General features: G+C 39.7%; 8 protein-coding genes across 15 annotated transcripts; 6 read left to right on the top strand and 2 right to left on the bottom strand.

Annotated features, from left to right (window-relative positions):
• Positions 1 to 18,820: 18,820 nt before the first annotated feature.
• On the top strand, positions 18,821 to 34,738 carry SMO (smoothened, frizzled class receptor). Its single transcript, XM_053463518.1, has 12 exons — positions 18,821 to 19,858; positions 25,756 to 25,961; positions 27,537 to 27,746; positions 28,304 to 28,476; positions 28,896 to 29,115; positions 29,550 to 29,673; positions 30,276 to 30,368; positions 30,931 to 31,039; positions 31,169 to 31,354; positions 31,579 to 31,727; positions 32,595 to 32,729; positions 33,951 to 34,738. Exons 1-12 carry the CDS (start codon positions 19,609 to 19,611, stop codon positions 34,535 to 34,537), a joined length of 2,442 nt encoding a protein of 813 aa, XP_053319493.1. The 5' UTR covers positions 18,821 to 19,608; the 3' UTR covers positions 34,538 to 34,738.
• An 11,109-nt stretch (positions 34,739 to 45,847) lies between these two features.
• AHCYL2 (adenosylhomocysteinase like 2) lies at positions 45,848 to 98,844 on the top strand. Of its 6 annotated transcripts, none has more exons than XM_053462579.1 (17): positions 45,848 to 46,237; positions 86,211 to 86,319; positions 87,615 to 87,743; positions 89,087 to 89,187; positions 89,728 to 89,830; positions 90,564 to 90,658; positions 92,041 to 92,147; positions 92,508 to 92,624; positions 94,038 to 94,101; positions 94,844 to 94,932; positions 95,152 to 95,222; positions 95,906 to 96,000; positions 96,386 to 96,484; positions 96,833 to 96,901; positions 97,845 to 97,923; positions 98,075 to 98,195; positions 98,347 to 98,844. In XM_053462579.1, exons 1-17 carry the CDS (start codon positions 45,956 to 45,958, stop codon positions 98,351 to 98,353), a joined length of 1,737 nt encoding a protein of 578 aa, XP_053318554.1. In that variant the 5' UTR covers positions 45,848 to 45,955; the 3' UTR covers positions 98,354 to 98,844. The 6 variants fall into 6 exon arrangements, with proteins under 6 accessions (XP_053318554.1, XP_053318553.1, XP_053318557.1 ...); XM_053462578.1 differs by having other exon boundaries at positions 45,849 to 46,237; positions 87,600 to 87,743; XM_053462582.1 differs by lacking the exon at positions 45,848 to 46,237 and adding an exon at positions 77,986 to 78,335 and having other exon boundaries at positions 87,600 to 87,743.
• A 4,601-nt stretch (positions 98,845 to 103,445) lies between these two features.
• Positions 103,446 to 118,522, top strand: STRIP2 (striatin interacting protein 2). The gene is made up of 21 exons (XM_053462965.1): positions 103,446 to 103,509; positions 106,656 to 106,725; positions 107,454 to 107,528; positions 107,763 to 107,897; positions 108,975 to 109,095; positions 110,056 to 110,124; positions 110,608 to 110,714; positions 111,534 to 111,661; positions 111,942 to 112,121; positions 112,642 to 112,853; positions 113,032 to 113,097; positions 113,230 to 113,293; positions 113,596 to 113,667; positions 114,142 to 114,216; positions 114,648 to 114,745; positions 114,870 to 114,996; positions 116,160 to 116,260; positions 116,526 to 116,592; positions 116,952 to 117,056; positions 117,693 to 117,897; positions 118,063 to 118,522. The coding sequence occupies exons 1-21, from the start codon at positions 103,471 to 103,473 to the stop codon at positions 118,311 to 118,313; spliced, it is 2,367 nt and encodes a 788-aa protein (XP_053318940.1). The 5' UTR covers positions 103,446 to 103,470; the 3' UTR covers positions 118,314 to 118,522.
• Positions 118,523 to 120,369: 1,847 nt separating this feature from the next.
• SMKR1 (small lysine rich protein 1) lies at positions 120,370 to 121,427 on the top strand. Its single transcript, XM_053463133.1, has 2 exons — positions 120,370 to 120,489; positions 121,003 to 121,427. The coding sequence occupies exons 1-2, from the start codon at positions 120,487 to 120,489 to the stop codon at positions 121,240 to 121,242; spliced, it is 243 nt and encodes an 80-aa protein (XP_053319108.1). The 5' UTR covers positions 120,370 to 120,486; the 3' UTR covers positions 121,243 to 121,427.
• A 2,363-nt stretch (positions 121,428 to 123,790) lies between these two features.
• Positions 123,791 to 153,620, top strand: NRF1 (nuclear respiratory factor 1). Of its 2 annotated transcripts, XM_053463098.1 has the most exons (12): positions 123,791 to 123,889; positions 130,502 to 130,757; positions 132,598 to 132,712; positions 135,423 to 135,549; positions 136,347 to 136,487; positions 139,364 to 139,522; positions 139,835 to 140,029; positions 142,795 to 142,896; positions 143,293 to 143,447; positions 143,649 to 143,681; positions 145,730 to 145,854; positions 151,852 to 153,620. In XM_053463098.1, the coding sequence occupies exons 2-12, from the start codon at positions 130,511 to 130,513 to the stop codon at positions 152,010 to 152,012; spliced, it is 1,560 nt and encodes a 519-aa protein (XP_053319073.1). In that variant the 5' UTR covers positions 123,791 to 123,889; positions 130,502 to 130,510; the 3' UTR covers positions 152,013 to 153,620. The 2 variants fall into 2 exon arrangements, with proteins under 2 accessions (XP_053319073.1, XP_053319074.1); XM_053463099.1 differs by lacking the exon at positions 143,649 to 143,681.
• A 61,388-nt stretch (positions 153,621 to 215,008) lies between these two features.
• UBE2H (ubiquitin conjugating enzyme E2 H) lies at positions 215,009 to 237,049 on the bottom strand. The gene is made up of 7 exons (XM_053462024.1): positions 236,695 to 237,049; positions 227,181 to 227,257; positions 219,829 to 219,903; positions 217,925 to 217,964; positions 217,385 to 217,437; positions 216,864 to 216,992; positions 215,009 to 216,502 (listed from the first exon to the last, which is right to left on the bottom strand). The coding sequence occupies exons 1-7, from the start codon at positions 236,745 to 236,747 to the stop codon at positions 216,378 to 216,380; spliced, it is 552 nt and encodes a 183-aa protein (XP_053317999.1). The 5' UTR covers positions 236,748 to 237,049; the 3' UTR covers positions 215,009 to 216,377.
• Positions 237,050 to 255,340: 18,291 nt separating this feature from the next.
• Positions 255,341 to 265,081, bottom strand: ZC3HC1 (zinc finger C3HC-type containing 1). The gene is made up of 10 exons (XM_053462734.1): positions 264,966 to 265,081; positions 264,434 to 264,548; positions 262,561 to 262,711; positions 261,769 to 261,852; positions 260,641 to 260,768; positions 259,724 to 259,881; positions 257,023 to 257,242; positions 256,662 to 256,835; positions 255,928 to 256,137; positions 255,341 to 255,714 (listed from the first exon to the last, which is right to left on the bottom strand). Exons 1-10 carry the CDS (start codon positions 265,079 to 265,081, stop codon positions 255,646 to 255,648), a joined length of 1,425 nt encoding a protein of 474 aa, XP_053318709.1. The 3' UTR covers positions 255,341 to 255,645.
• A 1,751-nt stretch (positions 265,082 to 266,832) lies between these two features.
• Positions 266,833 to 287,344, top strand: KLHDC10 (kelch domain containing 10). Of its 2 annotated transcripts, XM_053462540.1 has the most exons (10): positions 266,833 to 267,041; positions 276,817 to 276,909; positions 282,096 to 282,317; positions 282,426 to 282,580; positions 282,751 to 282,899; positions 283,470 to 283,554; positions 283,918 to 283,984; positions 284,964 to 285,011; positions 285,403 to 285,542; positions 285,998 to 287,344. In XM_053462540.1, exons 1-10 carry the CDS (start codon positions 266,975 to 266,977, stop codon positions 286,205 to 286,207), a joined length of 1,236 nt encoding a protein of 411 aa, XP_053318515.1. In that variant the 5' UTR covers positions 266,833 to 266,974; the 3' UTR covers positions 286,208 to 287,344. The 2 variants fall into 2 exon arrangements, with proteins under 2 accessions (XP_053318515.1, XP_053318516.1); XM_053462541.1 differs by lacking the exon at positions 276,817 to 276,909 and having other exon boundaries at positions 266,837 to 267,041.
• The last annotated feature ends 1,014 nt before the right edge of the window (positions 287,345 to 288,358 follow it).

The following is a 288,358-nucleotide window of genomic DNA, read 5'->3' as shown; positions in this document are numbered from 1 at the left end:
GCGACAGAGTACAGCCGATTTGTACGTGATACACGCTTCAAAACTCGACAGCGTCCATCTGTGAGTGTGTGTGGTCTACTGCTTTGCGATTGAGCTGCTCCTAGATGCAATAATAGCAATTATATTGGACTGGGGCAGATCTAACAGAGAACACATTTTACAAACTGACTTGTGTCAAAGGTGCTATCATATGATGTTGTGCAATGTTTAAAGTCACTGAGCTCTTCAGTACAACGCATTCTATTGTTAATGTGTGTCTATTGAGCTGACTGTTAGCAGTGGGTGTTGCTGTTACACCTAAACTAAATAATTAGGACGGGGTAATAGTTCTACTATAGTGTAGCTTGTAATATGAAGAGCTTTGACTCAAAACTCCCAGGAGTGACTTAATGTGATATATTTCCCAAATAAAATGTCAGGTACATCCCAAAATACAAAAACAGATAACTCTGACTCTGACATTAATATAATGTATGGAATCCCAATAATATCCCCTTAATTCCACAGGAGCTGCTACACATGAAGGGTTGTTGCTGCTATTTATGCAGTAAAGACAAAGCTTCTGTAATTATTATTGGTAAAAAGGGAAAAAAAGCCATTAATGTGACTCAACAAACACCCACATAGGTTTAAACACTAACTGGCACCTATACCGATTTTAGATATGTTAATGTTAAATATGTACAGCCTTGCATATTTTTCTGACTGTACATTTGCGCAAGCTGAGCATTCGCATACATACAAATATCCCTCCCCCAAAAAAAGCTGAATTTAAGAGCTAACCTGCGTGGTGGGGATCCTTACCTGGCATCATATCAAACTCAATTCATAATACATAGCTTTCATGCCATATATACATTAAAATCAAAAGCATTAACAAAAAAATGGTACAGTATGTAAAGAAACATTTGTCCCTCCAGACCAGAACAAACCTGTGTATGTGTATTATATTCTTAAAGGAGCTGTTTTGGCATATTGTTTTTTTTCAGCAGTGCCATGCATTTTGTGGAAGAAATCCTAAGCATTTTTTTTTCAATTTCCACCCAGTTACTTTTATATTTTAGAACTATTATTTATTATGTTATATTTATGGATACGGTTTCGAACGATAGCCCCATGTTTACCCCAAAAGGCAATATGTAATGTGTGTAGGTTCACTAAACAAGTAAAACGGCAATTATGGTTAAACAAGCATATGGTAAAAATAACAAGGTCTGCTCTTAAGGTCCCAAAAAGGGTTTAATACTCAACATGTTCTTGGGAATCTAAATGAGAATTTGCATTCCTTTTTGAGAAATGTACCCCTTTAGTACCCTATGTATGTAAGATTAACAAAACTGGTATGAAGAGCATAGCCATATGACTATCCCATACATGTGTAAATTCTGTATTAGCCTCTACCACTTCTGCAGGTAGGCTGTTACACTCATCTACCACCCCATCTGTAAACTAAAACTTCCTTACATTGCACCTATACCTTTGACCATCCAGTTGTAGGCTATGGTCTCTTGTTCTAAAATGTATCTTCCTTTGAAATAAGCTTCCCTTCTGTATACTTTGTTATATCCCTTTATGTATTTGAATGTATTTATCACATCTTCTCTCTCTTCTCTCTTTCAAGCCATACATATTGATATCCCCTAGTCTTTCCTGATATTTTGTTGCCCTGTAAACCGTCCATAACTTAGCAGCTCTCCTCTGAAGTCTCTCCTCTCTTTTTGCTGTCACTGACAAACCTTTGTTTGTCGTTTCTAATTGAAGTACCGTTCCTTCACCTTCCTATGTCAAAACTGCACAGAAATATTTATTTGGGCAGTCAGCTAGTTTTGCATCGTATTCTAAACACAGAAAAGGGGAAACCTTGGTTGAAGGAGCATCTATTTAAAATGACAAAAATAATTCCGGCCTTTTAGGGTGTGAAAAACCTGTGCTCAAGAAGTAAAAAAACCGCTGACGCTGCCGGTAATATCTGGGCTGCAAATTCTATGATGAACTGCAGGGGTCATCAGCACAATTGTTTAAACCTTGTTATTTTGGAAAATATATAAAGTAAAATCATCAAGGTTACATTTCACATGAGAAATGCAAATTATATGTATTTTAACTCTAAATTCTCTTTCACTGCCTTTCCTGTGAGTTTGCCATACTTTTAAACAAATGGATAGAGGTAAACAAGCGATTGGTTTTAACACATTAAAGATACTAAACTGTTCATTTAAATATCACATTAGAAGACATATAAAATAAATATTTGGGGAAATATTCACTGTGGGGATGCAGTTTAAAGTGTATCTTTATGATGTGCCTATTCAGGTTCAATTAATTTTGGTTTATTTGTGCCACTCCTAATTTATCCACATATGTATCATACCTGTGAGAACTCTTTTTCCTTCCCTTTTCCAAATTTGCAAAAACAACCATAATACTGTATCCTTCCTTACATGAGAATTGCCTAATTGCATTGGTGAATGAATACACACCATAAAAAAAATGTAATAGCTCTGCAATTTGCTCTCTAAATATTACAGCAATTGAATTGTAACCGATTACAGATCTATCCTATACACCCTGAGAATAGACCTTATGTTTGCAGAATGCAAGCACCTCTCATAGCTTTGCTATTACTCCCCTTTCCTAAAAGTTTTTGCCTTTTATAAATGTGTGTTTCAGCCATATATGAGTCACACTGAAAGAATATTGTGAATGGTGCAGAGCTCTGGCAACAGAAACTATCAACAGGGCAAGACATGCCTAGGATCAGTTAATGTCTTGTGTTTCTCTTACAATCCCCAGTTTCTAACAACTTTGGAAACATGACAACATCTTAAAAAGAGGACCTTTCATGGCTAGGTAGGTTAGGGAGTGTTGTTAAAATTGGGTCTGTCTTCCAATAAGAGTTTTTGGTTATTTTTTGTTCTAATACTCATTATTGTCAAGGCCCAAAATTTACTAATTTCATAGAGATCAGTGGGGTTCCAGGCTTGACATCTGCTCCCTTGGTCAGCATAGGTGCATACATGTTAGTCTGAGCTGTTAACAGCTCAAAAAGAGAATTAGGGGAAAAAAATTATTGGCTCGCTGGCATCAATATCGCATCTGTTGCCAGGAGCCACAAAAATGAGGGGCTCCAACATATTTGGATATACCCAACAATGCTCGGGAACACACCACATTTTATCACGTCGGATATCGCCTCAAGCGTTATATTTTAATTAAATTAACCAAAAAATACACTGCTTATCCAATTCCCTTTAGCCACGCATCAAACTACCATAACACTACACACTAATATTCACTGCTCAGCCATAACATTATGACCACCTGCCTAATATTGTGTAGGTCCCCCTTTTGCCCCGTCAAGGCATGGAGTCCACTAGACCTCTGTAGGTGTGCTGTGGTATTTGGCACCAGGACCAGGGCCGGACTGGGACTGAAAAGCAGCCCTGGAAAAATTTGAAGACCAGCCCCATATAGTTTATCTCACGGTGAAGCTCCTATACCCACACGCACCCCTTATACACACCCGAGTCACAGTATGTGCCATTCTTTTTATCTCATTATTTGTATTAAAATGCCAGAAAGTAAAAGTGTTAAAAGGCCCTAATAAATGAAATACATTACACATAATGGGATCAAAACATTTACTACTGCGAACATTTTTAGATGAAAGAGTTCCATTTTATTCAGTGGAACAAAACACTGATCACATTATTCTTCACGATATTCTGGTAAGAAACTTTTATTTCTTTATTAATTCATGTAGACTATTTTTTTCCATATTTAATAAAAGCTATGATTGAGACATGTTTGGTTTTTATTTCCTTTCATTTGACAACCTACCCCCGAGTTATGCACCTCTGCCCCCAGGCTTGCCACTCTGCCCCCTGATATGCCTTCTAACCCCCTATATGCCACTCTGCCTCCAGAAATGCCTTATACCCCCTATATGCCACTCTGTCCCATGATATGCCTTCTAACCCCCTATATGCCACTCTGCCATATAGGGGGTTAAAAGGCATATCATGGGACAGAGTGGCATATAGTGGGTATAAGGCATTCATGGAGGCAGAGTGGCATGAAGGGGGTTAAAAGGCATATCATGGGGCACTCTGCCTCCAGAAAAGCCTTATGCCCCCTATATGCCACTCTGCCTCCCTGATATGCTTTATACCCTCCTATATGCCACTCTGCCCCATAATATGCCTTTTAATCCCCTATATGCCACTCTGCCTCCAGAAATGCCTTTTACTCCCTATGTCACTCTGCCTCCAGAAATGCCTTATACCCCCCATATGCCACTCTGCCTCCCTGATATGTCTCAACCCTCCTATATGCCCCTCTGCCCCGTCATATGCCTTTTAACCCCCTTATTGCCACTCCACCTCCAGATATGCCTTTTGACCCCCTATATGTCACTCTGCATCCAGAAATGCCTTATACCCCTATATGCCACTCTGTCCCATGATATGCCTTCTAACCCCCTATTTGCCACTCTGCCATATAGGGGGTTAAAAGGCATATCATGGGACAGAGTGGCATATAGGGGGGTATAAGGCATTTCTGGAGGCAGAGTGGCATAAAGGGGGTTAAAAGGCATATCATGGGGCACTCTGCCTACAGAAAAGCCTTATGCCCCCTATATGCCACTCTGCCTCCCCAATATGCTTTATACCCTCCTATATGCCCCTCTGCCCCATGACATCCCTTTTAACTCCCTTTATGCCACTCTGCCTCCAGATATGCCATTGACCCCCTATATGTCACTCTGCATCCAGAAATGCCTTATACCCCTATATGCCACTCTGGCATATAGGGGGTTAAAAGGCATATCATGGGACAGAGTGGCATATAGGGGGTATAAGGCATTTCTGGAGGCAGAGTGGCATGAAGGGGGTTAAAAGGCATATCATGGGGCACTCTGCCTCCAGAAAAGCCTTATGCCCCCTATATGCCACTCTGCCTCCCTGATATGCTTTATACCCTCCTATATGCTCCTCTGCCCCATGATATACCTTTTAACCCCCTTTATGCCACTCTGCCTCCAGATATGCCATTGACCCCCTATATGTCACTCTGCATCCAGAAATGCCTTATACCCCTATATGCCACTCTGGCATATAGGGGGTTAAAAGGCATATCATGGGACAGAGTGGCATATAGGGGGGGTATAAGGCATTTCTGGAGGCAGAGTGGCATATAGGGGGACACACTTACATACACACACATGTCGATTTTTTTGTTTTTAACAAATACAAAAAAACATTATACAGTACAAAAAATACATTATTTTACTCACCTTATACTTCTCTTGACTTCATGGTAGCTGCACACTGTTCTCCTCTATGCTGACAGGATGCCACTGACCTGACATCCGGTGCTGCAGCGAGGGGGCGGAGCTTCTACCTCACACTGCTCCCATCAGACTGCTGGGAATGTAATCTGAACGGCCGGTGCGTGCTGATGCCGCCGGCCGGAGCTACTTTAACACTTTTTTTTTTATTTATATGGTAAGCTGGATCGGCTCGCCATATAAAGTAAAAAAAAAAGTATTAAAGCAGAGGCGGCCGGCGGCATCAGCACGCACCGGCCGTTCAGATTACATTCCCAGCAATCTGATGGCCGCATAGTGATGGAAGCAGCGTGAGGGGTGAAAGGTCAGTGCGAGGGGGCGGAGCTTTCACCCCTCACACTGCTCCCATCACTAGACGGCCATCGCACACGGCTGCTGGGTGCTGATGCCGGCCGGCCGGCCGCATCAGCACCCAGCGGCCGCTTTGATTAGATTTCGGGCAGCTCAGCGGCTGTCTTCATGGCCGCCCAGCCCACGGACCTTCCGGCCCACCGGGAAATTTCCCGGTATCCCGGTGGGCCAGTCCGGCCCTGACCAGGACATTACCACCAGATACTACAAGTCCTGTAAGTTGCAAGGTGGGGCCTCCATGGATACATCCTGGTGCCATGTGTCCTCCAGGTAAGCGAAGCACACTTAGCCACCCATCCATGTGATGTAAAAGACAACGTGATTCATCAGACCAGGCCACCTTCTTCCATTTCTCTCTGTAGGCGCTTTGGGCAGTGGACAGGGGGTCAGCATGGGCACCCTGACTGGTCTGCGGCTACCCAGCTCCATACACCACAAACTGATGCACTGTGTGTTCTGACTGTGTGTCAGAACCAGCATTAACTTTTTCAGCAATTTGAGCTACAGTAGCTTATCTGTTGGATTTGACCACACGGGCCAGCCTTTGTCCCCCACCTGCATCAGTGAACCTTGGCCACCCATGACCCTGTCACTGATTCACCACTTTTCCTTTCTAGGTCTGTGGGTATGTTAGTGTGTGTGTCTGGATATGTTAGTGAAAGTGTGTGTATATTAGTGTCTGTGTATGTGTGTGGGATATTTTAGTGTGTGAGCATGTGCCTTTGGGTATGTGTGTCTATGTATGTGGTCCAATCACACATCGATTTCTGATGAAGTGGCCAACTAGAAAAAACTTGGACACCCTTGGGTTAACACATTTGACAACTGAGTGTTCCCATTTACATAATAATCTGCCCCACCCTATAGATTTACCTCTTTCCCATCTCCCAGCTCCTTGGCTCACTGCCCTAATAACTTTTGATGGCAAAAAAATTCTTGGTAGATGAATGTTTGGTGATCCTGCCCTAAGCTGCATACATTGTGGAAAGGCATTCACACGCTGTCCAGCGTCCCCATTATTGATCCAGTTACCTCCCTTCATTTGAAACAAATGCACCGACCTAATTAATTCCTAGAATTGCAAAAAGCTTCAGTAGAATAATGGCTCATATGTGAAACATCTATAATAACACTGATAAAAACTTATGGATAAGGAGGAGCAGGAACCCTGGGGTTCAGAGATAGGATTAAAAAATAGGCAAGAACAGGGAAGTTCGTGTTTTGAAGAAGGCCATCAGGGGTCACAAGGGCAGTAAATGGTTAAAAGAACAATTAGTGATGTCACACGCGTGCACTAAAGGTAGGTGCATGCAGGGCCGGCCGAAGACTTAACGCCGCCTGGGGCGAAGTTTAAAACGCCGCCCCCCCGCCGACGCCGGGGGGGGGGGGCGGCGGCATTTTAAACTTCGCCGACGCCATTATCTACCCCCGCCCCCCCCGGTACTTACCTTTAAACAGTCCTGCGGCGAGTCTCCCTGCTCTGCCACGGTGCCGGCTTGTAATGCTGAGCGCCGGAAATTGACGTCACTTCCGGCGCTCTGCATTACAAGCCGGCACCGGGACCGAACAGGGAGACTCGCCGCAGAGGAGAGAGAGAGAGGGGCGCCGAGCGGGTAAGTGAAAACCACTCGGTGCCCCTCTCTCTCTCCTCCGCTTCAAAAAAAAAAAAAAAAAAGCGCTTGGGGCGGCGAAGTGCCGCCCCTTCTAAAGTGCCGCCTGGGGCAATTGCCCCAGTCTGCCCCATTATAGGGCCGGCCCTGGGTGCATGTACACTTGCCGTCCTGTGGTAACAGGGCTGTGCACCACATGAAAGGCCCAGGATCCTTCTTGCTGTAGGAGAGAGGGAAGTGAAGGAGGTAACAGATACTTGTGGGACTTACCTGCTACCTCAGAGAAGAAATCAGACTGCGGGTCATTGCAGTAGGTCTGACTATGCTATTTGGATATATAATAATATAATGTATATAATCATTCTTATCTCTGTTTCTTAAAGATTGGGATCCCTGGACATGGTATTTGATTTAGGGATTCATGAGCCTGGAGCTGACATTTTTGACTGGTCTAATTATGAAATAAGAGGATAAGATATTACCAACATTTTAAAATTAAAGTCAATTTTATATTAAAGTTTGTGTGGCTTCTGCTTAGTATTGCCAGATTTTTATAAATCTGTCTTGGGCTTGGCTGCTGGATAGTGTTGTTGGAGGAGCTGCTGGATAGTGTTTTTTTGAAGGGGGGGGTCCAAAAAACAGCGAGAGAAAGAAGAGAGCTAGAAAACAGCAAAAGAGAGAGAAGAAAGAAGAAGGGAAAAGATAGGGAGAAATACAGGGACATACAGTAGACCACACAAATGGCTTTTCCAATCTATTACTAAGAATGGACAAATACTCACCTGTTTATTTTATAGACACCTTTTCGCAGTGTTAGGTATTTCCAGGCACATAGCCTGTAACTGTCACTAGCTTTGTAAGTTACCAGGTGCTGCTATGAAGGTGTCCATTGGCTAAGCAATATTCAGATGTTCTTTATATACACAGTAAAAGAATGGCATTGATCCAGCATCCAGAAAAATATGTTTAGGAGAAAAGGCAGACTGGGTGGGCCAGGTGGTTTCTTAGCATGATTTTTAAACTTTTGATTCTCAACAATCAATGTTTTCTATATTTCTCTCTGCTTTCTTCTTTTTTTACATGGCAAGGTTGAATACCTGGTATTATTTAAAACTGAACTTCATAGATAGATAAGGTTGTTTTTCATTTGGTCTGAACAGTCTTCTCCCTCTAGAATTCCTGAGATTCCTTCAGTTAGTGTAAGGGTGAATGTAGTCCTGGAGTGAATTTTTTACAAGCTGGCAGCTCTGGGGTAACATGGGTGTATTTCTTTTTCTCCTGGCTGTTTTTTGCGTGGCTTGTTCCAATTACATTGCAGGATTAGGGGCTGGAGCAGGAGGCTGTGTGTGTGTGGTCTTTTCCCTGTACCTCCTCTCACAGAAAAGCTCCCAACCTTACAAATCAGGAAAGCTACAGCTGTAGAATTTAACCCATTTGCTTACTAAACACATGATGTTTCTATGCTTTACGCTAATTCTTACTGCTAGTAAGCTTTGCAGAAACACTGACTTTTAACACAAAGTTTTTGGGTTTTGTGACAATGACAAACATTTTAATATGCTATAAGTACAATTCGAATTTCTTCATATCTTTTATTTTGCCGTCAACAGATTCTGTTGATGCTGTGCAATGGATGTTAAACATAAAGAAATGACCTGAGATATGGGGAAGATGGGTTTACAAACTATAACTATAAATTTTCAATCCAAAAAAATGAAATGTAAACCTATATTTTCAACAAATTTCAGATGGAAAAAAATAATTTCAATTAATTAATAAAATATTAGACTACTATTCTTTTTTGTGTGTCCTTTCAATACAGTGTACAATACATGGATATTCACATTTCTTAAATTGCACACTATTTCAAAACAAATAAGGATTTATTATATATATATATATATATATATATATATATAATGGAAGTAACTAGAAACTCTAGTCCCCAGGGGTCCTCAGCTTCACCAAGCAACATGTGCCACCATTGCCCCCAAGCAACTTATCAATACCATCCTAATCCCCACACAGCCTACCTGGTGCCATCTTTGCGCCTAGCTTGTCAGTGCCCCAAAACAGCTTATCTGTGCCATCTTTTCAGGACTCGAGTAAGCAGGTTTGGTAGGAGCACAGTTGCAGGGGATACCTGGGGCTCTGTATGTACCCCATGATGTATGATACCGGATCAGAAAACACACACAAGGATATTTAGGAAACAGGTAATACACAGGTTAGAAAGTCTCTTGACAAGGCGCTGTGGCTGGAAACACAGCTGAAGTCTTTGAGGAACGTTGTGGCTGGATGGCACCTTAGACTCAATTTGTCCCCAAACAGCTGGTCTGTGCCATCATTGCCTTCTTTGTCCCTCGCCCTCTCCCCTCCAACACACACTCTGGCCCATATATGTAAACACACAAATTTACACATGCTAGCACATACACATGCTTACACATACACTAACCCATATTCACTAACACACTTATTCTACCACAACCTTCCTCTCACACCACATATATACACATTCATGCTTACACAAAAACACAACACATACACATCTAAGCTAACTCACAAACACACTTATACACTTATGCTAACACACACTTGTGCACCAATTTATCAGACATGAAATGAAAGACATTTTGTAGGCAGTATAATACATTTAGTCCAAACGTCACATAACTCTTAACGGTTAAGATTTCTGGTGTGCACCTTCCTTATTTCTATGTTTGTGTATTGGCACCTACTGGCTTAGAAGAGTTTCTTCTGTCTACATTTGGACCCATCCAAAGAAGTTTCCTTCTCCTACATCAAAAATAACAACGAACCATCTTACAAAACCACACCCAGGCAAAGTCTACAAAAGTCTGTGTTTTCTGGATGATGTTGAAACAGAACATTGGTACTTTTACCAAATGTTGAGGATCCCCATACATGGAACATGCCAAGAACTGTATAATTAATAAGGAATAGTCGAATGTGTTTATGTGCTTGGTACCAACTCTACTATGGAATTAGTCTTGTAAATTTTTATCCCTTAAATAACTTCTGTAAAAGCAACCTTTCTCTGAATATATATGCTGCACAGTACCTTTACATGCACATGCTACATCATGTGTTTGGGTCTACTGTCAATTGTGATTCTCAAATTTAGTACTAAATTTAACCTTTCCACAACACATTTTTAACAGACAATTACATATTCTTGCTTTAACTTCTGTGAATTATAGGTTTAGCCTTCTAAAAAATGGGGAAAAGTGGCTTACTCCACTCAAACCGTGTTGTGCTGCAATAGTTAAATATGCTCATGTGTCTCTTGGCACTAGAATACTCATGTAATGCTTTGGCTTAGGGGGTGGGCGAATGTAATGTTCTGCCGTGGAACTTTGCAAGCTTGGGTGTTGTTGGAGAGTGTTATTGACTATGTGTGGGCTGCTTTGAATTTATTGGATCAATCTAGCTCTTAGGCTACAAAACTCTGATATATTTAACGCTATTATGCCTAATAATGAACAAAGCTATTTTTTTCTGTTTAAGGTAGCACTTCTACTCTATCTGGTTAATCTATGCATCGCAGTAGAAATGATACCCTTGCATTAGTGCTAGGAGATGTCTAACTATGTAGAACCTGATGTATAGATATCTACAGCATGTAGACAGCTGTGCAACATGCTTATCACTATTGTTTTATTCATTTCTTTAAGTGTCAAGAATGCTATAGCACAGTAGTAGAATTATAACTAGTACAGCAGGTATCAGCAAGATATACTGCAAAGGATAAAATCTAATACCGTACTGGCTTGAATATAGGCCGCACTCGAATATAGGCCGCACCCTTAAAGTTTGGTGCTATTTTAAAGAAAAAAATATTTTTAAAGAAAAAAATATATTAGTGGAATGGTAAAACAGTATTTTATCTAACGAACAGGAATACATGTATTTTAACATTTTTGGTATATATTATACAGTTTGTCAGCATATGTTATATACAAACAGAAAACCAATAGTCATTTTAAGGTCCCCTCCCTTATTTCATAATGCACCTTACTTATAGATATGCCCCTCTGCCCCAGATATACCACTCTGTGCCCCAGATATGCTTTATAACCACTGTTATGCTTTATGCCCCCTAGATATGCCACTCTGAGCCCCCAGATATGCTTTATGTCCCATAGAAATGCCCACCTACCCCCAGACATGCTTTACGCCCCTCTAGAAATGCTCACATGCCCCCAGCAGATATGTTTTATGCCCCCTAGAAGTCCACTCTGCCCCCCTGATATGCCACTCTGCTTCCTAGAAATGACCCCCCCCCCCGACTTATCAATGCACCCCCAGACTCCCTGGTGTCTAGCGGTGCCAGCCGGTGGACATCTGTGCTATGCGTGCAGACAACCTCTGCTGCCGGCACTTTCGCCAGGGTTTCTATGATGGAGAAGCACCAGCGGAAGTGCTGGCAGCAGGGGTTGTCTACGCGCATCGCCGCAGCCGGTGAGCGTCTGGGCAATACGTGTAGACAACCTCTGCTGCCGGCACTTCCGCCGGGGCTTCTATGGTGGAGCACCGAAAGGTTATGTCATGCCGGTGCTCCACCATAGAAGCCCCAGCGGAAGTTCCAGCACCGGAGGTTGTCTACGCACATCGCATGTCCCGGGCGTCAGGCGGCACGAACTGCACATCCCTGCGCTAAACCCCTATATTCGCGCCAAAACAGTATATTATATTTAGAATTATTTTTTGTGAACACCTTCATATAGAGCCCAGGATGACTTGACTATACAGATTCCCTCTTTCCCAATAATTGGATTATTGGCGCCTGGTCAAAGATCTTCACACTGAAACATTACAGCATTGTATTACTTATGCCTTTAAGGTTAAATTAACTTTTTTGTTGTTTTAAAATATGCCATAACTAGCTATTTCTCTATTATTATCTTTCATGGTGCAAACTATTGGATTGAAACTGTAACTCGCCTGCAAACTCCTACTTCGGTAAGTAAATTTGCCTTCTACAACTGCTGTAAAATGATCTCTTGACTTAATTATTAAGGACAAATAAATTATGTGATTTAATACAGACAGACAAATACTGGGTTTAAGACTATTCATCTCTGAGCACTTCTGTTTTTAACCAAAACAAATTTCCAATTCAGCTCAAACTACAGACATTTCTGCACAATCCTAAAATGGTTAGAGTTTCATCAAGATTGTTGATGGATGTATAAACAGCCTCTGACGGAGCTGCACAAGGAATCCAAGTACACTTCTTGTGTGTCCTATTTTGTAAGAAACTTGAAGAAGACATTAGGCAGAGGTTGAAGAGAGTGGAGGTAATTCAGTTAATAGTAAAGGATTCAGAATTTTTAAGAAACCTAAAGAATGAATAATTACTGCCCTTGTATTTTGACAAGAGGAACTGGGATTCCTGGCAATCCTCAGCATAGATTTACTTGCAGAATAAAATACTGGTTATTGGGGCTGCCATATTAGCAGTTAAAAAAAATGGCACCCGTAGATAAAAAAGTTAGATACACAGCTGTCCTCAGGGTTTATAAGACTCAGGGATATGATGGTATATCTCAGCACACGTATGTGGGACAGCGGAAAGCAGGGGCATTATAGGGCTCTCCTGAATGCAGGGATGCTTGTCCTTGCCTAATGGCAGTCCTGGTTAGATATGTAATGTCTCCCGAATAAAAGAAACAACACAGCATACACAAATAACTGTGTCCTATACTCACCGCCAGTCAGTTCCAATACCAAGTATGGTTCGTAGAACCCCCCAAGCGTATGCGCAGAAAGTGCTGCCATTGATTTCACTGATTGAAGTGTAATCTATACCCATAGTTGTGTAAAACGTATGTGGGTCCTCTTAATTGTCCTGTTTTGTGACAATTTGTCCAGTAGCCCATTACCAACAGCAGAGTTAACTGGATGCTAATCTTTGGTTCAACTTGCGTGCAATAGGTCATTATTAATGAATTCTGTCTTCTGTATCTTAAAATTATTAAAATGTTCATAACATAAAATGTGACAAATAAAGGGTCTTTTTGGGTCATGTAATACTGTGTTTGGCAATCTAAGGCTTTATTTCCTATCAATACATTTCCCAGGCGCATCAGCATTTTTATTGATCCCAATGCCAATCTATGGGCCAAATCCCCTGTTGACAAATGTAAGTAACATTACACCCTATTTAGTACATAAAGCCCTGGAGAAAACTGTGGTTATAAAGATCTGAGCTACAGAGAAGGTCAGTAGACAGGACAATTCTCAGCTGGCTGACACTATTCTAAACTTTACTGTTACAATCTAAACAAGTAGTGTATCAAGGAAGCAGTGAATCAGAGGGGTATATGTACGCTAGATTAAACACGCAAAGGGATGGTTTATTATGCTGAACAGAAATTGTAGCATGTCTTGGAGTTTGGATATAGCCCGTAACACTCATGCTATCTAAAAAAAACAATAACCCACTCATTCAGTGTATAACTGGAAAGGGTCCCATCAAAATCTGAACTGTAAAAGTTTTTTCAATTGTAAATTTGAATTTGTTCAAATGTAAAAAAGTACATTAAATAATATAATAATATAATACTCTACTTTCAATATTTTGACACATTCAATAAAAAGTATTTTCTGAAATGTAAACAGAGAGGAACTTTGACACCCCAAGTGGGCCCCACAGCACAGTCGGGCCCCTTTCAACTGTAATAGTTGTACCCCCTCATGGCAGACCTATGGGAGAGCTTTAGAGAATGAATGTATTAACCATGATATACCATAATAGATGTGGGTGTAGTTTTGGTGGGGCAACATTTCATCATGGACCCAGGCAGCACAATGTCATAGGCCGGCCCTGATTAAAAGGGTACCATCATGGAAAGCATCATTTTGTATTACAATACGTACTTTTATCTTCTTGCTTGCTACCAGACTGGCCATGTGTGGCTGCTCCAGCTCTCCTTAAAAAATACATAAAATGTGGTTTTGTTTAAAGAGATAGTAAAGTTCAACTTTTGTTGAGCAGGGCCGGACTGGGACTGAAAAGCAGCCCTGGAAAAATTTGGAGACCAGCCCCATATAGTTTATCTCACGGTGAAGCTCTTATACCCACACGCACCCCTTATACACACCCGAGTCACACTATGTGCCATTCTTTTTATCTCATTATTTGTATTAAAATGCCAGAAAGCAAAAGTGTTAAAAGGCACTAATAAATGAAATACATTACACAGAATGGGATCAAAACATTTACTACTGCGAACATTTTTAATGAAAGAGTTCCATTTTATTCAGTGGAACAAAACACTGATCACATTATTCTTCACGATATTCTGGTAAGAAACTTTTATTTCTTTATTAATTCATGTAGACTATTTTTTTCCATATTTAATAAAAGCTATGATTGAGACATGTTTGGTTTTTATTTCCTTTCATTTGACAACCTACCCCCGAGTTATGCACCTCTGCCCCCAGGCTTGCCACTCTGCCCCTGATATGCCTTCTAACCCCCTATATGCCACTCTGCCTCCAGAAATGCCTTATACCCCCTATATGCCACTCTGTCCCATGATATGCCTTCTAACCCCCTATATGCCAGTCTGCCATATAGGGGGTTAAAAGGCATATCATGGGACAGAGTGGCATATAGTGGGTATAAGGCATTCATGGAGGCAGAGTGGCATGAAGGGGGTTAAAAGGCATATCATGGGGCACTCTGCCTCCAGAAAAGCCTTATGCCCCCTATATGCCACTCTGCCTCCCTGATATGCTTTATACCCTCCTATATGCCACTCTGCCCCATAATATGCCTTTTAATCCCCTATATGCCACTCTGCCTCCAGAAATGCCTTTTACTCCCTATGTCACTCTGCCTCCAGAAATGCCTTATACCCCCCATATGCCACTCTGCCTCCCTGATATGCCTCAACCCTCCTATATGCCCCTCTGCCCCGTGATATGCCTTTTAACCCCCTTTTTGCCACTCCACCTCCAGATATGCCTTTTGACCCCCTATATGTCACTCTGCATCCAGAAATGCCTTATACCCTATATGCCACTCTGTCCCATGATATGCCTTCTAACCTCCTATATGCCACTCTGCCATATAGGGGGTTAAAAGGCATATCATGGGACAGAGTGGCATATAGGGGGTATAAGGCATTTCTGGAGGCAGAGTGGCATAAAGGGGGTTAAAAGGCATATCATGGGGCACTCTGCCTCCAGAAAAGCCTTATGCCCCCTATATGCCACTCTGCCTCCCCAATATGCTTTATACCCTCCTATATGCCCCTCTGCCCCATGACATCCCTTTTAACTCCCTTTATGCCACTCTGCCTCCAGATATGCCGTTGACCCCCTATATGTCACTCTGCATCCAGAAATGCCTTATACCCCTATATGCCACTCTGGCATATAGGGGGTTAAAAGGCATATCATGGGACAGAGGGGCATATAGGGGGGTATAAAGCATTTCTGGAGGCAGAGTGGCATAAAGGGGGTGAAAAGGCATATCATGGGGCACTCTGCCTCCAGAAAAGCCTTATACCCCCCTACATGCCACTCTGCCTCCCTGATATGCCTCAACCCTCCTATATGCCACTCTGTCCCATGATATGCCTTCTAACCCCCTATATGCCACTCTGCCATATAGGGGGTTAAAAGGCATATCATGGGACAGAGTGGCATATAGGGGGTATAAGGCATTTCTGGAGGCAGAGTGGCATGAAGGGGGTTAAAAGGCATATCATGGAGCACTCTGCCTCCAGAAAAGCCTTATGCCCCCTATATGCCACTCTGCCTCCCCGATATGCTTTATACCCTCCTATATGCTCCTCTGCCCCATGATATACCTTTTAACCCCCTTTATGCCACTCTGCCTCCAGATATGCCTTTTGACCCCCTATATGTCACTCTGCATCCAGAAATGCCTTATACCCCTATATGCAACTCTGGCATATAGGGGGTTAAAAGGCATATCATGGGACAGAGTGGCATATAGGGGTGTATAAGGCATTTCTGGAGGCAGAGTGGCATATAGGGGGACACACTTACATACACACACATGCCGATTTTTTTTGTTTTTAACAAATACAAAAAACATATAGTACAAAAAATACATTATTTTACTCACCTTCTACTTTTCTTGACTTCCTGGTAGCTGCACACTGTTCTCCTCTATGCTGACAGCCAGGATGCCACTGACCTGACATCCGGTACTGCAGCAGTCTGAGCGCGAGGGGGCGGAGCTTCCACCTCACGCTGCTCCCATCACTATGCAGCCGTCAGACTGCTGGGAACGTAATCTAAACGGCCGATGCGTGCTGATGCCGCCGGCCGGAGCTACTTTAACACTTTTTTTTTTTTTATTTATATGGTAAGCTGGATCGGCTTGCCATATAAAGTAAAAAAAAAAGTATTAAAGCAGAGGCGGCCGGCGGCATCAGCACGCATCGGCCGTTCAGATTACATTCCCAGCAGTCTGATGGCCGCATAGTGATGGGAGCAGCGTGAGGGGTGAAAGGTCAGTGCGAGGGGGCGGAGCTTTCACCCCTCACACTGCTCCCATCACTAGACGGCCATCGCACGCGGCTGCTGGGTGCTGATGCCGGCCGGCCGCATCAGCACCCAGCGGCCGCTTTGATTAGATTTCGGGCAGCCTGGGGGGCAGCTCAGCGGCTGTCTTCATGGCCGCCCAGCCCACGGACCTTCCGGCCCACCGGGAAATTTCCCGGTATCCCGGTGGGCCAGTCCGGCCCTGTTGTTGAGTTAGTATGAGAGATCATCTTAGGAGACTTACAAATAAACAGGCATGGGATAGACAATAAAATATTTAAGGTGACTACCAGAAACTTTGTGTTGTGTTTGCAGTTCTATATACATAGACATAAATATGTAGTGGGTCCCCCCATTGCAGGTATAAAAGTTTTCACTCTTCTGGGAAGACTTTCCACAAGAGGTTAGGGTGTTTCTGTGGGAATTTATGACCATTCATCCAGTAGAGCATTTTTTAGGTCAGGCACTGATGTTGGACAAGAAGGCCAGTTCACCCCAAAGGTGTTCTATAGGGTTGAGGTCAGGGCTCTGTGTAGGCCAGTCATGTTCTTCCACACCAAACTGATCCAACCATGGATTTATGGACCTTGCTTTGTGCACTGGAGCACAGTCATGCTGGAATAGAAAAGGGCCTTCATCAAATTGTCACAAAGCTGGAAGCAAAGCATTGTTCAAATTGTCTGCTGAAGCATTAAGGTTTTCCGTCACCGGAAGTAAGAGGCCCAAACCCTGGTTGCAATAATTAAGAGGTGTGTCCCGATAGTGCTGCACAAAGCAAGGTCCATAAAGAAAGACAGAGAGATGAGTTTGGTGTGGAAGAACTTGACTTGCCAGCACAAAGCCCTGACTTAAACCCCATCAAACACCTTTGGGATGAACTGAAACAGAGATTGCGAGCATCAGTGCCTTCTCGTCCAACATCAGAGCCTGACCTCGCAAATTCTCTACTGGATGGATGGGTGAAAGCTTTTATAGTTGCAAAGAGGAGGGGGTAATTACATATTAATGTCTATGTATTTAGAATGTGATGTCATAAAAGTCCCAGTTGGTGTAATGTTCAGGCGTCCCAATAATTTTGTCCGTATAGTGCATATAAACAAAATGCCTACATGTTAATCTTGAACATTACGTGTATGCCATAGGAAAGGTAGATTAGTATCTTTTTCTCAGGAACTGCATTTTTATTCCTACTCTTTGATTTATCTCTGCTCTGTTGTTAAGTACTGGTCACTGCTAAATGCATGTTGGACTAGGTTTTTACAGGGCCACTTAGCTAGACTTGCCCCCTGGGATGAATGCTGCCAGTTACCCCCTGTATGCAAATGTCACAGAGCTTGGATATTACTTTATTGTGAAGACTGGCTAACAAACAAGAAGCTGAACAGAATTCAGCTTTGCTTTATTTTATTTTTTATTGTGCTGAATTTGCTACCTAAAAAAAAGCATTTATATGTATGGCACAGGGAGAGCAAGGCCTTTAGGACAGTTTCCAAAAGACCCCAGTATTCTGTTGACTAAGTTTTTACAGCGGGTTCTAGATTGGCTAGACATTTTAAATGTATAAAAGAGCTTATATAATATATATATATATATATATATATATATATATATACTGTGTGTGTGTGTGTATATATATATATATATATATATATATATATATATACTGTGTGTGTGTATATCATATATATATGAGTTGTTTATATAAGTACCCCAGTGTTCTGGTACATATTCTTCTAAATTCTAATTTCACACTATTTCTTCAATAAAGCATGACTATAACAAATTCTGTTTTTATTTGCATTGTATCATCTGCCCCTGGATGGCTAAATAGATGATGTAGTGTGAGGTCAGCATATTGTCCTGCCAATCACCATGTTCCTCCTTGTCTTGCTTTTTGGGGGGGGAGGGGAGACAGGGAAACTTTGTTCATTTTTTTGTCTCCTTCTTCCAGCAGCCACATTCCATTAGCTCATTGCTCCTTTAAGCTGAATTGCAAAGCCACTGGGTTTGGTTATAAAATCATCTCCTTTGGATACATGAAGGCAACTTTTGTAGCAGAGAGAGGAATATTATGACACTGATTTTCTGTTTGTAAATAAGAGATCCGTCCTCTTCCTAAAATATTTTTGTTTGTGGATGGATTCAGCATGAATGGGACATTTTGGGTTGAAGAACAAGGCAAGCCTCCAGTTTACAAAGTGTGCAGGAAGACCATCAGTTGGTGGATTTCTGGTAGGAGTGAGCAGTGATCGCAGTGCTTGAAGGAGTAATTGCACTGATATGAGCTGGGGTGGAAGGTAAGGAGACTTCTTTGTGTTGGAGGAGTGCAAGAAAGAAGTGTGAATTAAAGTGAAATGCAAAGCAGGGAGACAGTGAGAGGAGGGGGTGGAGGAGTCTGCAGAGACTGGATCAGATTACATTCTTCCACTGCTCTCTCCGCACAAATCTCTCTCTTGCAAGTTTTTGTTTGGGACAGAAATTAGCTGTTTTAACATAAAAACAAGTGGCGTGATTTTGTGCGGGTGGGTGATCGGTGAGGGTCTTTGTTGGGTAACGTTTTCTTTTTCTTGGCTTTGGAAATAGTTTTTTTTTTCTTGGATGGTTTGAGCTGCACAAGGAAAGTTCAGAAAGTAAAATGGAGGAGGAGAGTATGCAGGAGAGTGGAGAGCTGAGAGAGTCCCCATCCTCCTGAAAGAAAGCCACATTTCTGCTGTTCTTAATGTCCTGAAGATTCTTCTTCTAAAGATGTCGCCCGTGGTGCTTTGGAGCAGCTGGACTGTGTGGTTTTGGATTTTGCTTTCCACCTCTGAATTAGGAGCTGCTCAGTTTAATGAGACCATATACTTGGATCGGTGCAAGAAGACCACCACTTGTGAGGCCCTCAAATATAATGTTTGTCTGGGATCTACTCTACCATATGGATTGACCTCCACTGTCCTGGCTGAAGACTCAACCACTCAGGAAGAAGTCCATGATAAGTTATTACTTTGGTCTGGTGAGTATCCTATAGTGTGTAGCTGTACATATTCCATGAATTCAAACCAAGAATGTGATTAATGGTATGCTAAATCATCCTATATGTCTTTATGTGTTCCCTTCGTTACCACGTCCGTCATTCCTTTGTAATAGAGATGCTCCTTGCCTGCTAAGTTTCCACATTCTTGTGTAAATAAAATCATTGTACAGCCTTGCGGAATATGATGGCGCTATATAAAACAATAAATAATAGTAATAATAGCGGCTAGTATTATTTTTAGTGGACTGTGGAGTTAACGCTTTACCTGGTGCTGTCTGCGCACATTCATGTTACTGTGCTGTTTTAGAACACTACTGCTAGTGTTTTGGGCCTTGTGTACCGAAGCGTTGGCACTACATCATGTTGTCTTGGTGGCAGATCTACCCATTTCTGGTGTTTTAATGTGGATTCTAACAAGTTCACTAGTAGATATAACTATCTAACTATCTAACAGTCTACTTCAGAAGTACTGAACTACGATCCTAAGAAACCAAACTGGGTTATCTATAACAACAAAAAAAACACCATCCAATGCTTGACAATTGGTCTTATCACAACAGCAACCAATGGAACAGCCTATTGATCAGACCATTGCATTGGATGCTATGGCAAGAAGACTACTTTCCAAACTTTGCATCAAAATAACTTTTTATACATAACCCATAATGGGTTTTAAGAATGATATCTCCTGTAACCAGCGTGTGGACAGCATTAATATGGTCACTTGGAGAGTTAAGTGACGCACAACCTTATGGTTACTTATGTGTTGGTGTTGGCGAGAAACCAATAAACTATAAAATAATTATGGTTTTTGTTTATGTTGAACTGTGGCTTCTGTCCCAGCTGCTTTTCCAGCAGATCAGCAGAATGATGTATATAAAGGGGCAAAATATAATAATAGGACTTCCCACAGTCGTCTTCCCGAATTTCACTCTTCCTCAGAGTGCAATAGTGTAAATGTGGTAATCAATGCCAGTTAGGAGACTTTAGGTTTGTTTTTTTATGTTTGTTTGTTTTTTTATCATACGTGTGTTCGGTTCAATAATCCTGCCATTATTTTTTATTTATATAGTGCCATAATATTATGCAGTGCTGTACATAGGGTAAAAAGGACATAGAAGTGTAACATAACAATTCTGACTTACAGAAACAAAAGGTGAAGAGGGCCCTGTTCAAAAGAGCTTATAATTAAAAAATGTTGTTTATTTATTTTTGTCAGGCACCACCATGCGCATCTTCCGTGCATGCGCAGACACGTCCGTGATCTTCCAGTGCATTGTCTACTTGCAGTTGAGTTCACCTTGGTGTGAACCTTTCTAGGGTCCCTCAGTTTTTAAGACACACTATCTTGCCATTTAAGTTAAAATGGGAAATGGAGCCAATCGGCTTTGCAGATTGTTTTCCCTAAAAACTGTCAACATTCACCATGGGAAGAGTCCAGCTAAGTGTCCCAGTAATAAAGGAGTGCCAAAGCACAGGATGCTCAATGTAGGCTGTCCAGTCCGGCAGCCCAGGGGCCATTGCTCCATTTGCCACCCCTCCCCAATAGCCACTGGAATGAAAACAGGGGATGCATCTACAGCGTAGTCAGAATTTTAGCGGACTCAGCCGTACTGGACCTCATGCAGTCTATGTTCGTGGTAGTTTAATGAGTTATTGGGATTCAGGCACATCTGTAACATTGTTATCCATAAATGCAGTCCATTTTTTTGGAAATCCTGATTGTCCTGTTGAGCGGCCATTTTCTTCTCATCCAGCCATGATCTGGGGGTTTTAATAAGAATTTTATGATCTCAAGAAAAGTGGAATCTAAGAAGTATTGTGACAGTGTTTAATGTGCTTCATTTCAAAGATGGTTAAAGACTCAATATATGTATATATTTAATGAAATAAAAGAGGTTGTGCATTAAAAAGCACCAAAATATACATGCTTTGTGTGCATCATTACCTTATCAGTGCTTTTTGTCTTGTGACAGCTGCTTTAGTTGATCAGCTTCGTTAATTACTAAATTCCAAACACTTCAAATGGACTATAGTTTGTTCCAAAGTCATGAAATATCACATAGTCTGTAATGTATTAATGTCTGAGTTGCACAGGGTTTAATTTTCACTTGGTAATTATTGGTTAAAGATCTGTTAATAAGCATATCCAAAGGTCCCTAAAATTAAACGTCCGGCTCTTATACCTAACTGCTTTTTTCCCCATACCTAGAACCCTGGTTAATTTGACTTTAAGAGAAGGATTTATATATTCAGCTATTAAATAATCTAATAACCGTGCTTCTGCCAGTAACGCTTCCCTGTGCTGGTATGGATATACTTCCCTGTTTGTCCAGTGGCAGATATATGTTGTCTCCGGGTTTATTACTCAACCTAATTGCAACAGAGATGTGTTTCCACGCTCCCAGTGCTTGTGTATACTGGTGCGGGCATCCAGTGCTCTGAAATGAAGAGGTTCACGAAACAAAACTGACGTCAGAATGCATGCAGGCAGGCAGTAAGCAAGCAGTGTTCCACGTCTCTTTGATAGTGTGGGGGTGGCTGCAGTGATTTCATGAAGAAAACAAAGTCTGCTGCTCTAATCCTGAGAAAAAATAGGCATGACGTAGGGGTATACATTTATCTATTTGTAAATTGGAATCTGTTGATTTTGTTTTTTTAGTATAGTCAACTGAAGTATTTGGGTAAACTTGTACTGAAGAGCGGAAAGTGCTGTGGCTACGCTATTCATTTTGTTTGGTCCTCTCCAAGCCAAAATACGTTTAGTGCGCCTCTGTCTGCCATCCTCACTTGGACCACTGCCATGAAAGCGTTGTACATTTACAGATGAGCACAGGATAAACACAAGAGTTGTATATTTAAAGGTAAACAAATTGCTGCAGCAGGCAATAGGAATAGTTGATGTAAAATGTATCAGAACTCTGGATACTTTATACACAATAGGCAAAATAAAAACAATAGCATAAATCTTCTAATTAATCTATCGGTAAGACTTTTATGTATCTTCCAGTTGAGCTCTGTCCATGAAAGTGCTTAAATCAGGGGTGTCCGACATGTAGCCCGTTGGGCCAAATGCGGCTTGCTGGGCATTGAGCTGTGGCCCACGAGATCTGCAGAGGTAACCGCACCTACAACTAGTGGTGGATCTAAGAGGGGGTTAACTGGATTAGGGATAAAGAGGTAAGCCCTGACACCCGGATTTACCTTTTTATCTCCCTAATTTCCTAGAGGATGTATGTTAGTGCATGTCTCAGGGTGTGTTAGTATGTGTTTGGGGATATGTCAGTGTGTGAACATGTATTTTAGTGTAAACATGTTTCTTGTGTCTTTGGGTATGTCAGTGTGTGGATATGGGTATTTTAGTGTGTAAACATGTGAGTCTGGGTATGTTAGTGTGTGTGGGGGGGTATATTATTGTATGAATGTGTGTCTTTGGGTATGTTGGTGTGTGTGTGTCTTGTGTTTGATTTACCTGGGTAAGTTTGTGTGGGTGTCTTGCTGTACGCATGTGTGTTAGAATGGGCATCTAGTTGTTTTGGTTGTGTGTGTTAGTGCGAATGTCTGGATCTGTGGGCTAGTGTGAGTGCCCCTACTGAAGGTCAGGCTCTGAATTCATCCTTGAACCTCTTCTGTTAGTTGGAGAGAATGCGGTTCTGTGATACTGTAATACTGCATATTATTGTGAATTTTACTACTGTGGGTCTCTGGAACACACACATACACTGCACATTACTTTCAGTTGATCTAAAAAATGTTTGTCAATTGCTTTTGCATTATTTGTTTTTCTGCACTGGGCCACTTCATAAACGTATGTGTGCGTGGGGCGTGCATGTTTTTCATTGAGTGTAATAATTGTCAAATGCATTACAAAGCCAAAAGGCCATATTTTCACTCAATGAAAAACATGCACGCCCCACGCACACATGCGTTTATGAAGTGGCCCAGTGCAGAAAAACAACTTGGACACCCCTGACTTAAAACAAGGGAAATCTCATAGTATAGTAAATTAGCACTGTGAAAACAATTGGATAAAGGTCGGCAATGGGCAAAGTTATAAATGTTGTGCTGTTGTCGTATAAACCAATGCAATGCTGATTGCTGCACTCCTTTACCAGAATTGCCTTTTATATATAACAAATACCACGGGGATGATGTATAAAGATGCCTCAAGCACATAAGCGAAGAACAAAAAAGAAGAAAGTTAAGTAAGTGCCCAGCATCCAGTAAATCTGAGAACAAAAACCCACACAATCATGCAATAAAAAGTGGTATTTTCAAAGTATAAGAAGCGATTGGGATGCCAAAAGGACAATATTTACTGTCGCATAAGTAATGATGAAACTGCATCCGATTTTACAGTAATTGGTTTGCATGTTTTGTGTATCTCAGCGATGTACAGCATCAGGGAGTTGCCGTAGTCTAAATGTTGTTATTATTGAATAACTTCACTAAGTGCCCGTTGCTTTTTGTAAACTCATGGATAACCTTTTTATATAGTTTATAACGTGTTTGGTGTTTTTTATTGTCCAAACTTCCCCTATTCTTTACATTCTAAGCACCAGACAACAAGATAAGTGACACTTAGTTTTGTCTCGGTTGTTATTGTAGTAGCTAGAATTCTGCCTACGGTGTGATTAATTCTGCATACATTGGTCAAGTACATAAGACTACACTATAATATCACTACAATTATGTTTTACTCTTATGTTTTGCAACTTTATATGTGGTGGCAAACACCAAGAAGTTGAACCATGATAAGCCAGATACATGTCTAAACCTTTGTACCTTAGGTCTAGCTTTGTAATAACTCAAACTTTAAAGCCATCTCGCTTTTGCTACATTTTTTTAATTTGTTGTCATTAATGAACCATTGTATTGGTGTTTTACCAAAAGAGCAGCCTTCTTAACTTTTGGTCCTCAGTGTTAGCATGATTATTGCTCCCAATTAATTATCGATCCCTTTTGTTAGGCTCTGTGCTCTGTGTTCTGTGTGTTTACAGAACAAGCGATAAGTGGATTTAACAAAAATAAACCAGGCTTTGTTTAAACAAAGTGAGATCCCCCTCCTAGGATTGTATTTATTATAAGGAAGTACTATATATATATATATATATATATATATATATATATATATATATATATATATATATATATATATATATATATACTGTCTGTGTTATTCTAATTAATTCATGCATGGCGGTTTTGGTTTGGTAAAGTGATTATTGGCATACCATCTTTTTTTCTGCCAATAAATCTACCAGGATCCTGGTGAATGATGATGAACTCAAAACCAGTCATATTGGCTTTTCCTTTCTGCGTCTTCCTTGGTGTTCGGTATAGCAAATTGCTATATTAAATAAGGTGTGTTTGGTATATATTCCATGTTTATTGGTGTCTGAAAATGAATATGTACATTAGAAAGTCGCAATGGCATTTCTGTATCCTATTGGCCTGTAATGCTTTGGAATCATCCTTGCCTTCATCAGCTGGGAGCTAGGACTACTACAATAGCCATAGTAGTAGCACACTGAGCATCACTGGAGTTACTCTACACAACAGCTTAGAAGTCATAGTAATAAATAGACTGAAAACTATATTTCCATTCTATGTACTCCAGCCCATCAGGCATACCTTATTATCCATGTGTGTACCTTTGTGTAAAATGAGGCCTACCAAACAGGTGTGAGCATGCGACAAGTTTCATTGTATTTTATTTTAGGCTATAAATAATTTTTTTATTGCAAATTAAATTGGGAATATATTTTTGTACAAGTTCTCATCCTTGTTCTTTGACTGTAAACCGTGGAATATGACTGTCAGCATAGTGCCTTCTGTGTAATATAAAATGAAGCCTTTTGTTTGTCTTTGTGCAGGATTACGGAATGCTCCCCGCTGCTGGGAGGCTATCCAGCCCCTGTTGTGTGCTGTGTACATGCCTAAGTGCGAGGGGGGTAAAGTGGAGCTGCCCAGCCAGGGCCTCTGCCAGGCTACCCGGGGACCTTGTGCCATTGTTGCGCGGGAGAGAGGATGGCCTGATTTCCTGAAGTGTACCACAGATCGCTTTCCTGAGGGCTGCCCGGTAAGAGATCACACATTGTGTGCCTTTGACCCAGGGAGTACTGGTTCCATAAAATGTTATATACCTATAAGTGGCAAAGTCACATTTAAATAATACTTTTGTTTGTTTCGTCTTCTGTAAAATGCATTTGTAGAAATTGGGAAAACTAAGGCAGTTGTCCCCAAATTGTGGCTTCAGGACCAGTAGAGGGAGGGGGCAAGTTTTTGGTTCCAAAGATCCAGAAGCAGGCCTCTTGTTATTTCTAAATACCTTGTCTAGTTTCTCTATGTATCGCCAAGCTTGATTAAACTGATTTCCTCAATCTCAAAATAAAGTGGGGGGGGGGCTGCTGGAGTAAACTATTATTTTAGTGAAATCTCACATACACCCTGATTCAGATATACTATTATATATTAATTATTAAGCCTTGGAAACCATGTTGATTTCAGATTTAATAATATACATACATTATTACATCTATCTAAGTATTATCATTACAGACATGAGTAGATATAGAATGTTACCCCTTTAATACCAGACATGAGTAGATTCAGATAATTAACTCCTCTATTACCAGGCAAACACACAAACCTGGCGGTAGCTGCAGCTTACTCTGAGTTGGTGTGAAGGAGGGACTCGGCCTATCAGGAAAGGCTTCTAAACTCTCAGGCAATCGGGAGAGTTGAGAAGTCTCTCCTGATTGGCTGAGACCTCCTTCACTCAGTCTCCTCACAAGGCATTGTCCCGGATTGAGGCAGCCCGGGTCCCATTGCGGGCCTGTCCCGGGCAATCCGGTACATGTGCTCACCCTAGTTGGGACTGTGTCTTATATTGTTACAGTGAGATAATAATAATAAGCGCTTGCTATTGAGGTAATATCTGCCTCTGCATCTGTATCTAGAAACCAGATGTAGTAGGATAAGCCAAGAATTATGGAAGCAGCTTAACTGTAATATTCTCATCTAACCTGAATATCAAAGGCTCTGTGATGATTAAACCATAAATTCCCGAAAGATGGGCTTTGTATTATTTTTTTTATTCTCAATGCCTGCTTGCAAACAGGCCTTTCCTGACCATGTGCCATATGTCTGAAATATGTATGCCAGGAATGAGATCACATGCTCTGTATGCGCCACAGATACTGGGGTAAATAAGGGTGGATACCTCCCTGGAGCCGAGTGTATATGCTGATTTGATATGGTTCTCTGAGAGTTCACACTGCTTTAAGGCTTTAATTATGTTAAAATACCAAACATCTCATTATTTCCAGTACTTAATTTGGCCACCCATGGTCTAGCATGTCACGCCCTGCAAGTAGAAGCTAGTGAAGAAATGTATTGCAAGGACCCTGTGGCTGCCTATTAATTGGGAAAATTAGAACCAAAAATATGGGAATTTTTATTGTTATTAGAAACATGTTTAAACAAGACCATTTTGTAAAGCAATGGAAGTATTTGAAAAGTGCACTGCTTGCCCTTTAGTCACATGAAGTGTATAGGATATACTGAGATAAATCATATAAACTACCAGGACATGTTAAGTACAGGTTATGATTAAAGGTTGGGTTTTGTTAATTGATTGTAACATTGATTGCAGAATGAGGTGCAGAACATCAAATTTAACAGCTCGGGGCAGTGTGAGCCTCCCTTGGTGCGAACAGACAATCCAAAGAGTTGGTACGAGGATGTAGAGGGCTGTGGCATCCAATGTGAGAATCCATTATTCACGCAGAAGGAACACCGTGAAATGCATGTCTACATTGCTATATTCAGCTCGGTCACTATTTTCTGTACCTTCTTCACCCTGGTAAGTATGGTCCCTAAAAATTTAGAATTAACAAGGACTGATCATGGAATGTTTAACTTACCAGATCAAAGGCATAATACTACAAAAATTATATGCTGTGTGTTTATGTACTGTAAGACTATTGTACACTTTGTACTAGCCCTAGTTGGACATCAAACATAGAAACATAGCATTTAATGGCAGATAAGAAGCATTCAGCCCATCTAGTCTGCCCATTTTTCCTGATGCAAGACTGAGATCAGTCCTTGGTCTTGTCTTACATTCGGGATCTCCATTTGCCTATCCCATGCATGTTTAAATTCCCTATTATATAGTGGGAGGTTGAAATTTTTAATTTCATTTTTGTGTTCTTGCCATGCTACTAACTCTTTTCATGCTGTCTGCGTGGAGTGTGCCCTGCTTTTTTCAAACTGATTTCTTGTAATATGTAAGAAGATTATATTTGTTCCATCAAATTCCATTTTTGACGATAATATAAAAAAAGGCATGTTGTGTCTGAGTAACAAAATGTGTGTTTTAATAGCTCTGCCAATTTTTCCTTTTCTCCTTTTTATTAGGCCACTTTCCTCTCAGACTGGAAAAACTCTAACCGCTACCCTGCAGTTATACTCTTCTATGTGAATGCCTGCTTTTTTATGGGTAGCATTGGGTGGCTTGCACAGTTCATGGATGGTGCCCGCAAAGAGATTGTGTGTCGTGGGGATGGCACAATGAGACTGGGGGAGCCCACGTAAGTCCCATTAAGATTTTGTAATTTGAACCTACTATGAAATGATCAATAAACTAGCAGATATGGAAAAGGGCCTTGCTATTCCAAAGATCCAAAGTTAGGACGTGAAGAAATACCTGGGAACTTTCCAGGCCAGTCTCCTCTTTCTCTAGACAGGGAAGAAGCATTTTGGCATACACACTACCCCTCTCACTCACCTTTCAGTTAAAGCTGCTCTCCCACTAACACACTCCCAAAGAAGAGGTGCTCTGGACAGCCTACCCTGGAAGTTCCCAGGTATTGGCATTTTAAGTTTGGAGGTGTCCCCTCTCACAAACTAAAAACAATACTTCTACCCAATTAACTCCTTAAGTAGTTATTTTTGTTACATCCATGTAAATCCATATTGACCATGCCTCACTTTTTGTTCCTCTGTTTAGGTCCAATGAGACCCTGTCCTGTGTCATTATCTTTGTCATTGTGTACTACTCCATGATGTCTGGCGTTATCTGGTTTGTCATGCTGACCTATGCTTGGCACACCTCCTTCAAGGCCCTGGGCACCACTCATCAGCCTCTGTCTGGAAAGACATCCTACTTTCATCTGGTCACATGGTCAATTCCTTTTGTACTCACAGTCGCCATACTTGCTGTAGCCCAGGTAACATTACCAACACCCGTGATACTGTTACTATTAAAAATACAGATAAAGATGCATTTTTATCCTGGTGGCTCACTCTTCCTCCAGCTTTTCAGCCTTAGCTTTATTGAATGTTTTGAAATGCTTAAGACCGTATCTGGATTTCTCCTGCAGCCCAGTAGAAGTTCTCTCATGACCTAAGCCCAGGGCTGGGTAAATGTATGTAAAATGTAGGAGCCAAAAAGCAACATACCCTGTTAGAAATAAGTATTTCAGCAAAAGTTAGATTCCACAGCTACTTGGCTCATGGTATTTATACCTATCTGTCTGCTAGTATCAACCAGTAATAACAACAAGTGCACACTGCAACTAATGTAATGGTTTCTGCCATACTTGGAACAAATTGTGGCATGCTTCATAACATGATTTACAGTTCTTGCGTTTTCTTCCAACAGGTGGATGGAGATTCTGTGAGTGGCATCTGCTTTGTAGGGTACAAGAACTATCGTTACCGAGCAGGCTTTGTCTTAGCTCCTATCGGCTTGGTATTGATCATAGGTGGTTACTTCTTAATCAGAGGTGAGCTGATTACAAATGGAAAAGTTATGTTTAAAAGCAAAATAACTAACAATGTTATGCTCCTTCTTAGCTACAATATAAAACTACCCACCAAAGTAATGATATGTTTAAACATTGGAATATATTCTTTTTTTAGTTCCTTCCTTGTCACTGTCCAAATATAGGTAGTTTTAATGAAAAAGAAAAAAAAAACTAATGAACTCTTACGCAGAAAGAGAATGGATGTTGCTATTAAACCTGTAAACAGGTGTAAGGTCAAATGTTACCGTATGTATGATAAAATCAGTATAAACTCCATTTCATTTTTTTTAATGTTTTCAAATATATCAACATTCTGTTTGCTTAGAAACCTAAAACATAGTATACTAAGTCTTAAGTAAGGAAGGTTATTTAAAATGTAACTGAAGGATATGTTTTAGGAAATAGCTGAGATGTATCGTCTCTTCTTGTGACTGGAAGGTGTTTGTCACAAAACATAAATTGGTAAACTCATGTCCTATTGGAACAGTGACCCCAGCACTAGCCATGAAAGTCTTGATCTCCTTGCTGTCTCCAATCGGGCCATTTCTTTCAGTCACGCACTATATCTGTTTTTGTTACAGGTGTAATGACATTATTTTCAATCAAGAGCAATCACCCAGGTCTTCTAAGTGAGAAGGCGGCCAGTAAAATCAATGAAACTATGCTGCGATTAGGTATCATGCTTCTTTGTGTTTAACATGTTCTCGGTTTAACATCTTGATGTGCAAAGAAAACTCTGTATGTTCTCCTAGTAGAATAATCAACTGAGGGGCTTATTGGAAATGTGATCCATTAAACCTGATGTAGCTTTGCGAGCACCATTCTAGCAACCCAAAATGAAAGCAGGGTATTGTATCTCCAACGCAGGGCATTTTTTGAGGTTAATTCTTGTGCAGACATGTACTTACAGAGATACATGCCACATGAATGTGTTCAGTGAATGAAGCCATGATGTTAGAAAGTTGTTAATAAACAAAGTAGTGGATCACAGTGACCTTTTGATTTGAAGAATCCTGAAAAAGAGCCTTTTCTAGTGTAGATAGCAAAATGTTAAAATACCAGTGTCGTCCTGAAGGCATTTCAGTTATTGGTATATAGACTAGGTGAAAATGATGGTTTATTAATCCGGGAAATGTATTTTTCTTTGGTGTGAACTGTATTAAGAGTAGGTTTTGTTTGAGTGCCCTGCTGCTGATATGCTCTGTAAATGCTTACCCAAGAATGTTTCTGATTCAGGAATATTTGGATTCTTGGCCTTTGGCTGTGTGCTGATCACTTTCACCTGTCATTTCTACGACTTCTTCAATCAAGCTGAGTGGGAGAGAAGCTTTCGTGAATATGTCCTGTAAGTATTGTGTGAAACCGATATCATATTACCAATTGCTTGTGTATAGATCTTGCTGACATCCCTGCTTATTGCTCATTGAATGTGTATCTTAGTTGGTTTTCTTTGTTTCACTCCCTTTCTCTACAGCTGTGAAGCCAATGTGACGATTGCAGCTCAGACCAACAAACCAATTCCAGAGTGTGAGATTAAGAACAGGCCTAGCCTCCTTGTGGAGAAAATCAACCTGTTTGCTATGTTTGGCACAGGCATTGCCATGAGCACATGGGTATGGACAAAAGCCACCATTATAATCTGGAAGAGGGCATGGTGCAGGTAAAACAACATGTTCTTAGAAAAAAAACAAAAAATATAAACTGAATTTTTAGTATAAATGTAAATAATATGATTAATGTATATACCCTACCTAAAGCAGACTCGTCCATATGAACAGATCTTCTAAATCTGGAGCAAAATTGCTCCACTAGTTTCATAATGTACCCTACGAAGTATCACTTGAAAGTTCTTTATATGACAGCAAAGCCTTCCTTCCTTTGCAGGATTCTGGGACGCAGTGATGATGAACCAAAGAGAATAAAAAAGAGTAAGATGATCGCAAAAGCGTTTTCAAAGAGAAAGGAACTTCTCAACAACCCTGAGAAGGAGCTGTCTTTCAGCCTTCATACTGTGTCTCATGAAGGTCCTGTGGGTGAGTCCATGCAGCAACGTAAATGCATGTAGACAGAATATTGACTTTTCATTGAATACTGTACTAGCAAATGGACTGGGAACACTTTTAGGTAGAAGTTAATACCCTTCACTCTTCTAAACTACTTTTGTTCGAGGTATAGATAATCCACTGGATTTGTGTTGGGAATTACAGTATTTAATATTAAAATACTACAAACCAATATTTAAATTATTCTGATTTGATTCATAATTCCACTGCATATTTATTGTAAATTGCCCCTCAGCTGGCATAATTCTAAAGTAAAACAGATAATGCTGTAGGCCAAAAAAAATGTTCTCCCAGCAGTATATTCCAAACATTTTAACATGATTTATGGTGAAAAAAAAAACCATTGGGAAACATTGGGAAATTTATTTTTAGAGTTAACGTTAAAGGCTTTGCAAACAAAAACAAGGGTTTAAACAAGCAACCAAAAGCAATGAATAATTACTATGGTGTTGCTTTGGATGAGAGAGTTATTTTTATATCTTTTCAGTAGCAGCCTTAATACATCTACATACATAGATTGAGCACTGTGTCCTCTGCAACCTTTAGCCAGCGTCTTGGAATAGTAGGCTCTCCTGCAAAATATAACTCTTTTTAACCACTAAGATAAATTAAGCCATATGTATTCCAGAAAATTATTCTAGATAAGGGCTCAGAGAAAATTGTTTTCTTCTTCTCCTTCTTGAAACATACATGTAACCAATAAGCATCTGGACTCGTACATACATGATGCCTCTTATTAAGCGCAAGTCGGACATGGGCTGGCACATGCATGCACAAACATTTATTTTTCACATTTGCCATCCTGGCTATAACTTTTTCTCTTATGTTTCTTTATAGCTGGTCTGAACTTTGATATTAATGAGCCATCAGCTGACATGTCATCAGCATGGGCACAACATGTCACAAAGATGGTGGCCAGAAGAGGAGCAATCTTACCTCAAGATGTCTCAGTCACTCCTGTGGCAACTCCAGGTAAAGTACAACTCTCATTTAAAGGTGAACTCCTGGAATAAAAATACTTTTCAAAATAACTGTGCCTTTTTTGTTAAAGAATTCTAGTTGTTATATATTTCCAGTTAGCTTTGGCCGATCTACTAGATAAACAAACTGACTCCTTATCATACTCTTTGTGGTGAATAATAGACTGGCTCTGTTATAATCACTGAGCTACTGACGATTGATGGTCTTTGGAGGAAAGGATTTCATTGTACTAGCACGGCTTCTTTACTATTGCCATAATATGTAGTATTTGAGCAGGAAGTCACCTAAAACATCACACGAGACTCAACAGTGGCAGCCTCCACATCTGCAGATAAAGGACGTTTATTGGAACAAAATGAAACCAAGTTTTTAGTCCTAAACTGCATTACGGTATACACGACTAACTTTATAGAGAAACTGTTACATTCCCATTTAAGCATAACAAAATGTATTTAAAACTTCCTAGTTTATACTTGTTTAAATGAATGTACATGTTTGGCTACGTATATAGCTTTGCCTTTATATAAATCATTTTGCCTTCTTCTCACACACAACATCCTTCCACCAAAGAGTAGCTTTAACTTACCTATAATAACAAAAAAGTATATGTAACTTAATCAGAAAAGATACTTGTGTACATCCTAAGAAGTGAAAGCTAAGAGAGCTGCTTCCATGGTCCCGATATCCCACAGGAATTTTCACAACCTTTGCTTGAATGTTTCTTTGTATTATGGATTTTAAGAATGCTAATGTTATGGTGGCAAGGTCATCTGAGTACACCATGTAATATACAAAGGAATCGCGTCATGAAAAGTCATATCATGTTTTACAAATATTTAGTTTAGTAAATCTCTTAAATATTTAAATATATCTTATGTATCCACCTCTCATGTTGTTCTGATTATAGATCGCATTATACCCCCCAAATGAACAGTTTCAAACTGGGTTATGGTCTCTAATTAGTGAGTGCGTGTAAACAAGAACAAAGGTTTCCATCTACCTCCTAACAGAAGTTACCACTCCATAGCAGCTCTTCCTTGTGGTTAGGAGATTCGGGTTCTCTTTCTTCAGCTCTGTGTATATATATAATATTTATAATTTATTTACATCTCTCTATGGATATATCAAGTAGATACATCGTGATATCAATTTCAGCAATATGACATGATTTTCAAAAACAAGAATGCAAACATAACATGTGTTATCTTCCAGTGCCTCCAGAGGACCGAGAGGATGTGTGGCTGGTGGAGGGAGACTTCTCCCAGAGACTGGAGAAGAAAACAAAGAAGAAAAAGAAAAGAAGAAAGAAAGATATCCGTCCCCTGGAAGAGCCTGGGCTCATTGATAATTTCCCTGCACGTGTGCCTACGGCAGTGCCGCGCCTTCCGAAGCTGCCTGTGAATAACGGCCTTGTCACAAAAGCAAGAGCACATCGCGAAATGGAAGAGACTCTCCCAGGATCATACAGAGAGTACCGGAGGTGGCCACCAATACAGGAGAGTTTATACCCGGGACAGAACATGGATAATAACTTTGGATCTAGAAGATGCAGCCAAAACAATCCTATATCTCATCCTTATGCCACTGATGAAACCCCAGACCACAGCAATATTAGGTTCATTCCTCCTCCGAGACGAGATGGGATGTTTCAGTATTCAAATGGAGCAGCCCTTCCACATCAAACGGGGCATGCTTGTCATAGTGGAAGAACTCAAACTAGAAGAGCAGGGGCAGCTCCGATTCACTCCAGGTCAAATCTTATGGATGCAGAATTAATGGATACAGATTCAGACTTCTAGTGTTTTGTCAAGCGTGGTAAGCAAGTAGTGAATTACATTTTTGGTATGATCTTAGAAAAGACTCCATAGATCTTCACAAATATTATGGAGGTTTGTTTTTTTTTAAAAAAAAATACCGAGGACAGAAATCATTGTGAATGAACATGAAGAAAAGAAGCAGGAAGGACTTCTGACAAATCCTGGACATTGCTGCTGTGCACAGTTCCCCGGTATATTCCTTCCATGATATAGAAGATGAGTTGCTGGACACTTATTTATTTTGTACAGATCAAAGTATTTTGGAGGAAATAGCCTTCTGGCACCGGATATAAATTGGGATGCAAAATTTGGGTGAAAGTGACTTTTTGATAATTTCTCATGGGCACAACATGGTTGTGTTAGACTTTACTGTAGAGGCTTCATGGAGAACTTTGTAAAGTGCTTTAGTGCTGCCAGTCCATGCCTGACCTTACTGTATAACAGACTTCACTCCCCCATGCCTTTTAATGGCCATCATGTTTAGTTGCCTTTTTAACAATGTCTGCATTTTAGATGCCATCTCCAAACATCAGGCGTCTTTTGTATGATGGAGTATTTTTGCTTTTTTGTTCCAGTCCATATGTGGAAGGGCCTGTACATTTTCAACTTCTGTTGCATGGATTGGTACTTGACACATGTTTTTCTATGTGCGAAAGCACATATCACATTACTTGTTATGTTTTTGTTATTTTTTTTTATTATTGCCGACACTTAACCATTTTGGTTCCAGTGGCACAAGTAACCAGTATTTTCAAGACCCCCGGTACACTTAAGGTTGGAGGATGAAGCAGAAATTATAAACTAAGTTAAGGTTTGGGGGATTCTTATTGGTTAATTTGTTTTGTATTTGAATATTTATATTTTTTGTTCTCGTTTTACTGTAAAAATATTGAGCGATAATGAAAACCTTTCTCAATTAGTTCTCTTCAGATGTTTAATGCACATAGGCACATGATCCTTGGTGCCCTTCTTCTCCTACATTCAAACACATTGTTTTGTTTTATATGATACAGAACTAGACAGGTGTCTGTGTATCTATCCATGTCATCCAGAAGGGAGCATTTTACTTTTAATCTTTGGCAGATGTGTACTGCGTGTGAATGTCCCAACATTTTCTAACGGCAAAACCAGCCTTTTTCTTCTGACTTTTACAGGGTTAATAGTTATATTGTAAAGATCATGTATGTTTTTAGAGAGACACAATGTGTCTCTTTGGGCTTGGCATGTAATCACAAATGGACTCCTTTGAGGATAACAATAAACAAAGAACAAATATATGTTGTTGGATAACTAAACCTCTGTTATAAAGCCTTTGCATGCCAAGTATTTGCAAACAAAAATCATTGAAAAAAGTTGCATAAAAGGATATTGTAAGTGCTATTCGCAAAGAATACCATTGATAAACTTGGTCTGCCAGAGAATCAAGGCAACTGCTCGCAATGTCATTGTTATTGACAGTATAGATCCTAAGCTCCCAGCCATATGTCATTATGAAGACTTATTAGGGTAATAAGGCTCTTTTCTAGTTCGGATCTATAGTTAAATGGAAATTTTGCTCAACCCCACTCCATGTCTCTAGGCCAGTGAAACATGTGAGCTACATTGCTGTTTTACTATGTAAGCAAATATAGCTATATTTGTTAGGTTTTTTTTCTAAAATGTTTGCCCCTATTGAACCATTTAAGATGTTATTGCTCACGCCTGTCAGTATTAAAGAGACACTCCAGTACCCCGTGCAGCCCTACCGATGGAAAAATGCATAATAAAGTACATTGTACTGAAAGTACTTGAATATGCAACATTCGGCTGCAGCTCCAGAGTTGCAGTGCAAGATTCCACTCCAGTTTTGGCGGCTTGAATCAGTGGCAGGAAAGAGCTTCAATTGAAATCAGGTGTTCTTTCTTCAGCTTTATGCTGAACACATTCTCTTGAATCCTGCCATGCATTTGGAAGGGGAAAGAATGATAATTTAAAGGAGACACTCTGCTGTCAGGCGCATGGGATTACAGAAATGTCCTTAATAGTGAATGCATGTTCAGTTAATTTTTTTCTTCAATCACAGATAATATACTTACTGTCTGGTTTCCTACTCTACTGAGGCACTGAACAAATAAAATGAATGACACTTGCCAGAAATACAGTTGCTAAGGACTTTGAAAGAAACATTGGAGTTCTTTAAACGTTCGTTTTAAAAATAAAATCACGCATATTTCATCTAGAGCATAGGCAATGGTGCCCCTGGGAGGACTCCATGATAGCTTCATTACTTTCATGAAACAAGCAGGCCTTAAATTATAAAGCCAAACCAGACACTGGTGGTTGAGCACGCTCATAAGCCAAGCAAGCAGGCTTTCTCTTGAGACAGAGGTATTTGAAAATGTATGCGTGAGGAACAAGTGACATGGAGGAAAGGCAGAATCCAAATCCATTTACTACTTGGCCCTCCTGACAAGCTGGGCTGAGACAGGCGATACCCCGGATTAAGTTGCGCTTTCAAAATCCAGATCTTGAGAGCTCAGAAAGGTTTAAATGCATCAAATCACAAACAAGGGTGTACATAATTCCTGGACTGTTTATGGCTCTCAAGGTCTAGAGTTTGACACAATGGTTTGTAAACCAAACAGAAGTATTTTTTTTTTTGTTTTTTTTTTTTTTGTAAGTGATCTGAAACATTCCTACTGCCTCGCTTCATTGTGCATTACTGAAGGGCCAACAGTGATGAGCCCCTCTGGCAAGTAAATTAAATTATTGAACGTCATTTCCCCTTTTTAAAGGGGCAGTCTAATGCCTCGTACAACCCCACCAGCAAAGAATACATACTATTCTTTACATGAATGATTTCTGCTAGTTTGAGGCAGCCGATCACTGGCAGGAATGCCAGGTTATTATATAGACAAGCCATTAAGCATAACACTGCTTTCGTATGCATTACAATCACCATAGTGCGTATGGTGGCTGACGTTTTTTAACTATACGGATCAACTTGTAACGTTATAATGCTTGGTGTAATTGGAGACTGCATAGTCATGGTTTAGTGAATAAATCCCATGTATGTGTATGAGCAGCTCAGTCATTTGAACAGCTTTGCTGACCTAAAAGGTCTGTGAAGTTCATTGAAAAAAGTATAGATTAGTTTGTATTATATGTCCAGACCTGGGAAATATTTCTAAACCTACTTGTTCATACAGTGTTGAGTACAGGGAAAAATCTTATTTTTTTGTGACTAGTCATTTCAGAGCCAGTGGTCACACAATGTCAACACCTAAAATAACTCGCTTATATGGTAGTTGGTTTTACCTAAAATATTAAATGCTTGGACCTGGTTAATTATTCAAATTATGCAAACTCATTTAGCCTTTTTATTGCATTGCGAGACTATAACCCATTGCTTTGCCATCTAAAACGGCTTCAGTCAATGTTTATTCATGTTTTGCTTTTTACAGGATCTGTCATTAGATGGATGGCAGCTGCTTTTTAATGTTTTAATGGTTTCTGTACTGGAATTGTGTTAAGGTGATATGTAAATCTGGTACTGTGCTTTCCAATACCATTGAGAAGCCATTTTTTTTTATATGTATATATTTTATAAGAAATGAAACCATGTTAAGCACCCAAATGTAGAAAGCAACCAGCTGTTACCAAAATTATTTTGTATTTTTGTACTTGTAAATACGAATAAAAGAGTCATGTTTTATAAAGTCTTCTGTCTACCATCAATGTTTATCCCCCATCCTGTTCTGCACAGGAGGGGCCTTTTTGGTAAAAATGCCTAGGTCAATCAGATGTTCTGCTTAAAAGCAGTGTTTTCGACAAAACAAACATAAAAATGTCAAACGTAGCCTTACATATAATTATGATAGTCGAAAGAATGGCTCTAATGCTCATAACAGACAAGAGCCTGGCAAATACAAATATGATTCGAAAAAATTATAGTACTTAGATTGCCCTGGTTCTGGATTGCTCCACATCAGGATCAACATGGAAGTCCTCTCTTTGCTTGTTCTACTTTACATACATTCTAGGAATTCTAGTGAATATGAAGGGAGAAATATATACATAATTTGAAAGGCTATCAATGAAGGATTAGTGGAAAACCTGCTGTGTTTACTCATAATGTTGCACATCAAGTATGGTTTATGTACTAACAAAGGAGATTTTGTATTTGATTCAAGCATACAAAAAGAAAACAAGTGAGTGTACTTTTCTTTTTGTAGTATAATATAATATAGTGTTATAAGCTCAGGGGCAAACATGACTGTATTGCTATGGCATAAAATTACACTGTATACACTACAGAATAATATTGTTATTGTAAGGATCCTCCTTTTCAAGACCAAAATAATCTTTTTTTGCATGTTACCATTTACTAAATGGCCCATACTGTGCATTTTAATATTCACGTTGGCCACGGTTAACATCAAATATACCTGTAAAGTTCCTCAAACTATAAGCTTCCAATAACAGTGACCTCATCTCCTTCTGAACCAGGATGTCTTAAAGTATGTTAATCTTATTGTTAAAGTTTATATTGTGCAGAACAATTGTTAACTTTCACTCTACTCTACTATAATAGCGCTACAGGATCTGCAGGCTCTATCATCAAATCTAATGTAAATCATTTGACCCCTGGGGGAAAAAAACTGAGCATGCATGTGGAAACTTTCACCACTAGATGGCAGTGGTGTTTAGAAAGGATCTGCGTGAAAACTTGCTGGAGAAGAGATGTGGTTTTTTTTTTTGTTTTTTTAAGGCAGTTCTTGGTCTTTAGACAACTGCCCCTTTTTTGCCCTGCTTTAACGATAACCCTTATTTTTTCCAGTAAGAAGGCTTGAGGTGGATCTGCATAATGCATAGTGAGATCAAATTCATACTGAAGCTCACCTACATCTCTCTTTTAAGTAATAAGTATATACATACAGTATATATGTACCTAATAGTGCCAGTTGTTGAAAGAATGATGTATGGGTGCTCCGAAGCAGGGGTTCCTAGCACGTGAGACAGTGCGCATGCATGCTTCATGTGGTACTGGTCACGGAGCCTTGTGGCAGGGTGTCCTCTAAAATACTTTTTATTTAATTATTTTTATTTAATTTAATGCCGCATAATTATTCACATTTCTCCTCTGTAAGCGCTAGACTGCATAGAATTACACTAATCAGGAGCTCATTTAAATACTATTGTATGGGACAGTGAACATTGCCTTTTTACATTGTGAAATATTTAGCAGATTTTGATGGCGTTTAAGTGAGTTAAATAGAACAGCTGGAGTGTTCCTAGGTAAGTCTATGTAAAACAGGCTATCTCCTTAGTGAGAACAAGTATTAGGACCGTTGACATCCTAGGCCTATAATCTAAAGGTTAACAATTGTTCTGGTTTCTTCTGGTGCCTATTTTTTCTATTACTTGTATCTATTTGAATATTTACCTAGGTAATGTGTCTCTTCCCCACAAACACTTTATTGCCTTGTTAGCTGATCTGTTACAAAAATACAATTGTTTTTGTTTTTGTCTTCTCTATATGGAACTTTCCATTGTTTCGTTTCCCATATGTGTGATGGCACTATTCCTCTTTTCTTTGTTAGCGTTCGCCTTATTTGCAAGTGTTTCGTCTTCCTCTATCTAGAGATCAGTTGAGATTGTACTCAAAGCAAAGTTTCAATTTGCACCTCAAAACAAACATTTTAGGGAGTAAAAACAATATAGTTATATTGGCTGGTCATAGACAGCTAATTCTAAGTCTGGACTCTGAAGCAGTAGAAACATGTTCTCTGGAAGTCTGAATGATACATCTGGGTTTGGTGGATGCCAGGAGAACACTACCTACCAGAATGTATAGTGCCTACTGTAAAGTTTGTTGGAGGAGGGATAAAGATCTGCTGCGGTTTTCAGGGTTTGGGCTTGGGCCCTTAGTTCCAGTGAAGCGTATTGATAATGCTATAGCATACAAAGACATTTTAGGCAATTGTTTGCTTCCAACTTGGTGGCACCGGTTTGGGGAAGGCCTTTTCCTGTTTCAGCATAACTGTGTCCCTGTCCACAAGCTCCATAAAGACATGATTAGATGAGTTTGGTGTGGAGGAGCTCGAGTGGCCTGCACAGAGCCCTCAACTCAACCCCATCGCACGTCTTTGGATGCCTGAATGGGCACAAATTCTCACAGACACACTCTACATACTTTTGGTCATAAAGGGTACAGTATATAATTCCAACATTTATAATGACCTTTCATATTAGACCAGTTTATAAGCAGAAATAGCTATACATGCAATAAAGTGATAGAAATGATGTTACAAACCCCTTATAAAAGAGCTAGATCATGGAGTGTTATAGTCTAGCAAAATATTGACAAATCCCTATAGTCATTCACATAAGATCAAATGTTACATTTCAGCATCTATTTCAACAGTTGTGTCAGCGCTGGGCTGAATGCCCAGAATGCTTTGGGTTTCGGCAGCATGCAGCAGAAAGTAACCCTTCTCCATACACTCCTCTAGTTTAAAACGATTATGGATTTTGTGAATGTTCAGTGACAAAAAGCAACAGATTTTAGATTTAAAGCAATTAACAAAATGTTGCTGACACTGCCATGTAAATGTGAGTTTTCCTAAATCTGGCATCTTATAGTTTCGTACACTAAATAAGCATGTGTGGTGGTGGCTACAGATGTTTCTGGCATCAACCTGCCGTATGTCTTCTGTTGCATAATTATGCTTGGCAATGCTGCACTTATACATTATTCTAATATTTATATAAATGCAGAGTACATAAAGTCTGATTGCCAAGTTAGCAAAAGGAATCCTTGTTACTACATACATTGAGAAAGAGAATGAGCTCTCCAATGAATTATAGTTGAGAAGTATGCACACCAAGGGTTTCCAAGATAAAGACCAGGAAAATAATATCAACGTTCATGGAAACCATATTCATATAGTCAGGTTTTTCCATATTTAAGTCAATTTCTTTCGTTAAGTGTCCGTGAAACGTGTACTTGCCAGCTTTTAAATGTTTAGAATATAAAAATGATACTAAATCATTTTATTATAATAAAAAAAGTTCCATTATTGTGGTTAGGGTGACCTGCTTTCCCCTGATAAAGGTGAAATCCTAAAATCTATGCAGCTATTGATCATAGGACTGACCTCCAAAACACTTGCATTGACCCCTCCCAAACATTTCTTCTGCACAACAACTGCACCATACATTTGCATGGTGGTGGTGGACATATAAGTAGAATGTATCTTTGTACATTCAGCCATGTTTTCTATTTTTATATTTATTTCATTTTTGTTAACTATTTCTGAGATCTTCAACTCAACAATTTACCGTCCTATATGCATTCTCAGATGTATGCTCTTGTAGAACAATATGTTGCTCTATAATTAATAAAAAAAAAGTATTATTTTACAATGATACTCTCCTTAATCATCCATACATCAGCATGTTTTGGTGCTTAGGTTTATTCTGTGTTTTTCATGTTAATTATTATTGATTATTCAAACTTTTTTTTTAAAAAGGCATAGGCATTCTATGTGTGGCAATGTGTAATTAATATCCTCCATTCTCTACTTCCTAGAAATACACCCCGCTGCCCTTTTACCCCGAGAGGACACCTGTAACTGATTTTTTGTTCCCTGGGGCATTGAATGCACAAACTTGATTACTTCAAATATTGCATGAGGTTAAGGTGACAAATACATAAAATTATATTTAGCTTCCATGAAATGTGCAAATTTTATTAAGCATTACCATCAATAGAATTATTTATTTATTTTGCTTTTGTCTATATCTATATAGCACAATGCGAAGTTGGCTGAGCTCGTTCTAGCTAAGACAAAATAAATGGTACCACGCTCTCCAATGCATAGGGTCACCGTGTTTGTAACATAGTACAAACAGGATGGCCTCCATTCTTGCCTAGGTGGACCGAGCAAGGTGTTGGGCTTGAGTTAGCATTGGCTGCCCAGTTAGCCCATTATATAGGCCAGTTGGCAGCAATTTAAGATTATTTCCAGCTATGACAATTACTCCATAAAAGGATTGGAAAGGCTGGGGCGTAAATTACTGTATTCCTTACAGAGTCAATCTTTGTGTATAAATAGTTGACTTTTTATTATTATTATTATTATTATACTTTATTTATAAAGCGCCTACAGATTAACGACAAGTACAATACAGTAATTGACATACAGATACAAGAGGAATGAAGGGCCCTGTTCCCGCAGGAATTTACAATCTAGGTAAGTTGCAGTCCATCAATTCTCTTTACCTATGGACACAAAGACAACAGGATGGGGCCAGAGTCCTGGCTCAGGTTACTGATGCCTATCTGATGCAAAAGTACTGTATGCTATACTTCTTGTGTTATAGTAAATGAATGCAACGATTATCCCCACACATTTAAAAAAAAAATTAAATTAACATTTATTTATAAATGAGTGCCACTGGAAAACATGTATAAAAGGGGACTATTGCAAACGTGAAAAGTTGTGTTACCAATGCAGGGTGAAATGTACATGTGTCCTAGCATGCAGATAACATATGAACTGTTGTGTGTATGTTGCAGCAACAATTTCAGGTTACATCCTGATAAGGTCCATGAAATGTCTTATTGGAGATCTATACTAGTAAAAAGGTGACACTTTAGAGTGCATACTGTGAAAACGCAATTGACACTCTACTCTACTCTACTCTCCTCAGGATCCAGATTTGACATAGGTAGAGGTTGGCAGGTATGTGTTAGGGTTATAATACTTGAACGACTCATTCCCTTCTGTGAGTTTATACACCCCACAGATTGCAGATATTTACAGGTGCAATATGTATGTGTACTGGAAAAAATGGCCGATACGCCAACCTTAACTGTAGTATAGCGGAGTGTGACAGAAGTCCTAATCCACTGCATAGTTACTGCGGTGAAATGATTCTTCATCTCTATGTATCTCACTTTCAAGTTGCTACTTTAGTGAATAAATCCCAGTGTGATTTTTTGTAACCATTCCCATGAATCCTCCATATTTAGAAACACTTGTTTATCACAATGGCTTTGTCTGTAATAAAATGTATTTGACCGTTCATATGACTCACATAACCTGTCATAATTCTTGCCCTGCTACTTCAAGTACATTACTACACTGCCTGTTTTGACCTTTGCTATACTTTGCCCGTCTTGGATGTTTTCTGACCACCTACAAAAACATCAGATAAATACAAATGTGCCCCACTGATTTGGAACCCAGATAGAATGTTCTCAATGAACTGTTATAAATTAGGATGAGGTTAGGTCCCATCAAGCCGAAGAGGAGGCTCATCAGAAACTGTCTGGTGCTTGATGAAACAATTATTTCTGACACTGTACAAAGCATGAGATTCTGACTCGTGAATAGTGTGAATTATCGTGCCTTAACACACAAAGCCAGGAATCCACGTAACTCCAAGGGTTAGAAGCAGCACATTAAGGCTGATAATCACCAACATGAACAAAAAGATTCTGATATGCATATGCATACCTTTCATGATAGCAAGGGGGAAAGTTGGTACTCTAGCCTGGATTGTCTGAAGCGCCGTGGTTGCACCCAGATAAGGACTCGCATTTGGGTCTGTGTGTCACTTCTGTGCACACTAGCACACCACGCACCTTCTGGATGCATCTTTGCAGTTTTCATCATCCACTAGTCCACTAGCATTTATGTGTAATTGTGTGTATGTGTGAGCATGGATGTGTAATGGTGTGTGAACATGAATGTGTACTTGTGCGTGTGAGCATGGATGTGTACTTGTATGTGTGTGTTTGTGAGCATGGATGAGTAAGTGGGGTGAGATGGAGTGTGTGTTAGTGAGTATGAGTAAATGTGTGTAATCCGTGTATTTACATATGTTGAAAGTAGGGGGGGGGCGCAAAGAAGGCATAGAATAGCTGTTAAGTTGAGGGACCCAGGGTGAATTTTTTGCATCAGGGTCCCGTGGTTTTTAGTTGTGCCCCTAAAGGGCACATATAATTTTCAAGTGACCAAAATCTATAAAATACTTCCCAGAATTATGTGCAATATGTAAATTTGATTAACTTATTTCCTTCAGTGAGTTAATAGATACCACATACTGCATGCTAACACTTTATAGAGTGGTGGTCAGCAACATGTCCTGGAAAAATGGCCGATATGGCACCCATTCCCCCCAAGGGGAATTAACTCATTTACTTTGCAAAGGGCCGCCATCAGAAATTTTGAGGCCACTTACAGGACAAATGGTCCTACCCCCACCCACCCCTACCCACACCACTAAGGAATTTCTCTCCTACTCATCTTTTTTGCAGCAAATATAGCACAGGCAGAGACAAGCTGTTTGGGGACAAAGATGGCACAGACAAGCTTTTTGGGGACAAAAGTGACACGGACTAGCTGTTTATGGACAACGATGGCAAGGGCAAGCTTTTTCGAGACTTTGTCTCCCCAGGCAAGTCCCTGGACAGCCTACCCCCTACCTGTAATGTTGTACACCTCTTGATGGCGGTCCTGGCTTTGCATTTAGAATCTGTGCTACACTTATATCTCTGAGCATGAATACATACAACAAACATATTTTGTTGTGGAGTACTAACTCTAGCAAAGCCATCTTTAATATCGTAAATCCATGGCGTATACATAAGCAATTACTGGCTTAAAAAGCTGCAGTTATTTACTACTTCCCACCAAGAAAGCAGAGACTACACACAGGTTCAGCAACCTGCTTGGTGCCCAAAGGGGGCCAGGCTGTCAAAAACACTATTTAGCTACTTGTATGTAACTAACGCAACAAGGTTACCAAAATTGAACTCCTGGAATTGTGTATCCTGGCACTACAGGCCCTTGATACCCAGGCTTTAGGCCTAAGAAAGTCTGCCCATCTATTATATTTATCAGCACCCTTTTATTGTGTTCTTGTAAGGAATCCAAGTGAAAGGATTCCTCCAAAGTATTGAGATGTAATATAACTTTATTTGACATTACATTACTTTGAATGACATAGTGATGTAACTACATGAGATATAAATAAAGAGAATTCAAAGCAATTAAATCGAGCAGAGGGTTGTTTAAACTAAGCATCTGCTTTACAATGCAGCCTGGGTGTTGTAGTCAGATTTAGAAATGTAAATGGCAATTATGAGGAGCAAAGACTACAAGTACCATAGTGCTACACTTGGTGTTTGGACTAGAGAATTCTGGTAGTTGTAGTTCTAGCGTAACACGCTACCCTAAACGTGAAAGAGACAGAAACTACGTGTACCATGACGCAATGCGGTTTGGGTGGGCTGCCGTGCGGGGGCGTGTCCGCGGCTGCCGGCAGCGTGTTAGTGTTTGTGTGCATCTGGAGGCTCCTGAGTAGATAGTATTCAGTCTACCCGGTCAGCCGTTCATCTTAATAGCAATGTCCGTGCAGGTCGCTACAGCGAAGATGGCAGATATGGAGCTAAAAGATTCGGTTAGAGACAGGCCACCCGAGGGTCCTACTGTGGTTCCTGCAGCTACGGCCGTATCACCCGCAGAGCCTGACAACTGCCTGGCGGATCCCCCGGTTAGCCAGCCTGTAAAAGGAGCCCCAGCCTCCGCTATGAAAAGAACTGACACGGCGCAGCGCCCTCGGGAAGGTGGAGAGGGAGCCGGGTATCCAGAGGGAGCAGTCAGCGAAGCCCCACGCACCGTGAAGAAGGTAATGTAACCCGGGCCCCCCCCACTATTTTCGGACACTAGGTCAGGCTGGTATACCTAGTGCTGCCTACACAGATCAGCATACACGCCTACTGCACGGTACTCCCACCGCTGGGGACTTAAATGTCATCCCGATATCCGGCCTTTATAACAAGAACGCGTCTCCACAATCATGACCCCATGTTCCACGCATTCGTTTCATATTGTAATATCGCCCACCCTTCTGAATTAGTCGCAATAACGGGTGCTGGCGCCCCACCGGTACCTGCACGTCCTCTTCAGCCCCCGTGGGTGACGTCACCTATCGCATCCTTACTGTAGCTTAAGCTCGGTGTCACCTCGTTTTCAGACACCGGTACCCGAACCATTTCTCACCCTAATGCTTTTCATCAGGGGTAGTTATCACTAGATAGTTGACCTCATTTCTGCTACCCGGGGGTCTTTGTAACAGAGCGGGGGCTAGTTTCCCTGTTGGTCACACAGACACACGTGATGGCCACTTGTCATTCTGTGCGCGATTATCGAGCGGATTTAGCCCCGTCCTGACATTTGGTGGACTACTTTGCATTCGTTTTCTTGCGCGAACGTAGATTGAGACGTTGCTAGGTAGTGCGTTTTTCCTGAGGTGAGCGCTGCAGCACTCAGAGATCCATCCACTCTGTGATTCTCGTTGATTGGCTGGTTTATAGCGCGTTCTTATTGGTTTCGCTCTTCTTGGGGCTGCTGACCTTCTGCGTGATGTGCTAATAGCGAGCGCAGTGCATACGCAGTTGTCCCGCAATGATGGCACATTGGTGACCTTGATAAGTCACTTGACACCCCCCCTCCGTGTATTAAGCAGCTGTTCCCGAACTGGGATAAATCTGTGGTATTCGTTACTACACGAAGTATCACCCAGGTGCGCGTTTTAACCCTCTGTTTCCTACAGGATATGAATGTAGAGAATGGCCATTCATGTGTCAACTCGGTTGTTTGACCTCCAAGGTGCAAATATCACATAGAGGAGAGGCGCCAAATCTTTGAATAAATGAAAAAAATATATATTTTTCTGCCAACTGCGGAGGAGGTTTCCTTCCCCTGTGTTTGTAGGTGGAGCAGGCCGCAGCTTTGTTGTTTGGCTAGTGCTTTTAGCCTGAGATTTGTTTCTGACTTTTCAGTCAACAACCAGGATTTATAAAGTGTTTCCTTCAATGCCAATGCAATGGCGGGTCACTCTAGTCATATATATATATATATATTCCCCTTTAAATGTTTGTCTGGCTACTGGGGTGTCCAAGAGGTCTCTGCAAGTACTCAATAATTTCAGTGGCGGCTGCTTTCCTGCCACTGAATGGCTGCTTTAAAATGGGAGCACAGAGGGGACGTTGCACTGCAGGTTGAAGAATGCTTATTAAAATACTTTCATATACGTTCTTTGTTGAGAAGGCTGTCTGGTACGCTAGGCTGTCTTGTTAATCTGTGGTCAGAGGTAGAATTGTTTTAATTTTGTTCCACTTAATTTGACCAGCTGCGAAAGAATAACTAGAAATCTAATCTGTGCTAGAGCAGAATTGACAGCTCACGTAAAATACCCGCCATACAGCAGATGAGTCACTCAGAAACATGACCCAGTTTGTATAAAGGAGTTTAAAGCCAATGGCTTGTACAGTTGCTATCCATCTGGCAGTCTCTGTTTCTCTCAGTGAATTACTTTATGGCTCCCATTGATGCCATGACATCCATTATATAATAGTGCCTTGCCTAAATTTTGGTTGGCATTTGGGCCTTCATAAACAAAGTTAGATGGCATGGTATGGCTTTGAGAATAGAACATTTACTTAAACTAGTACTAGCACTTTTTATACTTATCTGTTTTTCTTCGCCTAAAAGACATAAGGGGCATACGTACCAAATGTAATTATGGTATAAAGTTTAAAAGGCTGGGTGCTTACTATAGGAACTACTGAAATGGTGCATCATATGTGGTAGTTTCCCAAAAATAAGTCCCTTACATATCTTAGCCTAAAGCAATAGTACCGCATATCCCCAATAAAAAAAAAATATATATCCCCATGCAGGGTTAAAATTAGTGTTGGTGCCTCCTTGTCAGGGCTATAGAAACCAACACAAGTAAACATTTGAGTTCAGTTGGTAAAAACTAAATCAAGGACACTGACTTGAAAATGTTTGTTTTAATTTGAGAAATCCTGAAAGTATGGCTGGAAAATGGCTCTCAAGGGCTGAGCTGGTCTCACCACAGCATTATGAAACATCCAGTCTGGATTTGTGTTCCCCAAATTGGAAACTGTGATGCTGTCTAGTCTGTGATTAAAATATTTAATATATTCAATATTAAAAGCTCTGTCAAATTTGGCATTGTCTGAAAATGCCTCTCCTTAACGCTATTACATAAAGGCCAGAAACACTAAAGAGGATAGATTTATACATACGGTAATTCTGGCTCGTGCTATCCTTAGTAGGCATTCTCGTTTGATGTATAGTGCAAGATCATTCACTCCCCGTCTGGGATTTCTGTCTTGTGACTATCCTGATCACCTCATTAAATACAAGTCACAGTGTAGTTGACTAAAGGAGAAAAAAATCAGATTATATAAATTTAACTGGAGAAAGTTAAGAATGCAGTGCCTCTTGTATCAATTTAAATTGTTTTTTTTCCCCGCATGCACTTGGACTGAGGGGAGACGTCCGATTAGCTGGTTCCTTAAGCTACCCTGCCCCCTTACTTTAGTAAAGAGCCAAGTGCTTCTTCCAGGTGGTATAAGGGAGGCTTTGATCTCCCTCTGTTTGGTCAGTCATTGTATTGTTTCATTATAGTCCAGTCCCATTGAAACGTGCTTGTTGTAAAAAGATGACCACTATCAGATGTTGGGTAGAGCAGCTTTAATGAGGTATTCATCTGTGCTTAGTTATTAGACTTGTTCTTGCTCATTCAGCCAAACATGCCTCTTTCCTGGGTGGTGTGAATGATGAGGCTGCCAGTGTGCTGAGTTCAGCATTCTGGACGGCGTGACTTTTTAAATAGCTCACATCTACTTTAATGCATATGGTAGGTGCATGATCCCTTCAGAAATTTGTGTAGTCTGTTTTGCAAATGCATGGGGGGTTCCCCCCGAATGCATTTGCACCCCCCTCTTAGCTAAGTGTCGTGCAGGACATGCATTCGCTTCCAGTCAGATCCAGCACAGGCTCTGCTGAATGCTGTGTGCTGTGTTAAGCATGTTTAAGTAGACACTAATATCAATGCAGAGCTCTTATTCTCCATACTTGCCATTTTACAGTTCAGTACATCAAATAAGCATAGTCCATGATGTTCTATAGATTAAGCAAAACATATACTAGTTTTTGTATACCATGGAGTAGCCAACTTAACATCCAGTTCTAAGGCTTTGCATGATTGTGCCTTAATGTTTTAAACTGTTCGTTTTTGCATTACTCAGTGCAGTTGTGTAGGGCTGCAACTAACGATTATTTTCATAATCGATTAGTTGGCCGATTATTTTGTCGATGAATCGGATAAAAAAAAATGAATGTACATTTTTCATTTATTTAATAAACAAATGATGTTAAATACAAACAGCAGAATAAAAAAAAACTTTGATAAAATGCATTTCTTGTCTTTATTTCCCAACCAGCCCCCCCAATTTATGCACATTTGAGCCCAGACATGCCACGCTGCCTCCCAGACATGCCACGCTGCCTCCCAGACATGCCACGCTGCCTCCCAGACATGCCACGCTGCCTCCCAGACATGCCACGCTGCCTCCCAGACATGCCACGCTGCCTCCCAGACATGCCACGCTGCCTCCCAGACATGCCACGCTGCCTCCCACATATGCCTTATACCCCCTGATACACCACTCCATCCTCCGCAGACATGCCACGCTGCCCTCCCCACATATGCCTTATATACCGTATATGCCTTATACCCCCAGATATGTCACTCCATCCTCCCCAGATATGCCTTATACCCCCCAGATATCTCATAGTGCCCTCAGAGATTCACAGCACACTGACACCATACTTTTATAAATAAGTACTGGGTTAATCTTCACTGCCCCCAGGATTTAGATTCCATTTAGTCTGTCCCCTTTACCTCTAACTGCGCCTTAAGTTAACTTTATTAAATTAATTAAATTAACCCTCAGTCCTCATCATTAAATTAACCATAACTACCCCTAAATTAACTCTAAATACCCCCATCAAACACAACTACCCTAAAGACCCCCATCAACCACAACACCCCATTAACCACAACTGACTCAAATTAACCCCAAATACCCCATTAACCACAGCTGCTCCTATATTAACCATAGCTGCCCCTAAATTAACCCTAAACACCCCATTAACCATAGCTGACCCTAAACACCCCATTAACCATAACTGCCCCTAAATTAACCCTAAACACCCCATTAACCATAACTGCCCCTAAATTAACCCTCACCTCCCCTAACTTTCAGCAGCCCAAATATTAATTTTATACTTACAGTTAGATGAGTGTCACAGCCATGTGGTTCTGGCCTTCTGGGAGAAGGAAGGGGCGGGGCCAGTTGTCACAGTGATTACAGGGAGGGACTGGTAAGTAGGAGCTGCTGCTGTGAGTCACTCAAACGGATTATATAATGAGGGGTATTTTTCAGAGCTCTGAAAAAACCCTCATTTTACAATCGATAAAAATGGATTCAACTAATCGATAATGAGATTCGTTGGCAACGATTTTCATTATCGATTATCGATTTTATCGATTAGTTGTTGCAGCCCTACAGTTGTGTAATCCCCGTTTTCATATGTTCTAGCCATGTTATTTTAGCCTAATCTACTAGAAAAAACACCCAGAGTCTACTCCACACTGCCTGTGGGGAAACAATAGAATGGCTCATTGTTAATCACCCAGCCGGACACTCTTGGCTAATAAGTCTATGTAGGACCAAACTTCATAGCATTACCATGAAGAATAGGTTCAGTGTGGTGTTTGAGCAGGGAAGCTCATCCAAAATATGAGTGACAAACAATGGCAGCCTCCGGGACCTACTTATGGTCCTCTAGGACTCTCCTGGCTGGTCCTTGCAATCTGGAACCCTCCATTGAGACCAGAACACTGAAGCAACTACGTATCACTGAAAGTAGCGTCCGACATAGCCTCGATTTACAGATGCTGCAAATGCTGACATCCTATATGGAAGCCACTAGTTATGTGTTTTTAATGAAAAGGTTTAAAAATAATTGTGCAAGTAATGGTTCATTTTAAATCTTTCTTAATGTGGCTGAAAGAGAAAAATAGCTTTTTTGGTTGAAAGCTTTCTCTAGATTATAACCTAACAGTCTATGTAACTTACAAAAATGGCTTTTTTGTCTTTGTCAAATAGGGAATTATCCTACAGTCATCCTACAGTTGAGTAATTGGGTCACCAGCATTCTACAAAAGCAGATGGTCAGCCTGTGACTTTCCACAGTGTGACTTTGCTGTGGTCCATATTTTGTTTGAGGTCCTCTCCTGCTTCATACAGACTTTCTACACATCCAGGAAGAATGGAATTATTTTGCCCTAGCCAAGTAGTCATTTAAGCAGTAATCTACTGTCTGTAATAAAACATGACCAGTGATGGAGAGTGTACAGCTTGCGGGAACATCTAGAAAGTTTACATCATGACAGAAGAATGTTCAATATTTCTGGAAAGCAAGAGGGGAAGTCATACTTAGGTGGCTTGGTTGAAAGACTGTACCTTCAGATATCCGTTCACATTTTATATTAACATGGACAACTAGATCAGCAAGTCTATACTATTAATAATCGATGGTTAAAACTGACCAGTATGCCAGTACAAACATCCAGTGTTATTTTACGCCTGTCTTACCTACGATCTGTGATGTATTTACCTTTGGGGTTAACCTAGGTCTAGGCAAGGATACCTCACTGCCTACAATATTAGTGAATAATTGGCAATAAGCTAGGCAGAGTACGAGATGGGAAGAAATAGTTCTGAGTGAGATGGAGTTTCGGCAGCTGCATTGAGTGGGAAGGCCATCAAAAGACAATCTTTTCTATGATTCTGTGTTTTACATACAGGATATCAAGATATTAAATTGCTGTGGGTTTCTGCGGGAAGCCTTCAAGAATATGTGAATGTTTTTCTTGTAAATAAGCCTTGCTCGTTGTTCTTGGAAAGAAGTATGTTTAAACTATAGCTGGAATCAAATATAACAAGGCTTGAAAAATTTGGTTTGGCTCCAGGAGCCAGACAAAAAATATTCGGAACCAGTTCTTTCCCCATCATGTATTTATTTTCATATTTTTAATGTTTTGGTCATATCTTTCTAAGGTGATGCTTCACCATAATATAAAATATATGAATCATAATTAAGAGGTATATCCCATTCCAAGGATACAAAGATATCTGAAAAAATATATGTAATACATAATAGGAAATATCCATCAATACATGAAATATTGCTAAGTAAATTGTAACTAACATACGCTTATATACTAGCATCATACAGTTACGCACACATGCTGAAATCATATCCTCACAGTCATGCTTGCTAACACCATTCACTTGTGCACATGCAGGCTAACACTACACTAATAAAACTATTCTGACGTACGCTAATACACACACACACCATGCTTTTATTCACACACTATTCAACAGCATATATACCAACACATAAACTTTGGCACCATCCACACACACACACACACACACACACACACACACTATACAGACACTACTCCACCTCTCTATTACCCTGTGTTAGACCACTGTCTGCTGCTGCTGCCTCTCTACAACCGTGGGGTCACATAAAGCGGCCGCCTGGATGCTGTGTACCCGTGGCACCAGTAGCCGAGGAGGCGGCAGCTTGCCTTCTTTCTGGGCGCCAGGAAGTGATTTATAGTTGCCATGGCGACCCGTGGGTTTGTCAAGGCCTACGTTATAATATTAAGCCTATTCGGGATGTCGGTTAGATTCTGCATGTTAAGAATCCTCAATATTTAATCTTTTTATTGGACACTATTTCTTTTAAAATAAATGCATTGCAGTGCCTGAGCAGTAGCAGAAGCTAAGTTGCATATAGATAGTGCTTTGCTAACATATTCTGACCCTTACCAATTCTGTCATGTCAGTGGGTTACAAATGTTGTGAAATGTAATTGTGTAGTATATTTTTAATATTGGCTATATCAAGTTCTGCATCACTGTATACTTCCTGATTACCAATCCAGCTCTGCACAGAGGGATATCCTATCACTTGGATGTTTTTTTTGTGTGTCTTTTCTAGTCTATATTTTTGTTACTTTGTCTCGGACCAAGGAGACTGAAACAGAAGCAGACCTATAGAAGCTAGAGTCACTTCCTTTGTCGTATACAATGTCTTGTATCCACAGGTTAAACTCGTCTAGAGAAATAAAAAGCTACAGTTCTAAGGCTGAAATCAGTCAGGTATATCAAGTTTCCTTCTCCAGCATTAACCTCTTCGCTGTCATTCCTTTGTGATGTTGACAATCTTTTTATTTCAATACTTCGTGAAGCAACATGGGTTAATTTTGGTTTTACAAAGACGATGACCTTTATGCTCTGTCGGAGATTGCCTCTAGATAATTAAATGCAAGGCACATTAATAATAAACTTGAAAGATGAACTGGATTGCTTGTTTTACTTGCATTTTTTCCATTGCTTTTGCTGTTTCTTCTGAAATCTATATTTAGGTTTCAAGTTAACTGTAATTCTGGCCTTTTTCTTTCTTTTTTGATGTGCATGGCCTTGGCAACTACCCTTAAAATCTTGTTTTAAACCTTGTCGATAACTCTTATAAAAGCCAGTTCTGATGTCGCTGAACTTCTGGATAAATTATACTTATTAATGGCACATTTTCCCCTTTCCTACCAGCCATGGTGACAGATGGGTACATAATACTGTAACCCTACATACAAACAATAGCATAATTTGTGCTTATGTAATATTATATTTCCAAGGAAAATTCAGCAGCCGTTCTGGTCTCATGGATCCCGAACCCCCGCTTTGAAGACTGAATGCACAAGAGGCATTTAGTCACATTGCTAAGCTATACCCAATTGAGAACATGCAATTCCCTGGCATTTGGACTGCAGCAGTTGCTGATTGGTAATACTGTTATATTTATGGGCTGGGGCTGTCCTGCTCAAAGCGTTAAGAGCTGAATAGGAAATGCTGGGTCTTGACAGGATACTATGTTGCATTTAATACCATACATTGTGGGCCTTAATAACAGTGGCCTAGATCAACCATAGAATGAGATTTTAGATTGTTTGATAATCTAGGCACCTGGTTGGTTTGGTTTCCACATGCCTTCCTCGATTGATGGTAGGTAGAGGAAGAGCATACATATATAAATACATACAGTTATACCTCCATGTTAACTGTCATGTCTCGATCCTTGTGTGCTGTGTAATGCCTGCGGACTAGGAATATTGACAAATGGATGGTCCTAAAGCAAAGCACTTTACCCTCGCCAGCAGCTAAAGTCACCTTCATCATTATCTCGCAGAATGCCTTCTTGCTGAATTTTACATGTTCTCTCTGACCTGCGTATGTACAAGAATGTCTAGTGTTCAATACAGTAGAGACTTTAATTGTTCTTCGCTCTGTTGGTAAAAGAAAAAAAATGATCTCATGATCGTGAAATGAATGGGACTACGACTCGGCACACGAAGCAATCTCTTTAGCAGTGGAGCGGATAGATGGGGGGAGGAGACGAGTGTGACGGAGCCACAATAACCTTGGCAACTGTTACAGGATAAAGACAGAACACATGATCTTTTATGCAGTGCATAGCTGCATTTGTTATATCTGTGCCATATGTGAGGCACTTAACACCTGTCCATTCTGCAAATTAGGGGTCCTGCTTCGTTGTAAAATGACAAGGGGGTTGTAATAACCAAGATATTATAATTATACAGATAAAAGTTTTATCATTATACTCTGTTTGCCTTATTTGATGCAGGGAACACGGTTCTTATGGCTTATGACATTGCAGATATTAAAATGACAGTTACATTAAATGAAGTGGAAATATATATTTTTAGAAATGCTTCATAAGATGTTCAGCCAATGCATGCTGTCAGAGCAGCAAAAGAAAAATCCCCTTTCTTCATTAAGCTAGGATTCCTTCCACCATGGCTTGGGTCATAAATGGTGTCTACAAATATAAATTACCCCCAAATTGAAGTTTCTAACTTCCTGTTAATCCTGGTTTTAATATCCGTTTGCATTAAATGAATTTTCATTTTTCAAAGTCCCCTGGTTCTTTAAAAACATGTAGAGTCTCATGGGGTACAATGTAAATGAAATATCTGTACACGCAACAAAAGATAAAAATGTTAATTTTTTTTTATAAGAATTTTATGATAAGGCTTTTTAGGTGACCATTTCTCTTTAAGGTTAAAGTGAACTTGTTTACCAAATACTGTTTAGTACACTAAATACACCTATGTAACAGTGCTTGCATATAAAACTAATCAATACAAACTGGAAACCCACTTTGTGTAAGCCATCTTTACTTCCTGTTAGGGGATTTGCATGATTATTCCTTCCCATTAAATATGTGCCCTGCTGAGTAAACCTACTTACCATGTTTAATGGTTCATGGTAGGGCTGGTAACATTTAGCACTGGGGGCAGGTCTAGCCACGTTGCCCAGTAATAAGGCAGCCCAAACATATTTGCCAAGATGCCCAATGTGCAATATAGTACGCTTATGCAGTACAAAAAGGGGATGCATACAAAGCCCATCAAAGGATCACGGAGGCTTCAGTCAACATAACGAGACAAATCCTTGATACTATGGATATTCATGCTTTAATCTGCAAATGCAACTAAAATGTGAAAAAAGGCTTCAGGCAACAACCTAAATTCTTCAATTTAAAGAAACACAGGGGGCAATTGTTTCCTCAGCCTTGGTTCAGAGAAGGGTGGCAAACCTTTTCTACAGATGGCAGCTTCCCTGAGTTAAAATGGTTATAATTTATAGTGTGTGTAAACTTTAAAATAATGTTGGCCTTTATAAAAGGAGTAAATAGCTCTAAAATGTTCAGAAAGCAGCTTTTGCTTCAGAAGTTTCAAGCTGTTTTTCTCAGGGAGACTGGCTTGATGGTGATCTTGGTTGCCTACAGTCGCCCAGCAAGTGAAGCACTTTTACTTTGATCCTTGCTGCAGGAGCAATGGGAGAATATTCCTTTGTTAGCTCCCAGCCTTAGCTGATTAGCTCGGACACAAGTTGACATCATCAGTATGCGTTCACAGCCTAGGTTTTATGCTGTCTTTTAATAAATTGGTTTGGGTAAAATCATTGAAGACATTAGGTAAACATTTTGACCCTGTTGTAGTCACAATGATCCCATGGCCTGATGGATTACATCTAGTAGTACACATGAAAGTTAATTTAAGTCTTCAGTGTCTCTCCTTTTGATTTTTGTGTTGACAAATGAAGTTATTGCCTATTTTATAAGCAGAATGGTGTACTTTTGGACACGCAATAAACTAAAACTATTTCTTTTATGTTGTGTGCTTTTTTTTCCAGTTTAATGATTTACTTTCATTACTTGTGGCTTTTTCCATAATTATATATTAAATGTCATCTAACAATGAAAATTAGATTTTAATGCTAGTCGAGCTGTGACACTCCCTTCTCTTAATTAGTTAAATTCTTACATTAAAGGGCAGCTGATAAGAGTGTGACTGATATTACCTGCCCTTGGAAACATCTGCATTTCGCACACTTTAACTGATTTTTGAAATTAAAAAAAATAAAATTAAAGAAATGTAACATTATTTGGCATAGCTTGCAGTTTAGTCCATGTGTGACAGTATGTTCCTACTTATAGCACTAAATAGCTTTTGAATACCATCAAAGAACTGTCATCTTTTAGGATAATGGGAGGAATTATCATGTAGATCCTCAGAAAAGGTTAAAATACCCTTCCCCATGGAATACACATAGGAAATATTTATTACATGTATATTAACATGGAAATAGCATTGGGGTTTTAGTGCTTGGCCTATGATAAGGAACTGATAGGAGATGATATGGGAAAGCGGGAGATGAACGAGAGGACGTTTTTCAAGGTAACAGGGAGGCGTTCTGGCTGTAGGAAGCCAGTGGGTGAGGGCTTCAGGAGGAAATGAATGTGCATTTGAAATGGTAAACATTTCACCTACATAAGTGATAAATGTACAGGACACAAGATGCAGAAGACGAAACGGTAAAATATGAATAAACTTGTCGATCTGACAGTAAGGCGAATGAGGTTAGCTACATATTTTGGGAGGGGCTTCTCTTATGATGATGGCTAGGAGAGGGTTTGTGAGGTTACAGGGAAGCTAGTGAAAGTAACACTTGTTATTTGTCTATTAAACCACTCTCCAGACCTAAAACGGGGGACCTTTTATTATACTTGGGTAATAGCAGATCTGCCTTTTCCGTTCACCTGGGAAGCTGACATTAAAGTTTCTGATTTTCCTTTTATGAAAAATAGGGTGAGTTCAGTATGGATTGCAAATTGCACAAACCTTCCCAGGAGCACCAAAAGCCAGAAAGTTTACCTAAGCTGACTAAAGGTGATGGTGGCTTATGGCTTCCGCGATAAACTCCATGGGAGCCCGAGATTACCAGCAGCTGTATGGTTGAAGGTTGCCTAGTTTTATTGTAGGCATTGAGAAGGTGCTGTCTCTGGATGCTGCTGAAAAAACTGAGTAACCTTTTACCGTAAAGATAATCAAATGGCTGTGTTTAGTTTAGAAAGCTATATTTAGGTGGTTTCTGTTAAGCTTTTTTTTTCCCTCTAGAGCTGTAGGAACATTGCCTTTAACTGCAGATCAGCTTTAGATTATTTAGCCTGTCAACGTTCAGACTGTTTGTTCCTTTGCTTTATTTTACTCTACACATTCTATGCTCTAAGAAACATTTCACTCTCATAGCTCTGCACCCTTATCCTCTCCACACACCCTTATTTGTGTAAATATAGCTGCTCAAGTGAGTGGCCACTATATTACTGCAGGGTCACATGACATTGTGGTGAATGACTCTGCCATATTGCTGCCTACTCGAGCAGGCCTGTCCAGTGTTGACTGGCCAATAGGGGTGTTGGTCCCTTGTCCACCAGACTGCCTATTATTGAGTTTCTAAATTGTGACTTGTGAATACATGACACTGGTCTAGAATGCATTACAATATATTGTTACATCTCAATTGTACAGTGCTGTGGAATATGATGGTGCTACATGAATAAAAAATGATCGTGTTAAATAAAATGAAGGATCCAAGTCTGATATTCACTTGTTTTCAATTGTTCCATGGTAATGCATATTAGTAGTTATGGTACTGTCTTTTTATTTCCACAAACAAAAAAAACAAAAATATATTGCTGTGGAACAATTCTTTCTTGTAAAAAAAAAAACAAACAAAAAAAACAAAAAAACAAACACAAACGACTGAAATAACCAGGGCTGTAGCCAAGTAAGGACTTTGAAAACAATATTAAGGTTACCACATTTTTTGGAACAAACTGTTTACCTTGCTGCTGTTATTTGTACATCCCTGATTATGTATTTTAACAGTGTTAAACAATGTAAGGTGTAATTCTTCAAGCATGAGAGGTCGTGGAGGTGAGGCTCAATGGAGACAACTAATGTGTCCACCATGGCTCCATGCAAGGCCAGTGTTTCTATCTGTGTGTTGGTTACAGTGGAAGGGGGCTTTACATGCCCCCTGGTTGGAAGGTGCCAGCCTTGCTTTATTCTTTTATCACTTTCTATTATTCTTTAGTACCCCTTTTTGCCATTCCACCTATACAGTAAATGTATAAGTACATGGATAAATGAGTAGTGTAGCAAACAAAGTGAAAATAAAACATGAGGTAGGCTAACCCCTTTAAGACACAGGGACATCCTAAAGAGATCTGTTTTAAGTTTAACTTTCACATTTCATGGCTTGATTAAGTATACCATTACACTGCTACATTAATGCAAATTGTAAATCCTCCGTAGCATCTGTCGCTGTTTGTTTTAATGTCATTTTCACGTATGCACAGTTACTGCACTGCAAATCTGTTTGCACTATATAAATTAAAGATCATAACACGTTTGCCCTGACTTATGCTGTGTGCTGATATTTTAGTGATCCATTTGTAATTTATAATTTTGGGGGCAAATAAAACACAATTACAAATATGGTTATTGCTGGAAGTGTTAATTGGGTCTTAGGTGGAGGCCTGCTGTGCCTAACTTTCTCCATAGAACAAGTCTATACTCCTGTGAATAGAACACTGCTGTTTTTTATCCCTTGTTCTGAAAGTACAGCCTGTTTCTTACATTCACATTTTGTGCTTGAAGCAGGGCTAGGCAATTATTGTGGGTTGAATGAGTGTCGGCGCACCTGCGTCAGGCCAAGGTGCTGCTGCCAGTAGGGCGTAAAGGAGCTTGAAGTGCTTCCAATGTGGGCTCGCTCTTTAGTGTATTTAATGAAAAACCTAAGAAGTAACTTTAGAATATGAGAAATAGTGAAAATGGGCAAATTTCGGCAGAAAGCATGGCTGAATGAGGCATTCTGTTTATCACAGGTGGTATGGTAAGGAGTCGGGGTGATCTCTAGTAGATTGGGATAATATAACGCAGGTAGAACATGCGACTAATATGGAGCTGTTTGAAGGCATTATATTCACAAAGACCTTTAAAAAGTTATTTTTAAACTGGTGCTATTCAAAATGGCGGGCATGCAGTTGGACATTTTATTGGCTGATAAACTTGGTGAACAAGGAGCTAGGTATTTTTGTTTTTATCTTAAAAAATGTGTGATTTGCTGGTACTGATTTACTGAGGAAGGTCATTTGTAATGTGTTTTAGCTAAAATAGATTGGTGAACATTTTTATTTTTTTACCTTTTTTAATTCAGTTTCATAAATCATAGATTTCCAGAGTAAAAGTGGTGGTGGGAACACTGCTCACTGTGTTCTGAATCTTTTTTTTTTTTTTTTTTTTTTTTTTTTTTTTTTACATTTTATTATACAGTTGTCATACAGTTTCTCATATGAAATAGATGAATTTATTTGATTCAGTATTACAAAATGGATTATTCTGAAACCTGGAGATAATCCACCATGTTTTTCACCCTTAGTTTCAGAAAGTTTTATTAGTGTGGGAGATTACATGAAAACAAAACTGTAATCTAGGGGTGAAGGAGTGTCTAGGCTGTTAAATGACTGCGAACTCTAAAACAGTTACTTGAAACAGATTGCCATGGTTACTATTCAAAAATAATTTGGAGCATATGGAATAACTGGTATAGATATGGTCTTCCTGGTGACTTCTCCAAATTCGGTGCGGTTCCTTAGGTACGCCTTGATAATATTGGCTATGTATAAGAACTGTTTCAGTATGCCTTGTAGTGCCAGATGTAGGGAGGAAGAAGGTGGAGCTGTCTTCCTCTCAGAGCAAGATGGGCAGATGCCCATTATCCATCACCCATGGAGACTGTGCTAGTTTGAGGAATACTAAGTTGGATGGGAGACCAGCTCACCCATTATCCAAGTTAAAAGCGCATTAGTGCCTATTGGTCCTACAGGACCTTTATTTTGCTTTTGAACATTTTAGGGAACAGCCTCTATTGTTTAGTGCCAGTCAAGACTTTTCACAGTTAAATCATATTCATGGATTTCATGTTGCCATTGTTAACGCATTCACTGTTTTTACTGGTACATCTTCAGTCTGACTAGCAAGAACCATGTTTAAGATGTTTTTGAATTCCCGTTTGCCCCATCTGTTAAACATGTCCTCCTTGTCTGGTCTCCTGAGCATTGAGTCATGACTCGTATGGTGAGTATAAGTAGGGAAGTACAGCAATGCGTGTTGCTAGCTCTGTGTGGTAAGGGTTAATCTTTCCCCTCAGGAGCATTTGAAGGAACATTCCCTGCTCTATTCACTTATGTATATGCCAGCTGAACTCCAAATGTTAATCTGTTTTCTAAAGTCTCTTAGTAAGTCTTTCATTTTCATTCTGCTGCCACACGCTGACTTTTTTTCTCTCTCTCATATCCCACGCAGCAGCCGTCTCTCCTTTACCATGAGAACCTGGAAGGATCGTGCTGTACACTCGCTGTGAGATCAGCAGCACGCACTCTTGGTTCCAGTGCATCGTGTCTTTAACCCTTCCCAGAGCTTCAGCTGCACCGTAATAGATGTGCTTTACATTTATTGGTGTAGGTAACGCCTTGTTGTTAATAGCTCATACTCTATTGGCTTTGTATCTTTTTTTTTGGATTGGTGCCTGCTTGATAGTGAACGGGGGTTGAAGCTTAAAAGGTGCATTAATCACCAAGGGAATGGTTGTATCAGCAGCAATATCTGTAATAAGATCACTTGCCTTTTTATGAATAACTCCCCTATGTCTCCTTAAGGGTGTGCGTCCTATAGCTGTGTGATCTTGAATACTGTACGTTTTTGTTCTGTGTAGGCCTGCATCGTGAGCTGTGCACTATTACAATTAACAGTGCTATTCGACTCACACAGAACATTAATTGTACTAGGAGTATGCAAAGCAAATATTAGCAGTTCTGACATTGTGTTCTTTCCTCAAGGTGTAATCCCATAATGTTAAGATGGAAACGTATAAAGAAGCCGTTTCTATGGTAACTCTTAGTGCTTGCCTTTGTGTCACGTGACAATTACAGTGGATATTAAAGTCTACACACCCCTGTTAAAATGCCAGGTTCTTGTGATTTTAAAGAATGAGACAAGGATAAATCTTGTCAGAACTTTTTCCACCTTTAATGTGAACAATTCAATTGGAAAACAAACTGAAATCTTTGAGGGGAGAAAAACAAACAAACAAAAAAAAAAAATAACCTGGTTGCATAAGTGTGCAGACCCGCTGTGGCTGTGTTCAGAATTAACCAATCACATTCAAACTCATGTTAAATAGACGTTTTTAGTAGACTTGTGTATTCGCGCAAACATGAAAACTAACACGGCGGTGCGAGGGGCTCTATTGGTCGCCTGCAGCAGTTAAACTTGGAGCGGGGAGACAGGCCAAGTTCACGGAGTTAAAGGCCCGTGCAAGCAACTCTATTGGTCGCCTGCAGGGGGCCTCCTCTGGCATCAACCAATTGATTGATGCCAGAGGAGGCCCCTATAGGCGACCAATAGGCTCACTCGCACGGCCCTTTTACTCTTGACGGTGCAACTTGGCCTGGGGAGACCATGGCCTCCCTGCTCCATCAGTTAAAGGTCCGTACAAGCATCTTTATTGGTCGTTCGTGCAGATTTTTAACTCTTGGAGCAGGGAGACCAGTGGTCTCTCCCGGCCAAGTTGCGGCCCCAGAATTTTAAAAGTCTGTACAAGCGACTCTATTGGTTGCCAGCAGGGGCCTCCTCTGGCATCAACCAAGAGCCCCCTGCAGGCAACCAATAGGCTCACTCGCACAGCCCTTTTAACTCCTGACAGCAAACCTATGGATCTCCGCTCCCATTAACCCCTGTGATGCTGCGTAGATAACGGGAGCGGAAATCTGTAGGTTCACCGTCAGGGGTTAAAATTGGAGCGGGGTGAGAGGCCAAGTTCCCCGTCAGGAGTCAAAGGGCCGTGCATGCTTTGCGGCTGTCTTTCTTCAACTGGAACCGGGGCCTTAGTCAGGCTGAAGGGTATTATGAACAGTTCCAAATACCATGCAATTCTGGCGCAAAACCTTCAGGCGTCCATTAGGAAAAGGAAGTTCACCTTGACGACCCAAAGTGCACATCCAAATCCACAAAAGCATGGCTTCACCAGAAGAAGATTAATGTCTTGGAATAGCCCAGCCAGAGCCCAGACCTAAATCCAATTGAACATCTGTGGGGTGATCTGAAGAGGGCTGTGCACAGGAGATGTCCTTGCAATCTGACAGATTGGAGTGCTTTTGCAAAGAAGAATGGGCAACTATTGCCACGTCAAGATGTGCCATGCTTATAGACTCCTACCCAAAAAGACTGATTGCTGTAATAAAATCAAAAGGTGCTTCAACAAAGTATTAGTTTATTGGTGTTATGCAACCAGGGTATTGTGAGTTTTGTTTTTTTTCCCCCTCAAAGATTTCAGTTTGTCTTGCAATTGAATTATTCATGTTAAAGGTCACATTAAAGGTCTCGTTCTTTAACATTTTACCAGGGGTGTGTAGACTTTTTTATATCCACTGTAAGTGTTCCTAGAAAAATGATGAATGAGCCAAAATGTTATGCAATTAAATTATTTCTGGAAAGAGTTTTGGCATTTAACGCAGCCAGAATCGTGTCTGTAAGTCTCTACTTACTAAAGTATTACATTCAGCAGAATAAGTGGAGCAGCACCTTTTAACACTTTTTCATTCGCTGTAAGCTGGTAATCGCAGTAAAGTAGCCCCTTTGTGTCTAAGAGCCATGTCATATCACACCATTCCGCAACATCGTGTAGCAAGTTGCTGTATAGTACATTTGCTATTAACATCAGGGCAGAGTTGTCCATCGATTATTTTTCTTATGGGTTTCGTAGGTGCCAAGATTTCTCTAACACAATCATTAATATGTCCCTAATTTGCATCTCAAATCTTGCACCTTTCTGTTTTTTTTCCTACATGCTCATTGTGAACATATTCTGTCGGTAAGCCTTTTAACTTCTTGGCATAGTCTACTGATCAAAGATGAATTATTGTTCCAACTTGTCCAAGATAATGGACTTTAAAGTAATAAGAGTTTATCACCTTTTCCAAATTTTAGAAAGTGACCAGCAAGCTTCATTTTCCAAATTTGTACATCTTATGGGTTAAAGTTATTAAGCTTAAAGTACCATATTTGCTCAAATATAAGACAAGGTTTTTTTCAGAGAAAGTGCTCTGGAAAAATACCCCACATCTTATATTCAAGGTCATTTTATAATCCGACCTTAAATAGGAGTCTGATTATAAGACTAAGATCCAGATCCCTGTAGCGCTGCCGGGGACCTGGATCCTCCTGTCACGCGATGCACATAGACAACCTCCGCTGCTGCTGACACTTCTGCTGGGGCTTCTATGACCAAGTGCCTGTGTGACGTGACCTTCTGGTACTGGACAGCAGCAGAGGTTGTCTATGCGCATCGTGCCACCACTAGATACATGGGTGTCTGGAGCACAGGTGGCGAGTCTAGGGATGCATTGGTAAGTTTAAAGTAATATTAAAATTTTGGGGGGCTCTTATAATCAAGCGAATACGGTATTATCCTTTCTGTTGCTGGTTTTATGGCAGCATACAGTGGCCCTATTTGTTCATATTTATATTATGAAATATTTAGTGTTAATTCATTTAATGAGGACTAAGTGTTAAGCTGGTGAGTCTCAAATAGAACATTCCTGATGCACAGGTCTTGTGGTTTAAACCGAATACTTGAAGATAATGTGTTTGATTTAATGACAGCACTTGATTATAAGGGGTGCCTTATGTTTAAAAATGCTGGTAATGTAGTCCATCTTTGTTATAAAATTGCAATTCCAAAGCGGCGGAGGAGGACTTGAATGTGGAGTGCTCTGCTTTTGAGTGCAGTGACTCAGACTGAGTTGCCAGCTCTGTGTCCACAACAAGCAGGAACAGAACAAAGCGTGTCCCATCAAGCTGCCATTTCTACCTTGTTTAAGACTATTGTTATCCATCTTGTGTCTTTGTGTAAAGTACCATAACATGGATTGCAAGCCTTTTGCTACAAGCTTCAATATTTCATCGCACAACATGAAGAGCGATATCCAAGCAGCACCGCGTTATTCCCAGTGTTCTGGGCCTTCTACCGGCCTGCTGTTTTGATATGTTAAATAACCACCAGCACAAGTGTAGTCTCATACCCCGTCTCGTGACACAGCCACAATGTCCTCTTCAGACATTGACCTTAAACTTCTAGTTCATAACACAATGATCCATTGCTATGCATGCTACTTATCAGCAGCCATAAACCTGCCCATGGATTGTAAGCAGAGTTATTAATGTGGATATATTTCTGCCAGCAATGCTAAAGCAGAGATCTTAATATTAATGTCTAGATAACGTTATGGACTCTGACTCAACCTTTTGGCTACTAGTGCCACTAATCAATGCTCTCAAGGTGAGATGCCAGGCTCTGTCATGTAACACGTCAGTTTCCCATGTAATCAATTCTTCCACGCTACAGATAATTTATCATGCGGCCTTCTGTTCATTGTACACGAGAGTGCAAAAGTGATAAGACAGAAATCATTGCAGGGGATCATTTAGTTTGGGACCCTTTATTTAAAAAGAACTGTTGGCACGTTTTTTTTTATTTTTATTATAATTTACATTAATTTATATAGCGTCAGCAGATTCTGTAGCGCTTTACAATCTGTAAATTTAAAATCACACACTCAATAACTGGTACAAAAGGAGCTCTTGTGAGCTTACAATCTAGATGGTTTTAAAAGGACATGTACAGAACAGAGTGCAAAAAGTGAATGTGATGATTTATTCATTAAATCTGTCGCTATTTATTGATGGCAAGGAGATAAAAATATACAGGGCCTATGTGCAGTTGAGAACAGTGTTTTCATGAAGTTGTAAAAGCTATTAATATTGCATTTTTGTTTTTTAAACCATTTATCTGGTTTATAGGCTGCACACGGGCCTGCTCCAAAGTGGGCTGGGTGTCTTAAGATCAATCTGTCCTCGGTTCAGCGCTGCATGCATGAGTCACTCGCTCGCGCTTCTTCTCTGTCCCACCTCTATGAAAAAACGAGGCTGAATATAAAAGCGAGGCTAGGACCACCTCTGAAATTGAATGCAAATTGAGTTAAATTCCATCAGTGCCATTGGACTCTATTGTAAAGTTGCAATTTCCGCAGAACAATATTTTATAATGGGTAAAGTAAATCAGAGTTGGCAAATGCATAAAGGCCTGGATCGTACACTACTCCGTCTTGTATGCCACAAGTCTCCATTTGCTGAACCTTGGCAATAGTGTGAACCACAGATTGGTGGCAAGGAAAATGAAGGTGCAGTTTTGTACTCTTGAACATTTGAACAAGGAACTTCTCTAACGAAAAGTTATATGGCAGAGGCAAATTTTGCACCCAAGGTCTTATGTTGCATCATTTATTAGCTTCTATGTGGTGGAGAAGAAGTCGGCTACATCGGACAGAGAACAAACAGATGATTGTGCCCGGTTAGCGGTACTGGATGTACCGAGTCATCTGGAATAACACTTCAGTACAATTGGAAATCAATGTCAGCATAGAGACTCATTTATGTGTGTAACGGGTTCACCAAGAGAGCTGTAGTAACTCCCAGAGATCACCCACATGTATCCTCCTGTTGTCCCCGGAATCACTTCCAGCACCAGCCAGCATGCGCACCTTGGAACCCTGCTATGTGTACCCAATAAGTAGACACAACTACCTTGAACTGAGTACAGCAGGAATGAACCGTTTATTGTTGTAAAACATAGACTGATATAGCCACAGAACTTCATTAACATAAATTAACAGATACATGTATTCAACCCAACCTTTAATCCCCTTTAGCTACTGAATATCCCCCTGGTAGCCATCCTGTTAATGGGATTACTTTACACAATGGAGTTCCTGCCTGTTTGGCAGTCAGGCTGGAGCCATCCCTGAGTACCTTGGGCCCCTGTATGACAGGTCATTCTGTCACATATCTCCCCTTTTAAAAAGAAGACTGAACTGGGGCCAGACCCCAACCGGGTCTGCATCCAGTTCAGTCGGGGAGCACAGCTCCATCGCTCCTAGAGCCGTGGATGCAGGGGGCTGGCAAAGGGCACCTGTCCCACCAACCAGTCCCGGGGTGCACTCAGAGACTGGGGAGTTCGGGTCCCAGACGAGGACAACAGTCCCACTCGTCAGGGCAGGGAGACAGGGTCCATAATCTGTAGGTAGCAGGCTTGCTTTCAGTCCTCTCCAGGGGCCCCAGTGATGGACAGTTCCGTCACACACTCCATCACATATCTCCTTTTTCTGGGGGAGAGTGACGTCTGATAAGACCCCACACGGCTTGACTCCAAAGTCAGTCTGTATATCCGGACCACCACTGCCAGCCACAAATTGGTACTCCCCAAAACAATTTAACAAAGGACCAGTACTCACCCAGCCGCTCTCTGCTTCTCTCAAATAGTGTAACTGCCGCTGGGGAGAAGGGCCAAATGTGCCTTCTCCCTGGAGTCCTCTCAGCCGCTGGGGAGAAAACAGAGCGGCTGGGGTCCCTTCCATATGGGGTTCTGGGCTGACTGCGCGGCACCTCTGGGGACTGCAGGTGGCGACCGTAGTCCAATCCACCTGCATGGTACAAATGTTTGTATGATCCTCGGCGAGGGGAGGAAAGCCACATGCATCCCCTCCTGTATACTCCATCTGCTGGGGAGAGATGTTGATCTGCCTCTCTCCCATTGCCAACACTTCTGCTGGGGATACAGGATCCATAAAAATCACTGCCTCTGGGCAACATTGGGGGGGTAAAGCCAACTGAGCTGGGGTCATAGTGCGGAGCGGGCAGAGGCCAGCGGCACTCTGCCCCGAAGGCAGCGCTTCAGCTGCATTTGTAAAGTCCAGGGGCACCACCAACTCTGTGGCTGCCTGACCGGACCCTCCTTGGTTACTGCGGTCAGGCTTGGGAACAAGTGGAAGGGTTGAGCAGAGGCCAGCAGCGCTCTGCCTCGAAGCCAGCAGTTCAGCTGGGGGATCTGGCTGGGACATGCAGGGGGGGTCTTGGTCAGTTTCTGTGCCATATTGCGGGGAATTGGGCAAAGTGTCTGGGGTGAGGGAAGGGAGTAGGCAGTGGCCAGTTGCGCTCTGCTCGGATGTTTGTGCTTCTGGTGGGGGCACAATACTCACAGGATCCACTGGAGCACACTGCTGAGCACGGTCAAAGAGTTCTCGGTAGGCCTGCTCCAGGAACCATTCTTGGTAAACCAAATAATCGAAATCAGCCCACAAGTCGGGCAGGTAACAGGGAACATCTGCGAGAATCCCTTCCCTGAACTCCCGAATCTCCTCGCACCGATATTTCGATGGGCTCCCAAATTCTTGGTCCTCTTGTAGGCTTTCCATTATCAATCCCGGGCCGCCAAAGTCATCGCCCTCTGGCATGTAATCATCCTTCAGCTCTGGACACCACTGCACGGCCTGCCAATACAGGGCCCGGTATCCACAATCCACAGTCATTTCAAGTGGAAGCAACTTCTCCAACTCAGCCACCAAGTTCTCTTGAGGCTGCTCTCCCAGGTACTGCATTCGCCAATCTAGTTGTAGCTCGTACCATTCCTTGGAGGATGGAAGGACTATTCCCCGGACACCCTGGTCCACTCTGAGAGCCTCCATCCAGGCATTTATATAACTTGCGACTCTGCTGTGCACCAACACGTCCTGTAGTGCTGGAACCATCTTTGGTTTGCTGCTGGTATACTCGCTGGTACTCCGCTGGGACGTTTGCCAGGAGGATCCCGCCGCTTGCCACCAATGTAACGGGTTCACCAAGAGAGCTGTAGTAACTCCCAGAGATCACCCACATGTATCCTCCTGTTGTCCCCGGAATCACTTCCAGCACCAGCCAGCATGCGCACCTTGGAACCCTGCTATGTGTACCCAATAAGTAGACACAACTACCTTGAACTGAGTACAGCAGGAATGAACCGTTTATTGTTGTAAAACATAGACTGATATAGCCACAGAACTTCATTAACATAAATTAACAGATACATGTATTCAACCCAACCTTTAATCCCCTTTAGCTACTGAATATCCCCCTGGTAGCCATCCTGTTAATGGGATTACTTTACACAATGGAGTTCCTGCCTGTTTGGCAGTCAGGCTGGAGCCATCCCTGAGTACCTTGGGCCCCTGTATGACAGGTCATTCTGTCACAATGTGCTTTTATTATCTCATTCATTTGGCGGAAGATTTAACTCTGCAGTTTAATGAAAAATAGTTCTGATACTCTGAATATCATCTGTGGCACAACGCACTACACGATGCCTCAAAATATGCATGTTACACTATAGATGCATCTCCTATTTACAGTACCCTGTGCTGATCAGTCGGTTTGGCTCAGTCTCATTCTGTCTCCGCATCCAGGTTAGCATAGTCATCCTTTTTCTCCGTTTTTATTACACTACTACAAAGCCTCTTTTTGTTTAGAGCAATTTAGTCGTTCTCTTGGCAACAGATGTGCTTATCGGAAAGCAACTCTGTTGCATAGACGCCAGCTAGGATTAGCGAATAATAAAACAGAGCCTGTAATTAGAGAAGAAGGCACAATTTGATTTTCTTAGTTATTCCCGTGTAACTCTTCTTATGCCAGCCCGAAGAAATACTTTTGTGATCTGCCCTGTAGGGTTGAGCGTTGACATATAAGTCTAGCTCTCAACAAAGCTAGCACACTGGGACAACCTCTTTAAACACACTTGCTGCTATAACTAGTGTAAGAATACATTGGTCAGTGTAGGTTTTATGAAGTCATGGTCATCAGATAACTTGACTTGGTCCACTCATTGGGACTATGTCCATTGGGTAAGCTACAAATGAGTGTTTCTTATTGACATGCTGCTAGGGTCTCTGAAGACTTGGACAGTGAACAATTCCTTAAAGAGGGCCCAATTGACAACATTAAATGTGTTTTTGGTATAACTACTGGAAAACTATTCAATATCTGGTCTGATTTCCCCCAATGTTCGTGTTAGATAACGCACAGGTTAAAATAGTGAAGTATCTCGTACGTAGTAGAACAAATTAGATGTTTCATGTCCCTTTTCATGACTTAAAGAATCCTGCTCCTGAAGTGCTCTTAATACTAATCCTATTAACTTGTAAGCTTTGGTATTACCTGTGATTAATACAACTCGGCTATTAAAGCAAATTAATCAATGTTGACTTTGGCGTTTAGATAAAATAAACAAACTCAATTTCTGTATCATTAGTTATAGGGGTTTTCTTGCGCAATGCAGGCATGACATTCACCTGTGTATAATATATTTCCCCGTTTTGTGTTTCCCCTCCCGCCTTCATGACTCTTAATTGACAGCGTATACGTCATGTGATTTTTACTGTGTGCAGATTGGTGCATGCTTTCTGTTTTTTTTTTGTTTGTTTTTTTTTTCTCCTAGGTGTCTCTACCAAAAGCAGGAAGCATACTTGAGTACACTTCCTGCATATACAGCTATCTGCTGATGCCATTCTAACTCCTGTGTTTATTTACAGAATACTGCTAGCCGAGATCCTTTCCCTTGATTCTGGTATTTGATTTGTGAACTGTGAGAATGTGATTTATATTCTAAAGATTTAAGAAATTAGGGTTAGCAAACGCAGAGACTATAAGGTTCACCAAGTGTGCCCATCTCTTTGCAGTATAGCTCCTAGACAATCTATATAAAACTACATATTGTAGAACTGCTGTTAAACCCATCATGCATGGATGTTAGACCCAAAAGCCCAGGGGGCGTCATTTAGAGTTTGTGATGTTTATTGTGTATGAAAGGCTGATTCATTCTACTCTGGTTTGTAACTAAAAATGACCTTTATATCATAGCTGCCCTTAACCCAAAATAAAGGTCTTAAATAGAATTTAGTGGGCAAATTCTAGTACAGAGAATGACGGTAAGGCTTGGATACCAAAGCAATCCCTTTTGTTAACAGCTCTGAATTAGGCAGCAGATGTGAATATACGTCAGATACAGGTAATATTACTTTTCCATTGTACTAGTATATACTTAATGTCTTAGTGCACTGTGTGTGTGTGTATATGTATATGTGTATATATATATATATATATGTACATATATATGTACATGTGTGTATGCTGGGATACAATGCTTTTAAACATTGCTCTAAGGAGGGTTTGAGACGCTGTATACAGTGTATACTGTGGATAATATTTTCAGGCATTGTAGGCAGAAGAATTATACAAAGCTTGCAACCTAAAAAGGCATAAAAATTCAGATTCCCGAGTTGCTGGTAGAATGAGTACACAAAGCAAGAACTCGGCACATGTCCAGTGAATGCCATTCAAGAAAAATATGAAGCATAAATATTGGGGGTCCCATTACACTACATGGTCATACCGTATTGGCTCGGATATAGGCCGCCCCCGTATATAGGCCGCACCCTAAAAGTTTGGTGCTTTTTTAAAGAAAAAGTTTTTTTCTTTAAAAAAGCACCAAAAAGATATGCTGCCACTCCCACCCCCGAGATATGCTGCCATTGCCCCCCCCCGAGATATGCTGCCACTCTGCCCCCCCCCCGACTTACCAGAGCAGACTCCCGGGTGTCTTGCGGGGCCAGCAGGGGACATCGTGCAATCGTGCCGGCAGCGGAGGCTGTTTACCCGCATCGCTGCAGCCGGTGACCGTCCGCACGATGCGCTTAGACAACCTCCCGTGCCGGCGACCCCCCCCCCCCCCCCCGTGGGAAGTGCTGGCAGGGGAGGCTGAGCGTATCGGAGAGTAGGATACAGGTCCCCTGCACCGCTGCGGGGGATCTGTATCATAACCCCGCTGCCTGCCCGGGACTGCATGTCCCGGGCGTCGGGCGCTAGACCCCGAATATAGGCTGCACCCCCACTTTAAAGACTTAAAGTGGGGGGAAAAAAGTGCGGCCTATATTCGAGCCAATACGGTATATTGCTTAGCACATCACTACGTCAAAGTACCACAAGCTGCCCCTCCTGCCTCGCAGTGGCCGGCTATTCTCTGCTCCAGTCCTGCCTCCTCTGTGGGGAGAAAGAGGGAGGCCGCGCCCCGTGCTGAAGTCTGTGAGCGGCATCGAGAGCTGTAGTAGGTAAGGGGGTGGGGGAGGTTGTTTGAATGAGTATGCCTGTGAGGGAATGAATGTGTGAATGAATGAGTATATGAATGAATGGGTGTGTGTGTGATAGCATGGATGTGTAAGTGCTGGAACCTAGGCATGATGGGACTGTGATTGCTGTTAGCAATCACACTCCTATCATGCTAAGTCAGCCAGTACATGCTGAAACCTGGCTAGCTGCCCCCCTTGTGTATTGATGCTGCCAGCAGTATGGGGTCTGCACTTACAGCCACCCTGTACCAGCATGTACTGGCTGACTTGGCATGATAGGAGTGTGATTGCTAACAGCAATCTGCTAACAGCAATCACAGTCCCATCATCAGGTTCCAGCATTTACTGGTTGCCTGGGTATAAAAGAGTGCTGTTAGCAATCACACTCCTATCATGCCAAGTCAGCCAGTACATGCTGAAACCTGGCTAGCTACCCCCCTTGTGTATTGATGCTGCCAGCAGTATGGGGTCTGCACTTACAGCCACCCTGTACCAGCATGTACTGGCTGACTTGGCATGATAGGAGTGTGATTGCTAACAGCAATCTGCTAACAGCAATCACAGTCCCATCATGCCTAGGTTCCAGCATTTACTGGTTGCCTGGATATCACACTCCTATCATGCCAAGTCATATTGTTGATATTTTTTTGTCCAATTGTGGTGTTACTTTTAATAAAAGGGTGGTTACACACTAAAATTGGACAAAAATTACTGGTACAATGCCCAGCCAACCAGTACATGCTGGAATCTGGGTATGCCTGAGATTGCTGTTAACAATCATAATATATAATCTTTTTTGTACAATTTTGGTGTGCAACTTACTTTTATTAAAAATATGTGGGGGGGGTCATTTCCAGTTTCAGCTAAGTGAACCCTGAATTTTCGGTTTTGGTCCAGAATTTTAATTTCGGTGTATACCTAAAATCAATAGAACTATTTAATTTTAACTTATCCAGAATCCTGAATTTGTAGACACAAAACTTTCTAGGCCCAGAAATCAGTGAGAGGAAAAGTAAAGGTTTTGTGTCATTTACTTTATTTTAATCTGCATATCTTATTAAAGGCCATATTTTCACGCAGTGAAAAATGAGTGTGGCCCTCGCACGTATACAATTCTGATGAAGTGGCCCACTGCAGAAAAAAAACTTGGACACCCCTGCCATATACTGTGACGGAATCCCCAATATTTATGCCTCACTGAGCATGAGCTGAGTTCTTACTTTTTGTTGTAAGCAGAGGACCCATTTTCACACTTTGCTAAGGAGACTTGAGAGTCTGTACTATTCAGAAGCCTAACATATTTACATTGTTGCAAAAAAGGTTCATCCTTTTAACTGCCGTATTCTACCCAATCCTATATACTACATATTAAACATATATGGCTCTTCAATTTTCATTTTTCTCAAGTAGTATTCTGAAAATTCTGTTTCCTCTTGTGCCCAAGAGTGGCTTCCACCTTGCCGATGCATGATCCTGAGGTTTGTGATAATAGCTTTATAGTTGAAAAGCATGATTTTAAACCGTTCTGAGAGTCAATGGCTCATGTGCAGTCTGCTGCAGCACTGCAGTCTTTCCAGAGGCATCATGGGAAATTTCAGGAGACGCTCAGGCTATGCCTTTGGAGGCAGATGTAATGGGAGTTGGGTTTTAAATATGAATAAGTATTAAACTGCCCTAAATATATATAATAAAATGTATACATATTTTTAGGATCAAATCGAAATAAAGCTGTGTCTCTGGCGTCACGGTTCCTCTTTACTGCGTATGATTGATTTTTTTTTTTTATGCTTTGCAAAAATACTAGTAAGAGGTACAAATCAAGTATTCATTCCAAGCAAAATCTGGTATCTGGAAATGACCTCTAACTTCTGCGCAAATAGAATACAGAGCATCTAAATCTTCAGCTTCTGTATTTTTGCAGGAAAGTCTGAATTTTCAGGTAATTAGGAACCATTTTTGTATGACTTATTCAATCATGGTATTCTGTACATGTCACTTTTGTTGGATGTCTTATGACTGTTTCCTTACCATGCATTAATAGCCTTCTGCCAGGTATCTGGCAGATGCATGTGTGTGCTTATGCCAACACTGGTACATTTCTCAAGCAGAGCTTGCACTATATAATGTAACCAGTAGGGGAGCTTCAAATATCACTGATTTAACTGTACATGACACTGGGCCGCCAAAGCTTTTCCAACAGCAGAAGCTCACTGGAGTTGGACCTTCATAATGTATTGTGAATGAATGGAAACAACTTTGTATTTAGTGAACAGACCCCAATGAGATGTCCCTAGCTTCAGGGATTCTTGTTAAGCATTCAATACAGTGGTGTCTGCATATGAACAGACAGCATGGACAGATTGTCCTATTTACTTTTTCAATCCTCCTCTTGCCCATGTCTTAGTATTTGCTATATTTTACATTTACATGGTATTGCTATTTCCCAGGTTCTTCCTGTCTGTATAGTTAGAATATTCTCTCCTGCCATGATGTTTCTTTAATGCAATGTGGTCTCCATACCCTTCTGAAGTATAGATGGAAATTGCTTTCCATCTGCAGGCTGATAAAGGGTACTGCACCAAGTGTTGGTCGACAACGCTGCTTGTTTGGGTTTACTGGTTTCTTCTGCTTACCTGGAGGCAAGCATTGTCAGATTAGGCCTGGGGATCTGTTGTAACCAAAGTGAGTCAACAGGCTGTCTTCAGATGAAGAACAATAGGGGTCATATAAAGATGTTACATAAAAAGTCATTCTGGTGAAAAGGCTGTTGGCAGTTCCACATTTTCTTTGTAATTGATGACTTATTGCTTTTCAGTACGAATGTCTAGCTATGCTTTTGGTGAAATGTAAGTTAAGTGAAGGTGAAGAAAACTTAACACGTTTTTGGTAACACCTGAAAGCAAGTGTTAGGGGAATGTAATGGTATTTGTGAGTGGAACAGCCTACCGTATGTAAAATTGACTTAGAATGTTGCGAGTGCAGTACTGCCTCTTTAGATATGTGCCTTAAGATTAACTGTTTTTTTTTGCGAAAATGACAAATGTAATGTATACTTAATCTATGCCTCATTTGACGGTATAATTACTACTTTTTATTCAGACTTAATTTTGGAGCATATCTCAAAAGCAAGATATCAAGATATCTGTGATATAAATGTATGTTGTGAATTGTTCAATGCGTGGCCAGTAGGAGGTGCTGTTTGCACGCTCCTTGTGAGTAGGTCACAGCAGTCATGCGCAGCATCTACACCAAAAGAAGTATTTGATTTATGGTAGAGGTTTTTTCATTGCAGTAGTTTTAATTATCTGTGTTTACAGGTTGTGCAATTTTTTTTCTTCTCGTAAACATGGGGCTCAATTTCATGCATTCTTACCTGTCTGCCCTGCCTGTTTGGACTGGTTTTTAGTCTACCAGTGAGGATATTGTATTGAGTATATTTAATTTAAATATACTACTTTCCTTAAAAATGATGTGTTGAACATATCCATATTGGGGGTTTTTTTCTCGGCGATATGTCAGTAAGTACTTCATAGAGCTCATTTAGTGCGTATGGTCTAGGGTCATTTCAACCAATTTTTTATTTGACTAAATATTCCATACATTGTGTAGAACAGGGGTTGAAAAATTTGGATTGGATCTAGGAACTAGCTTAAAAAGAAAATGGGAGACTAATGTTTTTACTTTTAGATATTTAAAATTTCTCCCTTCTATCAGCCCACTTAATACACTCATAAACCAATATATCCAATTATGTTAATAGTTAATTATTACATTGCTAAATACATTGAGGAATTCAGACGGAGAAAAAAATGATTCAATGCACAGTACATTATGAAACATAAATGAAGCAGTATGAATCTACAAGGAATAGCGCACACTGTGCCGGTCAAATCCATCAAGCAGTCTCCTGTTCCTCCTCTCCATCTCCCAGGAGCCACTAACCCCGGGCTCGCCTATAACACACACACTTACGATAACACCAAATGCCGACAGCCCCACACATGCTAACAAACTAAAAACACACGCAATTGTGTTAACACTGTACAGTAACACAGACACACGCTAACATCATCCGTTCATGTATACACATGTTAACACCACACACTAATACACACACTAATGCTATATGCTGACAAACGCACTCATGCTAGCACCATACTGTAACATGCACAACGCCATACAGGCGTACACCACATTAAAGTTTTAGGAGGAAAGGATTTCATTGTACGTGCTGGACTTCATTAGCATTAGAAACAGGTCAGTGGGTTGACATAAATATGTCAACAATAAATATGACAACAGTGGCAGCCTCCAGGTAAAGGAAACAAAATTAAATAAAACAATGCAAATTGAATTACAGTTTGTCTGTGCTGCACTGCCGTGTCTGACACTTTTAATGCAAACATTGATACATTCATTGAGAACTAATTCACAAGGTACTGCTACTTTTTTCTTACAAATGATGGTTGCTTGCATGTTGTACTTGTAAGTGTATCTTCTGCAAATGTTTGACACTTTTTATAACGTACAAATTTCCTTACTCTGATAATTTTAGTTTTACCAGACTGTCGGAAGCCGCTGTGTGCTTTAGAACTGATACTTTTACAACTATCTTTTATAACAGCAGCATTGTCTGTCATCTGATTAAGCATTAACCCTCATCAGAAGATTTGGGTGTTGAAACTAAACATAGTTTGCTATTAAAGGACTAATTTATTTCCAGGAGACTGATTTCTGTTGTACCGTATTTATGAAACACAAGATTTGTGTCTGTGCATATGATAAGTGAGTGTACATCTATGTTTTACATTTCTACTTCTTAAAAATAGATGGAGGGTTTCAGCAGACCCCCCCCCCCATATACAATTGCCTTTTACTCCACCCCCCAGCTCCTTCTCTTGTATGAGATATGTTTGGATGAACCCATCTCCTGCTTGCCACTGTGCACACACACATAAAACAGCAAAAGGGCATCTTAACAAGCGCATCTGATTACAGATTTGCTTTTACTGCATCTTTTAATTCTAAAACCATTGTAAACCTAATGAAATATGAGCTGTCATGCATTGTAAAGAGCCATACCTGCTGAGCTTTTCCTGAAAGAAGGGCTTGTTGGCCTGGTATAATACATTATTAGAATTGAAGCTAGCTTATCCTTTTTTTTATTATTCATTTTTAAAATTTTAACTGGAATGACCTGTCCTGGGTAGCTGCCCCAGTGCCCTATTTGTGCGATCATGGATTATTTATTGGGGGGTGTCCTCTGAGCTCCTCTTACTGGCCTAAAATCAATGGATGTCTACGCCGTTGTGGAAAAAATGGCTATCGCCTCTGCGTACGATGTACACTTTGGCAGTTTGTATGCATTGGTTGCCATCCCTGCATCTCGATCACTGGCATTTAAACCTGTAGGGGTGAATATTCAAACCAAATTGGGTGCAATATAAAAATATAGAAATTGCTGTCTGTCTGCGAGGCAGTTGTCAGTTGGTCCAGTGATTGCGGATGTTGATCTCACTGTGCTTCCTCTGGCTTTGTCCTCCCCTCGGTGACCCCTGGATACCATCTTTTGAAAGACAATTCACCTGGTCTGTAGTGTTCCTAGTGAGGAGCTTCAGAAATCTGGAAACTTACAAAGCACACGGACTCTTTGATTTTGATAGGAAAAAGAAAAATAAGAGTGCTGTGAATTCCTAGCAGTGAATGAATGCAGCTATCTTAAACTTTGTCACTGAAAGCAATTAACAGGGTTTGGTAGAGCTGTTTGATTATGATAGACATCAAAGGCATTCTCAAGGAGACCTGCATGAAAGTTGGGGGAGGGGCAGATGTGCCGCACTATAACTTGCTGCTCAGTGTCTATCTTGACCGTGATTAAACCTACTGACATCTGTAGCTGTGTTTTAAATGAGTCATTGTTCTTGAGTATTGACATTACAAAGGGCACACGCTGCCAATGGGGTAAGGGGAAATGCTAGATATGTTTTATGCAAGGAGGGGCCTGTCAGATTCCCTGAGCTGCAGAGTCCTATATCACTGTCCTGACGAGGGCTGAAACATTAGCTCAGAGCCACTGACTTCTGAAAGTATTTGTGTGCGGGTTTGAGAGCAGGGGGAGGCTGAAGCCCATTGTCAACTACGTGAGTGACTGGCCCTGAACTTGGCTGCGCTGAGAAAAGAGATTTTCCCAAGCCCTCCTGCTTCTAGAGAAGGACCCATTCCACAGGAGAAGACATGGAGAGAACAGAGAGCACGCAAGACACGACTGCTTTTAACATGCCAGACTGGATGGTAAGAACAGGGCCCCTAAATCTATACGTACTAAACTAGAACATGAAACCCAGTTATATATATTTACGTGTGTGTATAATGCCTTTTATATACACCTATACACGTGTGTGTGCTACAGATGTTTGCGTTGGTTGAATTATTCTGCTTGTTTAGTAGGAGCAGCTATTTGTACTATAAATCTTTTATGGCTTGACAACTGATAAGCCAATGGTCCTTTTTTGTTTTCCATCCCTAACAGTCTAAAGACTGAGAACATTGATCCTAAACTACTTTTGCAACTAAAAATTGTATACGTGATCCAGTTCAGTTTGGATGTTGCCTCCAACTGTGTGCTTTTTTCCCCCCAGGGCAGTTTAAATGCCTGCTTAAACAGTGGTTAATTTTAAAATGTTCTCATGACCTAGTGTATCGTAATCTCAACACTTCCTCAGCGTGTTTGCGGTGATTGTTATCCTAGGTTTGTGCGTGAGGATTTCTTGAATGCAAGAGACACAACTCCCCGCAATCTCTCTAACTAGTTGAGTGCTCTACATATGGGGCTATCAGAAACACTTAAGGTGGCGTGACTTGTTTCCACAATGGTGTTTGTAGTTACAAAGTCAAAATTTAGAGGGTCCAGGTTCCTGAATCTTTTATGTGATCCTTTACGAGCACAAGAGCAGTGGCTTGATCCAGCAAGTTGAAATGTTGAATGTTCTGTGCTTTAAATTGATGGCAGTTATAGTCAATTGATTTGAACTAACCTGCAATCTCTGACTCTTGAACCATATTGTGGGTGAAATGCACCATTTTAAATGGAGACTAATATTTTATTATTATATTATTTTTATAATTTGGTCCAGTGTCACAGAGAATAGCCTTGTGCCTTTTGTTAGCAAACAACTTGGTCTTTTGGCCCTCTTTAACTTAGCCTGACAGTCTCCCATATTGTATAAACTATAGAATACTCTTCCGCTGTCAGGGTATTTGTGCATTGTATTATGGGGGAAAAATATGTATTTAGTCTGAGTTTGCAAGGTTTTATAGATGCCTAATGGATTAAAATATGTTGGGATTATGTGGAAGGGGGATGGAAAAATGCCAGGAAACTAATCCCCGTACAACGCAACAGTAAAGTGATCCTCTTATTCTGCAATTATGTCCTTAAAGTGGACCTGTCAACTAAAAATGTAATAATCGCTATAATGTGAATTATTTTTTTTTGTAACTGTTGAGCCATGTAGGGGATTAGCGATACATTTCCAGATGCACCTGATGGACCTTTTTATGCTACAGATGTTTCTTGAATGCACTCTTGTTGTAAAACAAGCTATATTTTAACTGTTCATTTTTGTAGGAAAAGAGACCTGTAACCAAGGTTCTCTCTAATTATTAGTAGTTGGTGTGCGCAAAAATGTTAGTTGTGCAAATGTTTACAATGTTTACATTGAACACTTGTGCAAATGAAAACTTGAAATTGTTTCAAGATAATTTTGGCACGGCCTCTCTCGTGGCTAAATAAACTGTATTGCTGCATTTTAATATAATACAAATATAAATGCAATCTATGAAGTTGTGCATTTAGTTAAGTTTTTATTCTTTACTTTGATGTCTGAACTACATTGTTCAGTTTGATCCATTAAATAAAACATCAAGGAAGGATCCCCCTAATGTCCATCAACTTGTGTGTATGTAAATGAAAGTGTATGGCGTTAGGGTGAGTGTGTGCAGGTATGTGTAAGGTGTTAGCACAAATGTATTTGTAAGTGTGGAGCTGCCCCTGACTATCATCATGCCCCCACCACAGTCATTATCCCCATCCACCACCATTATCACCCTATATTTCATCACAATCCCTAACATAACTTATCTCTGCATTATTTCCAAGTCATTGCCCTACACACTCCTTTTATATTCATACTAACATATTTCTCCAAGTATTCTTTGATCTTCTGCAGAGCAGTCTTCCTCTGCCAGCTTACTGTATGTCATGTGTCGTCATATCCAATGTGGCACTGACTGGCAGACACGCAGTGAGAAGAGATCTGTGCTCCTATTGTCAGAAACATTGTCTACCGCAGGCAAGGGGAAGCAGCTTACCTGCAACTTTCCGGCTATCTTGGCCAGATTGGCCTTGCCTTATATGCACACAACTTGGAGAGAACATATGATGTTAACAACTATATATTAAAGTTTTGTATAAAAATCAAAATATATTGACGGTGCTACGTATTTTCTGATGAGTAGCTTTAGATGTTTCAGTGGCGTGAATGTATGATATATATATGATTAGAGGCTTTGCAGCTATAAAAGACTATGTTTTCACTTAAAAAGCACAATACATTTTCAAGGCCATTCCTAGAAAGTGGAGCCATTGAATCTCAGGAACTGTTCTTTCACACTGCCAGAGTGCCACACCTGTGACAATCTAGAAGTCCCTGTAAATTGAACTGTTACTTTACAACAGCAAAATTGTAAACCTGATCACCTAAAAATATCTATACTACTTTTGTTACAGAACCCCTGAAATTACGTGTCTAGACTTAGTCTGTCCTTCAGGAAAAATGTTTTTATAGATCTTTACCTATGTGCCCACCTTTTTTCCGTAGGTGTTGAAACTATTACCTCATAAAACACTGTCTTACAGGTAACATAATGTAAACATTTGGTGTCAATTTTTGCTAGTGGAGTGACTTAAATGTGACAAGTAGACCAGTGGTCGGTTTCTGACCAACAAACTAAGCCGCTAACCCTCAACTTCAGTGGTCTACAGATACGCTGTGCTTCAGCCCCTCTCACATCCATTTCATAACACGACACAATAATCTACTTCTCGTGTTCAGTGATTTCGTATAAAGCCTTATTACTCAATATTTTTCTTAAGTCTTCTGAAATATCTACTGGTATTTCAGCAAGCCCTGCTAGTAGCTGTGGTTCCCTGCCATGTTTTGTAAATAAAACACTATTAATTTTCTCTCCAGCCCTGTCAGATGTGTATCATTCAGTTCCCAAAACATACATTGAGGTTGTAGATAATTATATACTAAGAAAGGTGACACAACGTTGGTGTATTTTACTGGTCATATGCAGTACTGGATGCATCTCCTAGCAGTAAATTACAGACAAGTAACATACTTATCACCAAACACGTAGTCTATAACATTTTTACCTCCTTGTATCCGATCAACATCCTTTTCACTGCTTCAGCAACATGGTAAGATTTAAATGGAATGAAAGCATGAAGCGATTAGCTGCAGGCAGTGATTCACTAAACATAGATGCATTCTTTTCACTTCTTAACGTAGGAATGTACTGGAATTTTTTAGGGCATGGAAATATTGAATAAAAATGCTTCTTGTTTCCTTATCTGACCTATCTCAATGACTAGTAGACTTCAGGCAGAACTCTCAGAATTCCAAGACGGACAGTTTTGGTGAATTGTTAGTTATGCAATGAATGAGGCATTGAGGCTTCCATTGGTCCTCTGTCAGACACCCGCTCTACTTTCGCATATTGGGGACATTTTGTCCTGTCTTGTACCTGCGTTGCCTGAGTACACCTGGTGTTAAACCACAAAATAATTATGTACATTTTAAGCCAAGCTTTGTACTTAATGAAACAGCCAGAACATTGATGCCAACCTGTATAGAAAATAAACATTTTCTATACAAATATAAAGTCATGCTAATGGTTATTCTACTTCTGCACTGAAAGTACATTGCATATTTCTTTGTCTTTCTGTTTTTTTAGCCCCCCCCCTCTCTACTTGCCCATTTTGTAAAGACATATTTAGATGTTAGCCTTATGGAGAATATCTTCTCTTGCTTCCATCCTTTAACCCACTTTTGTCCATACCGCATGTTACATTATTGTCCAAACAGGCCAGTTGTAGCTTTATTTTTATGGATCTAACCTTTTTTCTGGCATTTTGTTAATGTATATGAAGTTAGGTTTATCCTTTAGAATAAAAGAGAGAATAGAATATACAGCTCAGATGTGTGCTGCTTTAAATTATGCTTTTATAATGTTACTACATTCCATGTATTCTTTACAATTCTATTGTGTGTTCTCTCTGTTAATAAGTAACCAAACCATAATTATCTGAAGTCCTGAATCAATGCTGTTACACAAATCAACACAGGCAGCTGCAATCTGTTTTTATCGGTTTCTGTAAGTTTCCTCTTTATGGTGTTCAGTTACAAGCTGTAGATTTGCAAACTTTAAGTTGTGGCATTGACTAAAGTCCCACTGTTCTATATTGTGCTTTAAACTGGGTCTTTTACGCAGACAAGCTACTCCTAACATTGTATTTAGAAATAGAGGGCATTGTAAATCTATGGCTACCTAACCCCTGGGGTTTGTCAAACCCTATATTGTGCCATTTCCTATCCTACCAATTTATTAGTCAAGCCAGAGATCTCACTGTTAGTTCAACTTAACAAATGATCCCACAGTGATTAATGGTGGCCAGCCAATGTGACTAATGATCATGGGATTCTTTTTGGTCCTATAGAGAAATGTTAATTATGTTTTTATTATCCTGTATGTTCTCTTAACCACCAATAGTCCCATTGCATAAATGCGTGTGCAAATGTTACCTGTTATGACCGGTTTTTACACAATGAAAGTCTATATGATGTCTCTTATAGATAAGAAAACACTCCATTTGAGGATAAACCACATTGTATCTAGCAATTTAAAGCTACTGGTGTTAACACTTAAGTTACTCCTCTGGAGATAAAAAGAAGCTATTTGTGAATTTCTATTTTTTGGTAATGTTTATACATCTTTTAGCATCACTGAGTGTATGTGCATGTCTGGCCAGGCATGTTAAGAACACACATACACATGCATCGTCATTGTATTTAGTCCGGTGGGCAATGAACCCAATGGTGCCCGGTCTGTGCCATAAGGTCACTAACTGGCTACCCAGGCCATGTCAGCAGTGCCGAAATGACAAGAGGTGGTATTTACTTCCAAACAAAATTAGAAAAGATGAAAGGTCCTCCATTAAGCATATTCTAATTTTATTTGTAAGTAAAATATGCTTATTATGCTCTTATCATAGGAAAAAGTTGGAGCAGAGATCCACCCTTTACCCTGCCATGGGGGGCAAACGTATAGGGAATGCGCTGAGCCTCGAAACATGTGAAGTGGAGCACTGCTTATTACTATTTGATTTATATAGCTCCATCATGTTCCACAGCGTTGTACAATGGGTAAAGCCGAACATAATGAATATATTACATAACAATTTGATTTACAGAAACAAGCTTACAATTACCCGAACATTTCCAGGAAAACAACAATAAAAGATGCATGATTACCCCAGTAAATGGACATTGTGATCCCTAGTAGCAGGTTTAGCATGAGCAGAAATCTTCAGGATAATGTGCTTTTTAAAATCACCTCCCCATGTAATTTGGCCTTTAATTGAAGTACAAATGTAATCAAATATGCCAAAGGGAGGAGAGCGGAGCTTTCTTGTAGGGGAGGCCTAGCACGTTTACATCATTCCCCTTGGCAAGATAATTATGGAGTACAATTGCTTACATAAATACGAGCCGTTTCTGACAAAGCTTGAACAAATGCTTATATATGTAAGTTCAGAGGTCAGAACACATTGGTGTAATAGTCTATTAAAGAAAGCTATGCGGCAATGAATTCTTAAATGCCTCATTAACTTGATAGTCAATGATCACCAAACCTCGGTATTATTGGGCAGGCAGGTTGGAACCAGAGCAGCAGGTATAAAGGTATGGCACGGCTGGGCCCAGGGACTAGTTAAGGATGTCTGAGGACTGGCCGGCTGTCAACATGATGAATAACAAAAAGACGTACAGTGTGAATGGGGACTTGGAGCTGAAATCTCAGGTGAGGTCTACACAACGCTGACCTTGCAGAAGGCATCTGCTTTTACCGTAAGCTACTTCTCTCAAACATATAGCTTAGAGAATCAAGGACTAATGTGTGGTTAAATGCCAGATACCTTGTTCATCCTTCCACTAGCCGTCTTATGATAAGCCACAGGGTCGATCCCAACAAAGTTTCCAAGAAGGATAAACTCGTCCTTCGTAATTTTTTAATAACTGAAGAAGTGCAATTGACATAACTATGCAGCACTAGCTCACATCTGCTTCCAAAAAATCTTCCAATGTTGTTCCCCTTTTTACTCTATTACACGTTTCTTTAAATTGGACATTTTGTTGTTTTTCCTTTTTAGATGTGATTTTAAATATCATGAGGTAGCACCTGATAAAATATTAAATGTTGGTCAAAGCTAGCTTGTGGACCTTCATATAGATAACGTTTAAATATCTAACACACCCTGCTCATTAAGATTTGTAAATCAAGATTTTGCAGCGCATAATAAGCGTAGAAATTTTCTTTTATGGCAGCTGCTACCTGTTTACATGCCTCTCCTGCTGCAATAAATCTTAATTTAACACTTAAGTTTCTTTCATAAACAGTCTCGCTTTACAAGATAGGCTTGCTGGGTTTTTTGACGAGATCGGCCATGAACCTGTACAAATTTTCAGCGTGGCCTTGGATTGCAAATGTTAACCACGGTAATAAGCTTTAGTTATTGATTGAGTAGAGGTAGAGAACAGGGCTGATGATAGATCTGAGGCCGACTACCTCCCTTGTCATTTTTGAATAGGGTACGTTCCTATTCAGAATGTCTCTCCCACTCTTGCGCTAAATTGAAACATAAAAGTTGACGTTCTCATCTAGTCTGCCATTATTCCTAACATAAAGACTCAACCGTAACACTTCTTGATCTTGTCTTAGATTCAGGATAGCCACATACCTATCCCATACAGGTTTATTAGCCTCTACCTCTTCTGTTGTTCCACTTATTTACCATCCTCTCAGTAAAGGGCAGTAAATATGTGAATTGCTTTCTCTAACATGACGCATAATGTATTTTCTCTGCTTGATTTTAAGCCTTGAGGCAGTGCGGAAATAGTTAACACACCTGAACAATGTCCCTTTATTAGTTTTGCTATTGGGTTACTGTTATGAGCACTCGGCTTCACATTTTCTTAAAGGTCTTTTCTGTTTTGTAGTTCTGTAAAATGATGGTATGTAACTTAGGTTACAGAGTATTCCGAGTAAGAACAAAGAACAATGAAATGTGAAAAAAAAGTCAGAAATAGAGCAGTTCTTAAGGGTCCTGCTAGCATTTCACATACGGGGCGTCAAGTAATTTGGAAAGCATCTGATATGCATTATGCAAAGTTTATTAGCGTCTAGTTCCATCTTTAGTGAAACTATATGTACGTGTGTGTGTGTGTGTGTGTATGTAAAATATTTTATATGAATTTTATTAAGATGCAAAATGTTGGTCGCTATCTACCCTATGCACACCTTGTATGTTTTCTTTAAACCAATGAATGGCGTATCTTGAATGAACTATGCATTCTAACAAAGCCCTTCTCAAAGTAGAAAGTCTGCGCGCATGAATCTTTATAATGCACAGTGAGGCGATATAAAATGCGTTAAGTCGCTGCAGTTTACGTGGAGGTTCCTGGTTTAATATCTCAGAATTGCAAGAGATTTTTCTGCCATTTCATCATACCTTTTACGCTTTTGAAACAGTAGTTTGTCTGAACGGTTCTTTCGGCTGCCGATTTCCAGTGCCTTTAATGTGTGCTAGCGATAGTTCCGACTGTAGGTAGAGTTCTACCGAAGCCCAATACCAGGCTCACGTCATTGACGTCACAACGTGTCTTATTGAAACTTCATGTAGTTTCTGTTACGAAAGTTCTAGTTTGTGCTTGGAAAAATTGAGCAACTGAGCCACCCGTTATCTTAAACAGTGAAGGGTTTTCCGGTTAGCCTTGATTGTAGTCCTTTTCCCTGATTTATTCCTAGTTTGTTTTCTCATAGCAGATCCAGTTTGCGGACCAGAAGCGGGAGTTCAACAAGCGCCCGACAAAGATAGGTCGCCGTTCTCTGTCTCGATCAATTTCCCAGTCATCGACTGATAGCTACAGTTCTGGTGAGTAATGAATCCACAAATCCGTGAGTTCAAGGTAAGTGACAATTTATCAGTGAATGTGAAGGATTTGAGAAATGCTGCTTAATAGCTTTAGATAGATTCCAATGCTTTGGAATCACTGTTTTCCCCCGAAATGTACCACTTTGTCCTCTTGTTTCTATTGGCTGGCAAAAAATCTATAATTTTCCCAAATCCCTTATTTTACGGCTCTATCCATTATAACTGTAACAGTGTCTGAATCTCTTAAAAATAAAAAAAAATTACACCCTTGATCTTGTTGACCACATGCTTTACAATTAAATGTTTTATTACAGTGTTGGCAAATATTTATTTTTTTAAATCCAGTTAGAAATCCAGTTCTAACCAGCTGGTTTCTTCGTCTCTTCATTCTCATGCAGATATTCTGTCAATGCCGTTTCTTTTATTAAGTGCAGATTTCTAGGCCTTTAGGTCATAATGGGAATTCAGCCCGGAAAATGCCAGCCTCCGGTCTCCCAGGGATTTACAGGCATGTTGGGCTTCTCGGCAGAGCCCTACTGAGGCCTGACCTTCAGAGACATTTTTCTGCGCTACCTAATCCTCAGCCTTCAAGTAACCTGATTAAAAGTCTGCAACCAGCTAGTGCACTGGACCTCTCAGTAGGGCTGTTTGTAAAAATCTTCGTTGTTTTTTTCTGTAGTCCAGTTAAACCTTCCATGAAATCAGCTTCTGAAAGTAAAACTCTGCCATAGTTTGCATGGAAGTGACGACGTTCTTCCATGAAGAGCTTGTGCATGTATCCCAAATCAAAACTTGAGCCCTCCCTTAAAAATGTACCTGCTGTTAACCACAGATTATATAATATATATAATATAAATATATAATATAATATAATTTTACTCTAGATTATCTATACCATTTTTACTATTTTGCTTTAAGTTAATTGTACGGAGCACTTGGTGGCTTTGGTGCTGATTGTTAATGGTAGCCACATTGACTAAGTTTCTTAATAAACAGTTGATTCAGCTTCACCGTGGCATGGATAATGCCCTGTAGTTCTGAAAGTTAATAATAGCACAGTCTGATTAATGTTTTTTTGTTTGAAGCAGACTGTTAAAGGCAAAAATGGAAAATTATACCAGATCCCTTTTAGTTAGACTGTTCCCTGTCTAAAGCAGACAACAGGACATGGTTTCTCAGCCAGCAAGCGCTGACGGGGACCTAAACGCCTGCTGAGAAACCCACAGCTTCATTAGAGGCAAAGTCTTTTTGCCTTTTCTGATTATATCCTCTTTCACTAGCTGCTTCCTATACAGACAGCTCCGACGATGAGACTTCACCCCGGGACAAGCAGCAGAAGAACTCCAAAGGCAGCGGCGACTTCTGCGTGAAGAACATCAAGCAGGCGGAATTCGGACGCAGGGAGATTGAGATTGCGGAACAAGGTAACATCTTTAGGTTAATGGACAAATAGCTAGGAGGGCTGCTCACTAATAAGGAACAAAGCACAAAATAATAGTTGCGCTAGAAAATAGGAATACTTTAAACACTGTGGTGGCATAATAAGGTCATCATGTATTTAATGATTGTCTTATTAATATATTTAATCATGATTGGAATAGTGTCTACTTAAATCAACATGGGAAAAGAGGGGGGGTAAAAAAAAAAGGGAATCCCAGAAAATGTAGACACACAAATAATGTTCCAGTGAACATATGTCCATGTGGTGGCACCATTCCAAAAAACTATCAGTCCATGATTGTTATAAGTCGCATCCATAATGTAGTCACACAAACCTGCGCATAAAGGGATAATGGAGATGTTTCCCAAACGGAGGGAGGATAGGCTGTAAGGCTGTTTGCTTCGGACCATGCTGTCCTTCCTAGGCCCGATAATTGATGACCAGAAGTCAATTTAGTTTCCATGTGTAGGAGTAAGGGAGCTTGAAAGGGTCAAAATATTGTTACCGATGTAAACACTCAAGATCTAAATCGTGCAAAAATAAATGAATACACCCCAATGAAAGAGGTTCACAGTGAAAGCCGTATATTAAAACGCATATAGCAGTATTACAATAGGTTAGTTTCTATTGGAAACAACATTAGTTCAATAAATCAGAGGGGATATACCGGAAACTAAACCAATTTTTTTCATTAATTTGATTAATAAATGTTTAATCATGATTAAATATATTCATTAATATGACTAAGTAAATACATGATGGACTTATTTCCCCACTACAATGTTTATCATATTCATATTCTCTAACATTAACTATTTTTATTTTGTTTACTTAGCAGTGAGCAGTCAATCATTTAAATATCTGTTAGCGCATGGGAAGATACAGAAACCTTGCACTTGTTTGAGAGAAATGGAGAAGACAATTTAGTAGAAGACTGCAATAAACCATTGTTTTACAGAGTGGATTGTTTTTTCCTTTTCACGTTTTGCGAACCATAGTCGATTTGCACTATAGTATGTGTTTGCCTAAATAAATAAAAGCATGGGACGTACATTATGTTCAGGAATTGTAGGGCTTAAATTCCATATGTTTCTGCAGTTGTAGAATGTAGAATATATTTTCTCTCCTCGCTTTGTTGCCAACCAGGCCTTTTATGAAGTCTGTAGAAAATTGGCAGCAAATCTTTGATATTTTTTTTTCTGTTTGGTTCACCAAATGCCAAATAAAAATGATGAATTTCGGTTGATTTGCCTTAGGTAATCTTTCTTCAGTTCTGCGTCCGGGAACTTAAATGGCTTCTTCTGTTCTTTTTTTCTCTCGACATAGAGATGCCTGCACTCATGGCTCTACGCAAGAGAGCACAAGGAGAAAAGCCTTTGGCCGGTGCCAAGATTGTGGGGTGTACTCACATAACGGCACAAACAGCCGTGAGTTTATTCGCGCTTAAGTATACCTCATAGCACAGTCTCTGTTCCTTAAGTAAATAAAACACATTTACAAGTTGCATTTCGGGTTTTGTACATTTCGGTTTCTAAGCCGATATAGATGTAAATAGTCAAAGTATTCAGAAGAGTTTCGACCGCTGGTAAAATTTAAGCTTTTAAATGCATTTCGTAGCCAAGCCACCATGGCAATTGTGTTAACTGTTGGCCTCTTTAAACTTAAACCAAGTGCACATTTTGATACTCCGACCTGTGTCTGTGAAAGCTGAAAAACAGAACCTTTGACAGTAGATATAAAGTATTAGGAAGCGATACTGTAGACTGTTTATAGAACTGCATTGCGTTTTAGTTTTGATAGCCTCCCTTAATACGTTATCTGTTTATATTAGGGCATAATTAACACTTTAGATGCTGCACCAAACTGTAACATTATTCTTGGTATTAATAAATTGGACTTTAAGGTTCTTTGTCATCATGTGTACTGTGGTATAATTTGAACATTAAAGTGTCCTTTCTGTCCTGTAGGTTTTGATTGAGACCTTGGGGGCCCTTGGTGCTCAGTGTCGATGGGCAGCCTGCAACATCTACTCCACTCTCAATGAAGTGGCAGCCGCTCTGGCAGAAAGTGGTACGTGATATCATCAGTGACATCATCAGTGTAGTGTGTAATAATACAGCCTGATTAATTTTAAGACTGTAGCTCTGTTCTGTTATGTTGCATGGTGTTAACATAAACAAGCTCTCCAATTATAGAACCAGGTTCCACTTTAATTCAGGGGTTACGATGGAGCTGCCCTGCATTAAGTATTATATCTACGTAATCCTACCCTATAAGCATCCAGCAAGTTAAAATGTATCACTTTATCAAATAAACATAACATCTATATTACCATCTTATCTAATTATTTTATAAGATAATTAATCTTTGGCTCTTTATGACTTAATTTGAGCGTGAAACTGCAATCTTTTTTCACCAATAAATGTGGCTGTCTTCTTTTTCGACAAAGGTAAGGAAATGCATGGTGGATCTGAATATATTTCTTTTTTGTTTTGTTTAATGTAGAAATATAAAAAAGAATACACTTTTTTCACAGCATGTGTCAGCAGATTAACCTGCACCAGTAGTGTCAGTGAGGTTGCTATCCATAGTATATAGTAAATTAGATGATATAAGTATAATTGTTCAGCTTGGGCCAGTGGATAGAAGGCCCTCAGTATGCACAGCTTTGCATGCAATTAAACAAATAAGGGTTTATTTTTTTTTACCTTATATTTACCATGAGCTGTCTACTTACAAAAATGTCTGCAGAACAAGGAACATCCAGCTGTTCTAATTTATGAAAAAATCTTTTCACCCCAAGGTGTCCCAGTTTTCTCTTGGAAAGGAGAGTCAGAAGATGACTTCTGGTGGTGCATTGACCGCTGTGTAAATGTGGAAGGTTGGCAGCCAAACATGGTACGTTTGACATCTACAATGTGTAGCAGGCTCAGAATGCTGATAGACACACTGCAGCTACATTGCCATCTAAGCGGAGATCTGCCCAACCAAATTCACACCCTGAGTAGTTTCTTTGTCACGGGGCCGCTCGGTGGAGGAATGGCTTCTTTCATTTATATTTTTGATAGTCTGATTATATGTTGGAGAACATGTGCAGAGCACTATAGCACCCTTGTATTAATATTCTACACAGTAGTGAAACAAACCATTATAGTTTTGTGCCCTTTTTGAGGGCATCGGAAAAATAGTAAAGATATTTTTAGATTTCTTGATTTAAGTGATGTGTTGCCTTATTTTTGGATGTATCATGCATCTACCTGCCTATAGAGAGCTCTGTTTTGATTCCAAGGCATGAGTGGCCAACAAGTTGCTGCCTGTTGCTGTCCTACTTTCCGTGTTTGCCATCTCAGTTCTAGTTTCAAAACATGTCTGCTGTTACTGCATAAAGATATGTTTTAAGGTTTTTTGGCAGTTTTCTGATGTCTTGCTGCGTAAAGCAATTGTAGTCATTTTGAACTGATCTGAGCTGCACCCCTAGAAGAATCTCTTTAGCAGCTGCCCATAGGATTGTTTAATCTAGTGCTACAGTAATACATTTTAATCCTCTGGGCATAGAAATGTAATTTGCAACATAATACATGCACTTTTTTGTGTTTGCTTCCATTTTTATAATTACATAGAGATTATTTTAGAATGTAGTGAGAACTGGGAGAAAAAAATTCAGAACATAACTGATTGCATTGGAACAGAAGATTGATGTGATTACAGCACAACGGCTGAAAGATGCCAGGGTTTCTTGCTGATGATCCTGATGACACTTGGCATCCCCTGCGCTCCTATGGCACAGACTATATGTTTGGTTACAGTCAGAAAAGATATCGTTCGAGCCAATGGTGTATGAACCCAGGGGATGCCAAGTGCCACCAGGGTCTACTTTTGTTGCCAAACACCGGACAAGATGGCATATTAGGAAGGTTACAGTTTCTTAACTAACATATGCAGGATGTTAAATTTTAAAGTTTACTGGTTTTGTAAAAGAAATGCACCTTTTTGTCTATTAACAAAGACGTGTTAGATTTTAAAGGTTGGGTTCCAATTACTTATTTTCCCCTTATTTAATATACATAAACAATTGGACATTGTTATGATATTCCCATTTAAGTTTTTTTTCCAAATAAAACTCCAGAACACTACTAAAATATAAATAGTAAAAAAAAAAAAAAAATTATAAAAATCCTCAATGCCATTTTAGCCGGCCGCTGACCTCACTTATGCCTTGGTGTCGTTCATGTGATTTTCTTGTTGACCCTGGGTGGATAATAATGACATTTCTGTTGCAGATCTTGGATGATGGGGGAGATCTCACACACTGGATCTATAAAAAGTATCCTAACATGTTCAAGAAAATAAAAGGCATTGTGGAAGAGAGTGTGACTGGTGTGCATCGGTAAGGGCAGACTGTGTTATAGGATTTTATATTCCTTAGTCTGTTGCTTGCTTTATATCCAACCTCTGTAAGAATGAATAAATCCACACATATTCAGGCAGTGTGCACATGAATTGGTTTCCTATTGGGCTACAGTATTCATGCGTTACCATTCATACTATAGTTTGTCTTGTGGCTTTAGTAAATTAGTGTAATGTCTGGCGATTTAGTAGGACTTTTGGGACATCTTGTAGCCCCACATTGTATTTTAAAGCATTGCTATTTTGAGGGTGGGAATAATGCAGTACCCACACATCTGACCCATGAAGCATTTGAAATCCCTGCACCACTTGCTGCTTGAACCTCTTGTCTCTCCAACAGCTTGTACCAGTTGTCCAAAGCCGGGAAGCTGTGTGTCCCTGCGATGAATGTCAACGATTCTGTTACCAAGCAGAAATTTGACAATTTGTACTGCTGCAGAGAGTCTATTTTGGATGGGTAAGATCTGATTGTTGTTTAAAGGCTATGTGCAGACGCTCAAGAACAATGTTTGGAACAATAAAATGGCGATATTATCAATACCCTGCTAACTTGTCTTGCCAGGGTTTTATGGTCTTTAATTGAAAATTAAGAACTAGCACTTTTTATAGTCATATCGGTAATACTTTCATATTGGTAGTCAGAGTAAACCTGTAATGATAAGGTAGTTGTCCTCAAATAGCAAAAATTCAAATTTCTCAAACAACTATGCTTATTACACATATATTCAGTGTTCATTGCTCTCCCCTTCACATACAGCATTTGTAGATTAAGGGTGGTTTAGGGGGTAAAAGGAAATTAAGAATGACATTCTATAAAGGATAACGGCAATTTATAATTTCCATGAGAATGTTGGATGTGGAAATATGAAAGCAGTGGTCCTAAACTTGAAACAAATAATAATGAATTAAATAATGAACACTGTAAACAGGATAATAGGGTGTCTGGATTCTGAAGAGTGAGTGTGTATATACTCTGTGTATAAATATATTTAATTATTGAAACGAGAACAAGCGTCTAAGAATTATCCTCTAAAGTGGTAATTGGGTAAAATGGATGTAACTCTTCAAATGCTGTCTGTAACATTTACATAGCTGAGAAGTGGAAACAAGATAAATGTGTCTATGTAGTGGTTGGCGTTCTCTTATCACATTCAGAGTAGACGTTATGGTGTGTTAGTCTAATAAGTAACACGTCAGAGAAACAGTTGAACATATGGCATAGAAACACAGCAAAAGGGCACGGCTCTTACCTGCTGCCAAATCCTGCCTTCTGAAAAGCTCTATTTGAGTTTTGTAATCAGAAGATCTCTTATTTGCAAATGTTTTCTTATAATATTGGCGACTGGCACCACTTATGGAAATCTCTTCCGTAAATTTGGCGTATGTTTTGTCCTGAATTATTTATCGTACATTAAAAAGTGGTGTATGAATAAATGGGTAACTTCTTTTGACTGCAGATTGTTGAATACACTTGTTGGTGGCATAATTAGTATGGATGTATATCCATAACAATTTGATAAGATGGAGACTTCATGCACGATTCTCTGATTAACTGTTTATTTTACAGTAAAGGTTGCGTGTATAACAAAGATGTTTGAAGGCAATTAAGTATTACAGATTCCATTCTCAGATTCCAGATTCATTTCACTTTTGTTTTTAATGTGTGTGCGAAGGATTTAATCTCCTAATTAAATTCTCTGACCATTCCTTGTTCATCTTACATTATCCTTGGCTTGACCTCCACAAAAGAGCTTATGAGTAAAATGAGCAGACATTAATAAATGGTAGATTTACTTTAAATCCCTGCTTGATTTGACAAGGATGGTATGAATCTCACGCGGAATATTACTTTCCCCCCTCCCTATCTTAGACTCAAAAGAACAACGGACATGATGTTTGGTGGGAAGCAAGTGGTGGTTTGTGGCTATGGAGAGGTGAGTGCTTCAGCTGAGGTTCTGCGAAGTCTACTGGTGCTAATTCTACATTGGGTCTATTCTCGTATTATTGGTTTAACGGTTTTGTTGCTGCGGTTTAGTATGGATGCTTATAGAATGTCTAGTGGTGAAAGAAATACTCAACTGCCAAATGTATGTTTGTGTATGAATAGAGTATATGGTTATCAATAGGCACTTATGTATACAACTGTCTAAATAGACAGGCAAAATGAGATGAGATTTTAGAGCAGTATCCTATTATGTACAATACATTTTTTTCACAGTGATCCATCATTGTCGGCGCTAACTAAGGAGTTCAGGCATTTAAGTCCCTCTCAATATAACTGTGCTCAGTTATGTTGTATGTATAAATGAGGTGCCCGTTTATAGGGCTGGTCGTACAATCATGTTGTGATTGTGTGGAGGAATGGTTTCAAATAACAGTTTGAAACTGTCTTGTACGAGAAGGGCGATGAGAATGTCAGGTGTTCTTGGTACTAAAAATGTTGCTCTAAATAAAGTTCTTTTTGTATTCAGAAAAATGTATGCATGGACAGGCTTTTCTTTCACGCACAAACATGTTTGTTTCCTTACCCCCCTAGGGGAAATATAAAATAACTGATTGAGATAGCACTTGTACCACTAACATTACAGTGGATAGATAACATTCAGTTTATGTAATATTTGTGTTGGATAACTGTTATTTGTGGTCATATACTAAACAGTTACTGTTTTTTCTCAGGTTGGAAAGGGATGCTGTGCAGCACTGAAGGCAATGGGCTCCATTGTGTACGTGACAGAGATTGATCCCATCTGCGCCCTGCAAGCCTGGTAATAAAATTATATTTAACTTGAACATGTATTTCCTTTTTATATGCAACCTGTTGCATATATAATATATATATATATATATATATATACACTAATTTTTTCTGTGCTGAATCAATATTTAAAGGATTTTATTAGAAGTATCTTTTGTAGAATTTCCCTTCATAAAACGCTATCTGGGCACTTTAAAGTGTTAAAGTATCTACTCATTCTGTCTTACAGCATGGACGGCTTCAGGCTTGTCAAACTGAATGAAGTCATCAGGCAAGTGGATATAGTCATTACCTGCACAGGTAAATTCCAATGTCAAAGTATGATCTCTATCCTAATTTTGTCTGAGTGCTGAAAGCTTTTGTGTAAATAGATTGTACCACCATAGTACATTGGCAGAGAACTTTACGAGAAGCCCTACCGTGTTCCTGTAAGGTATGCAGGTGCAAACATCTGGTATCAATGGATATATATATATATATTATATATTATATATATATATATATATATATATATATATATATATATATATATATATATATATATATATATATATATATATATAGTAAAAAGGCAGTTGCCAAATGTATTCCTAGGACAAGGGAAACTAGGTAGTTTTTGTTAATCTAATCTCACTCGCTCGTTTGCACCTAACGTACGTAGAGATGGGATATGGATGCTGTATCTGAGCTGCACACAAAGGGAAGACCACTAGAGGGCGCATCCAAGAGATACGTGTGTGGCAGAAGGCTTACATTCAGAAGGTTAACGAATGTCTAGTTTCGGTTTATTTTGAACAAGTAGCAATAGCTTAAATTTACATGAAATGACAGATTTGAAAAGGAAATGTTAGGCTTTAAGAACTTTTGTTGTAGTTAAAAATGTAGCCTTAAATTTTTTTTTTTTTTTTTTAAGTGAGCTACACAATTTTTGTAATGGTTTTGCAAAAGAAGATACTCATAATTACGGTTCTTAATCCCATCAGGTAACAAGAATGTGGTTACTAGAGAACATCTGGACCGTATGAAAAATGGTTGCATTGTCTGCAATATGGGTCACTCCAACACTGAGATAGATGTGGTAAGCAGAGTGAGAACCATAGAAAAAGAGGCTGATTAAAATGCCCAGTGTCCAGGGGGAAGTCTCCATTCTAAATTATGTAGTCGGTACAAGGTTCTGCTGCTTAACCTTGCACATGTAATGCCAGGCTTTTGCCTTTTGTTATGCTTGAGTCATAACGTTTGAGTGACTGGAGTTTTTGTGTATAATGTAATATGTTAGACACTAAGGTACATGAAGGCATTGGTTAGGTGTGAGATATTATGTAGGATTCCCACCCAACTACAGTTTTACCAGTATTGGGTAGTATTTCGGTAAAGGTGTCAAACCTATTCCTACTCCCGAGAGCTTTTCACCCCTGTTGCACTGGAGTCGTGATTGTGTTTTTGATGCATTTCTCTTCCAGGCAAGCCTACGCACCCCTGAACTGACTTGGGAACGCGTGAGATCTCAAGTAGACCATGTGATCTGGCCAGATGGCAAGAGGATAGTTCTGCTTGCAGAGGTACTAAAAAGATCCCAATTGTGTTGGGTGCAATGTGACGTTTTGTATTTTCACATACAATCACAATCATGTAAGCAGAAAGTTTTTCTTTTTCCGTATGTTAACAAAATATTTAACTTTGTATATAAGAATTAATCGATACCTTAATTCTTTCAAGTTTCTACTATGTGGGGCATCCTAATCAAGTGCTACTGCTCCAGGTAGAATTTAATTTGTTCTGTAGTCAGATGATGAATCCCACTTAGGGATCTGGTTGCCAGATTGTTTTTATATTTTCTTTGCATGAAGTGTTTCCATGTATGTGTGGAATCATTATTACAGTGTATTGTATAATTTATGTTTTTACAGGGACGCCTGCTAAACTTAAGCTGTTCGACTGTCCCTACTTTTGTGTTATCTATCACTGCTACTACCCAGGTAGGTGGTCTGTGATCAGTGTTGCCTTATAAATCGGGTAACGTTTCATTACAGTGTCGATCGAAGATGTTTAACCCCTTCAGGACCGTGTATTTTTACTCCTGTAGGAGTGATCAAAGGGCTTGTGGGGGGTCTTTTTTGCTAGTCTGTGTGAAAGACCACCAGCAGCAGAGCCCTGTTCAAAACGGTTATTAACCCCTAAAATACTGCAGCATTGAAGGGGTTAACGCGGCACTGCCGCTCTCATGGAGCGACCAGGCAGCAGGGGAATGTTGTGGCAGGTCCCCACACTTGCGTGGGCAGACAGGAGCGGCACCCCCGCAATCACCACAATTGTGGCGACGTGGGGGCATTTTGTTTGGATGACGTACCTGGTAAAAACCTTCCAGTCAGTTTTGCAGTTAACGTGAAGCCCCTCTTGAGAAATGAAGTCACTGAATTCTGATTATACCGCTTTCAGTGTGAACCTTTCCATGTTTCACTGCAGAGAAGCCATTCTTTTATCATACGTCATTTTAGCTGCTTTGTAATTGTAGTTAATTCAGTGCAGCAGAGCATCTCCTTTATGACAACTTAGTATTTGCTACACTGCAGGCCTGATAGCTGCTTCTTCACTTAACCAGCAGCAAACTCGTAGCTTTTCAGCTGACAGATCTGTTTATAGAGCACAGACATGCAGTCAAATGTTTCCCGTGACATTTCAAGACGCATGTATATTATCCCCTGTTGACATGGTTCAGCAGATATACAAAGGTATGGGAGCAGTGTTTGTTTAGTAAAAAAAAGCCCTTTTTATTCCCCTTGTCTAGTTTTTTTCACCTGTTTGACATCTGTAAGTTGTGAGGGCTGTAATGTTCCCAAGCTGCCATAAATGCCTGTTTATTTCAAAGGGCAATGTTACATTTTTACCTAAAACACCCAACACTCTCCTCTTGAAACTCAGGCTTTGGCTCTAATAGAACTCTACAACGCTCCTGAAGGACGATACAAGCAAGATGTCTACCTGCTGCCTAAGAAAATGGGTAAGCGCTGCATTTAAAAACGAAAAGCAAATCGTTATTATTATTATAGAGTTGTTATGATCTGTAGACACCCTTGTATCCTGACACATGGTTGCATGTGGGTCATTAATTGTTTTTAGAGCACTTTTGATGGATTTCTCTCTCAATTTAGATGAGTATGTTGCCAGCCTTCATCTCCCAACCTTTGATGCCCACCTGACCGAGCTTTCAGATGAGCAGGCAAAATACCTGGGACTTAACAAGAATGGACCTTTCAAACCAAACTACTACAGGTGTGTACTTTGTTCCATCGATAATTTAAGCAGTATAGTCAAGCTGCTGTACTCACACGGTAGGAGTAACGTGTTAAATAGGCATAGAGTATTCAGTGTTCTTTATCGACAATTTCTTGCTTTTCATTTTCTGTCTTTACTTAACTCCCAGGTATTGAGTATTTCTGAAGACTGTGAGCCGGGACCTGTAGGAAGATGGGGAAAAAATCTGGAAAATATATTCACATAAGAGACACACCTTTCACAGCAACTGTATCACCAGGTCTTCTCACAAGAACTGGACTTTCTGCCATATTAGCGAGCCTTGCAGTCGGGTATTTATTAAAAAGGCAGCACCTAGCGTTACGTGACTGCTGTCTGTGCTAGTCCAAAGGACTCAGCCACAGTGCAGAGTAGGGAAACGTTTTTCCTCTGTCACATGCTGTACTTACAGGCTTCTAGCTATCCGTTCACACTGCTAAATCCCAGCCCCGGTTGGGAAGGGGAATAAGTTGACTAGCATGAATCCTGGGTTTAAAGAGCAAATTTATTGGGGTTAAACTTGCGTTTTTATTTTAATCGTTTTTCTCAAGGCTGGGAAGTGTGGCTGTCTTAATGAAATTTGTAAAGTGAACTAAATCTATCTTACTGTGGTTTTTAATGGTGATAATTTCGTTTTTGTTCCTTTTCCCTGCGTGTCGGGTAATGGAAGATGGTTGATATTAGCACACTTTTAAAGCTGCTGTTATGGTTACTGAAGTTCCTCATGACACTAAGAAGATTGTTACTAAACTTAGCTGTACGAAACCGTTTAATCAAACTAACTATTGTCTGCCAAACTTTTACAAGCTTCCTTTGTTTTCCGACCAGTCTTTTAGCCTTATTGATGCCATCAACACAAAGCCTTTGGATGTTAACCCATTCATTGCTATCCCAGACAAAAGATCAGTGGTTACATTTAGACATTTTGCTGCTTTCTCTCCGGTCCTTTAGGGACCCCACTAATGCTGATCTTAAGGTGATGCTGGAATGCATTTTGCTTGACTGTGCTAGCATTGTCATTCCACTAATTCATATGCATACTAGCCCGGTAGAACAAATAATTGGATCTTGGAACTGCCTTTCCCCAAATTATGTTCTGGATTGCTTTTTCACCGAGAGTCACACTGAGATATGGTCTACTAGCACAGCAGACTACTGAGAGCTTTATTTCCAAATATCTGTAGATTCTATCATAACCTAGCAGTGTTAAAATAATAATAATAATAATAAAAAAATATATATATTAAATACCCCTGGCATCCGCTGCTAATGTTTCCTAACACATGGATGCATGTTCTAGAAACAATCCAGCATTTGAAAAGTAACCTACACTTGGAAAGGTATCTTGTAACCATAGAATATTTTTACATTTATTATTGCAATAATTTCTCATTTAAAAAAAAAAAACTTGAATAACAGTAGTAGCTCAGTTTTGTCAACTAACCATCGATTCATGGAGTGTTTTTTAATACACCAAACAATTTTAATAAATTGCCCGTGATTGGACAAAATTATATACTTAATATTGTTAATGAGTTTAGTAACAATGACAGAGTAGCTATATTGACTAGAGTAGATTCAGTTGTGTTTGTATAATATATATATATATTTATATATATCATTATACACGCACATACATACACACTAATAAAGATATAGTCTGCCACAGTATTAACTTAAGCTGTAGTCACCTTTGCGTTGGATCGGCTTGTTGCCATGTCATGTGCAGCCCTATTAAATGACCGGCTCATTGCTACGCAGAGTGCTACGCAGAGAGACCTGGAAATCATGCCAGCTTTTTTGAGTTGCTGTATTCCTTTCAACAAGAACTGTTAACTTAAACAGTTAGGAGAAGAAATACACCAGTGGACAAAAAGCCTGCATGTTGTAATAAACCTTTTACAGCTTTTAGCTATGTGTGATCATGGGGCTGATTGCACATATTCCTAATCATGTGAGCGCTAGATACGTTAAATGGATCGTACCTAATCCTAACATCCCGATTCGCTGCTGTATATATCTTTCACCGAGTAAAACTGATTCACTCCTTGCAGAAAGCAACCCTTGTAACTGGTTAGCCTCTCTTTCCCAACCTACAGCGCGCTGCGTATCTGAATTCAGATTACGGCTTTAGGTTTCGGTTTTGTTTTTTTCCTCCTTGTCAGGCGTACAAGTAGCTTTCAGCCATTCCTTGCTGATCAGAGACTGAGCCATCCTGTGTAATACCTCTACAGGGACTCTCTACATCCCCCTTTATAAGCTGTGAATCAATTCTTTCTGTTCAACAGTGAAGCAAATGTAAACTATGTGGCGGTGATTCTTTTGAAGAGCTCTTTCTATGTCACATAGATTGTTACTCCATGGTCTTTATAGGTGGTCCCCTTGCTTTGTAAAATATGTGGGCAGAAGCAATCTGTAATTGGAACTCTTCCTCGCTTTGGTTTTTAGACATTTTTGTGCAGTTCATACCAGTGCCTTGCTGGGCTGTACTTTTAAAACTGCTCTTCTGCCTTACGCAGTTTATCTTGCTCATCTTGGATATCTTCAGTATGTTCATTCTCCCTACAGAGAAGATGGGGAGGGGGTGATAGCTGCCAGCTCCTTCCTTGCACAGTGTTGAGCGCACACAAAGTTGCACTGCAGATCTTGGCTATATCATGGGGTAGAATATATGGTATTAGTGGCATTGCTGTCATCGACCCATTCTGGCCCGTCAGAAAACGGCTTTAAGCACACCTTGGATTTTGATTACAGGTACTAAATGCTCGGTACTTTCTACAGTTACTTTGCCTCAAGAGGGCAGTAGTCTGAGATGGTGTCCGCCAATCAATGCCGAGGTGAAAGTGTATTTGGCCGTGTAATTCCTGGGATAGTTAAACTGGTCATATCGGTCCCCGTTCCTCATGATACAGAATATCACTGGAAATATACTTGTATCTGGCAATTCTCACTCCAGCTTCAACTTCTCGGAAGGCTTTTAATGTCTTGAAATACTCTGCGTAAATAATATATGACTTTTGGGGGATAAATAACCAGCAACGTTAAGCTACAAAATGTGGGCATTGATGAAGAGAATTTTGGTAGTAAGCCCCTCTATGACCAATGAACACGGGGAGGAACTTCAGTTTGCTGCACACCACTCCCTGGCAGCACAGGAGTTGAATCATGTCTTGTGCTGCTATATGAAATTCAAAAATGGCAACACTCTCCAAAAAGGGTATTTTAAATTTTTAATGTATGAGTGATTGTATTAGATCAGCAATAAGGAATCTGTAATCTCAAAATAAGAATAAAATTCCATATAATATAATTCTGGTTGTGTGGTTTGTTTTTTCTGGATCTGTGATTAGACAACAGTTTGCTCATTAAATCACAACATACAGTTTCATAGCCCTCTGCTAATATTGGCACCATTGGTAAATTTGAGCAAAGAAGGCTGTAAAAAAATGATCTTTTTCTTTAAAAAATACACAAAAATACTCTGCTCTCATGGATATCAAACACAAAAGTTTTTTGTTTTGTTTTAAATGGTTAAATAGATATCGCACATCAGACCCTACAAAATGTGGCCTCTCTGCTCACTACTAAGCTTCGGCAACCACGGTATTTCCCTTCTGTGTGCATTTAATATATAAACCGAGCTGTATGGTGCAGTTAGACGTATTACAGGCGAAGACGATATCTACATGCTTGGATGCACCAGCAAATATTTTCTTAAAAGGAAAAGCAGTAACAGGTGCGTGGAAAATATTATTCAAAGGGTTTTTTTTTGTTTTTTTACAAAGGTATCATTTTCTACTTCTAGACAACTCTAGTGTCAACTTTAGTGTATATCATTCAGGCTTTAAAAAAAAAACCCTTACATTTGTTAAGGATGAACTGAAAAATAGGTTTGAGGTCCTTGAAAGGGCCGGTTTTGGGATCGACTCATCTGATGACAAGTATATGCTACACGCAGTTTACTTTTCTTTTAAATTGTTTTAATGCTTACATTTTCTGAATAGCACAAGTCGGAAACACCAGATTAAAATAGTTTGTGTATGTACACACCTATATAAAACAAAGTTCCAGTACACAAGGCTGAGTTTTCTAATGACTTGGATAGATCTGCCGGAGAGTAAAGGCTATCATGGAGACGTTTGCGTGTATACAACACTAAAGTTTGGGGGTTGTGAACGGGGGCAGAAGGGTTATACTGGCTAGATGTTATGCTAGGGCAATGGGAAGTAAGGTTTTTTTATATTTTTTTTATCTTTTTTTTATATATTTTTTTTAATTTTAATTTTTTAACTTTTTTATTTTTTATATATTATTTTTACACAGAAATGGTTAGAGGTCCTTCTAGGGACCTCCTGAACATGCCAGTGATGTCACAATGACATCACAGCTCAAATCTGGGAAAATAAATAAATTATAATAAATAATATTTACTGAACAGATATGGTACAGCGTAATTCCCACTATTATACACTGAGCCAGACATTGACGGTAGTGCAGCATAACCACTATTACTGTATACTAAGCCAGACATTGACGTGGCAAGCCTCTGTCCCTGAAACAGCCTGTCTGTGCCACCGTTGCCCCTTTAGCAGCCTAACTATGCCACTGCTGCCCCTGAAACACTCTACCTGGGCCACCTCTGCCCTTGAAGCAGCCTGCCTGGGCCACCACTGCCCCTGAAACAGCCTGCCTGTGCCAAGTCTGCCCCTGAAACAGCCTGCCTGTGCCAAGTCTGACCCTTTAGCAGCCTGCCTGGGCCACCTCTGCCAACTCTAATACCATTGGAGACAGGGCCGTGCCCAGGTGGGTGCACAGCGCCCAGACAGCAGAAAGGAGCGCCGGACGGTTTACTGAAAACTCAGAAAAACAGGGCAAAAATAGTGAGGCGGATAAAGGAAGGTCTTAGTTTCCATGTGTGCAACCTGGGTGCTGGGCAAGTCATTTGGCAGAATTTAATGTATAATTTTTCTAGATGTCTTGGGCGGGGCTGGGGGCACGGCGATACACTCACACCCACCAATCATGTTTTGGGGGTCAGCTTTTCGTGTTCCTGTGCCTGCAGCGCCACAGCACCTGACTCCAGCCGTCTGCAGACCACTCCTCAAATATCAAAAGCTAAGGAAAAGTGCGTTCTCCGCCACGCCCTTTTTACTCTGTCCAATCGGCTCATGGTAGTGAAGAGGGTGGTGTTTGCTGCGCTGTCCCGCTGCACGTGTTTGTCAGTGAGCTGGGAAGTGACAGCTGCACGACCAGCATGGAAGGAAACTGCAAGGGCAGGAAGAGAGAGCCCGAGGTGAGAGTCGGTGTGAGGGCGCCAGAGGCTGCGGTGGAAGCGGTCAGTCAGCAGGCAGCCCCGCAGTGCGTGTAGTTTGGCGCTATTACGGTTTTCGGTATTACGCCAAAACAGGTGTGGGAAAACCATAGCCTGCGTAACTTCGTTATCTGCGGTGATAGAGTGACAGGTCGGGCGAGTGTGAAAAGGAGAGCGCCACAAAGTGTAGCTGAGTGTTGCTTTACTAATGTTTACATGTTATTTAGTAACGTATACACGTTTTATAGTCCTGTTATTCACCATTTCAGTTCTGCTTTTTATAATAGCCGCATTGGACCTTGGCTCCCGCGAAGTGGTAGCATTGCTTTTATTGTTTAATGGTACAAGAGGCTCCATGGTGTTAGGTTTCCCTCTAAAGCTTTTTGGGGGACCGGGGTCACAGTATATATATTGCTAGAGGGAATTAAAGTCAGTAGATCCCTGCAAAAGGCTTTTTGTTCATGTCAGTCTTCTGCTCTTTTTTATATTTCTTTAAGAGGACACCAACGTTTTTTGTGACACAATATTGCACCCAGTTTAACAAAAAAAATCCCGTATTAAACATTGTGCTGTCTGATTTTGGCATTTAGGAAATCCCTCAAACCTAAGGGCAGTTTGATGATTGGTACTGTCTGAGGCCAGTGGCTTATTTATGCCACAATGGCATTGGTCAAAACCACACAGAAAGTTTTTGCCATCACTGGCACCTTGTGAATAAAAACATGGCGGGGCATTATTACACCACAGGGAACGGTTAAAGATTCTTGGTGTCGCTGCAGAAACTTGTAGTAACATGTTATCATCTCCCGGTCCTCTTCCATGGCATCGTGCCCGGTGGAAACCTAGGAGCCTTTTTATATCTGCGTGTTCTGTTCACTCTCTCTTCATGGGCAGGGGAGTCAAACTTTTACTGGATTTTTAGGAATATTGTAAAGCGCACAATCAAATTCAAATAAATAAGATATATAAATATATCTATATAAATAAGATATGTAAATAAGAAAATACTTCTATAAATGTTGAATAACAAATTCATGTTTGAACACAATACGGCCAAAGGGACAAAAACAGGAAAGAGATTCCTCTTCTGCAAAAAATCTAAATATTTTACAGCTCGGCTTGGCTTGCTAAACACGTGAAAATTGTTTACTTACGATGATGTCGGCACGTGATGGCAGCGCGTGCTTCCTGTCCTTTTAAATTGGGGCTGTTGTCTAACTTTCTTCTGCAGCTGCTAAATTTGTAATCTACTTCCACCAGGCTGCTAAAGGAGGTATAGCCTAACCCACTTACACAGATTAGTTATTAATCTGAATGATTGCAAGAGTTTATGTCCAACAGAAAGTATCGGATAACCCCATCCAAGGCCTTTATTCCTAGTGTCCCACGTACACGAAGGTCTCGTTCATACTGGTTAGCAGATAGGTCCTTCAGGTTGAACTGGAAGTAAAATTACCTGATTTATTGAGTATTTTGAACATTATTAATGAAGATTATGTCTGATCTTGCACTATTTGGCAACATCTGCCTCTCTGATAAACCACATATTCATTTTATTCACCTGGTCTTTGAGCTTCAGTGACTTAACTGGTTTAAAAGTGTAAGTGGGACCCATGCCCACCTCTTATCTGTTGAGGGTTTACATTAGTGTGTCAACAAATAAACAGATCTATGTTTTTTCCTGCCCTATGCCTTGTTATCCTGACAGATGTATCTGTGACGTCATGGGAAATAGGTATACGACATCAGTGCCTAACGTATCCAGCACTGATCTGTATAGTGAACATTGATTCATGGGCTGGCCAGTTAAAAAGTTTAAATGATCGGTAGGGTAAGTGTGTAGCCAGAAATATCTACACAGGGACGAGGAGTTTTACGCAGTTGGGGATTTATTTTTAGCCATTTCTTCTCACGAGCTCTCAGCTGACAAACTCGGGCCTGAGTCAGGAAATGGGGTCATGTAAGTTTAAAAAGGGACTCAGATCTCATTTTAAGGGACGACTGTTTGATCTAAAGCAATTGTAAAATATTCTAATTGCGTTCTTTCACGCACGTGCAAAAAATATTATGGTTTAATTATTTTGCATTGTGATATTAACTTTAACATTGAGTAAAAAAAATGGTAGTCATTTTTTTATAGGATAAATGTATTTCTTTTCCCCAAAGGCATGCAGCATGTGTGTGTCTGATCTGTACCAACACCTTGTCTGAAAGGGTTATTGGAACCTTTAGTTTAAGATGTAAAATCACATAAGCTTTTAGGACCTCAGATTTCTCTACTAAAGAGGAAATCTAGCGGAAACTGACTCGTAAATAAAAATGTTTCCGGATTGCTGTGTGGGTTATATATTAACAAAAATACGTTTCTGCCGTAAACGTGTTTTAAGGGGCTTCTACAGTGTCCTGTGTGTGACCGGGTGATTTACCATGGCCTCCAGTGACTAAATCCTGACCGTCGGGGGCATCGTGTATTTAAACCCTGACCGTCGGGGGCATGTATCTGCCGTGTGTTTGGGATGGGCAGGAACTTTCGATTCGCCTGTGCAAGATTGTTTGCATCTGTACACAAGGGAGAGTTTACAGGAGAGTTGTGGTTCCGCTCCCTCGCTTCATGTTGAAGGGCTGACACTGGCAGCTTTCTCCTGCATGAAGGACTAAGTTGGTCCTGTATAAATAACTCAATGGGTGAGGAAATTTTGAAATCTCATTGATTTAACTATAAATTATACAGAGCCAGCCAAGCGCTACCTGCAGCAGAAGCTCACTGCTGTTTTTACCTTCATAATGGGTTAATGAACACACCAGTGAGGTAGTGAAGAAATATGCAGGAAATTAAAATAGGAACATTATCTTCATGTACACAATGTTTTACTTTTATCCTATCTGGCATTTTTTCCTGCCAGCAAGACCTTGTACAGCGCTTTTAAAAAGAAAAAATAAACTTTTGTAAAATGAAGGTCATTTCACTGGCAGCACTTACTGTATTCCATTCTTTGCAGCTCCGTAGCCTCCTACAGTACTTTGTTCATGTAGGTCGGCTCTGTTGCGGTGAATTATTCCATAATTTAGCATATTTTTTTCTTCTCACTAGACCCAGTGTTTTACTTATTGCCATATGTCATTTGTAGGGGCCCCTGGACTGTGCCAATCTAGAATTTGAGTATGACGACACCGACCGTGTCTTGGCAGAGCTTGCAGGTAAGTGATATTTTGACTTTATTATATTTGTTTGTACTGTAGATTGATAGTTGGCACCTAGATTCTTCCAGTTTTTCTTCATATCAGCTGCTGTACATTGACTACGATCCGTAATTGAATAATTGCATGTTGAAGAGCGTTCAACTTTATAGCTGATGTTCAAATCCTTTTTATAGATTCGAATTTATAGAATATTGTTTAAAGATCTGTTGTGATGTGGATTATCACATAAATATTTGTTTACAAAGCGTAAGAAATTGCAGTGTTTGCTAGAATAGCCTGACATCTGGGCCTTCATGCAATGCGTGTCCTAACCTTATGCGGATGCCCACGTGTTGACTTGAGTGTGAAATTCTTGGTGAAGAAACTGCCTGGGAAACAGTAAGTTGGTTGTTTAGAGGTCATTGTGATTTTATGTTGGCAAAAATGCAGAGGAAGAAATCTTTCAGTAAGGGTTGCAGCTGATAGGACACCAGATTTGTAGATCTCTTAGCAGGAGATTTTAAAAAATAAATTGTATGTCATTGGAGAGTTGTTATGAAATTAAATGTGACATGTCATGTAAAAAGAAGCACTTTTTCCACTGACAGTATTTTGTGATACCATGAAAAACTCCCAAACTATCTGGGAGACATCAGCCATTGTTGGACCATGTCATTGTATGATTAACTGTGGGCATATGAGAAATAGAAGTAACTTAATAAATTTTTTTTTTATTATATTTCCAGAGCTTTATAGTTATACTGAAGAACCTGAACTAAGAGTGAACCAAAAATGCTTTGAAGAAGAATTTAGAACTCAAGGTAAAATAGTAAACTTAGACTATAGGTTTGGTCTCATCCATTATCCTAAATATATAATTTAGCAATTGATCTGATCTTGGAGTGGTTTTCACCAGTAGGGTACACAAGCCATTTTTCTTAAATGTGTACATACTCCCTATAGTCTTTTACTTCACACAGCCCTGGCATGAGGTGATATTATTATAAGAACCCATCTGTTTTGCCCTTGGGATGACTGTCACTCTCATTTCACAGTGAAGGAGACCAGATGGACATCCCTGGACTTACCAAAGCAAAGAGCTTACATCATGCGCTTGCTGGATGAACTGGAGGTGGTCAGTAGGGACAGGCGACTGCTGGCAGCCAGGGCCATTCTGTACCTGGCACAGGGTAAGCACAAGTACAGACTGAGTGTTCATGAGATGAGGAGTTTTTCCTATTTATTTTTAACACTTCTGCACAAAAGCTGAGATCTGTGGCAGGGCCAGCATTACCTAATCAACTTTCCCATCTCTTTGTGCATCCTTAAAAATGCTGGCTGAACTAATCAACAACAATTATTAAATTAGGGTGCAGGGGTAAGTTAAACGTGTAAGGAAAAGGTACGCTTATACATACTACACGTGGTTTAAATACCGTATTGGCTCAGATATAGGCCGCCCCCGTATATAGGCCGCACCCTAAAAGTTTGGTGCTTATTTAAAGAAAAAGTTTTTCTTTAAAAAAGCACCAAAAAAAAACATGCTGCCACTCTGTCTCCCCCCCCCGAGATATGCTGCCGCTGTCCTCCCCCCCGAGATATGCTGCCACTGTCCTCCCCCCCGAGATATGCTGCCACTGTCCTCCTCCCCCCAAGATATGCTGCCACTGTCCTCCTCCTCCTGCCCCCCCCAAGATATGCTGCCGCTGTCTGCCCCCCCCCGAGATATGCTGCCACTCTGCACCCCCCGACTTACCGGAGCAGACTCCCGGGTGTCTTGCGGGGCCAGCGGGGGACATCTACGCAATACGCGTATACAACCGGAAGTTGTATACGCGTATTGCGTAGATGTCCCCCGCTGGCCCCGCAAGACACCCGGGAGTCTGCTCCGGTAAGTCTTGGGGGCAGAGGTAAAACGCATCGTGCGGACGGTCACCGCCTGCGGCGATGCGGGTAAACAACCCGGTGACCGTCCGGACGATCCGCTTAGACAACCTCCCGTGCCGGCACGCCCCCCGCCGTCGGGCGCTAGATCCCGAATATAGGCCGCACCCCCACTTTAAAGACTTAAAGTGGGGGGAAAAAGTGCGGCCAATATTCGAGCCAATACGGTATATGAACACCATTGCTTACAGTAAGTGTATTTTATTAGAACTGTAAAATACAGGATCAGGGCAAAGCATCAGATGTGGTCAGTGGTTGAGTTTATCACTGTGTGAGTGTAGATCTGCTTTCCTTCTGCACTTTACTCTTTCTCTCCCTCCCAGGTGTGTTTGGGGAATGTGACAGCGATGAGGATGTTATACGTTGGTCCCGGTATAACTGCTTTCTGCTGCACCGGATGGGCACATTTGCTGCATTCCTGGAACTGTTGAATATGGAGATTGCGTAAGGCTGAATTTGTCTTTGTGATTCAGTGTGGTTATTGGGATCAGAGTCCTGCAGTGTAAATTATACTTCACAAATGTACAAAGTTCCCAGAAATGATAGGCGTCCTATCCCCTAGCAAGGGTTTATTTACCGGATAAAAAGAGGGGTCTCAGAAGGTCAGTTTTATTCACAATTAGTAAACAGGTTGATATAGAACAATAATTGTTCTGCAATATTAATACAATATTCATAGTATTCATTAATACAACAGTCCATTTGCTTGTAGGTACATCATTCAGCAGGTCAAGACGGGAAGCACAGAATCAAAATCTGATCATTAGCCGGTGCTACAATAGCATCTGTAGTAACTGGGGTTATTAAGCATTGTTTACCTGTTGAATAGACTTAGGGACGCACCACACTAGACCGACTTTTCCCACTTCGGTAGGAAAGGCAAAAACATGATACAGAATGCCTGCTGCCGCAGCAGTGTAAGCAGGAGTGGTGTGAATCTGTATAAGGTTGTCTTAGATTTAGATTAGGACATTTGTAGCACACGGTGATTTGGGACTTTTTTTTGCCTCTTTAATGTGAACAAAGTCAGGTCCAAAGGTTCACACTAGAAAGGTTTGGCACAGTGAATTTGTAGGGCTAGGAAATTAATATATTGATGTACATCCTCATACCCACTGTGCATTGCTGATTTTTATCACTATGTGTAGGTTTTGGCAGTAGTGGCCTGCCTGTTGTACATATTTAGTCATATTTCACTTATTTAACCTAGAAATTTACTGTGTCGAACTGGTCTAGCTTTTCTTGGCAGCGGGGTAGCTGAACATTTACAAAAAGGACAATTAATATTAGCTACACTATTTCTATTGCCATTTTAATATAGAAATAAATGAATAATTTTTGAGTATATCGGTAGTGACATTTTACCCAGAGCTGTATGAACTTCTCTCTCTCTCTGTTGCACAGGAATAGCCATGCATGTAGCAGCGCTCTAAGGAAGCCGGCTTTGTCTTTAGCTGACAGTACTGAGCTCAGGTAAGCTTGGTGTTAGTTTACAGGTTGACCAAAGGAATGCTGTCCGTTCTGTGTGCTCCCCCCTTATGTATTTTCAAGGGTGAGAGATTATATTTAGTGGTTTAGATGACTAATTACGGACTTTCCATCTGGTTACTTTTGTGATGTTTGTTAATTTAAAAAATGCCTTTTTCATTGAAAGGTGTCCACATCTAATAATAGCGCACATATTAAGTAGGGGCATGAAGTATTCATTGGCTGTATTTTTAACCCCTTCCATCACATGATCATCCTTCAAATCTAGTGATAGATACACCAAATAAATCACCAGGGTCTGCTTTGCTGAGTATATCACTTCTCCATTATGGTATCAGTGGCACTTATGTCAGCATCAGGTTTTGTAGGGTCAAGCAGACTAGATTGGTTGTGAATAACCCCCTTTTCAACTGATGTGATTCTTTGTCCTGTCTTCCATGATGTATTTCTCTAAATCTCTTTGGGTAGGGTGGTGCTGAGCGTTATGTATCTGCTGGTTGAAAACATTCGTCAGGAGCTGAAAACCGATGAACCTGAATGGAACTCCCAGAGGGAGACATTCCGGGCAGAGCTAGGTAAGCCCAGCCTTCATTTGCATTCTAAGTTCTGAGCCCTAAAATGAAATGGAACATAACATTACCAAAGATCAATAAATAAATCATGAGTGGTATTTTGTATATCCCATACGTAAAAGATTATGCTTGTGTTGGTGTGGTAATTGGTTAGGGATCTGCTTAGAATTGCTGGAAGATGAGCAGAACTTGGTGAGACATGCAGAATGTGTTTACAAGATGAAAAAAGACATAGGCAAGAACTAGTTTTTCTGGCTGCTTTGCCAAAGAAAATCCTGTTACGTAACATGGAAATATGTATATGCTCATGAAAAATCATAAATGTTTCTTTAAAAAAGTTGACATTTGTAGCATGCCCTAGATCTAAAATGTAATTTCCTAAGGGTCAAGCTATAAAAAGCGTAGGTGTTTTTAGCTATGGATTGGTATGTGTTCTCTGCTCTGAATGTCTTGACTGTACAGATTGACCAGCCAGTAGTGTAGTACTTCCTTGCAAAATACTTTAGTCTGCTCCGACCCTTAACAGTATTATTTTTAAGCCATATCTCTAAATTTAATATAGTCCTCATTTTTGGGTGTGATAGGACAATCCTGATTAAACTGCAGCAATTGATGCGTATGCATTTGTTTTCGCCACTAAAAACCCCTTTTAATACATCTAGGAATAATTAAATTGCTTGGCGGTACATTGTTTGAATGGCATTATTAATGTTTATGACTACCAGGAAAGTGCAGAAATGTAAAAAACATACCATGATTTGCATGGGAGGGGTTAATAGAGATGTGAATTATAGCGGTCATCTGGGCTGTCTTTGTCTTTAGCGTTTCCCGTCCATGGAGAGGAACCATTTGCTCATCTTCTACTCACAATGGTGACTAAGTTCTGCAGTGGTCACTCTCCCCACTTTCCAATGAAGAAAGTCCTCTTGTTGCTGTGGAAAGTGCTCTTGGTAATATTATTGTTGCTGATTTTTCTAGAAAATGTCTCTTGTGTCTTGCTCTGAAATTTATAGTTAATGTGGTGTGATGTTTTCCCCTTCAGCCATACTGCAGTAACACTACCTTAAATTACATATTTTTGTGACAAGCAGCCACCATTCACATATATCTTTCGTTATTTGTCCCACTGCCCAAACTGCCTTCCTAACTGAATGTCCCTGCATGAATATCTCCCATTTTTGCATCCTTGAGTTTTTTCCCCCAAGTCCCACTCAGTTGTGTTCTCCACAGTTCACTCTTGGGGGTTTCTCAGAGCTCCAGAGGATGAAAGAGCAGAAGAGATCCCAGCTAGATCTCCCACCTCTTCCTGAAGACAGCATTCAGGTGATGAAAAATATGAAAGCTACTTCCCCTCCATCCTATGGTATAGAATTGGGGGAGCAGCAGAAGCGTGGCCGGCGAAGTCGAAGGGTAAGTCCGCTTGTGTCAGTGCGTTTCTACTCATCTTTGTAATTACTACTCCTTGGCTAAAATTGAGTTCCAAATAGGGCATCGTATCTTACTCCAAAGATTGATGGCATTTTGATAGTATATATATATATATATATATATATATATATATATATATATATATATATATATATATATATATATATATATATATATATATATATATATATACACAGCTATACATGGCTCCATATAAAAATTGGTTTTAGTCATTTGAGTATTTGTAGTCTGTTAAAGAGTTGAATGCAAAAGTTCTTCACCTGAGCATCAAGTCTTCCTCAAGGGTAAATTGTGTGCCCCCATGCGTATTCTGTATTCACCAGTATAAAGATATGTCAAACCACACTACATAATTAGTAACTGTGGGGTCTCCTTATGGCAAAACTGGTAACAGAACAATGGCTAAGAAGCAAGGTGACACAAGCAAGCAAGCTAAGGTACTTATATTTGCATTTTTCCATCACTACCTTTTGTGAAATAGGACAGCCTGGATCTTTACAATGAGAAGGACCCCTTTAAAAGTGAGGAGACGCCAGGTCCTGAAGATGATGAAACTGAGGACACTGAAAACATAATGGATACAGAGTCAGATGTGCAGGAGAGGGATATAATTCCACAACCCCTCATAAGCCTAAGAAATAATGCAGACAGAGTTAGTTTCCCTAGGGGCCTTCCTTGGGCACCTAAAGTCAGGTATGATCAGCCCTATTTATTAAGTGTATACTATCTTGTTGTGTAAAAGACTGGCCAATCAGAAGCAGTCTGAATGAAGGTCCCATTGTTATAACCTCCATCAGTCCGGCCAGAAAGGTCTTGTATCTTTTAGTATTGAGTTAAGTGAATCTTGCTGTATGTGTTTTTTGCTCATCAGGGAGAAAGACATTGAACATTTTTTAGAGATGAGTCGTAACAAGTTCATTGGGTTCACACTTGGGCAGTAAGTATCCATATGACTAATCTGCTGATGGGTCCTGTAATATTTTTTTTATTTTTAATTAAATATGTGCTAAATTGGATGAGTGGGCATGGCAGAATTACTTTTTTTCACCCTTTTGCTTCCAATGTTCAGTGACACAGATACATTGGTTGGATTACCTCGTCCTATCCATGAAAGTGTGAAGACCTTAAAACAGGTGAAGTAGCATTTGGACTGATGTGCCTCTTGAGGCAGATCACAATTATATTCTCTCTATTTGGCTTTACAAAATACAATCTAAAAGTTTTTTTTGTTTTGTTTTTTTAAAAAAAAGGTCAGATTGCACCAATTCAAGTGTCAACACTTTGTGGTGTAGAACAAGGTCTGATCGCTCTGCGTTCAAATCTCCTTAGTGAGAAAGAACTGAATATGGTCCAAATGGGGAGAACTAAACATCATTTAATGGCAATATCAGCGATGGCTTTGTCTTATCGCACCATGTTTATTTGTCTTTTGCAGCACAAATATGTTTCAATTGCTGATATCCAGATTAAGAAGGAGACAGAGCTGCAGCAGTGTCCCATGTCTCTGGTAAGACCAATAAATAAAGTACATAACAATACTGTGTTTATTTCATGACGCACCGCTACATTACCAGAGGTGAGTTCAGAATAGAACTTTCAGAATGGTCCTGGACCATCTGTTCCACTGACAATTTATCATCAATGTTGTATTTTGCTCTGCTTAATCCCACTGACTTTCACTTTTTACCCCAAAAGATGCCCGGCAGCCATGCTTATAAGCATTGGCTTCTGTTACTTTGCTCTCTTGCTGTTTTTCTTTACTGCTCTGCATGGGACATTTCGATCAGCTGATTGGCTTTTCTGATTTCCTACTGTGCTAAGAATATTTTATAATTGTACACGTTAATCTAGAACATTGTGGACTCTGGATCCTTAATATTTGACTTATATATTTGTGGGCCGTTATAATTTCCCAGGATTGTACAGTTTTGCAGAATGTCGACCATTTTATAAACAAATGTTAATAAAACTGTTGGTGCAGGGGGAAGAGGACGTAGAGGAAACCCCATGTGAGTGTCTATACAGAGCAATGCTGTTCAACATACCTCAGTACGTGGTAAGTGAGCCACCTTCAGAGCTTTCATTTGGAAATTTGTTGCTGAACACTACTGCCACCTATAGCAGAAAGTAGGTAATTACCGATAAGAGTTCAGGAAGATAAACTTTCTTCTTTTAAATAAAAAGACCATTATACATAATTCACTATATTTAATGCTTTGTGTGCCAAACAGGTCACACATAATTAACATAATTAAATTAAGTAAAAGGCCTAGATTCACTATGGTGGGTGAGTGGTGTGTGTGAACACAGTGAAGTAGGATACAACATTAAGAAGTACCATACCAGAATTTAAAAGAACAGGGACACGTGTAGAAAAAGCAAATTGCATTAAAATGCCCTTGACATTTGACCTACATATATATGTTGGGACATTTATGAAACATGGATTCATGCCTATAAAACTGAACTCCACTACTCTTTTGGCAGATTGCCCTGCTGAAGATTCTCCTTGCTGCCGCTCCCACCTCTAAGGCCAAGACAGACTCCATTAATATTCTGGCTGATATCCTGCCCGAGGAAATGCCGTAAGTTATCGCTAAGGAAAAGCATCTGAGTTCCCCTTTTGGAGAGGAATAGTGTGCGGTTAACTCATGGAATGCACTCAGGCCATTTTGGGTTTGTTTGGTAACGATGGGGTCTTGATTCCAGGATCACAGTGTTGCAGAGCATGAAGCTGGGAATTGATGTAAATCGTCACAAGGAGATAATTGTGAAGAGTGTCTCTGCCATTCTTTTGCTGATGCTGAAACATTTAAAGTTAAACCACATCTATCAGGTGAGCACCTCCTTGCTTTAACACAGAACATATTTTCTAATAGTCTATATTCCTTCATCATAAATTGGACAGTGGGGCTCTCAGGGTCTTATTTGCCACTGAAAACACATTGTATATTATATACCCATTCAAATCGTTGGGAAAGTGTTGTAAGGAAGGGATTGCCGGTTGGAGGCCCGGTGCAATTGTTTTTGAATAGTAATAGTCCATTGGTTGAGTCCAGAACTATGAGTAACCAAGTCATATAAACACTAGAGTTGAGACAGATAAATCCAAATCTGGAGTCAAAATGTTCTAGGATGAATTTATAATATAAATCCGGCTGTGGTCTGGATCGCAAGCAGTGTAAGGAACTGTCTATCTAATCAAACCAGAGTTGGAGATCAGAGTATGATGGACCAGCCAAACAGAAAGTAGCAGGAACATGCCAAAGCAACTAAGCATCTGCTCTTTGCTAAATGCACATTAAAATAGCTTACCTGGAAAGACATTCAGAACAGAAATTCAAACTTAGGGGGACAAAGGAGGCCACCTCACCGCATCTGCTATTTGGCGTCAGAATGTTAGTCTTGTAGGCAATGTTCCATCTAATTTTTCTTAGTTGGCGTGCGCAGAAAATTTCTCTTGTGCAAAAAGTTTCACAGAGCAAAAATTTTGTGCGCACAATATCTGCGCCGCATAAAGTTTCAAAAAAATATTTTTCTTTCTTTTTTTGGGAAAAACTGTTGTGCGCACAATTTTTGGACATGTGCGCTCTCTAAAAAAGCTATGTGCGCGCGCACAAGCACACAGCTTAGAGGGAACATGGTGATAGATATCACTGGTAATACATGGATATCTTTAAATCTGTGCTGTCCCTTCTCTTGTTTTATTATGCCATCAATGTCACATTAATGCAGTAGGCGAAGAGAATATGATGAAAACTGATGTAACTATACATTATACAAGGTCAGCCAAGATCCTCCTGCAACAGAAACTCACTGGGATTGGACCATCATAATGTATAGTGAGAAACACAACTCTCCCTTTAGTGAATAGACCCCCAACGAGGTCATCATTGAACTATACAGAACCACTGTGCTCCAGGGTCCATCTTGGTATAGTGTATATTATGTGAACTGTACCTTTACCAGCCATTTCTACACTCTCTTGTTTTCTTGCAGTTTGAATATGTGTCTCAGCATCTGGTTTTTGCAAACTGCATCCCTCTGATCCTGAAATTCTTCAATCAGAATGTAATGTCCTATATCTGTGCCAAGAACAGGTGAGAGCAGAGCCGAATATATAGCTAACATTAAGATTCTAAATACCAGGAAACAATGGTTTCGTGTCCTAACTATTTTACATTTTCAGGTTGCGTGTGTTATAAGTGGTGTTTCTGTTAAGTATGCCTTAGCATTTCTAGTAGTGAGCAGTACATCAGAATGACAACAAATTAAGTAATTTCCTGTTTTGGATGTAGTAATTAACAATGTATTGCTAAATGCTGATTAGGTACTTATTTTTGTTTGTCTCTTATTGCATTTCAGTATCTCCGCTCTGGACTTCCCATCATGTGTTATCAATGAGCTGCCAGAACTAACCGCGGAGAGCTTGGTATGGGTTAGAAACCAGGGGTTTGAATGGGGAAGCAGTAGGTGGGCAAGAGAGGGTGATGAGCATAAAGCTAGTCAAGTCTTTCCTTACTAAGGTTGCTTAATTTGCTAGATGTGTAATGGGTCTCTTGTTCTAGATAACTAATCTGCATACCTTGGAAGACTGTAGATCTGTTTTTGGCATCACGGCTTATTACAAGGCCAGTCTTTCACTTTATGGGTTCTGCTTCCATTTGTCTTATTGAGGCTACCCACCCGTGACAGAAAAATCACACACAATTAAATGGTTTCAAACTTTTTTATTATTATTCAGTACTTTTTTAATAACTAACATAAGTGATATATTTACATTTATTACAGGAAACAGGTGACAATAACCAATTCTGCTGGAGAAACCTGTTCTCCTGCATTAATCTACTGAGAATCTTAAACAAACTGACCAAGTGGAAACATTCACGCACTATGGTGAGAATAAAAAGCATCTCCATTTTGGAATAAGAATGCCCTGGGGGAAATGGTCTCATGCCTTATACCGTTAAATGGACAATCCAATGCCCCACCAAGGACAAATGCATATTAAAGTTCTTTTTATGAACTTTAATGTGGATTTAACTGCTGAAGGTCTGATAGCTGCCGTGCACCCACCTCTAGTAAAGCAATTCCATTAGTAGTAGTAGTATTTATTATAGTGCCATCAGATTCCGCACCGCTATTCAAAGGGTAGACAAGATGCAGCAATTAGTGTATAACGTAACAAGATGACATACAGAAACGGGAGGAGGGCCCTGCTCAAATGAGCTTACGATCTAGAGGGTGTGCTTTCTGTGCATGTGGGAAATTATTGGTCTCCTTGAACACTTGTGAGCCAGAACCAGGGCTGGCTGGCAGTGAGTGTACTGCACATAGGAACTGCTAAGCAGAAAATGGGTTTAACGAAGGCTAAGGAGCTCGAATGGGGAAGGAATATTCTCAGGAGCATGCCTTTTTTGGGTCTCTCGGTGGTAGCAGGTACTAAGCATCAGTCTTTAGTTTAGTGTATTGTTCATGAAATATTAACCAGTAATCACCAGACAGGTTTTTACATCATTTGTTGCTTTTTAGATGCTGGTGGTATTTAAATCGGCCCCCATATTGAAACGTGCCCTGAAAGTCAGGCAGGCCATGATGCAGCTGTATGTGCTAAGGTTGCTTAAGCCACAAACCAAATATCTGGGAAGGCAATGGAGGAAAAGCAACATGAAGACTATGTCTGCAATCTATCAGATGGTGCGACACCGGATAAATGATGACTGGGCCTACGGCAATGGTGAGTCTTGTACTCTGTCATGAAAGCTAACATAATTTGAGAGCAAGTTGACAGGAGGAGTCCAAATAATAATAATAAAAAAAATAACCTGTTCTATCCATACAAGGCTTATGTTTCAATATGCTAATACTGTCCTATCTTGAACTATATTTTCTCTCCCTCTAGATCTTGATGCTAGACCATGGGACTTCCAGGCTGAGGAATGCACTTTGCGAGCCAACATTGAAAGCTTCAATAGCCGGAGATACGAGAAGAACCCAGGCTGGGATTTTGCTCCAGTAGATAACTGTTTACAGAGTGTCGTGGGACAAAATTTGGAGCTTCCAGAGGATTTTCATTATACGTATGAGCTCTGGTTGGAAAGAGAAGTGTTCTCCAAACCCATCCACTGGGAGGAGCTTCTGCAGTATTCTTGACAACCGGTTGAGTAAAGTGATCGTGATGGCAAGCTGTCTGGTCAACCAGGGCAGACAGGCATCAAGGAAAACACTTGCTAAATGTCTGTCCCTAGACAGGCTTATTGAACTTTCTATATCTGTATCAGAGATCCAGAAATCCAGACCATTGTGCCCATAGACTACCAATGATACTACTTTATTACAATATATGTAGCAAAATGCAGCCACATTATGCATCAAATGATCCTATTGCTATTACTGCAGTATTGTCATTTGGAGTCACCAGGTAGCAGCATTTCAGTGATGTTGTTAACCCAAGTGGCCATGCCTCACAACATGAGTTTTACAAAGTTAATCAAATGCAGGAATCTTTTACTAGTCCAAGTTAAAACAATACTGTAAAGACCAGTGGAACTTTGGATGCAATAACAGCATTGTTTAAACATGCTGACACATGCTTTATATAAGAAATTATACCTAATTTATTTACTCTGTTAAACCTCTTTCTACTTTGGCATAGCAGCTAAACCCTTCTTTCGTCTCTGTCACCTTCAGAACTCTGGACTGTTATATTGTTTTTTAACTTCCCGTGGGCTGGGTAGTCATTTATAACCTAAATAGTGCAATAGTATTATAAATATACTATGAGCTGCTCCTAAATTTCTGCTACTAGCTTTGCTGTCAGAGTTGATTTCTTTATCTATTTAGAAAGGGAAAGAGAAGCAGTGATGTTTCCATGCTTTTTCTTGGAATACATTATAGCAAGTAGAACATAGCAGTCCTTAAAAGACATGCATGACTTTGTGTGATTTAAATGTAAATATTACTTCTACGTGCATTTTATAAATGTAGGTAGGCACTGAGACCCTGTCACAATTTCAGACTTTGAGTACAAACCAGCCTTTGTTTTGTTGTGCGAGATGCTGCTTATCCACCTCCAGTGAAATGTATAGGAGATCGCTGTCTTTAACGAAGGAATGTTTGTACAGTTAAAGAGAAATAATGTAGCTTGCAAAAAGACTTTACTGTCTGGGGTCAGTATTGCATTAAAAACATTCATATTGCTGTTTTTCCCCACCCTGTTTTTTTTCCACTTTATAAATAAGCCTATATCTCAACAATAATCAAGCTGTATTAACTGGAAAGCATACTGCCCCCCCCCCACCCCCACATATAGCAAAACAGCTTGTGATTACTGACCACTTAAACTTCAGTTCCTAATACAGCAAATTCCTGGACTTTGTTTTATCAATAATGTTTGGTCAAGGAAAGAACTGTAACTTAAACTGATGCCATATATTCTGAAATATTTTATTTTTTATAATACAAATTATATTGTATACAGTAAGTATTGCGTGAAACCTGAAAGTGCCTTCACTGAAAATATTCTCACTCAAGGGATTTTTTACATTGATTTAATATAATAAACCTGCTGATATACAGTTTATATATTCTACGAAAAATCGATTAAAATTGTGAACTATTTAATAAAATATTAAAAAAACAAGATGTCTTTAATGTTATGCATATTCAAGTGTAAATACAAATCTTTTAATAGTGATCTTATCAACGTACCAACCAAGGAAATGCTCCTGGTGATGGAACTCAACGGTTACTGTGGTGATATTACTTTTTAGAATGTATACATGGGGTATACCATATGGAAAAGACTGCCTGAGGTAGATTAAAATGTGTAATATAAAGCAACAAAGTATTTTTAACACAAATTTGGGGCTATGCATAATCTTGGCTGGTGTACATAATATAACAATATATATATATGCGCAGAAGTAAAGTAATGAGCAAATAAGAGAGATGGGGAGAAGTAAAGAAAATGAAAGCTGTTGTGCATAGGCCCTTTGCTCGCTAGTAACATCCCGATAGAGGCTACACAAAGGCTCCCTCCCGACCGCTGCATTGAGCAGACTGCTAAATAACTGATCCAAATCGTTTTATTTCAGGCGACATACTGTTGCGCTCTACGGTAAAAGGAACAGGTCGTAGAGACCCGCCTTCCTCGACCGCCCACTGAGAGTCTAGGAGGGGTGTTACGTAACGCGTCTCCTTAACAACGATGCGCACGTGGGAAAAGCGTTGAAGGTATCCATGGCAAAGTAGGATGCGGAAAGCTTTGTGGTTTGATCTGTAGCCGAATCTCCGGAGACACCGACCCCCTCCGGGACAATCCTTCATGGTGAGGATTATTGTATTCTGACACAGAGTTTTGTGTTCATACATATTTATCACAAGCTAGAAAAATGCGAAACCTAGCAGATAGATATTGGTGGTTCTTGCTAGCTGGGATGTGGGCTGAGCGTGATAGGAGTTAGGTAGTCACCTGTATGATGGGTCTGAACATGCTTTCTGTAAAGTTGCCAGTTTAGTCTGTGCTGACCATTCATGGGCCCTTGCCAAGCTATGTAAGCTGCCTGATGGCATCAAACCCCTAAACAGCATGACATGTTCTTATATATGCACAGGTCCTTCCTACTCAAAAACTGATCTTATGATAAAACTCATTTTTGTCATTAACAATCTTTTTTGGTGAAAAAGCCATATAACAGTCCTTGTTGCCACCCGATTAATATCATTAATTCTCTTATACACCTTTATATGCCATGTAAAAAGCTATGTTTCAATGTGTGTTCCAGACTTATATTACACTGTTTATTCTGTTGATTTTATAACTGTCTTTCTATTTTTTAAGCCTACCAAAAGTGCCAAATCTAAGGGGTCGGGAAAACCCCACAGCAAGGGCAAGAAATCAAAGAAGTTGAAAAAAAGCAAAACACCCAAACCAGAAGTGGATATTCTCAGCCCTGCTGCCATGTTAAATGCCTATTACATCTCTCACAACGCTGTGGACTGTTTGGGATTCAGGGGCTTTCGCTGGAGTGGGGCACCAAAAAAGAAAGGCAAGAAAGGAAAGAGCGGAAAGAAAAAATAGTTGTTGTAAATATCCGTCGAAGCACCGTTTCCAAGATATTTCAAAGAACACCTTAAAACAATGTTAAGAAACAGGTAGTTAAGACCCTCGTATTGCCAGAACTCAGCCATGGTGGATTTCAGTGCCAACCACAATAATCGATTTCCAAGGTTCAAAGTATAGTAATAAATGCAGAATTTCAGTTACTGTGTTATTAAATGTTTCATTTTTAACCATATATAATAATGGCATGTTACATAATTTAGCATGAATGTTTGTTTTTTTTTGTATTTAGCACTGAAAGCCATTTCTTACACTATATTTCTAAACCCATGTTAGTAAAATGTTGTTTTAGAAAACATTGTGATCTAGTGAAAAAGTAGAAAAAAAATAAAATAAAGATAAAAATAATTCCCCACTGATGTCACCATCAGGGGAACTTTAAAGTTCCAACAAAATGCAAAAAAAAAAGTCCAAGACCACATTTAAAGGAAAGGAAATCAGTTCTGGACAGGGACGGGGAGTGTCTGGAGTATTTGGCACCCCACACACATACACTTTAAAATAAATAAAAATATTTAATAAATGAAATAAGTTTAAAACAATTACTGAACAGATAATTCTGCTTTCTATAATAAAATAGCATAAATCCCGTCACTATACACTGAGCCAGACACAGAGGATGGTACAGCATAACTCCCATCACTATATAGCGAGCCAGACAATGATGGTACAGCATAACTCCCATCATTATATAGTGAGCCAGACAATGATGGTACAGCATAACTCCCATCATTATATAGTGAGCATAACTTGTATCGCTTTATACTGATTATGACATTGATGCAGACGGTGATACAGCATAACTCTCGTTACTATATACTGAGCCAGACAATGGTTATGCAGCATAACTCCCATCACTTTATAATGAATCAGACATTGGCGGCGACGCAGGATAACTCCCATGACTATATAATGAGCCAGACATTGATGGTGGTACACTATAACTCCCATCACTTTTTACTGAGCCAGGCACTGATTGTGGTACATCATAGGTACCATCACAATTTCACAATGTCTTCCTACCTTACCAATATAAGCTTATTACAACTCAACCCTAATTTCACTCGCCCAGTACCTTGTACTGCAAAATCTGAGCCCCACACAAATGAAACATGCGGCATCTGAGTCTCCATTGGGTTTAGTGTTTTTAGTGGAAAGATCTGTTTCTCTACAGGCCACAGTCTGCATAACATTGCTCCTCGTCAAAGACCTCCAGGAATAAAACCAAATAAAATGTCAAGATGAGCTCTTGTGGACTACAACTATTATGACCAGAATGAGGACCACTGGAGATTTAACTCACAAAATGGGAACTTGATTGTGTGTACTAATTGGTGCATGTAACCTATTCATGACCTGTTTTAACAATTAATTTAAAAACTAATAGTAACACAAATTCCCCAAATCCATTGATTTACTCACATTTTGTGCTGGTCGAAGCCTGAGCCTGCATGAGCTTAATGAGATATGGGGTAATGGGACAGTAAGTAACCTCAGGCACTGTAGAGGTTGTGTACTATAATCCCCATCATGCATGTGTGGGTGTTATATCACAGCCCTCATCAGCATACAGTTAGACAGTGAAGCTCATAGTGAACATAAGGACATAGCGAGCCTAACATTTGTTATACGGCATAAAACACATTACTATATATTGAGCAAGACAATGATGGTTGTACTGCATAACTCGCATCAATATATATTCAGCTAGACGCTGAGGGCAGTACAACATAACTCCCATCACTATATCCTGAGCCTGGAGTTAGTACAGTATAACTCCCATCAATATTTACTCTCTCTTGCACTCCCACTCTCACATTTTCTCACACTCTCACTTTCAGGCTCTCTCACTTTCCCACGCTCACTCTCTCTCTTATTCATGCTCTCTTTCATACACTCTCATACTCTTGTTCATGTTCTCTCACATTCTTTCACTCATGCTCTCACACTCTCATGCTCTGTCACTCACGTGCTCTTATGCTCTCTCACTTTCACACTCACTTGCGCTGTCCCTCACTGTCTCCATACCTGCTCTGCTGACCGCTTCCATATCCTTCCTGCAGCTCCATTCCTTCTCTTCTTCTTCTGTCTACTTTCTTCTGTGTGGAAGGCCTGGTCAGGAGAATGAAGACGCGCATGTGCATTTCAGGTGCAGCTTCACTGAGCCATGGAGACAATTTAGCCAGTGCCTCAAAAATCGTGACTGTCTCTGCAAAATCGGGACAATTGGCAAGTATGATTTAGGTCCTAAAGAGGGACTGTCCTCCTAAAAAAACGGGCACTTGGGTTGTGTGACAACCTCCCCCGCTGGGAGTTTTTTTGAGAAAAAGTCCCTACAATATACATGAGCCATGGTAGGGAAATGTGGGTTATGTGTCCCATGCATAATCTAATAATAGATAATATTCGCTACACTGCGCGACCTGCCCAGTATGGCTGTCCAGGTTAGTCGGCACGTCTTAGAGACATGCGATGACGTCATGACGGCAGTGACGCTCGCTCAGCCCGGGCCGTGTGCAGCGTGGGCTCCCGCAGCCATTGCAGCTCAGAGAGGTCTCCGCTCGAGTGTCACGGCGCAGGCTCGCTGTAGCGCAGCCGCTCTGAGGTGAGTGCCCTACCGCGCAATCTCCAGCTATCTCAGCCCTGCTGGCGCAGCCGCAACACGGAGCTCGGGCTCCGGGGTTCTGCCAGCAGCTCCGCCCCGCACACTTCTTTGAGGGGTAGATCAGCGGGAGGTTGGGAGACGAGCGCCAGCTTGAGGGGTTCGGGGACGGTGGAAAGGAGGAAACAGGCCGCACTAGGCCCTTGTGTGTGAGGATTGTTCGGGTAGGACGGAATGGAGAACCGGATAGGCCTGGTTACCTCTCCGTTTAGCCAGCGTTTTATATGGATGTATTACAGACCGCACAGCGTTTGTAATATGTATTTCCGTCCGTTACCCCGGTGCTTCTCAGCATGTATGAGCATCGCTATCTCTGTGCACGAAACATGTTGCTGCAGAGATAAGGCGGGTAGGGATGTGGGCCAGACCCGGGAACATCATAAGGTTCGCTGCTGAAGACAGTATGGAGGCCTGACTTATTTACTGGATCAATGCAAATGAATTGACTCGGGCCATCTATCGATCCAGATGTTTGTGCATTCCCCTGATATCACTGACTCTCCATTCATTCATTAAAATACTGACTGGTGGCCCCTAATATGTTTGTTTTTGTTTTGTATCATTGTACAATTTACTAACACACCATCCTTTTAAAGGTTTTAGAGGTTTTTTTTTTTATCGGTTCATGTGATTTAAATGTAAAATAATGACATTTATTTTGTTAATGGAAACCATAGATTAGTTGCTAATTGCGTATTAAAAGATTTAAAATATGATCACAACTTTGCGTGTGTGCGCCCCCGGTTCTGAATCTCACACTGAGGGTCGCTGCAACTTTTAATACAAAGGAAAACATCTGATATTAAATCACAGCAAATCTGCTTTCCGTCGATCATTCTTGGTGTAGCAGCAGTAAATATTTTACATACCTGCAAAACTAACGTCCCTTTAAAGTCCTCTGGCTGTTGATGTGATCTTCTCAAATCCTGGAAATTAGCTGGAGGATATTTGCCTCGTAACGGCACGAGGCTATGCAATGAAAATGAACATAAGGATCTGATGTGTACTATATGTCAGTCATTTATTTTTATATTTTTTATTTATATTAATATATTATATTTTTATATAATGTATATATTATACAGGGACACGTCCCTTTTCTTTCCATGTCCGTGATTAATGAGCTTTTTAAATTGCCCTGTCCCAGGACTGGTTGTTCTGTACTTTGTTAGGGTAAATTGAATATTTACTTGGCACAGGGGCCTACAGCTGCCAGCAAGAAGACAAAATATTTGTTCTATCTACCCCATAACCATATTTGATCTGGTTCGTTAACACCGTGGCTATGACATTCATGCTCCGTTTTGTTAAAGGGACAGTTTAATGTCCCCGAAACACCCACTAAAGAAGAATTTGCTAAAATTCTGTAAACCGTTTGCTCCCTTTAGGGTGTACTGGTACCGCTTTAAAAGCCGTGTCAAGATGCCCATCAGTACGTGCCTGTACATCCTAACTTTGTTTGGCAGTACGCAATTATACAAGGAATGCCCAATCACACAAATGGAAAACTAAAATATAATTAAAAAAAACTCACAGTGACATCAGTGGCATTAAAATGTATGAGAGGTCCCCAAAGGAAGCTTGAGCCAAACAAATTTTTTTCTCTAAAAAGTACTCCTTAGGTCTACAACTAAAAGTAAAATAAATAAATAAGTAAATAAAAAAATAACCTACTCTCCCAAACCCCTTAAGCCATCGATAAGCAATCGGGCTAATTACTGTGGGTGCCCCAGCTGAACATAGGAGCAATCTAAAGGACAATTGCAAGAATGTGTAATTTGTGCAGGTTCATCAAATATGGAAAAGAGGAATCATGGTTTAATGAACATATGGTAACGTAACAAAAAGCTCTGGTCCTTAGGGTATGAAATACCCCTGTCCCAAAGGAGCAGTTGTGATCTAAAACCTTCTGCTACCCCCACCTCCTAGATCTGAGGATTGCTGCCAGTGATGGCTGCTTGAAGCAGCTGATCGGTGGCAGGAAAGCATTCCTATTGAAGTCAGTAGGGGGGATTGCTGTGCATGTGCACGGGGGACTAAATAGTCGACCCTCTTCAGCACATCTCTTTGCGCATATATATCCATCTCCAGTGAACTCCAGCGGGAAGGGCAAACGCAGTATTCTTCCCAAGCTAAAGGAGCACCACAGAAGTAAGGGACTATTCTGTTGTCATATGCGTTAAAGTGCATGTGATGGCTAGAGTGTCCCTTTAGTTATTTGAAAGGGATATGCACATACATTGTACTTGGGACTAAAATGAATCTGTATGTGCTTTAGTGAATTCACTTTCTTGCCAAATGTACATTATGCATTCACAGGATGAGGCAATAGCTTTTTAGGGTGCTGAAGATCTGTTTGCCATATTATACACTACTACCTAAAACTTGGTCATAATATTCATTATCATAAGAAAAATCAATATACTAAATATAGGTGAAAGCACATGTTTTATCACAGACCACTGTCAGAATAACGTAACAATGATTAAAAAAGAATGTCTGTCCCCCCCCCCATTGGCCTTTATAATAACTAAATGTAAACCTGTATCCTAAACAAAACAATTTAATTTTCTGGTGGACAAGCTGTGTCCGTTAGGATCCATTATTGTTTGTGTTTAATACTGGATGTGCGTGCTCAACTAACTCCATCTCTAAAAATATACACATGGAATAACTGAACTAGTTGGATGGCCTGTTTTGGTTTGTTTTTTTTTTGGTACCGGAGAGGTTTTAACCCTTTAAGGACAATGGACGGTCCGGAAATCCATTGAAAACAATGCATTTAAGGGGTTAATGTCACTTTTGTAGAGACTTGCCCATGTCCAGATTATATCCATCCCATTGTACAACACTGCAGAATCTGAAGGCGCTATATGAAACAATGAAGAATAATGCCTGCCATATGCCAAAAATAAATCTTTTAAAACAGGGCTCGACAAACCTCAGGGGCCAGGTCGCCATGGCAACTAGAAATCACTACAGCAAATTAGAAATTCAAACAGCAACAAAATATCCACCAATAATTTGAAGCACTCACGGGTCTTGTATGAATCATACAAAATACTTTATTTACATTAAAAAAAATGAATGTGAGTTAAATGTTTTTGTTATTATTGATACAAGACTTGTTAGTGCTTCAATTTATTGGTGGGTATTTTGTTGCTGCTTGAATGCATCGGGGCACTGAACATTTACAGCAGGAGTGCTGTGAATATTGATTGATAGCTATGGATATACCGGTATATAGATATAGCTAGTGCCATATTCAGTGTGTATAGTGTCATATATGTATAGTATGTGTATGTGTTAATGTATCGCATTAGTATGAGTGTGTATGTCAGCAAATAATGTTAGTGTGTTAGTGTATGGTGTTGGCATTTCTGTGTTACTGTATGGTGTTGGTGAGCATATGATAGCGTGTGTCTGTTAATATATGGGGTTAGTGTGTGTGTTTTGTGTATGGTGTAGTGTGTGTGTATATCAGCATATGGCGGTTGTGTGTGTGTCGGGTAAGGTTAGTGGCACCTGGGGGATGGAGAGGAGGAGCAGGAGGCTGATGTATACGTGCTGCACGATATCCTGCAACCTCGCATGACCCATGCAAGCATGAAAGTTACACAGAAGTGACAGACTCAGTGAGAGCCATTCCACAACTCTGCCTGCTCTATAGGCCTGCCTATATGGCCTGCTGCATAAAGGACGTTTACACGCTGCTGACCAAACATCATTATAGGGGACATTTGCATGAATCTGATTTTCCGCTAACCCCCAGCACTATGAGTGTTTTTTGTTCCCACCGGTAATTATGACTTCAGCACTCCCTGCTGCTAGTCCACTTTGTAACCCCCATTATAAGACTGTAGTGACAAGATAAATGCAAAAGTTATTGCTGGTTACGTGCCAAATCCAAGATATTGATATTTCTTGCTGATGATATTGGAATAGGTGGCACGTTTTGATTTGGGTAATGGGGAATTCTGCTGTACAGATGAAAGAGTCTTTATATTACTGGACAGGTTTGGATCCAGTCTTAGAGCAAGACTATTAGGAACCCTACATTTTCAAATCCTTGACCATAATATCATGAAAGGACAGTGGCCACCTCCTTTTTGTTACTTGACACATATTTAAGAGATCGCTCCTCTTAACACCTATAGCAAAAAAAAAGTTTAAAAATTGGATGAATACTTTATCCGTCAACCAGGGGTTAGTTTTATTTAAGCAGTTGGAGGTGTAAACTTTCATAATCCTACAATTTTTTAAAGATGGGTCCATCCAATAAACATATATATGCTATATATAATATTTAATATTGTAAAACCCCACATTGTTTCATGCAGTGGGTGCTCCCATGCCATAACAAACGGCTTTTTGGTAAGTATGCAGTAAAATGTATATTTATTTTCTCGTGTTGACTAGATAATATCCATAAAGCAAATAGCCTTGAAGCAATATTTCAGAATTGACTTTATTATTTTTATTATTTTTTGAAACAAGACACAGAATTGTAAATTTGCTAGTATGATTGAAACAGCAGTTTACTGCAGATAAGAACCCTTCGGCCCATCTAGTCTGCCCTTTTTTCATGCTGTAAAAACCTCATACGATATTAATTCCTTGGCCTTATCTTATATCTAGGATAACTATATGCCTATCCCATTCATGTTAAAATTCCATCACTGTAGTCCCTACCCCTTCTGCTGGAAGGCTGCTCCACCTATTTCCCACCCTCTCAGTAAACTTGCATTACGTCTAGGCCTCTTGTTCTAACATTTCTCGTCCTTTGATATAAATTTACCTGCTGTACTTTCGATCCCTTTATATATTTAAATATGTATGAAAAAATGTTTGCGATCAGGGACCCAGCTAAATTAATACCTTATACTGCGTAGTGAATTAAAATAGCCCATGTGTGTTGAACTCGTTTAATTGCATCCTGATTTTTCTGTCTGGCAGTGTGTTACACATACTTTGAAATGACAATTTGTTTTTTGCAAGCTGACTTTTGAAGCTTGCATTTGGGATCATATGCTTGGCTGCATGTATACAGAATTTGCATTTATTATGATTTATTTCTTTATATCGGAGGCACAATAAGATCTCTTAGATGTTCTAATACAACCAACACCCGAACGTGCAAGGAATAGAGTACCTAACTGTAGAGCTTAAAATCTGTGTATACAACTCAGTGTTTGCCTTTTTGTTTCTTTAGAATGTTTTCCTTGTGTGTGTGTGTATATGTGTTATGTGTTCAGAAAGCAACTTGGGATGTAGTAACTAGTAACGTGTTGTAAGGGTTACGCAGAATTTCTCTTCCTGGACCTTGCTGAATTTCCCATTTGCTCTGTGGGACCAATTGTAAAGTGCAAACCCCTGGGGCGTTCACACTGGAAATGCCTCGTTTTGTACAGCAGCAATAACAGTTCACCTTTTGAATGTCGGTTTGGATAGAAATGTGATGTCTTTTGTATCCGTCTCCTAATTTTTTTTTTATATATAATGCGTTGACCCTACCCAGGCTAGTTTGTATTTTTCCCAGAGAAGAGATGGGGAGTAGCGGGTCTGGTGTGCTCAAGGTATAGCCCATATCATTGGGCTGTTAATCACTAAACGTTTGATTTTGGATAGTATACATAAGTGCAGATTCGGCAGCACTCTACACTGGAGGCATATAGTACACATAATGACCACTGAAAGAAATGTGGACAAACGTCCGCATGCAAAGCACACTGCTAATAAATCATAGAATAATGCACTTTGCAAAAATCTATGTTTTTAATGTCTCATTTGTATGTAAAACATTAAAGGAATAATGTATGGATTGGAAAAGGCACACTACAATGCTAATATATGAGGCTATTGTGCAGAATCCCCTATATACATTTGCGCCGTAGGCCGTGCAGGCCATATGTGCATCTCCCTGCACGTGATATACTGATTTCCAGTGAGCGGCAGCATTGGCTCAGAGAATGCGATGGAAGGGGCCTATTCAAACTTCCATCTGTATGCGCTGAAAGTGCTCCCATTGATGCTGTTAGTCTGTGACAAGATTTGTTTGTTTCTCTAAAAGTTTTTTTCTGAGAGGGTGAAAGCATATTATAGTACTCACCAGCTACATGTGTCTTTCTTTAGAGGGGGATTTGAGGGACAGTAAGCGGAGACTCTTAACTACTAGATCACGCCTATTACTAAGATCTCTACTATGTCAACATTAAACAAAACACTTGTATATACCGGTCTCAAATGGGGTTTGTCATCTAGCAGTACTTTACTAGATACTAGAACTTTGTTGTTCTTGTGTACATAGCCCGGACCATTACTTTACCTATTGTGTATTCTAGGGCATTGTATAAGCAATGTTTCCCAGTTTTAATTCTTGGTGGCTCTCAGTTGATTTCACTGGTGGAATGACATTTGTCTTGTGCTATTTTTTAAAAATCTGATTTATATTTAGTATTTTATAGTTGTATACGGTTTTGATGTACTATGATTTAGATATTAATGTTAATAGGACTGTTCCATTAATGTTCTTTGTATAATTGCTCATTTTCACAGTAGGCAACCATGGAGGATCATACAGTTACCCAGACTGATAACCTGACCACAATTGAAGCTCACACTGTGGCTCACACCGTAGCACACTCTGTGGCTCAGCAGGTTCAACAGGTCCATGTGGCCACATACACCGACCACACCATGATGAGTGCCGACGAAGATTCTCCATCCTCTCCGGAGGACACCTCTTATGATGACTCGGACATCCTGAACTCCACTGCAGCTGATGAGATTACAGCCCACTTGGCAGCCGCAGGTAATGGGGGATGCGGATTTAAAGCAAAAGTGTAATTTATAAGCACTATGCAGACCAGGTCTCACTCACATATTACATAGTGTGGGGCATGTGTGTAATACAGTGACCTCTAGAAAAGTAGAAATATCACAGTAGCAATCAGTGGAATGTTCCTCCTCATTGGGCCATAAGGTTACTGTTGTAATAAGAATTCACTTAATAATGCACACATCACTTTTTTTTTTTACATGCCCCCCTCATATCATCAGAAACAAACATTTGTTCTTTACACTTTGTACACCAGCCAATAAACTAGAACGTGATACTTGCTTAATTACCAAAGTAAAGTTCTGCTAGACAGGGAAGAGAAGTATGACACCAAACTTATTCATACGGCTTCCTTGCAGTAAACTCATATTAGTTATTTCAGGTGTTTGATTTGTTTACCAAGGAGTTAAAGTGAAGCTGGTAAACGGATCATTTTATCGAGTTATAGATATAAAAAAAAGTTCCATTACTCATGGGGCTGCATATTAATGTGTGTATGTAATTACAAAAATATTTATTCCCTGGCGTCTTCCAGAACGCAAATAAAATGTAACTTTTATTGGTGCGTTTTTAGGTGTTTTTTCCAACTGTTGAAACGGGTTAGTTGTCTCTAAACTAAATCACAGTTCAAAAACCAGTTTTAAGAACTTTTGAACTTTTTAAAAAGGTCATAACATTTAACAGTGACATTATCTAAAGGAAAAAACACAAACCTCAAGACTGAGTACTTAATGGATTCGGCTGGCTGCACACATATGAATCCTAGTAAAACCCTATAATATAACCCCTTTAGGACACCTAATTAGAAGAACCAATTAGGTAATCAGAGATCCTTTGACGAGGAAAATTGGCACTTGTATTGGGGACTGAAAAGGGACATATGTTTCCCCACACCTGCAAACTTTGCATTGCTCTGTGATGGTTTCCCACGAGTGGGAATTCTCTTTGTATTCTGATTAAGGAGACATCTCTAGGATTTAGTGGGTGTTTGATGTAAAAACTTCTGCCACCTGTCTGTCCAGCTTCATCAGGAGTTTGCTAGAACATATTGACCCACATAGTCAGAAATGTATTTACCTTCTACTCTGCCCTAGGCCTTACATAGGGGATACCCCACAATGGCCAGCAGAGGGCGCAGTAACCTCGCATCCAGAATGGCCCAGTCAGCTTTTGCTTGGAATGTACTTATTTTACTGTAGTGTGACAGATTTCTCTAACTTCAACATAGTTGCAGGTGCAATTTTACAATAAGAGAATCATGTAAGTGGCAGGCGTTTCTGATTGTCTATCACTAAGTCTAACTCCAGTAACCATAATGGTTTGCATGTAAAGTGCACTGGAGTCCATGTAAAACAGTGTGCACATAACATGAAAATAGGGCTGGTGTGCCATTTGTTTTAAGGCTTGCTCCCTGTTGTGCTCCTATAGAAATCCGTGGGAATGAGTGCAGGAAAACACAGTAATCTATTAGCATACATAAAATTGGCACTACTCCCATTGATGTCCTTCAGCATTATGCACATGAGCTTCTGTGCAGAAAGCATACTGATTATGACAGAAGTCTAACGCATGTAATATGCATTGTAGTCAATACAGAATGGTCTGTAATAGGCATTAAAACATTTGTGGGACTAAAGTGTTCATTTTTAAGTGTCTCTAACCCATCAAATTTCATTTTATACATAACAGTAGTCCTCTCAAACAAATTCATTTGTTAATTTAACCCTGGTGTCTTTAAGAACCCACTTCTCCCCACAGAACTTTGTACCACGGTATTTAGCTGCCTCATTCGTGTTGTCTCCTTGGTATTCAGGTCCTGTTGGAATGGCTGCTGCAGCTGCTGTGGCCACAGGAAAGAAGCGCAAAAGACCTCATATATTTGAATCCAATCCTTCAATACGAAAACGTCAGCAAACACGCCTGCTAAGGTGAGAGTTTCCTAACTTGGCTGAGGGTGGGTTAGTGAGCTAAGAATGGGGTATTTGCCCTAGGGCCCTTGGTGGCAAGTGGGCCTCCGGTCGTTGCTTACTTGCATAGTGTAATTTATGTCTGCGTCTGCACTGTACGGTGTGAATGCAGTACTACTTGTGCTGAGTGATGTGGGAGTCCAGGTTGGGACAGCTTAGTGCATAGGGTCCTTTTCCTATAGCAGGGGTATTTGCAAAGACATATTCTATTCCGGGGAATCAGTGATTGCTTCCTTTTTCCTACCACATGATGGGGTCAGCCAGTAAGAAGCTGCTTTATTGGTCACATATTAGTAAAATCTGCATGGCTGGCTGACTGACTAAAAGGCAAGGCTCAGAATTAGTGTGCCAGGATTCTTCAGCCACCTGTAGCTCTAGAGGCACAGATAACACTAAATGTCTGGATTCTGAAATATTAGGAAGTTTAAGTCATGGCACATGGTTATCTCTAGTACCAAAATAACAAGAAACTATAGACTTGTTTAGTATGAGATTGTCTCTGGGGTTTGCTGATGCAACTGCTGCAGGTATTTTGCACACACAGTCCGTGTATCACTCTTACTGTTGTCAGCAAAAGCATCACATCATCAACTTCCTGCCGATATTCTAGCATAAAGAAAATGATAGAATATATTTTTTTCAGGGCCTGTGGTATGTGTAACTATGGTGATAAATCAAATTATTTTCTTCACTTGTCAGTGTGCCCTTTAAAACTGCTTTGCCAAAGCAAAGGAACTCTCTGGCATGATATGCAAATACTTGATTATATACCATTTTATTTCCTCTGAAGGTTTATTCACAAGTTGAAACTCAAAAGAAGTCAAAAGTTCTATTTTCCCCCCCATTTGAGTGGGCAACATATCTGTGCCGCCGCTGCCCCCCTAAGCAGCCTGCCTGTGCCGCCGCTGCCCCCCTAAGCAGCCTGCCTGTGCCGCCGCTGCCCCCATAAACAGCCTGCATGTGCCGCCGCTGCCCCCTCCCCTAAACAGCCTGCCTGTGCCTGTTTCAGTAAAAATTATGATTAAAGCATAGTGTTTGTAAAAATGCATCCACTTAGAAAATTGTTAAATACAGCAAAGGAGGCATTAGAAGCACTTCTACACATTTCTTTGACAAATTGTAAAGGTAAAATTGGCCAGTCAAACGGACTAAAATGATGTTTCTAATGCTGCCTTTTTTTTGGACAACACTTTTAAATGCTGTACTGCATTTCAGTGAGGGCACTGATATAATGTTTATCTCTGATCCCCTTCTGAATGAAGTGTTTTATGAAAATGTCACTCTTATCTACAAGAGTTGAGCGGCGACATGCTTTATACCACTGGATCAGGCATCTAGCATTATACTTGGTGATGTGAGGCTTGCATGCAGCTGCTTGGCCGTGGAAACCCATTCCATGAAGCTCCCGACGCACACTTTTTGTGCTGATGTTAATGCCAGCGGAAGTTTGGAACTCTTCAGCTATGGAATCAGTAGAGTGTTGTGACTTCACGTGGGCTTCCTCTTTGTGGTTGAATTGCTGCTGTTCCTTAATGCTTGATAGGTAGGTTATTCCAAAAATCTTGGTGAACCAATCACAGTTCTGTGGATTTAGGCAGTCTTAGTTGCTTCACTTTCCACGTAATACCAGAGTTGATGATTAGGGCTCTGTGGGGGCCATACCACTTCTGGGGCTCCTTGTTTATGTTGAAGATAGTTAATGACTTTGGCTGTATGTTTGGGGCCAATGTAATGCAGAATATATTTAGGGCCAATCAAATACGTCCCTGATGATATTGCATAATGGATAGGTATCTGCCTCTACTCAGCATTGAGAAGACCACTACTTCTGGCCTCTACTCCATTTGCAGAAATGCCGCCCAAGACTTGCAAGGAACCTCTACCATGCTTCACTGTTGCCTGCTACAGCCGATTATTTCATATTTTGACTTATCAGTCCAGAGCACCTGCTGCCATTTTTCTGCACCCCAGTTCTTGTGTTTGCGTGAGTAGTTGAGTCACTTGGCCTTGTGTCCACGTCGGTGGCATGGCCTTTTGGCTGCTAGTCTTCCGTGAAGACCGCTTATAACCAGACTTCTCCAGATAGTAGATGGATGCACCAGGGTTCCTCGGTTTTCCGCCTGTGAGTTTTCTGCCTTTGCTGATGTAGTATGACTGCCATGTGTCTTGTTACTGTGCCTTATCCGTGGGTTTGGCTGTTCCTTACCCAGTTTTATTCCTCCTCCTACACAGCTGGTTCAGTTAATGACTGTGTTTCATCCTACATATTAAATTGAGGATCATTAGCACGCGTTTGATATAATTGTTTAATCATACACATACTTATATGCCTACAATATCCCTGACTTTGTACAAGTGTACCTAGAAGAATTGATATAGATTTGATTTAGAATTTTCTTCTGTTCACTTTTGTTGAATGATAAAAAAAAACTATTTACATGTTAATTTTGAAAGCATTCATGCTTTATAGCCTATTTTTCACATCTCCTGAAGCATTTGCAAACTACTGTGTGTGTATTTATAATGTGTGTGTAAATATATATTCTATCTATGTAAGTTCTTCATGCCTTATTAGTTTCCATATTTTTCTCTTTTTTTCCCCCCTCTTAAGTTAATACCATGGATACGGTGTTAATATATTAATCATGATTGTATATGTTCTTTGCTTTAGGAAACTAAGGGCAACTCTGGATGAATATACCACTCGTGTGGGGCAACAAGCCATTGTGCTGTGCATTTCACCTTCTAAACCCAACCCTGTTTTTAAAGTCTTTGGGGCCGCACCATTGGAGAATGTGGTGAGTGTGCAGTGCACTTTTTTGGGTTATTTTCCTGTGAAATGGACAGCCTTCTTTAAAATTATGTTTTTCATTAGAAAACTATGCTTCCTGACTACAATCAGGAGGCATCGCTAGCTCTCGTGACGTGCATATATGCACAGGCTTTTAGGTGTGTGGGTTCACATGCTGCTGGTGTAAAAAAAAAGTTGTATAAAAAGTGTATTTAGTGTAATGTAAGCCTTATCTGTGATTTATATGATTTAATCTTATAATTTGTATTACCTTATAAATAAGTTAGTCATTGTTTATTACAATATAGTTTTCTTTTGGATTGGTGCTAAATTTAACTGTAACTGAATCATGCCAAATTCTAAATAGTGGTTAAAAATGTAAAGTTCCTTGGTCTGTGGGGTGGGGGGGCATGACATGGACAAAGCTTTCAACATTTTTTTGCGGTGTTAGACACTCCGTAATCACTGTACTTGAAAACTCACTGATTAAATGGGTTACAATATTTTTACACTCAGCTATTTTTCTCCTCCTTTTGTATAACAGGTATGTGTTATGTATAACTTCTGCAAAAGCTAGTTAGTAATTGGATTATCATGTTCTCACTCCACACTCCTGACACTGGATGGTGTTACTTAACGTTTCATCATTTCCTGCATGTCTTGTCGCTGGAGACGTAAAAGTGCATATTTTTAGCCAGAAGGTGCGCTGTTTATTAGCGGAGCCCTGGGGCTGCCCTGTTACCAAGCACTGGGAAGCCAGGGGCCGCACTTGTCTCTCCGTTCACTGCCTGCTTTCTCCCCCAGGTCCGCAAATACAAGAGCATGATCCTGGAGGACTTGGAGACTGCGTTAGCAGAGCATGCCCCCGTTCAGCAGGACCTCAACTCAGACCTACCTCCTTTGACAATAGATGGCATTCCCGTCTCTGTGGACAAGATGACGCAGGTAATCATAGCATGTGCAGTGCTGTAGCTTGGCTTCAGTGTCTGTCCTTGCTGAGTCCTGTGTTTATTCACAAAAACATTGTCAAAAAGGATGAAAAAAAGGAATGTGTAGTGTACAGTTATGAGCAGTGAAATGGGCAGTTTCTGCTTTGTAAGCTGCCATCTTGCTGCCACATCACATTTTTAACTTGCTAGTTCTTCACAAGGCGTCTGTGGTAACTGTAGAGGAACCGCGCAGTTACAAATCTCTACTGATAGATGCTCATTTGCAGGAGATGTGTTACAACCTCCTGTCTGGGCTGACATTAGAATCCAATGTCTGGGGCTATGAACAAATAGTCATATGTATAATGGTGTATTAAGGGCAGCAGTTCTCGCTCCATTGCAAATGGTCTTGGGTTGGGTTGGGAAATCTGTATGGGAGATTCCCTCGGGAGAACTCTTGCATCTTTTCAGGAAGGTTCATTAAAGGGAAGCTATGGCAGGAGGCCCAGGTGTGCAGCTCGCTGGACCTGCATGAGCTTCTGGTGGCAGGCCTTTAATTGCTCCTGTTCCGCTCAGTGCTGTTTTGGATGGTTGACGTTGTAATTGCTATGGCGGGCAGATCTAATGCCTGGCCTGCCCAAGTGTTACTGCAAAACCAGTTTACTTTACTTTTTAGTGGTATTTATTTATAAAGTATGGCATTGTAATTATGTTATCTAATTATTCACAATATCCAATTAATCTCAATATCCTACTTCAAGAAATTATTTACTATGTCATTTGTTAGTAAAACCATCTTACCGTGTTTTGGTCAAGATGAGATCAGTGGAAACAATGTGAGGTTTCCATGAAAACAGGTGTATTATAACGATGTAGAAAACCGATGCAGTACTTATTGGTACATAAAGAGGTTGCCTGAAGATATAAGAATTGACATCTCTTTGCCAAATTATTGGGTTAATCATAAAGCGTGTTTCCTAGCGGAGAAACAGGTAACCGACGTGAGAAGTATCCCCTAAGTGCAGTGAGAACGGCGGAGTGATGTGTGTGCGCATGGCAGCATCCCTTTGTTTGTGCTCAGATCAGGTTTCTGGTGTACAGGCGTCCAGGTCTCTTGTCCTGCCTCTAATTAGAAATATTCTTACAGATGAACAGGTTTTAGATACTCTGCTTTAGCTGTTGATTGCGTCTCAAGAGTAATCATGTGAACAAGGGGCTTGTGCATGTGAACTCATGTAATTATTTCCATTTGCCAAAGCCAGACAGGTAGTTAACCCTTTAAACATAATAATTAAATGAATATTCCCTTTAGGTTGAATTTCTCCGAGTGGGCTTTAGTAATTAGGTAAAGGCTTAGATGTCAAAAGCTTGCACTTGTGCGGGTTGAGTGTGTAAGAGGTGAGCCCATCTACTGATCACAGGCATTTTGGTCTTTAGTTTACCGGTTTCTTAAGCTTTTATTAGTCCTGCCTGTTCTAGGACATTAGAACAGTACAGTATACATAGAAATGCATACCAGACAGACTGAGCAAAGCAGCATTTTGAAGTAGCACTGAAGTTGAAAAATAACTTTGGTTTCTCGTGAAGGAATTTTCTGGAAACATAATGTATCAGTGAGATACTTCACGTTTTCACTCCGGTTGCTGTTGGTTAAGATGTAAAGTCGAAATGATCTTTTGATTTAGTTAGAATCAATTTTCTCAGTGTATTGTAAAGTAGAGTTGTACACTTCAAAAACACTTTATTACAGTAGATTTTATTTATTTTGAGTAAGAAAATTGTGTAGCTTTATTACAATAGGATAGTACTATAATGTACAAACATTGACTTAGTGGAACAGAAGGAGCAGAGGGTCCTTCTTTTGCCAGCTCACAATCTATTAGCAGTAGTGCTGGCAACGGTGTCTCTATCTGCGATCAGAGAGAAGCAGTCATTCAGATAAGTTGGTTTCTCAAAATTCTCAGTGCACTGGAAAACTGTTTTCTACTTTTTTTCGATTATTTTTTTTTTGAGTGGATGAGGATACGCTATTTAATCGTTGAGACATCTGGCCTCTTTGAATTTAACGAGTCAGACAAATCCAAGTGTCAGCATCACTACTGTGTATCTTTCCCCACAGACTTGCAAGGTTCCTTTGCAGCATCTGGATGTGTAATCTTTCCAAAGGATTGCATTTGTCTTCTGTTTACCCCTGAGAATAAAGTTACACCAGCCATAGCCAGGGAGTGTATATGTTGCTGTCATAGGCTCATATTTTCATGTCTGAGTTATAATTATTATACAAAGTTATGTCTATTTGCCAGTTGGCAGGGATGTCGTGATTTGAACATTGGAATACTCCTTAATTTTGTTGCCTTTAACATTAAAGTGACAGCCAGGCAGACATTTAATTCCACAATCAGTAAAGTCTGCCCAATGTGGTTTTGCAAATTCAGAGCAAGCGTTGCCCATTCCCTTACCTGTAAGCTGGCCGCTGTTATGTTTTATCAGTTAGCGCTGGGTTTCTGCACACTTCCAGTGCGTTTCACCTATCTCTTGGCAGTGAATGATCCAGCAGCCAGACGTTTGTATCTTATAAAGGGCAAACCCCAAAGTGAGAAAGAGGTGTAGAGGATGTCAAGCACGCGAGTTTAAACATAATTATCTATCAGAACAGAAAACCAGTTTGGGGGGACTGGGGTTGCAAAATGGAGCAGTAGATGAGAAGTGATGTGTCGTGAAATGCACATGACGGCCGGGTCTGCAGCAGTCACGCCATAAACTATTTTCTAAAAGCACTTTAATAGCTCAAGGACGTGCCTCTCTGTACATTGTGGTGTCGGGCTTCTGTCTATCATAGAAAGCGTACAGAATCTTACAAACTACAGTTGACCCTTTTTTTTCTTCTTTAAGGCTCAGCTGCGAGCTTTCATCCCCGAGATGCTGAAATACTCCACAGGACGGGGCAAACCAGGCTGGGGCAAGGAGAGTTGTAAGCCCATCTGGTGGCCTGATGATATCCCGTGGGCAAATGTTCGCAGCGATGTACGTACTGAGGAGCAGAAACTGAGGGTAAGTAAGCACTCTCTCTCGCAAGCGGTCAGGGTCTACTTCACAGACACAGATACTTTTATACCTCCTTTCTTGCTGCAAAGCATCTGTGCGCATACATGTATGGACGTTTATATATATATCCAAGCATTAAAAAGACACATTTTGTGTTAAATAACTAAAACGTACTTTTGCTGAAAAAAGATGAATTTACTTATCTGAGAGTTTGGATGTTCTTCGTAGCAAAACTTGCATAAGGGGGCTCATGTAGCTTGTTTCCTCTAATGGTTGCAAACCGCTCTTTCCATTATCTCTTATTTGTGGTTATTTTAGGTTTCGTGGACTCAAGCCTTGAGAACAATCGTAAAGAACTGTTACAAACAGCATGGGCGGGAAGATCTGTTGTATGCATTTGAAGACCAGCAGACACAGCAAGTGACAACTACCCATGGTATTGCCCATCTCGTCCCCTCACAGACTGTGGTACAGACGATTAGCAACCCAGATGGCACTGTATCCCTCATTCAGGTATTTTTCTGTGTATTCCAGATACATGCGTGCACACACAAGTAACTTAACTCTTCACAAGCATCTTATCGGTGGTGGGATGATCATCTTCTGTGATCTGTCAGCTGCTCTCCGTGTTTGTTTGCCTACATTGTGATATTTTAATATAACTCATCCATCCATTAGCAATGATAATAGATACATTTCATACGTTTCCAGAGACAACAAACACTTGTGAACACATTAACCCCTTCAGCACCGGGACGTACCTGGTACTTCCTGGTTACTGGTCACCGGTAGACCGGGACGTACCAGGTACGTCTCCTCCAAAAAACGCCCCCACATCACCACGATCGCGGTGATCGTGGAGGCGCTGCTGCTGCTGTCTGCCCAGGAGTTCTGGGCAGACAGCACAGCCTCTCTAAACCCGCCCCCAAGCCTACGATCACTCCCACGGAGTGATTTTGTAGGCAGAAACAGCGATTGCAGAAAGATCTGCAATCGCGGTTTCAGCTGCCACAGGCAGCTTCGGGGAAAGGGGGGGGGTGTTGAATGGGTCCCCACACAAGTGTGGGGGCCTGATCCAACACCCCCCTGCTGCCTGATCGCTCCTTGAGAGCGTCAGTGCAGCGTTAACCCCTTCAATGCCGCGATCGCGGCATTGAATGCCGCGATCGCGGCATTGAAGGGGTTAATTTCCGTTTTGTAGGGGGCTCTGCTGCTGGTGGTCTGCCTGGAAACCCAGGCAGACCAGCAACAGCAGAAACGAGCCCCAGAAGTCCTCTGATCAGTCCTGTAGGACTGATCAGAGAGACTCCTCCCCTACAATCTCCAGTCTGTTGGAGATTGTGTCCCAGCTGCCAGAGGCAGCTTCAGGGACAGGGAGACGGGGTTCTTTGGTCTCCACATGAGTGTGGAGACCAGCCCCCCCACCCTCACCCTTCCTCAGTTAACCCCTACCCCCCCTCTTCCTCAATTAACCCCTTCAATGCTGCGATTGTGTATGACCCCCATCGCAGCATTGCAAGGGTTAATATTAGTCCCCACAAGCTTGTGGGGACTAAATACCAGTCAATGCTGTGCTTCAATGGAGCATCAGCATTGAAAGAGTTAAAAAAAATGTAAAAAATAATAATAAAAAAAAATTTAAAAAAAAATTAATTTAAAAAAATTAATAAAATAATAATAATAATAATAAAAAAATAACAGCACTGACCTGAAAGTCCAGGGTGCTTCCAGGTCAAATGCTGGGCTGATCAGATCGCTCCTGGCCAATAGGAGTGATCGGATCATTATGGCAGCCCATGGATGACCCTGCTCTACAAAGAGAGAGGGGTCATCTAGGGTAATTATGAAAAAACACAAATTATTAATAAATGAAAAAATCATAATTATTACCTGATCACTTGTCGGTGACATTTTAAGTCGCTGATTATTGATCGTTCTCCCTGATTGATGTCAGCGGCCTAAACCTGTCACTTACAAGTAATCTGATGAAAAAAATATTTTAAAAAATGTAAATGCACATGTTCCAGTTTTGCCCTCATAGCTTCCTAAAAAAATGCATGAACCATGCATGTGAGGTCTTGTTGGACTCATGGGATGTTGGTGAACAAAATGTGGTGTTTTCTTCCACTGTTGCACTTATGGTGTGCAAGAAATTCAGTGCAACATTGAAATGTATGCGTTAAAAATGCAATAAAATAATGTCCCTGTGAAGTTTTGCAGACATCAGTGAAGAAATGGCTGGCTGAAAACTGTCAAAACTACCCTAGTTGAACACCTTGACTTGTCTACTGTTCATAAATATATACTTTTATGGGGTAATTTACAGTGGGGGGCTTCCAAAATGTCCCAAATGGGATATGGGCCCAGGAAACCAATTTCTGAAAATTCCAAATGTGAAAACGAAAATGCGCATGTTCCAGTTTTGCCCTCATAGCTTCCTCAAAAATTGCATGAACCATGCAGGTGAGGCCTTGTTGGAACCGGGGGATGTTGGTGAACACAATTTGGTGTTTTTTTCTGCAGTTGCACATATTCTATACAAAATATAATATAAAATCTAAAGCAACATTGCAACATATGCAAAAAAAAAACAAAAAAATATAAAAATACCTAAAAATTTGGCAGCAATTGGCGATAAAATCCCTGTTTGAAAAGTGTCAAAATGACCCTAGTTGTACACCATGACTTATCTACTGTTCATAAACATATAATTTTGGGGGGATAATCAGTATCTGTGACAACTATTGCAGTTATTAGACTACCATGCCTAGTTTGAAAAAAATTACATTTCAAAAACGTAATGCATGCCTTGCAATATTTTCCCCTATACTGGTCAAAATAGATAAAAATCCTGGCCATGTTGGGTGGTTTCCAAATCAGGACAACTTAATGAATATATTTGGGATAATTTTTTCCCATTGGTTCAATGTGTGTACAATTTGTATGTATACAAAACTGTAAAAAAATGTGTTTTTTTCATTTCCCCCCCACTTTTTCCAGTTTATTTCAAATAAAACAATGTACTACCCAGCTTAATATGGTTTCAAATGAAAGCCCTACTTGTGCTGAAAAAAACAATATATGATTTGTGTGGGTGCACCACTTGATAAGAGAGAAATTACAGTTGAAGAAAGACATGGCAAAAACACAAAAACGGCTCCGGTCCTTTAGCGACACCCTAGCTTAAAAATCCCAGTCCTGAAGGGGTTAAACCCACTCTGCGTCATGTACACAACTGGCATGGCTAATTGTTTTGTTCCATGTTTTGTTTTCAACAGGTCGGCACGGGTGCTACCGTCGCTACTCTTGCCGATGCATCTGAACTACCAACTACTGTGACTGTTGCGCAAGTAAATTACTCCACAGTCAGTGATGGAGAGGTACAGTTAAAGTGTGTTTAGGCCAAAATATTGCTGTATTTGACTCACAAAGCAGAATAACATCTGCTGCGAGTTCATGAAATTATTTATTGTTGAATAGCGGGTCATGCTGTCAGTTTGCCCCATTTTAACATTTGTATATGTTTTGGGAAAAGTCGTATAACATTTTTGTATTTTTTTTAACAAGTCATAAAAAAATGTTGTATAGTCTGTTGCAGAATTACAACCTTATTGGTGTTTTGGCAACATAAGTGCCCTGTAATCTGTCATTGTGTATAGGATGCATCCCTACATATTTTTTACTTTGTCTGTGTTGTACCTGGTTAGAACCAAATATAGTGGCCCGGGTGTTTATCTGTTGATTATTCCATTTGGCTCTGTGCTTCTAAAATCCAGGTAGAACAGAACTGGTCGCTGCAGGGGGGCGAGATGACCATTCAAACGACGCAGGCATCCGAAGCCACCCAGGCCGTGGCATCCTTGGCAGAAGCAGCAGTGGCCGCATCGCATGATATATCCCAGGGAGCCACTGTGACCATGGCACTAAACAGGTAACAGCGCTGAAACGTCATCATTTCTCACATTGTTTACTGTAGTCACTGTTGCTGCTACTTAAATTTCCAGTAAAATCTCAGTACCCTTACCGTCATGATGGTTTTATAGTTTAAAGGCACAATGATAATTTAATATACTACTTTAAAAGATATACCCCACCAATTTAAATCAATGGAAGACTCCTTTTTTCATTATAGGGCATTTTCTACACGCATTGATCCCATGTACAAGTAGGTGATTTTTCTTTTTTTTTCTTTTGTACGTGTTTTTATTAAGCAGAGACCTCTTTGTCATATTTCACGTCAGGCATATGTGTATCAGGCAGGATATTGGCACTTTGGTTGAGTTGTGTAGAGGATTTTCCCCCAGGTCTTATTAACTTTTGTAGGGATGTCAAGGGAGTTGAATGTAAAATTTGAATTTGAGTTGAAGTTCAGCTTTTCTCCTATTGAGACCTCTCTTTTACTTTATCATTATGTAACTAAGCAGCTGAGAATATCTTAATCTCATGCTTGTTGGAAAATAAGTTAAGGTTGTGCCCATTCATTAAACTGGTAGTTCAAGCTTTAGATAGTAGCAAAGGGGTTTCTTTCACCATCCCCCTCTCTTTTTTGTTTTAAATGTAGCCTCCACTTGCCAAAAAATAGTGCAGAAAACCTTAAAAAGTTGAATTCAAATCTAGGCACCAACATGTGTTAAGAATATGTTTATGGAGTTGTTAGATTAAACAAAATGTATGCTGAAAGCAGACTGCGATAAAACAGTATTAGGAATGTCTTTCACATGAAATACTATGTAGCAGGGGCGTCCAACCTGCGGCCCTCCAGCTGCTGCATGGCTACATCTCCCATAATGCTCTTTCAGCTGAGGGGCTGGCTGAGGAAGATGGGAGATGTAGTCCTGCAGCAGCTGGAGGGATGCAGGTTGGACGCCCCTGCTATATAGTTTAGTTTTGGTAAATCGTGAGGTCGCCCAAGATCATGCTGTTAGGAATCGGGTTGTTTAATGTGTATGTCTTCGCCTCTACCACTAGAGAGTGCTGCGTCTAGAAAATATTCATTCTAGTAAGCATGGTGACTGTAATACTAAACACAGCAATAACCGGGCCATGTTTCTGGGCAGTTAAAAGCTCACTGTGTGAACTGCACATTGCAGGTTGTTACTAAACATTTAAAATAAATCATACTAACTTCAAATTGATTAAGTAGGGAATTGCACATTAATGTAAGTAGACACTTTCCCATAGAAGGCTGTCACAATTAGTGAGAGCCGGTTGGCTGTAGTGTAAGCCTCGTTTTTTCCAGATCAGCCTTCAATCTGATGGCATTCTATGATCTGAATTTAGTCAAAATCGGATGTTTAATTATTGGGTAAAAGTTACCCGTAGATCGATTTAAAAATGCCATCCACCTCTGTTTTGATTGCATATCCACATCTGCCAGCAGAAAATATTTTTGCAATCCTATCCAGGCCGCTCTCCTCCTTGCTTTGAGAGGAAGCAAACAGCATTTAGAAATTAATAGTAATTTCAAACCTTTTCAATCCTTATCCCTGGTTATTTCCACCTAATCCCTTGGATGGCTAGATGCTAAGATAATATCAGATCACCTGTCACTTATTTGATCCACGTGCGTCCAGGTTATATTATGGAACCGAGTTAGCAATAGCTAAACATGTACAAATGGTTAGTATTGAATTATGTGTGTTTAAAAAAAAAAAAAAAAAAAAAAGAGAGAGAGAGATCTGGCCCTAGGTGCGCAGTTAAGTAAAGATTTCTAGCCAGTGTGTTTTGGGTGATCATGGATTTATCCCTTCCAAGTAGAGAATTTATTTAAGAAATAAAGAACACATATTTACACAATGATTATGTAGTTCTATGTATTTTCTTGAGATTCTGCTTGCACCGCATGTTGGATATTTTTGTCTTTTGACACCCCCGCACGTAACATGTCATCTTAACATATTTTTGCTATCAAGCAAAACTGTGTCGAGAATTGTATATCACAGCTGTGATGCCACCATGTTGCTTCTATGGTGTTGTGATGGTTATGTTTTTAGCACTGTACAGTGCTACACAATATAACGACGCTATAAACCAATAAGTAATAAAAGCACAAATTGCTTTTTCTTTTCAACAAACTAGTTTAGAATAAAAACTCTGCACATGTGTGTGTATGTCGGGCTGCTGTTGGTTTGTGGGTTCTTTGTATCCTTTTTTTATTTTTCATATAAATATATATATATATTTTGTTTTTCCTTTTCCTACGTGTAATTGCAGTGAAGCCGCAGCTCATGCTGTAGCCACCTTGGCAGAAGCCACATTGCAGGGAGGAGGACAGATAGTCTTGTCGGGTGAGACGGCAGCAGCTGTGGGAGCCTTGACTGGAGTGCAGGATGCCAACGGTAGGAGAACATTATATCATCCGCTGCTATTTATTGTGTGCATCATCAAGTATTTTGTTTGAACCCAAAGCATTTCCATAAAAAGTACTATAATATTCTTCTTCATACAAAGAGAATTGATCTACAGCATGTTTGTTATTTTATTTTAGAACCAGTCTCTTTAAACTTTTAATCAGCAGTTAACAACTAAGATTTTTGTACTGCTTTGTTCATTTTAAATGTTTTATGATGGTCGCGTCAGACATCATATTGCCTTGACTTTTGTCTACATCAGCTCTTGTTTTGCACATACGACGACCAGGCCATCCGTGTGCCGATGAACCCAGAGTAGACGGACACTGTTATATATGACATGCAAAGCCTAACAAATCTTGAACATCCGAAAGACTTCATCCTCAAATATGAGCATCCAGTGTTTTTGCTGTAATGTAGCTTGCCTGCATTTAGCTGTGTTAAATTTAGATACGTTTAACGACGACAGCCTGGGGTGGATTACTGCCCAGATTATCAATTAATACTGAGAGCAGCCATGCATTACTGCTGCCTGACGCACGCAGGATGGGATTACTGTACACAGCTTGGTACACAGACAGCAGAGATCGGAGTGCATTGTGTATCTCGGTCCACAACATACAATATTTTTCAATGAAGTTGAATTTTTTTTCATTTAAAATTACAAAATATCATTGGAATAAGATTGCCCTGCTTTCTTGTGTCTCTGAATTGTTTATTCACTTGTAATAGACACCAGAGTTGTTTGGCCGTCTCTTGCATTCGGCTGGAGAGATTTCATTTCTATGGTGTTGGCACTCGGATGCTTTCTGCATGTTGTAAATAAAGCGTGAGCTGTCTGTTCGTGTATATTCTGCCCCGGCACAGCACAATATTGTCGTGGTGTCAAATGTTACTGTGAAGTAGCACAGCTAATGATTAGTCTTCCTCTGCCCATCAACCCATCCTAAATATAGTTCACAAAGCAGATCTGAGCTGCTGTCTGCGTTGCCTTGGATAATGTTGGGAGGCGGGCTGGAAGGAATCCTTTTTTTTTTCTGATGCCAGTAATATGAATTAAAATATAGTCGGGTTTGAGGAAAGGGAATTCATTCTCTGTACACCAATAAAAATCCATAGTGTTTCCCAGATCGGTGATGGTGATATGGCTACGTATATCAGACACACACACATTAATTCAGTAGTCTACCGTTCTGCCAACTCCAAGCCCTATATCTTGGCACCCCTAGTTTAGAAATTCCACAGAAAGAAGGGTTTTATCTTTTATGTGAAAGGAAACAGTGTACAGATGAGATGGTTACCGAGAGGAAGGAGGCCAAAGGTGATTTGGAAAGCTAAACATTGGCACTTGTTCATCTGTTTACTGATATCACTTATTGTATTTACGCAGCGTGGCAAAATATGTAGCAACAAACACTGGTCTAAAACTGATTAATCTGTGAATTGGCAAATTCCTAATTTGTATATAAAATGAATATCAGCCGTTTGAGTAGCATACCCAATGATGTGAGTGATATGGGTGTTTGTTAGTGTTGTAGTGTTGCAACTCTTTACAATAACTTTACAACGGCTGGTATACTGGTGTGATATAAGGAAGGAACGCACTCTTATTGGGGAGTCTAAGTTCAAAGACGACCTATAGCCTTATCATTGTCTTGGCTGTTGCTATAATCGATCAAGCAGTTTTCCAGCTCAGACAGCTGAAGCATTCTCTTTTAATTTTAAAAGATTTTATATTTATATATATATATATATATATGTGTCTGTCTGTAAATAGTCTGTATATAATCAGACTCTTAGCAGACGCATGGAAAGGAGGTCAAAGAAGGAAGATGACATTGTGGTGATTTTCTAACCAAACCCCTGCAAACAGAGATATCATCAGTTCTCCCAGAGGGTACTGACACACACTCATGTGCCAGGAGATCAAACCCCACCAGCTGCCAGTACTGCTGCTGTTCCACTTACAACCATGATTTGAGTTCCTATCCGTGTGTCACAAATTGGGCAGATGGACAATTGGGGAGAGCCCGTTACAAAAATCTAAAATTGGCATTAGCAGACAATGATTGTTTTGGCCCCCTGATTTGTCAAGCCAGGGTGTAGCGTAAATTTCATGAATGTGCTATTTTTAGTGGATGATGGTTAGTGAACTGGGTGCCGCAATGCTCTGACACGCAGATCATCACGTTCCTGCACACAAGTGCCTAAGCTTTAAACATGTTTCATTTTTTGTATTAATAACTGAAGCGGGCGGAGAAATGGACCTTCTATCAAAGGGCTTTTTGTAATGTATATTTTTGTAAATATGTAGTAGTTGCCCACAGGCACCACTTATAGGAGATCAGTAATATGATCTGAATGGGAAGCTGGCTTTAATCCCAGAAGGCTGCAGTAATTGCGTACCCATCTTGTCTAGTAAAGTAAATCTTTCCAATCTGGAGGGTGGGTGGGGGAGACGTGCTTACCCTCAATGTGAATGTGAGTCTTGTTTTCCTTTTAAATGTGCGCTAGCCATCCAGCAGTAATAAATGTTTCAACAGCACGAGTTTAAACACGGGCTGAACAAATAAATGCACAGCAGCCCCCACAAATTGTGGGGTGGGGGGTTGCCGTTATCTGTGGTTTATATACGGTAACTAGATGAACAGTGTTATTGTATTGAGATCTGCTTTGCCTGCAGGCTCTTCTGATATTTCTTTTTTTCTTCTTTTCACTTGTGATATATCCGATTACTATCCATCAATAGTGAAATTTGAGATGCAGTTGCTACCTGGCTTCTAGGATAGACGACACATACTACACTGGAGGCGTATTGCAGTATCCACATACTCTACACCCTTATCAAGTCGTACTTTCCTTTTTATGATATTGAAAATGAATGCATTCTGGGAACACCTCGGTAGCAAATGCATTATATTAATATAATGCGATATATTAAAATATTAATTTGTATTTATATAGCGCCAACAATTTACACAGGGCTTCTTACAGTACAAATACGTTCAAAGGGTATGACAATACTAGAACTAAGACAAGCCGATAAGCCAAGTGTGGTGTGTTTTCGATATAACTACAGTCTTCATAAATTGCCTCATTATGATGCATGCTGATCACAGCAGCGCCTGTAACTTGCTAGCGTCAAAATCTGGGACCTAATTGCAATTAAAGTCCCTAAGTGAAAGCATCGCATAACTAATTGCAGTTCAACATCTTCCGTCAGGCATGGGGTTGGCGTTGCATACTTCTGATTGCCTCGTTGCAGCACCGCGGCTTTTGGGTGTGTAGCCAGCCTTGAGCTCCTTCCTCCTCCTTCATGCTGCAGTGCGGTGGGATGGAGCAGAGCCCGTGTCCTGATTCCTTCTCCTCCCCGTGACCTTCCCACCAGCCGACAGCTTGCTGTGCTGTAAAGCAGCTCATGTGACTGCAGTAATCCCGAGCCGGCAAACAGCTGTGCGGGAACGATGCAGGATGGCTTCAGCCCGTTCCTCCGCACTGCAGGTTTTCCCATCTCTGTGAGGTAGTCACTGTCCTGGCCTCTGCATAGAGAATGCGTTTTGTAAACAACGTTTAAAGCCACCAGCTGAACCAAAGGTGTGGCAGCAGGCGGGCGACATTTTTACAGTAATGAATGGTTCACCCAAAGCTTATGAAACAATCATATTTCGTCGGCCTATGTTCCTCGGCATCCTCCGTGTGATCCCCATCTCCCCTCTTCTGCTATCATTTGCTCTGATTTTTAGATTGTTTCTTCTGCTGCCCCTGCAGGATTGTAGTAATTCTATTCTAGCTTTTAAAGTTTGGAACCAGCTCTATTAACTCATCTCTTCCAACCTGTGTTAGACAAACACTCCCCGGTGGGATTGTTTCAAATGTCTAATACCTTCACACAATGAACAGTCATGCTCTTTCCAAGCGTGCTCATCCCCTCCAACCTTTGCCACCAGTAACAATTTGTTGTATTTACCATGCATGATGCATAGATATTAGTGCTATTAATCAAATTAATGTGTGTGTGTGTGTGTGTGTATATATCTATATATCTATATATATATATATAAATTATATAATAATATGGATAATAATATAAATTATAGAGAGAGAGATGTGTGTGGGGTTGCTTAGAAGTCCCCCCCCTCCCAATAAAGTAGCAGCAAATGGATCAGAAATAGTATATATAATATGTATGTGTGTGTTATATAAATACATTTCACAGCTCCCTGCACTAAATATGTATACTCGGAGCCACATTTCAATCATGGGGCACATTTTCACTGTTTTCAGGACCTGCATAATTATTCATCCCTTTAAGCTATCTCTCTCTTCTGTTATTAAATTGCTGAAATGTCTCACTTTGTTTTGGTCGAAAACCAGAGATGGATATTGATAGATAAGACTGCAGCCAGCACATTTGAGCTAACTTGTCCAGTAGAAAACAAGCCTAAATCTGTCCTTAAGTATCTTTTAAGTCCCAGGTTGATCCCTTAAGAAGCCGGTTTTGTGTCTCAACCAACAGGTGTAGCACACAGATAATGCAGCTCTCCACAGCTCTAAAGCATATGTTGAAATAAGTTTGAAATCATAAGAAGATTATATATAGCCTTTGTATTTTTGCTCTCAAATATAATGTTTATTAATTTCATATGTATTCAATGATTCATAGGGCCAAATAGTATTGACATATTCCTGACATAAATGACAAATGTAATGCAGTTTTTCCATTTAACGTTTTTTTTTACTAATTATATAAACTATATTTTAAATTTTAATTATTTTAAATATACATGCATGGCTTTCTATGGTATTTATAAAATATGCTGATGCATTTTGAGTTTTTGAGGCTGTCTTATTGATTCTTACAATTTTCATACACTACATGAAAGTTAAAGGGACGTTTTCCGTCACATGTGCTTCAAGGCTTTAAGGTTTTATGGTGGGATTGAGTACATAAAGCTTCATTGCCTAATATTCCAAGAGGCAGGGAGGGGACATGACTGTCTCCGAATTCCTTATAGCAGATACGCTATTCTACCGCATCCTTGGTACGTAGGTAATGCAGTGAAATGGGACCCAACTCGCTGCAATTGGTGGTTTAATGATGGTGTATAATAATCATTGCTTGACATCTGCATACTAATCCACAGAGCAGCCTTGGTGGTATGATTTCCATTTTGTGTATTTTGTTAGAGCACCATTGGTTGTTCTAGGCCGGATTTTCTATAACGCTCATCAAAGATCAGTTTGTTGTGCGGTTTTAATGTTTGCAGCTGAGAGCACGGGCTGTGGCAGGGGCTGTGGCAGAAGCTGTTCTCTATCGTTTTCTGTACCCTGTCATTTAACCTGTTTTGAGTTGTATGGTGCAAGGGAAAAAAGCTTTGCAGTTTTGACCAACTCCATGATGTCTGCTGGCGACACAAGTGTTACTAAAACGTGGCTGTGTTTTAATAAAACTGAAAGGGTCTTAATCCCCACTTTGGATTATGAACATGTGCAGACTAGATTAGCCTAATCAAAGCCCCACACCGGACCAGATGCAGTGTCGGGACAATCACAAACCTGATTAATACATGTCATAGGCTTAATCACTTTGCTGTCTGTCCGCTGAGATGTAATGCAGGCGGTATCTGCATTGCTGCCCCTTGTCACTTGTTATAACGTCTCTCTACTGTAGGAATGCATGGCTTCCCATCCTTTGCATTAACACACATTTATATTATATAATGTTTCCAGTGCCAGACTCCTCCATAAAATCAAATATTTGAATGCAGCTTATTTGGCAATAAAGTGCAGCTGATGATTTATCAGAGTTTGTCATATTTTATTTCTGAAAGCATTCATATAGAGGCATGGTTTTGACTGTAATCATTCTACGGGTCTGTTTAAATGTTATGCAAAAGAATTATAGTAAAAATGATCTCGTTTAGAAGTGAGCAGCTAATATCAATATTCTCTTAAGCTAAATGTTGTCTTGTTTTTCCTCCCCAGGTCTTGTGCAGATCCCAGTCAGCATGTATCAGACAGTGGTGACGAGCCTGACGCAGGGTAACGGACCAGTACAAGTTGCTATGGCACCAGTTACGGCAAGGATATCGGACTCTGTCACAGTAGATGGACAGGCAGTAGAGGTGGTTACGTTGGAGCAATGACTGTCCAGCCAATGAAGGGTCATGAGTTTTCCTGTCTACGTCGTGTCTTCGGCTTTCGGGCAATGTGTGGATTTTTGAAGCATTTGAATGAGATCTCCAGTTTGAACTTCAAAAAAAAAAAAGACATTTCTATTTTTTTTAATTTTTTTTTTACACAGCAACTTCCTTGTCCAACATTTGGTCTCACTGCTTTTCCTATGAGATTTAATTTATTTAAGTAAAATAACAAAGATGCTTTGAATGCTAAGCCCTTCAGCTGTAAAGGAGGTCAGCTAAGCACAGAAGAAGGAAACCCACATCTTCGCTGACAATTTTGCGCCATCTCATTTGGCAATAAAATGGACAGTTCTGTAATATTTTTCTGGATTTTAATATTTCCTTTTTCGAAGACTGGATAGACATAATTGGCATTGGTGGGGAATAACGCCAATTGAATTCGATTTGCAGCCACCCCATTAGCTGCCTGCATCAGTGATCGACTACTTTGAACCAATAATATGAATTTCTAAATGCCTGCCTCCACAGACATGTTAGCTGAAATAAGATGCGTTTAACTATAACTGGATGGACAACTTATTTGTTCATGTGACACTTTCCAAATGGGAAACTGACTGGCAGTCTGTAAAATGTAAAATCTGTACAGTAATTTTGGAACAGACGAGGGGGTTTGAACAGAGCATCTGGAGCAGCCTCTGTTTTTCCGTTGCTGTTGGGCTACTGGCTCCGCTATGCCGTGGCTAGATAATCCAGCAACAGATGATAAGGCGCAGGTTGGCCACCCCCAGTTAGAGGCATCTGTATTCTTCAGTTTCTGTGGCATGCTACTCATTTCTGAAAGTACATGAATAAACAGTTGGTTTTAAGCAATCTTTGGGTGGATGCAGTAAAATAAAAGAAAATACATTTCCCGTGCACTGAGATGTCCGCTGTAAAGGGTGCTTCTACTAAATCCTATATATATTTTACTGACATTTTATACGCCTCATGTAGACAAAAGTAAATGGACATCATATACATAGCGTACACAAACGGATTCTGAAATGATTAATGGTCCCCTACCTGAAAGGTGCAGCAGCCCTATATAGACCATATATTGAGGCTTTTTGCATTTCAGTTTTATTCAACATCAATTAATTGGGCTGTCTACATTTAGACCTCTTAGGGGTGTAGTTTAGAGTTCAAAAACATTTTTTTTTAATAATTATCATGGAGAATGCTAATGCTTCAGATGCCACAGTTATACAAAACCGAACTTAGTTTCATCAGTATTTTTATGTTTCCTTATAAAAGATAAGTCTTGCATAATGTTTGGACAGAGTGTAGCTGCATTTTAGCTGTTTTTACAAAGTTAGTGTCATCTTTCTAGTTTTGGGTTCTGCGTTTCTCTACATCATACCAAAATACCTGCGTGACAAACATTTTGCTGCGAGTGGTCTGCAATTCAGCCGTCTATTTCCTTTTAACGTCAATCCTTTGTGTTCTACTGAAACGCCGCCATACGTGTAATGCTTTTATGTATTTGAAAATTGGTTTGCAAATCAAGCCATGTATTATTTAGACAATTTGTTCCGTTTTAACTGTGAAATCATGATAGCCAATTGCAATACATCCAATATTTGAGTTACTTTCAGCACAGTAATACAAGTCATAGCACAGATTAGCTATTCAGAATATTGTGAAGGGGCCCTCCTTCGTACAGTAAGATCAGTGGGCGCGATAGCTTGTTTATGCATTTTGATGGCTGTAAGAGCAGGATAAACATACGTGTCAAATGTTCAGAAGATGCTTTAGATATAATTCCGATTTTTTTTTCTTTGCTTAGTGGATCTCTGCACACAAAGCTAGGCAATTTCTAAAACTCCTAAAATACTACTGCTATACTTCCTGAATATTTCAAGTCTCCTAATTTGTATTTCCAGCCATTAACATGGCTGTAATAGCTACCTAGATTAACCTATTAGTCCCCTTCAACATATTCAGTGGCATGATGCTGAAGATGGATAGGATTAGAGCAGATGGGTACCTCCAACTTTTTCCGTCTACCACAAAACTTCTGCTATTCACTGCCATCTGATTCATCCATACGCTTTAAATTTACTAATATTCAGCCACTTATATGATTTCTCTCTAAGTACATGTATCATAGTCACTTGCAGGCTTCAATTGCCTTGTTAGATTGCTTTATAACAGAGTTACAATATATGAATGATAGAATAAATGGGTTTGTTTGGGGAGATGGCTTAAATGCCACAATAGGCTCCTATGTTTTTGTATTTTATTTTTTTGGCAGACCCAGTTTTGCTTCCAAACACATTTCCATACTACCCGAGTTAAGCAGTGTTTTAGATAGAGAAGGACTATCTATGGCCACCATTTTTTTCCTCCTCAGGCAGGGCTGCTACCTCTCTTGGTCTGAGTAGGGTTTAGGGTTAATGAAATACCTCTATGGTACAGAAACATTAAATATTACAAATATCAAATGTCTTCTTTTGTTCCTTTATCATGATCTAGGCAAACATTATATATAACAAGGCTAACTTGTACAACTTTTTATTTTTTTATCTGTTGAGGATTTTTTCAGCAACCTGAATGTTTTGTTTACGGCAGCATACTTTGTTATCAAAGAAAATGAATTAAAACGTGTCGGCACTGTACCTAAAATTGGACATTGAGTCATAATTTCCTGCTCATTTGTATATCTGGGGTTTGTATGCTTTGTTTAGAATGTCATGTTTAGGCGACGGGTAATTCAATTTTCACTTTGCATCTATGTGAATATAGTGGCCAGATTTGTTTATACGTGCTTTTCTTGACACGTTCCGCAAGTAATTGTGGAATTTGGACAGTGTAGCTGCATGCCAAAATTCTACTGTTTTTTGTTGTTTTTTTTTTCCACTACCAAATGTTGATGCATTACTGCGCTGACTGTTTGTAAGTAAGTATCCCATGTGCTGTTGATACATTTATACAGTCGTAACCATTAATGTAGAATAAAATGATCAATTATTCTAGCCCCCAGGTCCCCTAACCGCCTAGGTATCCTAGAATACCCAGTCTGATCTCATTATGTTTTACACGCGATTACTAGAACCTAGATCTAAGCAACGTACGTAAATGTCTCATTTTCTTCACTAGGCTTTCCTGTAGTGATACGTTCAATGAAATATGTAACATCTGACATTTTAAGGCCGGTAGATGCTTCTACTCTAGTTATCAGTCTAATGTTCATTGTTGTCATATTTAAAAACACCTGCATATACATATGGGCTATTAAGTTCAGAAGGTAAATCTGAAACAAAGAATACAAGTACACAAATGCTACTCATTATTACTCAGATTACAATAAGCTGTATAGACAATACTTTTGAGCCCAATTGGAGCAAAGCCTAGAAGTCCTGTAAGACATATATGCTGTAGTAACTTTTTTTGTGTAAAGTTTAGGAAAAAAGATTTCTAGAGTACGGTGTGGCAACTCAGATATCCAAAATGGTGGCCTCTTAGTCTGGCATTCGAGATCTATTCTAGAGCATAAAGAATAAATTTGGATTCAGCAATTTTTTTTCTCCCATAAAATAAATATAACTGGTTCAGGGAATTTTTATTAGTCCTGTGGTGTTACCAGCACACACATAAGCCACTAGATCTTGAGTCATTTCCAGTGCAGGTTGGTGGTTTTTATGACTTGGGTTTGGAAGTAAATGAATGCTATATGCCTGTGAATATTGTATAGGAATATAGAATTTGATATAGGAACAGGTAAGGTAAGTATTTGAATTTCTTGTGCCACTACTAATTGTTTTGTCCAGTACCTTCAAGCATACGCGTCATCTGTTTTGTTAAGGCATGTTTATTTTATCATTGTTCAGTGTTATGATTTGGTTAAAATAAACATGTTCGTTTGTTACGCTGTTTGTGAATGAAGCTTCCGTTCTGTGGTTTAACACTCGCATAAAAGGGTTAATAAAAGGCAAGCCATGTTTTTTCAGCTGACTCTATGCAAAGACAAAGAAACCCCCTTGTGGCCTGCTGTATGTGACAGGTGAGCGAGGAATATTCACCTGCTTCTGCCGGCTAATGAAGGAAGCTCTTATGAGTGCTAATAGACATGTCTGTATCAATAACAGCATTTTTTTTTTCTTTCTATGGAAAGAATTGGTACCCAGCCATGTTAATGGACATTTGAAGTTTCGTGTTAGCTACGCACATGGTACAACTTGCTTTAATAACGTGCTTAAGGACATCAGCCTTTTGGCCCTCCTTGTTTCACCAAATAATGAATGGACATGTTAAACTGTTCCGCTACTAGCTCTGTTTATGTCAGAAAACAAGATTTTGTATTCATAATAAATGTTTAATACAAAAATTGTATTTGCTTTGCCTTCTTCAGATCTGTTATACTTAAAGGATTTGGTCAATATTGCTTCATAAGTGTCACGTGTATAACACTTCAGAGTGTCCTTGATCATGTCTACTGTTTGGAAAAACTGCCGTCAGCAGGAATATATCTAAATAATATGTATATGAGCTGAAGGAGTCTGTTGAGAGAAGGTACAGCTCATACTAGTCTGTAACTTCATGTACTCTTCCAAAAGCACACGAAGGGTTCCATTGAAGATGTTTGGCAGTCTATAAGAGAAGGACTAATCCCATCCCAACTTCTGGACCACTCGCGTTTTCAGTCTCGATTACTGCACTCACCTCTGTTGTACCAACACCCTATTTACGCATGGCTTTTCTTGATGTGTCAAAGAATATTTTATATGCTCTGTCTTGTTAAATCCTGTTACTGTAACTTTTTAATAACTGCATTATTGAGTCATGCAATGTCCATGAATGGTGGTGTGCTGATTACACCAAATGTTTGTACTAATGATGGTTTTGCTTCTCTTTCTGTATTTTTTTTTCTTTTTTTAAATGTAATGCTATTATACTACTATGTAGCAATACCCTGACTGCAACACTTATGTGGACTACACCAAATATATTCATACCTGGGAGATTCCGAGATAACTTGGCTTAGTGACGTCCCTCTGTTTATCCCTTATGAACTTGTGGCTAGTTGCAACACAGAAAGCAAGTGGGTTGTGAGTAAACCATCGGGGCATTGGAAAACAAATGCTTCTCCATAAATGAAAACCCAAGTTCTACCCTGAACATCCAAAGCAGGCATGGCGGATCCCTGTATGTGCGTATAATTTTAGAGATCTGTTTGACGGCTTTCATTTTGTTAAGTCATTACACTGCTAGTAGTCGCACTGCTGCTACTGTGAGACTGGATGATGCCTCACACGTGGATACGCCATGAGGGGAATTGGAAAAAGATGTATTGTAATATTATGGTTTACATCCTGCTTTTCAGTTGTCGAGGTTGTTCTAAATGACTGCTGTAACATTTAAAAGTTAGTGTACAGTTCAGTGTGTTTCAGAATTGACTGTCCATCTTGGTAAATTAGTTTGACATAACTAACATCACATTTGTTCGGTGCGGACGAAGTGTGTTAGGTTGATGCGCTGTATCTATATATGCGTTTACATACCTGTTATCGTGATTGTGCCTTATGGGTTTTTTAGGCTATTGAATGCTTGCTGTCCAGGCTATTTTGATTTGAATTTCTACTATCTGAAAAATATAGTCATGAATTGTGATAATTGTCTTAAAATCTAAATTATCCGTCTTATATATACAAACATGCAGGGAGAATTTGCTTGTTTTATCCCTAAACCTGTATTTAATTCAGTGATGAGGTATCGGTGTCAGTCCTACAAGGCACAACAGTGTCCAAGTTAGTGTTGTAATGGTAAGCTGGTTATTGGCAGGCCGAATCTGAGATATTTCCAAAAGTTTGTTTGTAGGAACACAGTCCTCTAGAAAGGTTTTAAGTATTCCATCTCATAAACTGATCGTGGCCCGCTGCCGTCATAATATTTCATATTCTGTTTCGAGGCAAAGCCTTGAAGCCCATTGCCATTCATATTTTGACTACATACAGGAGAGTTGTATAAAAACAGACTAATGCGTTGGCCTCTTAGTAAATAGTATCATACAGTATGTGCCTTGACATGTCGGTTTGAGGGGGCGGGGAGCCTTTCTTCTCAGCAGATGAATGGTGACTTTAATCTTCACTAATCGCTATTAAATGAGAGGGTCAGGCCCACCTGCTGGCTTCCACCTTCTGCTCATTGTAGGACTCTGTTTAATCCTGAGTTGTGTTTAAATAACCCAGGAACAAAGATAGATAATAAGCACCGCAAGCGTGGCAGGGAGGGACCGTGATCTAAGCATGACACCCAGCCGCAAATAAACATTTAATAGTTTGATCACAAAAACAGATATCGGGAACCGTATGTTACTTTATTAAGATGGTGACATATAAGTGGAACAGCCTCCCAGCAGAAGTAGTAGAGCACGGGTGTCCCAAGTTTTTTTTGTACAGTGGACCATTTCATTAGAAATGTATGTGTGTATGCCGCATGTATTTTTCTTTCAGAGAAAATATGGCCTTTTGGTGTTGTAATGCATATTAATACAGGGTTAATTTGGCAACTGCAAAATCAGTCAACTGTTTTAGATTAACTGTTAGTAATGTGCAATTATTATTATTATACCTTATAAAGCGCCGACAGATAACGACAAGCAATTGACATACAGATACAAGAGGAATGAGGGGCCCTGTACCTGCAGGAACTTACATTCTAGGTGGATAAGGGGTGAGAGACAGGAGGTGAGGACTGCGTGGTAGTGAATGACGTTAATGTAGGGGGAGTTTATGTCAGTGGTAGGCTTCCCTGAAGAGAAACGTTTTTAGTGAGCGTTTGAAGGAGGGTAGAGTTGGTGAGAGTCGGACAGCACAGGGAAGAGAGTTCCAGAGGGTTGGTGCTGTGCGAGATAAGTACTGTAGGCAGGCATGGGAGGAGGTGATAAGTGAAGATGTGAGGAGCAGGTCATTGTTGGATCTTAGAGGGTGGGCTGGAGTATATTTGCTGATGAGGGAGGATAGGTAGGGGGAGCGGCGTTAGTGAGAGCTTTGTAGGATAGAGTGAGTATTTTGAATACATACAATGTATGTTGGTGTCACAGAGCCCCATAATTCACAATTTGCAGTATGAGTGTATCACAGAACGCACTCTTTCCAACTAAAAGATGTGGTGGACAGTTGGAGGCAAGGATGGATCCAGACCCTGACCTCAGAAAGGGCACTCGCACTATCACATGTATCCAGTGCATGCAGACACTCACAATAACACAAACCCTTTGTCTATCTCACGGAGGGAGGGGTCATTGCCCTGTTGCACCCCCCTCCAGTGGATCCGCCAGTGGTTGAAGGTGCAGTTACCGTTTTAGATCTCATGCGGGCCACACCTCAATGCACTGGGGGGGGGTGCATGTTGGACACCTCTGTAGTAAAGGCTAATACAGTGAGGTAATTTACACATGTATGGCATATGGCTCCTGAATCTGAAGCTGAGACCTAGAATTAATTAAGGTTTGAGTCTTTACGTGGTCCTTATCTGCAATCAAATTCTATGTTTCTAAATCCTTTGAAAGCAAAGGTGGTCCGCAATCATGTGATTATTCCACTGTATGAAAATTTCATTTACATGCCTTCTCACGTAGATAAATGAGTTTAGACAAATGCTTCAAGTGGTTTTAGCTGGAAAGCATAGCTGTTTGTATGGAACAATAGTTCTTGAAGGCATCCTATGTTAGGCAGGGATTTGTCGTTCTCAGTGCAATATTGTAAAGGTTATATTCTTGCTAAAGGGTTGGTCGAGGTCTATATCTTGTATTTTCGTTAAGAACTTTTAGCGGACAGTATGGTCATGTGGCTCTCCAATGTACCCTTCAAGGTGCATCTAAGGTTCTTGGTTAGTGCCAGCTTATTGGGGAGCTACATGGGTATGTTCTAATTATAGGACCGCTCTAATCTCCCATTCTTGGAAAGAGCCATTACATGTTTGTGAAGCCTAGTACGTGGCTTATTGGAGGATGTGTTCACTTTCAGCTTGTAAAGTTAATATTATGTACAAGCGCCTCACAAACTGCATTTGTGTATGTGCCATAAAATAGCTTGGCACAATGTGATGCACACAGTCTACTCCCAGTCTGCATTTCAGACCCAAGGGTGTATCTTCCATGGCAGTGGATAACATGTTCACTCCAGTGCCTGGCATCCCCAACACCTGAATCCTGGCCAGCTATGCTTTTACTACTTCTACAATCTTAATTGCTGCAGATTTTCCTTATTCTGAAAACACTTTGACATCATGTGCACTGTTACAGATAATGTTACAAAATGCACTGCTGCCAAAATATGGGGAAGACCCTATTCTACAGTGCTACAGAATATGATGGTGCTATATAAAACAATAAATAATAATGTACCATAAAGCTCTTATGCCATAAGAAGGAGAAAATCCTCTATTGTATATATATGTTATGGAATCATGTATTATGTTGTACTTGAAAGAATTATGTCTATCTTCTTGAGATCCATTACCCTAAGGAGAGAGAGTAAGTAGCTCTTAATCTGCCGTGGTAGTACAAGTCGTATAACACCTAACCACCATCAGAAAACACATGTAGTATTCCTATGGTAACCTGGGCATTATTGGTGTCAGTGTTTCGATTCATATCAGATCTATCTGTTGGCTTCCTGAGCTGTACGTTACTTGCACAGTTACTTGTCTAACCTAAGTATTAGAAAAATCATAAAAGAGAAAACAAGATAGCCGTTTGTAACACACTTGATGCCAAAAAAAAAAGGCTGTTGCTTACGTTACCCACAGAATTGGTAGGAAAAAAAAACCAATGGAAAAAAATTATTGCAGCAAGGCTAATCAAAAGTCTTCTGCAGAAGAAACTCGAGAAAAAAATCAACAGGAAAGCAGGGTTTCATACAGAGCCAGATGAGCCATGTGTGGGTTGAAATTAATATTAAAAGCTTCCTATTTAAATGTGTTTATTTAGAACCTGAAAGGATAATATGTGATTTATGTTTGAGAGGAAGGGAGTATGCATGATGAATAACACTTATCAAAAGAACAGTAAGCACTTAAAGGCCCATGATCATTAAAGCTGTTTAAGGAGTGGCATTTTAATATTCATATAACTGAGCAGGTAGATTTATTAAATGATTTAGTTTATTACTAATGCTAAGTACTTGTGTGGTCGTGTTCTTCCCTTAGTGGATATACTAGAGCTGATCATGTAGACAAGGAAAAGAAAATGTTATAAATGTTAAGAGGTTTAGAAAACATTCTAAATTTTTAAACTGAGCTCTATGCTTTAGGTAACATACTTTTGAGCAGGGTTGGATTTACATTCCAGAGGCCCTTAGGCAAAAAGACTGCTAATGACCCTCTCTGGGGACACCTGATGCTTCAAACTTGGGTTTTTGTGATCAGGGTGTAGGCAGAACATCAACAAATGGGGACATTGAAAGTAGATGTGTATTTCTATATTCCCATATTTCATTGGGTGATGCTGTAAATGCATTTAAATCTAATATATTGCAAGTACTTATAGACCGAAACATGCAAGGTGGCAACGTTCCCACTTGATATGCTCTACAATCCACTTTGACTGATATGAGACATGAAAGCAGAAGAACTTTGACAAGGTGTGACAAGTGACAAGGAGATTGGACAACAATATTACATATTCATCAAACATAACTCAAAAACCGTTTTTGTTTTTCATGGGCACAATCATATTCCAGGTTTCTAGCCTGGACATTGGCCCCAATACTGACCGGCATGCATATAACGCACCATGTGCAAGATGCTTTCAAGACCGGCTCAGGCTCCGTGCAGTGTCTATAAGTGTATTAGTTACAATGGGGGAGGGCAGAGGGGCCACTTGGCTTTACTTGCCCGCTTGTACTGGTTACATTCAAGCTCCTATTTTCTGTGTTATTAATTGAACACTCAAATGACATAGGCTTTTATAAGCTTTAACAATGTTCATATGAGAATATTGTTTGTATTTGTTTGGTAGGTTCTTCCATGTTCCAAAACAATTAATGGCGAGAAACTTTGGATCCGTGAATGGACTAGAGAGAAACTGAAATATATCTTGTGCTTCTAACTGCAAGAAATATTACAGTCAATATTTTTTTCCAGTTGTAGCACTAGTTACATGTTATCTGCTGTGTAGTATTTATCTTCTGCTCTGCCCTAGTGCCTGCAGCTGCCCACTCCTTGGGTTGGGAGAAGGAAACCATCGGGGGCTGCGCCAGCTCAGCACAGCCCACCATATTGTTAATGACCCTGTTGAACGAATCAGTGCTCTCCTTTGTAACCAGCCCATTGAGCAGTGGTGCTAGGGCTGCCGCTCCCCAGGGCCTACTGCTCTAGGCCTAGTCAGCCTAGGCCAGAATACAACACAGGTTATGTGTATATAGTATCATAAGATTATTTTTTACATTTGTACTTAATTAACCAAACAAGGATTTTCAAAGCCTCACCGACAATTAATGTTCTTTGAAGTACTTTAATAAGCATTCTTCAACTATAATAATAACTGACATCCTTACGGAGAAGCTGCAGCTCCAGTACCCCTATCCATTGGTCCTGTTTTTGGTTGCTTAAAGCCAATAAAAGTCCTCTCATTGAAATCTCAGGAATTCTTTTCATTATAGCGTCCCAAGAACTCTTGCACAAGCCAGCACAGGAACCTGTGGCCAGTGATTTTCCACATGGGCTCAGTGGCAGCATGAGATATGTTCAGCTACGCACACCTCCGGCAAGCTAAAGAGCATTTGTAAAGTAAAACATATGATGGCTGGAGTGTTCCTTTAAGTCATATGGATTGGGTGCAAATATATGCACAGGTTTGTGAAATTGTGTTTCTGTTTATCAAGTATGTTATCCAGATCTGTATGGATTCAAAGGAATGAGATATGTGCAAAGAGAGAAAAAAAGGACATAGGTTTGCATCTAATTTGCACACAGGTGCATGGAGTTTACTGCTACCAAATTAGCGAGTCTGAACGGGATGTCCCTATAAGGACATTTGTTCAACTTGGAGCACTGGGCAACCAAGTGGCAAGTGAGTTTTAATGTTGACAAATGCAAAGCTGTGCATTTTCAGAAAATAAATAAACTTTAAATTGAGTTGTGTTGGTAAATCATTAAACAAAAGGACATGAGAATAATTGTAGACCATAAACTAAGCAGCAGAATTCCATGTCAGGCAGCTGCTGCAAGGGCCAGTAGCATGTTGACGTGTATAAAAAAGAGGTTTTGATTCATGGGAGGAAAATATCATTTTGCCTCTGTATAGGTCGGTGTATGGCCCCATCTTGAAAAATATAGTCGGGACAACTGTTCTTAAAAAGAACATTATGGAGCTTAAAAGACTGCAGAGGCGGGCTATGAGAGGAATGGAACTTAGTTATGAGGAAAGGCTAGAGAAATTACAGACATTGTGCTATCAAATTCTATAGATGCCTTTAATTATGGACTAGGTGATTTTTAGCAAAAATTGGTGAAATGAACAGGATTAGGTATAGCTTGCTGCTCCAGCGAGAAACCCATATAAATACAAACATTTCAACATATGTAACATAATGTCTTCATCAGGGAATACAAATGCCATTTTTTGTACATCCTGATGAAGAAATATTTTTTGTGGTTACTTAAATAAATATCTGCACTTTAATGCAGTGTGCTGGTTGTATTTAAAATGCATGTTTTATATATATATATATATATATATATATATATATATATATATATATATATATATATATACTCCAGTGTGCATTTTTATATCCGTCAGACTGTCATGAATCAGCTTTGTGCGTGGTAAGGTAATTTATTTGTGTTACGCTACCAGCATGTATATAAAAACTCTACTTTCTCTTCCTGTCACCTTTTATTTGGGTGACTGCTTCCTTAGAAAGAAGATGCTGATATGGTGAGATGTTAACTGAAGTAAGTATCTTAGTATCTTTTATAGTGTGTGAAGATACACTGTTATTCTGTAATGGCAATGAATGTATGTGATTTGATGAGTATCAAAAGGCATCATCTATTTAGTTTTATTAAAATCTATAGCTTTTAAAAATAAGTAAATAATGGATGACCCCTGCGCCTATAATAGACGTGAGTAATGAGAAAAGTCTGAAATATCAGAGTATGATCTATCAGTCCCAAACAACAGACATATAATCCATTATTTATGACTGGAACTATAGCTTGTCATATTTAACACACATTTTTGTTAGTGATTTAACATTAAATGTGAGGGGCTAGGTTACCTTATGGATGCCATGATCTGGGGCAAAACTAGTAAATCCTGTCTTCTCCATGCTGTTTGTAGCAGCTAGTGCCAAAATATTTCATTACACCGATTAGAAAAGACAAATGAGAAAGAAAACAAGACTGTTGGTTTTCATTTATTTCTACTATTTATTTGGGAGGAAGTATAAAACATTAGAATGTAGAAGAGAGAAAGACAATGAAATGGGAGAAAACAAAAGATCTAAAAGGGCATGAAGATTGATACTAATGGCAGACATGTATATGTTGGGTTAAAGTATGATAAGTAGGTAAAGAAATCAATGGTGAATAACTGAATCTATTTTGACCTTGGGTCGGCTAACCCAGGGGATCCAGTATGGGTTTCCACCAATAAAGATAAGTTTCCTGTAGCCAGAGAGCTCCAGCTTTCATGCAGAACAACCACATGTGATAGAAAAACACTTCTAGCAAGATCCGGTTCTTTCTTTCCCCAATTTATTTTGCTTTTCATAAAACTACCCAATAAGCACTTTAAAACACAGTCTTTAAAAATGTATTTGTTTGTTTTTCGTGCCAAAGTTTTATCTTGAAGAAAATATATTCTTGTTGAGCTTCTCCGTTTTTTAGGATTCTCACTATATATAGAATTTGTCCACTATTTATACTGAAATTAAAAGCAATGTCTTAATGAGATATTATTTTAAACAGAAACCAACAATAAGCGTCAAATTAGTTGCTCTTCAAATTTTATTGTAATTAAGGAACTCGGTCTCCAATGATAAAAAAAAACAAACATATTATCTGATTATCTTCACCAACAGAAAATGGAGGTTACCACTGTGCAACATTCCATAGAAAGCGTCAGAATTCCAGCATTCTCAATTCAGCACGGTCTAATTCTTGTTCTACTTTGAGGATTCAGTGATACAGTTTCTCATGTTGCATGTTTTCATGTCGTTTCAAGACTCCATCCAATACAGTCTCTAGATTTGATATTCTTGGTTTGATATTTTCCTTATTGAAATTCTTGTACTGACATTTGGCAGAATTCTCTTAAAAAAGACATCCACCGGTGTCTCAGTTCAAGGCAAAGTACAATTGGGATTACAGGAAAAAATTACATATATACAGTATATCTATATAACACGTATACTTTTTTAATCTTTTAATCTTAAAAGACACTTAATAGCTCATAGGGATATAAGCAAACATGTTGACGTACATCATTCACGTTACACAAATTGTATATTCTACAACCTTTTATTATGTGAATCCTAACACAAATATTTTGAGGGATGTATCCTTTAACCTGGGCGGTTTCAAGAGACAATGGCGGTTCAACAATACATAATGATATGGAATCTGATGGCACTCTATAAGTAAAATGTAATAAATAAAATAAAAATGTGATGTTGAAAAGCAGGTTGAACAGACACCTATGGCTCTCACTGGTCGAAGCCACTTTCCTTTAAATTGGTATCACTCATGATCATACATATTGTATTCCTTAATTTCCTTCTAAATGTCTCATAACACAGATGTGATTTGAAAAAACCTAGAACCACCACTGACAAGAGAGATTATTATTATTATTATCTTTTATTTAAATAGCGCCAACACTTTACGCAGCGCTTAATACAATACATATATTCAAGGGGTATGACAAGACGAGAATTGAATGCATTAGGTGGAGGGAGCCCTGAGAGATGAACATTTGCCTTATTTCACCATGCATCATTAAGGTCATGAAAACGAGCAAGTTGAAATTTGCAACCCATGCACTCCCCGTTGTGAAGTGAATAAACTAATCATTTTCAAAACAAAATTGTGGAAAAAATGTCAATATTCGTTTCATAAATACCAAAGTAATCTATTCCTAAAGCTCACAAGGACACCCTTTCAAATTCAGGATACATTGCATTATATGTTTTCTATTGTTATATTTTTATATTCTTTTTTATATTACTGCATTTCTAACATGTTTGTTCTACAACCCGTAAATAAATACCATCCGTCCTAGCATCGTATAAGGGAAAATTGTGTCTTTCTCTGTAGCCCAAATTGAAATCCAGTCCATAAGAAAAAAGATTATGATCCACGGGTGTTGTATCCTGTAACCACAGGTGTGCAGAGAAACATATAAATCCAGTCCTGCTGCACAACCATTGGCCACTCATATGTGAAGTTCTAGCCACCAGAGAGTCTTGTCTGGCTCCAGGAACCAATTTTACCTTGGATCTCACATGCTGGTTACATAATTACATTAGGGGACACACAAAAAATGCTTTACATAATATGTCTACTTGTCTACTTGAAAAATGTTTAATATGCTGATATATACATTATTTAAGTTCATATTAATATTAGTATGGTTTTTGTGAAATGTGATTACATGATCTACATCAGGTTCTATATTGTTGAACTCCCAATATTCTGCCGTAAAGAGCTGTTGGTCTAAGAACTTTTGTGAGATGACATTATTTCTTCCGGTTCAAATGTGAAGAAGCTGGTGGGACAATTGCTTGGTCCTGCAAAGTGCTTTCCTCCTTGGCCATAGTTGGCAAGTCTAGAACCACCGGATCCAAATAGCTCACCAGTGTGAGTTCTACCATTGCCAAACACTGCCAAGGAAGGCTTAATCTCTGTTTTACCAAACCTGGAAAAAAGAGAGCAGTATGATTAAGCACAAATCATGTAAAACAAATAATTAAAAACGTACTATATTTATAACTGGCATCTCATTCAGGGACTAAGAGCACATATAACCAACAGTACCACTCCTGTGTACAATAATGTGGGTCAGGTAATTGAAAGCTATAATTTAAGCATTTTTATTGATAGTTCAGCTTGGTTGCAAGCACTGGCATGGTTTACATGTAGACAAAGTAAATTATTTTAGCAAGTAAGTGTAAGCTGTAGGGGAGAGCAGTACCAATCTCTAAAAATGCATTAATCCTAAATTAGAACACAGGTTATTCAACTAAAAATTAGTATTGAATGCATCCTCCTCATAGCACATTCATGCATCAAAGACCTTACATCTAGAATTTAGACGTGACCTTGAGATATGGTCTAGCTGCTGCTTGACCTCTGTGTCCCTCATAGCAAGCAAAGCATTTCTCCTGCTAACAGCTCTACAAAGTATTTGTAAGTACAAAGCAAACATATGAGCAAAAGGGTCTTTGGCCCTGTCCCCATGGTGCATGGTGCACCACATCTGCGATTTATTCATGACCTTCAAGTCCATCTAGATCATTATTTTAAAAGACTTCTCTAACCAATTAACATTTTTACAACGGGCCTCACGGCTAGTATGTATCAGAATCTAGACAGTATAAGGATAATAGTTCTATATGAATGAATACATAGCGGATCTGTTGCTGAAAATGGTGTATTTATGGCCATTTTGAATATGACAACTTGAGCCACAGCTGCAAAAGGGAATGGCCGTCTTGGGAGTTGGGGTACTAGAGTCAGTATTGTCTCACTGACTGTCTCTTGGGATGGGCCATGATGCTTGTAGATAGCATAAGATCCGGGAAGGAAAATATAGTAATGGAAAATCAATTTAGCCACTTCCGACTTGGGAGCGCAGAAAATTGCAATCTTTATATGAAATATGACACAGAAATATCAGGACAAACAATCCTGCACAACGTTTTAATATTCCGTATAGCACAAACACAGCTTCTGGATACAATGTATAAAAAAATAAAATTACAATAATTATAAAAATAAAATTATAAAATAATATTACTTTTGTTAAATCCTGTTTTTTAACTGAATTTGTGTGATGAGTTTACATTTTTTGCCAATTAGATTGCAGGAAAAAGTCAATCAGTCTTTCTGGGAGTGATAGCTACACACAAACATGATTCCAATACACAGACTCAGTCTTCTAGGTGGGTAACCTGATATCTACATTCCAACTGGCATTAAGCAGACAATCGCCCAGGAGACCCTTCTCAGCACATTTGCAGCTAAGGAGACTTCCATTAGCTTGCTGCTTACTGATCTGCGGTTCCATTTCTAGCTGTCACAAGTCCTAATCTAATAAAAAACCTGCCCGAGACTTTCGGTGGAAGTACTACAGACAGATCCACCAGGGATCACTTCCCCATCAATGCAGCAAATGACTGACACCGACAACGATAAACCAAAAGTCTTGTTAATGATGAGCTTTTTGGCTCATCTCAACTGGGAGTTTTGCTTGGTCATCGGAAAAATGTTTTTTTGGCTAGGTATGTATTGATCCAAAGCCAGTATTGTATCCCTTATATGCATTATGTCAGCCATCCATTTACTAGCTACAACTATCTGCAATAATCACAGCTATTATTAATATTAATAATATAAATATACTGGAACATAATCTATAGGGATTTTTTTAAAGAAAAATCAACGTATCAAAACCTGAAAAAATCCCTGCCAATCTCCTGAAGTATATGGTGGTGCAGGACCTGCACAGAAAAACCAAAGCTCTTCCACTTATCTTATTCTACTTAAGAGAGTAGTCAGCCTGTATATTTATCAATAATTTACAATTATAAAAAACAGGTGCTAATGATCATCATGTAGGTTGAAACACAATCATTAACTGAAACAGAAACAGCTGTGTAGGAATAATAAAACTGGGTGAGGAAGAGACGGACCACCTAACAAGGTGAGGTAGTTATACTGCATCAGCAAGGCCTTAAAATGTCTGCCTCGGAGACAAGGGGTTTCCAAGCTCTTTTAAAGAAACTCAAAGAAAGGCGAAAAGTACCACACACGCAGAATATGTCCAGCAGGGCCATGGGCTCAGCGCTGGCAGAAAACAGTAGGACCCTGGTACACCCATCTGTTGTCCGGGGAACTCTGGTCAGAAGTAGTCTTCATGGAAGACTTCTGGCCAAAAAGCCATGCTTCCAACTTGGAAATAATTGGAACTAGGGTGCAGAAAAATGGCAGCAGGTACTCTGGACTGATTAGTCAACATTTGAAATATTTGGCTGTAGCAGAAGGCAGTTTGTTTGCTGAACGTCCGAGAGCGGTACAAGAATGAGTGTTTGCGTGCTACAGTGAAGCATGGTGGAATCTGTATTTATCGGGAAAAGATCTAGAGTGCTGGTAACTATCCATAGACTGCGTATATTACTTCACCTTGTTACCTAGCACCAGGCTACAACAGAATTGGTTTGGAGTGCAATAGCATATAATTGGTTTATATATATATCTATATATATATATATATATATATATATATATATATATATATATATATATTTATATTTATATAGATAGATAGATAGATAGATAGATAGATAGATAGATAGATAGATAGATAGATAGATAGATAGATAGACATGGGTTGTGAGCCTGGATTCTGTATAAGTAATAAAATTAAATTGATGCAGTACCGTAAAACAGGTCTATAATCAGCCATTTTAAGTACAATTCCAACATTAAAAAATAAAAAATTAGTGAAAGCAGACTCAATACCACTTCTAACAATATGATATGGAGATTTGGCATCAAAATGTCAATTTAAAAATTTGAGAATAGGAGTTGGCAACCATCAAGCCATCTTCTTCATCTCCCATCATACGCCTAATATAATGAAGGTTTAGGGATTGCCTAGCCTGTCCTTCGTATGTTACCGTACTTTAGTAATGATAGCCACACCCGGCATTATCATTAAAACACCATTGATTTTAGTTGAAAGACACACAAAGGTGATAAGCCAGATCCAGCAGCATGCAGATACAAAGACTAACACTACAATTTGAATACATTTCCATAACCCCTGGTGAAGAGAATCTACCATTGGATGGCTATGAAAATAGCCGAGAAAAATAAGAATGAAAATATATTTGGTGCACATTGTGGAATTCTGTCTGTAGGGAAAATAATTGGGGATATCCTTTAAGTCTCAGAAAACTATTGGATGTTAAGGAAAATGAATGCACAACAATGTCTGTTAGATTAGGTAAAATTGTTAGGTTAGATTATAATTCGGTCATCCACAGACAAGAAAAGCTATATGTATAGTTCACCATGCATACTAAAGAATATAGAGGTTGCACCACCATATAAGAAGATTAACCCCTTAAGGACAATGGGTTGACAATGCATTGTGAGCCAGTACATGTTCGGGCTTTGATGTGAAGGGGCTTAAACAGTTGTTTTGGGCCCTCACTAAACAGTTATGGGACCCCATATATATCACAAATGTATGATAATGCTGTAGAAACATAATTATATAATTTCTCTCAACACACAACTGAATATATGCTTTTACTTCTACCAGGCCTCAAGCAGCAGCCCCTCGGAAACCAAATTGGGTGCAGATTGTCCAATTGCACCACTGCTTAATGGGCCGGTCATAAGCATACCTGGAACCCCGGAGATTGCTGGGGGAGCTGGGGGAGCACTTCTTCTCCGGTTCTCCGGGTCAAGACCCAAATCCTCCGGGTGGTGGGAGAGGGGTCTTGACACGCACCGCTCCCCGCCCATTTTTCCTTTTAATGGGGGTGTTTCCCACTGCCATCAGCAGGAACGCCCCCACGTCAGCGGGAACTCCCCCAACATCAGCGGGAACTGACGTCAGTGTGCAGTCCTGGCCGCGTCCTGCAAGGGAAGGCTCCGGGTAGCCGGAGCCCAGAAGTTTCTAGGTATGGTTATAAGGAAGGTGATTTCCCCATCCTGACCATTCACACTCAGGAGGACTATAACTGGGCCAGTTATATTGGCTTATTGTCGCACAGAATTGGTACATTGGGTTTATTTGCTCCATAATACAGATCAGCCGGTACCAACTCCCCACTTCTGTAGTTATTGATTAAGGGAGCATTCATAAGGATGTGGAGAAAATATACAACCTCATTACAGAAAATGGGTTATTCTAGTTTTGCCACCAATTTCACTTTTCCTGTGGTACAATAGTTGTAATAAATTAAGTTGCTTAAACTAACACTTGTGAAGGTAATAGTTCTTCACTTATAAAATGTCCAAATAATCTCTAGTCCAAACACATTTACAAACGCGTATGCATTCAAACAAATGAAAAATGAGGAATATGGCTCATTTTTTGGGAGCAAGTGCAAGTAAAAAACAAATGAAAACAATTTAGTTAAGATATAGTACAATACAGATATAGAAACATGGTATCTGGTACTGAGGTCATTTAAATAGTTTAAGGTGCTGTTCCTCTTACAAAACATTAAGTGATCTCTGCCATGCCAAGCAAATAAGCCTTCAGAGATCTGTCAATGTATCTTTTCCAGTGAAGGTTAATCATCTAGCATTTTTGTGAAACATAAAACTATTGCCAGCAAAAATTATTAATGAGGCAAAAGTTTGTATGATTAAAATAATTATTTCTGGAAAAAGTTTGGAAATTCAGCAGTAATTACAATGTTGGACTTATTTACAAGAGTTAAATTTAGTAGCGTAAATGGAACAGCACCTTTAATACTAGGAAACCACTTGTAGAACAGTGTCTCTTGTTTCACCTTTCTGTTGCACACTTTCCCAGGGTCCAGTTGCAGCATTTTCTGTTCTGTCCTATATTGGCACTACACATAATTGCTCAAAGTAGATGAACAAAAGCAAAAATGTGCTAGTGCCAAAGCAGGCCAGGCAGAGTCTTCTACTGGGGATGGTCTGATGGTGGAGTAAGCCTGTGCACAGCCTTCTGTTAACTGAGCCATTGTATCCCAGTAACATTACCTTTGAAGGAACCCCATGTCACTGGACATATTGCCACTTTTTATTTAAAAGATCGATAACTTAACCATGGTTTAGGTAAACAACTGTGGTAATCTAATGCCAGTTCAAGTACAGCTAACATTAGCCCCAGTTGAGAATGGAGGTTGTCTCCAAAAAGTGAAGGCCACTGTGATACATTCATACAATAACATCTTCAGAAGCATTGATTACTCAAGACTGAAGGACAAGTGATGCACATCATCATACTCCATTATGTTTATAGTGAATAAATGTAAATCCATGACACTGTGAGTCCCTACAGGAAGCAGGACACTGGAGGAACCAGATCATTGAGGTTCTTTCTCTGCTCTGTTTATGGCCCTATGGTAATTCACTGATTGTGTGTTTTCACAGTGAATTCTACCAGTGCCATACACAGAACAGGAGGGATACTTGTCCAGTGACCATCTGAAAAGAAAAACTCTGTTATGTAACCAGAACTGCTCATCTATGGTGAACACTTGCCCTCAATATGTTGAGCTCCTTCACCTTGACCGCGATCAGTTTTGCAGATTCTGTTTCTACTAGAGTCACCTAGATAATACTTTCTAACCTTAGAATTATTTCTTCTGATGTATTAGCAAACTCATCTAATGAAGCATTTCATAAGCCCAAATAATGTTTAGAACATGTTTGAGAAGCCTATTGAATAATGCAATTTATTTGCGCATTCAATTGCAATGTCCTATTAGTATCTTTATTACTGACAATGTATAGGTTATATATTGTACATATCCAGTTAAACTTGTTAAAGAGAGATTTTATTATATGGCTGCCCTGGCATACACCAACAGATTGAATTGTTCATTTTGTCATACTAAGTACAAGTAGATTTGTTATGTATACTACTCCTGTTTCTCAACTCCCATCACACTCTCCTAGACCTTGTAAATGAATTGGGTAGTTTAGAGCAAATCACTGTATACAAAGCTGCCACCTGGAAATGGTTTCTCAGATAAAATCATAAATTGAATGTATTACAAAATATATTGTGTTCAGGTAAGTAAAGTAAAAAAGCTTGACTAATGGGAATTTGTATTAAAAAAACCTAAATAAGGTACTAAATTTGAGTTACACATATGTCTTGGACTGAAGTTGATAGTAGAAATACATTTACTTACATGGCAGTGATTGCATATAAGTGAGTTATACCAGTCCCGTTTCTTACTCTGCAATTGGTAAAATAGCTGCATATGTGTACATAGGTATATGTGCATTTTTGATAGATTGTATATAGCTTTACCATTTCTAATTTACTATATATATATCTTTGATCTCAGATTCCCATTGCTATTGGTATATTGTCTACTTTGTTGTTAGTATTGTATTGTTTGATGTTATGGTGCTTTAGCACTATATGTTATGTATGTATATATATTTGCTTTTCACTGTCCCCATTATTATATGGAGTTCTTTTTAAAATTGTATTTAAATATTTTTTTCTTTTTATTTTGTAAAGCTCAAAAAAGATACCAGGAGTGGAGCTTTAGACAGGGGCAGTGTAATTCTTGTCTTGGCACTTCTGCAGCCCAGCTCAGTGCTAATGCCAGCTCTATTTTTCCTCCAGTTTCCTAACAATCTGTCTATTATAAGGAGGCAGAAAGAGACTCTGTGTGGGCTCCTCTGGGGCACAGACACCAGGCATCTTAAAGTCAGGTTTTTAGCCCACTTGGCCAGACCACACGAGAGGGAGGGGGTATTAGTAGGACATCAGAATCTGGTGTAGCATTATGGTGACTGGGTATACCGCTTTATTACAAAGGCTGTTCTGCATCCCTTTTTGAGTCATTTTCTTCCAGTCTCTGTATTGAAGACACGCTCAGGATACATGTCTGCATTAGCTAATAGTGTTTTCCTTATATTCCTAATACTCGCAGGTACTATGTTACAGTAGCTGGTACAAGACTTCATAAACAGTGGTGCAAAGCCTCTGTCTTATGTTGCAGGGTGCTTAGATTGTGGCAGATAAAGAAAATCGCAGAACACACATAATCCGCCGGGTTTACTGTCATCATTAATATGTTATTAGTTAAATTAATTAACTCTATGGGTGCCAGCGGGCCGTGCATTACACAGATTAACGAAAGACATTCCAGTCAACAGCATGATCCATTGTACAGCGACAATAAACTATTATTTTTATTATTACCATTATGTAAAAGCGATTTGACTGGTTACTAAAAAAGTTTAGTAAGTATGGCTATATAGTTACTATATAAGGATATTATAGTGATTGCATATTAATATCAATATGTGGATTGTGGGGGCATGCAGTTTATGGAAGAGTACTAAATGGTTTGTATTATATGGACAATTATATCGTTGCGATAATTAAAATACTAACGAAATAAACTGGATGTATATATATCTAATATATATATATATATATATATATATTCTGACCGTACTGAAAAGCTATGAATATGATAGAGGAACATTAGTTCATAATGTTTTTTGTCTAATTGATACAATACTGCCAAACAATTCTATAATCAGCTAGTTTAACGCATTAACATCTGAATTCCTAGAATGTAACGTAAAATTAAAAACATGAAATGATACGAGTTTAATTAAAGTAGAATGCATACCACTTCTAACAATACAATATAGAAATTCGGTAAGAAAATCTCTATTACATACGAAGATAATTTGCAAAAATGACCATATAGCCAAATGAGTTGCTTTATTTCTCTGAAGGCTATGTAGAACTAGTATGAAGCAACAACGCCTTCCTATACATTTTTGTTCTACACGACCAAATAAAATCGAAATTATGATTAAAATAATTAAAATTAATCTGTACATAACACATAAAAGAAAAGGTCTGAGATCCGCTTACTACACAGAACTAATAACGTTTTAATGCTAAAAATTAACCTCTTAATCGTACCGGCTCTGACAACACAGAGTATCATTACAGCAGCGCTTGCATCAACAGTGTCCTTGAACTGACATTGAGAAAGATGGCGTCATAATGTTTCAGATAATGGGCATGCTGGTTTAAATTATAGATAGATAGATAGATAGATAGATAGATAGATAGATAGATAGATAGATAGATAGAGAGATAGATAGATAGATAGATAGATAGATAGATAGATAGATAGATAGATAGATAGATAGATAGATATCATCTAGGGATCTTTACTAGTTTACATATTTAAATTATTTCGTTTCCATCATTGGCTCTATTAAGTATAAAATCCTCAACATAACGGGAATTAGAGCAATAATACTCCCCCATACCGCCATCTCCATAACTCGTTTGCCCCCGTTTACTCTAAGGTTTATTTCACCTACAATGCATACTCCTCAGGGGGAATTGTTAGGATTTGCCCCCTGCGCTTCAGGGTTTTTACACCAATCTCTGGCCCCAGAGTCCTGCATCTGATTGCATTCTGATTTGGGGATAGCTGAGCCGAACTCTGTTTACTGCTAAATCACAGCTGAAACGTCTACTTAAACCGAATTCATAAAAAATCGGTCCCATGATAACTTCAATTGATATATGGAGCTACACATAAAGCAGGTGGTTTGTATACTCACCATTGTTTGTAAAGAGTTGTATATTATCGATATCAGACAGAGGGCTATTTATTTCGTTTATATGTTGCCTTAAAACTAATTATAACTAAGAATTTAGGGACTTATTTTTTTATTTTAATTTTATTGTTCCAAGAGGACTGAGACAAGAACATGCACGGTAATAGAGGGACTTCTAATCGAAAATCCAAATTACTTCTCCTTGCACCATCCTCTGTGTTTTTTTTAATGCACGTAATAAGAAATGTGCAATTGTGTATCTTAAGATGAAAAGTAATATGAAACTAGATTAATTTGACCTGGGAGAGGAAGTATGGCATCACTGCCCCCCCAGTCAAAATGTTACAAATGTGTTTTACGGTAAGCTTGTAACAACGAAGATGTAGCAAGTCTAGGAATAATTTGCACTCCCTTCTTACCCTACTGAATTTCCAAACCAAGCATGGTATAACTAATAAATGGACCTTTGAGGCTTTCATGGCCTGCCCTGTAAACTGATTGCTTAGAAGCACATAAATGCCAGTACCTGGGACTTTGAGCTAAAGTGAGTTTTGAAATGATTCACCCCAAGTCATAACACATAAGGCTTGGTTTATAGAGTTCAAAGCAGGCTAGGGCAATAAAAGCCTACTAATAGAGCTGATCATTGTTCTTCCTTAGTGTAAAAGAAAAAATTTACAACAGGTCATGTCTCAGCATTGGTACTGAGTGATGTGTGTCCCTTGGCATCAAGGAGAAGTCATCATCAGCCAACATGAAGTGGGATTGGTCTAGTGACCCCAATTTACTGCAGCTAATAATTTCACATTCAGTCTTCCTATTCCAGATCCCTGTCTGCTACAGCCCTTAAACCGGTTACTTCTGCTCTCCCTTAACTCCTTAACTTCTGCTATTCACTTATTCATTTTTTCCATCCATCCCTTAAACCAGCAATTCCTTCCCTCCACGCCACTCAGCATCAGCAAAGCCACAAAATTAGCTTCAATTCCAGCTAGACTGACCATCTTTATCCTTTCAGGACAGGTTGGGCTGCACTTCATATTTTCTTGCCCTTTGCACCTATACATTACCCATTACATCCTCTATGAGGATTACATCTAAAGACTTACATCACACAGGTCTTCAGCTTCCCTTTCTCACAGTCTACCCCACCCACAGCTCTCTGATCATATCCTACTGCTCGCCCCTATCATCCTGTATGGCAGACCATTGATCCCTTGTCTAAGTGATTTTTAGGTACCCAAATTGCTCCCTTAGCAGGACATCTTCTGGTCACACATTTCCTGGAGAAATCAATATCTCCTAAAAGATGTCAGGGTCAAAAGGATGTAGAGATGCCCCTCCCAGCAATACCTACCCCTTCCCAGGATTTGCTCCAGGCATCAATTAGGATCACTTAGGAAGATGATTAATATTTAAACATGTGTGTATTCAGCATGTTCTGTCTACTTATCCTGCACCCTCTGCTCTGCATATTATGTTCTCAGACAAGCAATGAAAATCCTCTTTCTTTTCCCCAAGCAAAATGCAAATCATTGTCTGTACATTTCACATATATATATATATACACACATATATACAATATATATATTGCCTAAGTAACTGAAACACCTGTCTGATTATGATCAAAGAGTTCGGGGATTTTTGTTTCCTTTGTTCAAACAATAAATTAACATGAATAATACATTCGTAGTGAGCTGTGGGCTACAAATATATTCGAAATACGTATGTCTCAATAATAATTAGCTATTTATTCTTGTACTGTGAATTAGTGGGATAAGAATATTTCCTATAAATCAAAATAGTAGTCTGTAGCGTATATATCATAAAGGCAATATAAAGCGATCAGTGAAATTGTGCGAATGTAGAGATTAATATCGTGTAGCCTTTTAAGCATCTCTCTCTCTCTATTATATATATATAATATCATTGCCTGCTGAGTTCTCAAACGAATATTCGTATGTTACTGCACATGCAGAACCTGTATCGTAAGATATTCCGTTAATATGTGCCGTCATTTAGGCAGGTAAATTGTTGTTTTATCACAAATTTCCGTTTTAAAAAAAAGAATAAAAAAAGGAATGCTGTTCAAACTAGAAATAGATTCCTAAATAAATTTTACAATTATCAACTAAAGGGAATAAATATTTTACTATAAATGAACCCCGTTATTCTATCATTTTGACATTTTGATATTAACGTTATACAGCTTGTTCTGATTGCTTTTTCAAAGAATAAAAATGTATTAAACAAAAAGTTTCCCTGCAATAGTTGTTTTTTATTTTTACCAGAAAAGGAACTAAAGAATATGAGCTTTAATATCCAGAATTCGTTATTTATTGCCTATATCTTACTTATGACATCATCACTAGCCCAATAGGAAGGACCGCTGATGCTCATCTTAAAATGGCTTGTAAAGTAGCATAATGCTGATTGTAAATCTGGATCTTTGAATTTGGTTCTAGATCTTTCTCAGCTCTTCACAACTAAAGGAGCTGCAGTGAAGTACATTTCGGAACGGGTGGGGTTAATCCCTTGCTGCAGTGGACGGGAATGCAGACATATTATGCGGGGAGAAGGGTGTGTGATACTTGGGGTCAAATTAGCTCATCGACCCTGCAGCCCATTAAACCAGACCCAGAAAGTAAATGATGGGAAGGAGAAAGTTATTCTAACTAGGATCAGCTTCACTCACCTGGGAAGTATAGACTAAGCCTATATGGGATTCTGATGGGTCGGATCGCTACTCCAATAGCGCTCCTATGTGATGCTATTGAGACAAACGTGCTTTACTACGAAATGCAGAATAATGTCAGCCGTGCAAGTAGATTTTTAGGGGGATCAGAAGTGGTGGACAGGAGAGTAATAACATCGGAACCAGGCGAAGTAGACTCTTAAACTGGCTGTGGATGCATGGGTTAAGGGAAGCTTTTGGCTGCATCTCCTTGAGGTGATTGGAGTTCTATCCGCAGCAGCTGGGCTGCCCTATAATGCCTATGTGGGTATGTGTGCGATTGGATTGATGTGCTGGTGCTGTTACTGGCATTTGTAATTTGGATCATTGAGTAATGCAGAGATCTCCTCCTTTAAGCTGCTGTCAGTGTACAGGTTAATGGCTGTTGCATCAGCGCGTTTCATCACCTGGCACAGGGTATGCTCTACGGGAAACCGACATTCCCTATGGGCTCAAGATAATGACCCAGTAGCCGGTTTCCTTTTCTCCCAATGGAATGTGTGCCACTCAATCACAGGATCATAGCCCATGTCAGATGGCTACCTGTCATTTTGCAGTCTATGGTAGTCTGAGGTCTCCATCAACACAGAATTTCACCTGCCCTGCACCTATGGGGTTAATGTATAGAACAATTACCATATCAATCAGTGCAATGTTCCTACTAATCTCCCTGTTTGCACCCGAATTGTGCTTTATGCAGGACCAAATTGGAACAAATATATGTGCGGAAGCGATCTAAACCAACATTTTTTTAGGATCCCTGACCCTTACCTAAACCTCTCTCTTTTAACCCTTTGCCTACCGAATATCTATACAAAGCGTTTCATCAAGCCCATAAGGATAAAAATAAATCAGCGATCGTTTCTGTTACATATCATAAGCAGGACTTTAATACGTTTACGTTTACAGCAGACCGGTTGGGCTGACGACTCAATAAGCGAAACAATGTATTTGACACTGGCAGATCCACCTTTTTTTCGCCCTCTCAAACTTTGATGTTAAATGACATGAGAGGTGGTTTGCAGGTAACAGCAGATGTTTAGTCCTTTGTGTTTGCGTTTTATAGGTATTTAAAAGGCTTTCATAATCCTACCGCTTTACACAAGTCACCCACCAATTTACAAAGCTATTGTGCATGGGCGTATTAACCCATTCCGGGCCAGCGCCTGGGATCCTGCTCGCCCTGCACCTGGGATTCGGAGTCTAACGTCAGATCTGTTAATTTGAATCCCATTTATCAAACAGGTTAAAGGCTTAAGGCGAAGTAAAATCATCCAGAGGTTTATTTAAATGTCTATGCAAAGAAAGTGCAACAGACTGGAAATAGCCAAATAATAGTGAACTGAAAATTACATTTTCTATGTTATGGACACAATGAGATGCTTTTATCCTGGATTAGATATAGATATATATATATATATATATATATATATATATATATATATATATATATATATTCATGGTATTGATTGCAGCCCCATTTCTAGGACTGTATAGACATATCAGGTGTCTTCAGTTCATCTATTGCTTTTATAATCTTGTAACAGAAGAGGCCGGGTTTAGTTAGAAGAAAAAATAAACAGTGGCTTAGAAGGAATCTGTCTTTGGATCGGGTGTGATGTAAATATTTTATTGTATGGACACGCAACCCTGTATAGGATTTGCAAAAAAAACCCCAACATTCTATTCTGCATCATCAGAGTGGCACAAAGGACAAGACTCCTAATACACAGACACCTAACTCAGCACCTGCGCCTGTATATATAACCACTGGAATAAATGATGCCAGACTGGGGACAGTCATATAATGCGATTTTAGTCCATATTCCCCCATCAGTAATCTCCCCATACAGTATAGACAGGTATAGCACATCTGGGGGTCACAGATACGAGCAGGGCTGATTCCATCAAAGCCAAGGCTGCTGGACCACTTTCAAAAAGATGGAGCATAAAAACCCACCTCACCTCAAAGATATATCTATATATACTATATTTTATATGTATATATATATATATATATATATATATGTATACACATATACAATATAGTATATATATACGATATATAGCTATATCTTTGAGATGAGGTATATATATAATGCCGCAATGGAAAATCTAGATTTTAGGGATAGTATTGATATTCGGTTTGGCTGCAGAATGATTCTACGTCAATAATGCAGACAGATGTGTTGGGCATTTATTTGGCAATAAAACACAATGATTACTGTCTATCGCCTTTTCTGCCCCGGGTTGTGCCCCATCTTTGCCCCTCTCTGCCCCATCCCGACCCCGTGCAGGTTCTGAAGCGGGTTTTTTTTAAGCCAGGACTGTGATCATTAGAGAGACACAAAGAAGATGAGACCCGACTTCCATCATACAAATCCTCCCTGCTATCAAATAACATCCTTAGCCCCGGGCTGTGTCTGCTTTCAGGAGCCATCGCGGCACACAACCTGTTCCAAACTGACTCTCAATGAAGATCTGCTGCTAGTCCCTGCCCTCTACGTGCAGGTTCGTGGCTTTTGACTCCTATCACTCTCAGCCAGCCTTGGGAGCGTCATCATCGTAGTTTCCGACTCCTCATTGTTTGAAAGATCTCTTTGAAAACTTTATGGGGTTTGTAATACCAGCGGGATTGAGCTGCTTTTAAAGCGTTTTATTTGGGCAGTTGGAATAAAGCGGCTCCTTCACAGAGCTGAACAAAGGCAAGAATGATGCCCATCATCCAAATTCTAAAATCTGCCCATCTACCCCCCACCCCAGAAAGCGTCTGGCCTCAATTCTACACCGATGTTCCAACTAGAAAGATAATTCGCCCGTAATCACCTTACCTCTCCAGCGGGGAAATAATCCAGACAGAGCCCGTGCCTTTGATCGCCTCTCATTTTCCAATGTCACCGGCCCAGGTGCTTTTTAATGTGGAGCGCTGGGGAGGCCGGCTCACCTTGAGAGTCACATGCTAATTAGCAGTAAGCTGTCTCCTGATTGGCTGAGGGGGGTGTCTTTACTAAAAAAAAAAAAAAATCCAGCAGCCTCCCTGTCTGATGTAATTTCCAAAGCCTTTTGATGGATATCTGTTTGTCCATCTGAGCATCCATTGGGCACCTCCAGACTATTTAACACGTTAAATCCCAGGACAAAGTCCAAATTTATATATATTTTTATATATATTTTATTTTAAAAAAAATACCAATTTCAACGATGCCAAACAAGCTATAATCGATTTACAAAATAAAAGGACCGAATCGAAATAAAAGAAATCTGCATGTGGATATCGGAGTTAATACGGGATTAAAGCGGTTTTAAATGTCACTGGAAGAAAAAAATCCTTACTTGTATCTCTATATATTCAGGACACTGTTCCAAACGAACGCAATTCTAAAAAAAATAACTAAGTGATAATAATAAATATCTAAGTAAATAGATTTCTTAAAATTATTGTTACATACCGTATAGAAGAAAAATGCTTCGGGATAGGATGGATAATACGCCCTTTTAGTTAGTGTATATAATTATATATATTTATATATATATATATATATATTCATACAATATATATATAATGTGTGTGTATATAATGTGTATATATATATATATATATATATACACATATAAACAACAACACATATAAACAACCTTTATACGGTTTATGATTGTACCTCGTGCTGTTTTTATATACGCGTTATCGGGTGCGTTTTATTTATTGAGTAAACTGCTATGTATAATTCAAAGCAACAATTTACTGTGGATATATATATATATATATATATATATATTGTAATATATATATGTATATATATACAGTATATACCGTATATGGATATGTATGTAAGTATGTATGTGTGTATATTACTTTGTAACAATGAAAGCTGCCCTTTAATGGCACAGAGCAGGCTCTGCAGACTCCTTTGAAGTGTATCCTTCAGTTTCGGATATTTTCCTGCCTGTTCTGCTCCAGTGAATGATCTCTAGAAAGGAGCAGCTTTTCCTACCAGGACAAAGACAGATTGTGTGCACAGGTAGCACAGCCTGCGATCCCCCAATGGAGGCAGGAACACGCATTATAAGCAAACTACAACAAGGGGTTATGTGTGCCCATCACTGTCTGGAAGCAAGGAAGGCAAGGAGATTTTAAGAGTTCGAAAGAGAACTATTTAATAAGACGCATAATGGGTTAAGGAGCGGGGTAAGGAAGCAGGAGAAATCAGAGAAGGCAGTGAAACAATACAGCAATGCAGGGGTGTGGACTGAAGCCCTTGGTAAGTTGGACAGGAGTCTGCTTGCGATGGCCGGCTGCCTGCACACATCTGTCACCCTTCCGTGCCCCCCCCCCCCGCCTTCTACACATTCATTCCCACTAACAGAACTTTATCCCATTCACAAAGAAACGCTTCATAACACCAGTGCCAGAGGACACGGGAAACACTGCTCCCCGCACCCACTATAGCCCCTGTCCACACATGGGCCACCAGTCCCATACTGGGGCAAGGGTTAAATTATTCATATTTACCCCCACATCCACCACGGCTCGGCAAAAGCTGATTAGCCTTTTTATTCACTAAGCAAATCGGTCATAAGCCTGGGCTTGTCTTTGGAATCGTTTCGGTTATTTTAAGTCAATATTTGAAATGAATATATTTTATTAAACAATCATAGAAAAAATGTAAAATTACGCTTTTTGGACCGAATAAGTCTCTTCTTCAGATATTTCAAGATTTTGAATTAAATACAACGTAAATCAAATACGACCAAGATCAGATGGTATTTACATCTACCTGCCCCTCCTTATGTATTTGCATGTAAGACTATTACTTACTAATAACGTATATGCAATACACTCATAGACGCTGTTATTCTGATTACATAAATAGAAAAAAATCTATGGAGTTTTGTGTTATGAATTTTCGATGGAGCTTTTACATTAATATACTGAGTGATCTCTGACAAAATATGTTTCTCTTTAATATGATCCCCAGTGACCAGCACAGTATCGACTACACATCCCTCCGGCACTCAAAGGGTTGCCTTTTACACAAATGCGCTGTATCTTTAAAGAAGCTTCCTCAGTTCAGCAATTTAGGAGGATCAAGTGTCTGTATCCAGATGGCGAGCCTGAATCAGGAGGCTCTCAGACACCGGGTACTCTCTACCAGCCCAGAGACCACTCACCAACCCCCAGCCCCAAACAGCAGAAGGACAGCTACTCTGTGCATTTGGGGCAATATTAAGGAATACAGCACCGATTCAATGTCGTTATATATATATATATATTATTATTTAATTCTTGGTGCTATAAAAAACAAATATAATAAATTAAAAATATAATAATAATCTGGGAAATGTTAATTTAATACTATGATTTAAATTCAAATATATGAATATATAGTTTGTTAGCTAAATACTATATATATATATATATATATATATATATATATAATATATAATATAAAAATCGTAGAAATTCTCAATATGTTTAATATATATATATATACATATATATATATATATATATATATATATATATATATATACATATATATATATATATAATATATATATATATATATATATATATATATATATAATTTCTTATATTGTTGTGTCCTTGTTACTGTTAAATAAGAATATAACTGGTACAATAGTAAGCCCAAGGGGTGGTAGTGCACAGATATGGTTATCTACTGTACAGGAAGCATGCAATCGCATCATTATGTATCCCCAGACATTCCCCACACCTTCCACTCATTCCCCATCGCAGCCCCATTTGAGTGGTAAAGACTGGATATTGGGGGGGGGGGTCTGCTGAGACGAGAAGTGGCTGCACTGAGCCGGGGCTTTACTCCCCAGGCTGATCACATACCTTTCTACATCTTGATGCATCTTCTGTACTTTGGGCTCTCATGTGAAGTGCCAGTCAGGGAAGCTTCATGCAAAGGGTGAGATCCACTGAGCTATGGGATGCCTTGGTCTGTGCTGAGATATAGGGGTACTACAGGGGTCATTTATACACCTGCCCCAGCACTCAGGCACCTCCCCTTCCCACACCATGTATCCATGTACCTGCTGTTAATCATTTTACAGATACCTTTACAATAAAAAATCCACACCCCTCCTTACCTGATCCAGCTGTGATGGGTGTTCGGAGAGATCCAGTTACCAGCAGATGAAAAGGAAAACCTGCAAAGGGATCTTATTGCCTTCATTAAGCAGGTTAACATTTGATCAGGAACAATCAGATAACCAGTCCCTCAACCCTTTCACAATAACCAGTCATCACTGCCATATTTTGCCACATCCCTTGTTTCTAGCTGATTAACTTTTGGAGAAGTTGAAACCTTATCTGAGTTTCACGTGTCAATGAGAGAACAGGAGAGAAGCAAAGCCCCTCATGAATATTTCAGCCTCTTCATGCCTGTGTGCCCAGCCTGGCCTGTTCCACATGACGTCTGGCTTTGTGCTCCATGTCTGTCAAGCTTGGGGGGGGGGGGTGAAACCCTAGAACACCGGTGGCATCAGGTCTCCATTGTTACAGCTATTATCCTCTACCTGTACAACTGATGCTATTATTGGAGCAGACACAGCATGGGTCAGCAATGGACAGACTATGTATGACTCTACTGAGCTGCTTAAGCCACATACAGACTGAACTCAGAGATGATTGACAGCCATAGTAATACATGCACAGACTGACCCATCACTTTATATATATATATATATAGACTTCTAGTTATTGTAGTGGCTTCCAAATAATAGGAGAACAATCCCTAAAGGTAAATGAAGATAGTGTACTTTACATTGAAAGACACATTCCTTTGCAAGAAAAGTGGAATTGTAGAGAGATGGAGTGGACCAACAAAAAGCTAACTGGTTAATGACTGATAGGTGACTATCTCCAACTCCATGTAAAGAGAAATAAAATGACTGAGGACAAAAAATATATAGAAAACCATGTCTGATGGGAAGAACCACACATTATCTCTTCTGCCATTTAGTGTTATATTTATTATATTTGACACATCCTAAATATTTTGGTGTAGATCCGTTATCAAGACTCTTAAATGCATAATTCCAAACAGTAACATTCATGGACACTGTATTATAAGGTATAGAAAAATGTATTTATTTTACACGAGTTTGACCCATTAATTATAATTTATATCTTAGCATTGGAAGAATTGCTGTTTGCTTCACAGTAACACAGATCAGATTTTGATGGGCATCTTGGAAGCAGAATTGTTTGCTTTTCTGTGTATATATATATATATATATATATATATATATATATATATATATATATATATATATATATATATATACATATACATACATACATTTAGTGATTATATTGGGAGACTTTTTTTACTTAAAGCAGGCGCATCAGTTCTTGATTTTGGATACACTTTTATTCTTAAAATATGAAATACAGAACAAATATTGGATATATTGGATACTTTCTGATACTCTGGTGGAATGTTTTTTGCCCTAATCATCGCATAGAAACGTAACCCAATAAATACTTGGTGATACTTAACCCCTGCAAAACCAATGCAGTTAAAAGTCAATATACACATATTTGCCAGTCACATTGACATTTATTTTGTGGATTAAAGAAGATTGTAAAATATATTGAGTAATCCTCAAAGCATTTTTAAGCAAACTATACCAAAATAGAAACAGGAGATTAATCTAAGGTAGCACTTGGACACAGATCAATCCATCATTTTATTATTTTAAATACATATTTGTAACCTTAATTTATTTTAATAAAAATGTGTATTTTTACAATTAATAGTTTGGATCCCATAACAATTTGCAGATCCCCCAATGTTTCAGTTTAACTAGCTTTACTAGACAGGGGGGCCCTTTGAGGAAACTGATGCTGGTAGCCCCTTTGGCTTATGTATGTCTCTGCCAGCTTAGATCCGAGTGAATACACCAACTCTGGGGTAGAGAACCAAGGGAGAGGAGAAGGATGCATTGGGTGTAGCAGATCACAGCTGCACCCCTGGGACCCTTATTGTCACATGACTGCCCATGTACTTGGCAGCTTCTTTGAGTGAATAAACACTGTGATTACACATGAACATAGACGTTTTTCATAAATCAAGATTTACCTAGTATGATTTCCAGCTAGCTGTACACAATCAGGAGCATAGATGCAGATATGGTACTAGATCCAGATATCTCCAGATAAAGATAATGCAGCTGGATAATACCCTTTAAATGTAAATTTAAATTCCCTTTCCAGTGAAATCACATACCAAGGATGAAAGGGACATTTTAATAAATGATACTTTATTACTGTTTATATATTTTACATAACTCCGGCCAAGTAGATATATATCTGGATGATAAGCGTGTATCCCGCATTGCTTTGCCTCCAACTACCCCTTGAAGTTTCCTGGTTTTCTTCAAAGGAGCACAGTACAAACCCATTTACAAACCGATAGGAACACTGTTTAGAAGTCCTGTCCAGGATGCAGAATTTCTTAGGTACCCCTTTGCCTGGGACCCTGCCTGTGGAACCGAGATGTTTTAGGGCACATTATCTGTATGTATTCCTGTATTGACAACACACAGCACCTACAGAACTATAATAAGATTTGCATCAGAATAATGTAACAAATTGTATGGTTTTAATAATTACTTTGGCTAATTGCATAAACAAATTATTTTAATGTTTTTACTTTCTCAAGTAAATAATATGCCCCACATCCAACGAGAGATGAACTGTAATTTCATACGTGCAGGATTTAGCAGTAGTAAACACATAACAGGAGATTAATGATCTTGTGGGTACAATGTACTGCACACCAGCAGTTCCAGAGACCAGAGAAGATGATTCTCAATGTAACAGGAAAAGTAGGTCAGCTCCTTGTGAAGGTGCCACCAACCCAAGTTTCATTGTCAAGCTATGCCTATGCAGGTTCAAAGACCTTCAGATAGTTATACAGGGAAGGCTGGCAGGCTTTGTAAAATAAAAATAGCCATATTAGCCCAAGAGTATTTAGTTAAAGTTGATACCTTTTTTAGTGGGTATACAAAGAAAATTATGAAAAGCGACATACGCGTTCATGACTTCAAAGATCTGTAGAGGCATCTGTATGCATACAAGGTGATTGTAGTCCCATTAAGGACATGGGATTTGATTATTTTCTGCAATTCTCCTGAGATTAGCTTTACTGCTCATTTTATTTTAAATAAGTATCTTCTGTTTTTCCGCAGATGTGAATACATATTCCAAGATTTTGAACTGCATCAGCTCTTTCAATCTAATCTACTTTAGGTTCCTCATTCATATTTCTTTGGAAAGCTACATGAAATTACAGTATTCCAATTAAATACATTTTGTAATCCTCAGACTAACTAGAACACGATGTATTTATGTTGTAGGAGGCATATTTTAAGAAACCACTTTATAAATTGTATTGTTGACATGATCTCCAGTTGGTGTTTCACAAGCTGCATCCCAAGGGCTCTAGATGAGCATGTTTCAAGCAACTGGGTTTATGGCAACCAAAATACATCATTAAAACATTACTACTAATCATTAGGGAAAAATATCATATATGTGATTGTGTAACTTAGTTATCCAGTGCATTCATATTCTCAAGGCTAAAGTAGGTACAAAGAATTTTGATCTTATCTAATGCAGACTTGTGGTTTAAATGTGTCCAGAAGGGAATTTGGGATGTGGGATAATGAAACCAGTTTGACCAGTTTTTGCAAGGTCTGCCAGAGCTAGGATCATATTGCCAGCAACCTGGGATTACAGACAAGACTTCCCAACCCCCTTTAGTGTAATCACAATCCAAGTGTCCCTCTGTAAAGCAGCTCCTCTTTAGGTTTCTAGATCACAGCTCAGCTGACATGGATAATCCTACAAGCTGGGAAAAGAGGTCAGGGAAACAGGAAGAGTGCAGAATTATGCTTATTTGTTATCATAGTTAAGGGAGCAAAAGGAAAACAAACAGTTAACACAAATACAATAAAATACTACCATTGAACAAGTTGTGAGCACACAGAACATACATGGGCTTTCACAAATTCTAGAACAGTGTCACATGGACTCAGTGCTGATGCTATAAGCATTGTATTTTTGTTACAGTTTCTTAAACATTTTGCTAATAGGGTTTATTTAATGACTTTCAACATTTAAAATTCAAGTGGCATAACACAACTGGAGAACTGAGCTGGATTGGATCAGACTAAAATTAACCCAAGTATGGGATTTGCTTGATCAAGAATAGGCAATACTTAATAGCTTGCTCTACAGTACATTCTAATATCAGAGCATCTGATTTTTTTTGTAATGGAACATCCAAGCTTGACTTTAGAACTAATGGGTGGTACTAGAGTGAGGTGTCGTTAGATATGTCATATATGCTGTCAGAGCACCGGCTCAAAAAGCAGCATTTTATTGTTTTATTATATGTTGCTTACATAAGGGCTTAAGATGTTGTTTGTAGTATATTATTATTTGATGTCACTCAGGGCTGTTATCAGTGCGGTACATCCAGTTTTGGATTAGCGGGTCTGGCTGAACTGGGTGGCCATTGCTTAAAGGTATATATAATCAAGCATGTAGGCAGCCATAGACAAACATTGCAGTAGAATGGGTTGTACTGAAAAGCTCAGTGACTTTCAACATAGCACTGTCATAGGATGTCACCTTTGCCACAAGTCTGTTCATGGAATTTCCGCTCTTCTAGATTTGCTCTAGTCCACTGAAAGAGTTATTATTATGAAGTGGAAGGATGTAGAAGTAACAACAGCTTGAAGCTGGAGACCATACATATTTACAGAGTGGGGCTGCCAAGTGCTATAGCATCACTCACTTCAGAGTTCCAAACTGCCTCTGGAAGCAGCACCATCACCAGCACTGTGTGTCAGGGGCTTCATGAATTGGGTTTCCATAGCAGAGCAGCTGCACACAAGCCAGAGATCTCTATGTGCAATGCCAAGCAACGTTTTCTCTGGAGTGAAGAATCACGATTAACTGGAAGTCTGGTGGATGAATCTGGGTTTGGTGGATGCCAAGAAAATGCTATCCACCGGATTGCATAGTGCCTACTGTAAAGATGGTGGAGGAGGGATAATGGCCCCTTAGTTCTAGTAAAGGGTAATGTTAATGCTATAGCATTCACATACATTTGAGATAATTGAATGCTTCCAGCTTTGTGGCACCATTTTGGGGAAGGCCCTTTCCTGTTCCTGCATGATTGTGCCTTTGTGCAAAAAGTAAGGTCCATAAAAACATGGTTTGGCAGGTTTGGTGTGGAAGAACTCGAGTGGCCTGCAATGAGCCCTTACCTTAACCCCACTGAAAACCTTTGGGGTAAATAGGGAAAATAGGTGTACTCATTCAATATGAGTGCCTTACCTCACAAATTATCTTTTGACTGAATGGGCACAGACTCCCACAGACACACTACAGCCTTTCCCACAATATATATATATATATATATATATATATATATATATATATATATATATATATATATATATATGAGAACAAAAGACAGAAAGAAGATGTGCTATTCAAACATTTCAATATATAAAGGGATTTTAAAAAGTACACAAGGATGGTTTATTTCAAAGGAGGAGAACTGTTAGAACAAGAGACCAATTCCAGCAGAATTGGTAGATGCTAATAAAGCAAGATAATTTAAGGATGGATAATTCAAGGATGGATACGCATAAGGCTATCCTGAATCTAAGATGAGACTTAGGACTGATTAAGGTTTGAGTCTCTACATCAGAAAAAAAACAGGCAGACTTGGCAAAATGGTTCTTATCTGCTGTCAAATTCCATGTTTCTATTGAATAAGTCAGAGTACAACTTATTTGTGATTTTAGTGATCTTTTTCTGGTATTCACAAATAACCAAATGAATATTTGTGGGGATGGCTAATTTATGCCTGCTTTTTGCAACATAGGGATCTTGAGCACTGTCTAAGATCTCAGTGACAAGACGTAAAGAGTTAGATACAAATACCTAGAAAGGTAAAACATAAGGAACACTTGTGCAGCAGTATACTTGGGAAAAGCAATATCATTCATTTCATAGGTTGACAATCCCATAGTCCCCAATGTTAGAGAAAAAAAAACAATTTGCAATTCTTTTTGTTTGGGGGGTAACATGCTGAGACATAAATGTCATTATCCAAATCTGGCATTTATTTTAGAAGATGTAGTTTGTATTTACAAAAAATGTTGTGTACTCAGAAGTGTACTACCAAAATATGAGTGTTTATTGGAATAATGGGTCAAATTAATTCACTGCCTCACTATCACATTTAACCCTTATTATTAATTTGTTGCTTTCATTTAATTAGTCTCATAATGGTGCCCAGAAAGGGTTCGGCTCCTTGGTAAGCAATACAGCAATTAAAAATTAGATACGACTTTGGAGTACTTTGATGTAGTGGAGGGCTAGGCAATACATGGTCATATAGTGTGACGGAATCCCCAATATTTATGCCTCAGATAGATGTTTCTGAATGTACTGAATTCTTGCTTTGTTTTAATTTGCTTCTGTTATGCAAAAAGTTAGTCTGTCCCACTTTCTTTGCAGCAGCAAGAACATGACTGAGTGATGCATAGGAGCACAATGTGGCATAGAAACCCAAAATCAAGGAGCTGGGAGGGATTAGTTATACCCACTCCTGTGTCTTTGGAGGGAGAATGGAGGCTGTGTGAGAAGGAGAATGAGTGATGTGGGGGGCTGAGTGAGTATGAGGGCTGCATAAAAGAGGGAGCCGAGGAGAAATGAGGACTGTGTGAGAGGGAGAACTGAGGGAGTGTTACAGTTTTGTGTGTGTGTGTGGGGGGGTGTTCAAGGAGAGTGAGAGCTGGGATTGTGTACATATGTAAGTGTATAGTGGGAGCTTGTGGAGGTGTTAGTGTATGTGCGTGTGTGATCATTTAGTGTTAGCATGTCAGTATGTTACTTTATTGTGTACGTGTGGTGTGTGTAATCATGTGTATGCTTATGCTGTTAGCATGTGTGTCTATGACTATATGATATTAGAGTGTGTTCATTTAGGTATGTGTGGGTCAGCATATTGTGTTAGAGTGATTGCATGTTAGTAAATGGTGTTGGCATGAGTGTGTGTGTGTCATTGTGTGATGTGAGAGTGTCAGGGGGAAGTCTAGAGTTACTAGAGCATGGGAGTTCATTTTTTGCTCGGCTTGGGTGTTATCCAATGATAGATCATATTTAAGTAAAAAAGCTCAGACAAATCGACAATTGTTGACATTGCATATGTTACATCTCCAAAGATATATGACAGGACAGAGATGTAAATATTGGGGATTAAAGATGTCCATCCTACCATTGAATTCATTTGTACCACATGACTACAAGTTTCAACTGAGCACCCCCTCAGAAAATTTGAATAGGTACAATTTGATGTCATTAAATAATTATTACTGGGTGTGATCTGGTCATTCAGAATGATACATCTGATAATTAGTGTTTTAGATTTTACATCACCTTTAAATGAAAAAAAATAGGATCGAAAAGTTGAAGATCACTGAAGCTGAGGCTGTCTACATTTTCTTAATAAGGGGTTCAGTACATATGTTACTAAATAAATACTTTTACATATCCCAACTTGCACACGACTGATTTTTGGTCTACAGATTGTGGAGGAAGACGGGGACAAACAAACAAATAATTTTTTCCTCAGATTGGTACATGTCATTAACAGCTTTTTGTTGCTTCGGAAATGCTTTGGGCCTTTCCTCTCGTGGGAACTTGAAGTGATGCAAACATTACACAGACAACATGCAACATTGTGCACAGTATGGTGTAATGAATTTAGCTATGCATACTCATAATCTGAGTTACAAATATTTATCTCACATGTAAAGCAGTAGGACTATATTTGGTCTTTTGGATGTTTGTAGAAAAGGTTAATAAAGCCGCACAAATTTAGAATACAAGTGAGCATTTTGATAAAAAAAACCCAAATAGTATATAGTAATAGGGGTTATATTGCACTACCAGCAATGTCTGGCTCATTGTATAGTCAGGGAATTACGCTGTACCATATCTGTTCACTAAATGTTATTTATTTAAATTAATAATTTAATTCATTTTTCCAGATTTCCATTTTTTTCCAGTTGACATACAGTTAAAAATGTGTGAAATAAATATTCCTGCCAACATAAATGTTTGTGTGTGTGTGTGTGAGGGGGGTGCCCCATACTGGATCCACCCTGGGTGCCAAATACTCTAGGTACGACCCTGCATGTACCCCAGATGTTTCCTTGTAAGACACCTTTAACTTCTGGCAATCAATCAGGTGTTGAAGTAGCCTTAAACGGTTACATATAACACAGACTAAGTAACATAGATTCACATACTATACGTTTCTTTAGATTTTCTCTTATATGGATCATGTACATCTTAGGTGTCCTTCTTCAATAAATCGATCTACTTATGACAATTCACCACAATGGGATAGAGAAACTGAATGAAGACAGAAAATAAATGGCTGCAATACTAATCCCAGAGGAGCACTGTTAATAGTATTTTCTCTGAAAGTACATAATTCAGCATAATATGCCACTTCTGTCAACCAATATATTCTTTTGCTTGAAAACATTAGTAAGGATACAGGTAACACTACAATACACTATAAACTCATATACTGCCAACAGATCCCACAACACTGTACTATTAGATAATGAATATTTACAATATCTCACAAAAGTGAGTACACCCCTCACATTTTTGTAAATATTTCATGATATATTTTCATGTGACAACACTGCAGAAATGGCACTCTGCTACAATGTAAAGTAGTGTGTGTACAGCCTGTATAACAGTGTAAATTTACTCTCTGAGGATCTGAAAAAAAAGAATTGTTGCTCTACATAAAGATGGCCTAGGCCATATAAGAAGATGAAACTGAGCTGCAGCACGACGGGCAAGACCATACAGTGGTTTCACAGGACAGGTTCCACTCAGAACAGGCCTCGCCATGGTCGACTAAAGAAGTTGAGTGCACGTGCTCAGCATCATATCCAGAGGTTGTCACTGGGAAATAGATGTATGAGTGCTGCAAGCATTGCTGTAGAGGTTGAAGAGGTGGGGGGTCAGCCTGTCAGTGCTCAGACCATACGCCGCAAACTGCGTCAAATTGGTTTGCATGGCTGTTGTCCCAGAAGGAAGCCTCTTCTAAAGATGATGCACAAGAAAGCCTGCAAACAGTTTTCTGAAGACAAGTAGACTAAGGACATGGATTACTGGAACCATGTCTTGTGGTCCGATGAGACCAAGATAAACTTATTTGGTTCAGATGGTGTCAAGCATGTGTGGCGGCAACCAGGTGAGAAGTAAAAAGACAAGTGTGTCTTGTCTACAGTCAAGCATGGTGGTGGGAGTGTCATGGTCTGGGCTTGCATGAGTGCTGCCGGCACTGGGGAGCTACAGTTCATTGAGGGAACCATGAATGCCAACATGTACCGTGACATACTGAAGCAGAGCATGATCCCCTCGCTTCGGAGACTTGGCCGCAGGGCAGTACTCCAACATGATAACGACCCCAAACACACCTCCAAGACGACCACTGCCTTGCTAAAGAAGATGAGCATGTCTCCAGACCTAAACCCTATTGAGCATCTGTGGGGCATCCTCAAACGGAAGGTGGGGGAGAGCAAGGTCTCTAACATCCACCAGCTCTGTGATGTTGTCATGGAGGAGTGGAAGAGGACTCCAGTGGCAACCTGTGAAGCTCTGGTGAACTCCATGCCCAAGTGGTTAAGGCAGTGCTGGAAAATAATGGTGGCCACATAGAATATTGACACTTTGGGCCCAATGTGGACATTTCCACTTAGAGATTACTCACTTTTCTTGCCAAGGTTTAGACATTAATGGCTGTGTGTTGAGTTATTTTGAGGGGACAGCAAATTTACACTGTTATACAGGCCGTACACTCACTACTTTACATTGTAGCAGAGTCTAATTTCAGTGTTGTCACATGAAAGGATATAATAAAATATGTACAAAAATGTGAGGGGTGTACTCACTTTTGTAAGATACTGTATATTCATTTCCCTCCACACTATACAAAGGAATGCAGAAAACACAAATTAATCAGTTAGACAGTATGGATGACCCCTAGAGCTTAAAATCTAGAAGATTTGGGTTATTGTTTGGACCACACATTTAAGCTAAGGATATTACAGTATTACTCAAATTCAGACAATTGGGTATAAATTGAGTTTATTCTGTTTGTAACCTTGGACTTCTGTTGAATTCTGATTGTACTTACACAAGACCTATAACATATGATATAATCACTGAGAGGGTAGATGAGACTAAAACATGCCAAAGCTCTAAAAACAAAGGATAGCTGAAAAAATCCTGCTGTTTCCCTGCTGTTACGGGTTACACAGTAAGGCATTGTTGTAGTATTATTTGCCCATTCATGTGATCATTGGAAGAAAAAAGGGAGATTCCACTGAAGGGATTCACTAATCCCATTTCACAGCCATCTGTACAACACAAACCCATGACGCTAAATCAATCACCTGAAAAGCAACATCATCACAAAGATGGCCATTACACTTATTGTTTATTTATAAGATGATGATGTCATATCCTTCTACAAACTGGAAATAAAGAAGTTGAAATGGCTTCTAGGATCACCACGTAAATGATCTGACTAGATAGGACTAAAAAAAAGCCTAAAGTAGGACATTTTCAGGGAACTATACAAATATCTCATTGGTGGCTTTCAGGTTCATATTAGGAAAAGGGACAAAAAGCCTCCCTGTTTGTGGCAGTTGATGAACTCCCACGGCTAACAACTGTAATGATGTACATTACCTGCTGCCATGCTAAAAGGATTTGTTGTAGAGCATTAGGACATCCATAGTTATTAAAACCTCTAAGTTATGGTGGTTTGGTCATACTTTCCCCCAAAGGGAGACAAGACCAATACTTGCAAGCTACTGTAGCTGAGCGTAGATTATTTGGTTCACATGTACGTCTGTGTGTATGTGCATGTTGAAGCACTCACACACCTATGGGTCCAAGAGTATGTTAATCCAACACTGGGCCTAAGAAAGCTATTACGTCAGAAAATAACCAGTTATACTTATATTCCCAGTGACCATCTGTCACCATAAACAGCACCCTAACCCCACTGAAATGTAAAGGGAAAGTGTTCATTAAAAGTAAATTGGCAAATTGCTTTAGATACTATCTAATGGCAATGTTCTATTATCATTCATAAGTATAGAATTCAGCATTCGGTTTTGCTTCTTGAACGCAATTCTTAAATTGAAACTGCATGCCTCTAAAAATGCCGCATTAAATAGTATTTAAGTAGTTGCCCACTGATAATTGTGGAAGTGGGGTGCGCTGACATGATGCAACATTGGGGAAAATAGTATTCTGGCACAAAAAGCTAAATTCTGACAATTCTCCAGGCAATGTATTTGTAAAGATTACTATATTCTTCATGTTAGCACAGAGTTTTGTTTTTAAAGGCTCTACAACAATAGAGATATCACTATACAATGCATGCCGGTTCACAGCTGGTACCACTGACGGGTGATTCTATTTGAAGAAAGAATCGGGTTACACCTTCTATACAGAATCAGCCAGAAAAATATGGCCAGTGAATATTATGCATACTACGCTAGATTTTCTCTCTGCAGTATAAGAGTTTATAGTGTATTGTAGTTTCACTTAAATTTTGTATTCTTACTACTATTTCAAGCAAAATATTATATTAGTTGACCGAAGTGCCATATTATGTTAAATGATAGATAAGACTATTAACAGAGCTCCCCTGGGACTAGTACTGCAGTCATTTATTTTCTCTGTCTTTATTCGGGTTCTTGCAAAGCTATCTCTGAAAAAAAGGATTCACAAATGTTTATTTTATGGTAATATGTCCCTATATAAACCACTGGAGAACTTCATAAATACAAATGTTGATTTTCAACCATGGTATCCAACTTTACCAAATTCTCTTAAAGATATGAAAAAATAATGGACACTGAAGATCACATCAGAGACACATATGTACCATGAACTCAGACAAATAACTATCATTTTACCATCAAAATCCCATGACAGTGCGACCATTAGATACATCAGCCTGTCAATACATTCTAATGGACCCATTTGTGATGCTTCGGTGTGGATTTATTATGAATTAACCTGGAAACATAAAATGTAAACATATGTCCTGAACGCTATTATTTTAATATATTGATATAGCGCCATCATAGTCCACAGGGCTGTACAATGGGCAAACAGGACATAACAATTAGTGCATTAGCGCATTACATAATAACTACAGGTGAAGAGAGCCTGGCTGAAACTAGCTTTAGAATACACTGTAACATCTAAAGGTTATTACAAACCTTATTTGAATTATTCTTCCAATTGCTGAACAAAGTGTGGAAAACCACAAGTTGTGATATAGGATTTATATTCCTCTTCCTTGACTATAAATAGTTATTCTATGACCGTTCCATGGTTTACAGTTCTAAATATATTTTTTTCAAAATGAAGCAAAAAACTCCAACTGATCCAAAAAATAAAGACAGCAGGGAAGTCAATCTGGGATTTTTTTTTCCAGTTGTTTTTCTTTTTTTATGCTAAGGTAATTCACAAAATATCCAGTACACATAAACCTATAAAACATTACCAGTGTTTATTTACACAAAAGATACATTATGAATGCATATGTTTTGATACAAGAGGTACAAAGATGAAAAGAGACGTGCCCTTTACAAGGAAGAAGGAACTTTATTAGGAATTAATAATATATACTCATATAGAATTATTAAATGGCCCCTTTCCGCATCAACAAGTCACTAATCCTCTGGGAACTAATTGGATGGAAATTGCCTACTTAATTGTATGGCATATATGATGAAACTCTTTCCTAAGTGCAGTTCAGTGAACACAGGCATGGGAGTCACTGAAATGGTTAAGCCGTGCAGGTATACTTCCCGAGCCTCTTCAACAAATGCTTTAGGGTAGATTTGAATCTTTACAAAGGCAACGACCCATACGTTCAGAACAAGATCATTTCCATGACTCTGTTTACACTTGTGTGCAGGAGGCATGAACTCCCTCAGGTGTTCTGCTGATTCAGAAGTGAATGCAAAGAACCCGGCCCCTGACCAGGCGCTGATTCTCATACAACATCTGCTGGGTGACATGGCTGCACATAACACCAACACACATGTCCCGGTGCATTGTAGGTGTGGATGCCCTCAGGGATCTTGTGCGATGAATTGAGTCCTCCATTATCACCATTGATTCTTTTTTTAAAAATAATATTTACACAAATACACTTTTCTATCTGTAGAACCTTCTGCAAAATTCGAAGTTGAGTGGAGTCAAACATTTCTAAATGTATAAAAGAATGATGTTATAGAATACAATGATAAACATAATACATCATTTTAAAGTAACTTTAAAAAAAAACAAAAAAACATTGCAATTTTAGTTTGGATTCCTTGCACAAGTTAGATTCCACTGATGAAAAACCACTTATGATCAGCAACATAGACTGACTGCTGAAAAAATATGTAAGTTTACAAAAAATGTGGCTAAGGATCAGGAGTAAGCATCTAAAGGGTTTTAGAGTTACTCATATGCACCACTTACTCATCGTACAAGCGTTTTTACAGATGCTGGTATCCCTGTTCCATCATCTTGGAATATTCAAATACCTTCTGCAAGATAAGTAGTTCTCGGATGAGTAAAGTAATACACCACATGTAGAGGGTTTATTTGTAATTGTATAAGGGAGTAAAATGCTCACTGCGCAATCAGTTTTTTTTTTTTTGATATTTTAAGTTAGAGGAAAATTTATATTTGTAGTCAGAGGGTGGCAAGTTATTTGTGCAGCTATTTTTATATTTTTTTTTCGCATTTTTGTTATTAATATTTTATCTTTTACTTTTTAATGTTTTTTGACTGGAAGTTCCTTTCTTCTAAACAGACAGTACCTTTAATGATGACCTGGAGACACCACTGACTGTTTATTAATTTAGTTTGTTTGTTTTATTTTCACTCAGCTTCCAAGGCAGGCTCATCAGAAGTACCCGGCAGGGTTTTGATAGACCCTTTGGGAACACTTTTACATTCTTTCTGAAGGTGACATGCATGAGCTCCATTATACATATATATTTAGCACTAATGCTGGCTGTAGGACAGACTGATCTTCTGTAAAGCGATATGGAAGCATCCCTGCTGGAGGAAGAACTACTATGTTCTCATGGTCACCTTGTACATGATCATTCGTATATGTCCTATGGTCATTAAGAGGTTGATAACCTAAGTTCTGTTCATTCAGTGTTATCCACATCTACTTCTCTTTCATTTTATTACATGCAGGGTTAATACACCACCCTAGGACTAGTTGTCTTGGAGAAGGTATATGAATGTTTCAAAGGCTTGTATGATAAGTCACTGGGTATACTTGGGAACTCTCAGGATTTTGCCAGAAGACTCCGGGACGGGTGAAGCAGGGTTTATCCTGCCAGGGCCCCAAATCTCAAGGTTGTTAGCACCGTCTGCCAATGTTGTCGGCCCCAACCATCAATGTCATCAGTCTACCCGAAGAGGGAGGGCTCTGGAGAGCCAAAGGCTGGAAGTTCCTACGTTTCTATGGTTAAAGGTTTCGATGCCTGCCCATGATCATTATCCACATTATTTGTAAAGTTACATGTTATTTCAGCAGTCTGTGTGGTCAGTTTGTGTACAGTGTTTCATGAGCTTATCAGAATACATCTTACTTTTGATCCAGTTGCTTATAAAAAGAAAACATATTCTAATATTATGTTTCATGTCAGTTGAACCATACAAGGGGATGGTGAAGCCAAATGGAGCAAAGGGACAATAATAATTGAATGACAAAAAAAAATTATAACATTTGTTAAGGTCATGTCTACTTATAGTCAACTTGAGCTGCTGTGTATGGTTGCATCAGTAAGAGACAGAATAGACTCACCAGGAAGACCAAGTTCCAGCAGATATTTGTTAGGGGTACAGCTACATCAATTCTAAATCTGTGCGGAGGATTAGGTCTTTTTTGAGCCTTCATTTGTATAGAATATTCACATTTACAATGTCCATTTAGACATAGGGAGGCCTTTTATACGTAATATAAGCCTATTTTAAGACTTGGTGCATTTCAGGAGTAGCAGAAGATGCCACTTAAGCACATTTATATTTATTGTTTCAGTTAATGATTGTGTTTCCACCTACATATTAAACTATCACCTGTTTGGTATAATTGTTTGACCATACACCTTATTATATTCCTACAATATCCATGACAAGTATACCTAGAAGAATTGATACTGTTTAAAGGTAAAGGGTAATCACTCCAAATATTGATTTAATTTAGATTTTTGTTCTATTCACTTTGCATTTTGTTAAATGATAAAAATAAACTACTAACATTTCTATTTTTCAAAACATTATTACTTTACAGCATATTTTCTACACCTGCTTCAAACTTTTGCACGGCACATATATACACATATAAGAAATAAATAGCTCAGAGCAGTAGAATCATATATTACCTTTTGGTTTATAATCTTGAACTATTGCCCTGAACCACAATAAGCTGGTTCAAAGGTCGATGCTTATTCATGATCACAATAAAATATCCAAGACAGCCTATTTTTAAAGTTAGAGGTAGGGGCATAATGTGTCTTTAGTTGACTCACATAACCCACCACTCATTGTTATTTTCCAGGCAAGGGGAGGACAGAGCTGCCTTCCGGCTCCCTCGTCTCTTGCCTTATTAACAAACACTGCATACTAATAATACTCATAGGTCTTGCTGCATGTGTATCCTTTATGCATGTGCAGAGACAGCCAGGTAACAATACACCCTGTGCCTGGCATTATTACAGGCAGATAATATAACACAGACTTCATCTCAAGTTAAGCTCTTACTGAAACATTTATTAGTCCCTTGGTCTCAGGTTGGCATGGCTCATGTCAGAGAGTGAAACCCAAGGAGGGCTACTAGCTTTGACTTAGTTATAAGCAAACTAATATATTTCTAGCTACCGCTGCCCACCTGACACTAATCCATAATTTGTCTTCCGACTTTTTTTCTCTCTAAAGATCTAATTCTCTAACTTCACAAAGCATTTGCTTTTCGAAGGACTTTTTTCCCCCAGTATGATTCTTGCCATACAATGTATTCAGTATGTATAAAAAAGAATAGAATAAAAGAAAGCAACAATTGCTATCGGACTGCAGTGGATACTTGGGATGGGACATGTTTTCTCATGTGGGGTGAATAAATCCCAAATATCCAAAAAGCATAAATGACAACAGACACATACATGCATAGACTTGGCAAGTGAGTGGATGCAGGTGACATTAACCTGAGAGAATATGAATTTTTACACACTGTATGTTACACTCAGGTAGTAACTTTTTTATTACCTTTTCGACTTACGCATTCGGATTCACACAAATTGTAAATTTAAGGAAATTTGCCAATGTCTTCAATTTGACGAGGCCAGACCCCCCACAAAATGGAAAAAAAATAATTTTCATTCAAAATCCCCCGAAAACTGCCATTTTGGCAGAAGTTCACCAGGAGGTTATGTCCGCAGAGATGCGGACAAAGAATGAAGAGAAGATAGAAGAGAGGAGAGCAAGAAGATGCAGAACCAGAAGATGCAAAACACGGAAGTAGAGCTGTGAGACTCAGAAAGGGAAGTGGTCGGCAGAGAAGGTAGCCTCCAGGTCTCTACATAATTGAATTTTATGTGAGGAAAATTAAATTATTTTGTTAACCTAAATTTTGCTTCCACTTTAAACTCCACCTGCAAAAGGTTTCTGACTGTCCTAAGCAGTCTAAAAATTCCAAAACATGTGATACTATATTAAATGTGAAAATGGGGTTCATGTGGTCTTGATGGTGAACTGTGGTAAGTAAAGTGCAGGTGCTAATAGCATAGCACTTTACCAGGAAAAAAATACATTTTCAAAGGGTGTTGACTCTTGAATATATTAAAATCGGTTGGAAAAAATACATACATAATCATAGAAAACATTTTGGGTATATTTGGTTATACTTTCTGGTTACTGATACATTCTTCTTGTCTAATTCACAGATATATCTACTTTGACCTCCAACAGTCTACCCCCCCACTCACGAGGATGGACACACGCATGGCCTTTTATAGTCTGTGTTCAAACTGTAACAGGCCTTTCCTATCCTCTGATCACCTGCCCTCTTGTACTGTTACTAAGCCTCCTTCTCCCTTCTAAACCTTTGAGCAACCTTCCTCAACCCGAAACTTTTGCTCTCTTGATCTCTATCAATTTTCCTACAATCTATCTCCCCTTTCTCCCATCCTGATCTACTCTTGCCCAAACTTAAAAACCTACAACTGCACCCTCTCATATTGCAGCTTTTAAGAAAGTAGCCCAACCACAATTGTCAGCTTCCTGAAATGGTGGTATATACCCAGCTAAATAATTCTCTCGAATCAAACTCAGTTTGACTCTCTACCATCTGTATTCTGCTCCAAATACTTTGCTGAAACTATTCTTGCTAAAGAGACTGGTTATTTATGCACTGATAGATCTAGGGCTACTACTCTTTGCTATGGAAACTGTGGATAACCCATTTCTTCAAACTCTTTCTTGTGCTTTTTGACACTGTGCTTTCCTGGTTATCACCCCAGTCCTCTGCTGTCCATTTCTTTCATTCCTTGCCTTAGAGTGTCCCAAGTATACCTTTCTTACCCTGATCTCTCTCCTTGCTGCTTTGACAATGTCACTAATTGCCGTGTCAATGTCTATATTTGGATAGCTGTTCAAATCCTACATTTCTCTAAAATAGAACTTCTTATGCATCCTACTCCCAGCACTGACATTCAATTGACAGTCTCCCTCTATGCCAATGGTGCAACCTATCCCCAAGTTCATAGCCTCAGCATTATTAATGACTACAACCTCTCACCCACCCCTAATATTCAATCTCCACGTAGTTTCATCCTAAAAACATTGCTCACATTCATACCTTTCAAAGACAAGATGCAACTATAGCTCATGTTCATGCTCTCATCATCTCACTTCTTGCCTACTTACAGCCCATAATGAACTTTATAGGGAAATTGTTTACACTTATTCCACGTGTTGGAAGTCAATTGTAAGCTTGTTTAAACACCTTTTGTTCCCATATGTTGACATGTTTATGTGATATACTGTTTGCCCACTGTACAGTACTGAGGAATACAACGTTGCTATACAGGACAATAAATGATACTACTACTGCTACACTGAGTTACAATAAGTACTACATTAAGACTTACAGGTTCTATGTAGGCAGGGTTAGATCCTTTTATCAACTAAATGTGTTTGGACTATTAGCATGGACTGAAAATTGTTTGGTGGTGTGCAGCAGACCCAGAGGACAAAGTTATAAGAAGGGGGACAGACATTTGGCCTGTGTTCCAGGTCTAATATTACCAATGTAACCAGGTCGAGTTAAAAACCAGGTCAAAAATATGTTCTTGTTACGAGAGCCAATTTACAAAAGATATGTCAGGCATAATATAATGACAGGTTTTCTTCTAAGGCTTTTAATAATAAAAAATGCTTCAGTTGATCAATGCTGGGGCTATTCCAAAAAGCATTACTCATTCCTTGCTTGTTTACTTCAAGCATTAAGAATAACACCATGCCCTAATGAGGAATGGCTCCGTAAAACAACAACAACAACAAAAAACAGGTTGTGTGATTTTGGTATGTAAATGAAAGAGGGACTGCAATCAAACAAAATGATCTGAATCCATTATCTCAATCCTTTACTGGGCTGCCCTTAAAAACGGAACCCAGCTAGACGTCAGCCAGCTACAAGTAACCAGCAGTCATATTGATATAAAGTATGATATATAATGTGACAAAAGCACAGGAAGGAAACGCGTCCATTGTAGGAGAACATTATCCGTCTTCTGTCTGCCATAGGGCTACATTACCATCTATCAAGAAGAGTGTAGACTCTGTAAACTGCACCATACAAACAATACTAACCCCAAATGAAACAAACACGATTCCTTACATTTTACAAAGCAAACCTCTGAGTTTGCTGGGTATGACTGTTATTTGAGTGTTCTACAGCCAAAAAAGTCACCATGCGGCTACTAGCTTGTTTAACAGCGAATGACCTTTGAAGTGGGACAGGCAGCAGCAAACCCTACACGGTGCCTATGTGTCACAAGTGGTCCAGTATCCCAGAACCGGAACACTTTAACGTTGGTAAGTATGCTAAACTTAAATAAATACCTAAATCACATAAAACATCCCAATACCTCTTAAAACAAAACTGGTCCTTCTTGACCATTTGAAATGCTGGAAAATGTGAGATTATTTTACCATTTACTGTGCTGCTGTTTTTGCAAACATCAAGGTACCGTATATAATGAACGACTGCATTAAAAAAGAAGAAAAAAAAAAACAATAAAACAGTAAATAAAAATACCTTAAAGTGCAGTTTGTCAATATTCTCATTTCAGTTTGTACCCCATAAGCAGTATGCTTTCTGATTTTGCCAATATACTGTATTTGCAGGCAAATTAAATAAATTAGATGTTGTCCCTATCATAAATACATATATATAAGCACAGCAACTATTTGCCATGGTCCGCAGAGACCTTCCAAAGCATCAGTGGGATCTCATTGTTGAAAGATATCAGTCAGGAGAAGGGTACAAAATAATTTCCAAAGCATTAGATATACCATGGAACACAGTGAAGACAAACATCATCAATTGGAGACAATATGGCACACCAGAGACATTACCAAGAACTGGACGACCCTCCAAAATTGATGAAAAGACGAGAAGAAAACTGCCTACTGCAACATTAAAGGAACTGCAGGAATTTCTGGCAAGTACTGGCTGTGTGCTACATGGTGGCAAGACGGAAGCCTTCATCCAAGCCCGGCTGAAGTTTGCAAAAACAAACATCAAGTCCCCTAAAAGCACATAGGAAAATGTATTATGGTCTCATGAAACCAAGGTTGAACTTTTTGGCCATAATTCCAAAAGGTATGTTTGGCGCAAAAACAACACTGCACATAACCCAAAGAACACCATACCCACAGTGAAACATGGTGGTGGCAGCATCATGCTTTGGGGCTGTTTTTCTTCAGCTGGAACTGGGGCCTTAGTTCACCTTTCAGCACGACGACGACCCAAAGCACACATCCAAATCCACAAAAGCATGGCTTCACCAGAAGAAGATTAATGTTTTGCGATGGCCCAGCCAGAGCCCAGACCTGAATCCAATTGAACATCTGTGGGGTGATCTGAAGAGGGCTGTGCACAGGAGATGTCCTCGCAATCTGACAGATTTGGAGCACTTTTGCAAAGCAGAGTGGGCAACTATTGCCACGTCAAGATGTGCCATGCTAATAGACTCCTACCCAAAAAGACTGATTGCTGTAATAAAATCAAAAGGTGCTGCAACAAAGTATTAGTGTAAGGGTGTGCACACTTATGCAACCAGGTTATTGTGAGTTTTTTTAAAAATTCCCCCCCCTGAAAGATTTCAGTTTGTTTTGCAATTGAATTGTTCACGTTATAGGTCACATTAATTTCTGACATGGGTTTATCACTGTCTCATTCTTTAACATCACAAGAACCTGGCATTTTAACAGGGGTGTGTAGACTTTTTATATCCACTGTATGTGACAGCTTTGTGTTATTTGAACTGTGATCGGCACCATCTTATGAAGCTCTTGTAGCGCCCCAGAAATTTCAAAATGTGAGTTATTTTCAAATCCCAGACTTATTATATTTAGGATAAAATGTCGCAAGGCCAGCTAACAACAGATTTATGAAATAATCAAAACTGCAGAATGCGTTGTAGAGGGAATTTGTGTTTCAAGAAGCTGTTCAAGTGAAATTATACATGCATAATGTTAACAAAACCAAAAACAAAGAATGTTAAAATAAAGCCATTTTCAAAATGGTATTCTCATTCACCTAAACCCCTATACCTGGTTTTACCTTTGGGTGATAATTCACTAAGAAGTGAGTATGCAGTAAAGTTGACGGATCAATTCTCCAACGTCATTGTTCATGTCCAAGTGATACGTTTCTCCTGCAAGAATGTCTAAAGCGGAATGGAAAGTTTAATTGGTACAGTTATTTAAGAAAACTCACTGATAAACTGGACCAAACAAGCTCTTCTTGCAGAGAATTTCATTTGGCATATAAATATATCTGGGATTTTCATACAGTAAACCTGAGAACAGTTTATTTAACCTGAAAATAATGAGCCATTGAAATCAACCATATGTAAAATCTCAAGTAAAAGCCAGTCTGGCGGCCATCTTACTACCCAATATACCATATTATTATTATACTAACATATTGCCTTAATAAATATTATTTCAGTGCTGTCAACTCCCAAAACTCCCAACTTGTTTTGTAAAGAGAAGACAGCTGTTTCCAGACTGTTTTTCTCGTTTCATACATTATATCCTGTTAATAAAGTAATTTCCGGCAAACTTGGTTTATGGCAAACCTAGGGCCTACAATTGAACACATTTTAATTGGTTATGAAAGAGTGCAATAGGCATAAAATAAGCAAGGTAGGTAGATAAGGGGATTCAAGTGTATTAAGTTGATGGAACATGGACTGGGTTAACAAATTACCCCTGGGTACCTGCCCCGATCATGGATTATTGTATAGCACCAGAGCAGAAGGAAGAGAAGCCGTAGAGCAAAGCGATTTAAACCTTGGTGTGTTGTGCATGTTACAGGAACCTCACCCAATGGGTCCTGTAATTGTTAAAAAGAGAACCTAGCCAACTGATGGATAACGGTTCTAACCGATCGTCATAAATCTAAGAACCAGGTGCTAAAAAAAACCTTATGGGAATGATTCATGGTGAAAATAAAAAAAAAGCTTTCTATGTTAAAATCAACCTGGGAAACACCAAACTATTTAAACGTATTGCAACATCTTACTGGTAATTGCATTATTGCCGGCAATGTAGCAGTTAATATGTGGAAGGATTAGACTAGGCCAGCCACGTCCTCATAAATCCAAAGCACGTGACCTGCTCATCTCTCATTTAACCAGTGGGATCCAAGCGGTCTATTTGTTGCTCATTACATCACCCAGATCGAACAACCCCTTATCGCCCCTCCTTTAGACAACGCAATGCAGTCCAGAGACCTATGAATAAGTTATAGGGAGCTGAGGTTGCATTGACCCCTTCTGGATTGTACTGACCCCTCAGGAGACATGTTCCCAGGTTCAATATAAGCAGGAATCTAGCTTCCTGAGCTGGGAAATATTAACGTGAAATCCTAGGCAAATTCCAGGAGCCGGTTTTCTATAACTGAATTTGGTGGCTGAAAAGCCGACGTATAACGATACATTAAACAAAATAAATCTAATAAATATATTATTCTGTCGTTTACATTAAGCGTCACATGACCGCACATAAAATTGAAAGTACGCACCCTTAAAAGCCGCCAGACCCCAGTCAGAACCGCATAGCTGTAGTTCCACTGGCTTTAAATAAATAGATTTTGTTTCATGAACTGAGCAGTCTGAGATCCCCAAGCCCAGAAGTGGGGCACGATTTCTAAATGCATTGGGATTTGGCTTTGATTTTTGGCACATTTGAATATCTGAACCCCACTAGGCTCCGGGATGATAAGGCTGAGTGCTTAATGTAATATATCGTGCACGCAGAGACTCGGAAGCCATTGTTTAGTAGAAAGTGGTTTCATATAGCCTGTATACCGGAGAATGCCACTCTTTTGGAGTCTATTTCTTGATAGTATTCACATATTAAATCTTCAGAAAAGTCCGTGTATGAGGGGCATACGTTTTCATCATGAGGTTGCATGCATTTGACGGCTAGAACAATAATTTAGGCCCTTTAATCACTGAATGTATGTACTGTAAGAAAGGAAAGGAAATTGCTCTAGGCAAATGGCCTAGTATGGAATGGTTAGCTTATCCTCCCGATGTTTTCATATGATCTGGGGATAAATATAACTAAAATGTATTTTAAGCAAATGTAATAAGACCTTTATGAAGGTCCCCAGGAATTTCAGGGTTAGCTTACTCAAACCGCCCTTATCCCAGTATAGACATGTCTAACACACACAAGGTGTGTCGCTGTTTTCTGGGCATCAAACCCCTTTCAGCTTCTGCATGTAAGTCCAGCATGAGCAGTAGATACAGCAGAGCTGCCCGTCTGACGGTGGGAAATACTTATCTATACCGTAAAAAGAATAGCATTTGTAAGTAAAAAATATGCTCATCCCAAATCTCTGAAAAAATTCTGATTTTGACCGTCCCTTAATTATGGCGTAAACATTTGAGTTAATGCATTTTATTATGTTCTAAGTTTTAATGGTGAAAAACCATATATATATATATATATATATGCAAAACAAAACGTCAACTATTAACCCTGACAATCCAGTGTTTCATTTACAAAAGTGAATGCAAATCGGTGACATAAAAGAGGCTTAGGCACACAGCAGATGTTTAGTACCACAAACTGAATTGTCAAATCTCTTATTTTACCTTTTCTCACCCCCAAAAATATGCTTCTTTTAATTCTAGAAATACAGTGCATATGCACACGGCAGGAACGTTTAAACTCATGTAAACCTACGCTCCTTAAATTGATCTTTTTTCCTGCGTATTATAATTTATTATTCCTCATATGGTGGGTCCCATTAGTTTGATTACAATGTAAAAGTGAATTTAAGGTATGTCCAGATGACAGGGTAACCTGGTCACGTGCTCCAAATTACACATTTAAATATGATATTAATTTGCTGGAAAGCCAAAGAAAAATTTGCCCTGGGTCCTGTCTTATGTTAAGGATAGCCTCATGCCTCATCTCTGGGTAGCCGACTGAGAGCAATTTAACTATGTATGGACTATGACTCCTATTAGCGGCAAGCTGGGAAAGATAGCAGTTTTATCCAATAGTCAACTCAATATTAGTTTGTGCAAAGATGATCAGAAACGTATATATTTGAGATAATCATATAATCATGTGCATCTTGGTGTAGAAAATGAAAAATGTTAATTTACATTAAAATTTGGATTTTTTTTAAAAAGTGAATCCAAAACCCCAAAATAAGAATAATTGCGTCCAAGAGAAAATCCAGGTCCAGAGTTTTATGGAAAATCAAAGCTACATAATAGACATAAGAAGTAGGGTCATTGAAGAATGTGATTGTATCTAGGCTATGTGAGAGAGTACAGTAATGTCACACTTTCGCTGTCAGATATGGGGTAAGACAAACTTAATGTGAACAGAAATACAACAGCATACACGGTAAATGATCTTAAAGAGGCCACACAAGACACATTGCAATAAATCTACATTCATAAGAAAAAAAAAATAAACCACTATTTTTAAACAGGTGTTGCCCTTTTTTGGGTGGGAAAGGTAATATAGGCTATTTATTTTAAGGGGGAACTCTTTTTATTGTTTTTGTTAAAATCAGAATATTCTTGAAGTTAAATATAAGAGGAGCTTGACGTGTAAAAGACCTTACAATGAACAATGCCTTAATAGCAGCATAAATAGTTATAGGTTATCCATGGACCTAAACAAGTTTAAATCTGCTGGGGCTTTTTGTGTTTTTTTATTATTATTATTTTTTTAAAACAGTAAAACCCCAAGTCTGAAATTATCCACTCTAATATATTCAACTCCTGCATATATGATATATTTGATTAAGTACCTCATATATTTATGAAGCTATTTCAGTTACCAAGAGATGGATCACATAATAAGAAATTGGAGAACAAAAAAAAATAAAAATAAATAAAGCACTAATTAAAAAAATAATAATAAAGCACTAGGGATATGTTAAACTACCCTAATAATGTTTTATTAAGAACACGTGAAAGCCAATGTTAAAGCCTGAGAGGTCCAATAAGTCCATTGGACAGGAATGGAAGGAGTATCACTGGAAATATGTTATTAAGGTGAAAGAACTCTGCTGCTGTAGAACCTCTTGCCATTATAAGACACTACTATAAAAGCAAAAACCTACAGATTTTGTAAGTGCAGAAGAAACCCCGTATGTTCATTACACCATTCCCAAGAGGTTCTGCAACAGCTTCAGGCATTACCGTCACATCCCATACGACTGGCTTATGGTCACTATGGTATTGTTTTTATAGTATTAGTCTTATTGCTATGTGGAGCAGTCTGCAGACCACCACAAGACGCTCCCTTTTCCTTGAATAAGGAATATTGCGTGCTATGAACTGATTGTTATTATGTGAAGGCCCCAGTTATGTTCTGGAGCAGGTTGCACGCAGAAACCGGCAGAAATGCTGCGTGTGCCGAGGCTGCATGTAACGGGCAGCAGTATGAAGTCTGCAAGCAGAATAGCACCAAGGCCATCTAATGGTGGAAGGCGACACTGCACAGTCTTCACTTCGTATTGTTATTATTATTATTATTATTATTATTATATTTGGGTTGCCAACTTTATATTGTATCCCTTTGTCTGATCTGCTGTGTTAATGGGCCTAGTGTGATCTATGGATCTAGTGTGACAAAAAATACCACAACCAAAGTAGATTAGAGTAGTTGTTCTCTGTTCCACCTCTCTATATCCTAATATAAAATGTGCTCTTTAATTTCTAACCTATAAAAAGTTAGGAGAAAAGACACTTTGTACTTGCTGGTAAAAACTCTTAAAGGGACATTCCAGCAATCATATGTATTTAATGTATAGGATAGCTGAATGGTCCCATTACATTTTTATGGCACTCGCCTTGCAAATGCCAGGAGCGATTCCCCCCATGTGCATTTGTCCCCTACCCTCCCATGTAGGAGATTTGTTCAGCCAAATATGCTCAACTCCAGTCAGTTCAAGGTCTGGCTTAAGGAACACTTTTAATCAATGTGTAATAGTTTATGTTTCGTATGTGTGGGAAAGTATAGTCTAAAAGAGATAAAATGTTAGAATGTCAGAAGCTTAGATGTAACATAAGGACATTTCGCGTTACTGAAGATGTAGTTAAGGGGTAGAAGTGGTAGATGTTAAGACATTTTAATGCGTACAGGCATACCCCACTTTAAGGACATTCACTTTAAGGACACTCGCAAGTAAGGACATAGTTGCAGCACGGCCATTCCCATTTAAATATGCGCGCTTTGTGACAATAGACACATAAGAGCATGACGCCAGCACGTCTGTTCGTTGTTTGATGCTTCCGCGTTTTATGGTGGAAATGACCTGCCGATTACAGTGCAGTACATGCAGTGATTTGTGGGAAAAAACACACATGCTCTGGACCCCTTGTGTATGTTAATGTAGGGTATGGCTATACATGGTAGGAATAAGACTATTCTTAAAATAAGAGAAAACTAAGGACCACACTCTATTTTTTTTATCTGCTATTGAATTTTAATTCAATGGTTCTTGATTAAGTGTAGACACTCATATATTTTTCATCATAAAGATAGTCTTATCTAGCATGTTTGTGATTAATTCTAGTGATACATTACAGAAAATGTTACCTAGGATTCTGAGTGTATGTAAGCACAGGTTGTCATAGGCTGTTTGGGGGCCAAGATCATCCATGACAAAATGCTGAGGCTGGAGATGTGTAAAGGTCTCTGTTGATGATAGCTTGCAGAGCTTTGTGAAATAGACAATATGGAGGTTTTCCTATGTAAATTTGAGATTTGCTTATTAAACTACAATAATGCAAAATACCAAAATCAGTTCAAGACTATGCATTTTTACGGCTTCCTTTAGTTACTAACTACTGCCATCTAGTGACCACTTTGCTTATTGCTCTTTTTCTAATGTTCACAAATTCCTAGTGGACTTAATAAGATATTGAAAACTTAAGGCATTGCTAAGAGGAATTCTGTTGTCACGGATGCAGTGTTTAAGCTTATAGAAACCTGAACAGTACATAATTCTAGGAGTAAGAAAGAAATCAGTTCAATTGAATTCATTTATTGAAGGAATGATTACAAATAGTTGACTTAACTAGAATAGAAATTGTTTATCTTTCTATATCATCATAATTATGATTATTATATTCTTTTATAGCAACATTAAAACAATACAATATTAGCAGGATGAAGAAACATAAAACATGCTTGTAAAAAATGAGAAGAGGGTCCTGCTCTTGGAAACAGGGATGTAGCACAGGTAAGGGCTGCAGGGTGGACCCCAGGTCTTAGGACCTGCCAACCACTTCTTGGCACAGGTGTGGGCCCTTAAAAATTGCCCCTAAGCTTCTGTTAATGTCTAAATATATATATATATATATTTTTTATTTTTTTTTTCATATTACTGACCATACCCAAGGTGTGTGTTAACAAATGCAGTGTTGCTCAAATTATGAGCCAGCAGTATATTTGCTCAGTATTTAGATCCAAAATGGGATCCATAAATGGAGGGGGAGCCCTTAACGCATTTTGCTGGGGAGCCTGGCATTTTGTTACCAACAGCTTGGAACCTTTTCAGCTTTATATGCTATCTTAAGTCAGAACTACAAACTGCACATTGTGGTGAGGTCTACCCAAATATTCTTTAGACATGTATACATCTGGGTCTTTTCACTAAAAGGAGGTTAAAAGAGAGTTGCATTTCAGCTGCTCTGACTACGCTATTCATTTGTGAAGGGCAAACCCTAGTGACCTTCGGCTGTAGTAGGAGCTTGGCTAGCCCTGTATAATGTATAGTTAAATCATCATACACATTGAATTGTAGATCACACAGGGTCTACTTGCTAGAGACATTTGCCATTGTTGGCCCTTCATAAACAATAGTAAAGCGAGGGAGTTGAAACCACAACTCTAGTAATCTCCACCCCAATACGTATAACTGGAATTGGGTACAGAACACTGTTTTGGTGCATAATGTTTTCAGAACAATCTCATTTATCTACATTTTTCAATCAATGATTTTAAATAGATATTGAAGCTAAATGTTTGCTACAGGTCAGAGGTTCCTTAAAAAAGTATCTAAGTCAGCATATTGATCAATATTCATGTTCTAAAACCACCTTTCTCAGTCTTCCAAATTTACAATGAACTAAGCTTTCAACAAAAAGGGACAATAACATAACAAAATTAGAGAACTTAGAAGGGACAATGATCTTGAAGCCCCTAAGAGGACATCCATGCACCCATGAAATCTACATAGAGCATTATTTGAATGCAGACATATTATATACTTTTTTTTTTTAATCTTTAAACCTCATCGGGGCAGACAGCAATATGAGAAGAATCATTATCACTCATGGGTGGGACATTTTGCCAATGACTGTTCCAGTGAGCCAAACCCTTTTAGCGTGTATAAATGTAGGAAGAGTTAGTCCAGAATATCCTGCATGCAGCCCACACTATACATACAGGGCCGGCCCTACAATGGAGCCGACTGGGGCAATTGCCCCAGGCGGCACTTTAGAAGGGGCGGCACTTTGCCGCCCCAAGCGGTTTTTTTTTTTTGAAGCGGAGGAGAGAGAGGGGCGCCGAGTGGTTTTCGCTTACCCGCTCGGCGCCCCTCTCTCTCTCTCCTCTGCGACGAGTCTCCCTGTTCGGTCTCGGTGCCGGCTTGTAATGCAGAGCGCCGGAAGTGACGTGAATTTCCGGCGCTCAGCATTACAAGCCGGCACCGTGGCAGAGCAGGGAGACTCGCCGCAGGACTGTTTAAAGGTAAGTACCGGGGGGGTAGATAATGGTGTCGGCGAAGTTTAAAATAACACCCCCCCCGGGCGTCGGCGGGGTGGGGGCGGCATTTTAGACTTCGCCCCAGGCGGCGTTAAGTCTTCGGCCGGCCCTGTATACATATACATACATATTATATATATATATATATATATATATATATATATATATATATATATGTCTCAGACATGCATGGTTATCTATGTACGATCATTTGAGGGATACACACTAACTCATTCAGCCTCTAAATGACCCATTCCTGATGCTTTCCACCTTTAAACCTTTCAAAGAATCTGCTGGGATAGACTCTGCCTGACACATGTATAATCTAAATGAGGTTTCATGTGAACTGCCACTCACACTTTAATACACAATAATAGAGGTGTTTCTCTAGAGAAAAGTAAAACCTGTTTCTGTAGAATTATGTGGTGCCAGACATACAACTGACCCAAAATAAAAAATAAATAAATAAAAAAAAAAGAAAAGAATCCCGTTTTTCCATTTCGCTAACAAAAGATTTGTTCCACCAACTTGTTACAGAGCAACAAAAACAGTTTTACCAAGCATTTTCCCTCTTTTTACCAAGGTTTTGAAGATGTTTTTGTATTGCATTGTCTGCCATAGCCAGGTAATTTCATGAAAACGTTCCTCCGTTCCCCCTCTTCGCTCAGTAAAAGGCTTCATTGAACTTCCGCTGTCAGCCCAATTTGTTGCTTCCTGGATTCGACAAGCATTGTTTTAGTAGGCAGGATCTTAACTCGAGCCGCGCAAACCGTTGAGGGCCGCGTCATTTCACTGATATTACCACAAAGCATCCACTTTAATTATCTGTGAGCAGGACAGCAGCTTTCACCCAAACAGCACAACAAAACATGGCATGGGAACATCTGAGAGGGAACCATGATTGAATAGTCATTCAGCCACTATTGTATTTTATTTGATGCTCATATTAAGCAAGGATTTGCATCTTCCAGATCTGACATCACACATGCCTCTCCGCATCGTAAAGGCTTTTTCATTCAACGTTCGGCTATTTTGCGCAATCTCTCAGTGAATGCTGCATTGGAATACTCTTCTCAGCCCAGTTGAAAGACGTACAGGACTGCTTCTTGCTGGAGACCAATTACATGGCCAGCGTTCCTCCGTTAAGCTATTATCCCAAATAGCTTAGGGCACAGCCTCCAACCCGTGGCCCTCCAGCTGCTGCAGGACTACAACTCCCATCCTCTTCAGCCAGCCCCTTAGCTGAAAGAGCATTATGGGAGATGTTGTCCTGCAGCAGCTGGAGGGCCACAGGTGTGACACCACTGGCTTAAGGGGAAACCAGCAGTTTAAAAAATGTTCCTAAAAGTTAAATTCCAGGTTTTACATAATTCTTATCCAAAAAAATGCACTCAAATTATTAAACTTTTTTGGTAGTTAAGGAGGCTCTACACCCTTGATGTCTCAAATATGGCAAAATAGTACAAGAAACATTTTTTGTCATGCACTGGGGATTTAAAAAGTACAGAAAATATGTTCATAACGCTCTAGTTGTGAAGAGTTGTATTTAGCAGAGTAAGCACAATGCCAGTGAAGCAAATGGCATACTTAAGAACCATTATAAAAAGATTTGGCTTATCTAAATACATTAATTAAAACTATCTATAACTTGTGCTTTTGTACATCAAAAAAGTGTTCTGGAGATTTGTGGTCTAAAAGAAAAGAAAAGAAAAAACACTTAAATCTAAAGGTAAAAGTTAGAAAAAGTAGAGTAGCTTAATCAGTTTCCAATTTGAAAGCTCACTCCTTCACCACACAATACAATGGCTGCACCTGCAACTTAAGATGAGAGAAAACTCAACGTGTCCAAAGACTGCAGATCGTAAAGATGGCTGCTTTTATGGCGCATACATACTCTGGGTTTCTAGTACAAACATAGTTAGTAAGGATGGTATTTTACCTTTTCCATGTTAACATGGAACGTTCACAAATAAAATACACCGTGGCATCCACTTAAGAGCATGGACTAGCATATTTTGTAGCAGTTTTTAATATTTACAGTAAAACTTTAGTTCTACCCATGATCTAGTGTGCTGGGAAATATTTTCCCAATTTAATACAAGTTCAAAATTGTTGTACAATGCAACATACTCTGATGGGAGAGTCCTTTATACATAAAAATCTAAGATATATCCATGTAGTTGTACTATTAGAAACCAAGATCATTTGCAAATGCAGTCCCAATAAGATAGGTAACCTTTTTACCTATATGTTTCAGGCTATCGCACTTAATTCGTTTCTAGAACAAGTAACGGTAGGGACCATAAAAACCCTACCGCATTCACAAAAAACAAAAAAACCAAACCAAAACTTTTGGCCAGAGTAATACACATCAAGGTAAACGAAGCAGATTTCAACAGATTGAGGCAATGTGAATACTCTGAAAGAGAATGGAATAAACAGACGCACATTTGTAGCAGTCTCTATATTTCAAAGTAAATTAAGTCATACAATTCACCACCCTTTTTTTTTTTTCTAAAAGGGGGAAAAATGCCTATGTGTCGCTTTAACACCAGTCAAGTCTAGCCCACCCCCAGCTCCAAACATTCGACTTCCTCCATGATGGCACCAGTACACAAGTGGTCTAAACATCTTCCCGTCTTGGCCTAAAAAGGGGAGATGGTTCCACAATTTTAAAAAAGGGGGAGGAAAAAAAAAAATAAAAAAAATTATAGGTACTTAAAATTCTAGAGGCATTTATCAAGTCCTGCCGCTCTCATTGTCAGCGTTTCAATTTAACGTGAGAGCCTGGGGAGAAAAAAAAAAAAAACAACAAAGGGTGACCCACAAAATAACACATTCTTTTGAAGTTATTTTCAGAATCTAAAGGCTTGTTCTTTTAATATAGTACGCCTCAAAGTTCGACAGTTAGCTTTGAAGAATGCAAAGTTCCATCATAGAGTCCGAGGCGTGCTCCACTTGTCAGAATGCTCATAAAATGACGACACTACTTGAAAAACTACGCATCACAGCAGCCAGGATTGTTATTTGTTGGTTGTTTTTTTTTTTGTGGGGTTTTATATATTTTTTTTGTTTTTTGTTTTTATTCCTTAGACAGAGTTCAAGTAGCACACAATGTTTGACTGCTGAACTCATGCACACAGCTACCAAAATGGAATGTGGGATACGCTATGCACATTGGGTTGAGAAATGACTGGGAAAATAAAGACCTAAAGGGTGATGATATACCAATGCTATTATTCATAAAAACATTGTTTAGTAATAAAAAAAATTGCTTTGTTTAAATATGAATATTATAGTCTGCTTCTCGTGGTTAGGAAATAAGTCTTTTTTTTCGCTTCCAAAAAGCAGATTGTTTTTACTACAACTCCATGTCTTGGGCTTCATCTTCAGAGAAGTCAGACATGGAGCTTTCAGATGAGCTGTCTCCTGTACGTTCCTCCTGTTCTTTCAGCGCCTCTTCTGTTGCATATTTCTGGATGTATTCTAAAGTTTGTAAGAGAAACCATATTGTTATGGAACATGTAAGCACACCGTTTCACATACAAAAACAAACATTCTGGGTTTTTCTATTGAGAAAATAGAATTATATTAACATTTTGGTGCTTTTTACACAGTTTATTCGTACAACAGCATCATAACCTGTAATAATTTACAATGGGTTCAGAACTTAAACGGGCAGAAATTAGAACGTGTTCTGGCATTTTGCGCACCATTAAGTAATTGATCATGGAAGTTCTGAGTACGCCTGGCTATCAATTACATTAGTGTAACTTTAATGGCTCTCACTTACCCTTAGAAACCTGAAAAAACAAGAAGCACATACATTCCACCTAGGAAGGCTCACCTTTAATTTTTTGTTTGTATTCTTCTGGTCGATGGAGATACATTGCGGCTGCATCTCCATTAAGTGGATCTATTGGGTTGGGGTAGGCCAGCAACTGAGGCAGAAAGGATTCAAATATATTGGTAAGATCTGGAGGGAAAGAGCAAACAATTGTTAATGGCAGTTTTAAGTGCAGGAAAAAAGCAATGAAAATGAGTAAGCAATTACAAAGTATACAGATGTGTTCAAGCACTAAACCATGAGTGGATGCATTTAGTTTCATTAATGTGACTATGCCTACTGAAGGGCCAGACTGTGGAGACCCTACATAATACAGCACATATAACAATGTATGTAACAAACTCTGAGATGTTAATTGCTGGCTCCAAAGAGGCAGCGCCGCTGGTTCCTTATACACAAAAGCGCACTGGGGATATATTACCAGATTGAACCCATCCAACATTTTGTCCTGTAGTGTTTTACAATCATACACTTAAAAGCATCACTACATCTAGTTTATCTGCAGGAGAGCGAGCACTCACCATAAAGGGCTGTCCAGGTTTGATTGATGACATCTAGACACACAGTACCTGACCTATGGAAAAACAACCAAAAATATATATAACGTACTTTCAAGTACAGTGTGTCATATTCAAAATAACAGTGTATACTGAAGTAACAAAAATACCCAATAATTGAAGGAGGTACAACATATAGGTACCCAAATGCTGCAATGCTGCATGGTTTAAAAAATATGCAACTACTTGGTTGCAACCAGGAAACAGTCTGTTAATATTAATATGCCTTGTTAAAATGAGATCAGCTGTTTTCCTTCCTCAATAGGTTCCAACACAAATACATACACGTAAGCTAGTTTTATAGTACTGTGTTCTACCCGTACAAAAGGTTTACAAGCTAGCATTACACTTAAAAGATGAAGGGGAGCATGATTGCGCAAAATGTAAGAATGATAACAAGGCATTATTGTATTCGGTCATACAATTGGCAAAGTTGTTAAAAAAGAGCAGATTGGCTGGCAGAAGAATTTAATACAAAATGTGGTTTAAAAAGCGGTAACTTACGCTTCATCAATATTTGGATGAAAAATTTTGTTCATGAATCCTTAGGAAAGAGCAGAGAAGTATCAAATTAATATAAAGGATTACAACACGCTGTTCCAATGCCTGAGAAGACAAGCTATAATAGAACGGCAGGCATGAACACACCTAGATTATCCAGGGAGCAAAAAAAATGTTAAATACATAAAAAAAAAAATAAAGCATTTTGTGTGTCCTCACACAATTTTATTTCATATACAACTATATATACACACTTAATATAAGCAAATATGGTAGACTGTTCTTTAATGTCTCTACATGATGATGGAGTGATACCCAAAAATAATACATGAACAACTATCCTGCTGTTAGTTTGCCATTATAGTATTATACTATATGCCATTAGAACAGATGATTCTATGTTTTTGCAAATATATTCCAAGTGGAAACAAAATACAAATCTTATAACTCATTTGGCAACGACCAGCGATGTAGTATGTCCCTGCAGAGCCATGAAATGACTACGGAGTAAAACATCTCCGGTGTTTGGCAGCTACAGGGAATCTCCTCGTCAACAGTGCTACCGACACAGCAGGCAAACTAAATCGCTTAAAGTTATTACCCAACTAATACAAAACCGGCCCGGCATCCATGGGAGAATAATGTGCCCAAAACACAGCTCCTAAGAAGTTCTGCTTCATATCACTCAAAGCCAAAACATTCACTTTCTCGCTATATCTTTCCCTTCGCACATTTATCTTCAGACTTCTCCTTATCCAGATTGTGTTATAGATTTACTAAGAATAGCCCTTGAGCTGATCATTCAAACCGTGGCACCACGTGAGTCCGTCGTACACAACACTAAAAGATGATCAGTTGTGTGGAGCCGTGTATTACTCGCATCTCTGTCCATAGAACTCATTATACTGATCCAGTTAATACCAGAAATTACATAAATGCCTATATCAAGGTTTCTCTGCAATGAAGCATGGTTGGTGAAGCAATGAGATTTAATTGATAACCATTGTAAAGCTGCTTTAAAAAACTTAGCTCATTAAGATGGTAGGAAATCAGTATGGACTGGATTTGGTTAAAGATACAGTCGATACTAATTTGGCCGGTGTTACAAACGATGGCTTTGCACAAAAATCTCAAACGCTGTCTATTTTCTCTTTAGAAAATACGCGACAATGGACAGTAATTAACATTTCCAACAAAACAAAACAGATAGAATCATGGCTACTAGTCATAAGTGAGATTGCCCAATCCCTAACACTTTAAATGGGAACCGTTGCTGTCGCAGCTTTTCATATCACAAATGTATTACAACCCATAGTTTGGGGCTTTTTGTCTCACATTAGATTTATTGCTACAGAGATATTTAGTTTAAAATGAAGGGGCTATTATAGGCAGAGGAAGCTGAGTTGCAACAGAAACAGCATTATCTAATTATCTACCCTACAACTTATCGCCTTTCTCTTCACCTCGGCTCTGGAACAGCACTTCCTCCTTACCTTTATCAGATGTTGAGTTTGAACATGCAAGACTTATACACAGAGTATATATATTATATACACACACACATATACATACAAGTTATACACAGAGGCCTTGCCTGTAAAACCCCATGTATTCAATGAGACAGACTATCCTTTTACATTAAAATAAAAAAAAACTTAGATCCCTGACAATGATTAATTTACACTGTAATGAATCTGGCAGCTTAGCGTAGCTACAGGTTTCCTTTATCATACAACACCATTGTACCTACACTACAATACACACGGGCTTCGCATCAAATCTACATGGACCTACAATCGCCTATATTGGATACATTTGCTGAGGGGTATTGCTCACAGTGGCATCACGTGGCAAATCACCTCATTCATCAGAGTTCAGCTATCAACCCAAGAAGTAAATTCTCATACCTATGGAAGGGGATTTGAAAGGATATTTGTCAGGAAGGTCCACTCGAACTTTCCACACGCCACCTTCATATGGTGCTGAAACAGAGAATGGGATAGAGTATTAGTATACACAAAGACAAAAGCAAAACCGAAATGAAAAATGAAACATTTTTCTCCATTACTACAGTTCAACATACCTCAGATACAATTTCTAGCTAATGCCAAGTGAACCGTATGAGTTGAATGTACTGGGTGCACATGGATCACTATTGGAGCACACAGATCTGCGCCTCGTTCCTGGATATTTTTTCATGGTTATGATCTCCCCTTTTAAAACAATCCAGTTGCATTCTTACTTACAATTCATGGAAGTTCTCCATTTAGCATGATTTCTGATATAACAACTTATGGACCTACAAAGTAACTCGAACACTAACTGCTTTTGCAGAACTATAAGTAGAAAAGCTCAGCATTACCACTGAGATGAAACTACGTCCTACAGAAAAATGGGTTAAAAAAGTGAAAACATTTTAAACTAAAATAAACACAAAAACCCATACATAACTGGCAGTAAGCATCCGCACCACAGAAGAAATTAAAAAAGTGGGAGATTCTCTCAGATTTACACTACTGTATAGAAAAGGGTCTAGGAGGAGAGTGCGGAGGGGAAGTAGTTTACATCAATAATTCAAACCTTGCCTTATATTATATGTACTATGATGTACCACAGAACTGCTAATTATGTATCATTTACCCCTGCAGTTGTCGTCCATACTAGATCGGAGTTGCATGCGGGCATTGCTTGTGGGGGGCATTTCTGTGGATTTTTCTACAGCTGCGCATGACCTGCGCTAAACAAAAATCTTGGGTGGGGGCAGAAAATGAATGCTACAGAGAATGGGAATCGTTTGTTTTTTTTAATATACTTCTCATACTAAACATTTAACTATGCCTATAACCCATTGAAGGGAAGTAAAAAAGTACACACACATTGTATATGGCTGGGTATGTGACACATTAAAGGGGAAATCATAACTGCATAAGAGCTCTACCCTTTAGGGTACAAAGTATACTGTCATAAAGGGGTTAAAATAGAGGCAGGTTAAAAGGGGTTAAAACCATAGGCAGGAGTAGTCTAGGAAAAGTCAGTAGTATAACTTGAATAGGTTTGTTACATTTTGATGATCATGGGACATTGTCACGGCCATCTGTTTATAACCGTACAGGGTCTGCTTTTATGGCAGAGGTTCTTTATAAATAATGATCATTTGTCTGTTTATAGAGAGCTGTTTGAGGAGAGCCAGGCTTGCGGTTTGATTGATGTTTACATTTCTTATGGAGTGGGCTGTAAGTTTTAACATTGAAAAAGTTATGGCAAAACAAAGAGGTGGTCCTCTAAAAGTTTGCAGTGGTTAAGGCTGGTTTGAGGCCATAGATTAAAAAAAAAAAAAAAAAAAAAAAAGACAACTGGGAGCCATACATATTCCATTGGCCTTCAGTTGGACAGCCATGACAAAATCAAAGCGGCAACCTCATCAAAATTGATTCATCAAGCCTTACTTTTGAAAGCCTATCTAGAAGAATAAAAGAGTAAGCTTATACCACGCGTACAACACATCAAACACTGCCCATCTGAGGAAAAGCCACTACTACGCAAATCATTTCTTTAGGAAACCCATGAGTAACAATTACAGGGGAGAATTGTGAGGATAAGAGGTCACAGCCTGAAATTACAGGGCAAGAACTGAAGTAACGTAAGACATCATTGTGAGGCCGGTTGACAAGTAGAGCGGCCTCCCAGCACAAGTAGTCTAGACCTTAAATCTGGATTTAAAATCTGCAGAGAACAGACAAAGCTACCCTGAACATAGAACTTAACCAAGGATCGGAGGAAGGTTAGCGCCTTCTGCAGAAGAAAATGACAACCTAGAAAGGCCAAAGGCCCTAGTAAAGCAAAGAAATTAAGACCAGTGGAAGCTGCAAAATGTACTCAAAATAGACATTTTTAGGGATCAGTCTAACACACTTTATTTACATAAACCCCACTACTCTACACATCTGCTCGTGCCTTTCTGCTAAGCTGGAGAAGGCCAACTACCTAGTAATCCATTTTTAAGCCCTGAATTGTATAAAGGCTTTTGAACGATAGGTGTTCGGCACATTGATTTGAGTGCAACTGTAACGCTGCTGGGTTTTTGAAACTTGTTAGTTTCCTGTGTGTTTTAAGGATAGGCCACCATTCGAACAACATCCTTGCAATGGTATACAGAGACACACACACACAGTTTCATGCTGATAGGACAAGATATCAAAAGATTCTTGTAGATCTAAGCTCTTGCCATCTACTGCGCTACTCATGTTCCTTTCACCCATTGAGCGGAGCGGCAGAATAAGACTGCATGAGGGCAGACTGGTGATTCAAATTGACCAGTGGCTGATAAACGACACTATGAACTTTTACTTTGGAAGAGAGCGTCTATGGGGTACGAGCGGTTTCGCCTGATTGCGCTTTATAAAATTAGTACTAAATCCAGTACTGAAGGCCAGTAGAGCGAAGCCACAAGTAAATATGGACACATATGAACATCACTGCTAATCAGCATTCTTGGATCTTTGGGTCACCATGGAGAATATCTGGATCGTGAGTGACGTTAAGGGACACTGCACTCCCCGCCTACCACTCATTTTTTCAATGTGCGGGTTGGCCTAGAAAGCAACACCAGCCAGAGCGCCCACTATCATCAGTAGACCAGCCCCCCCCCCCAGAAAAAAAGAGCTTCGCGTAGCTGGAGGCTGGATGTTGCCAGGATGCTAATCCAATGCACCCCTTCTTAACAGCAGGGACATACATCTACTGACAAAGGTCCCAGCGAACTAATGACTCATGCTGCAAGGTCCTGATGGCACAGAAGCTATTCCGTAGAAGGTCAGTGCATCGATATTATTAGAGAGGCTTGTTCATTCATGAGATAGAAATTAATAAGCATCTGTGCACTACAATGGAATGAGCTACAGAGAATAAAAAGATCCACTACAATATTGACAAGTACAGGAATCATTATGGGCCAGCATCCCTGTGGAACTAATAACTTGGAGAGCCCTTGACTTCACAGAGGGTGGTTTTTGAGTACACGCTGTATATTGACAGATGTTTACACAATAGGCCAACATTAAACAGGGCATGGTCCAGATAGGAGAGGACATGTCCATGGTCACACGTTTAGAATATAGCCTGCTAAGGTGAGAATCTGTTTATTTTTTCAGGGTACTTCCAGCACTGCTGACTTAAAGGGACAGTTGAATGCCCCTGACATGACATTACAGAAGAATGTTCACAGAGTACTTTAATATGTAGTCTTTAAAATAAAACATTAACACTTTCTTGAGCTGGGGGGCTATGGCTGCCTGCCTACTCAATGGCCAGCTGATTTTGCCAATGAAGCAGCCAATAAGCGTCAGGAAATAAATGTGATCGCTTGTTATGCATGCACACGGGGGTCTGAACACTGCCAGCAGCATTTATGAACCAGCAATGGAGCCGACTAGAGGAAAGTACGTCACGTGCCTGGATATATACGCTCACTCATGCATATAATGGCTGATGTGTGTCCTATACTTTAAAATGGAGGCCACCGCAAACACCATCTAAAAATGGCCGCTTGGAGAACCTAGAGCAAGCCTCAAGTAAATGAGTAGAAACTCAAAATGTAATGAACTATTAGAATAATTTGGACAGTTGATCACATATATAATTTGCATACACTTGTAGTGACCACCAATATCATCTAGAAGTCGTATTTGAATTACCTTCGTTCTTCATGTATTATAAAACACAGCAGCGGTGGAAGTAGCCCAAACAAGCGGTAACAAATTAAGAACGGCTTCTGAGCCTCACAAATACATATATTGTGTTTTCTCATTTCATAAGTGAATAGCAGGAAGGGGCAAGTACTTTTTCACATGATTGTAAGTCCTCATATTTGTTCTTTTTCAGTCTGCCAATATTTACAAAGTTTGATTATTAACAGGGAGACCATACTTTGATAGCTTAAACCATCGGAAAATCATTGCAGAAATGTAAAAACGGACGTATTTTTATTTGCCTCTACTGACATAGCTGTTTTAGGGATCTTGCTTGTATTTAGACTGCTTTTGACATCTTTTTGACATGGCAAAAGTGATATTTCACCTCTCAGAAGTCCCCACTAAAAGTGTATAATAAAATAATGCATGTATTTTTTTTTAAAAATGTGTGTCTAAATATCAGGATACTGGGTTACTGCTAAATCTACATGAAGTCAATATATCCTGGATAGGTAGCATTTGCCATGTAAATATCTATAATACACTAGTGTACTTATGAAACCAGGATGGATATATATATATACACATATATATATATATATATATATATATACACACATATATGGGATCATTTTCCTCATGTTTGTGCAAATTAGACATAAGCGTGAACAAAATACATTGATGGAAGTTATATGGAAGTTATGTTTTGATGGAACTTGAGACATGTTTAAACACCTTGGCTTTCATAGAAACATAGAAACATAGAAAGTGACGGCAGATAAGAGCCAGAAGGCCCATCCAGTAGGGCTGCAACTAACGATTATTTTAATAATCGATTAGTTGGCCGATTATTTTTTCGATTAATCGATTAATCGGATAAAAAAAATGAATGTACATTTTTCATTTATTTAAAATAATTTACTAAACAAATGATGTTAAATACAAACAGCAGAATAAAAAAACTTTGATAATACATTTCTTGTCTTTATTTCCCAACCAGCCCCCCAATATATGCACATTTGAGCCCAGGCTTGCTACGCTGCCTCCCAGACATACCATGCTGCCCCCCCACATATGCCACGCTGCCTACCACAGCACTCCACGCTGCCTCCCACATATACCACACCACGCTGCCTCCCACATCTGCCACTCCACGCTGCCTCCCACATATGCCACTCCACGCTGCCTCCCACATATGCCACTCCACGCTGCCTCCCACATCTGCCACGCCACGCTGCCTCCCACGTCTGCCACTCCACTCTACCCCCCACATGCCACTGTGCCTGATACGCCTTATACCCCCTGAAACACCACTCCATCCTCCCCAGACATGCCACCCTGCCCTCCCCACATATGCCACGCCATGCTGCCTCCCACATCTGCCACTCCACAATGCCTCCCATATATGCCACGCTGCCTCCCACATCTGCCACTCCACGCTGCCTCCCACATCTGCCACTCCACGCTGCCTCCCACATCTGCCACTGTGCCTGATACGCCTTATATCCCCTGATACCCCACTCCATCCTCCCCAGACATGCCACCCTGCCTCCCAGACATGCCACTTTTCTACCCCCAGATATGCCACTCTACCCCCAGATATGCCTTATACACCCTGATACACCACTCCGTCCTCCCCAGACATGCCACACTGCCCTCCCCACATATGCCTTATATACTGTATATGCCTTATACCCCCAGATATGTCACTTCACTGCCCCCAGGATTTAGATTCCCCTAAATTAACCCAAAACTCCCCATTAACCATAACTGCCCCTAAATTAACCCTTAACACCCCCTTAACCACAGCATCCCCTAAATTAACCCTAAAGACCCCATCAACCACAGCATCCCCTAAATTAACCCTAAACACACCATTAACCACAACTGCCTCAAATTAACCCCAAACACCCCATTAACCACAGCTGCTCCTAAATTAACCCTAAACACCCTATTAACATAACTGCCCCTAAATTAACCCTAAACACCCAATTAACCATAACTGCCCCTAAATTAACCCTAAACACCCCACTAACCATAACTGCCCCTAAATTAACCCCCACCTCCCCTAACTTTCAGTAGCCCAAATATATATATATATATATATTACATACATATATATATATATATATATATATATATATATACACACACACACATATATATACATATATATATATATATATATATAAATATATATACACACACATATATATATATATATATATATATATATACACATATATAAATATATATACACACACATATATATATATATATATATATATACACATATATATATATAAATATATATACACACACATATATATATATATATATATATACACATATATATATACTTACAGTTAGATGAGTGTCACAGCCATGTGGTTCTGGCCTGGAGAAGGAAGGGGCGGGGCCAGTTGTCACAGTGATTACAGGGAGGGGGAGTAAGTAGGAGCTGCTGCTGTGAGACGGTGAGTCAGACTAAACGGATTATATAATGAGGGGGATTTTTCAGAGCGTTTGCTCTGAAAAAACCCTCATTTTATAATCGATAATAATCGATTCAACTAATCGATAATGAAATTCGTTGCCAACGAATTTCATTATCGATTATTATCGATTTTATCGATTAGTTGTTGCAGCCCTACCATCCAGTCTGCCCAACCTCTGAGTACTCTCCTTTAGTACTTGCCCTTATCCTATATCTAGCTTGGCATTATGCCTATCCCATGCTTGCTTAAATGACTTTACTGTATTAACATCTACCACTTCCACTGGGAGGCTATTCCATGCGTCCACTACCCTTTCCGTAAAGTAATATTTTCTGATGTTACCATTAAACCTTTGCCCCTCTAGTTTATGCTTGTGTCCTCTTGTTGCGGTTTTATTTCTTCTTTTAAATAAACTTTCTTCCTTTACTTTAAGTGTTTCTATCATATCCCCCCTGTCCCGTCTTTTTTCCAGGCTATATAGGTTAAGATCCTTTAACCTGTCCTGGTAGGGTTTATTTTGTAATCCATACACCATTTTAGTAGCCCTTCTCTGCACTTTCTCCAACAAATCTATATCCTTCTGGAGATATGGTCTCCAGTACTGTACACAATACTCCAAGTGAGGTCTCACCAGTGATCTGTACAGCGGCATGAGCACTTCCCTCTTCCTACTGCTAATACCTCTCCCTATACAACCAAGCATTCTGCTAGCATTACCCGCTGCTCTACTACATTGTCTGCCTACCTTTAAATCCTCAGAAATAATTACCCCTAAATCCCTTTCCTCACACGTTGAGGTTAGGACAGTACCAAATAGTCTATACTCTGCCCTTGGGTTTTTATGCCCCAGGTGCATTACTTTGCATTTATCCACGTTAAATGCCAATTGCCACAGCAATTCATCTTTGTATCCATTCCCAAACTGCAATGAGAATGTATTATTTTTATACATTATACACACATTTACCAAAACAAAATAGAACAGAGTGAACAATGGCAAGAGATGAGAGAAAAAAAAAAAACATTTTTTGGTGTTTTTGGTTTTTTTTTTTTTTTGTTTTTTTTACTTACTTCCTTGTGGTCCATAAAACTTCACTATAAATTCATTGAGTCCACCTAAGATTGTAACTTCGTGTTTACTTTCAATACTGGAAGAGCATGTTAAGGAACAGTTGAAAGAAAAGGGAAAAAAAAAAAGTACTCAATATATCAAGAGCACCCATCCCGCTGGCATTACCAGTCACATCACTGCAAGACATAATGTCAGACTTCTGCACTGACCGATCAACCAGTGCTTATTTCAGAACAGACTCAAAACCCGAATGTAGAGGTCATGCGAGAACACAGATCCATAACCTAATGGCTAAAGGTCTTAAAGTATACACAGTATGCCTCAAATGTGATCCACACATGAGTAGTAAAAAACAGATTTGTATTTATATATAGACAAACACACACACACACACACACACACACAGATATCTTAAGATTTAGAACGCTTAATATGTGTAGATCTGAGAGAGAACATTAGAATAAAATAGATAAAACGTAATTTTCAAGGCAATAAAAAAGTGAAGTCTAATATTGGAAAGAGGCTTTCTGAAGAACGCACTTGTATTACCATCAGGCTCCTTCCTTTATAGACATACCTTAGCAAAGCTCAGCTGTTTAGTCCACCTGCTCTCATGCAGTAATATCGTAGAAACCTAAACATATAGTGGGGCGTTGGAAAACCACTATGTACTATATATTTCATTTACCATTTATAGTGGTATAGTGAAGCGATACCAGATTACCAACCAGTATATCAGCATTAACATGTCGAGAATACCCAACGCCATAATATAAAGAAAAACGATTAATCAATGACAATATAAGCAATATATTCAATCTTTTAAATATGCTTACATTTACAGAAGATTAAATATTTTAGATATTGTATTTATGAGGCACACCACAAAATGAGCTCACTACAATGTTACGGAAGCGTTTACTCAGCCATTGCCAAAAAAAGTCATATTTGGAGCAGAAGGTTAAACAGCATTGAGGGAAATTGGCTGGAAACGGTCTGGCATAAGGCATAAACCTGCGCTTCATCTTCTAAATAAGTGTATTAGAAATGTGCATCAACAGTGAACACGAAGCCAAGCACAGAATGTGCCGCTGCAGACACGGGGCTCTTCCCAAAAACAAGATTAGTTCCTGGAATGTGCTCGGCTGTCACTACACAACAGCTTTTATTTTCTGCCGTAAGACACAGGTCAGCAGCTAAAAATAAAGCATCAACATGATGGGACTTTAACCCTTATGTACTTTTGGGGCTTGAAGTCAGGTTATAACAGGAAGCCAAACATCACTAGTCATCAGTAACAAAGTTTGTTAGTGAACAAAAACTGTGGATATAACGTAAAAAAATAAATTAAATAAAATACAGTGAGCCGATTCTTTACGGCAATGCTAATGAAGTCCGTTCATTCACAGACGTTCATTAATCAGGGTGTCCCAGCTGGGTAATTAACAATTAGCCACTGTGTTTACCACGGCGAGTATAAGCAGCCAGGGCGCGTGCTCTGTTAGGGAGCCCAATCTACTAGATAAAAAGAGTGGCAGATAAATGGAACAGCTTCCCACCAGAAGTGGTACAGGCTAATCCAAAGAGGGAATTTAAACATGCATGGAATAGGCATATGGCTTAATCTTAAATGTACATCTTAAGTGTACGACAAGACCAAGGACTGATTAATGTTTGAGTGTTTTTTTTTAACACTTGAAAAATTAAAACAAAAAAAAAAAAACACTTTAGCACAGATTACAGAGCAACAATTTAGCCGTCGCAACTACAGTGGCTACAGAAGATGTAACCATCACGATTAGCAGTTCCAAGGCCACATCGGCTACACTATCCAAGAACAGGTGCTTGTTATTAGTTACAAAAAGGGCTGTAGAGGAAGTTGATACCCAAGATTGCCATGCCCTGCAATAAATATAGAAACTGCACCATATAGATTTCGGCTGAACGTAACCAGATCCTGATTCTGCGTACACACAAGATACTAGCCAACTATGAGAAAACACGGTTCTCAAGAGAAAGTTTGTATGGTAGTTAACACAACTATATTGTAACAGAAAACTACATTACTAGAAGTATCTCCTGAGGGTTTGCCTCAGTCACGGATGACTAAAATAAAGGTACCTTAGAGGCATGCTGACCCAGGGGCCAACAGGAGACCTGGCCGGTGTAAATTCTTCAAACAGGACTATCCATCTATGGGAGTGCAGTGGGGTTGCGTAATGTGGCATTAAGTGCCCCTGTTGTAGCAGCACACAAGGCAGGCTGGAGGTTAGTATGCAAGTATGAATGAGGGTGTATATACATACACCAGGAGGGTGGGGAAAAAAATCAACTTAGGAATTGTATAGTTATACATTCTGTCCTCCACCCCCTACCTTGGTCCCTTTCTTGCTATCCTCAAAATAGCATACATCCCAACCTTCACCCCTGGCGAATTGGGACACCGGGGGACAAAGTGTCTATGCAGAATGCATTCTCCAGTGTCCCAGGTGTTGGGAAATAAAAGCAGGATCATGGGATTGTGGTCCTGAATCCTGCTGCCTTGAGCCCCACCTCCTCCAGGAAAAGCAGAACAGAGGCAGAGCTCGCTAGAATGGGATATGGTGGCAAAATAGGGGCTGTCCCACATCAAGTAGGACAGTTGGGAGGCATGGCATAGTCTTTCAGGATTAATGAACGCAGAATATGTTTTAAGGTTTATTGTTCCTGTCTGAAGAACGCTGTTTGTATTTTGTCAGCAGAAGTGAGACTCTTCTTGGCATCTCTGATGAATAGGCCCCAGCCATCACACTATCACGGTGATAAAAATAGCTTTTTTTTTGCTAAGAAATCCACAGGGGTGCCTGATGACAAGAGATCCCCAGGGTCTACAAATATCACAAGAGAACCTCAAGTCACACTGCTATCTGATGAGAGTAATGACAGAAAGAAAACGATTCTCACTATCTCACTCTCTCTCTCTCTACCTTCTCTGCAGGTCCATGACCGGTCCAATTTTCCACAAATCAGCTGCTTCTTTTCTTGCCTCTTGTTCATCCACTTCTCCCCATTATCAGGTCCGTTATCCAGGTATTTGCGCAAAAGGGGAGAGCCTCAGCACACCACAGGGACGGCCTCTCCCTTGTTCTTCCAGTCAGCAGAGGTGCTGTCCCCGTGGTGCGCAAACGCCTCCATCCTTTTGCAGAAGTACTCTAAGACACCAGAATATTGCAAGCTAACTGAGAAAAAGAACGGCTCCTTGAGTACTTCAGCAAAGAGCAGAGCCACAGGGCCAAGCAGTCAGAGAAGGCAAAGCGTGCAAAAGAACGAAGATAAAACCTTGTTTTAGAACTGAGCACATACAGCATATATCATACCTTCCCAATAGGTGATGAGAAAAAAAAATACATTTGCTGTCCACATTCCAAAAAAAATTGTGTGTTAGTGGGCTTTTGCCCAACAAAATGTGAAAAAAAACCTACACATCAGAAATATTGCTGTACCCCTAGGATGTTGATGAACATAAAGCTTGGTATTTATCATGTAATGAATCCTAAGCAAAAGTTATAATATTAGTGGTTTCTAATGAAAACCTTGATTCTCCTGACAAAAACATGAACGGGAAGGAAATCACTGTCCCTTAATGGCTTAATCCTTATAAAACAAAAAAAAAACCAAGACAGTCTGCACGCAAGGCTGTGAAACTTTGTGAGATTGTGATACTGAAGAACCAGCTTGACAACAAATGTCATTCTGCCATTGGGCATTTTTGGTTATCCTATTTCGGTAAGAAGGTTCAGTTTATATAAACACTTTTCCCAGAAGAGTTATTTGTAGCTACTTAGTGGCTAAAAAAAGTATTGCAATACAAGATCTATTACTAGTTGAAATTGCGTAGAGGACATTAAAAAGGTTCAAAAAAGGTAAACTAATTGTTGTTGAAGTAAACTACATCTATGGTTTATTTAAGTATATCTGTGTTAACCTTCATTACTATGGATACATATTTCTCCATAAAAACGGAAGCATTTTTGCCTTTTTACCATATGCTTATACAACCACAATTCTCATATATATATATATATATATATATATATATATATATATATATATATAGGTACTATATAACATATAATGGCCATCATATACAATCTGTTTAATGTAACATAAAGTAAGCTCCTGTAGCCAGACTACTTCTATACAGATCATTCTACTGGTGTATTTTTACAACAACGTTATGTGATGTATGTATGTTTAAATAAAAAAAAAAAAAAATATATATATATATATATATATATATATATATATATATATATATATATATATATATATATATATATATGAGAATTGTGGTTGTCACTTTACGGTGTTAAAGAACCCCTTACTGAAGACGTCCGAGTCTATGGACTGTATGTATGATGTATGATGTATGTACGGTGTTAAAGAACCCCTTACTGAAGACGTCCGAGTCTATGGACTGTATGTATGATGTATGATGTATGTATGATGTATGTATGTTTAAATAAAAAAAAAAAAATATATATATATATATATATATATTTTTTTTTTTTTATTTAAACATACATACATCACATAACGTTGTTGTAAAAATACACCAGTAGAATGATCTGTATAGAAGTAGTCTGGCTACAGGAGCTTACTTTATGTTACATTAAACAGATTGTATATGATGGCCATTATATGTTATATAGTACCTTGGCACTAGCCATGTGTTGCAGTGATTAATTTATGGCAAAGCTTCCAGTTTGAGTGGGACCAAGGATTTTCATTAACCAACACAATATATCAAGAAGACTTGAGATGACTTCCGTCAGAAAACAGAAGAGAGTCTAGAGAACATATTAAAGTCAGTGAAAATTGGACGTGTGTAAATACTAACTGAAAATTAAAGGTTAGGGGAGAATAGACCCCCCCCCCAAATATATCATTGCCAGCGAATCAATATATTTGCTAGAACTCATAGCAGAATGTGCTGCCAGTAAACATCCACAATAATCTGTGAAAAGCTCATGTCCTAAGAATTTTATTTCTCACTCCCTTGGTAAAGGACAGTACTGTACTGTAACTGGTAATTGTTCAAAGACTTGAAGGCTTTGTACAGAAAACATATGAAAACTTTACTTTTAACCCTTATGAAGATGTATACTTACTTTACTTACATGAAAAGTAGGGTTTGCACAACCGTCATCTTCCGCATTTGAGTAAACAAAACCAAAAACAAACAAACAGTGTAACTTACTGCTGATGGTTTTCTGCTGCCTCTCTCAGGCGCAGACGGTCCCCAAATGCATTGTTGGATCTTGGATACTTATGATGAGGTTGTGACAGCGTGTTATAGACACGGACAGCACTCATAATGTCAGGGAGGGACCAGACAGCTGGAAGTGATTGGTGGCAAGATAAGCAATAAAAAAATGTTTCACCCAAAAGGTGACTGTGCAAAACATACTCTTCATATAAGTAAGGTTGGCTGAATAGTTTAATTAAGGGTTAAAATTGCTTAATGTCACTTTAAGGTGTTAAAGAACCCCTTACTGAAGATGCCCAAGTCTATGGACTCACACAACCACATAGAACTATACAGCCAATGGGGTCAAGCTATATAAAAGTAAATGAGGCATGGTGCTCGCTTGTAACATCGGTGACAACCAAATCTCTATTTTAAGAAAGGACTGGTCTTTGATGCTTGCAGCTGTTTAAGGTGCTATACAATGGTCGAAGCTTTATGTTACCGGATGGCAGCTACTTTGTATTTACACATAAATACATACTATATACAAATATAGCCACTCGTGGTTTTAGAGTTGACGTCAGATATCTGTAAACGGTCTCCCTCCTTCCGAGCTTGCTGCCCAGATGTTTATCTGTATACAGTCGTACACAACACCAAAAGGCTGTGACATTTGAATGACATGCTAGTAATCGTGGCTCATTTCCATGTAGGTCAAGGTCTTTAACGGCTTAATAGTGGTTATCAAAATATCAATTTGGAAAAATAGCTGACAAACATAAGTTTAAAATACACTGGGTTGGCATAAAAAACCTAGAACAGGACCGGTTATATATTTATAAATAAATAAAAAAAGATGACCAGCCAGTGCATTCCAAACTTCTGTACACAAGACCAAGTCAGGTCACATGATAGTAATGATGTCATTCTGTACCCATACTGTCAGGGACTGAGTGCAATTAGGATTTTAAAGAATGGGATTGGCTGCTTGGTAGGCAATGAGTGACATGAAAAACAGGACAACCTTTGGGAGAGCTTGCATTGCCGATCTGGAACGTTTCCAAAAGAACCTTGATACACATTAATTTTTGTTATATACAATAATATATATTGTTTTATATAGCGCCATTATATTACATCTATAAAAACACTTGTAAATTAATATGTATTTTTCATTGTTGAAGATGCATGGGACATTGGAGTGTCCCTTTAAATATGAACAAGCAACACAAAGGCTGCATCCACAAAACCCCCAGGGTCTCAAGTGCCAGAAACAGCGCTTATTTTGGTGTTTCCATGGAAGAATAATACCTTAGGCGTCACTGCCACTATCAAAGTGTAGTAATACAATTTAAAGTGTTATGATTTCTACAGGAACAAAACATCCAGCTGGTGAGAGAGACATGTCTTCAACCATTCCCAATTTGTACATTTGCACACATAAAAAAAGGTTATAATGCAAATCAAATGGCTGGCATCATAAAAGAAACAAAGCATGAAACTAAAATAACCCAGAATAAAAACTGCAAACTCCTTAGCTAATGCTATTTCCTGCCCGAGAGCCATAATATATTAGACATCCAGGTTACACGTAATGCCCGTAATACGGATAGGCTTTCGCCCCATGTTTATTCCTAATTTAGCTCTCCTTGTATTCTATATATTGAATACACTAAGGGTTAATCCTGATCCTTAAGCTTGGATTTTGAGCAATTCTAAAACAAAAGGAGAGACAAAACACAACCGCGCTAGACGTAAAGCCCATGCATCCTGCCAGGCCAGGCAGCCTGTGTATATAAAACACGTTCCTTTGTCACTTGATCAGCTGTTCGCTTCAACCCAGCCCTCTCCCCGCTTCCGGGTAGTAACAGGGCAGCCAATCACATGCCAGGAAAGCTGACAAAACAAGCAGCTAAGCACTCCTGCTTGCCTCTAGTAATATGCAACAGTTTAATATGAAGTTACAGCAAACACGGGAGGAGGAGGGGTGTTGGGATCCCCCCCTCTAAGTGGGGGATGCTTTCAGGTATTTAAACATGCATTAAAAAGGCGCGTCCCCTCCTTGCCTTTTTAAAACTTCCTTAGAAAGTTTATTTTTAAAAAAAAGTTAGTCTATGCGTGTAATCGTTTCAATCGCATAAAATAAACCCACAAGGGCCTGGAATAGTTCCATAACGGACATGACTAAAACCATATTTATAACTGAAGGCACTCTAGAGGTGAGAGGTATACAAATAGGGTTTGGTTGGGAAGGGGGGTCGGGGTGAGTCAGAATTTCTGCAGGCTGGTTGTCATTACTAAGCCCTAAACATGTCCACCTCGATGTTAAGCAGAGACTTGATCTCCCTCAAAGAAAACAAAGGTTAACACTCTCTCATTCAGAAGAAACAATTGCCTGTGCTTAACCCTTGCATGGAGGATAACATGCAGCTCGCCCTTCTGGCCCAGAGTAGTTTAAATGAGTCAGTTTCCCTGTACGGTCAAGATGGCAGCAACACTAGGTGAGAGGAACACGCACAGTTCTCTCTCCTGACCCTAGATAGTACATAAGAAACCAGGAGGGACAGGGCCCCTACTCCAGGGGAGTACACAACCCTCCACCTCCTCCTTCCCCACAAACCCAATGACTTCATTTTCCAGGCCCAAGACAAACATCTAGTGTCCTGCCCTACAAATACACCCAGGGATTCAGTCAGGGGTTAGTATGTTAGACTTGTAGGGTAAAACCAAGGGCGTAAAAGGGGGGTGGAGAAGCACAACAACCATAGAGGACAACTTTTTACAAAGCCCTCCCCGCACAACCCCTATAACACCAGTGGAGCCAAACAGCCCCCTCTCCAGCTGACAGGGCATGAAAAGATAGGTTGAAATATTAACCCTTTAGTGTGCAAAAGGACTCGCAAAACCATACAGGTTAAGCACCAAAAGGGGATTTAGACTTTGTTTCCCCAAATTATGCAACACAACAGGGGTTTTACTACAACGTCTAACATTGTTTTGGTCATCAAACTATATTAATTCACATCTAAAGGGTGTTCTAACAAATGCACACATTTCATTCCGGCCCCCTTGAATTCGGTATTCGACAAACACAGGACCATCAGCACAGAAAGGCCTGCAATGCAGAGCTGATAAAACCAGTAGGATTAGAGTTATTCATGGAATACACTGGCGAGTTCAGAAACCGTACAGTCTGTAGGTGGAACTGAACAAAGAAGCATCAATGCTTATCATTTCTGTATTAATCGAGCACCCAGACGTCAATTATGGCTACAATATTTAATATTTAAGTGGATATTCAGCTGTTTTTATGCTGCAATCCAACATATAGCAACACACACACCAGTAAACACCAGTATAGCATAAAACCCAAAGATCTGAGCCTTGTATCTACAGTTTTACAACAACAAAAAAGACACATCTGAAGACAGAAGAAATATGGATAATCCTGATTATGTCTATAAAGCAAGATTACTCAATAGTTTCCTAGAGGCAAATAGAAAGCACCAAGACAACAACCCAAGTAACAAACATTACAATCACAGACCAAAAAACAGCCTAAAAATAGCTGCATGAACAGGCAGCAGCTTAAAGAGAAACCTAAAGATCAGGAATAAAGCACACGGAAGACAGTGGGTTAACAGCAGGGACATTCTACATACTGCACTCAGGAAGTATAGCTATGACGTTAAACCACAACTCTACTGCCCAGGAAGAGTATATGAAATGAATCGGGTACACAAACAACTTAGGCTTCGTTGTCTAACCCTCTTCAGCCCCCCTCCCTCCCAGTGAGGCCTTCGTGTCCTGCCACCCCGAAGGCTCAGATCGCCAAGGCTACAGCAGCCACTTGTGTGTGCATGACTATTCACGCTTACATGACACATGTAAACACACACACAACATACAAGCATGCGATCGTCCAAGCGCCGCGTACACGCAGTACAATCCGGACAGTAACGTATACACCGTAGATTACCAGACACAATACCTGCATACTTGGAGACATGTCTTTACATACATTGGTACATACGGCTCGATCCAAAAGTTAGATACCGTATACGTTGATTCGCTGTAGAGCAGGGTACACAGACAGCAGACTTTTTTAAATCAGAAAAACAAAAAACAACGAATCCCACCCCACTATCCACGGCAGAACCTGCCACAATCCAACCCACCGTGGCATAAATGACAATCGTCATACCGATCACTTCACAGCAACCTCGGTCGACCATTATTTTCTTGCCCCATAACCACCATATATTTGCCCCTGAGAAGGATACAGTTTGACCACATCAGTGTCCATTCGCCTCTTGCCCGGGCTGGGAGATGACATGATTTCTTCTCCCCTCCCGGGGTGTCCCTTTCCACTGAAAGCACAGGGCTGATGGCAAGTGACAAGACGATAAGACGGGAGAATGGCCTCCCTCCCCAGGGCCCTGTCAGACAGCGGGGCCGCTCTCGGTGGTTGTTTATATTTGCGGTTTGGGGGACAGGACTCGCTGGCTGTTATCCCCCACAACAGCCCCAGGAATCCGGTGATGATACCGTCGCCTTCACAGCTTACGAGGGACTCCCCTAGGATAAATAAACAGTCATACAACCGACTCCTAACGCCACGGTCACGTGACCTCACCACTAGTGACGCGCCGGTCGCGGAGGAAGACTTAAAAACAAAGGGGGAGGGGCGAAATCCGCACCGCGAGAGGCGGAGCGATGTACGTGCGTTTCAAGCCTCTCTGTGAGCAACCCAGACCTGCCTACCTTGCTTAAGCTTTTTAAGTATTCGCCGAGAAAGACCTAAGCAAATGGCACGCCCGTTTTAAAGATGGCCTCTTTCGACATACAGCAAAGACTTCTGGGAGTTGTAGTCTTTTCCTCGCACTTAACTCCAGTTTCATGAAACTGTCAATCGTTTGTGATTAATCAGTGAGAATTTTTTTATGTTCATTTTAACCGATCACGTCGCACTCATTTATAATTATAGATGGATTTATGGCTTTTAGGGGCAATTTGAAAAGGGAATCAAATGAATATTATTTTGTTATAAATATTACTATTTGCAGCTGCAAATAGATATTTCTACTAATCTTTAGGGGAATTTTTGTTATTTCGGGTTGTTCCATTAGAATATGACACTGTGATAATGAATTCATTTTAGAAAGCATGTGATGTGTCATGTCCCAACATGCTGCAATGCCCTGCAAACACAGATAAGAATGACTGAGCAAGTGCTGCCTCCTCTTTTGCATGTCAGCATTTTTTTTTGTCTGAAATAGTATTTATTTCTTATTGTACACTTTATTATTGTAATTGGATAATTACAACTGTGAGCGGAAAACAAAAAAAGATACATTACGCAAATAACAGCATCTACCGGGCATTTCCCTTCCAGTACATGGCTGACCGTCTGGCTAGTATTCAGGTGTTTGGGGGGTAAAGAGTTAAGGCTGGGGTAGGATCGCTTGTTGCCCTGAGGGCAGTCCGAATGAGGGCAAGTGTGAAGGACATACATCGATTTGAACTGGGTTCTCCGGTATTTGAAAATTCTGTCTAGAAATCAAATATAATTCCACATTGCGTCATTGGTATTTTTGTTGTCCGTATTGGCGCTAGCAGTAACATTACCTCTTTTTTGAGGGATATTATATGTTTATTTTTTTCTTATTTTCACAAATCTTTTTTTATTTCAATACAATACAATAGCTGATGTATTGTATATATGGTGTTTGCACTGAAAATGCCAACACCGTATAGCCTCAAAGTTCTGGCCTTTTTGGTGGGGTGGTGGGATGTCCTTTTGGCTGCCGTGTCTCCATGAAGACATCAAATGTTCATGAATAGGAATGAAGTGAAAGAGGCCATACCTTGTTTTTTTTTTTTTGAAACTGAATTTTTATTGAGATCAGACATAAAAATAACACAAGTATCCTCCATGTAATGCATAGGAGTAAATACATAAAGAAAAACAACAGAAAAAAAAAATGCGCATTACAATTGGACATTACTACAAGTATACCGCCATACAATGCGGAAAAACAATGTAGAAATATCATATGGGTATAATATGTATACAATATGTCACACAGATCTCGGATTTTACATTTTAGGAACAGGGAAGGGGAAGGGACGGGGGAGGGAAGGGGAAGGGACGGGGGAGGGATGGGGAGGGGATGGGGGAGGAAGGAGAGAGAAAGAAAAAAAAAAAAAAAAAAGGAATGAGGAAAGAGCGAGAAGAAGAAAGCAGTAGAAGAAAGAGAAGAAGCCCAAAGGTAATCAAGATGCCAGAGTCGCCTTCCGATACCAAACAGTCCGCAAATCTTTCAGGATATAACCACTAGGCATAGGGCAGAATGTAGCAGTATAATACTCATCCCAGGCCGCCCAAGTGTCATGGAAAATGTGTGGAGTGTTAGAGGCGGAATGCGCCATCTGTTCATAAGTACGGGTTGTAGTAAGCGCATACAAGACGTCCTGAATCGTGGGAGGGAGTGGGTCCTTCCACTTACGCGCAATGCAAACCTTGGCTGCGATCAAGACATGACCCAGTAGTTTTCGCAATGGGGAGGCTAATGACGGGGGAAACATATCTAACAACGCAATTTCCACCTCGGCCGCTATTGGAATATGCAACAATTCCACTATGAGATGAAAAACAGCCGTCCAGTAGGGTTTAAGCACAGGACAGCCCCACCATACATGGAGCATGGAGCCCACTTCCCCGCACTGTCTCCCATACCTTGTTTTTAAACGGGGGATCCCAGAGGACCAAGATTAAGGATTTGGTGGTCCAATGTTTCTGTTCCTCTTTGGCATATGATCTCAACATTCTTCAACATGAGATTCATAACATACATTCGGAGACAGATCACCCTTCATAATTAGAGACTGCTTGGACATCTACGCCATTTGGCTTGCTTGACTCCAGATCTGAATGTTACCTAATTTATAAGGAGTAATTCTGGCGCTAAGGTTTTAAAGTGGAATAATCACTATCGTAACTCATGGAATAGCCCAATGAGCTGGAACATTCCTTTGGCTTCTCTAATGATAATTTGGTCAATAGCTCTTTATAAATAACCTCCCATGTATGACACACGTTGCAAACAGGGACAGCTCTAGGGGTTTTTCTTAGAATCTAATCAATAATAATTATTGAGTCCTCATCTCCAACACAAATAATTAAGTAAGAATAATTGTGGTCAAACTAAGGAATGTAATATTTTGTATTTGTTTAAAATGAAAATACATTACAGTGATGTAACTTTAGGAGGAACATGTGTCACACCTTTAAAGTTGTCTCCCTTTATTACTGAATGGGACCCTTACCAGTTATTTGATCTCCTGGTATTATAACCCCACGACTCACAGAGGTCCCCCATGCTGACTTACTACTCAAGGTATAGCCCCTTTGGCGACCAGCTTCAGCTATGAAGTACAATATATAACATGAGTTATTTGTGTCTTGGAGTTCCTTCTGTTGACTTGTTCTTTAACCTAGACCTCACCCTGACTGCCCAACTGAATTGCTGTATAGATTTGTGATTTCCGTCTTTGTACCTGCTTACAAACCTTATCTACCAGGCCTGACCTCAGACCTCCTGCCCCTGTGTTTGCCTCTGTCCTTTGTACCTTCATACACAACGTCTCATTTTTAATGCCTCCCTTCCATGTTGCCTAACCATTAAAACATGTACGATGGTCTGTCTTTGACTTGTCTTTGCATATGCCAAATGCAGTGTATATTTCTTGCTTTTGTATGTAACTTTTTTTAAGTCTCTGGAATTCTTTTTAAACATCTCATCAGTTTACTTGTGATTCTAATACCCTTTTAACCCCTTCTCCCACTTGTACTCTGTTTTCTGTAAGTGTTTGGGATTCAAAAGAAGCAATCCCTGGTGTCCTCAAAAGTATGTTCCTAATTTTATTGGTGTTTATTGAAATTTATTAGTGTTGTCTTATTTTGAAAGCATTTGCAATATAAACTAAGCTGTCCGAATGTATGTTAGACCTCACAATTCAAGTCAAACATTTTTTTTACACTGACCACATGTAGTTTTCAACAGTATTTGCTTACTGAACCTACATTTAGAAATATGGAGGCTTTCACATGTGTTTGCACCTAGTCCATATACACTATATCCCTGGGAGAATTCTCATTCTGTAAACTCTCCGTCCAGTTAATCTTTGCATCAGGCAACCAAGGTGGTTGCTCAGGAACGCTTGCACGTGGAGTGTTGAAGACCCATTAACCATAACATCTAATTTAGTGCTGTCTGGCCAACTATCAACCCTCTGCTGTGAACAATTTGCTTGAGAAGTCAAGGAAGAGACAACTTGGCTGATGTCAAACACTAATGAACAGTCAAGTGTGCATCTTCCCAGAGGCATAATTGGGCTACAAGTAGCCATGTCTGTATCCCAACAGAACACATCAATATAAAATCTACCATATACCCAAAATTCACACATTATTTTTTTTTATAGTACCAAAGTTATTAGATAGCCCACTTTCTAATGTATTCCTGTTGATGGGCTAAACTGATGTCATACAGAAACATACATACAATCTGCTATTCTGCAGTATTTGGGGTACTAGTGGCTGACTATGCAATATATGGCCGTATAGCGTGACGGAATCCTCAATATTTATGCCTTAGATGGGTGTTTCTAAATTTGCTGGGTATGTGCTGGATTCTTGCTTTGTTTTGTATTCTGCGTTGCATAATTGCCAGTTACCCGCATTCCTACTATGTTCAAATAACTGAAACAATCGGTGTGCATTTGTACGTGTAAGTAAGCAAGCTTGCCATCGGAGAGTCAGAAACAGTGAGTGGGAAAACACCATCGCATCCACCAAATACACCCCTGCTGTTAACTACGTAATTGTTTATTTTCAGAGAAATTGAAGCAAAAACTCAAAGATCATGCTGTGGTATACAATGTTAACGAGGTCACAGTCTAAAAGTAGAGTGTCGGAGGCATAGATGTAATATAAGTTTTACTTTAACGTGAGGATGGTAGATAAGAAGCTATAGTATAGTACAGTAAGGAATGGGTTGGAATAGGACTTTGCTAATTATAACACAAGACCATGGACTGAATAAGGTTTAAGGTATTTACAGCGTGTTTCACGTAATAAATAGCAGATGATTGTGGATATGTGATTATTCTAATGAAATAATGGATATGGTCGACATTTTGTGGTAAATATTAATAGTTTGGAGTGTGCTACACTTTTTTTAAAATATATTAGCTTCTGTAAGGTATTGCAGCTATAAGTGATTATCTGGATGGCATCCGTGATTGTAGTGGCAGTTTCCGGATGCCAGGTGTTGTAGTGCTTTTATAAGATGTAGGCACTAGATATTTTCATTCTACGTTGATGTGATAACAAACGCCATGGCAGTAGAAGGTATGGTTTCAGAAGCTTGGTACAGTCAATCCTGTTGATGAGAGCAGTAAATAGAGCTACAGAACACGCTGGAACATCGTAGAGTAAAATATACAAGAGGATAGATGACTAAGCCTGCAACAGAAAAAAAGAAGATAATTAACCACTTCAGACCCTTTAAATGTGCTGTGTGCCTGAGTATGTTTTCTCTGTGTGTAAATGAACAGGGAGCTTTTTTTCTGGCACAGGAGGCTCCTTTCTCTATGTACTTGATATTTGCCTTTATTTCAATGTAGGAAGTACACCTTCAGAGGACGGGGACAGGGAAAAAAGGAATATTATTTTTAGAATCTACTGCTTGGTGAAGTGTTAACATTTTCCCAAATGACCAGAGCGACACAGGAAAGCAGTCTTCCAGTCTAAGACAAAACCAAGACACTTGCTCACTGAAGAAACAAAAAAGCACAATTTCCTTTTTTCTTTTTCCCCCCAAATGCCCAACGGACATTTGCCATACTTGTTAACATGGAAGATTCAGCTACCCGGAGTACTCCCTTTTTCACTAATGCAAGTGGGTGGTCCGCTGCCGCCTGCAGGGCTAGCCCCACACGCTAATAAAATTGAAAGTGGTAGGAGCGCAAGTGGGCAGAGAGTGGGCCCTGCCTCAACAGCGCTCCCACGACCCAGAGATTCTCCATGGTGACCCAGAGAAGCGGCACTTCACCTGGAGTCTCTGGGTAAAACCTGGAGTCTCTGGGTATGGTACTAGGCCAGTGTGCCAAGGTGAAGAGCCGTTTTTGTTTTCTTCCATGTTAATAATGAGTTCTATGGGGCCATGACAGTTTACTATTGTCAATATGTTGTTCCCAATATAATAAAACGCACACATTAATATAATATTACGATTAAAGATAGACACTATATATATATATATATATATATATATATATATATATATACCGTATTTGCTCGATTATAAGACGACCCTGATTATAAGACGACCCCCCAAAATCTGAATATTAACTTAGGAAAAAAAGAAAAAGCCTGAATATAAGACGACCCCAAAGGAAAAAAGTTTCACCAGTAAATGTTAATTCATGTAAACTATTTTTTTTAATAAAAGCTATGATTGAGAAAAAGATTTTTTTTGTTTTTATTTCTTGTATTTTCCAACCTGTCCCCCAGTTACGCACATCTGCCCCCAGGCTTGCCACTCCAATATGGCACTGTGGCCCATGATATGCCTTTTAACCCTCTATATGCCACTGTGCCCCATGGTATGCCTTTTGACCCCCCTATGTTCCACTCTGCCTCCAGAAATGCCTTATACCCCTATATCCCATTCTGGCATTTAGGGGGTTAAAATGCATATTATGGGGCAGAGTGGCATATAGGAAGGTATAAGGCATTTCAGGAGGCAGAGTGGCATTAAGGGAGTTAAAAGGCATTGTATAGAGCACTCTGCCTCCAGAAATGCCTTATACCCCTATATGCCACTCTGCCAATTAGGGGGTTAAAAGGCATATTATGGGGCAGAGTGGCATATAGGGAGGTATAAGGCATTTCAGGAGGCAGAGTGCTCTATTAAATGCCCCCTTAACGCCACTCCAGAAATGCCCTATACCCCCATTTAACTAACACACACACACACACACACCCTATACCCCCATTTAACTAACTAACACACACACACACACACACACACTCTCTCTCTCTCTCTCCCCCCCTCTCTCACCCCCCTTCCCCCGCTCTCCCCCCTCTCTTACCGGTGCTTCCAGCCGGGGCAGCGGGTTGACGTCGCCTTCTGCTGCAGCCGGAAGGAGGTGTGGCTAGCAGCGGGGGTTTGTATGCGTCCGTCGCGTATACTTTCCCCGGCTGTCAGAGATCAGAGTTCCCCGCACCGGTGCCGCATCTGACAGTCGGGGAAGGTGTATGCGACGGACGCAGACAACCCCCGCTGCTAGCCACACCTCCTTCCGGCTGCAGCGGACGTTGTCTACGCGGATCGCGTAGACGTCAACCCGCTGCCCCGGCAACACATCAGGAAGCACCGGTAAGTGTGTATGATGGGGGGGGTCGGGTGAGACAGGAGGATCCAGGTCCCCTGCAGCGGTGCGGGGGATCTGGATCTTAGTCTCCTAATCAGACCTCTATTTGAGGTCTGATTAGAAGACGACCCCGATTAGAAGACGAGGGGTATTTTTCAGAGCATTTGCTCTGAAAAAAACCTCGTCTTATAATCGAGCAAATACGGTATATATATATCTGTATTGTTATAGCCAAACCCCATCGATGGGGCATATTCCTGAATGCAGGCATTAATGATGGCAGGCTCATCTCTCACCCATGCTTATCCAAAGACAATAGACTTTTGCCCCACCTATGCTTTGCAGTGGTATATCCATTTCTAAAAACAATATACAACCTACACCTTACTATAGCTGGATTGTTTGCACCCAATGTACCTTGTATAAGTAGTAATGACATTTTTATTTACAACATACTGGCTGTTGATGTAATAGCAGCTTTAATTTATTAGGTTATACAATTTAACCAGTGTGGGAGGAGGGGGCATTAACAGGTATAACTGGTTTTATTATGCTACATGAGTCAGATGTGATGCCTGGTTTACCTAGAGGGCATTGTCTGTATGGCTGAGAAGTTTCATGGGTCAATTTGGCTTCCGGATGCTTTTTATATGCTGGTTGTGAGTATTAAATAAAAAGTGACTAATTAATGTCAAGCTACAATCTAGAGCTGGCTGGTTAAAGTGCATTTCCCTGTTGACTATGGATATTAACCCTATGAGTGTCAAAGTTAACCGGACTGCTTGGAGGGGTACGCAATGCATGACTCTGAAATACGTTGCTTATCTCCTGGCTTTCATTACATGAATACATTAATCAGTTATCAGAACTGAAATAGTTAAAAATGTATTTTCATGTTTATCATTGCAGTTTTTTTATACAGTGATGGAATTAGTTGATTTTTTGTGCCAGTACTACAACTGATTCATTGATCAAACATTTTAACTATCTGACAAATAGAAATATTACACAACTTAACTGGGATATAAATTGCTAGTGGTTTTAAGGTGAAGAGGAAGACACTTTATAAACATTTTTAGGACTTAGTGATACGTCAAATGGGGATGCTGGGAACGTTCAGATGGGGACAGTAAGTACCATGGCCCTGTAATAAAACACATTTGGAACACAACATGCTCAATGTGTTTTATTCAGTCTTTTTTGAAAAACCTTAACAGAAAGGGATTAAATACAAAACGTCTAGGATCAAGAAGCGCTGCGTAAATTGTTGGCACTATATAAATAAAAGATAATAGTAATAATAATAGTTGTTGTGTAAATGCTGCCAAAATTAATTGTTTCTCTGGCAGTAACGTACCTTAAGGGGGGCGGTCTGCTCTGAGTGGCACTCATCAGGGGGGTGCCCGCCCTGAAGTGGGGCCGCAGCTTACTTAAATTTGGAGCCAGGCCTCGTCCTAACACGGGATAAAGGACGGAGGAAGAGGCCTTGCCTCTGGAGGCTAGTTCTGGTCAGTTCTTAATGTAGTGTACCAAGCCACCACAATAGAGACAAAAGTTCTGGCATCAAAGCAGATAGAGGACCCCGAGTCCTGCCAATTTGCTCCTCGTCTGTCTGAGCAGAAGGAGGGCAGACCATGGGTTGCTGAACTGGAGGAAGAGGGAAGGGAGCCTTGGCCTGTGAATGAGGAGCACTCCAGATAACAGGCTTGGCCTGTGAATGAGGCTCATTCCAGATAACGCTTTTGAGTCATCGGTCAACTTGTATAACCTATTGAATCAGATCTGCTAAGGCCTCTGGAGCATTTACTCTGGCCAATTCATACTTTAAATTCCCAACCAGTCCAAGACTGAACTGATCCTGTAGTGCTGGTTCATTCCAGGCTGTTTCAACAGCTACTTGAAAGTAGTCAGCAACGTATTCCTCTACTGGTCGTCTGCCTTGACATAACTTACAAATAGTGGTTTCGGCAGGGACTCATCCCTTGGGGTCCTCATAGAATTCACTCACGGCTTGGCTAAAGGCAATCCAGGACTGCAGAAAAAGACTGTTAGTGTAGATGAGGTGATGAGCCCAGGTAATAGGGCCTCCAGAGAGGAGAGATCTTACAGTGTGGACTCTTACATAGTCAGATGCATAAGTGCAAAGTAGAGGACTGCATTGGGAGGCGGTTCCAAAAAACTTGCGGGCGGTCAGGCACTGTACCTTGCGCAGTCCCGCAAGGCTGCCTTCGCGCTGCTATTTACTGACAGTAGAGGTCTTTTGAGTAGCCAACATATGTTGAAAGAATATTCCCTCCATTTCAGATCATTAGGAATGTGTGTGTGGTATTTTTTAGTCCAAATTAGATTTGTGCATCCAGATCCGTAAACATTTTAACCAAATTTGCCAATTTCATTAATTCGTAGGAATGTCTGAAAACATGGGGAACCCCAACGACACAAACGAAAACGAAGCAGAGAGCTCTGAAATGTTATTAGAATTTTGTTGTTTTTTCACTCGCTTTTTCTTATGCTCTTTATCTCACACTCTCTCACTCAGATTTACTCATTCTTACACTCTCTCAAGCTCACACTCTCTTGCTCACTCATTCTCTACTCACACGTCCACTCACTCTTGCCCATGCTTTCTAACACTTTCACTCACTTCAACTCACATTTCTCACACTCTCATTCACTCTTACTCACACCAGCCCTGCTCTATGAGATTACTTCACCAGCACATGGACATGCTCATAGATGCACACAGATAAACGTCTTCCTCACTGATGACCCTTTAATCCTCACTGATGGCCTTACACAGTACATTTAATCATTTCAGAGACATGCTTTCAAAACAGTTGCCAGACAAGTAAACAAATATGATCAAAACAATATGGATTTTATATGCACATTTTTATTCTTATAATATATAAGATTATATTAGTTGTTACATTACATTTTATTTTATCGATTGCCATCAGATTACTTAAGTGTGACGGAAAGAGAGAATAACAAATTACCTAATAACATAAACAGACGTGTATTGGTACAGAAGGGGGAGAGGGCCCTGCTCTTGTGAGCTTACAATCTATCAGATCGTGAGTGTTCACTGCATACCTATATATACTGCATTCTACCATGCGGGGAATATTCTTGGTGTCCTGCAGACATTTCGGCAACAGCTGGTGATACATCATCAAGAGGAGTGAAGCAGTTTCCTCACTACCTCATTGAGCAAATGACCAGCTGCACTAACTGCCCCTTTACGTGCCCTCGTGGTGAGCTCTGTGTGCAGCTGTGACTGTGAAAACGAATGACATGGCCACCTTGACATGCTGATATTTCATCCCACAATACTCCCTTTGTATTACTTGAGGTTTACTGAATGTTTCCAATTTAAGGCCCATCCGAATGAAAACTGAAGGGTACAGAGATCATTTATGAAAGCATGCCAAAACACTCCCCGTACTTATGTGTTGTTGTTGCTATGTACATAGCACAGCAGTATATTAACGCAAATGTGTGTTACAGCTTGGCTTTTTACAAGGTACAGAAAACACGCAGGTAGGCTGAGCACACAAATCAGTTATTGATGTCCAGTTATTTGGCAATAGGCTTCATTTTGACTGCACCATAAACAATCTTTGTGCTATCATCAGAGGAGGGCTGGAATCTATTGGTGCGGGTGCAGGTATAGCTCAATGTCCCAGCTCCTTACCCCTCATAATGTACCTACTCACACACTCACATCAACACACACTCTTACACGTACGCACTCACATCAATATACACATTAACACACACTCTCCCTCTCATACTTACACTAAAACATAGTCTCCATCATTGCTCACTCTGTAAATCACACATCACACAGCCTGGCACAAAAAACTTTTGTATCTACCTATGTAGGTATATTTTACATCACTTGTAATTATTACAGATGCCTTTACAATAAGGGATACAATCATATTTTAAAGGAGCAGTCAACATATTTTTCAAATGTGAGATTAGTAGGGCGCTAATAGATTTCCCTGGCAATGTGAAAAAAAGACATAATATGACATCATATGGTATTACCATGGTAATGAAAAACCAGCAACTTATCCACAACTTACTGTTTATTAAACCAGGACCTTTCTGTATATTTGACAGTCTGTCTCTTTACGTACACACTGTGACAATTAGTGACACTTTTCAAGAGCCCAGGCTCGGGGTAATAAGGCACATAATTAGTAATTTGTAACAAACTTCATATAAAATGTATAAAAATGCCCAAAACAAACAAATAAAATCAAATAAATGCCCAACTCTCAGTAGAGCTCGCTCTGGCTTCTAATACGCAGGCCCTGGCTGACCAACCTAAATGCCCGTCTAACTTAACCATCCCTGCCAGATCCACCTAAGAGAGGTTCTGGAAAAGCTTAACAGACAGGGCTCTTAGTATTCTGTAGGTCTATAAAAAATTGTATCGAGTTGTTTTTACATTACATTTGATATTTAAAATCTGAAAGAAGCAGGTGAATTGAAAATAATTTACTACTATTAAGGACTCGTGATGTATATCTGGAAGATGTATGTATCTGAAAATAGCGGTGAATTTGTTGCAGCAGTACTGATGAAAAAAATGTATTTTCTGCTGTTGGAATTGTAATATAATAAATGATTGTTTTGTGAGCTTCACTAGTGCAAAAAACAGAAGGAATATATCACATTCCCAAGAGAACAAAGGGCCTCGCTCAGAATAAGTGTGATGTCATCATGCTCACAAGTGATTGGTTTAGCTGTTGTTCAGTCTGCTCTTCAATTCTAGCTCAATCTGCAATCATCAATTCAATATACCTATTTTATATGTGTTCTCTATAAAATCACACTTGGTAAAGAAATGATTATGTCTGCATGATAAACAGAGCAATAGCTGCCCTCTGATGTGAATTATGGAACCCTAATGAGCTTACGGTACAATATTAATTGCCAATTGTCATAATACTCATATCTTATTTCTCCTTGAGGATGATGTGTACGAAGTGTGATAATTTATGGATAGTATGATGCAATAATTGAAGTTTCTATAAAAATGTTAAATAACCGCAAGTATTTTGTTCACTTTTACCTGTTAGCTCTCCATGGTGACAAGGCCAATAGATTTCAGGTTTTTCTGTGTGTGCCGGCAACTCCCATGTAATTATCCTATTTTTATGTTTTAATTGCTGAATAAGGGCATACAAGTATGTCTAGGGGATCATTATTCACACAACAGTGAGCAATCCCTACATTCTGTGACATTCAAACCAGACATTAGCGCCTAGGTGTCACCCTGATATGTTATGTCATGTCAGGGGTTTAAAATTTGACTTTGCCTCTTCTCAGCAGAAGTAAGCGGTGTGGATGTCTATAAAAATATTTTAAAGTGCGTGCAAATTATTACCTCTACCAGGGTATAGGCACAATGCGGAATAGCATGGGTTGGGATAAAAACTAAATAGTAACACGACACGTACCAATACAGAAATGGCAAAGTGAGGTGGCATGTTCATGTTGGAATATACCATAAATGCACAAAAATAACATGAATAAATGCCTTGTAATATGCACATCGTTCACGTCATGCGCATACCTGGGATAGGATAGGGAGGTTGTGGACGCCTCAGGTAATGTGGAATTTAGGAATTTGACGCGACTGCTGGACAGAAGTCTCCCATGGGCTTAGCATTTTTGGTTCAGGTCTATAGCCTTTCCACTACACTCAGTAGGTGTCCAGGTATTCTACTGCACCCTTTGTATTGGTCCACTTCCTGGATACCTGTTGCGGACCGAGCTTGTTCCTCTTTGGATCCATTCTTCTTTTTGCTTCCTGAATTATTGTATCCTGATTGCTTCGTTCTGATCTTGCCTGGATCTTGACTTAGCTTCTGGATTCTATTTTGGCCTGCTTGATATATGATCACCTGGTTTGACCTTGGCTTGCTCCTGACCTAGATATTGGAATTCCAATTCTGCTCACCAGCTGCTTGATCTCCCTGTATGAACTTGGCCGCCTGACTACTCTCGTGCATACCCTTGCTTCTGAGTTCCATGAATCTACTGATATTGATGACACCTGAGCCCATGCTTGAACGAAATGTAAGTCACTTACCCACCAGCTATTGCTCCAGTATTAAGTGACTGCTGACATCAGCCACATCATCCTGGGTGCATGTATGGAGCTGCTGCACCGGATATGGGCACCGGTCACTGCTCCCTCTTTCTCCAAGAATATTATATGTATATATTTGAGATCAGTTGGCCGTCTGGTAGCTTCAAATATCACATGTTGGTCTGTATATCTATACTGTATTCAGTAAGTTTGACAGTAAATGTATAATATGTCATAAAACCTCAGTAGTTTATTGACATTACAGAAGAAGGAAAGGGAAGAGGAAAGGGAAGATCACATCGTAGATCAAGACACAAACATAACTTCAACATTTATATCCACTAAAAAATATATTTTCATATTGGTTGTGATGATTCTATCATATAAACAAATTCTGTGGACCCTGGTTGATGTTTTGGCCTCCTGTGTTCAGGGTAGCCTTAGGTCTATCTCGTGGATAGTTACATTCTTTCACATCACATCTTGGCTAACAGCAACAGCAACTGGTAGGATGAGCTGTGATACCCGAGGTCTGTCCTTCCACTGGCTCAAATCTGTAGTACAGCTTAATGCTTCCTCTGTTTTGAAATAAAGGGCCCAGGATCCTTTATAATCTCTGGTGCCTGTGGAGGAAGGTGAGGGTTTGGTAAATGTGGATGAAAAGCACTTAGACTTGATCAGACCGAGAGAAGCTTGAACCCTGATCTGTCCTTTCATCCTGAAATAATTTCCATTGCTAAGCATGCTTTCAGTCTTTAACTTGTAACTGTTAACGTTTAATATTTGTATTAACCTAAATCCCTAGTAGATTGTAAGATTCTTTGAGCAGGGCCCTCTTTAACTTTTGTTTTGGAAATCTAAATTATGTGATTTATGTTCTGTTTACCCATTGTACAAGACTGCCAGAGTCTACTTACAGCGAAGAAAGCTGTAGTTATGTTAAGAATTACATTGATGTTTCTTCCCAAGCTGAAGAAACCTAGTTTTTTAAATTGTTTTTAACAAGTGACCTCAATAATACATACCAGGTAGCCTAGCGTGTTATTTATCATTAGTCTATCACATGTAATGAAAGTGCATTCAAATTAGACTAAGACTTTAAAGGGTAGCTGATCAGGGCCTATAGCTGTCTTGAAGTTAAATACTTATGAGGGCAAATATTTTCACACCTTCTTTTGAAGGTTACAAACCTCACAACACCATCATCATCATTTTGGCTAAAGGTAATCCACAAGAGCTCATCATTCCATTTTTTATGTTTCAAAATAATAGTACTTAAGTAAATATATGAGTCCTTGTGTCTTTATTTGTTTTTTTATATTTTTTATTTTTATTTGGTGGAAGGAATTTTAGAACGGGAATGTTACCTGTGACCTCACAAGGTATTTTTACAGAAATCTTACTCCTACTGGTTGTGCCTGGATCAGGTAAGATGGTGCCCCATCAGTCCAGGAGCCACTGCCAGGTTAATAGTCAACCTTAACCTTAAGCGGATAATAGCGGAGCTGTTTAGGAAAGTCAACCAAATATGCAAAACCAGTTGCTTAAGGGACAGCGAGGTATAAAATGCAAAGGAAATCAGTGTCTAGAGATTAATGTGTGCGCCTAAGCGTGCCATATTACATAGGACATCACGTGTAAGACCCATGCGCCGCTGGGTAACAATCAACTCTGGAAAACAAGCTACTATATGTTTATATAAATGATGGTTGATGGTAATGATATTAACTATTTTAATTGTCTCAAAACTGATAGAGTGCCATGATACCAGCGAATGGCAAGAGGGTTTGAAAAACATCGTTCTTTGGATGGGATAAGGCCTAAAGGAGACAGGCCGTATAAGCGTTCAGTTATTTGGTTCTGTGTGATCAACCAAGCCAACATGCACCAATTGAAACAAACACACCTATGTTGTTGCTCCTTTACTGTATGGCTTGTGGCTTTAATTAATTACTGATTACGCTGCCATCTATTTCTCATCCCTGACATGCTTTTTTTTCTCAGTTTACACCCAACCCTCCTAGTGTGTCACTCCGACATGTTTCCGGCATGACTAAACCTATCGCTATGTATTTACTAATGTCTATCACATCGCACACCCGTTCACTCATATCCTAATTGCTACCTTTCCACATTTCTAGTAGCTCTGCCTCCATAATCACAATACAGGTGTACATTTTTGTCAACATTTTGACAAGTTTTATAATATTAATACTCACAGAAAACCGGCTTCTCCTGACATGGTCAATGAAATGGGTCAAATCCAGATTGCTGTCAGACTGGATCCGTGTTAACTAATTAGCAGTTTGACAGATGGATGATATTTGTAAATTAATTACACAGGAAAGAAACGTAATCAGAAGCGATAATTTGATTTATAAATGAAGTAAATAGATTAAGGATACAGGAACCTCTCAGCATCAAAGTTTACTTGAGTTTGTAAGCTGCCAGTAACTTTCCACGTGAAATAAAATGTGACACCCCCGTTTTTATGCCATTAATATTTTTCTTGGCAGCTTTATCTGCCCAGTGACAGAAAGAGATTTGTAACCCACCATTCGGTTTATAGAAGGTGGGAGAGTATTAAGGGGTGCAAGGTATATCCTCGGAGGGGGCAACTTAGTTGATTCTTGGTGTCTTTCTGGAATATTTAGCTCTGCCCAATTCTCTCATATTGACTCACCAATTTAACATGCAAAAAGGGCTACAAACCTATCAGTTTGTGTTTGCCAAATCCTGTCTATTAAGTACAATTTTTTAGCCTGTGATATTCATAGAAGATGTAGCATCACTTAATATTTGGATATAGTTGTTGGCCCAACCTTTGAATTTTATTCTTTTTTCCCCAGTTCTTGGAGCAAAGAAAAGGAATTTATATAGCAACAATGATCACAAAACATTCATGCTAAATAACTAGAAAAAGATCAACTGTGTGCTCTGCATATTAATCGAATTACACAATTTGAAGAATTATGCCAGGGATCGTCATTAAATGAATGACCACACTTTTAAATCTAAATAATGTGTTGTGTTCAGTTCACTACTAAAAGCAACTCTAATCTACAATCCTTCAAATTTCACGCTAAGCAGTCCTACAGGTGCTGAGTCCCACATACCATCCTTCTATTAACACATCAGAAACAAATGGAAGGGGGAAAACACAGACATGCCAAAATCAAAGTAACGCATCGCGGATAGTGCCTTTTGTGTAAGCTGTTTTTAGACCCAGGCATTACATTTATTAAGCGTTTTCTCCTTCTTCTGCACTATGTAAGAGACAGCGACTATTTGATCTACAGTAAGTAGACTGAAGACCCAAAGTAGACCAGATATTTTTACTTTACATTCATTTGTAGAAAGTTAGCAAGCAAACAATCGTTAAGGAAGCGCCCTATCTTCCTCAATGTCTAATTTTCAGTATCAACAAGGATTTTTTTCTTTGGATAACCATTCTCAAAGCCGAGATATATATATATTCCATCGATCTCAATAACATCTCTCCAAATGTTAACCCTCCCTCCGTACTGCAGCCAATGAACCAGGAAGCCATCTCCAACTTTAAAGCCTACTATCCGAGAGTAACATTCAGTCAAGCCTTTGACGCACTCGACTCCAACCCCAAACACACAACGTGAGAATTCTGGCAAAAGCATAACAATTACGACAAAATAAAGCCTGGGCTGTAGTGACACAGGGTCGGATTAAAGGTGCCTGGAAGCACTTAACGCCTCATCTTGTTCCAGATTTGAGTGTTCCCAGACAATGAGACATTTAAAAAAAAACAAAAAAAACAGGTGGCTGCACAAATTGTTTAAGTTGGAGAAAAACTTCAGCTTGAGGTTTTAATGCATAGTCAACCATGTCTTCTCATATTACGAAGAGGAAAAAAAGGGGCAACTGTTCAAACTTTGACAAACGTTTCTGGTGAAATGAGATCAACCTAGCACCAGCATTGACGCTACATTAGGAGAAGAGCCATAGTCTGCTTCATGTGCCGCCACCACCACCACCTCCACCACACCCAGCCTTGCCTCTACCTCAACTGACTAAGGTACAGTATACATATAATAAAACATGCCTCGGAGTTACGTAACACTCAGCTTACGCATATTTTTGTGGAAAGATCCACTTACATAAGTCGAGGGTTCATTTGTGTTTCAGATGAAGTTATAGAAAATATAGATTTGACAGAAGATAAGAACTATTCGCCTGATCTAGTATGCCTGTTTTTCCGGATATAAGGACTCACGCCTTAATCAGCGCCTGGTCTTGTTTTAGATTCCGAGATAGCTTTCTGCCTATCCCATGCTATCTCCATTTCTGCTTGGAGGCTCTTCCATTTATCTATCACCCTCTTTTATTAAAGTAAAGCTTCCCTACATCACACCTAAGCCTCTGATCCTCTAGCTTTAGATTATGCCTCTTTTTTATTTGAGGAAATATGTTAGAACAAAAGGTCATCATCTAAAACTAGAGTGTCAGAGGCTTAGCTAAATACTGTAATTTGCGGGAAAAGAGGTTTTCCCATGTAAATCGAATACACTAATAATGGACACAGAACTAAACTTAACCTTACAAACCTCTATGAAGTTACCGAGGACTACCAGCATGCTGTAGCTAGAGGAGGTGTGGAATCCCATCTATGTAGAGTGAAATACTAAAAGGTGGTGTGGTATCCTCTTACTACAGTTCTCGCTTCCAATACAGCTCACACTGTACAACTATGTAACACAGGGCAGCTATTTGTGACGTTAAAGGGGATATTGCATTGAAACAGTTTACTTTGTACAGCAGTATAGCTCAACATTGAAAAAAAAATGTTATCTCCTTTTGTTCCAATTAACTTCCTTTATCTGCAGACCTGGAGGCTGCCGCTGTTGTCCATCTGGATATTTTGGATAATTTCCCATGCTCTACACTGAGCTGAATCTTCATGAGGTTGTTTTCTTCATAGACTTTCATTAGTCAAGGTGGTGATTAACACCAACTCCTCCTATCGTTTACCACAGGCAAATAATGCAATAGTTTTTAAATCTTATTTTTAATGTGATCCTTGCAGTAAAATGGTAGTATAAATCCATTTATTTGTGGACCTGGGAGAACAATTTTGGTTGAGCGGGTATAAAATGGTGTTAAAAATGATTAATCACTAAGAAGTTAAAACAGACTATGCTACCATGCTTAAAAGTGAATGCACAGGTCAGCAAAGGCATGAGGAGAAGCGGTAAGGAGACCTGATGCGCATTTACTAGGCAGATAAAAACGCAAAGAGTTAACAAACGCTGCACATCTTATTCAAGCACATTTTAAGAAAAATGTGCCCATTTAGACATATATGTTAGCAGTGCTGAACATTACTATACAAAACAAATGGATTTAAAGCCACCAGCTTCTCCAGTTGTCATTTATTGGTATGCAAATAAAGGATGGGGATTTTCCAACATCAAGCCTCTGTATTTAATTTTCAACTTCTTAATATAGGAGGTCAGCATATCAGCCATGTCATTAATGCCATGGCATCAAGGCAAACGCAAACTTGTCTTACACAATACAGTTCTGTTAGGTGCACTGGAGTCCAGACAACTTTGTAGATGCCAGAAACTGGAGGCTGCACAATACAGTCAGGTATATACAGTATCAGGGACACTGAAAAGAGGTCAGATTATGTATCCAGTGGTTTTTATGATGAAGTGATGGTCTGCCACTGCCGAAAGAGCCTGAAGATCTTGCTGGACTTTTCTGATACACTCTAAAATGAAACACAACAAAATATAGATTGAATTAGCTATATTTGATCTTGGCATTGCTTTTACAATTAAGAATCAATTTGATGAATAGGCCATACCGTTTGCTTACTGTATCGCTCTATAATTCATCATACAACACGTTCCCAGCTTTATAACGCAGAAAATCAAGATCCCACGTCAGCTCTAGTTCCCCACCCTCTTCTGATAATACTTACCGAGGAGTCTTGCTCAGTGAGGGATCTGGATTTGACATCTGCCAGCAGCACTTGTAATATTTCTTTCCAGCCACATTCCATTGCCCTTTCCGTCTCTTTAGTGCTCACGGTATCAGTCTCTTTTGCTGTGCCTGTCTTGTACACGGTTACCCATGGACACCAGCGCCTGTGCTGATACAAAGGGTCAAAGCAAACCCTGGGAGATGTGTCCTATGTAGAAGACATTGAGAAGAAAAGGAAAACATCAGATGCCATAATTCCACAACTTGCTGTTTTTTTTTCTCTCTCTCTTTAAATAACCTACTTATTCACTTGTTGCTTGTTTTCTCTACCATGTACACCTTTTTCCATTTCACTTCATTTAGTTTTTCTTATTCCCAAAATATATTCCCCAAATAACTGTTAACAAGGGGTGTAGCTTTAAACAATGAAACATTTTAAATAAATTTTTAAAAAGCCATATACAGTAATATCCAGTATAAGCAGTTAATATCAGTAATACACCGTACGATACATATACACATAGATTTGATTTGTGTACGTAGGACAACATATAATTATCAACATAAATGCACCATAAAGAGACGGAGACAATGTTTTCTGATACAGTCTATGACCTCCAAAAAGTCTTAAACTTACAAAGTGCCGTTTTACTCGTCAACCTTTCGCTCTCTGGCAGGTAGGAAAAGAAAAAATACCAGCAAAACCAAAAGTATTAATACACAAGAACTCACTGAGCTGCTGCTTGAACAGAGACGGAGCCTCTTGACTTTCCGATATGGACTGGAACCCGGTTCTGGAGCATCTTGCCCCATGCTGCGGGTCACTGGACGACTTCTGAACGCCTCAGATTCTGCCGGGCTTGAAAGTTCCCAGCTGCGTTTTCGTGTGTAGACCATAGAAGGGCTCTGTAGTGAGTAAAGGCGAAACAATAAAAGTCAGTCTACCTGTCAATCACCTCATAGGTAATCCCATACCTTTCTGTTCCTCTGCTTAAGATAACCTTAACCTCAGACAATGATCCTGTGTGAGGACTTAATGTCAATTTCAGACTTTTCCCATTTTTCAGAACAGAAAAACTGGAGGAAAGCTCACCTGTTCAATGTCCTGGCTGCGAGTGACTCTCCTGTTTGGGTTCATAACACCCAAGGGTGTTCGATCGCTTTGCCCTTCTCCTGGAGACACCGGAGTGACAGGAGTCCCTGGGGATGTGTCAGTGTCTACAGTGTCCAGCTGCTTGAAACTCCACAGGCCAACCTTCCTCGTACACTGTTTACAATATACGACAGAGAGAGGCTGGGACAGAGATGATGGGCTGAAAAGACAAGTTGGGGGTGGGGGAGAAAAGGTACTTTTAACAAAGTGGGGAAAACAATTATGGAAGATAGTTTTATGGGGTGGTTTAATATCGGTCACCTTGGAATATTTGGCCTATAGACATAATAGATGAAAATGCCAGGTATACAGAGTGTTTCAGGGTAAGTTAATTCATGTTTTGGGTATGTTCCCCCCTCACTAGCTTTATGGACAGTTTAGATACACACATAAAACAGTGGGGGGGGGGACAAAAAAAACACTTTACATGCACTAATTCTACCACCACTCAGTTTGTGATACAATTCTCTCTCCTCCTCCCCCCCCCACACGTCCGGGCTCCAGGTATATATCACTGCCAAACACCACCCCAATATGTGTTCAACAATATCTCCCGAATACAGTGATACAAGTAATAAAAGGCCACATTTGGGAGGTGCGCATTTTTCAGTTTGGACTTTTGACATCTGGTTATCCTGCCCCATGTGTTATATTGGGACATATGTACATGTGTATACTGTTGTGTATCAGTATATATATATATATATATATATATATATATATATATACACACACACACACACACACACACATGCATACATACACACATATACTAGCTAGAGTCAGCATGTGTAAAAATTTATACTGCCAGAGGCAGTATGCCTACTGTGTTGTAGTGCAGGGAGTGGGTGTTCATAGTGTGTATATATATGTAGTGTTAGCCAGTGTGTGTGTGCTAGCGTGTATAGTGTTTATGTTACAGTATGGCATTAGCATGAGGGTGTATGTATTAGTGTAGGGCTGCAACTAACGATTATTTTCATAATCGATTAGTTGGCCAATTATTTTTTCGATTAAATCGGATAAAAAAATGAATGTACATTTTTCATTTATTTAAAATAATTTAATAAACAAATGATGTTAAATACAAACAGCAGAATAAAAAAAAAACTTTGATAAAATGCATTTCTTGTCTTTATTTCCCAACCAGCCCCCCGAATTTATGCACATTTGAGCCCAGACGTGCCACGCTGCCTCCCAGACGTGCCACGCTGCCTCCCACATATTCCACTCCACGCTGCCTCCCACATATTCCACGCTGCCTCCCACATATACCACTCCACGCTGCCTCCCACATATACCACTCTACCCCCACATATGCCACTGTGCCTGATATGCCTTATACCCCCTGATCCACCACTCCATCCTCCCCAGACATGCCACGCTGCCCTCCCCACATATGCCTTATATACCGTATATGCCTTATACCCCCAGATATGTCACTCCATCCTCACCAGATATGCCTTATACCTCCCCAGATATCTCATAGCCCCCTCATAGATTCACAGACCTGTTCACAGCACACTGATACCATACTTTTATAAATAAGTACTGGGTTAATCTTCACTGCCCCCAGGATTTAGATTCCCTTTAGTCTGTCCCCCTTTACCTCTAACTGCACCTTAAGTTAACTTTATTAAATTAATTAAATTAACCCTCAGTCCTCATCATTAAATTAACCCTAAACACCCCATTAACCATAACTACCCCTAAATTAACTCTAAATACCCCATCAAAACACAACTACCCTAAGTTAACCCTAAACACACCATTAACCACAGCATCCCCTAAATTAACCCTAAAGACCCCCATCAACCACAACAGCCCCTAAATTAACCCTAAACACCCCATTAACCACAACTGCCTCAAATTAACCCCAAACACCCCATTAACCATTGCTGCCCCTAAATTAACCCTAAACACCCTATTAACCATAGCTGCCCCTAAATTAACCCTAAACACCCCATTAACCATAGCTGCCCCTAAACACCCCATTAACCACAACTGCCCCTAAATTAACCCTAAACACCCCATTAACCAGAACTGCCCCCAAATTAACCCCCACCTTCCCTAACTTTCAGCAGCCCAAATATTAATTTCATACTTCAGTTAGATGAGTGTCACAGCCATGTGGTTCTGGCCTTCTGGGAGAAGGAAGGGGGCGGGGCCAGTTGTCACAGTGATTTCAGGGAGGGACTGGTAAGTAGGAGCTGCTGCTGTGAGTCAGACTAAACTTTATATAATGAGGGGTATTTTCAGAGCGTTTGCTCTGGAAAAACCATCATTTTATAATCGATAAAAATCGATTCAACTAAATCGATAATGAGATTCGTTGGCAACGATTTTCATTATCGATTATTATCGATTAGTTGTTGCAGCCCTATATTAGTGTATGGTGTACATGAGCATAGAATGTTAACGTGTATGTGTTATACTGTAAAGTGTTAGTGAGCATAAGATGTTAGCATGTGTCTGTTATTGTGTGGCGTTAGAGGGTGTAAAATGTATGTTGGTGTATGGCAAGGTTCGATAAACCCTGGGGGCCAGGGATTTAAAAATACGATAAGGGAAGAAAAAGAAAAAAGCTTTTTTGGCTGGCTACTAAATCCAAACCAAATTTGTCGAGCCCTGACATACACACCTTCTGTTCCATCCACAGAGTGCCAGGATACAGGCAGCTATATGGACTCGTAAAGAATCAGTGGGCAGGGTAGCAGACAGATTTTCCCTGGCATCCTTAGGTTTCATCTCATCATCTATGAGTTGGAGAAGTAAACTCACGATGTCCTTAGTGAGTCCCTGAGTGTGGAAACAGCAAAGATTTAGTTGTGAAGTTTACATTAGTAAATGGCTAATACTTTACTGTATTTAGAGTGTCAAATGTAAGAGCTCTGGAACAATAACTTAGATATCCCTCAAATACTGTCAGTATAGTAGAGTGGCACTTGCACTTATTTATGGTTACTTATGCCAATACATGCTACACCTGAAGAAGTTATGAATGCAAGACCACCATAAAAGCACTGCAGGTACAGATAAAAGGGTTATTGGAGCATAATTCACTAGTTAATTACTGAAGTCACCCCTTATTAAAATACATTGCTCATGAAAACATATGCGGTGCTGACACATCATACAACATGAGCACAGCAGTAATTAATATGATTTTATAATAAATAATATTTTTTATTATTATTATTATTAAGTAATGGTATTATGATCCTCTGCAACATAACAGCTTCTTGGCTTGCGACTTCAGTGTGAAATCACGCAAACCGACACATGGTTTAACCATTGCAAATTAACAAGACCCTGTAGAGGTTACAGAGCTAGAAGAGAGCATTGGCTTAACACTCCAATAACCGAGTACAAAAGCAAAACGCTAACCAAGCTTTATAATTAAAACATGCCTGGCTGAGCAGACCAATCCATAAAGCTACGTGTCCAAGGACATCCGTCTTAATTTCCTGCGGGACCATAAAGACTTTTATTGAGAATCAAACATGCGCAGAATGGTGTCTAACAGGGAGATGATTGCATGTCCCAAGGTTTTCTTACCATGTTATTCAAGTCCTCGGGATTGAGGGGTGGAAGCTGCATTTCTAGGTGACAAAGGTTCTGGAAACGCTCCACAAATTCACTCAGCACGGCAGATGGCTCTGTGACCATAAGAGTCCAGTAATGATCTGTGTGAAAGAATGTTATTACAAATAGATCTGCGGAGAGCTTAAAAACATACAGCACAATAACAAAAAATAAAAATCTGCTAAAAAAAAAGGGAATAACTCAGGCTTATTTTGTATAAACTAAATTATTCCACTTCTAACCTAGCTAATTCATGCCAGATTCTGTTCTCAAAGTGATATCTGTACTTTAGTTGAAAGGCACTGGTTTCCTTTTAAAATAATACAAATGGAGGATATAAAACTAATTCTGTGACAAAGTGCCATACATATAAACTTTCAGTGCATGTCATTAATTAATTATTATTGACTATTGTCACGATCTGGATAGTCCGACTGACTTCCCGCTGACTTGTGCTCCCTTAGCCTGGGACAACACACTCTTTCCCAGGTTTCCCAGTCACTAGCTGAGACTCAGTGTAGGGTAAAACCAAACGAAGACTGATTTATTTTAGACACACAGGGCTGGATATATCCAGCAAAATACACATTAACCTAAAACAAGATATTGGGATACAAACCACCCCCTTAATCTGCCTCCTAGAGACAACAGGGGCAGTAACGGGATTAACAATACAATAGGGGGGGAGAGAGAGACTGATTTATACAACATAATAATGCACCATGGGGTGGAGGGGTCTGATATTAAAATTAAAACACTCCTTGCAGATCCTGGCTGTCTTTTGGAGATAATCCCTCAGACAGTGATGAGATGATATACTGCTGGGGGTAGCCACAAAAGGGTTTACAAACCCAGGGCCCATAGTCAATAGGGAGGAGGCTGGCAGTCAGGCCTCTCCAGTGGCCCCAGTGATGGAGGGTTCCGTCACAACTATGGTAAGAAGACAACTTCTCTACATTAACGCTTATTTTAAGTGCACCAGCTTTGGGTTCCTTTCTGAGGAAAGGCATTTAAATAATGTCTAAACATACAACTGAAGAGAAAAGGGATCCACATTGTTCACGTGTAGCATGGCAGACTGCGGATACGTTAACACTGTACCTGGGCACGGATTATCAGGCCAGAAGCAGTACTTCTTATGCGCGTTCTTCAGCGATTCCTGCAATTCCGCACAGCGCTCCTTGTCTAAGCAACAAAACAGAAAATATTTTATATGCTCCAGATACATTGCAAATGCCGTACAAATCTTTCTTAACGGTCGTAGATCGGATTTCTTTTAAAGGGAGATCTCATCATACATCTTTTTGTCCCCTAAAAGGGGAGCTTTATTGCCGTGAGCTTGTTAAGCCACGATTTCCCTTTTCTTAGTTTAAATTATCCCTGTCGCTGCAACATAACACATTTAAGTGCATAGAATGACTGCCATGCCGCTTTTAAAAGAAACATTTTTGTTCATGGGGCTTTCCCATACAGCCTAACATTTGAAGGAAGATATAACTGCATGAATGAGAAGTATATCACAGTTTAAAGCCTAAGCAATCACAGAAGTTCACTTTACAAACAAATAAGAATAACTGTTCAATCTTCCACAAAATTCTGCCTACCAGCACCTGGGGTAAGGTCTACCAGCTGATGTTATGGAAAAAGGAATTACACTGAACTGCAAGTCAAGACAGAAAAAAAAAAATCTGGATTTAAGCCAGTTTTCAGCAAAACTACTCACTGTAAGAGTAAAGTACTGCAAGCGCAGCACAACCTGCCCTCTTTCTCCTTGCAGGCGCTAACGATAGCTATAAATCATCCGACATTCACATCACCCGCTCATCCTCTAAGGATTTCCAGCTGTTTACTGCTGGCTCCCAGTACAGAACAACAGATTAAACATCTACTTACATTTGATGACATCTAAGGTTGGTTGCAGGCTGGCACAGAGATAGGCGAGACAGCTGGAGCACTTCAACATGTCACACGAGATGTTGGACCATCCGAAACCGGCACAGACAAGAGGGGACAGCTCTGGAGGCTTTCCTGCCCAGGTCAATGAGTTTTCACGTTAAGGAAATGTGTAGCAGAAGACAAGCCATCATTTAACCATTTTTGGAAGTTTGCTGGCAACCTTTTACACAGCTTACATAGGAAAGCCAATATATTGTATTTCCAGGACAAGTTCAGCTACTCATAGAAAAACTAGTTAACGGCAAACCTCACATCCCATTATATAAAGGCAGCATGATTACCTATTATATATATATATATTTTTTTTTTTCTATTTCTTTAAGGTTCCCCCTGCTTTAGTATTTTTTTTCCCAATTCGATGCATCTAAAGTTGCACGCGTAGCCCATGTAGGTGACAATAGACACTTTAAATAAATAATAAAACATAAGAACTAAACATAATACACATTTTCAGGTCTATGGCATTCTTTTCATGTCACTTTTCCAAAATGCAGTTTATAGAAGGACTGGTGTTTTATGAACAGGGTGGAGCTTGCAATTCTCACAAATTGCATTTACATCTTATCTATGAAATGATTAATATTCAGCCTAATGCGTAATATTCAAACCGCACCATATTCATATACTGCCTAACATGGGCTAAGCTTAAACAAACCTGTGCTGACTTTGTGGGCTAGAAAGGGACACTTTATCAACTATACTGGGCTCATGTCATTTGCCCCAAAAATAAATTGGGACTAATTGCTGCTATATCCACATATACAATATTATGTATTGTAGGGTATATTCTCAGAGGGGAAAAAATGGGTAGACTATATCGGCAGATAAGAATCATTCTAGAAATAAAACCTTCAGCTTTTGCACTTTTAAATGTTAATAGTCAGCAGTCCGGTGTAGTAAGTTTCTGGCATTTTACGCAAGTCAACATGAAATCTCTAGAGTTTATTCGCTGTAATTTCAACTCTCTCTCTTCACTATTCAGTTTACAGGGTAAACATTATTATCATCATCTTATTTATATAGCGCCAACAGCTTACGCAGTGCTTAATACAATACATATATTCAAGGGGTATGACAAGACGGCAATTGACAGACTAAGACAAACTGATACATTACGTGGAGAGAGCCCTGCTCGCAAGCTTACAATCTTTGCAGTTGCTACAGCAAGAAGGGCTGAGGTGGCCCTGTATAATGCATAATTCCATGTGTGAGCAAACACTGAAGATGCCTTCGTGATTTCATTATAAATTAAAGACAGATGGCCACATTCTCCTGCAGCAGAAGACCGCAGACAATGGATCTCCATAATGTATACTGAAGCCAGGAAGGCGAAACCACAATACTTTTTCAGACGCACTGTTTAGGGAGTATGCACTTACTTTGTAAGGACGAGTAAAAGCAATGCTTCCTCACCATGCTCGTATTAGACAATGTTGCACTGTAGCACTAAGCGAACTGATCAGTAAAAGGCGATTACAATAATAATAATAATAATATAAAAAAAAAAGTGCATTTTAATATGCCAGGTTATTTTTTCAATAGGGAAACCTTTCATTCCAGAAAAGAAAATACCGTAACGGGTAATATGGTGGCCTTCAGAGAATGAATATTTACATTTAACGAATGAGATGGGACATGGTTTTCTATACCATACAGAATGTGTTTTGATTTTCTTATGTACGGCATTTCAAGACAGAGAAAACCATCCACACCTTCAAAAGAATATGTCACAGTACACTAGAATCCGGAGTATAAACTAACCAAGACTAATGCATAACTTTTTACAAAAAATCATAAACAAAAAGGATATTGAGAAAGATTCCACTCTACTGAAGAACGCATCTTTACTCGTGGTCTCGCTAGGATTCGCGTCTGATGATCCTTCAAAGTCATTGCTTTCTTCTGCTGAAACAGGGGCTTCTTTTCTAAATAACAAGTTAAGAAAGCTTTCATTTAAACACACATCCATACATTGTGTGTGCATGCACGAGCACACAGAGGTAAATATAGATACACACGCTTCTCTCTCTTCACACACACTTAACATTATTATTCTTCTGATAAAAGACATTTAAGAGCAAGAAAGAGATGTAGAATGAATGACTTCTGATATCAGTGAGTTTACTGAACTACTGCCACCACAATCTTACTTTAAGCCTGGGGGTCATTTTAATAAGAACAACAGGCCGGATGACCTTGCAATACACCCTACAAAAACTGCTACTTAACATTATATGTTTTGGCGTAAAAATAACACTGCCGCCAATCACCGATTCATTTACTAAAAGCACGAACTAGCGCGATTAAGGTAATCGATGCAGCACCCCCTGCTAGCCCCTCACCTGGTGCCATTATCCTCGTTAACGATCCCCTCGTTTATCAGATCTCGAACTTTACTGGGGGTCCCCTCTGGAGATCTTAACGAGACCTCCGTGCTCGACTCGCTGGGCGCCGCCATTTTAGTGCCACCGGAAGCATATGTTTCGAATCCCGCAGCTGAGCGGAGGAAACGAGGCAGCGTGCTTCACTTCCGGATCAGCAGCAAATCACTATAGCAACGTGTTAACTCCTGTGGTGCAACGCGCCGTATGTGAATATCATTGCTGTAGTTATTATTATTAAACGTGTTCATGAAACAAGGGTTCGCGTCACAAGGCTCTCATTTGATTCACACGATGAGGGTTATGTATAAGGAATAGAGTGGTAAAGGTAGCGCTGTCACCCTGGCAACGGCTGGAGTGTCCCTGCTTCTTACCACAGAAGTAAGGGAGGGCAGGCGCCCCGCATTTCCCCTGACAGTCCCTTTATGGGTGAGTCTTCCATGTCATCTCACTTCATAATATTGTCTTGGAATGAAACCAACATAGGCTGAGGTGTTGCATGCAAATCAGCGATTCCCAGGTGAGCGTCAGTGCTAAAGATGGCATCAGAACCCAGATACCTAAGAATTATGCGTTTATGTGTGAGAGTCGTATGTATAAGAGAGCGTGTTTACACACGTGTTATATGTAAACCGCACCGGGCAACTTGCAAATAAAGTCAATCATAAATTAAAAATACCCGCATTGATTTTGTTTTAGAAATGGGCTGCTGGCTGACTGGAGCATGAAAAATCAACCATATGGCAGCCTCCAGGCCTGAAGATAAAAGAAGCTTATTGAAGCCAAATTAAATAAAAACACAGATTTTTTTGTGAACGCTGACCAACGACACTGGATTTTATGCTGAAGATGAAGTATATTTTTTCATGGGACTTCTCTGTAATCACAAGTTCAGTTGGTTATAGTGGCTGATTTACTACAGAACAAGTCATGTGCTATCGCTGACAAATATAACGCCATGATGGTAAAAAAAAAAGGTCACGCGTTCATTAAGTAAATAAGGGATGTATCCAGTGGTACACCTTTATAACAAACCTGCGGTAACTAAATCTGAAAAATGGCCCCCAATGAAAGTCAATGGAAACGGACTCCGTAGGTCTTCATGTAACCAGGTGTGCTGAGAATTATTACTCGATGGGCCAGATGCTTGTTTGAGGTTAGCGTTGAGCTCGAAGGTATAAGAGCTTCCGCATCATCTGTCATAAGTTATTAAACCTGATGATGGGTGGACACCGGTTTTCTGCCTTAGCAGGGATGCTGCTTTAGCTCCGAGCTGGGCCGAGACAAGCAACGCATCAAAGTGCACTATCAGTCTCTTGCAGTTGTCTCGTAGCTAAAACCTGAGTAAATTACTGGTCGTGGGTCTAGTGGAATTCTGACAAAAATCACTGGCCAGGGTATTGCTGGAGCTAATTATTGGACTGGCCCACAGGGATCTCAGATGGCCCCCCTGCAGCTTATTACACACTGCCCAGAGGGCGATTGTGTGCCCTTTTCATAAAGATATACTTAAATGCAGAATCACATCATCAGACTCTCTAAAAGACAAGTTACACAGGGCTTTAAGCGACAGATCCCCGTTAAAACGTTTTTATACGATTAGCTCTTCAGAGGAAAGATAAAATGCCGAACTGCTTAGATTTATTTGCTTAACATGTTAGACAGTGCCGCGAATGTTTTGTGTAGTCGGTGCAGCACCGTTATATACATATGTAGCATCATAACGTTACACAGTTCAGGAATATTACATTACAGATGTATCCATTCTTCTCGATACGTTACTAAGCAATCCGATCGCAACGGACACATAATATCCGTTTTACGATTCGGGGACGGATCGCTCACAGATTGCCAGTTGATGGTAACCGTGTCTGATTAGATCCCGCACGTCGCAGCGCCGATAAGTATTGGTGCCTCTAGCGGCTGTCTCGTGTTTCCGTGCGGAGCTGTTATCGTGGTGCGCTACTGTCATGGCCGCGGAAGCCGGCGGAGGGGAGCCGCTGGTGAGGTTCGTGAAACTGAGCGGGAGAGCCTCAGGTGAGAGTTAGGGGGGGCAGCAAAGACCCTGGGCCAGTGCGTTTGAAAACGAGCAAGCTGGGCCTGGTACAGGCAAAGCTGAGCGGCGCAGACACACCGGGGGGTGAGGGAGGGAGCACGCCACAGGGCGCCGCCGAGGGGACTTGCCAGGGGCCCTGCTGAATGGTGGCTTGTATGGGAGCAAGGGGCACGGAGCAGCTGGAAGGGCGTGCTGACTGTCGCCGTGTAAAGGAGGTCTGGCCCCCCCGCAAAGGCGGTGGTTATAACATGAAGCTTGCTGTGTATAAATGGCGTGTGGTTTTTAAAATACACCTCTGTTTCATGGCATTTGGATTCACCCTCATTTCTCCTTAATTACCCCAGTGCTGCCGGTACTTGATGAATTACACAGCACTTGGGACACTATGCACCAGAGGGCACTGGAAGCGCTTCAGCGAGGAGCTTGTGATGGTTACTGTAACCTGCCGAAGTGTGTGTGTGTGTGTGTGTGTGTGTGATGCTGACACAAATGTGTATTTCTTGGAGCTTGTCCTTAGTTGCACAGGAAGCAGTATGTATGAGGAGGCTGATATGCTATTTTAGCTGCAGGCCTTTGAGGTTTTGCCAGTGCTGCAGCTTTGCTGATAAAGCACATAACCATCTGCTTGTTCCTCCTCGTGCTTTCTACCTCAGGACTGTCCTAAAGGGTCACTAACGTGAGAAGGCTTGCGCGACAAACGCTGCCTTCCCCGACCTGAAGCACCAATATCTACTTCGCATCTTAATAAGACAAAGTTTTTCTTGGCCCGGCCTATTTGATTGATATACGCCTCCAAAGCATTGTGTGAGATGGCTTCTTTCTTTAGGGACTCCCATAACGTCATGTGTTTCTATAAAAAGGTTTGGGACGCCATCCCGGCATTCTGTTAAGTGTAGTCGGATAAGATGTGAACTGAACCGAAGACACCCAAGCAGCTGTTTGTATTAAAGATATGAGTGAATTTCTTGTAAGAAGGCACATTTATGTCTTCCTTCATAGTATTTCAACCTGAAACCAGTCATGACTAACTAGTGTTACTATATGCTAATATTTTAGGTTCCGTACCTATACATTTTTTATAAGGAAAATGGATATGGTGCTATTGGCACAAGAGAAAGTGATGCTGTTGGTTAAAGTTGATTCCATTTATTGGGCCAACATAGAAAAAGCTGTAAGGTTACACAAGTGTTTGGTACCTCAGAAGTCTCTTCTTTAGATTGTATGTTTCCCTCCTGAGGTCCTGAAAGCTTATGCACCTTTTTATGTCTTTTTCTGATTTGGGCATCCGTTTGACTTTGGGTTCTGTGTGACTTGCTAGAATAGAAAGGAAGGGGCACTGGTATTTTCCAACCGCTTCTCTGCTTGTAGTTGGTATAAATTATTACCTACTGAAATGTAAACCCTTAATGACAGTGATGTGATGGGGAAAAACAGTTGATTAGTGACCAATGACGTGCCTGGCACGTCATGGCATTAAACAAGCTTAGAAAGCGATCTGCGATCTGTCCAAGTGTGTGTGTCACATCTTAACCAGTTGAGTGAACACATAATAAAAACACTCTAGATGTGATAACGGTTGCTTTATTTATTTTATACAGTCGGAATGGAGCAGAATATACTGTATATGTAACATATGTTCTTTTAAATTTTTCATGTATTAAGTAGCATCTCGGTATTTGAGTTAAAGGAACATTTTCATTTTAATGTATATGATAGCCAAGAGGACCCTTTAAATTTATGCAGTTTTTCCCCTTCAAATGCCTGGGGGGGTTCTTAAGGGATTTTAAGAATTTTGCTTTTTAGGTTAACGCTATAGAAAAGATAATTGCTGATAGTGTTTCCAGCAGTGCACAATCACAGGCAGCTGCTACAAAATTAAGCAAGCTGTTCTGCATTAAAGTGAAAGTATTGCACAAGATGAGTGTGATATTGCTGCTTTGTGTATTATTATTAATAATAATATTATTAAGATAACACCTTGACTATGCCGTACAAGTTCAAAAAAAGATGTTGAACTGGAAAGTGTTCAGAGATTAAACAAAATGCAATTTCTGGAATGCAACTTTTCAAGCATAAAGACAGCCTTGCCAGATTGGGCCTGTTTCTTTCTGAGAAAAGACTGGTACATCTGGATGAGATTGCTAAATTCAAGTGTAATGAGACAAAATATAGGAATTATACACCAGGCAGGGGAATCCTCCAACAGAACAGGGGATTTTTTTTTTTTTTTTTCTCTCTCTGTGGATTCTTTAATCTCATCTTAAAAATGCCTTCTAAGGAACAAGTATTTGTGTATATGTATGCATACGTGTAAGTGTGTGTATACCGTATTGGCTCGGATATAGGCCGCCCCCGTATATAGGCCGCACCCTAAAAGTTTGGTGCTTTTTTAAAGAAAAAGTTTTTTTCTTTAAAAAAGCACCAAAAAACATGCTGCCACTCTGTCCTCTCCCCCCCCTCCGAGATATGCTGCCACTCTGTCCTCCCCCTCCGAGATATGCTGCCACTCTGTCCTCCCCCCCGAGATATGCTGCCACTCTGTCCCCCCCCCCAAGATATGCTGCCACTCTGTCCTCCCCCCCTCGACATGATACGCTGCCACTCTGTCCTCCCCGCGATATGCTGCCACTCTGTCCCCCCCCCCCCGACTTACCAGAGCAGACTCCCGGGTGTCTTACGGGGCCGGAGGGGGACATCTATGCACATCGTGTATACAACTCCCGGTGCCGGCACTCAGCGGAAGTGCCGGCACCGGAAGTTGTATACGCGTATTGCGTAGATGTCTTCCGCCGGCCCTGCAAGACACCCGGGAGTCTGCCCTGGTAAGTCGGGGGGGTTAGAATGCAACGGCGCATCGCCGCTGCTGGTGAACGTCCGTGCGATGCGCTTAGACAACCTCCCGTGCCGGTACTCCCCCCCATGGAAAGTGCTGGCAGGGGAGGCTGTCTGAGCGTATCAGACAGTAGGATGCAGGTCCCCTGCACCGCTGCGGGGGATCTGTATCCTAACCCCGCTGCCTGCCAGGCGCCCGGGACTGCATGTCCCGGGCGTCGGGCGCTAGACCCCGAATATAGGCCGCACCCCCACTTTAAAGACTTAAAGTGGGGGAAAAAAGTGCGGCCTATATTCGGGCCAATACGGTATTAGGCTTTTTGACTTGTCAATTTGTAATCTCAAAGCCGGTAACTAACCATTTTAAGCAGAAGGAAGGATTTTGAGCACTGGAAGCAGATGCAGAGACATAATGACATTGGGAAGAGCCCTTGGTAATATTTTTCACTGGTCCCCCTCCCACATATAGGTTTGTAAGCTGCCGAGAACAGGGCCCCCTCTTCTCTTTCTGTATCAGCGTGTTGTAATGTATTAATCCTATGGTTGTCTCTGTTCAGTGCTGTGGTGGCCTCAAAGATTAGTGTGGAATACACACGGTCCATATTCTCGCAGTGAAGCTGCTCTATCCCTTTAAAGGGCTTTACTTGCAGCAGTGTTGGAGCTCATCGGTTTGTGCAGGCACCCGCTCTGTTTACACATCCATTCATGATGTTTATGTGAAACAGACTTTAAAAGTAGACAGATGGCTTAAAGCTGAAATCACCTGGAATGTTTTGCAAAGGGAAAACTGACTTGGTCCTGCGCAGGCAAAACTATAAATCAAATCCTTGGTTTTTTTTTTTGTTTTTTTTTTTATATAAAGTGAAAAGACCCTTTATTTCCTACCTTCAAACCATTTAGATAGCAAAAGATGGTTTACTTTTTATGCACCTGGTTAGAAGCAGGACCAATAATTACTAGGGCCAGCCATTTTTAGGATTTTATTAAAAAAAAGACAGAAAAGGCAAGCCAGATCATGGCATTTCCATGAAAAACAATAAAACCAGTCTTGACTCTTATTTAACGAGCAGAAAAAAGCAAAAACACATAAAACCATTGGGTATTTCTAAACTCAGGATAAATAGTAGAATCTATTTAGAAGGGTTTTCCATTGGTTTTTTTATAGATGAGTAAACGTCAGAAAAAGGCCATTGTCATGAAGGGGTTAAAAGGACTGTTTTCAATTAAAAATACAACTATGCACGAACCCGAACATACTCAAACATCTATTGCGTCAATTTGCAGTGTGAGAATTCTAAAAGCAGTGATTGACATGTATTCTGAATGTTTCTATTCTATATGTTCGAGCTCCGTTTCTGGAGCGCATACTCTCCCAAGTAATGGCACAGCTTGATATCTACTCAATCAGGAAAACCTCAATGCGTTCCAGCTTGAAACGTAAAACTCAGTGGACCTGACGTGACAGCTTCTCTCTCGCAGCGTCATGAAGATACGTGAAGCCACTTGGTCAATTTGTGTGCCGATTCACCCACAATTCAGTTCACCTCCATGTGGCTGGTTTTGTGCTGTATTATCATAGGAAGCCACATTGTGTTACTGGTGGCTTCAGGTACATTGTTTTCTGACAGCATTTTGTTAATATTTTATGGGGATATATAGTCTGTACAGTATATCTATGTAGGATTCATAGTATTTTGTCTATTTCTTGTTTGGTGACTGGTTCCCTTTTAATAGAAAGGAAAATGCTTTATCTGCTATTTGTTTCTCAATGTGTCTAAAAATTTCAGACCAGGTAATTTTTCTCTTGTTACAAGGTTTCCTGTTAACTCTGATTTAATCATAAATAACAATTATACCTCTTGCCTTTTTCTTTCTTTTTATTAATGCAAGTATCTTAGAAACGATTGCATTCTGCATGTGTTCTGCAAATAACTTGGGCCAGGGAAAGAGCTGATGCATGGATTTGTGCTGAATCCCTCTGTGCGTTTGCATGACGTGTTCCTCTGAAGCAGCAGCAGTCACATCCCTGTGTTTAAGGGGAAGGTGCGGTCAACTAAGTTTTGCTTTACTCTGGATGCTTCCCATTTCTAAGCCTGATTAGTTCAGAATACGATCTGCTACAGATATTTGTGATTGTGTGTCTTGGGGTACAGGGTTTATCTTGTGTTGCCGTATGTAACTTTTGCTAGTTTGTTACTAAACATCGCTTCTTTGGACGCTCACTGGTATTGGTCCTTCATAATGCCTAATGAAGTCATTGAGTTGAACTATTCAACTCCAGTTTAATGAATACATCCCTAAATACATAAAATGACTATAGTTTGCACCTTCACCTCAAGCTTCATTGAAAGCATCTCGCTGGCCATCTATTAGATAAGATGAAGTTAAGTCCTGGTAACCAAACGTATTGTTTCTTTTCTGTAATATATAATGACATATTTGCCCCCAGGGGCCCTTAAGATAGCGTGCTGTAGGATTATGGGTGACCCTGACCTAGTTGGCTGCAAGGAGTTAAGATAACTTTGTTTTGCAACTCCTATGAGCACTATGTTCTCTCTAATTTGCTGGGTTTGTTTCACGGTAGCTGCTGCATAACTAACTTCATTAAAGCTTCTTCTAAGCATATTTTATGTCTGTTGGCGTAATTGTTTTGAAGCTATTTAGTTTAAAAGTTCCCTTTATGGCCTCTGAGACTGGGATGGTCTGTCATAGTGTTAATGCCCCACCAATGATGGATGTCTATTAAAGTACTTTACTAAATTAATATTTACCTTGGTGAGATGCTGTGGCTCTAGAGTTTTGCACTCATTTTGGCTGCCTGTAGCAATTGATTAAAAACGGGAGAGCTCTGCCATTAAACTCGGTGGGAGTGCATTCTGCGCGTGCACACTGCGGGTCTCGATGGACCCCTGTGGAAATAATGCAAGCCAGCAAGTATCCTGCTTATGTGCTTTGCTGAAACGCCAATAGTGGGTAAGGAAGAGCAAATACAAAGGGGGCTGGGTGTTTTATTAAAAACGAATTCAAAGGTTATACTCTATCTTGTGCATGTGATGGCTGGAGTGTCTTCTGCTCTCCTACCCTTGTAAAAGCATCCTGAAGACTTAAGTCCTTAAAATGTTTCATTTTGCTTACCTAAAGAGTTAGCGTGAATACCTACCCACCCATGATTCTCTGGCACTGCAGCCTCCTGGAGCTCCGGCAACATCATCGCTGAAGTACGGAGGCAAGTTGCAGCCTTATTTTTCATACATGGGCAGCAATTGGGTTAGAATTTTTGCCGCAATTCATCTTCGCACTTCACCCAACTTGTGTTTGAAATATTAAAAAAATATACCCAGCAGCATTTCCAGAGCTAAATTGCATAGAAAAGGATTTCTCAGGTAACGCAACATACAGTCATCTTTATTATAGTGCAGTATTACCATTTTTAGTAGTGCTGGAATGTTTTTATTATATAGTCATACAGTATAAAGGAATTGATAAGTAGAAGGTATATGTGAAATAAAGGCAATATATTTTAAAGACGTCTGAATAAGCTTTACGTATGAAAACATGATCGCATTGCTGTTCTTGTATCTCGTGGATAAGGCGGAATTTGTATCAGAATTTGCTTAAATACTGTGTCATTAATCCACATACGCCATATTGTTGTATCAATGTGTTTTCTCTTCCCTGTGCGATTGTGTCATGCCAATAATAGTACAAGGAGTTTTAACAATATTTTCATATTTTCTGTATTTTAGCTATTGAGCTGCATAGGTATATCATTTTCCTTGTAACCCCCAATATACGTGTTTAATTACATATATTTTATGATTATATTTACCGTATTTGCTCGATTATAAGACGAGGTTTTTTTCAGAGCAAATGCTCTGAAAAATACCCCTCGTCTTGTAATCGGGGTCGTCTTCTAATCAGACCTCAAATAGAGGTCTGATTAGGAGACTAAGATCCAGATCCCCCGCACCGCTGCAGAGGACCTGGATCCTCCTGTCTCACCGGTGCGGGGAACTCTGATCTCTGACAGCCGGGGAAAGTATACGCGACGGACGCATACAAACCCCCGCTGCTAGGCACGCCTCCTTCCGGCTGCAGCAGAAGGCGACGTCAACCCGCTGCCCAGAGAGAGAGAGAGAGATTATGGGGCAGAGTGGCATATAGGGAGGTATAAGGCCTTTCAGGAGGCAGAGTGCTCTATTAAATGCCCCCTTAACGCCACTCCAGAAATGCCCTATACCCCCATTTAACTCTGAGAGAGAGAGTTAAATGGGGGTATAGGGCATTTCTGGAGTGGCGTTAAGGGGGCATTTAATGGAGCACTCTGCCTCCTGAAAAGCCTTATACCTCCCTATATGCCACTCTGCCCCATAATATGCATTTTAACCCCCTAAATGCCAGAATGGGATATAGGGGTATAAGGCATTTCTGGAGGCAGAGTGGCACATAGGGGGTCAAAAGGCATACCATGGGGCACAGTGGCATATAGAGGGTTAAAAGGCATATCATGGGCCACAGTGCCAAATTGGAGTGGCAAGCCTGGGGGGCAGATGTGCGTAACTGGGGGGCAGGTTGGAAAATACAAGAAATAAAAACAAAAAAAATCTTTTTCTCAATCATAGCTTTTATTAAAAAAAATGGTTTACATGAATTAACATTTACTGGTAAAACTTTTTTCCTTTGGGGTCGTCTTATATTCAGGCTTTTTCTTTTTTTCCTAAGTTAATATTCAGATTTTGGGGGGTTGTCTTATAATCAAGCAAATACAGTATTTACTGAATCGTTGGCGAAAACCATGAGGAATGTCTCTCCACCTTGACCCCCCCTTTTTTACAATGTTTACAGTAAACAGGTACACAGTGCTATTTATTAAAAAAAGTTTCTTGTGCAAGTCCACATCTTTGAGATGTGGGTTTCACCATACAGAGCTGGCTATGAGCCCAGAGATCCGTCCTATGTCCTGAATTGTCCCGTGGCATCGGTGTGCTCAGCGAGAGGCTGACAGTTTTTCCCTTACCGAGACGCGCATTGCGAAAGGCAGTCTCGTGCTAACATGACAAAGTCCAGAATACAGGCCGTGTACAAGACTGTACGCTGTGAAAGCAAATGTATTGATCTTTGGGGGAAAGGAGAACAGAGGTGCCGTACAAAATTCTCAACATCGTGAACAGCATTGGGCTTATGTGGCATGTAGTGATAGTATACCGTAATTGGCACAATAAATATACATTACATGTATGTTGACCTGCAGAAGCATTGTTGTTCTGTACATTTCATTCACAATACATCCGTTACGGGTTTTAGATAAGCAGCCTGTGCTCTGCTCCCCACACTTGCGGAGTGTAGAGGTCACATAAGGAGATAAAAAGGACTGCTTCTCATTCAGCGCAGTTCTGTGTCTGTTGGTCCCGTATATTTTTAGGCTTTATTAGATAGCACTGTGATGGTTTTAATTTTGAGGTCACAGTAGTTGCCCTAACACCAAAAGTTTCCTATTGGGGGGGGGGGGTGATCTTAACTAAGCTCTAGCTGGCATCTGGTTTAGGATTTGTGGTGTTTGAACTTGGATTTTCAGTCTTTACCTCAAATCTGTTCTTCCTATATACTCAAACATGCATCTCTAAATCAAGGGTGTTATTACGTTACTGAAATCAATGCCAGCCATTAAAAAAAAAAATATATATATATATGTATTGTTTTCTTGGGAGCTTAAGTTTGTGGCCGTTCGCTTTTGCTAAAATGATCAAAATGGGTCCAGTGTTGATTCATGAAGCACTTTTTTCCTTTTGAAAATGAAACTTTTTAACAATATAAGACTTACTACCCATATAGTATAGAATCGAAATCATTGTAGTGAATGTTCTCTGCTGAAAAGGCATTATTGCACCGATGTACTCCTTATGCAGCAGTATGTAAGAGTTGATGTGATTATATTACACACCCCAACTAGATAAGCAGCATAAAAGTTAGCGCAAGCTATCACGCTTCACCCCCACTTTGCAGTCTCGTGAAGTAGTTGTTTGTGCACGAATACGTTTACCAGCTTGTATTATATCTGCCATAACCCATGTGTGATGTTGTACATATTTCATGCTAACTAGATGCATGTTTATAAAACTCCAACTCTCCACCTCCCTCTAGAGAACCCCAATCCGAGCCAAATGAATGGCTCACTTCTTTATTAATCGCCATTTGGAATTGTATTAACTAATCCAACAAACGTGCCCCCTGTGTCTGGGGTTATAGAAATGCCAGGACGTGTGCATGTCACTGGCCACCTTCTCGGTAAATGTTTATTGCACTCTAAATGTGTTCGTACTTCTGATGTGGAGTTATATAAACACATGCGCTGAATGTATTAAAATGGTCATTTGGAAGACATTTTCAGCATGAACCTGGCATTTTAACAGTACACGCATGTATTCTCCCTTTCTCGTCCTTTACATTCTTGATAGTATAGATACATAATTCCTAACTTTAATTTGCAGTAGTAGATTTTAAGTCTTTGTTTTAGTTTGTGTATATATTGTAATACAGTACTTACTAGCTATACAGCTTATTAATGGCCTTTTTAAAAAAAAAAAAAAAATTATATATAACGGGCCACTAATGCCACATGACTTTTTAACCCCTTGAATCCATGTTTGAGCTTGTGGTTCCTTTTGTCCTCATGTGTGAGTCTCCCCCCCCCCCGTAATGTTTGTAGGTGACTGTCTAAGAGCCAAGAGAGGTTTACACGTAATCAGAAATCCCTGTCCATAAGACACAGCTGTCGTACATCATGGCTGACTGATAAAGCCTATTGTAGGAAAAACATCAGGCGATGTTGAATATGTCTCCCGGCCGTGTTGCTGTATGTTGCTGTGTGTTGATGCTGTCTTGTGCCGTGTACGTCTGACTCATTGCTGGTAATTGTGGTGACAGGATCTAAGAAGAAGGTACGGTGGTTTCCTGTTAGGCGACTCTTCACTCACTCCTGTCCCAGCCTCAGGATTCCTAGCAGGTTTTTGAGAGAAGGTGGGTGACTACCAGCCAGTCTGTATTTTCTATTTTTATTTAATAACGTTCTGTTTTTTTTTGCCATTTGTCTTTTTTTTTTTTTTTTTCCTTTTTTTTTTTTTTTTTACTAACCTCTTAATTTGGTTTTCGGTTTTATGCATATCACAGCCGTGTGTCACTCGGATATATATATATATAGAGCGCATGTTTGTATTTAGCATTGATACCTACATGTTCTAAATATATTTCAGGGACACCCACAAGCATGTAAAACGAGCAACACCCGTTCTGTCCGTATCTATTGCTGTTGCACCAATATAGAGGTTAAATTGACAGATGTAAGATTTCTGAATGTTTTTATATATATATTTTACACTGTTTAAAATAATAAAGGGAACACTAAGATTACACATCCTAGATCTGAATGAATGAACTAATTGTATGATATACTTTCATCTTTACATAGCTGAATGTGCTAATATGTCAACAAAATCACACAATTTCTCAATGGAAATCAAATTTATCAACCCGTGGAGGTCACACTCAAAATCAAAATGGAAAACCACACTACAGGCTGATCCAACTTTGATGAAATGTCCTTAAAACAAGTCACAATGAGGCTCAGTACTTGGTGTGTGGCCTCCGCGTGCCCGTATGACCTCCCTACAACGCCTGGGCATGCTCCTGATGAGGTTGCGGATGGTCTCCTGAGGGATGTCTGGACTAAAGCATCCGCCAACTCCTGGACAGTCTGTGGTGCAAGGTGGCGTTGGTGGATGGAGCGAGACATGATGTCCCAGATGTGCTCAATTGGATTCAGGTCTGGGGAACGGGCGGGCCAGTCCATAGCATTAATGCCTTCCTCTTGCAGGAACTGCTGACACACCCCAGCCACATTGTCTTGCATTAGGAGGAACTCAGGGCCAACTGAACCAGCATATGGTCTCACAAGGGGTCTGAGGATCTCATCTCGGTACCTAATGGCAGTCAGGCTACCTCTGGCAAGCACTGTGCGGCCCTCCAAAGAAATGCCACCCCACACCACTACTGACCCACCGCCAGACCGGTCATGCTGGAGGATGTTGCAGGCAGCAGAACGTTCTCCACGGCGTCTCCAGACTCTGTCACATGTGCTCAGTGTGAACCTGCTTTCATCTGTGAAGAGCACAGGGCGCCAGTGGCGAATATGCCAATCCTGGTGTTCTCTGGCAAATGCCAAACGTCCTGCACGGTGTTGGGCTGTAAGCACAACCCCCACCTGTGGACGTCGGGCCCTCATACCACCCTCATGGAGTCTGTTTCTGACCGTTTGGGTGGACACATCTCCTGATGTACTGGCATGTCTCCTGGTAGCGCCTCCATGCTCTGGACACTACGCTGACAGACACGGCAAACCTTCTTGCCACAGCTCGCATTGATGTGCCATCCTGGATGAGCTGCACTACCTGAGCCACTTGTGTGGGTTGTAGACTCCGTCTCATGCTACCACTAGAGTGAAAGCACCGCCAGCATTCAAAAGTGACCAAAACATCAGCCAGGAACTGAGAAGTGGTCTGTGGTCACCACCTGCAGAACCACTCCTTTATTGGGGATGTCTTGCTAATTGCCTATAATTTCCACCTGTCTGTTCCATTTGCACAGCAGCATGTGAAGTTGATTGTCCATCGGTGTTGCTTCCTGAGTGGACAGTGTGATTTCACAGAAGTGTGATTGACTTTGAGTTACATTGTGTTTAAGTGTTCCCTTTATTATTTTGAGCAGTGTATATATTTATATGTGGGGTTGAATCGATCTTTTGATATAGATAACACTGTTAAAAATGTATGGATTTCCAAACTCCTTTTTTTTCCCCCTTGAAATTGTGGAAATATTGTTTAATTGCTACAGTTGCAAGTCAAATCTCAACAAAGTGGGACTCCAGTACAGTTGCAGATTCTACTTGGTAAGTTGGCTGGCTATGTATGGGCACAGGGCACATAGCTGCCTATTGCTATAGCTAGAGGTATTGGTAGTCACTTCACTGATCACTTTTCTCCAGAAGAATATGGACGCTTTGAGGAAGGGGTACCAAAATGATACCAAAGTTTGTATAAAGGAAGAGAGGGGAGATGCAATACATACTTAAAGGGATTTAACTAAATACAAGAGGGAAGTGTATTTCAGAGAAGGAATGTCGGAGCAAGAAACCATATTCTACCTTTACAGAGAGAATGGTATGTAAGTGAAACAGACTCTTCCCCCTTCTGATGGAAATATTATACCGTATGGGAGTTTAAGCATGTATAGGATGGGTATACAGCTTTCCATGATCTAAGACAAGACCAAGGACTGATTAAGTTTTGAGTCTCTGTATCAGAAAAAATGGGGAAACCACATGGGCCGACTGATTATCTACCATCAAACTCTAGGTTTCTATTTGCAATAGAGTTTAAGTCTGTAGCAGTTCCCAATGGCTCCTGGGATTCTTGTGCATTACCTACCTAATTCCATGAGCTAGTGATGCATAAGTGTAATATTTTGCATGTTGCTCCCTTACATGCTACCATAAAAGAAAATTATTTGAGGCATTAAATGGCAAGACTGTGAGATGCTGAATGCCCCCCCATCATACAAAAGTTCAATCCATTTTATGCGTGAGTGACCAATATACCAATGTATATTGAAAGCATTTGCTTTTAAATTGGATTTCTATTTTTATACGTTATGGGTGGCTGTGGTACTGGATCACGGTGCTGTGATTTATTCACAACAGTCTCCTCTTCTATGAATTAATCAGCTGAATGTGTTTGGTGCTGGCATTAACAGACTAGCAACTGTTCTCAGCTGTCCAAGTTTGGCGCCACTTGCAATCAGCATTTTATTAACGGGCAGCTCCTTGTTTTAAGAAGACTGAAGCTCAGATCTTTAGTGTTGCAGACGTAATTGAACTTTATCATAACCCGTGACGTGTTCAGTTTCGTTGAAATAGATGCATTGGTACCCATCGTTGTTTTGCTTTGGTTAGGCTCTCTATATAATGAAGAGCCAACCCTTTTCCCTGTGTGAACGGAGATCAGGTTTACGCGGTTCCTAGCTGGCATTTAGAGACCATGGCAGCATTTTATACATGTTTTTTAAAATCGGTTGGTGGTTTTATTGCTTCGGGGATTGCCATCGCTGGAGAGCTTTCTACGAAGGATTGGATATAGTTTTGGCCGGGAATGGTATGCTTGGTTCAGTATTTGAAATTATGATGTAAGCGTCCTGTCTTAGATTATCTCCATTGTTTTCTCAATCTATTTGAAATTTGGAGAGACCAATTTTCCTCTGTACCAGTAAGTAAAAATATAATATAAAATTAGGTTTATTGTATTAGCATATGACATGAAGATACACCTTGAATTCACTCAAATGTGGCTGTAGTGAAGCATATATGGATGTATTAAAGAAATACCTTTTGGGTACATCAAATTGCACTTTAATATGGATTCTTTGGTGAAATGCTCCCATGGAAATGAATGATAGAACTTTATACACATGTAAATCTGAGTTCGTTAGTCCTCTGGAACTCTCGCCAACTCATTGCTGGAGATGGCAAGTGGTGAGCATATCACATGACACCGCGTACAATTTAAAGGGGTCCGCTCAGCTGTCAAATGCATTAAAATGCATATGATTGCTGCAGTGTCCCATTGGGGACGGATATATATATATATATATATATATATATATATATATATATATATATATATATATATATATATATACACCTAGCAACAAAGTTTAGAGGAATTATTTAACTATGAACAATCTCAGCTACGTAAAGTGATTCTGATACTGTCCCAATAACAAATAACTGCACTTTACTGTTAGGTGTATTAAATGTAATATTTACAGCTGTGGGATTCTGTAGATTGTCTACCAAAGACAGATCTAAAATCCATTATATGTAATCTTATGCAAATGTGCTCATAAAAACAGACATAAGTGGGTAACAGGTAAGTGAGTGTATGTGTGCAGGTTTATATTGTTTGTAAAACGTGGAAAATCTTATGGTAGAAATGATAGGGTTTGACTTCTCCCTGATATAATCCGGTGGCTAGTGTTGAAATCATGTAAAGTGTGTGTGGCTTATTTTGTCCTCGCTAAATACTGGAATGGCATTCCTATTTGTGTTTAATAGATCACACCAAAAAAGTGTGTATCTGTTACTATATTCAATTTCATGGGGTATCTGTCAAATTTATTCAACTAATGCTGCCCGTTATAGTAATTCTATATTTGTTTGAATTTTCCTCCTGGCAGCCAATTAGGTCGTCGCATATCATGGACAGACTTATGTGTGAATATCCAGACACGTGTTGGTTTCTTTGCATACTTTCTATGACTGTTCTGATACTTTCAGCTAAAAGTCTGCTGTATTGATTCTCCAACCACGTAAACGACATACTTTTTAGGAGGTTTTAACTGTATTGTTCCCTGGATGCTGTGCTTTACCTGCATGGCTAAGGTGGGAAGCCTTTCAAAGTAGTGTCCGTTTTATCCATGTATTTGTATTAGCTGAAATCATGTCATCTAACATTAAAAAAATAATAATTTTAAAAAAGTTTGGGTCTCGAGCAATAACAAGATTCATCCTTTTCTCTGTGATTGCACTTATACCATGACCTGTATTTAGAGAGGTTGTGAAATCTATTAATCATTAACTGATTACAGGCACCAAGTGTTATGCTCCCACTGATAGCAGACACAAACTGTTAGTCATCTGTTAGCTTTGAAGTACTAGCAATATGCAAACCTAATGTGATTATCAACTGGATTTACCAGAATCCCATGAGAATGCATGTGCGCTTTTCTTATTTTTTTTTTCTTAGCGTGCCTGTCCTGGTAGAATATTTGGCTAGTATTGATGCATGTTCTTTCATTCTAGGTAATCCCTACCACTGATTCTTCTGTGGTATGAAAGCATACATATTTGGTTACCTCATGCTGCTCTATTAGATAAGATTTTTGTTTTTATATAAAATCGCTTACTGCAACTGGTTCAGCTGAGCAGATAATCCTAATGTTTGCTTATTCTGTGCCCTAGGGTCTTTTTCACTTTGAATGCTGAATATAAGTGTCTGATGCACGGTGGAGGCACACAGTATATTTGCTTAAAGATAGCCCTCGTGTCTATTGCGAAGTAGGACCTAATAACAAAGTTGAAACGCTGTATCTTGTAGGTCGTCGATCTCCTCCTGCTCGGAGTGGACACCGCTGTGTGGCTGATAACACTAATTTGTACGTATTTGGAGGGTACAATCCAGACTACGATGAGTCAGGAGGACCAGAAAATGAAGACTACCCCCTCTTTCGAGAACTTTGGCGTTATCACTTTGCTACTGGGATGTGGCATCAAATGGGTACAGATGGTTACATGCCAAGAGAGCTGGCATCCATGTCTTGTAAGTATTTCTGGGAAATAGTGTTACAATTATCTGCTGTGATTTGAAATTTTTACTTGTTGAATACCCATGGGTTTAATTACAACTCAGTTTATACTTTTATTCTAGTGGTTCTACATGGCTACAACCTCCTTGTATTTGGCGGCACAGGAATCCCATTTGGGGAGAGCAATGGTAATGATGTCCACGTCTGCAATGTGAAATACAAGAGATGGGCACTACTTAGCTGTCGTGGGAAGAAGCCAAACCGAATATATGGACAGGTATATGTGAAATAATGATATAAGAACAAGCCAAATTAGACTCCCCACCCCAATGTCTGCTGGGAATCACGGGGTTGTCTGACTCTTGTTCTACTGTAGGTTCTGAAATGCTGTAATGATATCTATTATAACCTTGTAAACAGTTTTTCCCCATTTATTTTTGGCTTTAGGCTATGGCAATTATAAATGGTTTCCTGTATGTGTTTGGCGGAACCACAGGTTACATATACAGCACAGATCTTCACCGGTTGGATCTCTCTACTAGAGAATGGATTCAGCTTAAACCAAATAACCCACCTTGTGACCTGCCGGAGGAGAGGTAGGGGCTGGCATCAATTCTGAAACTGCGTGACTTTTGTAAATATTTATATGAACTTTACTCCATGGTGCAAAAAAAAAAATCCTTTTTTATTTCCATCCTTTGGTTGTGTTGATTGACTTACCCCTTAAGGACAATGGGTTTTGAAATCCATAATATGCTAAACTAATTTTGTCTGCCATAAAGTGGTTAATACTACAATACATGATATTTTCATCTCTCTGTTTTGGCTCCTAAGTCCATGTTTCTCTATCACAAGGTCAGGTTTTTTTGTTTTTGGCAGTGTGAAGCAAATATTCCTACTTCAAAAAGTGAAAGCCTGAAAAAATACTAAATGTAGAAAAAAAAAAACTTATGTTTTGGGGTTTTTTTTTTTTCCTGTGCATCTTGGCTTACCTCTTGATATCACTGATTCAGTGATCAGTCTGGAGTGCCAAGAGAACATGCTTGGAGTGCTTCTCCCTCTAGTGGCAAGACTGTCAGTCTAGAATGTGGGTCGGGATGCCAGTTGTCAGCAGCTTCCCTTCTCAGCATATCAAGCCAATGACTGTGTCTCCTGTTTGACATTAGGTACCGACATGAGATTGCTCATGATGGGCAGCGGATCTATGTACTCGGTGGAGGAACCTCTTGGACTGCATACTCTCTTGATAAGGTAACATTTGTGTGTCCGTTTCTAAAATAATCTTGGCTATGTTTTGAGCCTTTTTCCTTTCACAGCTGTTCATGTTAAATAGCTTGCATCTTAAACTGCTGTGACTAAGCAAATCATACTTGTATGTAAAGTGAGGTTTGCACGGTTCTCTTCAGAGTTTGAAAAAATAAGCTTTAGGAATGTTTTAAGATTAGTGGTGAAATAGTAAATTAGTGTGAGATGGCAATCTGTATTTAGGCTGTAACAATTTGTAAGCTGTTTTTATTTCCTAGTAACATAGAACATCTCAGATAATTTCTTGGTACTGTACATTCTATTTTTTGTATATAAACTGCTGACTTTACCATCTTTTTTCTGGTCAAGATCCATGCCTACAACTTTGAAACAAACACCTGGGAGGATATCCCGACAAAGCCTCATGAAAATATTGGTAAGGCTAAAGCAGTGTTAGACTAAAGTTCACTAGCACCGAACCAGAATTTCATGGGATGTTAGAACCATCTAGTCTACCAATTTGTTCCTGCTGTAAAAACATCAAAGCTTGCATGGTGCCCAGTCTTGCCTTATATTTGTTGTAACTGAATGCTTCACAGGCTATACACCGGCTCTGTTCACAGCACGAACCCGCTGGTAAGCGTACTTCCACGGATCTCCCTCAGGGATGGTTCCAGAGATCCATGCTTCCTCAAGCAACCAAAAATCCCAAATAACTTGCCTTTTGGAGCTCTAGACTTGGTCTTGGATTATATTCAATCTAGCCTGTGTCCCATGTGTGTTTAAGCTTTCACTGTATAGACCCCCCCCCCCCACCCCTTTGAATTAGAAGCAGTTCCACTTTCCCGAGAGGGAGGTGAAATTTCTTTAAATCTAATCTTCTGACCCCCTGGTTATAAGCGGTCATGTCTTGTCCTTAAATTTCTAACTTTACATTATACTTCCCTCTTGTACTTTTGCGGCCATAAATATCGTGTCCTGTAAAAACCTATGTCAGATACCTCTTCATTTGTATTCAACTACTGTGAACAGCTATGGCAATACTGACTTATTGCCAGTAACCAGGTGGTAATATTGGAAAGACAATGGATGAAAAATGATTGAGCTATGAACCCGGAAAATAATATATAAATAAGCTGCTGAAAAACCTTGTGTGAGTAACACCATAAACTCGTGTAACTAAAAAAAAAAAAAAGAGATGTGCTACTCATAATGTTATGCTTCAAATAGAAACCCTAAACAGACGCATAGAAAATAATTTAATAAATTCGATGCTCAAAATACTAATAAAAATAAAAATGGCTTTGAGCATTGCATTTATTGGGTAATATTGCAAAGACTGCATTTTTGTGTTTTATGGTACCAGTCTCCCAAGTTTTGTGCTTGATATTTGCCACTTTTTTTTACAATTCCAGGGTTCCCTGCTGCCCGGAGGTGTCACAGCTGTGTCCAGATTAAACATGGTAAGAATCTGTTTTGTGGACACCATGATGTAGCTGTAGATGGTCTAACGTTTACAGCGTTGGTGTATCGAGCAAAAGATATACAAGAGGCAGGGCAAAAATGTAGAACCCCTTCATGGGTTATCTTCTGATACAGAGATTGGTAGAATGGGTCATGATGCCTATTTGTAGGGCTACTTTTATAGTAAAGTGAAACTGCAATGAAATGTCGTAACCTGGTCTGGTTAAATGTGTAAATTAAAACATAATCCCTTCTTCTACTTAGTGATTGTATGAAATGGGCATGTATTTCATCTGTGCCTCACTCAATGATGACCTTAAATAACTTGATAAAAATAATTGTATTGTGATAAGTGATGGCCTTACAGAAACCTGTTTTGTGCTTCTGCAGAGGTGTTCATCTGTGGTGGATATAACGGAGAGATTATCTTGGGGGATCTCTGGAAGCTGGACTTGCAAACTTTCCAGTGGACAAAGCTTCCTGCGCTGATGCCTGAGCCTGCGTATTTCCACTGTGCCGCTGTGACACCGGTATGTCGTCTCTTTGATTTTTCTGTAATTTTCAGAAGGGTATTGATGGAAATTACAATTTATAAGCATTCAAACAGAAATTAACTATAGGTCTCTATATCAAAGATTGTATGTGCAAATTTCAGAGCTCGTAAATGAGCAAGCGCGTCTCCACTTGGGCTACTATTGTCTGGCACAAATACTCTTTACATTTACATTGTTACTTTGGAATTAACTAGTTAAAACACGCAATGTAAATGAAACTGTACAAGGGTGGTCCTCACATGCATTTAGATGATCAGTGATGTAATTTTACCTGTCCTGCAGCCCAGCCTGGTGTTTACCTATGTTTTTGTACCTAATCCTGTATCTTTGAGTTTTGGTGGGTTAGTGGGAAACCTAGTAGTAATAGTAGTGGGAATTTAAACTGCATTGCTTATTTTGATATATTTGTTTTAAATGTCACCTTTTTCTAGGCTGGCTGCATGTATATCCATGGTGGAGTTGTCAACATCCAGGAGAACAAGCGGACTGGATCATTGTTTAAAATCTGGCTTGTGGTGCCCAGCCTACTGGAACTCTGTTGGGAGAACTTATTAAAGCATTTTCCGCACCTTGCTCTTCTCCCCACAAATCAACTGCTTCAGCTTGGACTATCTCAAGGGCTGATTGAGAGGTTAAAATAATGCCAACTCTGCCCACTTCCATCCTGCCCTTATATCAAGTTATGTGATGCTGTTATAGGAGCCCTCCCCAGGAGAACGCTGCTAACAAGATCAGAATACCTAGACTTTATTCAGACAATCTCCGTGGCCTTTAATTCATTTTAACAATACCAGCTCTAATGTCTGTGGTTTTAAACCAGTCTCGCCTCTACTGGACACGTCATGGAAAGTTTTAACTCAAAATGAAGTTTCACTATCGTTGCTTCAATACGTGCTTTTAATAACTATTTAAATTATTTTTTTTCCTTTTTGCTGAAGAAAACCTGTCCTTTTTACTGCTTAATTATTGCCCTTGAGGGGATTTCTTTTTTCTTACGTCGGACATCGGTATAAGTGCTCTTGTCTCGTCCATCGTTCAAGGTCTACGCCCATCCAAAGTTTGTCATGTGAACTACATGTGTGTTTAACAAATAATCCCATACTGCTCTTGTCGTCTTTGAACGCTTTTAAAAGCTCAATCTTATTGGCAGTGTGAACCTTGTCTGAGCCATCATGTTAATCCAGCGATATTTTTATATATATAATTTATAGTCAAGTGGATTTCCTATAATCCGTGCATTAGTGACCATACTTTGAGACTAAAGTATCCAACAAGCCTTTTGTATTTTTTGGTTAGTTGCAGTCAGAACCCTGTAATAGAGCCATGGAGCATACATGTAACATGGCCGTATCTTAAGGAAAGCTTTTTGTGATTGTTTTCTGCTCATGGTATGCTCTTTTTTCTTATTTTTGTATATATTAAGATCCACCACTAGTAGTACCTTCATCTCACATGTTATCCTAACGCTGTATTAGGAAAATAACTATCCATCCCACGGATTGCCTTAAGGTGGAAAACCTGAATGATTTCCGTCCTGTAGGTCATCAGATGCACAGGTGGTTTCCTCCATTAGCACACAAATCAAACTTAAATATTTATGAACTAAAGCTATACAGAATCTGCAGTGGCAGAATTGACAAGGTAAAACTAATTTTACGGAAAATTACTACAGGATATCACCTGGGTTCAGATTACTTTTGGCCGTTCATGCCAAAACCATGCTACACATGCTCTACGACTTGGAAATACTACTTTAATCAACTACATTTAGCTGTGTATATTTTGTGTGTCTTGCCTTTTAGTATTACTAAATCGAGCCATTACATGGCTTCCGTTATTCTGTGGAATTTGAATGTTCGGTTTTTCTGGAATGTATCTGTGAGCCGTTGTGCAGGGGCCAGGCCGCATCTTGTTCAAGGCTTATAGTGCCTTCAGCTCTCAGCTTGTGGTTTGTGAATCTGATTTTTCCATAACTGCAGTAGGTTGAAAGGTCATAGTGTTGATGGAAAGCCACTAATGCTACTCTTCCACAAGACTCAAACCTCAGCATGTAGCTCAGAAGGCTTTGTTTTGGTTTTTCTTCCCAACTTTTACAGTGTTTTCATGTCACATAACTAAAGCTGCCTCACAACATCTAAAGGATAAAACATGGCTCCAGCACCTGTCTATTATAAGGATATTTGATGGAACACTATTGCACCTCCTAATACCAGTACTGAAAAACACTTGCCTGATAAACTATTACAAGAAGTCCTGGTCCTTGAAAATTCTTCATATCTGCAAAGAGTGAACATTTCTCAATGACTGCCGATGCATGCCGCCTAATCTCTTGCTGGATAAGCAAGTAAAATACGGAGAGTGTTTAGACGGCAGAAAAGTACACGCGTCTGTTACTGGGCTGTAGACTTATCTGTGACCCACCAATCTAGCCGGTGGCTCAGCAGCTGTCATGAGGGTACATCTTACATCTGCTGTAACACCAGAGCTCCCATCGTGTTTAGGCCAAAAGGATAGCTATGCATTGTGGAGGTTGTAGTCCTCCAGGCCTTACTCCTCCCTTAAGTTGTTCCTAGCTTATTATTTGCTTATTTCCAGATCCAAATATTTATGCTGCAGTTTTGTATCATATGCCGCACAAGTGGCCCTTGTCTTTTTTGAGCATTTATTTAGTATTGTGGTCCCTTCTCCTTTTTTGGTTTGTTTTTTTTTTCCCTCTTTTTCCCCAAGGAACTTAGAATATTTTACATATGAATTCTAGTATATATTTTTTTGCCTTAAAACAGACGTGTTTG

This window comes from Spea bombifrons, chromosome 4, assembly GCF_027358695.1.
Source record: "Spea bombifrons isolate aSpeBom1 chromosome 4, aSpeBom1.2.pri, whole genome shotgun sequence".
NCBI classification, from domain to species: Eukaryota; Metazoa; Chordata; class Amphibia; order Anura; family Pelobatidae; genus Spea; species Spea bombifrons.
This window is presented reverse-complemented; position numbering and strand designations above follow the sequence as displayed.

Coding starts and splice junctions, on each gene's coding strand:
- SMO (XM_053463518.1), top strand. CDS start 19,609: ATGTCGCCCGTGGTGCTTTGGAGCAGCTGGACTGTGTGGTTTTGGATT. Junction 31,040..31,168: donor AGCTTTCGTGAATATGTCCT/GTAAGTATTGTG, acceptor CTTTCTCTACAG/CTGTGAAGCCAATGTGACGA. Junction 31,355..31,578: donor TGGAAGAGGGCATGGTGCAG/GTAAAACAACAT, acceptor CTTCCTTTGCAG/GATTCTGGGACGCAGTGATG.
- AHCYL2 (XM_053462578.1), top strand. CDS start 45,956: ATGTCCGTGCAGGTCGCTACAGCGAAGATGGCAGATATGGAGCTAAAA. Junction 46,238..86,210: donor CCCCACGCACCGTGAAGAAG/GTAATGTAACCC, acceptor TTCTCATAGCAG/ATCCAGTTTGCGGACCAGAA. Junction 92,148..92,507: donor AGTGTGACTGGTGTGCATCG/GTAAGGGCAGAC, acceptor TCTCTCCAACAG/CTTGTACCAGTTGTCCAAAG.
- STRIP2 (XM_053462965.1), top strand. CDS start 103,471: ATGGAAGGAAACTGCAAGGGCAGGAAGAGAGAGCCCGAG. Junction 110,715..111,533: donor GACATTCCGGGCAGAGCTAG/GTAAGCCCAGCC, acceptor CTTTGTCTTTAG/CGTTTCCCGTCCATGGAGAG. Junction 112,122..112,641: donor GTGGCCGGCGAAGTCGAAGG/GTAAGTCCGCTT, acceptor TTTGTGAAATAG/GACAGCCTGGATCTTTACAA.
- NRF1 (XM_053463098.1), top strand. CDS start 130,511: ATGGAGGATCATACAGTTACCCAGACTGATAACCTGACCACAATTGAA. Junction 130,758..132,597: donor AGCCCACTTGGCAGCCGCAG/GTAATGGGGGAT, acceptor CTTGGTATTCAG/GTCCTGTTGGAATGGCTGCT. Junction 135,550..136,346: donor CCGCACCATTGGAGAATGTG/GTGAGTGTGCAG, acceptor TTTCTCCCCCAG/GTCCGCAAATACAAGAGCAT.
- UBE2H (XM_053462024.1), bottom strand. CDS start 236,747: ATGTCATCTCCCAGCCCGGGCAAGAGGCGAATGGACACTGATGTGGTC. Junction 217,438..217,924: donor CATCCAAATATTGATGAAGC/GTAAGTTACCGC, acceptor GTTTTTCCATAG/GTCAGGTACTGTGTGTCTAG. Junction 216,993..217,384: donor AACCTGGACAGCCCTTTATG/GTGAGTGCTCGC, acceptor CTTTCCCTCCAG/ATCTTACCAATATATTTGAA.
- ZC3HC1 (XM_053462734.1), bottom strand. CDS start 265,081: ATGGCGGCGCCCAGCGAGTCGAGCACGGAGGTCTCGTTAAGATCTCCA. Junction 262,712..264,433: donor GTAGAGTGGAATCTTTCTCA/ATATCCTTTTTG, acceptor TAACGTGAAAAC/TCATTGACCTGGGCAGGAAA. Junction 256,138..256,661: donor TCTGTTCAAGCAGCAGCTCA/GTGAGTTCTTGT, acceptor TCTTCTACATAG/GACACATCTCCCAGGGTTTG.
- KLHDC10 (XM_053462540.1), top strand. CDS start 266,975: ATGGCCGCGGAAGCCGGCGGAGGGGAGCCGCTGGTGAGGTTCGTGAAA. Junction 283,985..284,963: donor AAAGCCTCATGAAAATATTG/GTAAGGCTAAAG, acceptor TTACAATTCCAG/GGTTCCCTGCTGCCCGGAGG. Junction 285,543..285,997: donor ACTGTGCCGCTGTGACACCG/GTATGTCGTCTC, acceptor ACCTTTTTCTAG/GCTGGCTGCATGTATATCCA.